We start from the raw sequence: 288,358 nt of genomic DNA, 5'->3' as shown, positions 1-288,358 counted from the left end.
AAAGCAGAAAAGTTTTCCCTTATGTTAATGGCTGAAGTTTTTTATCTACCCTTTATTACCAGTAGCGATGCTAGAGAGTGACGGGAAGAGGGGGGGCGGGGGGTGTACTGCATCAGGTGACACCCTGACTGGCCTGCCTGGCACTAAATAGCTGCACTCCAACTATCCCACAACAACCCATCCACCACCCTCAGAAAAAAAAAATATTAGAAACATACTATGAATATCCATACCCTGGAGGCTTTTTTGTTTAATTTTGAGCCCGCATTTTGTGATGTTGGTGGGCGGAGTCTTGCGTCGCTGCCCTGAGGCCGGAGTTTGTGTCAGGAAGGAAGACAGCGCAGCACCAGGCACATAAACAACAGAGAAGCCCAAAAAAACGGCTCGGTATGTTACCCACCCCAAAATGTGCATGAAGCTGTATTACTATGGATGTTTCTGTTTTTTTTTTTTTAAGTAAAAATTTTAGTGCCACATATGGGTTATTCACTTAGTCTGTAAAAATTCTTACACAATTATTTTGTGCTTTATTCTATTTTAACACAACATACATTTTTAAATCTAGTGGGTACGCCAGCATGTACGTGTCCTAATATTAATAAGGTGTGCAGTGTGTATTTTCAACCTTAAAATTAAGAGTTATTAGTTATATAATTATTTTTTTCTATAATTAACTAACATTAATGTAGTAGCTTTGTTTCATGATGCAGAATAAGAACAGATGTTAAAGTGGGTGTTAAAGTCCTTTTCTGCAGACGTGTGCACTTTCTGTAAGCCAGGTTGGACCTAGAATACATATGTGACTTTTAAATGGAGATGGGACTTTTTTTCTTCATAAATAGCGACTATCGCATTTGATAAATACATGACCACTGCAAAGTAAAAAACATGAGCAGATTTCAGAAATGTGCTTTGGAATAAGCAAAAATCAAAAAGTCGCAGCATGTATAGAAAAGTTGCAATGTGCGCAAGTACGTGCAACATTTTTACGCAAAAATATATCTACTACGGAGCTTGATAAATCTTCTTCATAGTAACTTTTAGAAAAAAATAAAACTATTCATGATTATATTAAAATAAAAAAAACATCAATAGTTAATACTGATTCGAACTGGCTCCGTGTGGGCATTGCAACTACTACAAATATATTATCAAAAAAAGATAAATTTAATTAGGCAGTTATACAGTTAAAGTCAATCAATTTATCTCCTGTAGATCCAACTTTGTAGTTTACTGTCTTACCTGCACATGTGGTCATTTCTATGTGGGCAAAACAAAAAGAAATCAGAATGTTAGATTTCGAGAGCACCTGTATTCTTTACGAACAAAAGTAGGTGCGACACATAGACGACCGTCATAACGGAAAAATCGAAGGGATTCGATATGCAGGTCTGCAACATATTCCACAACAACCGCAAGATGTGGACAGGCATACGGAATTGTTACAATGTGAAGTAAAGTAGATTATGAAACTAAAAGCGCTTGGCCCCTTAGGTCTGAATGAAAGAAATTATTCTAGCTTTTTTCTATTAAATAGCAAGATAATTGTTATGGTCTTTTTGGTTTTACTATGTAGATATATATATATATATATATATATATATGATATTTTATATGTTATGTATTCCTGATGGTGAAGGGTAACTCCTCCCCCTTTTCCCATATATACCTGGTTAGTAATTTAATGGATCAGGAACCGGATGATGCGTCACTGACGCAAAACCGCGCTGTTGTTCTACTGATACGCTTCGGCTACCGGCTGGTAGCTTCCTTCCCTCCCTGCACCCGGATGAACTTGTTATATATCTAGACATTGCATCGAGATAGTCAGAACTTGCTCTTTATATGGACATTGCTTCAATAAAGTACAAATTTTATACGTCTAACATGGTGAGTACAGACAGGCTTTTTTCCTTTATAGGATATTTTTGTGGTAATAATCAGTGTTATTAATGTCAGCTCTCAGGGCCACAATGGAGGCTAAAAGAGTTTTCTAGTGTTAAGTGCTATCAGAAATGCACCAGCTTGAAATTCTGAGAGAGTAAAAGGGAGACCGGGCTTCAGTGCACTTTCTTTTAATCTATTTTCATCAGTGTTACAGGTATGGTCAGACGAAGACTAGTGCATCAGTGAAGTATACACCCCATATACATTACAATTTCTGCTGTATCACCAAATTTACCGCAGAAATGTCACATTCAGTTTAAGACAAACATACTCAAGTGTCATGGTTTATACCAGAGTTCCTCAAAAAAATTAAGAAGTCAGAAGTTTCTATTCAAGTTACTGCATGACGCCAATGATAGGAAATAGATGAAGGAATTGTAAGCATATTTGTAAATTCTATTTGAAAATCTTGAAAGTTCTTTTTTTTATTTATTTTCTGTCTGACCACAGTGCTCTCTGCTGACGCTCTTTTTATTATAAATATATAAAACTTTACAAAACAGAAAAACAGGCTTAACTAGCAATAACAAAACACAACACAACAAAACCTGCCTAAAAAAAAACCTGGCCAGCCCAACTCAACTAAACTAACAAAACACATAACATTATACCTACATATAAATTATCAAAAATACTATCACACACACACACATACCCACGCATTCTTTACATAAACATAAAAATAGCTTTACTTAGCTTTAACTAAAAACAACCAGACTTGGTAAAACTCAACCACACATTACATTCACAACTAACACACCCCAAACCCCCACCACCACCACCCCATTTTATATATATATATTTATTTATTTTTATTATTTTTTTAAACTAAAATTAATTTTTTTCCCCTCACATATATACACATATACATATATATACATATATACACATATATATACACATATTACATAACCATACACACCCTTTTTTTAATCTACACTACCATAATATAACCAATATTAAATTAAAGTAATATAAAAATGCTAACTAAATCTGATCCGACTGCCTGTCCCCATCCCCTCAAATAAAATAACCAATCCATACTATATAACAATATATACAATACAAATATAAAAACACAAATACATAACCTAAATGCAAATACATACATAAACTATATACACCAACAAACCAAAATATACACCTACAAAACACATGACATCCTACACTAGACTAACCCATCACCCACACAACCACCCACCTTGACATGGGTCAGAGCCCATAGTCCATGGATATCCAGTCCAGTCTACAACTGACCCATGCCAGCCCCTCCAAACATCCACCAACCCACCAATTCCCCCACCCAACCTAATCTATACCCAAACCAACTATACAAATACAACTTCATAACATAACATATACAAAACAATACAACCCACCTTAGGCCCAAGTTCGGTCGCCTGTAAGCCCTTTACGCAATCCATATTCTGAAAACAAAACAAAAAGACTAGGGTGTACATGCATAGCCCACCACCAGGAAGAAGGATGGAAATCCTGATGTTACTTTATAAACTCTCTCCACTAACTTTTCCCTACGACTCACCCTACTGTAATCCCTTGAACAAACTGACCCTGCACTCACCCTTTCTCTGTCCCTACATTGCTATCCCTAACCAGAAAAAGGGGTACTCTACCCAAGAGGTCTAGTACCTAGGGCACATCAAATGAAAAACCTCTCCACAGGAGAGAAGCCCTGCTGGTACCAAGACTGCCATACTCCAAAGACCTGATCTTCCCGAGGTCACCGGTGATGTTCCTATAGACCTCCACCTCAGAGAGGACTTTCCGCTGTGTAGATACTAGACACCGTGCGTTCCACGTGTAGTACCTAACTACTAAGCTGACTACAAATAAAGTGCCCCGGTCTCGGCCACCCAGTGTCCTGAATGCCCCATAAGCCCACTCCGGATAGGTAAGGCCAGCAAGTTGACTCCAGCCAATGGAAGCGCCCACCCGGTTGTAGACCCCTATATTAAAAGGACAATGAAGCAGGAAGCGGTCCATGCTTTCCAGCGTGTCCCCGCACTCTTCTCGGGGACATCCCCGGTCATCAGAGCTCCTACACTTCAAATTGTCCCTTACATATAGCTTCCCCTGAAAACAGCGCCAGGCCAAGTCCCAAAACTTCTGGGGAATCCTTTTCATGTTTAAAAGATACAACCCCACCCTCAGATCCCGACCTGGGCAGTCCCTGAGCGCCAGAGGCTTCTGGAAGTGGGTCAACAGAACCCGTTTGTCAAGGAACTGCCTTGACTGGGTCCTGATCTCCCACACTCCCAGACCCCACCGACGTATCGCCTTCAGAGTTGGGGTAGCATAAGCCGGAAGATATCCGTGTGGCGTACGGAGGTCCTTCACTTGCCCTCCTGTCTCCCATTCCTGGAAGAAAGGGCGAAACCATTCCCTGCAGGAGAGTACCCACGGAGGAGCCCTCTCTGACCAGAGGTTTGAGATGTTAGCTTTCAAGAAGGTGTTTGTTAAGAACACCACAGGGTTTACCATAGATAAACCCCCTAGTCTCCTCGTGCGGTACGTAACCTCCCTCTTGACTAGGTTCATCCTGTTCCCCCATAACAGTTGGAAAAACAGGCTGTAGATCCTAGTGTAGTAAGCCTCTGGCAAGATACATACACTGCTCAGATAGATAAACAAGGGGAGCAGGTTCGATTTGATCAGGTGTACCCTTTCCCTGAGGGTAATAGACCAACCCTTTCACTGGTCCACCTTCTGGGCGGCATCCTGGAGCTTACCATCCCAGTTTTTGGTGGGATAATCATCCTGGCCGAAAGTGATGCCCAAAACTTTTGCTGACTCTTGGGGCCCTTGAAGGGTGTCCGGGAGATCAAACGTGGGATCTCCCCCTCCCAGCCAGAGACTCTCACACTTATCCCGGTTGATCTTAGACCCGGATGCCTCAGAGTAGGGGTCCACTTCCGACATCACCACATCGACCTCCTCTCTCGATACGAAAATGGTGACATCATCAGTGTATGCCACCACTCTCTGGGCGACATCCAGCTCCGCCAGACTCATCCCGACTCCCGCCAACGGCCCACAATCTACCCTCCGGACGAAGGGATCGATCGCAAACACGTATAAAAGCGGGCTCAGAGGTACCAGAGGTACTCGTGGTTCACCCGATCAAATGCTTTGGCCTGATCCAGGGACAGCAAGTACCCCTTCCAGAAACCTGCACTACTCCGCTCCACTGCCTCCCTGACACTGAGGACAGCACTTAAGGTGCCTCGGCCTGGAACAGAGCAGTGCTGGGCCCCCGAAAGGAGCTGGAGTGCAAACTTCACCAGCCGATTAAACAGTATCTTGGCCAGAAGCTTCCTGTCCGTATTGAGAAGAGCTATGGGCCTCCAATTCTCAATCCGGCTAGGATCTTTACCCTTTGACAAGAGAATCAGGGCGGACCTCCTCATTGACTTCGGCAGAGTGCCCGAGGAGAGACACTCATTGAATACCTCAGTCAAGAGGGGAGCTAAAGACTCCTTAAAGGTCCTGTACCACTTGGATGTTAAGCCATCCGGACCTGGCGACTTCTTAGGGGCAAGCCCCTCGATCGCCAATCTCACTTCCTCTTCCCTGATTTCTTCTGCCAAAACATCAAGAGAGGGGTCTGCCCCTGGCTCAGGAAAGGTTTCAGCCAGGAAAACCGACATCCTGTCTCGATCTAAATCCTTCCTTCCCAAGAGGTGCGAGTAGAAGGATCTGACGACCTCCAAGATCCCCGATCTGGACCGATTCAGAGATCCTGTACTATCAATCAGTCCTGAAATGACTTTACTACTCAATGACATCTTACAGTTTCTGTAAGAGTCGGGCAAGTGGTACTTCCCGAAATCCCTCTCAAAAACCAAAGATGCGTGCCTATCGTACTGACACCTCATCAGCAAGGACATCACTCTGGAGATATCATCCCGGCTACCTCCAGTCGAGACGAGAAGCTCGAGTTTCCTCCTCAGACCCTGATACAAGCGATACCTGTTCAGGGACCTGAGTCTCGAGAGCTGGCGGAAGAACCTGCTTCTTGAATATCTCCCACCACTCCAGCTTATTACTACAATGATCCAGTAAAGGTACCTGACTCTGAAGAAAATTCTCAAAGGACTGTCTTACCTCCGCTTCCACCAGGAGGGACGAATTCAGCTTCCAATAACCTTTACCCATCCGGGGGGTCTCTGAAACATTCAGGGAAAACAAAATCATACAGTGACACTGCGGAAGAGACGGCTTCCTCCTTTAAATAAAACCTATCTATTCTAGACCTGCGGCTACCTTGATGATAGGTGAAACCTACGTGGCCCGAGGGGCTCCGGATGTGGGCGTCCTCTAGGCGAGCTTCTCTAGTTATGCTAATTAGTGCCACACTATCGCAAGTCAGTGGACCATTGGAGCCTCTCGTATCCTGGGACCTCGTGACATTATTGAAGTCCCCTCCAAAGATCACCTGCCGACTCGTAAAAAGAAAGGGCTTAATCCTCATAAAGAGATCTTTACGGCCCCGCTTAGTTTGCGGGGCGTAGATGTTAATGAGCCGGAGCTCTTGTCCCTTCATGAAGACATCAATGATCAGGCACCTCCCCATTTCTAGCTCAATAACTATCCTGGGTGATTGAATTAGATGGCCTCACCCCTTAAACCTTCTTCCTCTCCTTCCCTCCACCCCCATTGGAATCAGAGGAAGACCCTTTACTTCTTTTTAAACTCTGGGACATATCCATCCCAGGATCTTTACCTCCGGCACCTGGTGTTACCTCTCCCCCTGAGGAAACTACCCCAGAGGAAGGAGGCTTGGTACCTCCTGGAGGCCGCACTGCCTCCTGACCCTCGAGAGAATGAGGGGAGATAGTATCCCCGAGGGCCTCATATCGATTCAAAAGGACGATCAGAGGGTCAGAGACTGAGTTGTTCCTTCTATGGTCTGAGGCTACAACTGAAGAGGAGGACGGCGCCACCTTACACTTCTTCCTCCTCTTCTTTTTCTGGCCACCATTTACTGTCTGCCCCTCCTCCTCCTCATCCACAGTTTCGGATTCAGAGGTATGACTGGAGGAAGGAGCATCTTGACCTTCTTCCCTACGCAGTCTCCCTATCTCCTCGTCCAGTTTGGCCTCACCCAAAGCCTCAGAGTTATTCTGACCTCCTTCTGAGCCAGTGTCTGGAGTGGGACCCCGAGCTACCCCTGGCACCTGGGCATTCTCAAGGGCCCTTTCCAACCTGCGCTTCTCCTCTCGCCTCCGCATAGAGGGGGTTTTATGTTTTTCCTTCACTGGCTTTGGTGCCCCCTCTCCTCCACTGGTCCCCTCCCCAGCCAGGGCAACTGTTAGGCTTTCCCCAGACGGGGCGGTCACAGCATTAGAGAACGAGCGCGGACACCGGCTGAACGGGTGACCTAAGTCACCACACAAGTTACACCGAATCTGCCCACAGGTGGCAGCCAGGTGACCCACCCCACAGCAGAGGGCGCATATCTGCTGAGTGCAGTTGGCAGTAAAGTGGTTTGGGTCACCACACCTGTGACACAGCTTCGGCTGCCCCTGGTAGAAGATCTGAATCCTGTCGCGGCCCAGGAAGGCGGCCGAAGGAATGTGGGTGATCGTGTTCCCAAAACGCCTGAGACGGACAGAAAACGTCCAGGCCCCAGACCATATATTGTGCTCATCAAAGTTCTTCCGGGGGATGTCCGTCACCTCCCCGTACCTGCCCAGCCAGGTCATAATGTGATAACAAGAAAGTGACCCGTTACGGGTCAAAACGGTCACTTTCTTTACCATACTCTGGCGAGATACCGCTATTACAGCGAAATCTCGCCATCCGGGCTCGTTTTTCACCAGCTCATAATTAGACCAGAAGAGATCAAGTCCCTCCGGCCTAACAAAGCTGACGTCAAACTCAGAGGAGCCGAAAGGGTGGATCAGGGCAAAGATGTCCCTAGCCCTGAAACCCATCTGGAAGAGAAGCTCCACCACCTTGCCCCTTTGGGGGCACGCATCTTCGTCTTTCCAGACCAGATGGGCCACATTCCTGCGACCTACCTCCTGCCCGGGTGTCTGGAGGGACCATACGGTCTCCCCATTTCTCTGTTGGAATGCTCCCAGACCATGTCTCTCCACCCAGAAAGATAGGTCCATCTCCTTTCCCTCTACCTGGAGCGTCCTTTCTCCTCTCTTTAGTGCCTCCAGGAGGCACCGTTGCAACTGACCGTCACCAGATACAGGAGGTAAAGATCCCACTGAACCCCCAGCCGCCACGCTGGCATAACTCCTGGCGACCGAGGGGGCAGCCGGACCAGACCCTATCCCTACGGCCCCACCTAAACCACCTGCACTGCCACAAACATCACTATTATCCACACCACTACTACTCCTCTCATTCACTCCACTATCACTCCTCCCATCTGCACCACTCCCACTCATTCCACTACCACCCTGCCCATTCACTCCACTACCACTCCTCCCATCTGCACCACCACCACTCCTCCCATTCAATCCACCACCACCACTCACTCCACTACCACTCCTCCCATCTGCACCACTGCCACCCCGCCCATTCACTCCACTACCACTCCTCCCATCTGCATCACTACCACTCCTCCTATTCACTCCATTACCACTCCTCCCATTCACTCCACCATCACTCCCACATACACTCCTTTCATCCACAGCACTACTACTCCCATCATTCACACACCTTGTAGTGACATTGCTTTTGGTTTTATTAGCAGTGTTTTTGGGATCAGCCGCTGCTTCACCCACTACCTCTGGGCTGGCCAGGACGTGCTTTAGCTGGATCTCTGTTGGCGATGCTGATTCCTCCTCCATACGGGATGTCACCGCAGACGGCACATCCCGGGGCCGAGGCTGCCCCACCAAGTGCACCTCTGCCCCTCCACCTGCCACTGACTTGCAGGGCCCCCCTCCCTCACAGGGGAAATCCCTACAGCGTCCACGCCACACACTGCGCGTGACGGCACGGGCTCAGCAGCGGGTCCCGGTGCCCGGACACTCCCCCCCCCTCTCAGGGGAGTGCCCTGCAGAGCTGATAACAACCCCAGGGACACCCACCATTAACCCATCCTGCTCTTCCCTACCAGCAGGATGCGTGACTGTAGCACCCGCGGCCATGTTGGATGCAGCACTGTACCCCGCGTGCTGGTCCCGTTCCACAGCAGAAACGGGATCTAGCAGGGTGGGGGGCCCAGCAGTCTGAACCAACTTCTCAGGTGGCCCAGACTGATGGATACGGGAGAAAACAAACATGACTTGCTCCTCAGCCTTTTTCTTCTTCCTGTTCTTTTTCTTCTTCTGGCTCTCTTCAGGACCCAGGTCCTGGCCAAAACTGAAATTTTCCAGACGGGTGGGTGACTCCTGCATCACTATGGCCCGCAGGAGCCCCCCACCGACTGAGCCGCTGTCACCGCCATCACTACTGTCACTTTCCTCTGATGTGGTTGGTAAGGCGACTTGGGCAGGGTTAATATATTCTGCACTTGGGGTGACAGAGGTCTTAGGGGTACACGGGGTATCACACACATCCCCCTCACTCTCATCACCCCCACTGCCGCCATCTCCCTCACCACCTTCCTCCATCTTCTCCTCTGTATCACACAGGTGTTCTTCCTCCCCCTGGCTATCCTCTTCCTCTTCACAGGGGTCCGCATGATTTTATAGCGGTCCTCGTTTTTAAATTTTTCTTTAAACATGCCCGCTCCCTCTATGATCTGCATTCGGGCTCTCACCACCTCCTGCTCCTCTGCCTTCAGCTCGCACACTCTAACAGCAAACTTAGCCCTCATGGCCTTGGCAGAGTTATCTGTCTGGTAGCGGGCAAACTTCAGATCCTCCCTTAACACTTTCAGCTTCTTTCCCAGATGTTCGTATTCCACCAGCTTTGTCTGCATGCAGGATCCAAACGTGGCAAGCGACTCCCTGAGTCCCTTCACCCCCCATTGCTGGGGTTCCGTAACATTAGAAACAGTCCCTGAAGACACAACAGTTATCTTCCTACTGTATGCCTTGCGGTTTCCAGCGATGGACGGGGGAGTGGGCTCCACATTACTGCGGAGCCTGCTGGATCTTCTGACCCCGGCCTGGGAATCGGCCGTAACTCTCTCACTCCCACACCCCGCCGGCCTAGTACGGGAGGTGGAAGGCCGTGGGTCCATAGCAGGAGGCTCTTCCCAGGAGTCTGCCACCCTCCTGGGGAAAAGGTTGCTGGAAAAAACTCCTCTCCTCTCTCTCTGGACAACTCTGGAAGTGAGACACACCCAACAGCTGCTGTGTTCCACAGGAAGTGCTCTCTGCTGACACCTCTGTCCATGTCAGGAACTGTCCAGAGCAGGATAGGTTTGCTATAAGGATTTACTCCTACTCTGCACAGTTTTTGACATGGACAGATTTTTATATTCGAGTAATTTACAAATCTGTTTAACTTTCTGGCACCAGTTGATTAAAAAAAAAAAATGGTTTTCCACCAGAGTTCCCCTTTAACACTAAAGTCCAAACCAATGTTGCTGGAAACGCAGATCCTATGCAAGTACATTTTTTAGATCCATTCTGAAAGTTCCAGTATAATAAGTGATTATTCCCATTCACCACCCCACATATATATATATATATATATATATACATATATATATATATATATATATATATATATGCTCATGAATAGCCAGGCATCTCACTATCCAGGAAGGGCTAGAGTTCTTTGCTAAACCACAAAGCTTCTTAAGGGTGCATTCACACGGAGTAATTCAAGAGGAATTTACTCGAGTAATTCCTCTTGTATTCTCCGCTCCAAATGAATGGACATCTCCTCTGCCCATTGACTTTAATGTTCTTTCTGCTGGCCTATTCACACTGCGGAAATTGTGCTAGCAGAATTCAGACGCTGAATTCCGTTCCCCTTGAAGAAAGAGCATGTTCATTCTTCAAGCGGAATCCGCTAGCAGAAATCAATTAAAGCCAATGGTAAAAAAAAATTCCGCCCGACATCGTTTTTGGGCGGAATTCACGAGCAATTTGGGCAGAATTTGCGCGCAATTTGCGTGGAAATGGCTGAAAAACCCTTCACTTCTTTCTCCCCCATGACCGCACGCAATTCCGCGCGCAATTGTGCACGAATTTCCCGCAAATTTCAAACGCAAAAAAAAATTTTGCCCGTAAATTTTCCAGCGTGAATTACTCTCCATTTACTCCGTGTGAACGCACCCTAAGAGAGGTCACCACAAACTACACCAGAGCTCCACTCTATGATCATGGCAGTTATATCTTATATCCATCCCCAGTGATTTTCATAAATCCTTGTGGTATTCATCTCTGCTGGCTCCTTTTATAGCCATACAGTTTTCATCTCCATTGGTTCTTACAAAGATGTGTGAAATGAATCTCCACTGTTACAACATGATGCATATGAAAGATCCATAGAGCATAACTCTTCTGGTTATAAATTATTCATCATAACTAGAATTGTACCTATGCAACAGAGCAGCAAAGGAATCTTTCACAGCAGAATTCTTTTCAGCCCTAAAGACTTCTATATAACTGTCTAATACTTATTTCTTCATTTAGATTCAGCAGACCTGTGCCGGAGTATTTCGGCTTGGACCTTATAGGTGTTATACTGTATTCATTTCAGATTATTAATTATTATTATTATATTATACATTATTTTTGAATTAATTTTACTTGTCTTGGAACTCAGTATAAGCGCTGCACAGATAGCCAGCACTACATAATAGAACCATAAAACAACAAATCATATATAATGTGTGATAATGCAATTTAAATCAATGCCAATATTAAAACTATAAAGAAATCCATGACTATAACATTTCTGCCATACTCACTCATCATATCATATGTCCTGGTAATATGTACTGTACTTAATGCACCTGGTTAGTGAGGTTATTTATATTGATCCATGATTTTATTATTATTAAGTGCCATCAACTTGATATTGATTCCTCCGAGCCAAATTCATCGAGTTCCACCAGAATGTCATGTCTACTGATCTCTAGATGACATGTTTATTTTCCATCTGACACAAAGACATTTTCTGTCTGGCACACAGAAAATTATATGACTTAATGTGTTAAAAGGAAGTCAAGTCCTGGCTCAGCTGACTTCCTGTGAACTACCGAATGACATAATCACCTACAAAATAGCACCTGCTAGCTCCCAAACTCCTCCCAGCTCTATCTGTATGCTGCTGCTATATCTATGGAACCAGGGTATATAGTAATTATACACCTCTCCTATGGCTGTGTTCACACATTGCATTTCTTGCTGCATTTTTCCCCAAAAAATCGTGGCAAAAATTTGGAAAAACACAGCAGAACCAGCCAAAATGCTATAAAAATTTGTGAAAAATTATGTAAAAAATTTACTGTGTAGACATGGCCTAAAGGGCGGAGCCGTGATGTTACGAGCCTCCAGCCCCTGCATCAGGCATGGAGCAAAGTTTGCTCCGTACACAAGATGACAGGGGGTGCTGCAGGAGTGATCGCGATCAGAGATCTTATCCCCTATGTTTTAAATAGGGGATAAGATGTCTAGGGGCGGAGTATCCCTTTAAAGGGGTACTCCCACCCTAGACATCTTATCCCCTATCCAAAGGATAGGGCATAAGATGTCTGATCGCGGGGGTCCCGCCGCTGGGGACCCATGCATTATTTCATGCGGCACCCACCTGGTTTTTCACCGGAACCGCTGGAGGGTCTGAGTCGCGACTCCGGGAACGGAAGTCCCTGATGTCAGGACTCTGCCCCGTGTGACGTCACGCCCGTCCCCTCAATGCAAGTCTATGGGAGGGGGCATGATGGCCGTCACGATGGCCGTTGATGGCCGTCATAATGCAGGGGTCCCCAGCAGCGGGACCCCCGTGATCAGACATCTTATCCCCTATCCTTTGGATAGGGGATAAGATGTCTAGGGTGGGAGTACCCCTTTAAATGCATGGCTACGTGCTTTTTGGTTATAAATAGGTTTCATAATATATGATTATTAACTGTTCTTTAGGTCATATCATTGAATTTTCTATATGTTCCTTTACGTTTAGCACTGTTGGGCTGTGTTCAGACTAGTTAGGGACCTGTTCTCCTTTCTTTATGTAGTTAGCACAAAAGAAGCATTCCTCAAGGAAGAGTTCTCAGGTTTCATGAAGAGCACAAAAGGGGACACAGATCTCCTGATTCTAAACACAGCCCTAAAGCGTGAATACATGAATCTCAAGTAGACTCCCATCTTTGCTTGATATTTGTCATAATGGTAATAGTTGCTTGAGATGGGATAGCTTTTTGTCTTAATATTATGACATTGCAAATACCTTTTGAATGCGAGCTTCTGTGAATATTACAAAAGGCTTGGCAGCTACGTATCAATGTGAATGCATGCTTGTTGGGGGGAAGGGTAATCTCTACTACAGTCTCTATCACAGTTCTGTGCACAAAGCTGAAACAGAATTACGCTGTGCTTATTCTGAAATGCTAGAAGTCAACACTGTATAGTATCCATATGTTACCTGCAGCATCAAGCAGCCTGTAACCTTCCAGGATCAGGAAAACTTTAGTCCTCCCTTATTGGACACATTGGAAAAAGTGTCTAAAATGCATGATAAATGTGTGCACAGCATACGTGTCCTAGTGCTTCTCACACACACATGCAGTTTCTTACAATATCTTAGTGTAGGTAACAGCAGCTAACCTAGATTTCAAGCGTGCCCCTTTCCCAGCTAGTTCTAGCTATCGGTCGAAGTCTGAATACACAGACCCCAACCGATCAACACAAGACACTCAAATTTACCTCTCTACTATCAGCTAAATCCTCCTACTTCTCCTCCCACAGTTAAAGGGGTTATCTGGGGTTATTTTAATAAAATCTCATCCCCTATCTACAAGATAGGGAAAAAATGTCTGATTGTGGGGGTCGGACCTCTGGAACTCCTTGCAATCTCAAAAACAGGGCCTGACTTGCCTCCCTGAGTGCTCTGGCCCTCACCTTCTGATATGTACTAGTGTGGTGAGGGCAGATGTTATTACCCTAGGGGCAGATGGCACTAACCCCTTGTATTCGTGACACCAGGGCGTGGTTAACCTCTGCAACATCCTGAGGTATGGCCGCTGGATCCTGGGCTAGGCACGGGGCAAATAATGACTCCGACGACAAGTTACGAAACAACGGCAGACAGGTGGAATAATCTTGACAGCTTAGTTAGGCCCAAGGAGGTGACCAGTGACTTCAGAGACTTTAGGACTCGCTTGTAGTGGACTTGGATAGAATGCTGCAGACCCACGCTGAATTTAGACAGACTTGACTGACTTAACTAGGACTGAATAGACTTCACCCCTTGTGTAGCTTACCAGGCTTTGATGTTCACCTGTGGGGCACTTGGTGATGGAAGCGTTGATGTGTGACTGGGCCTTGGGTCTCCTCAGGACACCAGGCACTCTCTCAGGTCTTGACTGTTCCTCAGCATGCTCTAAACTGGAACTCAAGATAGATAGCTCCTCCCAGGGTCTATATGGGGGAGACTTTGGAGGAGTCCTATAGGTCACCCACAAGTCATCTGGTCACTGACACCTTCCCTAGTTACAAGACATGGTAACAATATTGAAAGATATATATATATATATATATATATATATTAGAAACACACTTTCATGAATTAAATAAGGCACTGATTAACCATCTAACATACTCAATAGGAGGGTGGACTCAGGGGTCACTGCAATAGTGTCCGCCAGACAGAACAGCAAGGGTACAGGGGTGCAACTCCTGTACTGGGCCACCCCCCTTATCTCAGCAGTGATAGCCCGCTCAGCGATGCCCTGCCAGTGGTTGGCTGAGCTGGCCATAACTGTCAAGACCAGTTTGTCTTGGAAAGTGGGAGCTGGAATGATCATTGGTAAGAGATGGGCCTCATTCTGGAGATTGGGAATGCAGGAGTCCCAGTGGTAGAAGCCCTTGTGATCAGACACTTATGCCCTATTCTGTGAATAAGGGATATGTCCTTTATTAACCCCTTCAAAGGGGTACTCCAACCCTAGACATCTTACTTTGTTCTGCACTTGCGGATTACTGGGGTTCCGGGCTGGAGATTGTTTGGGTCCCAGGATCAGATATCTTATTCCCTATGCTTTAGATGTCTAGTGACGGAGTACCCCTTTAATGGCACCACAGTTTTCCCAGTCCCACAAGTGCCAAGGGACACATTTTTGTATCAGAACCTGGAAATACCAGAGGATCCTCTGGTTCTCTGGCAGGTCACTTCAGCCCTGCAAATACAGCTCTAAAAGCAAACTAGGTTGTGTCTGTAGCTCTCAGGCAGTGTAAAGCTAGGGCAACAGCAACGCTACAAGATTGATTCTAACTATCGAGCTACAGCTGGAGTCCAAAAACACATCTTGTGGCATGCATTTTTCACAAAAGTCAAAGTCAATCTTGTAGCGCTACAAAATGTCTCAGTGGAGCCCTGGCCTAACACTACTTGGCCATGCATGTACACCTACCTCTACACTGCAAACAGGAGACACAAGACACCTATTATCAACTGGGAGTTCCAACAGTCGGACACCCATAATCAAACATTGATGGCAGATGGTGACAGCATTTCTACCAATGCTTATGGATCTACAGCATATGGATCACTTTGCTTTGTTTCAAATAGAAATCATGTCATACACTTAAAGTGAAGCGGTATATAAGCCATTACCTTTTAGTATTTTAGTATTTATTTCTAATTGGCAATCTTTAATTCTGCTCTAGTTGCTTAGCAACAGCAATATCTCCTTAAAAAAGGTTTCCCTACCATAAAAATGTATTGCATAAAAGATAGGCTATAGGGGTCAGTGCTTTCCCATTAAATAAAGTGTACCTACAGCCTTACTGGAAATAGGTGACACGGGACCTCTGTTGTTGGAAACAATGGCAGTCAAAATGGAGACACAAACTTTAATATGGTTATGGTTTAAAAAACGCTATTAAAAGTAATGCTTGGCAAGAAAGCTGCACCACCTCAGGATTTAAACTGAAAGCTATACAGTATTGCAGACATTTTGATCATTTGGTACTTTATTGGAGCTCTGATCTACGTATTATCAGAAGCTAAACATCGAAAAAAAAGCTGGGAAAAACTGCAAGGCAACTTTGGTTCATGTCAGGCATAGTATTTTCTACAAAACGCTGGTTTTACAGCACTTTTTCTTCTCTCTTTGCATTTTTCTGCCCCCAGCAGAAATATACTGCAAACAGATGTTAGCTAGAAGTCAGGAAATAAATATACCTACCATGCTTTTTTTCTGGTGTTTTTTTTTTTATTGAATCAGTGACAATTAACAAAAAAATTAATAAAAAAATGCATGCATTAGGTAAAGTGGCACCTTTCCAAAAAACACCAGAAAAAAAACCTGTGCGGAAACCTAGCCTTAAAGTGTTAATAAGGAGCCACATGAGCAGTCCAGAATGTGACAACCAATAGCCATAGAATTTCACTGGCCAATCTGCCGCATTTTTGCCACATGTGACCAATCACTCTTTTGGCACCCTTTCACATAGTGTTTTTTAATGTGTTAAATATAAAAAAGTAAAAACTCATGCATTTTTTTCCCCAATTATGAATTAGATGCTTTTACGTTTGTTCAATAATGATTGCTCCAAAAGAGCAAAAAGCATTAGCATTTCATAAACATTTTTACAAGTTTTTAAAATAAAAACATTTTTTTTTTTAAAAAGCATCCCAAAGAACGCTGCGCAAGAGTACCCTAACAGGTTGGCTGGAGGTGCGATTCTCATAGTTTCCGTCTACCGAAATGACGTTGATGTACTTATTTCAATTAGGCATTCTTTCCACTCCAAAAAAAGCCATGTGAAAAATTCATCATTGTCACAGTTTGACATTATCCATAGGTGACACGTGTATATTAAGACATATGTATATGAATATATTATGCTTTCTGCTCTCTTGGGAGACGAACAAGGGGTTAATAGCTGAGAAACTGTCTGACTAATTAAGCGGTTAATTGGATTTGAAGGGAGCGTGGGGGTGTCCTCTCTTCTGTTGTGCTGTGATTTAAACCTCCCTCCCAACTGGATTGGAGCCAGTCTTATTTTTAAGCATGAATCAGGAGACTGTGTGTCATCCACTGACTATCAAATCTGATAACACTCCCAGCTGCAATGTACAATCATCATTCTCTATATTGCTGGATGTCTCCAAGGTGGCACAATGGCATATTCCCCAATGGCGGCATTTTGTGATGGAGCCATTTTATCCCTCTTTTCCTAATGAGCAGAATAGATATTTACTGCGCATTAATGGCATATCTGTAGAAAGAAAAGAATATTAATGAGAAAAATGACAGCTCGTCTCAAGTTCCCATTTTCCCATTGATTCTAGTTTCAGTCTCCCTTGCCAGAAGCTGCTTGGGGCAGACAACTCGTCTGAGCTGGGAGCAGCTGCGGGCGGGGGAGGGGTATGGGAGACAGGGAGTCAGCGTGCCACGTGACCCAGGGCCATGCACATAAGACACAATGCAGTTCCAGTGGCAACAGGCGATCATTGAATAAAATGATTACGTTTTGTAAGGCCGGTACTGCGCTGTAAAACGCTGGTGTGAGATGTCTCATTGAAAAGTTATTACAAGTAATTTCATGACATTTTCCTCTTAAATGTCATGTACTCCTAGTCAGCGCTGACATAAAAATCTTTATTTGGTGCAGAAATTTTAAAGTCTGATTTTCACACAAGCTTATTGAAAACTCTTCATAAAAATGCAACCTTTATGTCTTGTTACATTTCAGATTTACATTAATAACAGCATAGTGGCAGCATGGGCAGAGTACTGTATTCTGGTGCCTTGTCCTAGAAAGTATGATGGCTTTATAAAGTGTAGAGGTAGATAGAGAGGGATTCTCCATATTTATATCCAACAGTTACGATGCTAAGGCTATATTCACACACTGTAACATTGACATTTTTTCAGCATTAAACAGCAGTTTTTTTTTTTGCTTTCGTCCCATTTTTGGCTCAAAAAATGTGTACATAGCCTAAGGCTGCTTTGTGTATTAGATTTCTATGATGCTGATAGTTCAGGGTATTAGTCTCACAGGCTGGCTGAGACTTGTGGCTGTAATATGGGCACAGAACTACGAAGTGTGATTACATAATCGTTACTCGCATCAGTATCTAGGTGCCAGGCCTGGCTAGCTGCGGCTACCAGGTGAGGATGGTGCTGAAACGACACCTAGTGAGGAGGGTACTGGAACAAACACTGGAGAGGCGAGTATACAACTATTTACAGTGGGGGCACAGTGTATGTAATTACTTCATTTATTGGAGCACAGTATATAATTCATATATGGGGGCAGTGTATAACTAATTCATTTATTAGGGTGCAGTGTATGATGATACTGAGGCACAGTATATAATTCATTTATGTATGGTGCACAGTATATAATTAAAGGGGTATTCCAGGTCAACTGTCTCCAGAAATGTAAACAGATTTGTAAATGACTTCTATTAAAAAATCTTAATCCTTTGAATAATTATCAGCTGCTGAAGTTGAGTTGTTGTTTTCTGTCTGGCAACAGTGCTCTCTGCTGACATCTCTGCTTGTCTCGGGAACTGCACAGAGTAGAAGAGGTTTGCTATGGGGATTTGCTTCTACTCTGGACAGTTCCTGAGACAGGTGTCATCACAGAGCACATAAACAGAAAAGAGCAACTCAACTTCAGCAGCTCATAAGTACTGAAAGGATTAAGATTTTTTAATAGAAGTAATTTACCAATCTGTTTAACCTTCTGGAGCCAGTTGATATATATATATATATAAAAAAGTTTTTTTCCTGGCTAACTCCTTTAATTCATTTATGCGGCATAGTATATTAATTTATGGGAGCACAGTATATTAATTCATACAAGGGGAACAGTGTAGAATTAATTAATTTGTGGGGCACAGTGTATTATAAAGGATCTCAGGGGGCACAGGGGGTTATGAATGTCAGGGGTATAGTGTATATTGTCCAGAATTTCTGGGGTGGCACGGTTTTTAGGGTCTACAGTATGTGGCAGAATTGTACTCTGACAGTGCAGTGTGTGTCAGTCCCACATTTAGGGTACACAATGTTTGAAGCTGTTATTTTTAGAGGATACAGTTTGTAGAAGGGTTATATTCCCATGGCAGAGTATCTTGCAGGGTTATATTAAAAACCAGTGTCACATGCATATAGAGGATGAAGATCTTCTGTCAAAGTGAATCTTGGCACCCATGATCTTGGTGTCAAACTCTATGGAGAGAAGATGTAGCTGATAGAAGTTACAGCAGTCTGGACCAGAGGATAGGGGATAACATGTCTGATTGCGGGGAGGTCCTGCCACAAGGACCCCCCGATCTCCGGGCCGGCGCTGCGGCGTTATGGTCACAGAAGCCTGGTGCCTCCGCGATCGTGATGTCATGCCACACCCCCTGCATTCATGTCTATGGGAGGGGGTGTGACGGCTAGTATACAGCCATCTCACCTCCTCCCATAGACATGAATGGAGGGGTGGCGTGGCGGCTGTGTTCGCCAGTCATCCGGCCTGAAGTGGAGTTCCCTCTATGCACCGGATGACTGGGGTGCCACAGTGGTTGTAGTTGCATGTTTTTCTTGATCTACACTGCCTGATCATTGGTGATAAGTGTATTTTAGGTTGTTTAGTTTGTGTACATTCATGTTTGGGAGGAGGAGGTGAACCTTGAAATGCATCAATCCTGTTGCTTCCACTTCTCTGTAATGTACCAATGGTTTTAAGCAGATCTAATAGAGGATTGTTACCGATTGGCACCATAGTGCTATACTGGCAATATTTTCTATAGTTTTCCATAGTAATTGAAACCTCGGCAACATTTATTTGTAGGTATATGAGATATGGTGTAGAAGATTATATGTATTGGCTATATTGATTCTGAGCTCAGTAGATTACAAAAAAAAACAAAACTGTATTTAAATATCAGGGGATTAATGTAAGCCAAAACTGGGCAGTTTTATTAAATTATGGAATAAAGGGAACTTGCTCTTCATGGCTAGGTTAAATTTAATAAAAATGTTGGTATTACCGGTAGGTACTGTAGTATCAAAGGAATGCCCCTTTCAAATAAAAGGGTTGTCCAGTAAAAAATAATGAATCTCCTATATACAGAATGGGGGATAAGTGTCTGATTGCAGGGCAGTTTTACCGTTAAGAAACCCTGCGATTTCCAGAATGGGGCCCTTGCTCTCCACGCATCCTAGAGCTATAGACACCACTTTAGCCATTCATTTCTATAGAAGCGCCAGAGATACCCAAGTTTTGTTCTCCTATAGCTCCAGCACTTCCATACAAATAAATAGATGTTGTAGCATCTGTAGCTCCAGGACGCAAAGAGAGCTGGGGCCCTGTTCTGGAGGTTGCATGGGGTCCCAGGGGTCGGACCCCTGTTATCAAACAAAAAGAAAAAAGGAAAACTGAAACAAAAGTATTTATAGTGTTCTCTTGAAGGAGAAGGAGTAAATCTCCCAATGTCTATTATGTTGCATCTTATCTGAAATATTTGTTAGATGGTGATGAGCATCTTTTATATAGAATGCTAATGTAATATATTTGTGGGTGTAAGACATTTATACATATATGGGAATATGCAAAGCAGCTCATTACATCACCTTTTCAGGTAATGTTCCCTGGTATCAGCTTAGCTCCTGTTAAGGAATATAAAAAGCTGATCAGGATTTTATGCCAAGCCAGACTACTCCCCAAAAGGGAAGTTGCAGATGGGTAGAAACTTCTCTTTTGGGGAGTAGTCTGGCTTGGCATAAAATCCCGATCAGCTTTTTATATTTCTTAACAGGAGCTAAGCTGATACCAGGGAACATTACCTGAAAAGGTGATGTAATGAGCTGCTTTGCATATTCCCCTACCCAGAATGCCCACAGAGTGCTTAATGGCCTTTTGAAGCTCCTTTACACCAGGAGTGGTGGCCTCGCCCTGAGGCAAATACTCATCCCCTTTTTTATATATATATATATATATATATATATATATATATATATATATATATATAAATGTTGTATAAAGCTCTACAAACAGATTTCCTGATCTGTCATATGTCCACAAAGATTGGGAATTACTGAAAAATGTAAGGGGGATAAAACAATCACTCCATTCTACGCCAGTTTGGAAGAATAAACTGTTGTGCCCTTGAAGGATGAAGAATTTGGAGAAGTTTGGAGCAATTATGGTATAATAAGGATAGAACATCTGTTCTGAAAACTCCAGGCAGGCTTTTATGCATCTTTTAGGGTGCATTCACACGCTAGTAACCAGTTTCCCGCTGCAGGAAACCCGCTGCCAGTTACACTACCATTCATTTGAATGGGTCATCGGACAGTCAGCAAATCTGACACTATTGCGGACTGTCTGTGGACCCATTTAAATCAATGGTAGCGTAACTCGCAGCGGGATTCCTGCAGCGGGAAACCCGCTGCTAGTAAATGCGTGTGAACGCACCCTAAGGCTAAGTTTCCACTAGTTTTTTTTCTGGCAGTTTTTGGAAAACTGCCACTGCAGTTTTCTAGCCAAAAGCAGAAGTGTATTCAGAAGCAATAGGACATATAAAGGAAGGACTTACACTTCTCCTCCCTTATGGATCCACTTCTGACTTTGGCTCAAGAACTGCAGTGGCAGTTCTCCAAAAACTACCAGAAAAAAAAACAAGTGGAAACTTAGCCTTACTGAGGAGAGGCTTCTTTCTGGCCACTCTTCTATGAAGAGATTGTGGAGTGCTGCAGTGATGGTTGACCTTCATGGGTTCTTGGTCACATCTCTTGCCAAGGTCTTCTCCCCAATACTTAGTTTGGTAGGGTGGCTAGCTCTAGCAAGAGTCCTGGTTGCTCCAAACTTCTTCCATGTAAGATTTATGGAGGGCACTGTGCTTTTGGGAACTTACAGTGCATCAGAAAGTGTTCTGTACCTTTCTACAGATCTGTGGCTAAACACAATCCTGTGTCTGAGCTCTATAGGTAGTTCTTCCCCACCTCATGGCTTGGTTTTTATGCAGACAGGGTTTTGCCTTTCCAAATCATATTGAATTAATTGAATTTACCCCAGATGACTCCAGTCAAGGTGTGAAAACATCTCAGAGATGATCAAGAGAAATGGGAAGCTCCAAAGCTAAAAATCAAATGTTATAACAAAGGGTCTAAATACTTTTGTCCATGTGAAATTTTAGTTTTAAATTTTTAAGACATTTGCAAAAATGTCTAAAATTTTATTTTCACATTCTCATTATGGAATATTGAGTGCAGAATGATAGGGAAAATATCTTTTTTTTTATTATTATTTTTAGCATGACAAAGTGTGAAAAAAGTTAAAGGTTCTGAAATCTTTTAGAATGCAATGTATATGTAAAAGCAGACTGCATTGTTGGGTGCTTGACGGCATTGCCACAGCAAACGTGTCCATGGGACTGAATGAAACATTAATTCAATGGGGAGATTTGTCAAAACCTGTCCAGAGGAAAAGTTGCTGAGTTGCCTATAGCAACCAATCAGATCGCTTCTTTCATTTTTTCAGAGGCCTTTTCAAAAATGAAAGAAGCGATCTGATTGGTTGCTGTACGCAACTCAGCAATTTTTCCTCAGGACAGGTTTTGGTAAATCTCCCCCAATGATTATTAATTTCCTGACCCGAGGTAACCAGGAAGCAGAACATAGCAGAATAGGCACCAATAGAAGCTGATGGGAGTTGGGGAAATAGTGTAGCACCATGATCTACCCTGTGTATATAAGTCTGCAAGTTCAAATGGAAATAGCAAAGCAATTGATTTCTTTTGATTTATCAAAACAGGAGAGAGTCACCTGTAACAACCAATCACAGCTCAGCTTTCATAAGCTCTGGTAAAGTGAAAGCTGAGCTGTGATCGGTTCCTGTGGGTAAAATAAAAACATTCAGTTTTTCACTTAAACATTTTGATCACAAACAATGGGGGAGGTTTATCAAAACCTGTCCAAAGGAAAAGTTGCTTAGTTGCCCATAGCAACCAATCAGATCGCTTCTTTCATTTTTGAAAAGGCCTCTGCAAAATGAAAGAAGCGATCTGATTGGTTGCTATGGGCAACTGAGCAACTTTTCCTCTGGACAGGTTTTGATACATCTCCCCCAATATGTCCTTATTTCATAGCCTTATTATGGATGTAATTGTAAATTATAGCAAACTAAAAATAAACCTGCATGTAGAATAAGCATTGGTTTAATGTCAGAGGGGGAGATTTCTCAAAACCAGTGTAGAGGAAAAATTTACCAATTGCCCATAGCAACCAATCACATTGCTTCTTTCCTTTTTGAGAGGCCCTTTTAAAAATGAAAGCAGCGATCTGATTGGTTGCTATGAACAACTAGTCGACTTTTCCTCTGCGAAGGTCTTCATAAGGCTAGGTTTCCACTTGTTTTTTTTCTGGCAGTTTTGGAATACGGCCACTGCAGTTTTTGAGCCAAAGCCAGAAATGTATTCAAAAGGAATAGGACATATAAAGGAAGGACTTATACTTCTCCTCCCTTATGGATCCACTTCTGACTTTGGCTCAAAAACTGCAGTGGCAGGACTCCAAAAACTGCCAGAAAAAAAACCAAGTGGAAACAGCCTAAATCTCCCCAAGAGTTCCTCAATTTTTTGTAGATCTAGAGGCATGTTTCATATGTGTAATTGTGCAAAAACGTGAAAAGTCCTAGAAGTGGTACATTGGTAAGAATGCACAATAAACTATGGGCTGACGTGTGTTTTCTTCTTATGTGGCAGGTGATATAAGCACAAAGAAACCAGCACATGTGCCATTGTATACCGCCAGCCTGTGAGCATTACTGTGACCCTTGTTGCATCCATGATATATGATCTCTCCCCTGGAGTACTGGCTAACAGCCACACACAGATGTCTATAATCTACACTACACACCTATTTTAAACAGCCATGCTGCCATTGTGTTCTCACCATAGATACAGGCACTAGTCTTTTGTTAGAGCGTTTTGTATAGGGAATCAGACGGAATGCCTACAATAAGGTGATGCTATAAAGTCACTAAAATGATAATACTAGGAACTACAGATTGAGGCAATAAAAAAAAACTATGAAAAACATTCTCAACCTCCAGCAGCTGTCAGCAAATGTCATTATACTGTGATCCCTCAACTTACAATGGCCTCAACATACAATAGTTTCAACATACAATGGTCTTTTCTGGACCATTGTAACTTGAAACCAGACTCAACATACAATGCTATGGACAGTCCAGATCTGTGAAACGTGTTAATGGCTGGAGGTACTGACCAATCAGAATGGGCAATTTACTGGTAAAACCCCTGTATTACTGAAGTGCATGCACTGACTGGTGTCTGGTAGCGCCCCCTACAGTACAGGGAGGTACAACATGTTCTGTACTCTTTACCTGTACCAGGGTTAGCTGCTCCTTTGGACACCAGGTGAGGGCGACTCCATGCTACTTTTTTAGGACATTGCGTGTACTGTACAGGACCCCGAAGAAGATCCTGTCCTCTACATAGACCAGTTTTTCCCAAACAGGGAGCCCCCAGCTGTTGCAAAACTACAGCTCCCAGCATGCCCGGACAGCCTTTGGCTGTCCGGGCATGCTGGGAGTTGTAGTTTTGCAACAGCTGGAGGAACCCTGGTTGGGAAACACTGAAATAGACAGTGATTTACAGCTCCCAGCAGATCTTTCTTACTTTTATATGTAAGGATTTGCTTTATCTATATTAGTTATCTACTTATTTTTCTTTAATTCTCACTTTTTCCTATTTTTGGATGACATTTTGGTGCCTTTAGAACCAATTACCAGGTTTCCATAGAGTTCTGGTCTCAACATACAATGGTTTCAACATACAATGGTCGTCCCAGAACCAATTAATATTGTAACTTGAGGGACCACTGTATATTACATATATATAGTATATGATTATCTATGTGCATCTTTATGAAAATATAAATGGAGTGTATCAGCTAAACTAGGGCTCAAAATATATTTAAATTAAAATCTACACGTACAGACTCAGGCTTCATTCACATATTTGAGAATTCTGGCATAAATTATGGACAAAATAGTGCAGAATGATGAGCTATATTGTTTGGCAAAATGCATGCGACGGATCTGGCAGCGCTCTTATTTTCGTTGTACTGCTCCTATGACATGGCAGCATAAAACAAATCCTGGTGTGAACCTAGCCTTAAAGGGGTTGACTTGTCAAGATAAGCCCTTAGGCTATGTTCACACAGCAAAAGATTTGGCCATGTATTTTATTGTCATGTGTGCATCTTCGTGTGCAATTCGCAAAAATGCTCAATTTTCAGCTGTGTGAATTTAGCCTTAGGCTGGATTCTTGGATTTTTTGCATTTTTCATGGCTTTTTACAAAAAAAAATGATGGCACTGCAGTTCTCAGGATAAAAACTATGCTAGACCTCTCCCCAAGCTGTGCTGGCGGTATCTTAATCATTTTAGGCAGCTCTTTTCAGAACAATTTGTATTTTAAGGGTAGGGTCACACTTAATGTATAAGCAGCGTATTTCACGCTGCACAAAATCCACTTTACAGCGGGAAATATGCTGCTTATGTGAGTAGACACACAGGGCTACTTGGAGGCCGCTCTGTGTGCGCAGCGAGGTTTGGAGGCGGGGCAAGCCCACCTCCAAACCTTACTGTGCACACAGGGCTGCCGCTGAGTAGCCCTGTGTCTATACATATAGGAGAATAAGCAGCATATTTCCAGCTGTAAAGTGGATTTTGTGCAGCGTGAAATACACTGCTTATACATTAAGTGTGACCCTACCCTTAAAATACAAGTTGTTCTGAAAATTTAGCATTTTATACACAGCATATTTTCCGCTGCACAGCGTAATATACGCTTTGTATATGCTATGTGTGACCTTACCCTCAAGGGGTATTAATATCTGAAGAAGTTATCCCCTATGCACAGAATAGGCAAAAACAAGCTGATTGATGGTCCAACTGCTGGGACCCTCACCAATTCCAGAAACAAGGGCAAATTTGTCCCAGGAATGAATGGTACACACAGTTCTCCATCCATTCTTTATAGGGGAGATATATCAAAACCTGTGCAGAAGAAAAGTTGCCCAGTTGCCCATAGCAACCAATCAGATCGCTCCTTTCATTTTTAACAAGGCCTCTGCAAAAGGAAAGATGCAATCTGATTGGTTGCTATGGACAACTGGGCAACTTTTCCTTTGCACAGGTTTTGATAAATCTCCCCCTATATGCCTAGCAAACATTTCCAGGTCCTGAACTTGGCAATGTTATCCTCATCTGTTGAGGAGAGTGAGAAGCCCCTATATGCATTAACACATTCATGCCAGTTTTCATTTTGGCAATTCATTCTTTCCTCCTCCCCTTTTAAAAGCCGATAGCAGCCGATACCCACCATTTGTGACATGAGCTCAGCACAGGTTTTGAGGGCAGATGGAATTACCCTAGAGGCAGATGGCATTAACTCCTTGTGTCTGTGACGCCAGGGCGTGGTTTATCCTCTTCACCACCAGAAGGTATACCGCTGGATCCTGGGCTAGGCACGGGGGTAAATAATGACTCCGATGCCAAGTTACGGAGCAAAGGCAGCTTTACTGAGTCAAACAGGTGTAACAGTCTATACAGCTTGGCTTGGCCCAAGGAGATGACCAGTGACTTCAGAGACCTCAGGGCTTGCTGGGACTTATGGTGGACTGGGACAATTTGCTGCAGAGCCACGCTGACTGAAGACAGATTGACTTGGACTGACTTGACTATGGCAGACTATGACTGGTTTACTTGACCTGTGGGGTACTGGAATTTAGGATCTGTGGCTGCATGGTAGACTTTAGGCCTCTTCAGGACTCCGGACACATACCTAGGACATGACCTCACTGCAACTCAGCACACTTAAAGAGTATAAAGGAGTGCAACATTCCAGTGGGGTATAGCTCCCTTTAAAGCATTAATATCTTTCTAGCAAGTGTATCCTATGACAACTGTGATGGCCTGGTACAGGAGTTGCACCCCTGTACCCTAGCTGCCCTGTCCGGCAGACTCCATACAGTGACCCCTGGGCCCCCCTCCCCCTGCACTTGTGTTCTACCTACTCCCTTAAATGCCTATGTTATACCATATGAAGTACATAACATGTGTTATAACTGTTGTCATGTGATTGTAACCCAGTGAGGTGTCAGTGACCATATGACCTATGGGTGACCTATGGGACCCCTCCTAGTCAACCCCATATAAGCCCTGGGTGGAGCTAGCTCGCTCTCTTATGCTCTGGTATGCTGAATTGCAGTAAGGTCAAGTCCTAGGTAAGTGTCTGGAGTCCAGAGGAGACCTAAAGTCAGTCAAGCAGCCATGGATTCCCAAATCCATTGCCCCACAGGTCAAGTCAAAGCCCGGTAAGCTACAGAAGGGGTGAAGTCAGTCATAGTCTGTAATAGTCATGTCAGTCCAAGTCATCCTGTCTCAAGTCAGCGTGACCTGCATCCAAATTGTCCAAGTCCACTATAAGTCCCAGCAAGCCCTAAGGTCTCTGAAGTCACTAGTCACCTCCATGGGCCTAGCCAAGCTGTATAGACTGTTACATCTGTTTGACTCAGTAAAGCTGCAGTTGTTCCGTAACTTGGCGTCTGAGTCATTATTTGCTCCCGTGCCTAGCCCAGGATCCAGCGGTATTTCTTCGGGTGGTGTAGAGGATAAACCATGCCCTGGCATCATGAACACAAGGGGTTAATGCCATCTGCCCCTAGAGTAATTCCATCTGCCCTAATCACACCCTCACCACACAACCACAAACAGTGTTCTTAAAGGGGTACTCCAGTGAAAAACAATGTTTTTTTTTATTTATCAACTGGTACCAGAACGTTAAACAAATTTGTAAATTACTTCTATTTAAAAATCTTAATCATTCCAGTACTTATCAGCTGCTGTATGCTCCACAGGATATTCTTTTCTTTTTGAATTTCTTTTCAGTCTGACCACAGTGCTCTCTGCTGACACATCTGTCCATGTCAGGAACTGTCCAGAGCAGGAGAGGTTTGCTATGGGCATTTGCTCCTGCTCTGGACAGTTCCTGACATGGACAGAGGTGTCAGAGAGAGCACTGTGGACAGACTGAAAAGAAATTAAAAAAGAAAAGAACTTTCTCTGGAGCATACAGCAGCTGATAAGTACTGGAAGGATTAAGATTTTTAAATAGAAGTAATTTACAAATCTGTTTAACTTTCTGGCATCAGTTGATTTAAAAAAAAAATGCTTTTCACCGGAGTACCCCTTTAAATGGAAGATCCACTTAAGACTGCCTTTGACTGGAATCCATCATGGACCTTTGGGTCATAAAAAGCACCAACAATTGACAGAAAATAGTCCATATGTAGTGTTTGCTTTATATGCACAAAAACCTAACAACCTAATAAACACAAAAGCAAAATGGTAAGTAAAAAAGTGGAAAGAAGACAATAAATCCAGTGAGAATATAAGCATGTCTCCCCTTTACAATAGTGGATATCCTTTAGTGAGTGTGTGATGAGAACTAAGGAAGATCAAATGCACATATGCTTGAATAGAATAAGTGCTAGACCTGGCGATCCAATGTTTTTTTAATTTTGCTCTCGAATCACCCAAAGTGCAAGAAAAGTGCAAAATGTGTTACACAAAAAAAAAAAGTGCACAAAGAGTTTTATTTAGGTATCGACGAATATACAGTTGGAAACAATGGATCACCATTGGTGCGCTGGCCTCCATGATGATCAGCTCTAACACACTGCGACTTCTTTCTGTGGGGCTACATCAAGGAGTGTATCGGTCCCCTCCCCAGCCACAGGATCTGAATGACCTGAGACAACCTATATCCAAGGATATGCTGGCCCGCGTCTGGACTGAACTGGACTATTGCCTAGACATCTGCTGTGTCACCAATGGAAATCACTTTGAACATTTGTAGTGTACAGATAAAACTTGCATAGTGTGTCTTTTCATTACATTTGTGTTATGATCTGTAGTTAATGAATACTGTGGCTATCATTGTGCACTCTCTCTATATATATATATATATATATATATATACATATACACACACACACACACATACTCGACCGACTGGCCATACAGTATTTATTTTTCTAATTATTTATTAATACCTGTACTTGGGTTTAATAGACCGACACATTGCTTGTACTGTATGTATATATCCATCCATACACTACTTACATCTATATGAACTGTTCTCACTTGGATTAAATGGACATATATGTTGTGGTACTTTCTGAGTGTGCTATGTGCAACCATCTATGTGCGGATCTGTGCCACTAAATTGATTGTTTTTATAACAATAACTAGCTGAGTACCCGGCGTTGCCCGGTTTTTCCTTCCTCATCCTTGTTGGGGAGGAAAATCAACAAAGGAGGAAGCTTTTGACTCCAAATCCCATCCCCATATATTGTTGTCATATCCCAACCCCATATCCCGTCCTCATATCCCGTCCTCATACCCCGACCTCCTATTCCATCCTCCTATCCCGTCCTCCTGTCCTGTCCTCCTATCTCGACCTCCTATCCCGACCTCCTATCCCGTCCTTCTATCCCGTCCTCCTATCCCGTCCTCCTATTTCAACCCCCTATCCCGTCCTCTTATCTCCACCTCCTATGCCGACCTCCCATCTCAACCTCCTATCCCGTCCTCCTATCTCGACCTCCTATCCCGGCCTCCTATCCCGACCTCCTATCTCCACCTCATATCCCGTCCTCATATCCCGACCTCCTATCCCGACCATCCTGTCCTCCTATCTCGACCTCCTATCCCGACCTCCTATCCCGTCCTCCTATCTCGTCCTTCTATCCCGTCCTCCTATCTCGACCTCCTATCCCATCCTCCTATCCTGTCCTCCTATCTCCACCTCCTATGCCGACCTACTATCCCGACCTCCTATCCCGACCTCCTATCTCAACCTCCTATCCGGTCCTACTATCTCGACCTCCTATCCCGGCCTCCTATCTCAACCTCCTATCCTGGCCTCCTATCCCGACCTCCTATCTCGACCTCCTATCCCGTCCTCCTATCTCGACCTCCTATCTCGACCTCCTATCCCGTCCTCCTATCTCAACCTCCTATCCCGTCCTTCTATCCCTTTCTCCTATCCCGTCCTTCTATCCCTTCCTCCTATTCTGTCCTCCTATCTCGACCTCCTATCCCGTCCTCCAATCTCAACATCCTATCCTGTCCTCCTATCTCATCCCCCTCTCCCGTCCTCCAATCTCGACATCCTATCCCGTCCTCCTATCTCATCCCCCTCTCCCGTCCTCCTATCTCCACCTCCTATGCCGACCTCCTATCTCAACCTCCTATCCCGTCCTCCTATCTCAACCTCCTATCCCGTCCTCATATCCCGTCTTCATATCCCGACCATCCCGTCCTTCTATCTCGACCTCCTATCTCGACCTCCCATCCAGTCCTCATATCCCGACCTGTAATATGTGTACCAGGTATTGAAATATCTCCAGCCGTACAGAAGTTATGTGAGAACATACATTTCCCATTGATTTGCATGGGACTTTAAACAAAAACCCCGACCCCCACAAATGTGGGTAGTTAAGGGTTAACTTAACTATCCTATATTTTAAGCGGACATATAAGTAACATGTGACCAAGTATTATCGAAATATCTCCAGACGTTTGGAAGTTATGTAGGAACATATATTTTTCATAGACTTGTATGGGACTTTAAACATAAACCCCGTCCCTGGCAAATGGGGGTGAGTAAGGGTTAAATCACCTATCCTATGTTTGTTGTTGACATATAAGTTACATATGTGCCAAGTTTCATTTTAATATATTTAGCAATTTGGAAGTTTTTGTGGAACATACACACACACACACACACACACACACACACGTTGAGTTTTATATATATAGATTATTATAGCACACACAGATTCTGCAGTGCTGTACACTGAAATTGGTCTCTCCCCATTGGGACTTACAATCTAAATTCACCTATCAATATGTTTTTAGAGGGTTGGTGTTAGTAAATATGTTATAACTTTTTCAATGCTATTATATTAGTCATCGCCTTCTAGTGTCAACCAGCTGTCATTTTGTCAGCATATTTGATCCACAATAACATCACTTGCTAAAAAGCTAATAAAAAGTGACAACCAATATGGCTGCATTTAAATTCAAAAATTGCTGCCGAAACAAATCAAAGAAATCACAAAAGTAAAGTTTGACGGTTTTGGCTGCTGCTCACACTGATTTACCAACATATGGCCATTTGTATTAAAAGGTCAAAATACATTTTAAGGTGTCCATTATCAATATTTTGCAGAGCTCCAATTTTACTACAGACCACAAATTTTTTGTCACATGTCTAAGGGCCCAGAGTAATAAACGTAGGGGCCACATGAGAGTTGCCTACAGATCCCTTCATCTATTATTGTATTTTGGTCATGTATTTATATTGTTACGCTGAGCGCTCCGGGTCCCTGCTCCTCCCCGGAGCGCTCGCGGCGTTCCTCTCTCTGCAGCGCCCCTGGTCAGACCCGCTGACCGGGAGCGCTGCACTGACACTGCCGGCGGGGATGCGATTCGCATAGCGGGACGCGTCCGCCTGCGAATCGTATCCCAAGTCACTCACCTGTCCCGGTCCCCGGCTGTCTCGTACTGGCGCGCGCGGCTTCGCTCCTTAGGGCGCGCGCGCCAGCTCTCTAAGATTTAAAGGGCCAGTGTACCAATGATTGGTGCCTAGCCCAATCAGTCTAATTAGCCTCCACCTGCTCCCTGTCTATTTTACCTCACTTCCCCTTCACTTCCTTGCCGGATCTTGTTGCCATTGTGCCAGTGAAAGCGTTCTTTGTATGTCCCTTACCAGTGTTCCTGACCTCTTGCTATCGCCATTGACTACGAACCTTGCCGCCTGCCCCGACCTTCTGCTCCGTCTGACCTTGCCTCTGTCTAGTCCTTCTGTCCCACGCCTTCTCAGCAGTCAGCGAGGTTGAGCCGTTGCCGGTGGATACGACCTGGTTGCTACCGCCGCAGCAAGACCATCCCGCTTTGCGGCGGGCTCTGGTGAATACCAGTAGCAACCTAGAACCGGTCCACCGACACGGTCCACGCCAATCCCTCGCTGACACAGAGGATCCACCTCCAGCCTGCCGAATCCTAACAGTAGATCCGGCCATGGATCCCACTGAGGTGCCGCTGCCAAGTCTCGCTGACCTACCCACGGTGGTTGCCCAGCAATCCCAACAAATCGCCCAACAAGGACAGCAGCTGTCGCAGTTGACCGCCATGCTACAGCAACTTCTGCCACTGCTACAGCAGCAACCATCTCCTCCGCCAGCTCCTGCACCTCCTCCGCAGCGAGTGCCCGCTCCTAGCCTCTGCTTGTCCCTGCCGGACAAATTTGATGGGGACTCTAGACTCTAGACAATCCCTCGCTGACACAGAGGATCCACCTCCAGCCTGCCGAATCCTAACATATATGTTGTGCTTCCCTAGTTTATTAAGGTTTAGTCTATTGATATATTCCACACCCCTATAAGAGGTGGTCTCCCCATTCCAGATTTTCCCTGCCCTTTGGCCCAGTGCCACCGGATGTGGGAGATTTAAAGATATTTTAGACTGATCCGGCTGGCTCCGCATCAGTGTTCTAGAAGCAAAACTCTGAAGAAGATCTCCCCACCACCCTATTCTATGTCACAGTACAATATTAGAGGAGTGGTCTCCCAGCTAATGCTAGGTGGACTGGTTCATCTGGTAAGCTGGTTTGAGTAATGGATTATTTGATTGATTTATTCATAATATGGTATATTGGTTATTTATTGCTAAAATCTGTATTTGTATAACCTTTGATAAAAGACTGTGGCTTTATTTTACCAAACTTTAAGTTGTTGGTGTCTTATTTATAGTTTTGTATGGTGGGGGTTTAAGGTATTCTATTGGCTATCACTCCCGTGCAGAACCAATCCAGGACAGCTTTAACAGCTCACCATGGTGATGGCTTGAATTCACTTCCTATATGAAAAAATAAAAAATTCTGTTCAGTTTATACACAATCATGGTTATAAGGCGCTTTTTTGTCTTGTGAGCGAAGGGATATCCCATCAAGGAACTATCATTGATCCCGTGAGTTAAATAATGGGGAAGTGAAAGATGCAGCTGTTGTTTACACCAGAATGTAAGTCTTTATTATATAACTATCAATAAAGGATAACAGAATATTGATAATTACATGGAACTATAATTACGGGAGTCGGTGACCAACTTCATATAGGTTTTGTTTCTAAAGGCAAATCCCAAAAGTACCAATATAAACTGGGGCTTGTGGTTATATGTATATAACACTTAAATAAGTTGTTCCACAATTAAGATCTTCTATACACATCACAGGGGATACATGTATATTTGCATGGGTTCGGACTGCTGTAACCCCTTTACGTCTTCGAGAACAGGGACCCAAGTCTTCTGTTGGAAGAGAGCGGTGGTCATGCATGTGCACTGCCCCTTTATTCACTGTCATTGGAGCTGCTGGAGATAGCAAAGTATAGTACTTACCCATCTCTGGCACCCCCCATTGGCAATGAATAGAGCTGCAGAGCATTTGTAACAGCTGCTCCATTCCAGCGGGAGACCCCTGCAATGATACACTTATCCTCTATCCTGGGGATGGGAGATCTCAATTGTGGGACAACCCCTTTAATCATTGTATAAAGATGTGTCACTTGGCCTTGATGACGATGCTCTTAAAGGAGATATCTCAACTAGAAAATTTTATACCCATCATGCCTGGGCGCCAAGCATATAAAATGACAAATGGGACCCCCCTTTTACTGTTTCGCTGGTGTCCTGGTATCTCGCTCCCCTCCTCTGACATCATCTTCTTCCTGGTCTGACTGTGTTCACTGCATCATACTAAGGCACAGCTAATCACCGTTCGCAGCAATGTCCCGTCTTAGCTGGTGATAGCCTGAGCGGCAGTATGATGCATTGAGCCTCAAACATTAATCGCCAAGGTGCAATGCATCACACTGCTGCTCGGCCTATCACCGGCCAAGGCGAAACATCGCTGTGGCCGGTAATTAGCTTAGCATCAGTGTGAGGCAGTGACTCCAGCCAGACCAGGAAAAAGACAGCAGCGGAGGAGCGGAGCAAGATACTGGGACATAATGGGATACATTTTTCTATTTGAGATATCTTCTTTAAAGGGGTATTCCAGGAATTTTTTTATTTGACTATGCTACAGGGGCTGTAAAGTTAGTGTAATTGATAATATAGTGTCTGTACCTGTGTGTGATGGTTTTCCCACAATTCTTATGTGATTTTCACCCCAATATTTATTTTTAACAGCATACAAAATTACTGTTGTCTCAGATTTTTCCCAGGTTGCAATGCGGCAGTGAGACCTGACTCACTAGTCAGCTGATGACAGGGAGCCTGTCTGCTTCATTGGGGGGAGCGATCACTTGGTGGGAGAGAGATCAATCTGCAACTAATGCAACAGCTGTAGGCACCCGGATTGAAAACCACAGGTCTTTTGAATGGATGCAGCTCATTTATGTTTCAATGGGTGGGGTGGCTGATGTGTGGGAGGGAGGAAAATGGAATTCTGGGATTTGTAGGCAAAAAAAGAAAACTCAAACAGGAAATACCAGTTCACAAAAAGCTAGCCACAGTATTATGGTAATCTCACAACATAGACATTTAGCCCCAAGACAAGCGTAGATCCTCCCTAAGCATGTCCATTACTGTCTGCCAGGTATGTACTAAAATCACCTTATGGTGGATAATCCCTTTAAGATGTCAAGGGGTACCTGAAAACATGGTTGTCAACTCTCTTCATTAGCAGGCAAAAGAATTGTGAATATAGATATTGGCCAGTTTCAGACAAGCATAATATGAAAATAATTTTGCATCTCTATTACAGCTGTATGTCCCAGCCAGACCTTGGGTCTAATGACTCGAGCTGAAAGCATCAGAGATCCCTGAGAGCAGTCAGTTTGGGTCATTAGATCCACGGTCCGGGTAGGACTTGCAGCTGTAGCATGGATGCAAAAATTAATCTGTATTATGCTGAACTGGAACTGGCCATTGGCTGTAATATAGGCTGGAATTCAGGTCTAGTACAAGATAAGCCAAATTGTCAGCCTCTATATTGTATCTAGATATAAACTGTAAAATACTGTCCAAATCTGAACAAGCACATTAAAGCTTTTAGTTTTAGAAATCTACGTGTCTTAATAGCAGCTCTTATTTTGAGTATTTAATCAGAAACGCCTAAATTATAAAGACTCACACTTTTTTTCCCCACATTGCATAGATATATTTAACTGAGCAAAACACACTTTAACATATGAGTAAAATTATAACTTTTAAAGGGGTATTCTTTAACTTTTTATTAATGGCCTATCCTTAGAGTAGAGCATCACAAAATGATTGTAGGGTGAGGGGGGGGGGGGGGGTGGTGATCTGACAACCAGCACCCATGTCAATCAGTTGTTTGCCACAGACTGGTGCCTAAATATTCAGTAAATGGAGCCACAAGCTCCTGTTACCTGTTCCCAGGGCACGGGCTACTTCTGGCTCCTGCTGCGTCCTGCGTTATGCTGTGCGCAATGACGAGTGACGTGACGCGACGTCACCGTCAGTGCACACAGTAACAGCTCATGCGGATGCCACTGGAGCCAGACGTAGAGTGGACCCCGGGCCCCCGGAACAGGTAATTATAAAACCGGGGATGGGGGAGGCAATGGGGCTGGGGCGGTGTGGTGGGGGGTGCGTCGCGGTGCGGTGGGGCGGTAGGGGGTGCGGAGCGGCGGTGGCGGTAATAGGACTCAGGACCCCCAGACAGGCAAGGGGAGAGAAGCGAATGGCGGCGGCGGTCTATGGCACTGCAAAAGCCGCTGCAGTTCATTGATTTAAATCAATGATCTGCAGCGGTGTCTCAGGGGGATAAATAGCCGATAACTTATACCAGAATATCGGTATAAGTTATCGGCTATCGGCCCTAACCTACACCGATTATACGTATCGGCCCTAAAAAAACCGATATCGGTCGATCCCTAATACCAAGTATGTTGACTTATTAAAATGTTTTACTTTTTTTTGTAAAATGGAAAAATAAATAAATTTTATTTATATAAAGGGGTTATCCACCATAAAGTGATTTTAGTACACACTGCCAGACAGTAATGGACTTGGGACTAAATGGCTATTTCCTGTTGGAGTTTGTTCTCTCAAACTACAAATCCTATAGTTCCTTGCTTGTAAGTGAGAGGTCTTTTTCCTTCTCCCACACATCAGTCACCCCACCCATTGAAACATACCAGTGCTGTCTTCAATGCAACAGATCAGTGTTTTATGACCAGGTTGCCTTCAGCTGTTGCTAAGGCTGGGTTCACATCACGTTTTCCCCATACGGGAGGAGCGCATATGACAGGGGGGAGCTAAAACCTTGCGCTCCCGTATGCCTTCGTATGCGCTCCCGTATGTAATATATTTCAATGAGCCGCCCGGAGTGAAACGTTCAGTCCGGTCGGCTCATTTTTCGCCGTATGCGCTTTTTCCCTACCACGTCAACCACGGTTTGAGGTCCGGTTGTAAAAGCGCATACGATGCAAAAATGAGCCGACCGGACCTAACGTTTCACTCCGGCCGGCTCATTGAAATGAATTACATACGGGCGCGCAAGGTTTTAGCTCTCCCCTGCCGTATGCGCTCCCATATGGGAGAAAACGTAATGGGAACCCAGCCTAATTCTTGCAGAATGATCTGCCACCCTCTGAACATCTGATTAGTCATGTAATGTCTCGGCTGCACTGCAACCTGGGAAACCTGAAACGTCATTTTGTATGCGGTTAAAAATAAATATAGGGGCAAAAATCACAGAATTGCGAGACCACCATTAAACACATGTACGGACACGATATTATAAACTAAAATTTTGATCAAAAAGTACAAACCCACGCGCCACAGAACATCACACCAGTGTGAACACCTACCATGTGCACCCTGCCAGAGGGCTGGGAGAATGTTAGGAGGAAACCCATATGCAGTCTCATGCTAATTAAAAATGCCTGGGCCGAATGGGTAGAGCAGAGTGGTGGCTATGAAAGAGGGCTTGTACTTTTTGATCAAAATATATACTAACAACCTGTTAGTTTATTAAATTATGCTCAGAAGCAAGTAGATGTGGGGCTATGTTTCTCTATTTGTGATGTACATTTGTAGTCTCTCCCTTCTCCTATGGCCAGCACTCCACTACTCCCATTTGGCCCAGGCATTTTTAATTAGCAGGAGACTGCATAAGGGTTTCCTCCCAACATTTTCCCAGCCCTCTGGCATGGTGCACGTGGTAGGTGTTCACACTGGTGTGATGTTCTGTGGCAGCCATTGTTCCTGTGATGCTTTGTCTGTGGGGTGGTGCGACCTCTGTGGGCATGGTGTCTGGGAGGCAGTGGTCGCCGCCCAGCACTACGTCAGTGTTAGGTTAGGCACCCACTCTGAATAGGCGGTCTTGATGTGGCGTGTGGGCTTGTACTTTTTGAACAAAATGTATACTAACAACCTGTTCATTTATTAAATTATGCTGAGAAGCAAGTAGATCAAAATATAAATGGTGGATGTGCGGCTATGTTTCTCTATTTTGTGATGGAAATTATGAACTACACTAACTTTACAGCCCCTGTAGCATAGTTAAATAAAAAAAATATCCCGGAATACCACTATATGACCTTCTAAGGACCAGGTCTTTTTTTAATTATGTTCTGATATGTAAAACATTAGATTTCAAAGTATGTGTACTTATTTTTTCTCCTACCTGTGTATGCACATATACTGTACAATTGTACATCTTTTAGATTACAGTGAAACCTCTTTGAGATGACTACACAAAATTGCACACACAAAAAAAAAAAAAAAAGTTTCTAAAGGGGCTGGTCCATTTAAAGAAGATGAATGCATAATAAATGATGTAACCAAAAATCAATTACAGAAAATCTGGTCTGGACAAAGGGGTGGTCTTTTTCAGTTGGAGAATCCAATGCTCCCATTGTATGAACCTACAGAGGATATGGCTCATCTTCATCTCTCCTACTCCCACCATTAGTGGTGCCTCCTCAGCACTGTTCTTATATGGCAGTGAGCTGGTTTCCATCGTTTTTCTTTTACAAATGTTTCACTATTTTTTTTCCTACTGTATAGTAAAGAGTAGTCAGCGGAACTATCCTATGCAGTAGGCCAGCAGATAAACAAAGGGAAAAAAGCACCCACCATGGATGACGTCTGCCTCTGTATGGTATACAAAGACATACCTCAGGGCTTACGTTCATTGTCTACATCAAGAGATCTCCCCAGAGTAAGCAGAGTATGTAAAAAGAAAACATGATGTTAAAAACCCCCCAATGCTAGTACGTAGTTTTCTATTCTTTTGTTCATCCATTCTTTTGTGTGTTTTATATTACTCAAGGATACAGACCAGATCAAACAATAAAATAAGACACACTTATTTTCTATTGCATAAATATAAATCTACATAAGTAAATGTTATTTTCTGCATGGAATGACCTTTACATCCCTACTAGTATTCACAACTTCCATGTAACCACCTGAATGGGCCGTTCATTACCTCCAATATGGTCTGTATAGTCCTCTACCACTGCTGAGACCATCTTGGTGATCTCATTGATCTCTCTCACTTTCCACTTGAAGAAATGCAGAAATCAGAAAGGTACAGGAATGGAAGACAAGCTGTTGCACATTATATATAGGTTACGGCAGCAGGAAAAGCAATCCAAATAAACACTTTCTCTAATGCGCAAGAAAAATATAGATTGATAGGATAGCATGTAGCCAGGGCCGGATTATCATTGGAGCTTTTGGAGCTCATGCTCCGGGCCCTGCATGGCCAGAAAAGAAAGGGGGCCCCGCTCCCTCTGCATCATGCAGGTCCTGGTCAGCAATAACTTTAAAACAGGGATCTCTACACAGAACATAATGGCAGTGACTGCCCGACCAGGACCAGCTTTGCACCTTCTGAATCCTGGAGCGGATGATTTATTTGAGGACCTGTGGTGATGTCACGATCATGTGACGTGGGGGCGGAGTTAAAGTTCTCGGCGCAACCAGGAGCAGTGTATGTGGTGAGTTTTTCCTGCAATCTGTTGGTGTGAAGTCAATGTCTACAGCAGTGTTTCTTAACCAGGGTACCTTCAGCTGTTGCAAAACTACAACTCCCAGCATGCTAGAGGCACCCTGGTTGGAAGATACTAATATACAGTATATACATATGAGCTCCAGAGCTGTGCTCACTATTCTGCTAGGGGGGGTCACTGTGTACATCAGTGTTTCCCAACCAAGGTACCTCCAAGTGTTACACATCTAAAACTCCCAGCATGCTTGGACAGCCAAAGGCTGTGAAAGGCTATTTAGGCATGCTGGGAGTTGTAGTTTTGCAACATTTGGAGGCTGGTGAGGTCACTGTGTACATACATTACTTATCCTTTACTGATCCTGAGTTATATCCTGCATTATACTCCAGAGCTGTACTCACTATTCTGCATGTGGGGTCACTATGTACATGCATTACATTACTTATCCTGTACTGATCTTGAGTTATATCCTGTAGATCTTTTATTTAAAAATATAAAACATTACAATAATTATAAACAACACCATAACAATAATACAAACAATACAATATATACTAGTAATGAGTCCATATAAGTCCTTACATTTCCATCAAAGTATTTCCTGGTCCAGCCACATTTTCACCAAACCCCCCACTATGATAACAACCCCACTAATGTAAACTACTTAATAATAATAATAATAATCATAACCTTAATACTAATAATTAAACTAAAAACCTCTGGCCCGGATGCATTTTTTTTCACCCAAAATAAATAAATAAATAGTGTCACAAACCACCAAACAAAACACCACAAACGGAAAATACAATTTTATTTTTTTTTGGTCCTGAGCTGTTCCCACATCCCATGCCCCAGTACATGATAACAGACGTCCATGAATCAGTCCAGGATTTTTGTATATATAGAGTCCCATAGAAACCCCCTTCCCCCTTTTTCCACACTACCCAATCTAAACTAAACCCCAACACAATGTGATGAACCAACCCCTAGGAAAAAATAATATGCTAATATATACAAACATTAAATATATAAACACTAAATATATATAAATACACAAACAGAAATATATACAAAAAGAGTACAAATTATACAAACCAAACAACAAACAACAGTGAGGCTTTCCAGCCACACAAAGCCCAAGTTCAGCGCCTGCAAGCCCTATATTACCATATAGCTACAGCACAAAACAAAAAGACTAATATGCCAGCATCAGCCCACAACCAGTGAAGGAGACAACAGGCTAAGGCACTTTAAAGGCAGAGCCACTCCACAGACGAGAAGCCCTGCCAGCACCCAGCCTCTTGTACTCCAGAGAATGCACCTTCATCAGGTCAAACAGCATGATCCTAACCACCTCATCCATAAGGAGGAATTTACGCTGCATTGACACTAAACACCGTGCATTCCACTTTTAGTTCCTGACCACTGAGCTAACTAGGAATAAAGTGCACCAGTCCCAGCCTCCAGGGGTTCTGAATGCCCCATAGGCCCATTCTGCATGGGAGAGACTGGCCAGTATAGGCAAACCAATGGAAGCACCCACCCTGTTGTAAACCTCTTTGTTAAAGGGACAATGAAGCAGAAAATGCTCCATGCTTTCCAGCATGCCTCCACACTCCTCATGGGAACATCCCTGTTCCCCAGAGCTTCTGCACTTCAGATTGTCCCTTACACAGTTTCCCATGGAAGCAGCGCCAAGTCAAGGCCCAAAACTTCAAGGGGATCCTGATAGAATTCAAAAGCCCTACACTCGCCACCAGATTATGACTTGGGCAATCCCTGAGCACCAATGGCCTATGGAAATGAGAAGACAGAATGCTCTTGTCAAGGAATTTCCTCGACAGAGTCCTAATCTCCCACATCCCCAGACCCCACCGACAAAAAACCTTCAGAACCGGGGTAGCATAAGCCAGGAGATGCCCGTGTGGTGTGCGAAGATCCTTCACTTGCCCTCCTGTCTCCCATTCCTGGAAGAAAGGCCGAAACCATCCCCTACAGGAGGATACCCATGGAGGAGCCCTCTCTTTCCAGAGGTTTGCAATATTGGTCTTAAGAAAGGTATTCACTAAGAATACCACAGGGTTGACTATACACAACCCCCTAGTCTCCTCGTACTGTAAGTAACCTCCCTCTTCACTAGGTTCAGTCTATTCCTCCATAACATTTGGAAGAACACACTGTAGACCCGGGTCCAGAGAGGTTCTGGCAACATGCATACACTGCCAGATATATAAGCATCAGGTTAACCCTTTCCCTGAGGGTCAAAGACCAACCCTTCCACTAATCCACCCTCTGAGCGGCGATCTTAAGCCTGCTGTCCCAGTTTTGTTTGCGGTAATCCCCTTCGCCTAATTACGATGCCGAGGACTTTTGCAGATACCCAGCCAGAGACTCTCACACTTATCCTGGTTGATCTTGGCCCCGGATGCCCCCGAGTAGCGGTCCAACTCTGACATCATCCATTGGCTCTCCTCTTGTGAGGAGACAAACACGGTGACATCATGAGCATACACTACTGCCCTCAGGGCCGAGTCCAGCATTGCCAGGTCCATTCTCACCCCCGCCAATGGTCCACAATCAATACTCCTAAGGAAAGGATCAATTGCAAACATGTAAAGCAATGGGCTTAAAGGACAACCCTGACGGATGCCAGACCCAACCTCAAAAGAGCAGCCAATCCAACCATTCACAAGTGGGAAACTCTTTGCCCCTACATACAAGTTCTTAAGCCAATCAACAACCCCCCCCACCCAGCAGGCCATATCTCAGAAGAACAGACCAGAGGTACTCATGGTTAACTCGATCAAACGCTTTTGCCTGATCCAAGGACAGCAAGTACCCCTTCCAGTGGCCAGCCCTACCCTGCTCCACAGCCTCTCTGACACTGAGCACAGCACTAAAGGTACTGCGGCCAGGAACAGAGCAATGCTGAGCCCCCGAAAGGAGCCGGGGTGAAAACTCCACCAGCCGGTTAAACAGCACCTTTGCCAGAATCTTTCTGTCCGCATTGAGAAGCGCTATGGGACCAATTCTCAATGCGGGATGGGTCTTTATCCTTTGACAGGATTATCAGTGCTGACTTCCTCATTGACTTCAGCAGAGTGCCCGAGGATAGGCACTCATTAAATACCTTGGTCAAGAGGGGAACCAAAGTGTCCTTAAAGAACTCAGGTATTCCAGGAAAAAACTTTTTTTTTATATATCAACGGGCTCCAGAAAGTTAAACAGATTTGTAAATTACTTTTATAAAAAAATCTTAATCCTTCCAATAATTATCAGCTGCTGAAGTTGAGTTGCTCTTTTCTGTCTGGCAATAGTTCTCTCTGCTAACATCTCTGCTTGTCTCGGGAACTGCACAGAGCAGAATAGGTTTGCTATGGGGATTTGCTTCTACTCTGGACAGTTCCAGAGACACATGTAATCAGAGAGTACTTAGAAAGAAAAGAACAACTCAACTTCAGCAGCTCATAAGTACTGAAAAGATTAAGATTTTTTAATAAAAGTAATTTTCAAATCTGTTTTACTTTCTGTAGTCAGTTCATATACCGTATTTATCGGCATATAACGTTCTTTTAAAACTTAAATTTAAGGCAAAAAGCCTGCCTGCCTTAAGTATTAGCAGCACGGCCGCGGCCACTTTAAATCAGTGACCAGCGGCGTCTCCTCCCCGCTCTGGAAAACTGTCACTTGTTTTCTCCCGCACTATCCACAGGTACTGGTGGATAGTGCGGGAGACGCTGATTAAAATGAGCCCTTTCCCTGCTTTTCATAGCTTCGGCAGGTCAGGCGGGGGTCTTGCGGGCTGCGGTCAGTGAAGCAGATGAGTGACGTCCTCTGCTGGCTTCTCTGCATGGCATCAGTGACGTCACTTTTCATTTCCTGTAGTCGCCGCCGAAAAGTGACATCTCTGATGCCGCGCAGAGGAGCCGGGAGAGGACGTCACTCATCTGCTCCACTGACTGCAGCGCGCAAGACAGCCGCAGCGCAGCCAGGTAAGGAAAGGGGAAGAATAGCATATACAGTGGTCTTCAACCAGTGGCCCTCCAGATGTTGCAAAACTTCAACTCCCACCATGCCCAGACAGCCGTTGGCATGCTGGGAGTTGTAGTTTTGCAACATCTGGAGGTCCGCAGGTTGAAGACCACTGTCATAGGAGGAACATGATGGGGGGATGATGAGACAGGGGGAAATGATGAGGGGGGGCATGATGAGACAAGTTGGGGGGATGATGAGACAGGGTGGGGGGATGATGAGGGGGGAATGATGGGGGACATGATGAGACAGGGTGGGGGGATGATGAGACAGGGGGAAATGATGAGGGGGGAATGATGGGGGGACATGATGAGACAGGGTGGGGGATGATGAGACAGGGTGGGGGGATGATGAGGGGGGGAATGATGGACATGATGAGACAGGGTGGGGGATGATGAAGGGCATGATGAGACAGGGGGAAATGATAAGGGGGGGAATGATGGGGGGCATGATGAGACAGGGTGGGGGATGATGAGACAGGGGGAAATGATGAGGGGGGGAATGATGGGGGGCATGATGAGACAGGGTGGGGGATGATGAGACAGGGGGCAATGATGGTGGGGGGAGGTACTAAAGGTTTAATGTCTGTATAACTAGTGGTGGTCTATGACAGGGGGAAATGATGAGACATGGGGGATGATGAGATATGGGGGGTGGCGATGAGAGGGGTAAATGTGGCACAGGGACTTATAAAATGGAAGGAATGATGTGGCACTGAAGGGGACTGGACCAAACTGAGGTGCAGAAGAAAACGATGTTGGGGGGGATGATGTGGCATTTAGTCCAAGTAATTTATTTTACATTTAATTTTTTTACTTAAATTTCCCTGTTAAAATGGGGGTGCGTTTGCCTGAGGAAGTGCCCGATCCGGGCAAGAAACGCGTTGCTATTGTGTGTTTAATAAACTCCCACATGGAATATTTATGACCATTGATGTCGTCTGCACTGCTGTTAACTGTGCCTATCAAGGATCGTTTTTCTTTTCCTGTTCCTGATACTACAGCAATGGTACCTGACTGAAGAAAATCCTCAAAAGACTGTCTTATATCCGCCTCTTCCAAGAGAGATGAATTGAGCTTTCAATAGCCTCTGCCCATCCGGGGGGTCTCTGTAAACAGAGAAAACAAAATTAAACAGTGGTCAGAGAACTCCACTTCAACAACAGACACTGCTGAAGAGACGGCTTCCTCCTTTAAATAAAAACCTATCTATTCTGGACCTACAACTACCCCTATGATAGGTCAATCCTGCGTGGCCTGGGATGTGCCGGATGTGGACATCCACCAGGCGAGCCTCACTCACTATGCTATTAAGGGCGACACTATCATAAGTCAGCTTGTCTCTGGAACCTTGTGACAGCATTAAAGTCCTCTCCAAAGACCACCTGCCGACTTGTAAAAAGATAGGGCTTGATCCTCATAAAGAGACACTTCCGGTCCCACTTAGACTGTGGGCCATAGATGTTCATAAGGCAAAGTTCTTGTCCCTTCATGAGGACATCTAAGATCAGGCACTTCCCCATTTCTAACTCAATAACCCATCGGCATTCTACCGCTGCGGTAAAAAGGACCACTACTCTGCAATACGGCTCTGCCGCAAGAGACCAGTAGGAGGGCCCATTCCTCCACTCTCTTTAAGCCTTATACATAGATGACATGTCTGCAAGCCTGGTCTCCTGCAAAAATAAAATATCAGCATTAATATGGGCAAAAAAAAATCATAGGCTGCAAATTGAGCCATATCAGACTTAATGCTGTTAACAGTAATGGATGCCAGAGTCAACAGAGAGGGTGCCGCCATCATGGGTGATTGAGTTAGACAGCTTTCTTTTTCCCACCATCCTTCCCATCCACCCCACTACCCTCCTCATCAGATGATGGTTTACCCTTTTTAGTGAGATGGATGTGTCCATTTTCCCTTTATTTACATTTTCCTCGTCCCCTGACTCCGGGCCAGTCCCCCCCTGAAGACCTAGGTACCCCAGGAACATCCAGCATCCTCTTCTGAAGAGGAAATGTCGCGGAGGGCTTGGAACCTGTTTGAGAGACCAATCAGAGGGAGGTCAGTTGTACCTTCCTTTGGCATCTGGCAGGTGGGAGAAGAACTTAAATTTCCCTTTTTCTTACTCCTCCGAGTACCCCGCTTTGTTTCTGCCCATCTCTCACAGTCCTCATCCGTGCTCTCACCATGGGAGGACAGCGAGGAGACAGCATCCTCCTCTTTGTGGATCCTCCCAATCTCCTCATCCAGTTCACTATCCCCCAGGGCCTGAGCAGTAAGACTGGCCGCAGGGACAGGATCAGAAGACCCCTCAGTTGGCTGACGCTCCTGTGACTCCCGAATCTCCCTATCCCTTTGACACTTCTTGAGACGCCTCAGTTGGCCAGGCGTCTTATGCTTACTTTTCTTCCCTGGCCCCTGCACCCCTTCATCCCCGCCAGCCATCCCCCCAGCAGAATCCACCTCATGGCTTAAAGGGGTACTCCGGTGCTTTTATCCCCTATCCAAAGGATAGGGGATAAGATGCCTGATCGCGGCAGTCCCGCAGCTGGCTTGTATTGAGGGGCGGAGAGTGACATCACATGGGGCGGAGGCGTGACGTCACACACCGCCGGCCCTGCGGTTGAGCGTAATCAGTCCCGGAGCGAACACGCTCCGGGGACTGATTACAAATGGGGTGCCGCGTGCATGATCACGGGGGTCCCCAGCTGCGGGACTCCCACGATCAGGCATCTTATCCCCCATCCTTTGGATGGGGGATAAGATGTGTAAGCACCGGAGTACCCCTTTAATCCCACTGGGGCAACAACCAAGTTGACAAAGGAACGAGGGCAGCGACTGAATGGGTGACCTAAGTCACCACACAGGTGACACCTAATCTTCGCACAAGATGCAGCAAGATGGCCTTTTTCCCCACACAGAGTGCACTTCTGCACAGTGCCACTGTCACTAAAATGTGTGGGGTCGCCACATCTGTGACAGAGCTTTGGCTGACCCTGGTAGAATATCTGGATATGATCTCTTCCGAGGAAGGTTGCAGATGGTATATGGGTAACGGTGTTTCCTGAACGCCTAAGCTTGACCATAAACGTCCAGGCCCCTGACCAGATGCCATATTCATCCCTGTTCTTTTTTTGGGACCTCCACCACCTCTCCATACCGACCTAGCCACGTCATGAAGTCAATACAAGAGAGTGATTTGTTATGGTTTAAAATGGTCACTTTCTTGACATTGTTTTGGTGAGACACCACCTGAATGCCAAAGTTTTGCCCCCCGGGCTCATTCTTTACCAGCTCATAATTCGACCAGAAGAGCTCAAGCCCCTCCGGCCGAACAATGCTGATATCGAACTCAGGGGTACCATAAGGATATATAAAGGTATAGATGTCAGCTGCCTTAAAGCCCAACTTCAGCAGAAGCTCAACAACTTTAGATCTGGGAGGAAATGTATCACTGCCTCTCCACCTCAGCCAGACCACATTCCTTCAGAGACCACCTGGCCCGGCTGTCGGGAGGGACCACACAGTACCCCCCCCCCCTTTCCTCTCGGAAGGCCGAAAGACCATGTCTCTCTATCCAAAAGGATAGATCAACTTCCCTACCCTATACATTGATTGATCTATCCCCTCTCTTTAAGGCCCCCAAGAGACGCTGCTGCAAATTTCTCTCCCCAGAGTCAGAATACGAGGAAGGTGCCCCCCAGCTGCGACATTTGCGTAGCTGCGTACCGGTGCTGCCACCGCTGGGGTGCAACTGGACCAGGCCCTACATCCCCACCACTAATCTGTGCCCCTTCACCACCTTCCTCCACATAATCCATACTCAAACCATTATTACCTGTTTTAGCTGATGTGCCCCCCATACCTTCACCCGTACTACAGCCCATACCACCATTCAAAGCCCCAGACAGATTTTTATTAACAGATGAATTTTCCAACACATCCTTCATTCATTCCAACATTAACCTTCTCCATCATACTGGCTGAACCGGTGCGTTCTGGTGAAGATATTGTACCATCAGCATTGGGTACCAGAGCTGGAGCCACTGCCACAGGACAGGTCACCGGTCCCTTATACAAGGACCGGTAAGCCTGCCTAGCCTGTTTATTAGTGGCCCCAGTCCTGTTTTTACTGGTACCCTCCGCCTCATCAGTACTGGAGTTTCCTGCTCCTGGGCACCGCTGATCTGGATAAGCGGCACCATTGCAAAATATAGGTTTAAGTCCAGTCATTCTGGGAGGCGAAGTCATCTTAGCCCCGGAAGCTCCTCCACGAAGACACCACTGTTCCAAAGGAACAGCAGTGCCAAAGCTCAGAGCCACCGGAGCTCCCGCAGCTGACTCTGGCACAAAGCCGCCCCTCCCGTTAGGGAGCAACCTAATGTGCCTAACGAGACTTTACTGCCCATCACTTGGCCAACAGCCGATACATTGTCTGCTCCACCACTGTTACTACAAATAGCGACAGAGCTCACCGCCACACTAGACTCCATACTCTGCCCATTCTCCTGCACTGAGTCCTCAGCAGAACTCAGGCTGGGCTGAGAAATGCGGTTCATACAGTGAGCTGACCCTGTGGCCAGTCGGGGGGGGGGGGGGGGGCTCAGGGAGGGGGTATATACAAATGTTACCTGCTCTTGGAGCTTGGTCTTCTTTGGATTCTTCTTTCTCCTTCCCCCAGGTGCTCCTCTGGTAACTCATTCCCAAACGTGAAGTCCTGGAGGTGACCTGGGGACTCCAGGAGCTGGATCTGGGCCATCAGCGCCCCTCCCTGGTGACTGGTGCTGCTCTCATCCCCCGAATTGCCAGAGCCGTGGCCAAATGACATTACCACTTGCCGTGCAGGGAGCTCCCTGTATGGGGTCAGATGTTGCAGACCCCCGGGTGGATTTAGGTCAACATTACCGGCCTTCGCAACATCTCCTTCCTCACCCACCCGTGGCTGAAACCCCCTCAGCTTTCTTTGCTTATCTCTCTCCATTTCTGCAAAGCAATCTTCATTCTTTTCTTTAAAAGGGCCGCTGTTCTCCAAAATAAACGTTTTCCTTTTCTTCAGATTGCTGATGCTGGCTTTTAGCTGTTTAATCCGGGCTAACAGCTCAGCCTTCTGGCATTTGAACGCAGTGTCCATCAAGGCTTTTGCCTCCTGTACCTCCTCCTGAAGCCTATACAAGCTGCTCCTTGCTTCCTCATACCCATGATGTACCTCTGCCACCAGGAACCCATAGGTGGTTCCAGGCTCCCGGGCCCTTGGCATTCCCCAATCCTCCTCCACACCTCCATGGGCATTTGGCTTTGCTCCAGGAGGGGTATCATAGTCCATATTATCAAGGCTTGTCTTCAAAGTACCTGAAGTACTTTTTGTAGCTTTGCTGCTTTTTGGAGCAGCCTTGTGGCTACTCTTTGTCTCCCTGGGCTGAGGAGGTGCTGGAGATACACCGCTGCATCTCCTGGCAGAGCGCCTTAACCCGAAGACCTCTGGTGCAGTTCCTGACGCTGGTCCCTCTGCAATTGGTCGCTGGCTCCCACTGCCCCCCGCGGACCTGTTTCGAGCGGCAGGTGTTGGGGTTCTCCGCTCCTCACTCATACCAGGAAACGAACTCCCTTTCTGGGGAAAGGAAAGTCGCTCCTGGGAGACAGATGGATCTCTCTCCAGGCCTGAGCACACCAAATGCTCACAGCAAACCCAAACAGGAAGAGGCTCCCTCTAGTGGCCAGACTCCAGAGCTGTACTCACTATTCTGCTGGTGGGTTCACTGTGTACGTACATTACATTACTTATCCTGTACTGATCCTGAGTTATATCCTGTATTATACACCAGAGCTGTACTTACTATTCTGCTGGTGAGGTCACTGTGTACATATAGTACATTACTTATCCTGTACTGATCCTGAGTTATATCCTGTATTATACTCCCAGAGCTGTACTCACTATTCTGCTGGTGGGGTCACTGTGTATATACATTACTTATCCTGTATTGATCCTGAGTTATATCCTGTATTATACTCCAGAGCTGTACTCCCTATTCTGCTGGTGCGGTCACTGTGTACATACATTACATTACTTATGCTGTGCTGATCCTGAGTTATATCCTATATTATACTCCAGAGCTGTACTCACTATTCTGCTGGTGCGGTCACTGTGTACATACATTACATTATTTATCCTGTACTGATCCTGGGTTATATCCTGTATTATACTCCAGAGCTGTACTCATTATTCTGCTGGTGCGGTCACTGTGTACATACATTACATTACTTGTTGGGGGATGATGTCAGTGAGCACTTAATGGTAATATCAGGGGTGATGTAAAGTATAAAAACTACAGATCCTGGCATAAGAAATGGTCCCTCATTTAGCCTTGTATATAGAAAAATAAAAGTGTTGTAGGGTTCAGAATGGAAAAATTTGATGCATGTTAATTTTCTCACAAAAAGTAGTGAAATATAACAAAACCTACATTAATTTGGAATCGTTGTAATCATATGGACCTACAGAATGAAGGTCATGTTTAATTTTAACCGTAAAATATATTGCATAGAAACAACCCCCCCCCAAAAAAAAAAACATTGCAAAATTGCATTACTTTGCTATATTTTCTTTATGTATTTACTGTATGTGGGCAGGGTATCTATATGGGTGCAGGTGCATGGGGGGGCCCCATGAGTTGTCAGTCCACCCCTGCTAGCCAGCAACAAGTCTCAGTGGGAGGGGAACAAGTCTCAGTGGGTGGGGAGGGGGGACTGTCTTGGGGGGATTGTTTGGGGGCCCCATCATACTGAAGTGCTCTGTCTTCCAGGCAGCCTTAATCTGGCCCTCCCTGTAGTGACTTAATTTGTCATTTTTCCTGTGGATAAAACAAGTGTTTAGATTGGTCAGCATTTCTTTTGTAGGACACTGACAATTGTGAACTGGAGAGCTTCATGGTACTATAATAAAGATAGAGTGTCAGATATTACTGCAACTTGGAAAGTATCAAGACCTGCTTCAGCAGGCCTAACCGTTCAATAGCTGTAACTAATTAAAAAAATGAAAGCTCCTTTAAGTAGGCTTGCTTATATTAGCAGAGAGCTAGTGAATTACTGCTCCGATGTCATAGTATGCTTCCCAAGGGATCAATACTGGGCCCCAATCTTTCCATCATGTATATTATTGATCTAACAGAATACAAGTAGCAACATGTTTAAATTACACTAAGATTTGTAAAATCATGAGTCCCGGCCTCTATAAAATGAATTGGACTACATGATGTGCAAGTCCAAGGTATTCAAGGGTGCCAGGATACAGGTGGCCAACCTTTAATCCATTAATAAAATCTTTTACTATAGATATATAGTATAGCAGGGTGCAATGCAGGGCAGATGTTGTAACTCTGGGGGCAGATGTTATTAACCCCTTCTTGTCATGACGCCAGGGCGTGGTTTAGCTTTAACCACCTAAAGGTAATACCACTGGTCCTGGGCTAGGCATGGGGGCAATGAAGACACCAATGCCAAGGTATGGACAACAGTAGCTTTACTGAGGGTAGACAGGTGATACGGTCTATGCAGTACAGCCAATATCCCAAGGAGGTGACCTCGCAGGCTTGCTGGGACTTGCACTATGTAGAGACACTTTAGTGCAGGCCACGGTGAACACAACACTCACTGACATGTCACAGTCATGAGCACAGTTATAATGGACATATGAGGTCACAGTATGGATAGTATGCTCACAGTGATATAAACGCAAAGAAATAAGTCTAACTAATGTCACAAACCCTGTACGTGGGACCCCCCTCAATCTCCTGTATGGGGCTTATTTTCTGTTCATGATATATCTCCTTTAAAATTTATGTTTTTAAATATATTATAGTTACCCAAAATGTAATTCATCCTTTAACCCCTTAAGGACTCAGCCCATTTTGGCCTTAAGGACAATTAAATTTTTACGTTTTCATTTTTTCCTCCTCGCCTTCTAAAAATCATAACTCTTTTATATTTTCATCCACAGACTAGTATGAGGGCTTTTTTTTTTTGCGCGACCAGTTGTCCTTTGTAATGACATAACTCATTATATCATAAAATGTATAGCGCAACCAAAAAACACTATTTTTGTGGGTAAAATAAAACGAAAAACGCAATTTTGCTAATTTTGGAAGGTTTTGTTTTCACGCCGTACAATTTATGGTAAAAATGACATGTGTTCTTTATTCTGAGGGTCAATACGATTAAAATGATACCCATTATTACATACTTTTCTATTATTGTTGCGCTTAAAAAAAATCACAAACTTTTGAACCAAATTAGTACGTTTATAATCCCTTTATTTTGATGACCTCTAACTTTTTTATTTTTCCGTATAAGCGGTGGTATGGGGGCTCATTTTTTGCGCCATGATCTGTAATTTTTTTTGATACCACATTTGCATATAAAAAACTTTTAATACATTTTTTATAATTTTTTTTAAATAAAATGTATTAAAAAAGTAGGAATTTTGGACTTTTTTTTTTTTCGTTCACGCCGTTCACCGTACGGGATCATTAACATTTTATTTTAATAGTTCGGACATTTACGCACGCGGCGATATCAAATATGTCTATAAAAAAATTTGTTTACGCTTTTTGGGGGTAAAATAGGAAAAAACGGTCGTTATACTTTTTTATTGGGGGAGGGGATTTTTCACTTTTTTTTTACTTTTACTTTTACATTTTTTTTTACACTTGAATAGTCCCCATAGGGGACTATTCATAGCAATACCATGATTGCTAATACTGATCTGTTCTATGTATAGGACATAGAACAGATCAGTGTTATCGGCTTTCTTCTGCTCTGGTCTGCTCGATCACAGACCAGAGCAGAAGACGCCGGGAGCCGGACGGAGGAAGGAGAGGGGACCTCCGTGCGGCGTGCTGAATGATAGGATCCCCGCAGCAGCGCTGCGGGCGATCCGATCATTCATTCAAATCGCGCACTGCCGCAGATGCCGGGATCTGTATTGATCCCGGCACCTGAGGGGTTAACCTCCACCGATTATCGGTATCGGCCCTAAAAAACCGATATCGGTCGATCCCTAGTGGAAATCTATGCCATCTTGGAGCCACACAGACAACCACAGCAGTGACGGATTTATTGAGAGTCCGGTGCAGATTTTTTGCAGCTGATCTGCAACTAATGTGCAGTAGATCTGCATTGTTTGAACATACCATTTGGGTATGTTCACACTGGATGGAAGATGTGCTACTGATTTGTTGAACATTCTCAAAATTAACTTCGATAGGAAAACCTGAACAAGTCTGCAGTATTTTAGTCCTGTATGAACATAATCTTAAAGTGTAAGGCTGGGAATTCCCTGTGGGAGGAGCTACAATCTCTGTATTTCCATTGATTGGGGTTCTGAAATCTCAGGGACCTAGGGGTCTTGTGTCCATTCTTTGTTTATATGCATCTTATCCATGCCATGAACTCATGCACACCATTGCCCGCTATCCAATATTGGCAGTCATACATTCCTAACCTCACAGATGATTATTGGGAGGATATTTTATCTTCTCGCATGCAGGTATCTCCGGCTGCTAATAATAAACTCATCCAATTGAATATTATCCATTATAGTTATGTCACTCCCACTAGACTGTATAGAATGGGTCGATCTGAATCCGATGCTTGTCACCGCTGTGCTGCAGCCAGGGCAGATTTTTGGCACCTCCTTTGGGCGTGCCTTCTGGAATGTAGTCCTCCGACTTCTAGCCACCCTTGTACAACCCCTCCACTTGACCCCCTGATATGCATTTTTGGTGTTTTTAATGAAGAAGTGTGGATACATCACACTCGCACCTTTTTACAGGAAACACTGTTCTTGGCTAGGAAGGCGACTGCCCTTAGGTGAATGGACCCGAGACCCCCTACCATGTCTCAGTGGCGGGCATTGACAAATGCGGTGATCCCTTTTTCTCATCTAGTATACAATTTCTTGTATACAATTTCAGTGTGGGGTGCTTGGTGCTCATCTCCCTTAACCCAATGCTCATATTCCATGACTACACCTCAAAACTCCTAAACTGCCAATTATATGGAGGTTTTTTTCCTCCTTTCTCCCCCTCTCCCCTTTTTTTCCTTCTCGCTTTATGGCCTTATTTCTGTGTATTTGGATTGTGTCAGTGCCTGTCCGCTTTGTCTTACTTTCTCTTTTCTCTCCCCATGCTTTCCCATTTACTAAGGCGCAGATAACTGTTAGAGACTTCACAGATTTCTGATGTAGGTGGCTGGCCGCCGCCGACTGTTATATATATATATATTTTGTCTCAGTCCATGTGGTCCGCTCTACCTGTAACTGTTAACCTGCTATTGCACTATTACTTTTGTGTGTGGGTGCTCTTGCACCTACTACAGTATGTGTATGTTTATGCCTTTGCATGGCCACATGGCTGATGGTTGTTCAATCTTCAAAAAAACGAATAAAAAAAAATAAAAAATAAAGTGTCAGGCTTGGTTTCCACTTGGCAGTTTTTTTGAAAACTCTCACTACAGTTTTTGTGCCAAAGTCAGAAGTGGATCCAACAGGAAGGAGAAGTGTACATCCTTTCTTTATATTTTTTCGGAATCTATTTCTGGCTTCCCCAAAAAACTGCCAAGTGGAAACACAGCCTTACTGTCATTTCAAAAAAACTTTTGACATGTCACACAGTCAAAAGTTTTGATTGGTTCGCTCTCACTGTTGGATTGTAATGAGTTGGATCAGGTGTAATTTTTTTTTTTAAATTACAGTAACACTTTAAAGGAAAATTACATGTATGATATATAACATACATTGGTAGAGAAATTAACTCTATAGAAATGTGAAAATATCATATTGCTACTGAAGAAAATGTTCGAGACATTGAAACGCGTCTAGCCTACTATACATGCTATTGCACCCTAAGACTATCAAAATTACCATCCTGTCACTTGAAACTGCTGGATGCCCCCGATTTGGAGACCACTGCAGCATGCGCGCACATAGTGCCGAGTTCACACACATGGAACGCCTTCCCCGATTCACCTCCACAGCCCCGGCTTACCTGCGTGAGTCCCGGACATATCGCTATAGGCCGGGCTCCTGCCGTGCCAGCCTGGGACCCACAAACTGCCGGAGAACCGCTCACTCTCTACACAGACGAACATAACACAAGACGCATCCGTCCCCAGCACAGGACACAGCCGTGACAGCCGTACCAGCCCGAGCAGAAGTATATCCTGCAGAAGGTGAGTGGTGCTGTGCACCGATCATCATTATAAGCACTATATTAACACAACACTCTTCAGGCATCCCAGCTTACTTATCCATTCATTCATTTAGCTACTACCAATATTACTACTATTGGCACTATATCACCAACGAACTGTATTTTAAGAACTGTACCACCAATGAACTAAGTACAAGAAGTATACAAATATTATACAAACATATGAACTGTATCACCTACGGATCTTATGAACTACAATACTAAAGGACTAAGTGCAATAAGCAAACTGACATTTTTATTGACATTTTTTGATAATTTGCGATACTATTGATTATTTTAATATTATTTTATTGCTACCTTTTATTTTATTCCATTGTTACTAACTTGCATTGCGGTTCACCCCACGCAAGGTCCCTGCTAAAGGTGACGACATATATTACTTATAATTAATAAATTGTCTATATACATTCATCCATACTACCTTCTATTTATAGATCTTTAGTACTTTAGAGGACTGGTCCATATAAATACTATATTTATATCACAAATATTTAAAAGTATTGATTGGTTCGCTCTCACTGTTGGATTGTAATGAGTTGGATCAGGTGATCATTTTTTTTAAATGACAGTAACACTTTAAAGGAAAATGACATGTATAAATATATAACATACATGGGTAGAGAAATTAACTCTATAGAAATGTGAAAATACCTGTAAATTCATCCTCTCACATCCTTGCACATGCCCAATATTTCGCATGTCTATCGGACAAACTGGGAATGAGATCCTCATCATCTAATGAACTTGCATATGGTGTCATAGGAAATGATTATGTCTCATGTTTCTTAAAGGACAACTGCAGCGCAATATACACTTATCCCCTATCTACAAGATGTCCTTTAATGTAAATTGGCCCTTATAGACATGGCTGAACTACAACCAAGAACTATACACTGAGGGGTAGATTTATCAAAACCTGTCCAGAGGAAAGAAGCGATCTGATTGGTTGTTATGGGTAACTCCGCAGCGGTTCCTCTGGAGAGGTTTTGATAAATCTCCCCCTAAATGTACACATAGGCCCAGATTTGCCCATAGCAACAAGTCACAGCCCAGCTTTCATTTTTCATTTTAGACATGTCGGATGTAACTAGATGTATCAAACCATCTGAATACCAAACCCAAACCAAATCATCATAGTTGCTATGGGCAACTGCTCCACTGTTTCTTTGCATGAGGTTTGATAAATCTTCCCATGTTCATTTTGTGTTAAAAATAATAATAACAAACTGAGCATTACACATGGTTAATAGTTCTGTTCTATATGACACTAACAAAGGCTTCACAAATCAACTGGTGACAGACAGTTATAAGATTCGTAAATTACTTCATTTAACTCCTTAACGACCACGAGCGTATATTTACGTGGAGCTCGTGGCTGTCTACCGTTATGTGAAGCACGATCAGGAGCTGAGCGGGCTTCATACCCGCAGGTCCTGGTTGCTATCAGCAGCCAGGACCCGCGGTTCATACCGGACGTCGCCCATCGGGCTGATATCCGGTATTAACCCTTTTGCTACTGAGGAAAGGAGGAAACCTCCTGAAACTAGTCTAGCCCTAATTAGACTGCATCCCCCATCATTGATAACTTCGCCAAGGCCCAATCTGCATTGTTATAGCGTGCCCCGGACCTCAGCCATCACAGCCGCACACCAAGGACGCGTTCTGAAGCGCGAGGAGGACGGTGCCAACAGAGGAATAGAATATGAGCGTGAGAACTCGCCATGGGAAGCCATCTGCAGCGGTACCCCACGGCTTGCAGATCTCAAAGAAGACCGATAGACGGGTGAGTGAGACATAGTCTCTGAGTGTATATTACCCCATTAATGCTATACATAAAACTTGTACTTTTTATCCTGCTGCAAAGCAGGAATCAGACTTTATTCCATGTTGGCAGGGAGCGCATATTGAATAATGGATATTGAATACCACTTTTAAAGGTAACCAATCAGCAGATTTTAGCATATAGAACACTTGACAATGCGTTATATATGCTAAAATTATCCTCACTATCCCTGGGGGACGTTTGTGCCCCCAGGGATGGTGAAGACATTAAGTTATAAAGTCTCCCTGGGCCGCCCGGCAAGTAGTCCCCTTGGCGGGGACTTCTCCATACCAGCACCCGTTGCTCCGGCCGTGGCCCCGCCCCAAGTGATTGAATGACAGCTCACGTCACCGCTCTGCTAAATTAATTATTTAGTTTTTCACTTTACTGGAGTCTGATCATTTTTCTCATTCTCCACACACTATTCCCTTGTCCTCTGTCCTTTTTCTATCCCCCTTCTTCTTTTCCCTCCCCTCCCCACTTTGTTTCTATCCACCCCCCCTTCCCCCTCCTTTTTATGCCCACACCTCACCCTCATCACACACAGATATCCCTAGGTGAACACCTGAGGACTGCACTTTTTCTTCCATTTTTGATTCAATTTAACTGATACTTAACCTTGGTCCCTTTCACCCTAAAGAGTTAGTCGTTAAGCTGCACCCACCCTTTTTTCTTTGGCAAAACAAAAATGGTACCGATAAAACCTCCCCTGTCATCATCCAGACCGCCCCCTCCATCATCATACAGGCCCCCCTCATTGTCTACTCACCATCCCAGTTCTCTCGGTCCTGCTGCCTAGTAGCTGCAGGGACCGTCTGCATTCCGGAGGGAAGGTTGAGCCAGTCCAAAACGTCCATCTTCACTGGGGGGCCCTCTTCTCTGCTCTGGCCCTGGACTAATGATGCTGCATTGACACCACCGTGCTGGGACGTCCATGCGCAGGGACGTCCCTGATGTCACGGACATTTGCTGTGCACAGACGTCGTCAATGCAGCTTCACCAGTCAGGGGTGGCCCGAAGTGGAGAAGAGGGCCTCCAGGTGAAGATGGATGGCCTAGACCAACTCACCTTCCCCACCACCATAATGCGCACGATCCCTGCAGCGAAGATGGATGGCCGGCACAATGCCCCTCCTATCGGTATTTATTTATTTACGCGAGAAAAATTGTGCTGAAAAACTCGGCTTATACTTGAGTATATACGGTAGTAAAATAAAATAGAACCTATATAAATTAGGTGTCCTTGTAACTGTATGGCCCTACAGAATAAAGATATGGTGTCATTTTAACCAAAAAGTGCACTGTGTAGAATCGGAAGCCCCAAAAATTTACAAAATGAAGGTTTTTTTTTCCAATTTTGCCCTACAAATACTTTTTTTCTAGGTTTGCCATACATTTTGTGGTGAAATGATTGATGTCATTACAAAGTACAATTAGTTGTGCAAAAAATAAGCCCTCATATGAGTCTGTAGGTGAACATTTGGAAGGGTTATGATTATTAGAAGGTGATAAGGAAAAAAAGAAAGTGCAAAAACGGAAAAACCCTGCGTCCTTAAGGGGTTAACAATCTACCGATGGGGATTTTCTCCTGCTCTGGACAGTTCCATACATAGAAAGGAGGTGTCTGCAGAGAGCAACATGTCTGACTGAAACAACTACACAACTTTGTCCAGAACATACAGCAGCTGATAAGTACTGGAGACTTGAGATTTTTCAATAGAAGTCATCTGAAGTAACTCTTTAAAATGGATCTGCCACCAAACTGTTGTGCCCTGCTTAAGGTCAGAATAGGATAGGGACAGATCTGCAGGACACCACAGTCACTCTGCTGTAAGACTAAAAACGAATGCTGTAGCCCTCAAAAAGCAACATTCACATATATAGACAAGAGGCCCTGCTAGTTGTAGTCATAAATATATTACAACGCTATTTAAGAGCATGCCACAACCACAGCCCTACCCCAGCTGTCAGGATGCATCCATTCTGGAGGATAAAACAGCACTGGGTCAAAGAAGGAGAGAACTAGGCCAGCACTTCGCCTCTGTGATAGTGAAGTTGCATTATGTATTCTTTAAGTATGGAGAGCCGTTATATGAAACGGTCTTGGAGGAATAGACCCAATCACATAATGGCTCTTTTATTAGATAAGGCACCATAAATGCGGCCGAAGCATTGCAGACAATTGCACTTAACATATTTCATGGATGTTTATCACTAACATGCCATAAAATGCATTTAAAATAGGCTGTTGGGAAGAGATCCTTGGTGATTTGCAATGACAGAAGCATGAAATGAAGAATGATTTACTGGATTAAAATCTGTACCAGGATCATTATCAAGGAAATAGAAATATTCTGCATCTCCAACACTGGGGGGGGGGGATGGTTCAAAGTTTGAAGAACAGTTGAGCAGTTTCCCATGATTGATTGCTATGGGCAACTGTTTCAATAATCCTGGTAACTGATAATAACTTTGGGAGCTACTAAGCATTAAATATACTGTAGGTCAGAGGTAAATTCACATACTGTATATAATATTGTTTTTTATATATAACTCAATGGGGGACATTTATCAATGTTGGTGTAAGGTAGAAAAGATTTTACTCCTGTTTGCTTGGTGTATTGTTTGCACAGTTGCTCAATATTTACCAAAAAGGTGCACAGGATTTGATAAATAGAAACCAGTGAGCTGCAGAGATAGGTTTAAGCTTTGTGCTCTGGCATCTGACACTTTTGTACGTGTCCTGTTAGGTGGTGTAGAGTTGTGCAAACAAAGTAGGCTTTGTGCAAAAAAAAAAAAAAACACAAATAATAAATACAGCTCCGCTGCAAAAATTGGGGTACGGTGCACCTAACAGTAGACAACTTTGGAAGATTCGCAGGGACGTTTAGAACATTGAAGTGGTGAACATTGAAAGCCAATCATAAATCTCCCCCAATGTGTATGTGTGTGGGTATGTTAAGCATCGCTTCTAAATGGCTGGAGATATTTTGATGGAACTTGGTACACATGTTACTTATATGTCCACTACAAATATAGGATAGTTAAATTAACCATAATCCCCCCTCTTACATGAGGATTAGGCTTTTTGTCTAAAGTCCCATGCAAGTCTATTGGACTTCTAGTAGCTTACTTCACAAGCTCTGCAACTTCTGGTTAGTGTGTCAATCCAGCTTACAAGCCACAGATTTCCCCCAAGCCACACCTCTTCTATTTTCAACCGTTTTTTTTGTTTCGCCTCAAGGTCAAAAACACCATTTCCACCCATTACACCCTTATTACAGGTCTTTGACCATAATCTCTTCATCCCAGCTCAGCCTCACCTTACTCCACAAGCTCATCTCCTTGTGTCAGCCCAGCTTACAAGCCACGCACCCTCCCACAAGACATACCCCTGCAAAGCCACACTCCCTTCTATTTTCGGCCTACAATCTCTTTCGGTCTACAGTCACAGCTCAGCCCATGTCGGGATATGAAGACGAGATATGAGGATGGGATATAAGGACAAGATCTTCCGTCATTATTGCTTTTCCTCTTCCACAAGGTTTAAGTAGGAAGACCGTGCAACGCTGGGTACTCTGCTAGTATATTCTAAAAGAGCTGTATAATAAGGTTTACATTGTATTTCATCAGCCATCAAAGACACTAAGGGCTTGGACATGTAAAAACACTGAATGTTCTAGTAGAAGCAGGTCTTGTATCATAGTTCATCACAGTCTTTAGGGTACATTACTGTTGTAGTACTTTTATATATGGAGAATATAGTGAATGGTTGATCACATGATCATATTTTATTGCATGTTGACTATTTTCAGTAAAACATGGCAAAATTTAGCATTTCTGATTGATATAAAAAAAAACTTTTCTGTGTTCTAATAAATCATTGATTTCCTAAGGGGACAAACATTAATGGCAACCATTACTGTGATTTTGGGTTGTCACTTAACATCCTAGAAACCTGCAAATGGCATCTGTCACCTTTCTCCTTTTGCTCAGCCTCTAGGTGTCAAAGTAAATATGGCTGTTCTGTAGTCATAGAATAATATCGGTGATGAACAATGGTTCAGCACGTGGAATTATGGGGCAAGGTAAGAAAAAAATAAGCCTTAAAATGTATATAAAACATATCCTATAACCAAAGCACAATTCTACTATTTTCTTCTGGATCCAGCTGCTAACAAGCACCCCCTAAAAACTATGCTAAGCTGTTAAAATGTTCTGCGCTATAGAGAAAATTCCAGCAAGCCACTGAGTCTTTTAGTTAAAGGGGTATTCTCGGCTGAAGAAGTTATCCCCTATTCACAGGATAGGGGAATAATGTGCACTATATGTGTGTGTAGCCAGTAATCTATTCATTCTGTATTGGGCCTGCCACTGCTGATTCAGCTACTTGGAAGTGTTTAGTCATCTTTCAGAGAATGAAGTATTGGCTTCGCCCATGTGTCGTGTAGGATTCATTCCAGGGCCAATTTTGCCCTATTTCCAGGATTGGAGGGGGTTCCAGCGGTTGGACTCCAACTGGTTCACTTGTAATCTTTATCTTGTTGGGAATAACGTCTTCAGAGGAAAATACTCCTTTAGGGTAAAGTCACACGTATCCTATCCGCAGCGTATTTCACGCTGCGGATCCACCGGTGACCTAACCCATTTTGTGCCTCCAGCTGTTGCCATCCCCGCCTTGCCCTCCCCTGGCCTGCTCACAGTGGCAATTTACCATTACAAGCAGCCATACAGGGGGCCTGCGTAGTCCACTCAGACATCGTGGAACAGCCTCTATGTCCGAGTACACTGCACATGCGCAGCTCCGCAATGTCAGAGTGGACTCAGTGACTCACAAACCCCCTGTGTGGCTGCTAGGAGCGGTTGATTGTCACTGTGAGCATGCCAAGGGCGGGGCGAGGCGGCGGAAGGGTGGGTGGCAACAGCTGGAGGCACAAAATGGGCCACGTCACCGGAGGATCAGTTACGTTTGACCGTACCTTTAAAGGGTTGTCTCACCTCACTGTTGCAGTTTTCAGGCAGTTATACAGATTGGGGGTTATTTATCAATAATGGTCTGGGCTAGATCATTTTTGTGTTTTGTCTAGATGCGTTTTTTTTGGCAGTGCTGCTCCAAATTTATCATACTGTTGCAGTAACAATGATAAATTTCACGCAGATCTGGACCCAAATCCTTTTCTATCGACGCTTTCAGATCATGTCTACCCTGCTTCTAAAGAGCTAGTTTGTCTGTGTGTTTGGCTTTATTTGTTTTAGTTAAAATTTTAAGGCAAATTAATGTCTAAAAGAAGATTCTGTCCCCCCTCCCCTTGTCCCCACCCCCTTACCGCTGGCAGGAATCGCATGTCGCCCGTGCAGTCCCGCCCATGAATCCGCAGATTTCCCACCACGGAGGATTGCAGCAGACGTAAGCTCCACTACAGACCTGTCAGTTGTGCGTGCTAACCGGTAAGAGCGATTGTTGCACAGTAAGGCTGAGTTTCCACTTGGTTTTTTTCTGGCAGTTTTTGGAAAATTGCCACTGCAGTTTTTGAGCCAAAGTCAGAAGTGGATCCATAAGGAAGGAGAAGTGTAAGTCCTTCCTTTATATTTTCCATTTCTTTTGAATACACTTCTGACTTTGGCTCAAAAACTGCAGTGGCAGTTTTCCAAAAACTGCCAGAAGAAAACCAAGTGGAAACTTAGCCTAACAACAACAACAGCGGCGTCTGCGGCTATGAGGAGTGAGGAGGGGAAATGTGGTGCATATGGTCATTTCTGGACTGGCTTGGCCATTGCAGTGGTTACGTTATAACCACCGCAATGGCCAGGCCAGTCCAGCCCTGATCACACCCCATGTCCCCTCTGCACTTCTCATAAATGTTACATGTTGTGAGGGCTGGACTGGTCATTGCGGTGGTTATAAAAAGTGTGGAGGGGACATGGGGTACATGTGGTCAGGGCTGGACTGGTCATTGCAGAGGTTATGAGAAGTGCGGAAGGGAAATGGGGTACATGTGGTCAGGGCTGGACTGGTCATTGCGGTGGTTATGAGAAGTGCAGAGGGGACATGGGGTACAGTAGTCAGGGCTGGACTGGTCAATGGCGGTGGTTATGAGAAGTGCAGACGGGACATGAGGTACATGTGGTCAGGGCTGGACTGGTCATTGCAGAGGTTATGAGAAGTGCGGAGGGGACATGGAGTACATGTGGTCAGGGCTGGACTGGTCATTGCAGAGGTTATGAGAAGTGCAGAGGGGACATGGGGTACATGTGGTCAGGGCTGGACTGGTCATTGCAGAGGTTATGAGAAGTGCAGAGGGGACATGGGGTACATGTGGTCAGGGCTGGACTGGACTGGTCATTGCAGTGGTTATGAGAAGTGCGGAGGGGACATGGGGTACATGTGGTCAGGGCTGGACTGGTCATTGCGGTGGTTATGAGAAGTGCGGAGGGGACATGGGGTACATGTGGTCAGGGCTGGACTGGCCATTAAAGAGGTTATGAGAAGTGCGGAGGGGACATGGGGTACATGTGGTCAGGGCTGGACTGGTCATTGCGGTGGTTATGAGAAGTGCGGAGGGGACATGGGGTACATGTGGTCAGGGGTGGACTGGTCATTGCAGAGGTTATGAGAAGTGCGGAGGGGACATGGGGTACATGTGGTCAGGGCTGGACTGGTCATTGCGGTGGTTATGAGAAGTGCGGAGGGGACATGGGGTACATGTGGTCAGGGCTGGACTGGTCATTGCAGAGGTTATGAGAAGTGCAGAGGGGACATGGGGTACATGTGGTCAGGGCTGGACTGGTCATTGCAGAGGTTATGAGAAGTGCGGAGGGGACATGGGGTACATGTGGTCAGGGCTGAACTGGTCATTGCGATGGTTATGAGAAGTGCAGAGGGGACATGGGGTGCATGTGGTCAGGGCTGGACTGGTCATTGCGGTGATTATGAGAAGTGCGGAGGGGATATGGGGTTCATGTGGTCAGGGCTGGACTGGTCATTGCAGTGGTTATGAGAAGTGCGGAGGGGACATGGGGAACATGTGGTCAGGACTGGACTGGTCATTGCGGTGGTAATGAGAAGTGCAGAGGGGACATGGGGTACATGTGGTCAGGGCTAAACTGGTCATTGCAGTGGTTATGAGAAGTGTGGAGGGGACATGGGGTACATGTGGTCAGGGCTGGACTGGTCATTGCGGTGGTTTGGAGAAGTGCAGAGGGGACATGGGGTACATGTGGTCAGCGCTGGACTGGTCATTGCAGAGGTTATGAGAAGTGCAGAGGGGACATGGGGTACATGTGGTCAGGGCTGGACTGGTCATTGCGGTGGTTATGAGAAGTGCGGAGGGGACATGGGGTACATGTGGTCAGAGCTAGACTGGTCATTGCAGAGGTTATGAGAAGTGCGGAGGGGACATGGGGTACATGTGGTCAGGGCTGGACTGGTCATTGCGGTGGTTATGAGAAGTGCGGAGGGGACATGGGGTACATGTGGTCAGGGCTGGACTGGTCATTGCAGAGGTTATGAGAAGTGCGGAGGGGACATGGGGTACATATGGTCAGGGCTGGACTGGTCATTGCGGTGGTTATGAGAAGTGCGGAGGGGACATGGGGTATATGTGGTCAGGACTGGACTGGTCATTGCGGTGGTAATGAGAAGTGCAGGGGGGGGACATGGGTACATGTGGTCAGGGCTAAACTGGTCATTGCGGTGGTTATGAGAAGTGCAGAGGGGACATGGGGTTCATGTGGTCAGGACTGGACTGGTCATTGCAGTGGTTATGAGAAGTGCGGAGGGGACATGGAGTACATAAGGTCAGGGCTGGACTGGTCATTGCGGTGGTTATGAGAAGTGCGGAGGGGACATGGGGTACATGTGGTCATGGCTTAACTGGTCATTGCGGTGGTTATGAGAAGTGCGAAGGGGACATGGGGTTCATGTGGTCAGGGCTGGACTGGTCATTGCAGTGGTTATGAGAAGTGCGGAGGGGACATTGGGTACATATGGTCAGGGCTGGACTGGTCATTGCGGTGGTAATGAGAAGTGCGGAGGGGACATGGGGTACATGTGGTCAGGGCTGGACTGGTCATTGCAGAGTTTATGAGAAGTGCGGAGGGGACATGGGGTACATGTGGTCAAGGATGGACTGGTCATTGCGGTGGTTATGAGAAGTGCGGAGGGGACATGGGGTACATGTGGTCAGGGCTGGACTGGTCATTGCAGAGGTTATGAGAAGTGCGGAGGGGACATGGGGTACATGTGGTCAGGACTGGACTGGTCATTGCAGAGGTTATGAGAAGTACGGAGGGGACATGGGGTGCATGTGGACAGGGCTGGATTGGTCATTGCTGTGGTTATGAGAAGTGCGGAGGGGACATGGGGTACATGTGGTCAGGGCTGGACTGGTCATTGCGGTGGTAATGAGAAGTGCGGAGGGGACATGGGGTACATGTGGTCAGGGCTGGACTGGTCATTGCGGTGCTAATGAGAAGTGCGGAGGGGACATGGGGTACATATGGTCAGGGATGGACTGGTCATTGCGGTGGTAATGAGAAGTGCGGAGGGGACATGGGGTACATATGGTCAGGACTGGACTGACCCTCCAGACCTATAAGGGTGAAATGCAGTGTTTCCCAATCAGGATGCATCCAGGTGTACAAAAAATACAACTCCCAGCATACCTGGACAGCCAAAGACAGATGGTATGTCTCTTTCAAACTTATTTGTACACCTCCCCAAGCCCTCAATGGGGGGCCAAAATAAACAAACGCCAAAAGTCCAAAACGGCCCCAATGGCGGTTTGTCATTGAAAAAACACTGTGGCCAAATGTGTGCTGTAAATCAATGAAAAAAACGCAAAATTCTTTTCCACTTTGCGTTTTTCAGTTTAGCGTTTTTTATTTTATTTATTTTTTAAATCCTTTTGGTGTTTTTTCACTCTTTTTTTGACATTTTTAGTTCCTTGGTCGTTTTGCAAAGGTGCAGCTTGTTGAGCCTATGGTGTTTTTTTCCCCTGAAATCGCCATGTGAGTTTTAACTGTGGCGTTTTTGCAGGCGTTTTTTATTCTTTTTTGGACTTTAGTGATCCAAAAAAGTGACAGAGATACCTTTTTTGATAAAATTTTGTAAGGTAGCATTAAAAAATAATAATAAAAAAGATACAGTAGTGATGGAAAAATTAGTACCGTAGTTAACGAAATGTATCTTTTTTTATAACAACATTTTTATAAATTTTTAAACAGAGATCAATTTCTGTGGGCGGGTGGGGACCTAAAAATATAGCCGACAATAATAAAAATGTAGTGTGTGTGTGTGTGTTTCCCTTTTTTATTTTTTATTTTTATTTTCAGGTGGTACTACTACTCCCAGCATGGAACACACACTGTTCCATGATGGGAGTAGTAGTACCTGTACTAATTGACAGATCGCCCCTTTGCTATCCTTCTGTATAATGTATAGATGTGGCCGGCCGCTCTTCTATGGTCCCCTGCACTGCCGTATATATACCGTATATACTTGAGTATAAGCCGAGTTTTTCAGCACGAGTTTTTCGTGCTGAAAACACCCCCCTCGGCTTATACTCGAGTGAACTCTCCACCCTCAGTGGTCTTCAACCTGCGGACCTCCAGATGTTTCAAAAGTACAACTCCCAGCAAGCCCGGCCCCCCCTCCCCCCCCTTTAGTTTTGTACTCACCTCTGCTCGGCGGGACGTTAGGGTGAGCTGGTCCGGGCCATCTGTGCTTCAGGACCGTCCGGTGGGGAGGGATAGTCGTTCCGGGCTGTCCATCTTCACCGGGAGGGCCTCTTCTCAAAACTACAACTCCCATCGGCTGTCCGGGCATTCTGGGAGTTGTAGTTTTGGAATATCTGGAGGTCTGGAGGTTGAAGACCACTGTTAAATCAGACATTGACAAGCGGTGATGATGAAGGGGGTGGTGTGGGATGATGACAGGGTAGTGATGAAGAGGGCGGATGATGAAGGGGGGGATGATGACAGGTGATGATGATGAAGGGGGGGATGATGACAGGGTGATGATGACGGGGGTCTGGATGATGACAGGGGGGATGATGTATTTCCCATCCTAGGCTTATAGTCGAGTCAATAACTTTTCCTGGGTTTTTGTGGTGAAATTAGGGGCCTCGGCTTATACTCGAGTATATACGGTACACATATTCATATTTCCCGCAGAGAGCTGTGATTGGTCAGATGGTTCCAGCCAATCACAGCTCTCTGCGGGAAATATGAATAGGTGTATATATACATCAGTGCTGGGGACCAGAGAAGAGCAGCTGCCGCATCTATACATGATACAAGAGGATCACAGCTGGTATCAGGAGTGACACTCACTGCGATCTCTCTATTAATGCAGATACTACAGCTCCCAGTCTGTTCCATGTTGGGAGTAGTAGTACTACCTAAAAAATTTTTAAAATAGAGAAAAAAAAATGTGAAACACACACTTTATTAAAAATTAATTACGATTTTGTTATAAAAAATATAAATTTCGTTAAATAATTTTTTTTCCATCAATACTGCATCTTTTTATTTTATTTTTTTGGTACCCAACAAATTTTGAAAAAAACACCAAAGGGGCCAAAAATGCAATTTCCACTCAAATGCAAAAACGCCAGACGTGGAAATTGCACTGGCATTTTTTTCACACCAAAAAATGCAGGAGAAAAAAAACCAAGTGGAAACTTAGCCTTACCCTGATTTAGTGGTGCATAGTTTTGGGGATATTGATCAAAACCTTTTCAGAGGGAAGGTTGCATAGTTGCCCATAGCAACCAATGAGATTGCTTCTTTCATATTTCAGAGCACTTTAAAAAAAATTTAAGAAGCAATCTGGTTGCTATGGGCAACTCAGCAACTTTTTCTCTGGACAGGTTTTGATATGTCCCCCAAACAAATGCTGTTTAGAGGCTTTTCATTAGAAGGTTGGAAGTTGTGATTTCAGTTGATATCATGCAGTGGTCAGGAATTTATCATGTGCAGCTTTTCAGTTTGTCGCAACTGCACCGAGGCGCAAATCCATTCCAGCCCTGACTTGGGCTTAAAAATCGCAGAAGGGGAACCATACAAAGTGAAGTACCGAAGTAAAAAAATTAGACCAGGCGAACATATTTTCCCCTCATTAATTTTTTTAGTGGAAACTGTGGGGGATATTTATGAAAACCTGTCCAGAGGAAAAGTTGCTGGGTATCCCATAGCAACCAATCAGATCACTTTTTTATTTTTGAAAAGGCCTCTGAAAAATAAAGGAAGTGATCTGATTCTTTATTATGGGCAACAGGTTTTGATACATTTTCTCCTATGTATCTGCATCAAATTGCATGGCACAGGACATGTGAGAAATCTGGTGCTCCCAGTCCGTCCCTGCTTTTGCTGATGGGGGTCATGGGGGGTGCTTGTGGTGATGTGATGTAGGTGGGGGAGGGGAATGGGGGTGCTTGTGATGAGGTGATGTGGGTGGGGAATGTTTCAGCAAGGAAGGGGGCGGGGGGTAGATCCGGCCAGCAGATATTTTGCATGCATACATTGCTACTGATTATCTTTTCCATCACACCAGAGTTTCTCATCTCTTCTTTCTTCAGGTACAACACAGCTCATTGACCTTCAAGAAGCTAATTCACCTCTGCAATGGCCTACCTTACCTGCTAGGCGTGAGGATAGGTTAGATGAGATGATAGAATTGTATATTTTATGAATCGGTTTGTGGTAGCGGGGTGTGATGAGAGCAGATGTTGTTACCGTAGGGGCAGATGGCATTAACCCCTTGTATTTGTGACACCAGGGAGTGGTTTAGCCTAAAACCACCCAAAGTTATACCACTGGATCCTGGGCTAGACACGGGGGGCAGTAAAGACTCTGGCGCCAAGTTACGGACAACAGTAGCTTTACTGAGGGTAGACAGTTGGTTAAGTCTATACAGTTCAGCCAGGGCCCAAGGAGGTGACCAGTGACACAGAGACCTTAAGGGCTTGCTGGGACTTGTAGTAGGACTGGACAATTGAATGCAGACCACACTGACTTGAGAGATGACAGGGACTGACTTGACTCATAAAGCTGTGACTTTAGCTTACTTGAGTTGATGGTGGCTGCAGGACTTGACTTTGATATCTCCAACACTCTGGAAACACACACTAGGCACGACTGCACAGGACCTCAGCTTACCAGAAGAGCAGAGCTCCAAGAGAGAGAAGCTAGCTCCACCCAGGGCTTATATGGGGGAGACTAGCAGGGAGCCCATAGGTCACTCTTGGGATCACCTGGTCACTAGTACCTCCTGGGTAACAATCACATGACATACCTCTTAAAGATACAACACATTTTATAATACAATACACTGCAGAACATATGTACAGGGGGAAACAGGTGCAAGGGGCCCTGGGAACACTGAAGGAGGCTGCCTGACAGGGCAGCAAGGGTACGGGGTAACATCTCCCATACTGGGCACCACAAACTCCCCCTTTTAAATACAGTCGTCCTCGACGCCCAGTCCTGGAGGGTGTAGGACTGAAGTGGCTACTGGGGCCTAGTGACAGTTCCTGGGGCATTATGCAAAATGTCCTTCACAGGTCTGGTTATAGAACAAGGTAGAAAGGAGTCCATGTAGCACTCTAAATGTCCATACAGGCTCTTTGGTTTGGTAAACATGTGGGATTAACGAGCTTTGTAACTGCTCTGCGAACACATTTTAGACCATGATAGACACAAGTTTGCTGATTGGGCTGCCGGAGGCTATCTACCCAATGCATTGGCTGCTGGGGCCCCTTTGATTCTTAACACTTCTCCCCAGAACTCAACACGTAGTGTGATACTATATAACTACAGTGGGGATCAAAAGTTCAAGCACCCCAGGTAAAACATTTTATTAATGTGCATAAAGAAGCCAAGGAAAGATGGAAAAATCTCCAAAAGGCATCAAATTACAGATTAGACATTCTTATATGTCAACAAAAGTTAGATTTTATTTCCATCATTTACACTTTCAAAATAACAGAAAAAATGGCGTCTGCAAAAGTTTGGGCACCCTGCAGAGTTAATATCTTGTACTGCCCCTTTTGACAAGTATCACAGCTTGTAAACGCTTTTTGTAGCCAGCCAAGAGTCTTTCAATTCTTGTTTGAGATATCTTTGCCCATTCTTCCTTACAAAAGTCTTCCATTTCTTTGAGATTTCTGGGCTGTCTGTCACGCACTGCTCTTTTAAGGTCTATCCATAGATTTTCAATTATGTTGAGGTCAGGAGATTGTGAAGGCCATGGCAAAACCTTCAGTTTACGCCTCTTGATGTGATCCCCCGTGGATTTCGAGGTGTGTTTAGGATCATTATCCATTTGTAGAAGCCATCCTCTCTTTTACTTCAGCTTTTTCACAGATGGCATCAAGTTAGCATCCAAAATGTGCTGAAATTTTATTGAATCAATTTTTCCTTCTACTCGTGAGATGTTCCCTGTGCCACAGGCTGCAATACAACCCGAAAGCATGATTGATCCACCCCCATGCTTAACAGTTGGACAGAGGTTCTTTTCATTAAATTCTATTCCCCTTCTTCTCCAAACGTATCTGTGCTCATTCCGGCCAAAAAGTTCAATTTTAACCACATCGGTCCACAGAACTTGTTTCTAAAATGCATCAGGCTTGTCTATATGTTCATTTGCAAAGTTCAAACGCTGATTTTTGTTGTGAGGACGTAGAAGAGGTTTTCTTCTGATGACTCTTCCATGAAGACCATATTTGTACAAGTATCTCTTTATAGTGGAATAGTGTACCACTATTCCAGTGTCTGCCAGATCTTTCTGGAGGGATTGTGCAGTCAAACGTGGGTTTTAAACAGTTTTTCTCACAATCCTGCGAGCTGTTCTGTCTGATATTTTTCTTGGTCTTCCAGATCTTGCTTTATCTTCCACTGTTCCTGATGACTGCCATTTCTTAATTACATTCCGAACAGAGGATATTGACATCTGAAAACTTTTGCTATCTTCTTATTGTTACGCCGAGCGCTCCGGGTCCCTGCTCCTCCCCGAAGCGCTCGCGGCGTTTCTCACCCTGCAGCGCCCCGGTCAGACCCGCTGACCAGGAGCGCTGCACTGACATTGCCGGCGGGGATGCGATTCGCATAGCGGGACGCGCCTGCTCGCGAATCGCATCCCAAGTCACTCACCTGTCCCGGTCCCCGGCTGTCATGTTCTGGCGCGCGCGGCTCCGCTCTCTAGGGCGCGCGTGTGCCAGCTCTCTGAGATTTAAAGGGCCAGTGCACCAATGATCAGCCTAATTAGCTTCCACCAGCTCCCTGGTTATATTACCTCACTTCCCCTGCACTTCCTTGCCGGATCTTGTTGCCTTAGTGCCTTGAGAAAGCTACTACTGTGTTTACCCATACTGTGTTCCTGACCTCCTGCTATTTCTATAGATTACGAACCTTGCCTCCTGCTGCGACCTTCTGCTACGTCCGACCTTGCTCTTGCCTTATCCCTTGTACCACGCCTATCTCAGCAGTCAGAGAGGTTGAGCCGTTGCTGGTGGATACGACCTGGTTGCTACCGCCGCTGCAAGACCATCCCTCTTTGCGGCGGGCTCTGGTGAAAACCAGTAGCAAGTTAGAACCGGTCCTCCGACACGGTCCACGCCAATCCCTCTCTGACACAGAGGATCCACCTCCAGCCTGCCGAATCGTGACACTTATAGCCTTCTCCAGCTTTGTGAGCGTCAACTATTTTCAGTTTCAGATTTCTAGACAACTGCTTAGAAGAACCCATGGTGCTGATTGTTGGGGCAAGGTCAGATGAGTCTGGGCATTTAACCCCTTAAGGACCCGGGGTTTTTCCATTTTCGTTTTTTCCTCCTTACCTTCAAAAAATCATAACTCTTAAAATTTTTCACCTAAAAATCCATATGATGGCTTATTTTTTGCGCCACCAATTCTACTTTGTAATGACGTCAGTCATTTTACCCAAAAATCTATGGCGAAACGGAAAAAAAATCATTGTGAGACAAAATTGAAAAAAAAAACGCCATTTTGTAACTTTTGGGGGCTTCCGTTTCTACACAGTACATTTTTCGGTAAAAATGACACCTTCTCTTTATTCTGTAGGTCCATACGGTTAAAATGATACCCTACTTTTTTAGGTTTGATTTGTCGTACTTCTGGAAAAAATCTAAACTACATGCAGGAAAATTTATACGTTTAAAATTGTCATCTTCTGACCCCTATAACTTTTTAATTTTTCCACGTATGGGGTGGTATGAGGGATCATTTTTTGCACCGTGATCTGAAGTTTTTAGCGGTACCATTTTTGCATTGATAGGACTTATTGATTTTATATCATTTTTCATGATATAAAAATGACCAAAAATGCACTATTTTGGATTTGGAATTTTTTTGTGCATACGCCATTGACCGTGCGGTTTAATTAACAATATATTTTTATAAATCGGACATTTCCGCACGTGGCGATACCACATATGTTTATTTTTATTTTTATTTACACTGGTTTTTTTATGGGAAAAGGGGTGATTCAAACTTTTATTAGGGGAGGAGTTAAATGATCTTTATTCACTTTTTTTTTTTTTCACTTTTTTTTGCAGTGTTATAGCTCCCATAGGGACCTATAACACTGCACACACTGATCTTTTACATTGATCAGTGGTTTCTCATAAGAAACCACTGATCGATGATTCTGTCGCTTGACTGCTCATGCCATGGATCTCAGGCACTGAGCAGTCATTCGGCGATATGACAGCGAGTAGGCAGGTAGGGATCCTCCGGCTGTCATGTAAGCTGTTTGGGATGCCGCAATTTCGCCGTGGCGATCCCGAACAGCTGCCTGAGCTAACCGGCAGGGTTTCACTTTCATTTTAGACGCGACGTTCAACTTTGAACGCCACGTCTAAAGGGTTAATAGCGCGCGGCACTGCGATCAGTGCAGCGCGCTATTAGCCACGGCTCCCGGCCTGCTATGGTCCCGTTATAGAACGGGAGCGGACACAGGATGTACAGGTACGCCCTGGGTCCTTAACAGGTTAAAACCTTTGAGATTGACATCACCTGGTCTTCCCAGATGATGATTGAGAACAATCCATGACACTGGCAGGTCTCAACTTTGCAAAGGGGGAAGTGCATGCTATAAATTCTGCAGGGTGCCCAAACTTTTGCAAACACCATTTTTTGTTTTCTGTTATTTTGAAAGTGTAAATGATGGAAATAAAATTTAGGATTTTTCTAGTATTATGACGGAAAATATAGATTTTATAAAGACAGGAGGCGAGTATCAATTGCAATATCCTTCTTTATTCAGCCCAATAGCAGAAATAAATGCACTGTAAATTCAACACTGGAAGAAAAAAGGATGCAGGTCACCTAGCAACTGACCGCATCCCCCTTCCAACAATTCCACCAATCATGTCCTAGCTCGCTCCATAAAACCTGGCTCTGGCTCCACCTCCTCCTCTTTCTTGATGCCAGAATCCTCCGGAACATAGACCTGCACGAACGAATTCCCAGGGTAGAAAACCATCTTTGCCAGTTCGACTGGGCCTGAAAACTCCAACTGAACTCGAGAAACCTCTTCCACGAACACGGAACAACTTCTGAAACATTATCTGATCAATTACCTTGATCTCTCCATAACGAATCTTCAATAACCTAAAAAGAAAGAAATAATCTCCATAACAGGGATGGGAATAAGGGAGGGATGATACTCGCCTCCTGTCTTTATAAAATCTATATTTTCCGTCATAATATGAGGAAAATCCTAAATTTTATGTCAGACAGGAGGCTCGTATCAATTGCAAGTTCAAAGCATATAAAATTAACATCCTACATTTCACAATACTGACATAGAAACATGACCTTCCTGTCTGAAATAAAAAGTCCTAAAAGTATCTTCCGACGACCAGTCCGCCGCTTTCAATATTTTGGAAAGTGAGCCTCCAGTCTGCGCCACCTTAGTAGCCATGGCCCCTCTGGAGGAGTGTGCCTTGAAAAAAGAAACATCCACCCCAGCCAGCGCCATAGACTGCTTCACCCAGCGCGCCAACGTCAGTGACGAAACTGGTAGGTAGGGCGAACAAAAAGATATAAGCCGTTGGGAAAACTGCTTAGAGCGTAATCCCTCCGTTTTGAGTTCATAAGCTTTCAAACACCGGACTACGCATAACAAGGGATGAGATGGAAAGAAAGGATAAAATACCGTACGTAGATTAGTCTCCGTACATCTGGTAATGGAGAATTGAACTCCCTGAGGAGTAAACTGTCTCCTAGAAATGTCCAATGCCCTCACGTCTGAGACGCGCTTGATGGACACCAAACACAAAAGCATGGTCAGTTTGTAAGATAGCAACTTAAGAGACAGCGCATCATTATCTTCCCAAGAAGAAAACATGCGCAGAACCAATGAAACATCCCATGTGACCTGATACCGGGGACCTGGCGGTCTTTTGAACCTTAAGCCTTTTAAAATACGGCAAATCAGCAGATGCTGACCAACTGCCCTACCATCCACCGGACTATGTTGGGCAGAAATAGCAGACCTATATACATTAATAGTCCTATACGCCTTGCCTTCATCAAAGGCTTCTGATAAAAAATGTTATACACCAGCTATAGGGGCATGAATGGGATCCATCTACCGCTGTGAGCACCAATGAACCCATAATCCCCAGGATGATCGGTAAGCTGATCTGGTACCTGGAGCCCACGCCTCATGGATGAGGTCTCTAGTTGACTGTGAAAGGCTTCTATCAGGTTCTGATGCCCCGATATCTGCCACGCTACTAAAGTTAACTGACCTGACATCACTAACGGATGTAACTCTCCTGCAGGACCCTGAAGGACTGATGGAAACAGCGGACATATTCTCGGACAATCCACAACCATCCCCAAAACCTGGGGAAACCAGGACTGCGTCGGCCACCATGGAGTGATCAGTACCAGTGTCAACTTCTGCGCCTCCGCCTGCCACAATACCCTGGGTATCATGGCGAACGGGGGAAATGTGTACAACGTCCCCTGGGACCAAACTTGCAGGAACCCATCCGTTGCCATCGCTTCCGGATCCAGCCTCCAACTGAAAAAGTTGGGTAACTGGCGATTGAGCCGAGACGCAAACAGGTCCAAACTCAGGGGCCCCCACAAAACCTGTATGGCCTGAAAAACAACTGGATGCAAAGTCCAGTCGCTGCCATCCACCAGATGTCTGGAGTTCCAATCCGCAACGGAATTGGAAACTCCCGGGAGATATTCCACCTGAAGTACTATGTTCTTTTCCAGGCAGAAGAACCAAAGGTCCTTTGCAATGTCCACTAGCATGCGAGACCTCGTGCCCCTCAAGCGATTGATATATTGTAACGCTGTGATGTTGTCCATGCACAGCAGAATACAAGAGTCAATCCTGTGGGACGCGAAACTCTTGAGAGCAAACATGCCTGCGAGCAACTCCAGACAGTTGATGTGCAACTGTGACCCCGTTGACGACCACTTGCCCCCTGTGGTGGATAACCCGCACCGGGCTCCACAGCCTGTTAGACTGGCGTCTGATTCTATGATCAAATCCGGTTTGGAATTGAAGATCGTCCTTCCGTTCCATTCCTGCACATGCTTGAGCCACCACACCAACTCGTCCCGCGCCTCTCTTGACAGCGGGATCTGGGTCGAATAGGTCAAACCTTTTGACAGGTATTCGTTCTTCAATCTCTGAAGTGCCCGATACTGTAGAGGTGCTGGAAAGATTGCCTGCACTGAGGCCGCCAGCAAACCTACTATCCGAGCAATCGCCCGGAGGGACACTACCTGTTTGCGCAACAGAAGTCTTATTTCTTTGCGCAACAATGCAAGTTTCTTGCATGGCAAACTCAGCATCGCCAGTTGTGTATCCACTACCAAGCCCCAGAAATTCCATGGACTGTGCTGGTGTCCACATGGATTTCTTTTCGTTGATGAGGAAGCCCAGGTCTGTGAGAAGAGACGTGGTCCAACTCACATGAAGCGAGGCCTGTCGCTGCGATCGAGCCATGATCAGTATATCGTCCAGATATATGATCAGGCGAACGCCCCGACTACTTAGGTTGGCCATAACCAGCTTCAGGAGCTTGGTGAAACACCACGGGGCGGACGAGAGTCCGAATGGGAGACACAAAAACTCCCACTTTTGACCCTCCCAAAGGAATTGTAGAAACTGACGGGAAGAAAGGTGAATCGGTACCGTGAGGTACGCGTCTTTCAAATCGATCTTTGCCAGCCAATCGCCCGGGAGCAGTAAGTCCCTGAGTAGATGAATGCCCTCCATCTTGAAGTGGCGATACAAAACATACTCGTTTAACTCCCTCAAGTTTATGACTGGTCTGTGACCGCCATCCTTCTTTTTCACCAGGAAGACATTGCTGAGAAAACCTGGTTTGTCCATGCTCACTGGACAAATGGCATCTGTGGCATAGAGATCTCCACCCACACCAGAGCTCTGTCCGCCTCTGAAAAATGGATGTCCCTCAGGTATCTCCTCTGCATAGGAGGGGACATGAACTCTATCGCATAACCCGACACCACCTGAAGGACCCAAGGGTCCTCCGTAATCCGGGACCAGGCGTGGGTAAAACATTTAAGCCTGGGTAAGCCTGCCCCCCACCGGTATGTCCTGCCAAGGCCTCACCATGTGACCCACCTGTAGTTCAGCCTCTTGAGAAGCCGCGTGAGCCTCTGGCCCTCCAGGGCCGACCTCTGGATGGGAAGAACGGTGTAGAGGGAATCGGTGCGGTGACCACTTGAGGTTGCTGTCGTTCTTGGGTATACTGCATGTGACCCCTATTGTAGGGCCGAAAATACGATCCTCGGCTGGAAGGTCGACCCCTGCCCCTTCCAGCCCTGTTAAAAACCTTACTGGCCAAATTCTTCTTCAGCGAAGTTTGAGCCTTATCTAGGCTGGAGAAAAGGCCAACGAATTTGTTGATGTTTTTGATCAGGGGCTCCCCGAACAACAGCCGATGGGCCTGGCTCTTCTGTGGCCAAATGGGATAACTGCGTATCCAACCTCATAAGGATGGATTGGCGACGTTCTGCCGACATGGCCGTATTGGCATTACCCAAGATACAAGTGGCTCGAAGATCCCAACCTCTAAGCACCTCCACGTCTATGGGTCCGCCTGAGGCGACAGCCTCTTCAGCCATATTCAATATTTTACTTAATGGCCCCAAGATATCTAATAATTTGTCTTGGACGGACTTGAAGGATCGATCGATCCCCTTTTTTGGGTTCTTACCTGATTTGACCATATATTTAATTAGAATCAGATCCAAATCCGGTGTTACAGCCACCTTATTAGCAATAACCGGGCGCGGACATTCTGTCCTAAGTTTGCTTCTATTGCCCCTGTCTAGCGGCTTCCGCAGCCATGCTTCAATAAGGTTGGCGACCTGTGGTATCGGAGTCCACTAGCCTGACCGCAGATGTTTAACTTCCTCCTCGTCACATTCCTCCTCCTCCTAGCTGTTGGGCGCGGGAGGGTCAGAAAACTCTGAATCCGCATCTGAGTCTAACTCCGACTCATCAACAAAGGAGTCTGGTTTATTCTGTTTAGCGGATCTGGAAACCCAGCCATTATTCTCTTCCTCCCAGGCGGAGGGTCTTTTACCCAGATTCGGGTTGTCACTCACTGGATTAGAGCAAGTAGGCATGTTTATACTATCTCCAGCAGTCTGATTAGTGGCAGAAGAGGTCAAGGTGTCCGAACCATTATTCCTTTTCCGGTCGGACTTACCAGGCCTTTTTGAGCTACCGGCCCTATCCAGCGCCAATTGGGCGTCGGGCAAAGCGGTCGGAACCATCAACACCTCTTGTCTGGAGGCGTGTACAGCCATGGAGACTGACTTAGTAATGATCTCGTTAATGGAGGCCATTGCAGAAGTCAAGGCCAAGTGAACAGACCTATTCACAAGCTGCTGTACCTGATCAGCAGATAACAACTCCGCATCATGCAGCGGAATGGGGCCATCCCCCATGGTCGATTCTAGCGTATTCTCAGACATAATGGGGTGAGAAAAGATGCAGTACCCAGAACAGTAAGAAGTTGTAGATTTGCGGGCTGTAGAAAAAACAGAATAAAACAAATAAATATCTATGTTTTAAGACACTAGCAGAGAATAGTCCCCCTACCAGAGTAATGCCCTGCCCAGGGGAGGGTATACGTAGTGATAATGGGGCACTATAATATGTGAATGCATATATAGGTGACCCGAGTATGTTCACTAAAAACAGCTATATCCTAACAGTATGGGACCGTGATTAAATGAATCCGGGTCCCACAGTCCACTCTGGGTCCGTTGCCCTGCTCGCCAGCCGGGCCGGAGAGATTCCGATACCAGCAGCTAAGGAGCGTAGTGAGAAGGCGCAGCAAGAAACAGAGGACGTGAACACTGCAGGGGGGGGACGTGGCTACGTGCCACCCGAAGGGTCGCGCACTGTGTCGTGAGCATGCTGCGTGTCCAATGACCGCAGGCGCGTGGCCGGGAAGAAGAAGGGCGGGCCCAGAAACCACAAGAGACTGACGTCACCGACAATGGCGACGCACCAGCCAAGGAAAGGATCGCAGGTGAGCAGGAGTGAGGGGGGGGGGGGGGGGAGAGTGCCGGAATGTTCTGGACATACAGAATGAATCTAGGAGGGGACAAAAGGAAAAAATTACAAATGGGTAAAAACAACTAAGAAAGAGAGCCGACGTATACAGTATCTACGCCGGCACCCACACACAAAAAAGGTGCACCTGGATGCCACTGTGGAGATGGGAAAAAACACAGTAACAGAGTAGGCAAAAAATCTGCCCAGTATGCACAAATTAAAGAGGGAATAAAGATTATGAATTCCCCTCACAGTAGAAAACCAAATGATAAGGAGCAGGTACTTATCTGTCTATCCACAGCTATTGAGCAGAAAGAAAGAGGAGGAGGTGGAGCCAGAGCCAGGTTTTATGGAGCGAGCTAGGACATGATTGGTGGAATTGTTGGAAGGGGGATGCGGTCAGTTGCTAGGTGACCTGCATCCTTTTTTCTTCCAGTGTTGAATTTACAGTGCATTTCTTTCTGCTTTTGGGCTAAATAAAGAAGGATATTGCAATTGATATGAGTCTCCTGTCTGACATAATATGTCAGCAAAAGTTAGATTTTATAAGAATGTATAATCTGTAATTTGATGCCTTTTGGAGATTTTTTCCATCTTTTTTTGGCTTCTTTATGCACGTTAATACAAATTTTTTTACCTGGGGTGCCCAAACTTTTGATCCCCACTGTATTTTACCTCTGCATAATGTACTCTGCCTCTACAGGTGTCTTACTTTTAGTTTCAGGGGAACCCTCTGGCCAGTAGAGTACCCTATTCACGAGGACTGAAAAATGTTAGACAGATATATATACATTGGACATTTGTGGACTGGGATTACAAGTAATGTTACAGTCCTAACTTAAGTGTTTACATATGAACTGATTATGTGTGGTACATAACCTTATACACTATATTGTGAGCTAATCTTTGTACGTTTCGGAAATTTGTCCTTGTGTTGACCTTTGGGACCGGCACAGCACCACTTCTGGAGTGTCTGGAACGCCTTAGTCTTGGAAACTCTGGAATGGCAGCTGGCTCTTCTTCAGCAAACTCAGGAGCTGGTATTAGTCCAGGACTATTTGGATTCGGAGTCACTGGCAGCAGTGGTGGAGAGACTGGTGACAGGGTTGGAACTTTAGAGACGGGGTTTAAGCTGGAGCCAACGGTGACAAGACTGGGACTGGTGTGAAAATTAGTGTCAGTTGGACCGGCCCCGGGGTTCGTGAGACACAGAAGATTGCAGGCTGACTCTGAGAAAACATGGGGTAATCCATAGATGGATGGATCCCTCCGCCTGGGATGTACTCTCTCACAGGTCTGTCGGCTGGAGGAGATGGTGCTGGAGCACTGGCAGATCTTCTTTTAGACACAACTTGATCCAGTTTCAGGGAACAACTTGCGGCTCATACCCATGCTTTTGTACTTCGTACACATCAGAATCTGGTTAGGGTATGGCCGTCACCGTGTACGGTTCTCACGTCCAGAAGGAGTCTAACTTATGGGTTCTTGGAAACTCCACCTTGTCGCCAAATTGAAGTGCTTCGGCAGAGGCATTACCATTATAGTCCTGTTGTGGTCTTTGCTGAGCATATCATCTTGCTGACAATTTCTTTGGCTTCTTGGATTCTTCAGAGACCCACTGTTACGCCTAGCGCTCCGGGTCCCCGCTCCTCCCCGGAGCGCTCACGGCGTCCTTCTCCCTGCAGCTCCCCGGTCAGCGCTGACCGGGAGCGCTGCTCTGCCATGGCCGTTGGGGATGCGATTCGCACAGCGGGACGCGCCCGCTTGCGAGTCGCATCCCAGGTCACTTACCCGTTCCCGTCTCCTGCGGTCATGTGCTGGCGCGCGCGGCTCCGCTCTCTAGGGCGCGCGCGCGCCAGCTCCCTGAGACTTAAAGGGCCAGTGCACCAATGATTGGTGCCTGGCCCAATTAGCTTAATTGGTTCCCACCTGTTCCCTGCTTATATCTAGTCTCCTCCCTTGCACTCCCTTGCCGGATCTTGTTGCCTTAGTGCCAGTGAAAGCGTTCTTTGTGTGTTTATACCCTGTGTACCAGAACTATTGCTATCTCCCCTGACTACGAACCTTGCCGCCTGCCCCCGACCTTCTGCTACGTCCGACTTTGCTTCTGCCTACTCCCTTGTACCTCGCCTATCTTCAGCAGCCAGAGAGGTGCCGTTGCTAGTGGATACGACCTGGTCACTACCGCCGCAGCAAGACCATCCCGCTTTGCGGCGGGCTCTGGTGAAAACCAGTAGTGTCTTAGAACCGGTCCACTAGCACGGTCCTCGCCATCCCTCTCTGGCACAGAGGATCCACCTCCTGCCAGCCGGCATCGTGACAGTAGATCCGGCCATGGATCCCGCTGAAGTTCCTCTGCCTGTTGTCGCCGACCTCCCCACACTGGTCGCCCAGCAAGCCCGACAAATTGCCCAACAAGATCACCAGCTGTCGTACTTGACCACCATGACTCAGCAACTCCAGTCGCAGCTACAGCAGATTCAGTCTCAGCTACAGCAGCAGCAACCATCTCCTCCGCCAGCTCCTGCACCTCTTCCGCAGCGAGTGGCCACTCCTAGCCTCCGCCTGTCTTTGCCGGACAAATTTAATGGGGACTCTAAGTTTTGCCGTGGCTTCCTTTCCCAATGTTCCCTGCATCTGGAGATGATGTCGGATCAGTTTCCTACTGAAAGGTCTAAGGTGGCTTTCGTAGTCAGCCTTCTGTCTGGAAAAGCCCTGTCATGGGCCACACCGCTCTGGGACCGCGATGACCCTGTCACTGCCTCTGTACACTCCTTCTTCTCGGAAATTCGAAGTGTCTTTGAGGAACCTGCCCGAGCCTCTTCTGCTGAGACTGCCCTGCTGAACCTGGTCCAGGGTAATTCCTCCGTTGGCGAGTACGCCATACAATTCCGTACTCTTGCTTCTGAACTATCCTGGAATAATGAGGCTCTCTGCGCGACCTTTAAAAAAGGCCTATCCAGCAACATTAAGGATGTTCTGGCCGCACGAGAGACTCCTGCTAACCTGCATGAACTCATTCATCTAGCCACTCGCATTGACATGCGTTTTTCTGAGAGGCATCAAGAGCTCCGCCAGGAAAAGGACTTAGATCTCTGGACACCTCTCCCACAGTCTCCACTGCAATCTGCGCCTAGGCCTCCCGCCGAGGAGGCCATGCAAGTGGATCGGTCTCGCCTGACCCTGGAAGAGAGGAATCGCCGTAAGGAAGAGAATCTTTGTTTGTACTGTGCCAGTACTGAACATTTTCTGGTGGATTGCCCAATCCGTCCTCCACGTCTGGGAAACGCACGCTCGCACTCAGCTCTCGTGGGTGTGGCGTCTCTTGATGCCAAGTCGGCTTCTCCACGTCTCACGGTACCTGTTCGGATTTCCACTTCAGCCAGCTCTCCCCTCTCAGCCGTGGCCTGCCTGGACTCTGGAGCTTCTGGGAATTTTGTTCGGGACTCCTTTGTGAATAAATTCCGGATTCCGGTGACCCGTCTTGTCAAGCCACTCCACATTTCCGCGGTCAACGGAGCCAGGGTGGACTGTACCATACGTTTCCGCACGGAGCCCCTTCTTATGAGCATCGGATCTCACCACGAGAGGATTGAACTTTTGGTCCTCCCCAATTGCACCTCGGAAATTCTCCTTGGACTTCCCTGGCTTCAACTTCATTCCCCAACCCTGGATTGGTCCACTGGGGAGATCAAGAGTTGGGGGTCCTCTTGTTCCAAGAACTGTCTAAAACCGGTTCCCAGTAACCCTTGCCGTAACTCTGTGGTTCCTCCTGTATCTGGTCCCCCTAAGGTCATTAAGGACTCTGCCTGCCACAGGAAATGCCCCTCCCCCCCTCCCAGTTCCATCAGGCAAGCTTCTGTGTCCCCTCATGGCCCTCGTCCTGGTGTCACACTGCCCCGTGCCAGGTCCCGCCCTCTGCCCACTCTCCCCATTCCTACTCCTGCGGTTCTGCCTGCCGTTGAGGAATCCCTCCATCCTTTCCCGGTGTCCTCATCCCAGGGGAGGCAGTTACCCGATAAAGAGAAGGGGAGACCTAAGGGGGGGGGGTACTGTTACGCCTAGCGCTCCGGGTCCCCGCTCCTCCCCGGAGCGCTCACGGCGTCCTTCTCCCTGCAGCTCCCCGGTCAGCGCTGACCGGGAGCGCTGCTCTGCCATGGCCGTTGGGGATGCGATTCGCACAGCGGGACGCGCCCGCTTGCGAGTCGCATCCCAGGTCACTTACCCGTTCCCGTCTCCTGCGGTCATGTGCTGGCGCGCGCGGCTCCGCTCTCTAGGGCGCGCGCGCGCCAGCTCCCTGAGACTTAAAGGGCCAGTGCACCAATGATTGGTGCCTGGCCCAATTAGCTTAATTGGTTCCCACCTGTTCCCTGCTTATATCTAGTCTCCTCCCTTGCACTCCCTTGCCGGATCTTGTTGCCTTAGTGCCAGTGAAAGCGTTCTTTGTGTGTTTATACCCTGTGTACCAGAACTATTGCTATCTCCCCTGACTACGAACCTTGCCGCCTGCCCCCGACCTTCTGCTACGTCCGACTTTGCTTCTGCCTACTCCCTTGTACCTCGCCTATCTTCAGCAGCCAGAGAGGTGCTGTTGCTAGTGGATACGACCTGGTCACTACCGCCGCAGCAAGACCATCCCGCTTTGCGGCGGGCTCTGGTGAAAACCAGTAGTGTCTTAGAACCGGTCCACTAGCACGGTCCTCGCCATCCCTCTCTGGCACAGAGGATCCACCTCCTGCCAGCCGGCATCGTGACACCCACTCCAAGGAGGCTTGCGGAGAGTTGTTGAACATGGCTTGGAGCCCAATTGCTCGGTCTTTAGGCAGCTGCCCATGTTGCCCCATCATCAAGTAGAATGGGGTGTACCCTGTAGAAAAATGGACTGTGTTATTATAGATCTCCAATAGTTCGGGCAGCAACCGAGGCCACTCTATGTCTGGAGACATAGGCTCGCAACAATTGGATAAAGACTTGATTGATGAGCTCACAGAGCCCATTCCCCTGGGGGTGGTAAGCAGTAGTCCGGAGTTTCTTACAGGCATGGAATTGACACAGCTCTTGGAAGAGTTGGGCCTCAAAGGCCGTTTCACAGTCCGTCAGGACAGACTCCGGACACCCAATTTTTTGCACCCAATTGGAATAGAGCATCTGGGCCTCTGTCTTGGCTGTGAGGACCTTAATGGGTACAAGGACAACCCGCTTAGAGTAGTGATCCACCATGGTGAGAGCATAAGTGTATCCGGACCAGGTAGCAGACAACTTGATATGGTCTAGCGTGACCAACTGGTTAGGCTTTTCACTCTGGATGGAATGGAGAGGTGCTCTTGTGTCCTTGCACATATTGTTAGTGACGTTACAGACTGCACATTCACTTCACCATTTCTCAATGTCGCTCCACATTCCTATCCAATAAAATATTTGCCTGACAGTAGCTTCGGTCTTGTGGACTCCAAAGTGTCCTGACTGATCATGGTATGCGTTGAGGACCATCGCTGCGTCTCTTCGGGGAACCAGAATCTGATGAAGTCAATCACCAGAGACCGGATGCAAAGAATTTCGGTACAACAGTGCCTTGTGCACAAACAGTCGCTTCCTCTGTCACCACAGACGTTTCAGATCGTAGTCACAGTGAGCCCGGCGTAGATGGGTTGGGACCTTTTTTGCCAGAAGGTAGTCCAACAGATCCCCCATGACTCGACTTTTGTCTTGAAGAGTCTTCTTTAACCTTTTCGGACTTGGGTTCACCGTCCATGAGGGCAGTCAAAACATTCTGGTTCACGAACCGTTGGTAAAATGGGGGCATCTCCATGTCTTCCCACACGTCTTCGACAGGGGGTTCTTCGCTGGGTGTCATCCTAGACAGTACGTCGGTATTGACATTGACTTGCCGCTTCTGTACGTGAAACTGTAATGGGCTAGTCTTGAAGTCCAACGCTGTTCGATGGCACCCAACTTGGCAGTGTTTAGGTTGGCCAACGGATTATTATCCGTGTAGACAGTAAAGGGCGTGGCAGCCAAATAGTCTTTGAACTTTTCGGTCACAGCCCATACCAGGGCGAGAAGTTCCAACTTGCGTTCTTCTCGGCCCCTCGCAGGTTACAACTGGAATAAGCTATCACTCTCTCTTGCCCCTCTTGAACTTGGCACAGGACAGCTCCCAGACCCTCAAAACTGGCATCACTATATAGCCGGAACGGCTGACTGTAGTCTGGATGCGCTAAGATTGAGGGTTCTGTCAGCAGATGTTTAAGAGCTCGGAATGCTCTCTCTTGCTCTTCGGCCCATTCGATAGGTAGTCTTCCATTGTAGTTCTCCTTTGCCGTACCCCGTAAGAATGCTATGAGGGGTCCTGCAATCTGGGTGAAGTGGGGAATGAAGCTGCGATAGTAGCCGTCTCAGAAAGCTCCTGACATCTTTCACCGTGCGCGGGGTAGGCCAGTTCTTGACAACTTCCACCTTTTCAGGATTGGGCTGGACTCCCTCTGCGCTGACAACATGACCCAAGTAGTGAACCTGAGGTTTAAGCAGATGACACTTTGACAGCTTCATCTTCAGCCCATGCTTGATCAGGACTTGGAAGACGTCTGAAACATGACTGAAGTGTTCCCGGTAGGACTTGGAATACACAATGACATCGTCCAAGTACAATAGGACACTTTGAAAATTCAGATGGCCCAGGTACCTTTCCATCAAATGCTGGAATGTAGCAGGGGCGTTGCACAGCCCCAAATGGCATACTTTTAAACTCAAACAGTCCCATAGGAGTCATGAAGGCGGTCTTCTCCCAATCCTCCACGGCCATGGGCCCTTGCCAATATCCACAGGTTAAGTCTAGGGTGGAGAAGTAAGCAGCCGACCTGAGGGCGGTGAGTGACTCCTCGATCCTTGGCAATGGATAAGCATCCTTTTGTTTTGACATTGTTCAATTTCCTGTAGTTGACACAGAAGCAGATGGTTCTGCTCTTTTTCTTGACTAGGACAAGTGGCGCCGCCCAGGAGTTCTGACTCTCTTGGATCACGTCTGCCTCTTTTATGTTGGCCAGCATCTTCTTGACCGTCTGATACATGCCTGGTGCGACCGGGCAGTGTCTTTCCTTGATAGGTAGGCTGTCACCTTTGACGATACAGTGCTGGATCATTGAAGTCTGCCCGAAGTCTCTTGGCAATATTGATGATTCTATTGACTTGGTCTCTTGGAGTAGTATCATCTCCAACTTAGAGTTGCGCGACCAGGGCTTGGGAGGACTTGTACCGGATCCTTCAGCTACTTGAGTTGCACGCTGTCAGGCCACCAGACGTTCTGTCACAATGTCTTTCGACTCTAGGAGGTACAGCTGTGCTACAGGAGTGTATTTGGACAAGACAGTAGCAGAATAAGACAGGTTTACTAACCGCATCGGGACTTTTCCTTTGGTGACAGTGACAAGGCTTCTCGCAGCTCAAACAAGAGGATGATCTTCTAATTGTATAGGTTCGAGCAGGGCTTGATAGTCCCTATTCTTGACTCCGGGACGTGTATGACACCAGATGATGGTCTCCGTGTTGGGTTGTAAGGTCATCAACCTGATGTCTTGAACTTGTACTCTACGGATTTTACCTTGCTTGTGGTCAAACTTCTGCTCCGCCTGTAGGACTTTCAAGTGGTGCTGCGCAGCCCACTGGCCTTAAGGGGACACATGGGGAAGAGAGGCATGCAATGCATCCAACACTTCAGCAAAAAAATTCTTCATAATGTTCATCCCTAAGATAAACTCAGCAGACCCCTCATCTGTCACATTAGTTACAATCACTCCCTTCCCGGTAAGTACATGCTTTCCCAACTGAATGGTTAGCTCCTAGTATCCATGTCTGGGGACTGGTTGCCCATTACCCGCAACTACTCTGAAGTTAACATCCTCAGTCTCACCCAATAAACTATCATCCCAATGCTGATAGAAAACACTTTTAGGTATAGTAGACACTTGCGATCCTGTATCTATCAATGCTTCCAACGGTACACCTTCTACAACGATTTTTACATAGGGGCAGGAGGCGACATAAAGTGAGAGTCCTGACTTAGGTCGTTCGGGGATTGGACCTGCTTGGACCGTTTTCCTGAGGGCTGGTCCGTGACCTCAGGGGAAATCCGTTAAAATCCCAGCACTTCATGTTCCAATGTCCTGATTTGTTACAGTAAGTGCAAAAGTGTCTTTGAGTCCCCGAGGGTCTATTGGATGGAGGATTGCGGTAATTGAAATTGCAGGGAGCAGGAGCCGGGGCAGGTTTTCTATGCAGGGGCTGTTCACGGGCAGGTGAAGCAGCCCGGGCAGCAAGCTCCTTCACAGCCTCAGTCAGGTGTTCAATGTCCTGCCTAACACTCTGTAAATCTGAGACTGCAGTGACAGGCAAAGTAGAGGACACTGGGGCAGGGGCTGGTGACGGAGGTGGAATAGATCTGGCTACTGCCCCTAGTGGCTCTGGAACAGGTGTAAGGGGCGCACAAGCTTCCTCTAACTCAGTCCCGGACTCAATCACTTGGATAGCAAATCTTTTGAAAACGGGGAAGGACCAGTTGGGGTTTTGGACCGCTAATATTGTCAGCTGGGCTTTGTCCCACTTATTATGAGCCCCATCAATAAATCTGTCCATTAACACCCTATTGCCCTGCTCGGCAGTTATACCATCTAGTTTTTGGAAAGTCTCTAGGGCATTCTGTAGGGCTACAGCATAGGCTTTCAAGGTCTCACCTGGCTTTTGTCACCTTTCATACAGCCAGAGATGTACCTCTGATGGAGAATGTGACTCAAATACCTGATACAGTCCTTCAAAGATCTGCTCTACAGTTGCCTTTTCGGAGGCTGGCCAAGTGTGGACCCCTGGAGTTGTCCTGTGAGCAATTGCACCTGTTGATTAGGAGGGAAAGAGTAAAAGACAAACAAACTCTGGATTCTCTCTTTGAAATCCCTCAGGGTGAAGGGTTCTCCATTCTAGGTAGGAAGGACAGGGTTCCCCATGAATACCAGTGCAGACACTTGAACACCAGGACTGTTGATGCTGACTGCAGGTAGAGCTGGCAAAATCCTGGCTGCTGAGGCAGGTGATGACTTTGCTGCTGGAGATGATGGGGCGCTGTTGCCTGGTTGATCTAGAGAGCTGGGTTCTGTCACTTTAAGAAGAATAAGGTGCTTTCCCCTTTAAGATGATTGCTGAATTGCTGCAGCAGCTTGGACTTGACTGATGGGGGTACTGTAATGGATGCTCCCCCTCTATTTTGAAGGCACCCAGTTGTAATCTGTCTTGCGACCAGACTTGCAGGTACCAATGGGTTAATGCTAGCAGGTAATGACACCAGTGACTTAATACTGACAATCGTTGGTGTTTGCAGAGTCTGCGCTTCAGCGGGTTCTTGACAGATAGCGGCAGAGCCGGACGCAGCAGCCGGAACCCCCAATGTGGCTGCGCCCAGGGAAATTCCTGTTTTTGTCCGGTCGGCAAAATTTTCCCATGTGCAACACAGGGTGGCTCTTTGGTTCCTCCTCGCTTGATTGAAGAGGCGTCACCGCTGGGGACTGACGGGGCGGAGCTTCGACCGCTCGCGCGTGCGGGAGACACCGGACCGAGTTAACCCTTTCAGGTACTACCTCTGTACAGTTTACAGTAGCAGATAAGTCTTTTATTCACCTCTCCCTCTATTTCATAAGCGCCACGAGTAAACCAATTTTCATTTGCAAAGTCCAATACACTTTTTGGCGCAGACTTAAATCGCATCGGCATGCGGTTTTTGCAGACAATATTGGACACATTTCATGGACACATTTTAGATTAGGGAAGACTTGTGGCATAGGCGCACACCCATATCCTGTTCATAGGACGCCAAAAGTTGTGGTAGCGGGGTGTGATGAGGGCAGATGTTGTTACTCTAGGGGCAGATGGCATTAACCCCATGTATTCATGATGCCAGGACATGGTTTAGCCTAAAAACACCCGAAGGTATACCGCTGGATCCTGGGCTAGGCGCGGTGGCAATAAATGCTCCGACGTTAAGTTACAGACAACGGTAGCTTTACTGAGGGTAGACACTAAAGTCAATACAGTTCAGCCAGGGCCCAAGGAGGTGACCAGTGATGCGGAGACCTTAGGGGCTTGCTAGGACATGTAGTAGGACTGAGCAATTGAATGCAGACCACGCTGACAGATGACAGGGACTGACTTGACTTGACTCATAAAGCTGTGACTTGAATTGATGGTGGCTGCAGGACTTGACTTTGAGGTCTCCAACACTCTGGACACACACACTAGGCACGACTGCACTGGACCTCAGCAGGAGGCAAGAGCTAAGAGAGAGAAAGCTTGCTCCTCCCAGGGCTTATATGGGGGAGACTAGCAGGGAGCCCATAGATCACTCTTGGGATCACCTGGTCACTGGTACCTCCTGGGTAACAATCACATGACATAACTCTTAAAGATACAACACATTTTATAATGCAATACACTGCAGAACATATGTACAGGAGGAAGACAGGTGCAAGGAGCCCTGGGGACACTGAAGGAGGCTTCCTTACATCTCCTGTACTGGGCCACCTTATGTTAAACAATTATTTTGGTACTGATGACAATCTCCTCCAGTGGTTTGCATTTCAAAAATTGAGGTTTGGTTTTCTTTTTTTTTTAGGCAAGACAGAGTTAGTTCTGTTAGCTACAATGTTGAGCTACTTGAAAAGAAAGCAGGTTACAGAAGAAAAAAGTGATGATGAAACAGGGCCAAGTACAGCAACACATGAAACAGGGCCAAGTACAGAAAGAGGCAAAACAGGACAGAGTACAGTAATATACGAAGCAGGGCCAAGTACGGAAAGATGTGAAGCAAGGCCAAGTACAGAAAGATGTGAAGCAAGGACAAGTACAGAAATGACTGAGACAAGAAAAGCGAAATTATACAGTGAAAATTTAGCTATGGGATTTGTAGCCACTGGTGATGAAGACTGTCCCATTCTGATGTGTTTGGTTTGTGGCAGGAAACTTGCGAATACTGCAATGGTACCATCAAAACTGAAACGACACCTTCTGACACATCATGGCCCTTTGTCAGGGAAATCAGTTGCTTATTTTGAGAGACTTTTGAGTTCACAAAAAAGGCAGCGTCAGAGCTTTGAGAAAACAGTCACTGTCAGTGAAAAGGCCCAAGAAGAAGCTAGTTATTTGGTAGCAGAGCTAGTTGCCCAAAAAATGAAGAGTCATACAATTGCAGAAAGCTTAATAATGCCTGCTTGCAAGTTGATCGTTAGAACTATGCTTGGAAAGCAAGCTGAAATGGAGGTGGAAAAAGTACCTCTTTCAGAAAATACAATTAGTAGAAGAGTCATTGACATGTCAAATGATATTGAAAAGACCATGTCCAAAAAGCTGCAGCACAGTAGGTTTGCCATTCAAGTTGATGAATCAACTGACATTACAAACAAGTGCCATTTGATAGCCTTTGTGCGTTTTGTAAGTGATGGAGAAATAGTAGAAAACTTCTGCTGCTGTAAACAGTTAAGAGATACAACAAGAGGCTTAGATATATTCAATATTTTAACTTCCTATTTAGAATCTTTTCATCTATCCTGGAAAAAACTGTGTTGGAATTTGCACAGATGGTGCTCCCTCAATGGTTGGCTCCTTTAAAGGCTTTTTCACATTTGTCAAAGAAAAAAATCCCAAAATTATTACCACCCACTGCTTCCTCCACCGTGAAGTTTTGGTTGCTAAAACAATACCACCTGAAGTAAAAGAAGTTATTGATGCCATTGAGGACTTGGTCAACTTCATCAAGCAACGTCCTCTCCAGTCACAAATCTTTGCACTGTTGTGTGAAAATATACAGAAGGACCATGTTACCCTTCTTCAACATACTGATGTAAGATGGCTTTCAGGAGGAAAAGTTTTGACAAGAGTCTTTGACCTTAGAAACTAATTGCTTATCTTCTTTAGGAACAGCAATAAAGTTAGATTTCAAAGCCTTTTGGAAGATAACGCATTTATGCAGAAATTGGCAAACCTGGCTGGTATATACCATCATCTGAACAAATTAAACACCAGCATGCAGGGACCAAAGGAAAACATGCTCACAGCCACTGACAAACTTCTGGCTTTTCAGAATAAACTCAAAATTTGGGAAAGACACCTCTCTTCAGGAAGTACTGAGATGTTTCCTCTTTTAACCTCTTCAGGACATAGGGCGTATGGATACGCCCTGCATCCCGAGTCCTTAAGGACCGAGGGCGTATCCATACGCCCGTGGGAATTCCGGCCCCCACCGCTAGCCGGTTGGGGACCGGAGCCGGATGCCTGCTGAAATCGTTCAGCAGGCATCCCGGCATATCGCCCAGGGGGGTCATTATGCCCCCCCATGTCGGCGATCACCGCAGATCGCTGGACAATTCAGTCCAGCGATCTGCGGCGATTCCGGGTCAATCGGGTCTCCAGTGACCCGATGACCCGGAATTACTGGCTGTTCGGGCCGTCTCTGACGGCCCCGAACAGCCAGAGCCTGCAGGGGTGAGGTGGCACTGGTGCCACCTCACGATCGCCCTGATTCGTCGGCCGGATTACCGGCCGACCAATCAGGGCGCCTGCTGCGGGTGTCACTTCCGCACCCGCTCCGCCCCTCTTCTGGAGGACGTGAGCGGGTGCGGGACGTGCACCCCGGGTGCTGGGGACCCCGATCCCCGGCGCCCCTGTTGGGATCGGGGCCCCAGGAGCAGCTGCGGCGGCGGAGACGACGAGGGACTGACCTGTGCGGCGAGGATCGTTGGAGGTGAGTGACAGCCTCCTGCTATTGCTTAGCAACAGCTCCCAGCATGCAAAAAGGGCATGCTGGGAGCTGTAGTTATGCAACAGCAGGAGGCAGACCACCACAACTCCCAGCATTCCCTTATGGGCATGCTGGGACTTATGGTTTTGCAACAGCTGGAGGCACATTCTTTCTATGGAAAAGTGTACCTTCAGCTGTTGTATAACTACAACTCCCAGCTTGCACAAACAGCTAAAGTGCATGCTGGGAGTTGTAGTGGTGCATCTGCTGGTTGCATAACTACAACTCCCAGCATGCCCGTTGGCTGTCGGTGACTGCTGAGAGTTGTAGTTTTGCAACAGCTGAAGGCACACTGGTTGTGAAACTCAGAGTTTTTTTTTTACCTAACTCAGTGTTTCACGACCGGTGTGCCTCCAGCTGTTGCAAACTACAACTCTCAGCAGTCACCGTACACCATGCACCGTACATGCTGGGAGTTGTAGTTTTGCAACAGCTGGAGGCACACTGGTTGTGAAACACTGAGTTAGGTCACAAACTCAGTGATACATAACCAGTGTGCCTACAGTTGTTGCAAAACTGCAACTCTCAGCAGTCACCGACAGCCAACGGGCATGCTGGGAGTTGTAGTTATGCAACAGCTGGATGTCCCCCCCAATGTGAACGTACAGGGTACACTCACATGGGCGGAGGATTACAGTAAGTATCTGGCTGCAAATTTGAGCTGCCGCAAACTTTCTGCTGCAGCTCAAATTGCCAGCGAGAAACTACTGTGAACCCCCGACCGTGCGACTGTACCCTAAAAACACTACACTACACTAGCACAAAAAATAAAATAAAAAGTAAAAAACACTACATATACACATACCCCTACACAGCCCCCCTCCCCTCCCCAATAAAAATGAAAAACGTCTGGTACCCCACTGTTTCCAGAACGGAGCCTCCAGCTGTTGCAAAACAACTACTCCCAGTATTGCCAGATAGCCACTGACTGTCCAGGCATGCTGGGAGTTTTGCAACAGCTGGAGGCACCCTGTTTGGGAATCACTGGCGTAGAATACCCCTATGTCCACCCCTATGCAATCCCTAATTTAGGCCTCAAATGCGCATGGCGCTCTCACTTTGGAGCCCTGTCGTATTTCAAGGCAACAGTTTAGGGTCACATATGGGGTATCGCCGTACTCGGGAGAAATTGTGTTACAAATTTTGGGGGGTATTTTCTGCTTTTACCCTTTTTAAGAATGTAAAATTTTTGGGATAACAAGCATTTTAGGTTAAAAAAAATTTTTTTTTTTTACATATGCAAAAGTCGTGAAACACCTGTGGGGTATAAAGGTTCACTTAACCCCTTGTTACGTTCCCCGAGGGGTCTAGTTTCCAAAATGGTATGCCATGTGGTTTTTTTTTTGCTGTCCTGGCACCATAGGGGCTTCCTAAATGCGGCATGCCCCCAGAGAAAAATTTGCGTTCAAAAAGCCAAATGTGACTCCTTCTCTTCCGAGACCTGTAGTGCGCCAGCAGAGCACTTTTCACCCCCATATGGGGTGTTTTCTGAATCGGGAGAAATTGGGCTTCAAATTTTTAGGGGTATTTTCTGCTATTACCCTTTTTAAAAATAAAAATTTTTGGGGAAAACAAGCATTTTAGGTAAAAATTTTTTTTTTTTTTTTACATTTGCAAAAGTCGTGAAACACCTGTGGGGTATTAAGGTTCACTTTATCCCATGTTACATTCCCCGAGGGGTCTAGTTTCCAAAATGGTATGCCATGTGTTTTTTTTTTGCTGTTCTGGCACCATAAGGGCTTCCTAAAGGTAACATGCCCCCCAAAAACCATTTCAGAAAAACGTACTCTCCAAAATCCCCTTGTCGCTCCTTCCCTTCTGAGCCCTCTACTGCGCCCGCCGAACACTTTACATAGACATATGAGGTATGTCCTTACTCGAGAGAAATTGGGCTACAAATACAAGTAAAAATGTTGTCCTTTTACCCCTTGTAAAAATTCAAAAATTGGGTCTACAAGAACATGTGAGTGTAAAAAATGAAGATTGTGAATTTTCTCCTTCACTTTGCTGCTATTCGTGTGAAACACCTAAAGGGTTAAAACGCTGACTGAATGTCATTTTGAATACTTTGGGGGGTGTAGTTTTTATAATGGGGTCATTTATGGGGTATTTCTAATATGAAGACCCTTCAAATCCACTTCAAACCTGAACTGGTCCCTGAAAAATACTGAGTTTGAAAATTTTGTGAAAAATCGGAAAATTGCTGCTGACCGTTGAAGCCCTCTGGTGTCTTCCAAAAGTAAAAACACGTCAATTTTATGATGCAAACATAAAGTAGACATATTGTATATGTGAACCAAAAAAAAATGTATTCGTAATATCCATTTTCCTTACAAGCAGAGAGCTTCAAAGTTAGAAAAATGCAAAATTTTCAAAGTTTTCATCAAATTTTAGGATTTTTCACCAAGAAAGGATGCAAGTATCGACAAAAATTTACCACTATGTTAAAGTAGAATATGTCACGAAAAAACAATCTCGGAATCAGAATGCTAACTAAAAGCATTCCAGAGTTATTAATGTTTAAAGTGACAGTGGTCAGATGTGCAAAAAACGCTCCGGTCCTTAAGGCCAAAATGGGCTCCGTCCTGAAGGGGTTAAATCAACTTGTTACTGACAGTCAGCTTGTTGAAGAAGTGATTGAATTGGCCATTTAAAAACCTTGTCAGAGAATCTGGAACATTATTTCCCTTCTTTATCTTCAGAGTTATATGACTGGATTAGAAATCCATTTGCTGCAGAATTGTCCAGTGCACAGTTTACCTTTCAGGAAGAAGAGCAGATAAATGAACTGAGGTGTCATAGAACACTAAAGATCACATTTAACCCCTTCAGGACCAAGCCCATTTTGGCCTTAAGGACCAGAGCGTTTTTTGCACATCTGACCACTGTCACTTTAAACATTAATAACTCTGGAATGCTTTTAGTTATCATTCTGATACCGAGATTATTTTTTCGTGACATATTCTACTTTAACATGGTGGTAACATTTTGTGGTAACTTGCATCCTTTCCTTGTGAAAAATCCTAAAATTTGATGAAAAATTTGAAAATGTTGCATTTTTCTAACTTTGAAGCTCTCTGCTTGTAAGGAAAATGTATATTACAAATAAAAAAATTATTTATTCACATATACAATATGTCTACTTTATGTTTGCATCATAAAAGTGACAAGTTTTTACTTTTGGAAGACACCAGAGGGCTTCAAAGTTCAGCAGAAATTTTCCAATTTTTCACAAAATTTTCAAACTCACTATTTTTCAGGGACCAGTTCAGGTTTGAAGTGGATTTGAAGGGTCTTCATATTAGAAATACCCCACAAATGACCCCATTATAAAAACTAAACCCCCCAAAGTATTCAAAATGACATTCAGTCAGCATTTTAACCCATTAGGTGTTTCACAGGAATAGAAGCAAAGTGAAGGAGAAAATTCACAATCTTCATTTTTTACACTCGCATGTTCTTGTAGACCCAATTTTTGAATTTTTACAAGGGGTAAAAGGAGAAAATGTATACTTATATTTGTAGCCCAATTTCTCTCGAGTAAGCACATACCTCATATGTCTATGTAAAAAGTTCGGCGGGCGCAGTAGAGGGCTCAGAAGGGAAAGAGCGACAACGGAATTTTGGAGAGTACGTTTTTCTGAAATGGTTTTTGGGGGGCATGTTTCATTTAGGAAGCCCCTATGGTGCCAGAACAGCAAAAAAACCTCACATGGCATACCATTTTGGAAACTAGACACCTTGAGGAACATAACAAGGAATAAAGTGAGCCTTAATACCCCACAGGTGTTTCACGACTTTTGCATATGTAAAAAAAATATATATTTTTTTTCACTAAAATGTGTGTTTCCCCCCAAATTTCACATTTTTCCAAGGGTTAATAGCAGGAAATACCCCCCAATATTTGTAACCCCTTCTCTTCTGAGTATGGAGGTACCCCATAAGTTGACCTGAAGTACACTACGGGCGAACTACAATGCTCAGAAGAGAAGGAGTCATATTTGGCTTTTTGAGAGCAAATTTTGCTCGGGGGGCATGTCGCATTTAGGAAGCCCCTATGGTGCCAGGACAGCAAAAAAAACACATGGCATACCATTTTGGAAAGTAGACCCCTTGAGGAACGTAACAAGGGGTACAGTGAGCATTTGCCCCCCACTGGTGTCTGACAGATCATTGGAACAGTGGGCTGTCCAAGTTTTCATTTTCACGGACCACTGTTCCAAAGATCAGTCAGACACCTGTGGGGGGTAAATTCTCACTGCACCCCTCATTACATTCCGTGAGGGGTGTCGTTTCCGAAATGGGGTCACATGTGGGGTTTTGTTTTTTTTGCATTTGTCAAAACCGCTGTAACAATCAGCCACCCCTGTGCAAATCACCTCAAATGTACATGGTGCGCTCTCCCTTCTGGGCCTTGTTGTGCGCCCCCAGAGCACTTTGCGCCCACATATGGGGTATCTCTGTAGTCGGGAGAAATTGCGTTACAAATTTTGGGGGGCTTTTTTCCCTTTTACCTCTTGTGAAAATGTAAAGTATAGGGCAACATCAGCATGTTAGTGTGAAAAATTTTAATTTTTTACACTAACATTCTGCTGTAGACCCCAACATTTCCTTTTTATGAAGGGTTAAAGAAGAAAATACCCCCCAAACCTTGTAACGCAATTTCTCCCGAGTACGGCGATACCCCATATGTGACCCTAAACTGTTGCCTTAAAATACGACAGGGCTCCAAAGTGAGAGCGCCATGTGCATTTGAGGCCTAAATTAGGGATTTGCATAGGGGTGGACATAGGGGTATTCTACGCCAGTGATTCCCAAACAGGGTGCCTCCAGCTGTTGCAAAACTCCCTGCATGCTTGGACAGTCAACGGCTGTCCGGCAATACTGGGAGTTGTTGTTTTTCAACAGCTGGAGGCTCTGCTTTGGAAACAGTGGTGTACCGGATGTTCTTATTGGGGGAGGGGGGCTGTGTAGGGGTATGTGTATATGTAGTGTTTTTAACTTTTTATTTTATTTTGTGTAGGTGTAGTGTAGTGTTTTTAGGGTACAGTCACATGGGTGGGGGATTACAGCGAGTTTCCCAGCGCAAAATTTGCTGCAAACCCACTGTAAAAGCCTCGCCCATGTGAATGTACCCTGTACATTCACAGGGGTGGGGGGTGCACCAGCTGTTGCAAAACCACAACTCCCAGCATGCATGGTCTGTTAGTGCATGCTGGGAGTTATAGTTTTGCAACAGCTGGAGGCACACAGGTTAGGAAACACTGAGTTAGAAACAGACAATGTTTCCCAACCAGTGTGTCTCCAGTTGTTGCAAAACTACAACTCCCAGCATGCCCAGACAGCTGAAGGGCATGCTTGGAGTTGTAGTTCGGAAACATCTGAAGGGCCAGATGTTGCTGAACTAAAACTCCCAGCATGCCTGGACAGTCAGTGCATACTGGGAGTTGTAGTTTTGCAACAGCTGGAAGAGCACAGATTGGAGACCATTATACAATGGTCTCCAATCTGGGGCCCTCCAGATGTTGCAAAACTACAACTACCAGCATGCATGGTCTGTTAGTTCATGCTGGGAGTTATAGTTTTGCAACAGGTGGAGGCACACAGGTTAGGAAACACTGAGTTAGAAACAATGTTTCCCAACCAGTGTGTCTCCAGTTGTTGCAAAACTACAACTCCCAGCATGCCCAGACAGCTGAAGGGCATGCTGGGAGTTGTAGTTCGGCAATATCTGAAGGGCCAGATGTTGCTGAACTAAAACTCCCAGCATGCCTGGACAGTCAGTGCATGCTGGGAGTTGTAGTTTTGCAACAGCTGGAAGAGCACAGATTGGAGACCATTATGCAATGGTCTCCAAACTGGGGCCCTCCAGATGTTGCAAAACTACAACTCCCAGCATGCCCAGACAGCCAAAGGCTGTCTAGGCATGCTGGGAGTTGTAGTTTTCAGACTCCTAGAAGCAGCAGTGAAGTTCTTCACTGCTGCTTCTGAGGACCATATACTCACCTGCCGGTCCCGTCGCTGCTCCTCCACGTGGCCGGTCCCGCGCTGCTCCTCGGTCCCGCCGCTGGATCTGGTAAGGCTGCCGGTCCCCACGTGTTCCCCCACCTATGCCGCGAGCCCCCGCAGCCATCGTCCCCCGTTCTGCCCGACTTCCAGGGGCGGGCAGTGCGGGGGATCTGAACTTTCACCCTAGATCACTGTGATTGGTCCACAGGGACCAATCACAGTGATCGCTGACCAGGACCATCAATGGATGGTCCTGGGGGTGAAGCAGAAGTTGTCCCCTGCTGGAAACAGCGGGACTTCTGCCAGTTAACCCGTGCGATGCTGCGCATTGCCGGATTAACTGAATGTCATTTATAAACGCCGGGATGTGCGAACGCACTGCACAACCCGGCGTTTATATATGACATTCTGCGGGAAGGGGTAAATGAAGTCAATACAGACATTTTCTGGCTTTCTATTCAACCAGAATATCCCACAATATCTCAACGAGCTGCAGACATTCTTGTACAAATCTCTAGCTCGTATATGTGTGAGCAGGCATTCTCATGTCTAACAAACATTAAGAGTAAGCAGAGGAACCGTATGCTCTCAGTTGAAGAAGAGATGAGAATGTGCTTGTCCAAAATTAGGTCCCAAATTCACATTCTGTGCAAGAAGCAAGCCCAGGTTTCACAGTTAAAAGGTAAGCTTATTTTTCTCATTTTAAGTGCTGCAATGCTACTAATGATGTAGGGGTACTTTGTGCTGCTTATTTCTGCAATTTAAACTTATTTTTGCCTTTTTTTTTTTTTTTGAGACTTTATAAGTAGGGGTTCCCCCGAGATGAAAAAATTATCAGGGGTACCATGAGCCAAAAAAGGTTGGGAACCACTGGTCTACAGCTATGCAGTGATTTTACTATTAATAGTAAATGTGGTCACATTGTGACTTAAAAACTTACTATGATAAGACAGTCAGTACACCCTGGTACAAATTATTATGCAAATCATATTTTTCTCATTTACCTAAATAATTGTTGTAAATAACAGTCAGCATAATTCTCATGTCATCAACTATTTAGAGTACTATTAACATTTTATTGAACAAACCTCCTAATGATTGTGAGTTTTTGGACATTTTCTGCTTGAATTTGTTTGCGAGATGTCAGAATAGCCTCCCAGAGCTGCTGTTTGGATGTATACTGCCTCCCAGCCTCATAGATATTTTGCTTGAGGATGCTCCAAAGGTTCTCAATAGAATTGAGGTCAGGGGAGGATGGAGGCCACCCCAATTCTTTCTCTTCTTTGAACCCCATAGCAGCCATTGATGCAGAGGTATTCTTTGCAGCATGAGATGGTGCATTGTCATGGTGCAAGGTCGCTTCTCGGACTTTTGGCTAAGATCAAGTGTGGCTTGGATGGCTGCATGGAGGAGCAGGTGTATTGGGGCATTTCAGGGCTGGTGCCCAACCAGATCAATGGCTGCCCTGATGTGACCTGTTTCCTCTGGGTCTCGTCATGAGGCCGAGAGGGTCTAGAGTCGAGGTACTTTAGTGCCTCGGGGAGTGGTGACCCCGAAGTGCCGAAACTCACTGGATACACTGGAGTATCTGGGACCATGATCTCTCCGCCTTAGTGGCACTCACATCTTGATTCTTGGCCTTCTGGCTAGGATCAGAGAAATTTTTGTAGATCTGGCGGGATGTCTGGGCAGTGTACCTGCGCACATTCACTTACTTATTTTTGTTCATTGTGTCACTTTTTGTGTGTTGTGCGTCCACAGGATTGTTAGGGTGCGGTAGCCCTTCTGGGTGTCCCTCCTAGCAGTCTAGGGGAGGTGTGTGTGGCCTTCAGGTTCCGCACCACCCTGCAAAAAACCTTAGGTACCATTAACGACCATTAATGGCTCTGCGAGCAGATACCTTGGCTAATGCCAAGGCGGATGCCGGGAGCATTTGTGGTCCCTTAGTTGCTTTGGTGAAAAGGGACATCGAACCTGGAACCTCGGAGGTACCTTTTGGTTCGGAGGCGAAGGGTAAGGTTTGTTGGGAGCCCATTCTTCTGTCGGAGAATGGCTTGCGATAGCCTGCACCCTTCGTGTACGTTTTTTTAGTGTAACATGTTTGCACTTTTTCTTGCACCTTGGGTGATTTGAGAGCACGTTCCTCGGCCCTTAAATATAAAAAATAAAATGAGATGATGCATTGTCATGCATGAATATGATAGTATTATGGAAAGCAAAGTTCACCCTTCTGTACCAGGGAAGAAAGTGGTCAGACAGAAACTCCACATACTTTGCAGAGGACAGCTTTACACCTTTGGGGACCCTAAAGGGGCCGACTAGCTCTCTTCCCATCATTCCGGCCCAAAAACATGACTCCACCACTGCCTTGTTGACGTTGTAGCCTTGTTGGAGCAGGGTGGCCGTCCACCAACCATCCACTACTCCATCCATCTGGACCATCCAGTGTTGCACGGCACTCATCAGTACTGTTTGAAAATTAGTCTTCATGTATTTTTCTTCCCAATGCAGTCGTTTCTGCTTGTGAGCATTGGTTAGTGGTGGCTGAATAGAAGGTATATACACAGTTGCAAGACTCTGGAGATCTCTACACATTGATAGCTGTGGGACTCCAGAGGCACCAGCAGCTTCAAATATCTGTTTTCTGCTATGTAATGGTTTTTTAGCAGCTGCTCTCTTGATCTGATGCATGGATTTGGCAGAAATCTTCCTTAATGTGCCTTTATTTGCACAAACCCTTCTGTGCTCTGAATCTGCCACAAATCTCTTAATAGTGCAATGATCACGCTTTTCGTGAAATATCTAATGTTTTCATACCTCGTCCAAGGCATTGAACTATTTCACTCGGCAGCAGAGAGATCCTTTTTCTTCCCCATATTTCTTGAAAATGGGGCTCTGCTTAATAATGTGGAACACAGACCTTTACTAGTTTTTCCTTAAATTGGGCTCACCTGGCAATCTAATTATCACAGGTGTCCGAGATTGTTTTCAGTGATCAAAAGAGCCCTGAGACAAAATACCATTGATGAGTTAAACTGAAAAGCAAAATATTTAATCTTTGTGACACTTTAATATCATTTGCATAATAATTTGGAACAGGGTGTAGATATCCAAACCTACTGGGTTTATGTGTGACCACAATCACTAGAATCAGTTGAACTTTCCAGCAGTGCAACAAGGTAATCTTTTGCCAAAAGTTGCTGTGTAGCCCTCACCTTATGATAGGTTCACATGAAAATATAACACATTTTAAAAAAAACTTTGACTGCTGATACACCTTTTAACAGCACTTATTAAGAGTCTCTGTCTAGACGCAGCTTTCCTTGGCCAAGCTAGAAGTATAATGGGAGCTAGGCTTTCACCATGGAAACCATGCTGCATCCGAGCAATCATGTCGCCCTGATGGTATTGGGGTCACAGATGTCCAGAAACCACTAAGAAACCAGCAGAAAAGAGTTTGAAGGTTTCTGTTCTGGCAGTTGGAGCAGAAAGCTGTGTTATCACTGGAAGAGCTGAGCTTCCACGATATTCTGCACAGGAAACCAGCGCCAGGCTACTTTTGCCCTGCCGACAAAAAATAAATAAAATACGCATTGTGGTCACTGAGCAGTAAGTTTGGAAAAAAGATGCTTTATAGGTGATCTGATCATAATGTACAAATATATGACTGGTCACATTGCATCTGTAAAAGCAAGAGGAAGAATAGCTATAAACTGGCTATTGCTATAATCATACCCGACCCGCAAAATAAAGATAACATGTCAACATCAATGCCATTAAAAAATTACAAAAAAAAAACTATGACAAAATTAGAGATGAGCGAAGTTACAGTGATTCGATTCGTCACAAACTTTTCAGCTCGGCAGTTGCTGACTTTAGCCTGCATAAATTAGTTCAGCTTTCAGGTGCTCCGGTGTGCTGGAAAAGAGGGATACAGTCCTAGGAGAGAGTCTCCAGCCCACCGGAGCACCTGAAAGCTGAACTCATTTATGCAGGCTAAAGTCAGCAAATGCCGAGCTGAGAAGTTCATCATGAATCGAATCACTGTAACTTTGCTAATCTCTAGGCAGATATATTATTGTTTATATCTTCACTCTCCAAAAATATTTTAGAAAATCTGATAAAAAAGTAATACAGTGGGGCAAAAAAGTATTTAGTCAGCCACCAATTGTCCAAGTTCTCCCACTTAAAGAGATGAGAGAGGCATGTAATTTTCATCATAGGTATATCTCAACTATGAGAGACATAATGAGAAAAAAAATCCATAATATCACATCTATCTGTCTGATTTTTAAAGAATTTATTTGCAAATTATGGTGGAAAATAAGTATTTGGTCAATAATAAAAGTTCATCTCATTACTTTGTTATATACCCTTTGTTGGCAATGACAGAGGTCAAACATTTTCTGTAAGACTTCACAAGGTTTTCAGACACTGTTGCTGGTATTTTGGCCCATTCCTCCATGCAGATCTCCTCTAGAGCAGTGATATTTTGGAGCTGTCACTGGGCAACACGGACTTTCAATTCCCTCCAAAGTTTTTTTGGGGGTTTGAGAACTGGAGACTGGCTAGGTAACTCCAGGACCTTGAAATGCTTCTTACGAAGCCACTCCTTTGTTGCCCGGGTGGTGTATTTGAGATCATTGTCATGCTGAAAGACCCAGCCACGTTTCATCTTCAATGCCATTGCTGATGGAAGGAGGTTTTCACTCAAAATCTCACCAAACATGGCCCCATTCATTCTTTCTTTTACACAGATCAGTTGTCCTGGTCCCTTTGCTGAAAAACAGACCCAAAGCATGATGTTTCCACCCCATGCTCGCAGTAGGTATGGTGTTCTTTGGATGCAACTCAGCATTCTTTCAACTCCAAACAGGATGAGTTGAGTTTTTACCAAAAAGTTCTACTTTGGTTTCATCTGACCATATGACGTTCTCCCAATCCTCTTCTGGATCATCCAAATGCTCTCTTGGAAACTTCAGACTGGCCTGGACATGTACTGGCTTAAGCCCCAGATTGAGGGAAATTATCAGTGGTCTTGTATGTCTTCCATTTTCTCATAATTGCTCCCACAGTTGATTTCTTCACACCAAGCTGCTTGCCTATTGCAGATTCAGTCTTCCCAGCCTGGTGCAGGTCTACAATTTTGTTTCTGGTGTCCTTCGACAGCTCTTTGATCTTGGCCATAGTGGAGTTTGGAGTGTGACTGTTTGAGGTTGTGGACAGGTGTATTTTATACTGATAACAAGTTCAAACAGGTGCCATTAATACAGGTAATGAGTGGAGGACAGAGGAGACTCTTAATCCCTTAAGGACGCATGGCGGACGCAATTCAGACGTGCAATTTGCGGTTATTCCGGGTCAATTGGGTCTCTAGTGACCCAGAAAAAAAAGGGTGAATGGGGCTGTCTGAGACAGCCCCATTCACCCTTACTCAGCAGGAGTGAGGTGGCACGGGTGCCGCCCTGCGATCACGTGATTGATCGGTCGGAACAACCGATCAATCATGAACCTGCTGGGGATGGTAATCGGAGCGGAGATTGGTGCCGGCGGGGGTCTCCTACCTTGCCCTGGTCTGGCGGGGGTCCCCTCAGGATCGGTGGCGGCTACAGGAGCAGCAGGATCGGCTGCAGCAGCAGTGGCGGGCCGGGGCAGGATACAGCAGGAGGTATGGCCTCTTCACTTCCTGCTGTTGCTTAGCAACAACTCTCGGCATGCAAAGCCAAAGGGCATGCTGGGAGTTGTAGTTTTGCAACAGCTGGAGTTCCAACTACAACTCCCAGCATGCCCTTTGCTAGTCTGTGCATGCTGGAGGTTGTAGTTATGCAACAGCTGGAGGCACTTTTTTTTCTATGAAAAAGTGTGCAGCCAGCTGTTGCATAACTACAACTTCGAGCATGCACAGACTACCAAAGGGCATGCTTGGAGTTGTAGCAGTGTGCCTCCAGCTGTTGCAAAACTACAACTCTCAGCATGCCCTTCGGCGGACATTGCATGCTGATTGTTGCAGTTTTGCAACAGCTGGAGACACATTGGTTGTGTAACAGAGTTTGTTACCTAACTCAGTGTTTTGCAACCAGTGTGCCTCCAGCTGTTGGAAAAATACAACTCCCAGCATGCACTGAGAGAAGAGACTGTACATGCTGGGAGTTCTAATTTTGCAACAGCTGGAGGCAGACTGGTTGCGAAACACTGAGTTAAGTAACAAACTCTCAGGGTAACTACAACTCCCAGCATGTATGGTCTGTCAGTGCTTGCTTGGAGTTGTAGTTTTGCAACAGCTGGGGGTTTGCCCCTCCACCCCCCCCCCCCCCCCCCCCATGTGAATGTACAGGGTACATTCACACCGGTGGTTTTACAGCGAGTTCTGCTGCAAGTTTGAGATGCAGCAAATTTTCCGCCGCAGCTCAAATTCCCAGCAAAGAAACTCACTGTAAACCTCCGCCCGTGTGAATGTATCCTAAAAACACTACACTACACAAAGTAAAACTCTACATACCCCTACACAGCCCCTCCCCCCCCCCCCCCCCAATAATAAAAAAAAAATCTTGTACGGCACTGTTTCCAAAACGGACCCTCCAGCTGTTGAAAAACAACTCACAGTATTGCCGGACAGCCACTGACTGTCCAGGCATGCTGGGAGTTTTGCAACAGCTGGAGACACCCTGTTTGGGAAACACTGCCGTAGGGTATTTTTGTGACAGATTCAAATCCCCAATTTAGTCCTCAAATGCGCACGGCGCTCTCTCACTTTGGAGCCTTGTCGTATTTCAAGGAAATAGTTTAGGGCCACATATGGGGTATCTCTGTACTCGGGAGAAATTGCGTTACAAATTTTGGGGGTCTTTTTCTACTTTTACCCCTTATGAAAAGGTAAAGTTGGGGTCTACACCAGCATGTTAGTGTAAAAAAAAAAATGTACACTAACATTCTGGTGTTGCCCCATACTTTTAATTTTCACAAGCGGTAAAAGGAAGAAATAAAAATTGTAACGCAATTTCTCCTGAGTACGGAAATACCCCATATGTGGGTGTAAAATGCTCTGCGAACGCACAATAAGGCTCAGGAGTGAGAGTGCACTATGTACATTTGAGGTCTAAATTGGTAATTTGCACAGGGGTGGCTGATTTTACAGCGGTTCTGACATAAACGCAAAACATTAAATACCCACATGTGACCCCATTTTGGAAACTACACCCCTCACAGAATGTAACAAGGGGTAAAGTGAGCCTTAACACCCCACAGGTGTTTGACAAATTTTTGTTAAGGTTGGATGTGAAAATTAAAAAAAAAAAAAAATTTCACTAAAATGCTGGTGTTACCCTACATTTTTCATTTTCACAAGGGAGAATAGGAAAAAAGCCCCCTCAAAATTTGTAACCCCATTTCTTATGAGTAAGAACATACCCCATATGTGGATGTAAAGTGCTCTGCGGGTGCACTACAATGCTCAGAAGAGAAGGAGCGCCATTGGGATTTAGGCAAGAGAAGGTGTCTGAAATTGAAGGCCATGTGTGTTTACAAAGCCCCCATAGTGCCAGAACAGTGGACCCCCCCCCCCCACATGTGACCCCATTTTGGAAACTACACCCCTCACGCAATGTAATAAGGGGTGCAGTGAGCACTTACACCCCAGAGGTGTCTGACAGATTTTTGGAATAGTGGTCCGTGAAAATGAAATTTTTTTTTTTTCATTTGCACAGCCCACTGTTCCAAAGATCTGTCAAACGCCAGTGGGGTGTAAATGTTCACTGCACCCCTTATTAAATTCTGGGAGGGGTGTAGTTTCCAAAATGGGGTCACATGTGGGGGATCCACTGTTCTGGCACCACGGGGGGCTTTGTAAACACACATGGCCTCCCACTTCTATTCCAACCAAATTCACTCACCAAAAGCTTAAGTGGTGCTCCTCCTCTTCTGAGCATTGTAGTTCGCCCACAGAGCACTTTACATCCACATATGGGGTATTTCCATACTCAGAAGAAATGGAGTTACAAATTTTGGGAGGCTTTTTCTCCAATTACCCCTTGTGAAAATGAAAAATTTGGGGTAACACCAGCATTTTAGTGAAAAAAATCAAATTTTTCATTTTCACGTCCAACTTTGTCAAGCACATGTGGGGTGTTAAGGCTCACTGTACAGCTTGTTACATTCCTTGAGGGGTGTAGTTTCCAAAATAGTATGCCATGTGTTTTTTTTTTTTTTTTGCTATTCTGGCACCATAGGGGCTTCCTAAATGCGACATGCCCCCCAAAAACAATTTCAGCAAAATTTGCTTTCCAAAAGCCAAATGTGACTTCTCTTCTGAGCATTGTAGTGCACCAGCAGAGCACTTGACGTCCACACATGGGGTATTTCCATACTCTCCTATAACCCCTTGTAAAAATGTAAAATTTGGGGAAAACCAGCATTTTAGTGAAAAAAAAAATTCATTTACCCATCCGACTTTAACGAAAAGTCGTTAAACACCTGTGGGGTGTTAAGGCTCAGCGGACCCCTTATTACATTCCTTGGGGGGTGTAGTTTCAAAAAAAGGATGCCATATGGGTTCTTTTTCTGCTGTTCTGGCCCTATAGGGGCTTCCTAAATGTGACATGCCCCCCAAAAACCATTTCAGAAAAACTCACTCTCCAAAATCCAATTGTCACTCCTTCCCTTCTGAGCCTTGTAGTGCACCTACAGAGCACTTGCATCCACATATGAGGTATTTCCTTACTCAAGAGAAATTGGGTTACAAATTTTGGGGTGCTTTTCCTCCTTTTACCCCTTGTAAAATTTCAAAACTGGGTCTACAAAAACATGCGAGTGTAAAAAATGAAAATTTGGAATTTTCTCCTTTACTTTGCTGCTATTCCTGTGAAACACCTAAAGGGTTAACACACTTTCTGAATGTCATTTTGAATACTTTGGGGGATGCAGTTTTTATAATGGGGTAATTTATGGGGTATATCTAATAAGAAGACCCCTCAAATCCACTTCAAAACTGAACTGTTCCCTGAAAAATTCCGATTTTGAAAATTTTGTGGAAAATTGGAACATTGCTGCTGAACTTTGAAGCCCTCTGATGTCTTCCAAAAGTAAAAACATGTGAACTTCATGATGTAAATATAAAGTAGACATATTGTATATGTGAATCAATATATAATTTATTTGCAATATCCATTTTCCTTACAAGCAGAGAGTTTCAAAGTTAGAAAAATGCTAAATTTTCATGAATTTTGGGGATTTTTCTCTAAGAAATGATGCAAGTAGCGAAAATTTACCACTATCATAAAGTAGAATATGTCACGAAAAAACTCTCAGAATCAGAATAATCGGTAAAAGCATCCCAGAGTTATTAATGCATAAAGTGATAGTGGTCAGAATTGCAAAAAAGGGGTACTCCGGTGAAAAACTTTTTTTTTTTTTAAATCAACTGGTGCCAGAAAGTTAAACAGATTTGTAAATTACTTCTATTAAAAAATCTTAATCCTTCCTGTACTTATTAGCTGCTGAATACTACAGTGGAAATTCTTTTTCCATTTGAAACACAGAGCTGTCTGCTGACATCACGAGCACAGTGCTTTCTGCTGACATCTCTGTCCATTTTTAGGAACTGTCCAGGGTAAAAGGAAATCCCCATAGCAAACATATGCTGTTCTGGACAGTTCATAAAATGGACAGAGATGTCAGCAGAAAGCACTGTGCTCATGATGCCAGCAGACAGTTCTGTGTTTCAAAAAGAAAAGAATTTCCGCTGCAATATTCAGCAGCTAATAAGTACAGGAAGGATTAAGATTTTTTAATAGAAGTAATTTACAAATCTAAAGAAATTGGGGTATGTGCAGCTCACAATATAAATTAGTCGAGGCTAAATGGAAGGTATTTACACCAAAAAAATACCAATATGAATAATATATAGGAAAAAAGGGGGGTACCAAATGCCTCTAGACTAATACCATAAAATGGTACATGATGGTACAATTACAGAAAAAATAAAGTCGGACTGTGCTTTACTTTAAATGATGTACAAAATTTAATATAAAATGATTACTGGTGAGACATAAAATAAATAATACAAATCCAAAGCATAAATATCTCCTTCCACAGGGCCCTTGTGGGGAGGTATGATGCTGAAATACAAGAAATATTAAAAAGAATATTTAAAAAGACGGCATGTACATTGTATTCTACCGCTATTCCAATTTTTTGCAAACCGACATGATACACTTTTAAAAGGTACACTCCGTTCTCATAAGGTATAGAGCAGCTCACAAAATGGTATAATTACCAACTTCTAAAGATGATTTTTGGCTGGACGTCCGAGAGATAGATGACAAGTGTTGTAGAGGCTGTGTCCAGCGCTGGCATGCGCTTACGGTGACGGGCCCGGATGCCACAGGCCGAAAAGAAGTCACCGGTCACGGAATAACTCAGGGGATGGAAGCAGGCTTGGAGACAAGTGTCTTGGAGGCTGTGTCCAGCGCTGGCATGCGCTTGCGGTGACGGGCCCGGTTGCCGCAGGCCGAGGAGAAGTCACCGGTCACGGAGTAGCTCCGGGGGTGGAAGTACACTCGGAGACAGATGGATCTTACTCCAGAAACGAAGGAAAGCCTCGTGGAAGATCTCTCGGCGTCTGATGGAATGGCGGATAGAATGCAGCCAGGTATGGAAACAACAGATGACAAAGTTGTATCGGAGGTACGAGATAGCGGTTTGTGGATTGCGGTGGTCATGCGGTAAATATTTCTTTCCCTAGACGCGTTTCAGGGTACTTTGTAGACGACCCTTTCCTCAGTAGAGATATCTTTAACAGTGAAGCTCAAAGTCCTTTTATACATGTTACCTGTCTAATTATAACAGGTGTGTTTCTTTTTAGATCTTCCGCAAATAGCGGAATGGAACGGAAAACATAGGGTTGTTTCATCTTAATAGAACCATGTTCACATTTAGAATCAGTATGTATGCGTTCTTACTTAAATATAATATTATATATATTATAAACATCAAAATGATAAATAAAACACACAATAAGATAATTAGGATGTGCAGATGAAATAAGAATAATAAAAATAATAAATAATAAAGATAAAAATGAAGCTAGGAATGAAGATGAATAAGAGTAAAATAAATAAAGATAAAAATAAAAATGAAAATAATGAAAATTAAAATAGATATAAATATAGAAATATAAAAATTAAAATAAATATAAAAATAAATGTAAATAAAAATAAGAATAAAAATAAAAAAATATATATGAATAAAAATAAAAGATAATAAAATAAATAAAAAGTGTATAAAATAAACAATAAAGAATAATAATTGGAAAATAGAAAAAATAATACAAATATAGAAATATATAAAGAAATAAAAGAATAAGTATAGAGAGAGTACACAGTCACTGAGAGCAATTAATACACAAAATGGTTGAAGGATGGCTTGTCTCTGGTTGTCTCTGCGTGACAAGCCATCCTTCAACCATTTTGTGTATTAATTGCTCTCAGTGACTGTGTACTCTCTCTACACTTATTCTTTTATTTCTTTATATATACCGTATTTATCGGCATATAACACTCACTTTTTAGGCTAAAATTTTTAGCCTAAAGTCTGTGTGCGTGTTATACGCCGATACACCCCCAGGAAAGGCAGGGGGAGAGAGGCCGTCGCTGCCTGCTTCTCTCCCCCTGCCTTTCCTGGGGTCTAGAGCGCTTCTGTCGGCCCTTCTCTCCCCCTGGCTATCGGCGCCGCTGACCGTTCTGTCCCCCTGACTATCGGTGCCGGCGCCGATAGCCAGGGGGAGAGAAGCGGCGCCGACAGCCAGGGGGAGAGAAGGGGCAGCGGCACCGTTGCCTCCCCCCATCCCCGGTGGCATAATTACCTGAGTCGGGTCCGCGCTGCTCCAGGCCTCCGGCGTGCGTCCCCGGCGTCGTTGCTATGCGCTGAACGGCGCGGCGCATGACGTCAGTGCGCCGCGGCGTGCATAGCAACGACGCAGGGGACGCACGCCGGAGGCCTGCAGCAGCGCGGACCCGACTCAGGTAATTATGCCACCGGGGATGGGGAGAGGCAACGGGGCAGCGGCGCCGGCAATGGGTGCCGCTGCCCCTTCTCTCCCCCTGGCTGTCGGCGCCGCTTCTCTCCCCCTGGCTATCGGCGCCGGCACCGATAGTCAGGGGGACAGAACGGGCAGCGGCGCCGATAGCCAGGGGGAGAGAAGGGCCGACAGCAGCGCTATAGACCCCAGGAAAGGCAGGGGGAGAGAAGCGGGCAGCGACGGCCTCTCTCCCCCTGCCTTTCCTGGGGGTATACACGCGCACACACGCACCCTTATTTTACCATGGATATTTGGGTAAAAACCTTTTTTTACCCAAATATCCTTGGTAAAATGAGGGTGCGTGTTATAGGCCGGTGCGTGGCATACCCCGATAAATACGGTATCTATATTTGTATTATTTTTTCTATTTTCCAATTATTATTCTTTATTGTTTATTTTATACACTTTTTATTTATTTTATTATCTTTTATTTTTATTCATATATATTTTTTTATTTTTATTCTTATTTTTATTTACATTTATTTTTATATTTATTTTCATTTTTATTTTTATATTTCTATATTTATATCTATTTTTATTTTCATTATTTTCATTTTTATTTTTATCTTTATTTATTTTACTCTTATTATATTTTATATTTTTTATTTTCATTCGTATTTTATTTTATCTTTATTTTTCATCTTCATTCTTCATTTTTATCTTTATTATTTATTATTTTTATTATTCTTATTTCATCTGCACATCCTAATTATCTTATTGTGTGTTTTATTTATCATTTTGATGTTTATAATATATATAATATTATATTTAAGTAAGAACGCATACATACTGATTCTTAATGTGAACATGGTTCTATTAAGATGAAACAACCCTATGTTTTCCGTTCCATTCCGCTATTTGCGGAAGATCTAAACAGAAACACACCTGTTATAATTAGACAGGTAACATGTATAAAAGGACCTTGAGCTTCACTGTTAAAGATATCTCTACTGAGGAAAGGGTCGTCTACAAAGTACCCTGAAACGCGTCTAGGGAAAGAAATATTTACCGCATGACCACCGCAATCCACAAACCGCTATCTCGTACCTCCGATACAACTTTGTCATCTGTTGTTTCCATACCTTGCTGCATCCTATCCGCCATTCCATCAGACGCCGAGAGATCTTCCACGAGGCTTTCCTTCGTTTCCGGAGTAAGATCCATCTGTCTCCGAGTGTACTTCCACCCCCGGATCTACTCCGTGACCGGTGACTTCTCCTCGGCCGGCGGCAACCGGGCCGTCACCGCAAGCGCATGCCAGCGCTGGACACAGCCTCCACGACACTTGTCTCCGAGCCTGCTTCCATCCCCGGAGTTATTCCGTGACCGGTGACTTCTTTTTGGCCTGTGGCATCCGGGCCCGTCACCGTAAGCGCATGCCAGCGCTGAACACAGCCTCTACAACACTTGTCATCTATCTCTCGGACGTCCAGCCAAAAATCATCTTTAGAAGTTGGTAATTATACCATTTTGTGAGCTGCTCTATACCTTATGAGAACGGAGTGTACCTTTTAAAAGTGTATCATGTCGGTTTGCAAAAAATTGGAATAGCGGTAGAATACAATGTACATGCTGTCTTTTTAAATATTCTTTTTAATATTTCTTGTATTTCAACATCATACCTCCCCACAAGGGCCCTGTGGAAGGAGATATTTATGCATTGGATTTGTATTATTTATTTTATGTCTCACCAGTAATTATTTTATATTAAATTTTGTACATCATTTAAAGTGAAGCACAGTCCGACTTTATTTTTTCTGTAATTTTACCATCATGTACCATTTTATGGTATTAGTCTAGAGGCATTTGGTACCCCCCTTTTTTCCTATATATAATTTACAAATCTGTTTAACTTTCTGGCACCAGTTGATTTAAAAAAAAACAAGTTTTTCACCGGAGTACCCCTTTAAGGTGAAAAAGGGCTCAGTCCTTAAGGGGTTAAAGAAGAAGTTACAGGACTGTGAGAGCCAGAAATCTTGCTTGTTTGTAGGTGACCAAGTAATTATTTTACCGAGGAATTTACCAATTAATTAATTAGAAAACCTACAATGTAATTTCCTGTATACTTTCCCCCCATTCTGTCTCTCATAGTTGAGGTATACCTATGATGAAAATTACAGACCTCTCATCTTTTTAAGTGGCGGAACTTGCACAATTGGTGGCTGATTAAATACTTTTTTGCCTGACTGTATGTATCCCAAAATAGTACCATTAAAAACTAAACAAAACCTCAGAGTTCCGTCAACCAAATATGGTTGGTTACCTTAATAAAATTACCCAAAATCCGAAGAATGATCCTTTATTTTTAACTCCTTGGGGATTAAGCCAATTTTGACCTTAAGGACCCGGCCATTTTTTTGCAAATCTGACCACTGTCACTTTAAGCATTGATAACTCTGGGATTCTTTTACTTATGAATTTGATTAATACCACCAAACATCAAAGACCAAGGTACAGAAATTATATAAACATATTAAAATCTTTATTGAACATATACAAAGTATAAAATCACATAAAAAGCACATATAGGGAGAGGTAAACCGATGACAAAGACAGAAGACAACAGAGGTTAACCTCTATGTGCTTTTTATGTGATTTTATACTTTGTATATGTTCAATAAAGATTTTCATATGTTTATATAATTTCTGTACCTTGGTCTTTGATGTTTGGTGGTATTGATATCTAAGGAGACCACTGTATAAGTATTCTCAGATTGCGGTAATTGTTGGGTGACCATTATGAATTGCATTCGGAGATTGTTTTTTTGTGACAATTTTCGTCGATACAACATTTCTTGGTGAAATGTCAAAAAATTCATGAAAAATTAGAAAATGTTGTATTTTTCTAACTTTGAAGCTTTGGTATCATACAGTTGACATGTTTTTTTACTTTTAGAAGACATCACAAAGCTTCAAAGTTTAGCAGCAATTTTCCAAATTTTTTAAAAAAATTCTAAATCAGAATTTTTCAGGGACCAGTTCAGTTTGAAGTGGATTTGAGGGGCCTTCATATTAGAAATACCCCATAAATTACCCCATTATAAAAACTGCACCCCTCAAAGTATTCAAACTGACATTCCGAAAGTTTTTTTTTAAACAGGAATAGCAGCAAAGTGAAAGAGAAAATTCAAAATCTCATTTTTTACACTCGCATGTTCTTGTAGACCCATTTTTTTTTTATTTTTACAAGGGGTAAAAGGAGAAAAAGCCCCAAAAAATGTGTAACCCATTTTCTCTCGAGTAAGGAAATACCTCATATGTGGATATGCTCTTTGGGTGCACTACAGGGCTCAGAAGGGAAGGAGCGACAATGGGATTTTGGAGAGTGAATTTTGCTGAAATGGTTTTTGAGGGGAATGTCACATTTAGGAAGCCCCTATGGTGCCAGAACAGCAGAAAAAACAAACAAACACATGGCATACTATTTTGGAAACTACACCCCTCAAGGCACATAAGGGGTACAGTGAGCATTAACACCCCACAGGTGTTAGAGACTTTTTGTTAAAATCGAATGTATAAATGATTTTTATTTTCACAAAAATGCATTTTTTCCCAAATTTACAATTTTTACAATAGGTAATAGGAGAAAATGCATTTCAAAATTTGTAACCCCATTTCTTCTGAGTATGGAAAACCCCATATGTGGACGTAAAGTGCTCTGCGGGCGCACTACAATGCTCAGAAAAATAGGAGCTACGTTTGGCTTTTGGAAAGCAAATTTTGCTGAAATTGTTTTTGGGGGGCATGTCGCATTTAGGAAGCCCCTATGGTGCCAGAGCAGCAAAGAAAAAAAGAAAAAAAAAACACATGACACACTATTTGGGAAACAACACCCCTCAAGGAACGTAACAAGGGGTACAGTGAGCCTTTACACCCCACAGGTGTTTGACAAATTTCCGCTAAAGTTGAACATGAAAAAAATTATTTTCTCTAAAATTCTGGTGTTACGCCAATTTTTTTAATTTCACAAGGGGTTATAGGAGAAAAAGTATGGATGTAAAGTGCTCTGCAGGAGCACTATAGGGCTCAGAAAAGAAGGAGTGCCATTCGGCTTTTGGAGAGAGAATTTGATTGGAATGGAATAAGTGGTGCAGTGAGCGTTTAACAGACCTTTGGGACAGTGGGCTGTGCAAATAAAAAATTTTGTTTTTCATTTTCATGGACCACTGTTCAAAAAATCTGTCAGACACCTGTCGGTTGTAAATGCTCACTGCACCCCTTGTTATATTCTGTGAGGGGGGTAGTTTCCAAAAATGGGGTCACATGTTGGGGGGGGGTCAACTGTTCTGGCACCATGAGGGCTTTGTAAATGCACATGGCCATTAATTCCAGGCAAATTATCTCACCAAAAGCCCAATGGGGCTCCTTCTTTTCTAAGCCCTGTAGTGCGTCAGCATAGCACTTTACATCCACATATGGGGTATTTCCATACTCAGAAGAAATGGGGTTACAAATTGTGGGGGGCTTTTTTTCCTATTACCCCTTGGGGGATGGGGGGCTTTTTTTTCTATTTTTTCGGTAACTCTAGTAATTTTTCATTTTCAAGTCCAACTTCAACGAAAATTCATCAAACACCTGTGGGGTGTTAAGGCTCACAGGTGTTTTATGTTCCATGGGGAGTGTAGTTTCCCCAAAAAGTTATTATTTTTTTTTGCATTTATGTCAGAACCACTGTATCCAGCAGCCATCCCTGTGCAAATCACCCAAATGTACATGGTGCGCTCTCACTCCTGAGCCCTGTTGTGCGCCAGCAGAGCACTTTTAGTCCACATATGGGGTATTTCCGATCCCAAATTGCGTTACAAATTTTGGGCGTCTTTTTTTCCTTTTACCTCTTGAGAAAATGAAAAGTATGGGGCAACACCAGCATGATAGTGTAAAAAAATAAATATTTTTTGCGATAACATGCTGGTGTAGACCCCAACTTTACCTTTTCATAAGGGATAAAAGGAGAAAAAGCCCCCCAAAATTAGTTAGGCAATTTCTCCCGAGCACGGAAATACCCCATATGTGGTGATAAACTGTTGCCTTGAAATACGACAGGGCTCCGAAGTGAGAGAGTGCCATGCGCATTTGAAGCCTAAATTAGGGATTTTCATAGGGACGGACCCAGATGCAAGCATGCCGCTTGCCTCCTCCACCAAAATAGCCTACGGCAGTGTTTCCCAAACAGGGTGCCTCCAGCTGTTGCAAAAATCTCAGCATGCCTGGACAGTCAATGGCTGTCTGGCAATGCAGGGAGTTATTTTGCAACAGTTGGAGGCTCCGTTTTGGAGACCGCGCCAGACATGACATTCATTTTTAATTTTGGAGGGGGGGGGGGGGGGGGTGGTTTGGGGGAGTCGGGGTACAGTGTAAGGGTGTGTAGTGTAGTGTCATGTTTTTAGGGAACATTCACATAGGCGGGGGGGGGGGGGAATTTGCCGCAACTCAGTGGGAAACTCCCTGCAAACCTCCACTTGTGTGAATGTACCCTGTATATTCACATGGGGGGGGGGGGGGGGGGGGAGCTCCAGCTGTTGCAAAACTACAACTCCTAGCATGCACTGACAGACCGTGCATTCTGGGAGTTGTAGTTGTGCAACAGCTGGAGGCACACTGGTTGGGAAAACACTGAGTTATGTAACAGACTACCGCAGTGTTTCCGCACCAGTGTACCTCCAGCAGTTGCAAATCTGCAACTCCCAGCATGCACTGACATACCGTGCATGCTGGGAGTTGTGGTTTTGCAACAGCTGGAGCCACACAGGTATGGAATCATTGAGTTAGGAGACATTCAGTGTTTTCCAACCAGTGTTCCTCCATTTGTTGCCAAACTACAACTCCCAGCATGCCCAGACAGCCGAACAACTGGAGGAGAACAGTTTGAAGATCACTGTGTAGTGGTCCCCAAACTGTGGCCCTCCAGATGTTGCAAAACTTCAACTCCAAGCATGCCCAGACTGTCCCGGCATGCTGGGAGTTGTAGTTCAGCAACATCTGTAGGGCCAAATGTTGCAGTACTACAACGCCCAGGATGACTGACATGTCTAGGCATGCCTTGAATTGTAGTTTTGCATTATCTGGAGGGCCACAGTTTGGAGACCACTGTATAGTGGTCTGCAAACTGCCTTTCAAGATGTTGCAAAACTACAACTCACAGCATGCCGAGACTGTCCAAGCATGCTGGTAGTTGTAGTTCTGCAACATCAGAAGTGCCAGATGTTACAGAACTACAACTCCCAGCATGCCTGGACTGTCTGGGCATGCTGAGAGTTGTCATTTTGCAACATCTGGAAGGGCACAGTTTGGAGACCACTATACTGTGGCCCTCCCAGTTTTGAAACTCCTAGAAAGCAACAGTGAAGATCACTTACCAGCAATCTTCACTGTTGCCTCTGTCTCCGCCGCCGCTCGCTGCCTCCTGCTCATTGTTGCCTCTGTCTCCACAGCCACGCTACAGGTGTCCCCTCAGCCACCACAGCTGCTGCAGGACTCAGCAGAGAGCAGCAGCAGTGTCGTCGCTAAGCTCTGCCAGTGCCCCAAGCTGGGCCCGGAGCTGAAGCTAAACTGAGAAGATTACCGGAGATCCCTGGCACGGAACGGGACAAGGTAAGTATAGTTGTCATCAGTGTCACCTGCACTACCTGTCGGTACTGACAGGCTAGTGCAGGTGACACTGGTGACAGATTTCCTTTAAGGGAATGCGTACATGGTGAACAGGCTCCGTACAGCCCAGACAGATCATCAGTAGAGAGGATCGTATGATCCACCTAAAGCACGGGTAGCTCTCACAGTTTTCATGTTCTTCATCCAGACACAGGTGGCATCTTTTTTGTGGCCCGTCTCTGCCCTGACAATTTCTAGCACACTTAGCAGAAAGGAAATTTGGTTTCATGGCGCCTATTAAATGTCTTGCCATTGACACCCAGCCACTGTCATCAACAAACCAGGACTGCTAGAGACTGGAACTGTATGGTCTTTACTGATAAATCAAGTGTCTGTTTGGGATTCAAAAACAGTTGAGTTTGAGTATGGAAGTGTAATGTCCCAGTACAGGACATGGTCCTGCACTGCAGTTAGGCCCTGTCAGGTTGAGTCCCCTGGTGACCTGGGGTTTCCCCTGCAGGGTCTCCCCTGCTTTTTCTATAATGTTATTTATCCTACCTTATGTGTAGTCAGTGTCCTAATGTATAGCTACTCTAAAGGACCTGTGAAATGTCACATGTTATGTTGTCTCATGATGTTACCCAGAGAGCACCAGCTTAAAGGGGTATTCTGGGCAAAAACATTTTATCCCCTATCCAAAACATATGAAGTATTATTTTTGTCAATGAGTATATTCTAGCAAGTTGTTAGTAAAATAAATAAAGCAAAGTTTAAGTACCTTTATAGGACAACAATTATGTAAATATGAATAAAATAAATAAAATAAATTATGGTATCTTTATAGGACATCAAAAAATTTAAGAAAAATAAATAATAATGTAACGTGTTGAATGAATAAATAAATAATAAAAATACATACCATTTTAAATGAAATTATTTAATTTAATAAAATACAGGGAAAAATACATCCACATGTTTGGTATCTTCTTGTTCATAACAACAGCCTATAATACATAAAAAAAATCCCTGATCATACAATAAACACGCTTCTTTGAGCAAAAATGGGCACCTGGTGATAACTTTCTTTAATAGACAAGAACAGGATCAGCTTTTTCTCCGTCATACAGAGGTGACCTTCTACCAGGCAGAGAGGGCACACAGACTATCCCAATAAGTACTGATGCAAAAGAAAGACGCCATACATATGGTGCACACATAAAGCCTCATGCCAGCAGAGGGCACATCATTTAAGGATATGGGAGGTGAGTATATAAGGAAAGTGGAGAAGTGCTGATGGAATTCCTGGAGGGATATCAGTGCAGTTATAACTGCTACCAGTACATTACATTGGTTGTAAGAAATGCTATACTGGGGAGATGGGCGGCAGACCCTCCTGTGATTGCTGAGGCACAGCTGTGCTCATTGTTAAGGTTTTGTTGTGATTTTCTTTTTCTGCCCAACTGACATATGGTATGGAGAGCATATTGGCTAGCACAGTTTCCAAAGGAACCGTACCATGCCCAAAGAGTCTTGTCCACTGCTCCATTAAAACAGAATTGAGTTGAGTGAATCATTACATCTCCTGCCTTGTATGCCGTGTTCTTTACTGTACTGATGCTGCTGCCACTACTCTAGCCCTACACAGCCTTGCATCTCTTGTGTTGTCCATCTGTTTCATGCTGTTCCGCTGCTGCCGCTTTTAGGGTATGTTCACACTGAGGAATTGGAGAGGAATTTCCACAAGTAATTCTGCTCGCTTATTCCTCTCCAATTCATTCAGCAGTGCCATAACCCATAGTATGTAGTTAACTTTCCTCTCCTCAGTTCACACTGAGGAAATTCCGCTAGCGGCTCGTAACTCCATAGAAGTAAATGTAAAAAAATTTGGCAGTCTGCCACGCTTCCGCGCGGAATTTGAGTGGAATTTGCGCAGAATTCATGCGGAGTTCGCGCATTACTGTGTGTCCTATCCTCTTTCATTTCCGCAAGGAAATCAGAACGGAATTCCGGGTGGAATTCAGCGCGAATTCCGTGCATATCCCACGCGAAAAAAACCTGCTTTTTTTTAGCAGATTTTGTAAGCAAACATTCCGCTCACACCTTAACCAGTGTGAACATACCCTTAATGCTGTCCTGACATAGCCCTATATGTCCTGCCTTGTCCACCATGTTCCTTACTGTACTACTACTTCTGGCCCTACACAGCTGCACATCTACTGTGTTGTCCACCATGTTGCACTCTGTACTGATGTTGCAGCTATGCACATCTCCTGTGTTCTCCATGTGTTCCATACTTTAATGCTTCTGCTGAAAACCTAGGATAAATGTGAAAACTTGAGACCTAGGGGACCCCAGGGTGTCATAAATAAGGACAATATAGGCACTTTTGATTTGTGTCACTTTGAGTCTCACAGCGGATAGTAATAAATTGGACCTACATAGTTTGTAAGGTTGAAAAAAGACAAGAGCCCTTCGAGTCCTACCTAGAATCCTACTATGAAACACATTTTGGCAAATTGACTATAGCCTAAACAACTGTACCACAGAGCATACTACCTGAGGCTCTCTATGCCGATTTCAGATTGGGTGGGGGAATGGAAAATTGGGTGCAACTGGATGAAGATCTGCACCAAAATCAATCAAATCCAATGAAAATGTAACACACGCAGATTTTTGGTAGGGATTTTAGGTTTGCTTTACTGCATACGTTTTTATGCCGTGTGTGCTCATACCTATACTGTTTGTATTCTCTTATAAATTGGGTCCTCACTCCTATTGTCTGAATTGTTTATTAGATTTTTACTATGTAATATCTGATTTAAATGTATATGTACCCTCTGTATTGTACAATGCTGCATTTATAAATAAAGATTACTACATCAGTTCACCAAGGTTTCTATATACCTGACTTTAACCCCTTAAGGACCGGGGTTTTTTCAGTTTTTCCATTTTCGTTTTTTGCTCCTTGCCTTAAAAAAATCATAACTCTTTCAATTTTGCACCTAAAAATCCATATGATGGCTTATTTTTTGTGCCACCAATTCTACTTTGCAATGACTTCAGTCATTTTGCCCAAAAACCTACGGTGAAACGGAAAAAAAAATCATTGTGCAACAAAATTGGAAAAAAAACGCTGTTTTGTAACTTTTTGGGGCTTCCGTTTCTATGTAGTACATTTTTCGGTAAAAATGACACCTTATCTTTATTCTGTAGGTCCATACGATTAAAATGATACCCTACTGGAAAAAATCATAACTACATGCAGGAAAATTAATACGTTTAAAATTGTCATCTTCTGACCCCTATAACTTTTTTATTTTTCCGTGTATGGGGCGGTATGAGGGCTAATTTTTTGCGCCGTGATCTGAAGTTTTTAACGGTACCATTTTTGCATTGATAGGACTTATTGATCCTTTTTATTCATTTTTAAATTATATAAAAAGTGCCCAAAAATGCACTATTTTGGACTTTGGATTTTTTTTGCGCGCACGCCATTGACCGTGCGGTTTAATTAATGATATATTTTTATAATTCGGACATTTTCGCACGCGGTGATACCATATATGTTTATTTTTATTTCCACAGTTTTTTTTTTTATGGGAAAAGGGGGGTGATTCAAACTTTTAATAGGGGAGGAGTTAAATGATATTCATTCACTTTTTTTTTCCACTTTTTTTTGCAGTGTTATAGCTCCCATAGGGACCTATAACACTGCACACACTGATCTTCATCCTTGATCACTGGTTTCTCATAGGTAACCAGTGATCGACGATTCTGCCGCATGACTGCTCATGCCTGGATCTCAGGCACTAAGCAGTCATTCGGCGATCGGACAGCGAGGAGGCAGGTAGGGACCCCCCGGCTGTCCTGCAAGCTGTTCGGGATGCCGCGATTTCGCCGCGGCTATCCCGAACAGCCCACTGAGTTAACCGGCAGCTTTCACTTTCGGTTTTAGCCGCGCTGCGCGCTATTAGCGGCGGGTCCCGGCTTCACTATGACGCCAGGCCCGCCGTGATATGATGCGGGGTTACCGTGTAACTCCGCCATATATCAGGAGAGCAGGACCAAGGACATACCGGGGGCTCGCTGTGATGTCACGAGCGGGGCGTGGCTGTAACTTCAGGAGTCTCCGGCATTGCTGTGACGTCACAAGCCTCCAGTGCTGCACCCGATGCTCTAAACGAATGCTGGGTGCAGCAGGGAGATCGCAGGGGTCCCCAGTGGTGGGAACCCAGTGATCAGACATCTTATCCCCTATGCTTTGGAGAGGGGATACGATGTCTAAGGGCTGAGTACCCCTTTAAGGCCATGTTCACTTTCAATACAAAGAATAAACAGCAAAGGTCAAAGCAATGTAATACCTGCAGGGCACCAGCTCCCTAGTGTGACACAGCCTGCAGAATTCCACACTTTATCAGGGCTCCTAAAGCAGTTCTGCAGAGCCATACATATGATATAGAAGGCTTAATAATTATATCTACACAATACTAGTATTATTAGTATAGAAATATCATAGGCTGTGCCAAGATATGAACAATAATGTGTATGGTGTCACTGACAATCCTTACTCTCTGGATAGCCTGTATGAAGCAGAGTAAGGGTAAGTTCACATGAGTGGATTTACAGCGGATTTTACACTGCAGATCCACTGGAGAAGGCCCCCTCTATGCTGTTTTTACATTTGCCTGCTCGTAGCGGCAATACGCCGCGATGAGCAGACACACTGCAGCGATGTGCGCGGCGTACTCACACATCGCAGCCACTCTCCCTGCTCTGAGCTAGGCAGAGAGCTCCCGCGATGTGCGAGTATACTGCTACTCGCACATCGCAGTGTGTCTGCTCGTAGCAGCGTATTGCCGCTACGAGCAGGCACATGTAAACACAGCATAGAGCGGGCCTTCACCAGCGGATCTGCAGCGTAAAATACGCTGTAAATCCGCTCGTGTGAACGTACCCTTATGCTGGGTTCACATATAAAATAAAAAACAACAAAAACAAGGCCATATTTTAAATCTAATAATGTACTCTATGCAAGTCTATGGAAAAGAGGCCATCAGTGTGCACATTGTGGGAGATTTATCAAGCATTTTACATGATTTTTGGTGTATATGCCTTTTGGTGCAAATTTGACTCATCTGTGATTTTGAGACATTTTGGGAGACTTTTTGACAAACTTTTTGACAAACTTAATTACTTCAACAATTTTGCCCTTTGACTCTGCAGTGGTTGTGAATTTATCATGTGCGACTTTTCTCCAAATTTTCCTTACTTGATTACAGCATTGATCAGTGTTATCGGCCCTTCATTTATACAGGTTACCTTCATATCTGGAGTGTCGTTCGGACAGGACTGAGCCAGCTAAGAGACCTATGCTATCCTCTCAGCTGATCGGGACCACCGTGGCAAAATTAGCTTCCTAAGCTAACCAGCATCGATTTTACCTGTTTTAGATGCTGCGATCATGCACTATTCCTGCAGGTACTGCAAATCCTGTGCGGTCCCGCATTGCCACAGCCTCTATAAGTCCCCAAGTGACGAGTCCCGACTCTGTCCCATCCTCCACTGACTGAGCTCATTAATCGTGCTCTGCTCAGTCTTCTGTAGTCTTCTCCCCCGGCCACCACCTATTAACACGCTACGTTGCACCACCATTTTGTGGAGCGTCAGCCTGCTCTGGAGGACCTCATCCATCCCATGCTCCAACCCCTCCTGCCCCCCGTAGGCTAGTTGCCCACTATAAAACACATCCTGCTCTGGGCTCTTGAGCCTCATGCTGCCACTGTTACTTCCACTGGCACTTGTGGTGGCCCAGTACAGGAGTTGCACCCCTGTACCCTTGCTGTCCTGTCTGGTGGACTCTATTGCAGTGTGGTGGCCCAGTACGAGAGTTGTGCCCCTGTACCCTTACTGCCCTGTCAGGCAGCCTTCTTACAGTGTCCCCTGGGCCCCCTTACACATGTCCCCTTATGTATATATTGTTTGCCATGCGTTATACTGTATAATGCATATAGAAAGCGTTATTACTTAAAGAGAGAATAACATGTGATCACCAGTTGTCATGTGAGTGTAACCCAGGAGGTATCAGTGACCATGTGACTTAAGGGTGACCTATGGGACCCCACTAGATTCTCCTCTATAAAGCCCTGGGAGGACTCTCTTCTCTTTTTCTGCTGAGTTCCAGTGCAGTCAAGTCCTAGAGTGTGTCTGGAGTCCATAGGAGGCCTCAAGTCAGTGCAGCAGCCACAATTCTACAAGTAAGCTACGACCACAGCATTGTCAGTCTCAAGTCAAGTCAGTCACAGTCATCTATTGTCAAGTCAGAGTGGCCTGCACTAAAATTTCCAAATCTACTACAAGTCCCAGCAAGCCCTTAAGGTCTCTGAAGTCACTGGTCACCTCTGTGGGCCTGGCTGAACTGTATAGACTATACCATCTGTCACTCAGTAAAGCTAACGTTGTCCGTAACTTGGCGTCGGACTCATTATTGCCTCCTTGCCTAGCCCAGGATCCAACGGTATTCCTTTAGGTGGTATTGAGGATAAACCACGTCCTGGCATGACGAATACAAGGGGTTAATGCCATCTCCCCCTAGGGTAATTCCATCTGCCTTGCATCTCACACCCTCTACCACAGCAGTTTCCCCTGAGTCCCCCCTTAATCTGTCTGTTATAAATGGTTAACAAGTGCCTTGTATTATCTATTGCAATGTATGTAAAGTGTTATATGCCTTTAAATGTTGTTGCCATGTCTTGTAACCAGGGAAGGTGTCAGTGACCAGGTGACTTGTGGGTGACCTATAGGACCCCTCCAGAGTCTCCCCCATATAAACCCTGGGAGGAACTAGCTGGTCAGTGTATTGTATGCTGAGGAACAGTCAAGACCTGAGGAGACCCAAGGCCTACCCAAGGTCAGCCACCCTTCCAGTAACCAAGTGCCCCCCAAGTGAACGTCAAGACCTGGTAAGCTACACAAGGGCGTGCCCGCATGTGAGCCCCAGTCTGTCACTCACCTGGTGCTTCTCCTGCCCCCGCCTCTGCCTCTCTGCTTTAAATCTTAAAGCTCCGGTGTGCATGCTCCCTAGGGGACGGGCACCGGAGCTTTAAGATTTAAAGGTCCAGTGTGCTCATTAATGTAATTCACCTATGGCTCATTTATAAATTCCTCCACCCTCCTCACTTCCCTACCAGATCTTTGTTGCCTTGTGCCTGAGAGAAAGCATTCCTGAGAGTTGCCTTACTCTTTGCTCTGTGACTCTGCCGCCTGCCTATTGACCTCCTGCTACGTCCTGACTACGCTACTGTGCCCCCTGCCTTGACCTTCTGCTATCCTGACTACGAGCTGCCTTATCCCTCCCGTGCCTCGCATCTCCTCAGCCGCCTGTGTGGTCGAGCCGTGCTAGGGGTAGCAACCTGGGCGGGCTCTGGTGAAAACCAGCGGCACCTTAGACTCCGCTCCCTGTTACCGTCTGAGTCATCTGCCACACAGGTCCAGCGTATCCACATCCACCGGAGTTCATGTCTTCTGTAGATGACTTGAGTTGGTGTTACACTTACGTTTCAGATGTGCCCAGGCCTACTCCTGTTGCTGAGGAGGTTTGGCCTGCTCCCCGGGCACCAACTAAAATGCCTCGGCCTACTCCTTCTAGGAGATTTACTTAATCTCCTAGCCATCTTCAATTCAAAACCTCCGCTAATTTCCATCTTCTAGTAAGCGGAGCTGTGATTGGTATACATCCCCCTCGGACACAAGCTGATTGGTTACTACAATCCACCAATAACAAGCAGCGAAAACCTAATCACATCCATTGACAACATGCCGGGGATGTACTTCATATATTCTTTTTACATTTTTCACCTATTTACAGCTCTCAGGTAGGCCCCCACCGTGATTGGAGCCCAGCCGCTATTGACATGAGCTGATTGGACGCCTTTTCGGACCAATGTTAAACCACGGCTCTTTTCATTGGTCATCACAAGAACATCCACTATGAAGTTTTCAAAACAAAAACCCGGGAAACTCCTATTGGCCACCAGCCGACCACGTGACTACACAGCAAAATCCTAGTCCCATCACAGAAAATGACATCACACTGTACCAACTCCACTGATTGGTCGCTCCTATTCTTTCATAAATGAACCAGCGGGATTACAAAAGAAAAAAAAAAGAAAAACTACCTTTCTACAGTTCCCGAACTTCTCAGTCAAGATAAATCTCACAAAAGAACATTCAAAACTTCATTTATATGAGACTATTAAACTCTTTTTGCATTTGTATATATTTATAACACCATATATATGTGTTTTATTGCGTTTTTACAGAAAGCGTCGCTCCGAATGTTAAGGCCCACTGTAACCTCTGACTCCTAGTTGGCGCCAAATGTTTTTTTATTTAAACCTGTATTTTGTGTACCCTCACCAGATGACAATCTAGCAATTGATAAAGGGGCAACTTCCCCCGAAACACGTCTTGCACCCTGTTTTTAAAGTTACATGTGTGAATAAAATACACTGTTACTTTTAACCTCGTAACATTGATCTCAAAGAGGCAGCGCCGCTGCAGATTCCTTTTTACTGGATATTTCTTGCTTTACTCCTGCTGAGGAGAAGGTTTGGCCGTCCCAACAGGCACCAACACATTGTCTCCCAGGGGCGCAAGCTGCTGCTGTACAAATGATAGTCACTGTGAGTCCTACTATAACTGAGTCCACGTTGTCCCGAGTGAATTGGAACACTCGTGTTAGTCCTTTAGAGGAGGCACAGTCCCGTGGTCCCCGTTACATGTCCCAGCCTAGGAAGCAGTCCGACAGGCAAGACTGGGATGGGAAATTTCCAAGCTAAAGGTCTATGTGTGATAACTTTGTTTCTTACTATGTGGTCGAGAGACTGTACTTTGTTTCTGTGGAAGTGCCACTATAGTTTTTCAAGTTATGCAACGTTCAATAAAAGTGCCTGGTGGACTAATGAAGAACTCTTAGCAACCAATTTGCGTAAGTTCATGGGCCCGGCATACAGCCGAGATCCTTTATTATAGACTCCTCTCTACCAGAACTGTGGAGTGGTATGTGGAGTGTGAAGGGGCACAGCGACATCATTCATTGTGGGGGCACAGTGACATAATTCATTGTTGGGGCACAGCAACATCATTCATTGTGGGTGCACAGCAACATCATTCATTGTGGGGGCACAACAACATCATTCATTGTGGGGGCACAGCAACATCGTTCATTGTGGGGGCACAGCAACATCATTCATTGTGGGGGCACAGCAACATCATTCATTGTGGGGGCACAGCAACATCATTCATGGTGGGGGCACAGCGGCATCATTTATTGAGAGGGCACAGTGACATAATTCATTGTGTGGGCACAGTGATATCATTTATTGAGAGGGCACAGTGGCATAATTCATTGTTTTATGGTACCATAAGTCGGTACAGGGCACACTGTCAAAATTATATTTGGGGGACATTGTGTGTGGCAGTACTATACCAGGGGCATACCAAGTGGCAGTACTATACCAAAGGGCAAGGGCATACCGTGTGGTGGAAATATACCAGGGATACAGCATGTGGCAGCACTATACCAGGGGCATAGCGTGTGGAGGTGATATACCAGGGCACAGTGTGAGGCATTAATGTATCCAGGGGCATAGCGTGTGGCAGCACTATACCAGGGGCATAGCGTGTGGCAGTAATATACCAGGGCACAGTGTAATATGTCCAGGGGAACAGTGTGCAGGCAGTAATATATCCAGGAGCACAGCGTGCAGGCAGTAATATATACAGGGGCATAGCATGTTGCAGTAATATACCAGGGGCACAGCATGCGGCAGTAATATATGCAGGGGTATGGTATATGGCAGTATTATATTCAGGGGGTACATTGTGTGGCAGTAATATATTTAGGGGTACAGTGTGTGGCAGTATTATATTCAGGGGTACAGCATGTGACAGTATTATATTCAGGGGTACAACATGTGGCAGTATTTTCAGAGTTACAGCCTGCAACAGTTTTATATTAAGGGGTACACAATGCGGCAGTATTTTATTTAGGGGTACAATGTGGTAGTATTACATTCAGGGGCAGTATTTTATTGTCTTATTTTCATTGGTATAGTTTGCAGTAGTATTTTCAGAGATACAGTCTGTGGCAGTATTATTTTCAGGGGTACAGTATGCAGCAGTATTATTTTCAGGGGTACAGTAGGCGGCGGCAAAAGGAATAGATAGATCAGCTCACCAACAAAGCGTCCCATCCACAGCGCGGCAGGTGTGTGGCAATACCAAAATCCAGGACAAAGAAAGAAATGCCAGCGTGGAAATATGCAGAGTTCCGTTTAATGGTATAAATCAGCAACACAGGTAAGTGAAAAAGGATGATGACTAAGTGGTATGTTTAACGCCTGAAACGCGTCATCATCCTTGTTCACTTACCTGGGTTGCTGATTTTATACCATTAAACGGGACTCTGCAAATTTCCACGCTGGCATTTCTTTCTTTGTCTTACAGTAGGCAGCGGTATTATTTTTAGGGGTACAGTAGGCAGCTGTATTATTTTTAGGGGTACAGTATGTGGCAGTATTTTCAGGGGTACAGTAGGCAGCAGTATTATTTATAGGGGTACAGTAGGCAGCTGTACTATTTTTAGGGGTAAAATATGTGGCAGTATTTTCAGGGGTACAGTAGGCAGCAGTATTATTTATAGGGGTTAAGTATGAGGCAGTATTATTTTCAGGGGTACAGTAGGCAGCGGTATTATTTTTAGGGGTAAAGTATGCAGCAGTATTTTCAGGGGTACAGTAGGCATCAGTATTATTTATAGGGGTACAATATGAGGCAGTATTATTTTCAGGGGTACAGTAGGCAGCGGTATTATTTTTAGGGGCACAGTATGCGGTGGTATTATTTTTAGGGGTACAGTATCCAGCAGTGTTATTTTCAGGGGTACCATATGCAGCAGTATTATTTTCAAGGGTACAGTGTGCGGCAGTGTTCAGAAAATAGTACATTTACATTCTCCAGAGTTCAGTCATTTTACCCATATCCTTCATGGCACTGTGGCACTAAGTGTGAACCAGGCCTTAGCGCTTAGCTCAGATCTTTACCAGGGAAAAGACCTGGATGAGCGGACCCTCACTAAAAATAGTTGAGTACCCCTGGTCTATAGTCAGTATAGAACAATTACTCCTAACTCATTTCGTGTACAGATAGTCAGTAATGTACATAGCATCTATTATGTATCTAATAAAGTCACATGTCTAGTAGCGTTGCTCGCGAATTTTCGCAATTCAAATTTTAATCGTGAATATCGCAAACATAGCACTATATATTCCCAATTACGAATATTTGCTTTTTTTTGTTCACAGTACACATCACAGTGATCCACGAGCATCCCTCTCTGCTCTTCACATATGCGCATATTCGCGAATATTGAGCCCTTCCTTCTTTAGTGGTATAGGGAACTAATGGGCTTGTGCAGTTGTCTTCAACCTGTGGACCTCCAGATGTTGCAAAACTACAACTCCCAGTATCCCAGGACAGGCGTTTGGCTGTCCATGCATGCTGGGAGTTGTAGTTTTGCAACATCTGGAGGTCCGCAGGTTGGAGACCACAGCACTAGTGCCTTAACTCTGTGATTTTTTTTGCTCTTTGAAACCAATAGGCCTGTTGTGGTTTATGGGGATCTCACGGTATGTAAAACTGTAAGATAAGCAGCAGGGTCTTGGCAGTACAGTGTATGGAAGACTGTGTGGTGGTTCGAGTCCCGGAGTGGGATGGAGTGTTACACTTCAACTTTTTTACTCGTGATTGACAAATGTAGGTCAATTGGTAATTAAGAAAGCCTTTGAACCGTGGGAACTAGGTTAATGAGGTACCAAATATGGGTATTGGGGTTAATTGAAACTGGATGTAATGTGTAAGGCTGGGTATTCATTAAAACCTGTCCAGAGGAAAAGTTTATGAGTTGCCCATAGCAACCATTCAGATCACCTCTTTCATTTTTCACAAGGCCTCTGCTAAATGAAAGAAGCAATCTGATTGGTTGCTATGGGCAACGCAGCAGATTTTCCTGGAAAAGCTGAGGAGTTGCCCATAGCAACCAATCAGATCGCTTCTTTCATTTTTCACAAGGCCTCTGCTAAATGAAAGAAGCGATCTGATTGGTTGCTATGGGCAACTCAGAAGATTTTCCTGGAAAAGCTGCTGAGTTGCCCATAGCAACCAATCAGATCGCTTCCTTAATTTTTCAGAGGCCTTTTCAAAAATGAAAGAAGCAATCTGGTTCCTATGGGCAACTCAGAAACGTTTCCTCTGGACAGGTTTTGATAAATCTCCCCCATAGGGGGAGATTTATCAAAACCTGTGCAAAGGAAAAGTTGTCCAGTTACCCATAGCAAACAATCAGATCGCTTCTTTGATTTTGCAGACGCCTTGTGAAAAATGAAAGAAGCAATCTGATTGGTTGCCATGGGCAACTCAGCAGCTTTTCCAGGAAAATCTGCTGAGTTGCCCATAGCAACCAATCAGATTGCTTCTTTCATTTAGCAGAGGCCTTGTGAAAAATGAAAGAAGCGATCTGATTGGTTACTATGGGCAACTCAGCAGCTTTTCCAGGACAGTAAAGTTTCACCACAACACTGTTAGGCTGGGTTCACACTACGTTTTCCCCCATACGGGAGCGCATACAGCAGGGGGGAGCTAAAAGCTCGCGCTCCCGTATGTCACCGTATGCGCTCCCGTATGTCATTCATTTCAATGAGCCGACCGGAGTGAAACGTTCGGTCCGGTCGGCTCATTTTTGCGCCGTATGCGCTTTTACAACCGGACCTAAAACTGTGGTCAACCACGGTTTTAGGTCCGGTTGTAAAAGCGCATACGGCGCAAAAATGAGCCGACCGGACCGAACGTTTCACTCCGGTCGGCTCATTGAAATGAATGACATACGGGAGCACATACGGTGACATACGGGAGCGCGAGCTTTTAGCTCCTCCCTGCCGTATGTGCTCCCGTATGGGGGAAAACGTAGTGTGAACCCAGCCTAACGCTCCGTCCCACCCCGGTACTCGAACCACCGCACGGTCTCCCATACACTGTATTGCCGAGACACTCCTGCTTATCTTACAGTTTTACATACCGTGAGATTCCCATAGACCACAATGGGCCAAATTGGTTTCAACGGGCAAAAAAATCACAGAGTTAATGCACTAGCCCATAAGTTCCCTATAAAGAAGGGATGGCTCAATATTCGCGAATATGTGCATATGCACAGCTATTTTCACATATGCGCATACATTTTTGCATATGCGCATTTAAAAAAGTGAATATAACGAATATGCGTATTTCGCAAAAATATGACGAATATTTGTCCATATATTCACGAAATATTGCGAATTTGAATATGACCTATGCCACTCATCACTAATGTCTAGTCAGGACTGTAGCTAACCAGTAGCACATACAGTGACAGAGTCGGTGACAAGTAACACATACAGTGACAGAGCTACTGCGTATATAGCAGCGGAGGCGGCGAAACATGTAGAGGCGGCAATAGTGTTTTGTCTTTTAAGCGATACCAGTCTGTTACCTCTCATATGACTAGCCACTGCAGGGCTATTTTCATGGAGAAATAGTGGATACTATTCTCTTTAATTTGATATTATTAATACTAGGTACATCTGGCATCAGTTTTAATATTTTTCAGTTTTGGGAATTTCTTATATGTATTAAATAAAAGTTAATTTTTAGGGGTAAGCAATAGGGGTTTTTCACCCCGGGCTTTCTGGTCATTGACCCCTTACTACCCCAAGGGTAGTTTTGCTTAACTGTGTATATAGGTTACATTCTCATGTGTTGTCAGAAAATGTGTATTTACAAGTCTAATGTCATGGGAAGAAGTAGCTAAAAGCCGAAGGGCCCCATTAGCACAGGCATCCGGGTAGAAAGCATCAGGCAGCCTGATCCGAACCAAGTATTCACAAAAAGAAAAGAACAGCAGTTGAAAGATCACAAGGATCAAGTTATACCAGTTGTCAAACCCTTAATTTTGGGAGCATGTAAGGACGGTAATTGTAATGCTGGACTCTTCCCCAGTTCATCAGCCCTGTGTAGGACATTGATTCAAATGCCCCAGAAACTGTTTTGTTCTTTCATGGCCTCAGTGGCCACTTAATATTAATCCGCCCTCCAGGACTGGGAGCCAAGGTAGGCTGTTGTTTTAGGGGGGGTGGTTTGTGGTGGCCCAGTTCAAGTGTTGCACCCCTGTACCCTTGCTGTCGTGTCTGGCGGACTCTATTGCAGTGTCTCCTGAGTCCCCCCTTAATCTGTGTGTTATAAATGGTTAACGTACCTTGTATTATCTATTGCAATGTATGTAAAGTGTTATATGCCTCTAAATGTTGTTGCCGTGTGTTGTAACCTGGGAAGGTGTCAGTGACCAGATGGCTTGTGGGTGACCTATAGGACCCCTCCAGAGTCTCCCCGCATATAAACCCTGGGAGGAGCTAGCTGGTCAGTGTATTGCATGCTGAGGAACAGTCAAGACCTGAGAGAATGTCTAGTGTCCTGAGGAGACCCAAGGCCTGCCACGCAGCCACGCTTCCAGTACCCAAGTGCCCCCCAGGTGAATGTCAAAACCTGGTAAGCTACACAAGGGGGGAAAGTCTAGTCAGTCCTAGTCAAGTCAGACAAGATCAGTCTGTCTAAATTCAGCGTGGGTCTGCAGCTTTCTATCCAAGTCCACTACAAGTCGAGGCGAGCCCTAAAGTCTCTGAAGTCACTGGTCACCTCCTTGGGCCTAACTGAGCTGTCAAGACTATTACACCTGTCTACCTCAGTAAAGCTGCCGTTGTTCCATAACTTGGCGTCTGAGTCATTATTTGCCCCGTGCCTAGCCCAGGATCCAGCGGCCATACCTTTGGGTGGTGAAGAGATTAAACCATGCCCTGGCATCACGAACACAAGGGGTTAATGCCATCTGCCCCTAGGGTAATAACATCTGCCCTCCATCACACCCTCACCACACACCAATGTTACTTAGTACTTTACACAGTGTGCATTGTGGGTGTATGTGCAGAGCATTGCACTGGTCACTCAGGTCTCTGCATGCTGCTATACACGTGGGGGAATGTGCTGAACATTGCACACTAGTGTCTGTAGACGACACTAGGGTGCAATACTCTGAACATACCCCCATGTGTATAGCAGTGTGCAGTGCAGACTGCTATAAACATGGGGGTATGTGCAGAGCATTGCATCCTAGTGCTTGTAGTACAGACACTAGGGTACAATGCTCTGCAGTCTGCACATACCACCATGTGTATAGCAGTGTACAGACTAGGGGGTAATGCAGTCTGCACAACACAAACACATACCCCCATGTGTATAGGAATGTGTACATTATAGATACAGACACTTGTGGTGGCCCGGTACAGGAGTTGTACCCCTGTACCCTCTCTGCCCTGTCAGGCAGTCTCCCTGCAGCGTCCCCTGGGCCCCCTGTATCTGTTCCCCTTTTACAGTTATTGTTATGCTATGTAATATATATATACATATATATATAAAATGTTGTAGCTATAAGAACCAGTGTCATGTGATTGTAACCCAGTGAGTTGTCAGTGACCATGTGACCTTAGGGTGACCTATGGGACCCCTCCTAGTCTCCCCCATATAAGCCCTGGAAGCAGCTAGCTAGCTCTATTGAGTTCCAGTTAAGTCTTTGCTGAACCACAGTGCAGTCAAGTCCTAGGTGTGTGTCTGGAGTCCAGAGGAGGCCTAAAGTCTGTCAAGCAGCCACAAGTCTACAAGTCCACTACCCCCAGGTCCTACTCAAAGCTGGTAAGCTACAAACGGGGTATAGTCAGTCAAGTCCAAATCAACCTGTCTTCAGTCAGCGTGGGCTGCATCAATATTGTCCCAGCCCACTACAAGTCCCAGCAAGCCCTAAGGTCTCTGAAGTCACTGGTCACTTCCGTGGGCCTGACTATGCTGTATATATTATTCCACCTGTCTAATTCAGTAAAGCTGCCGTTGTTCCGCAACTTGGCGTCGGAGTCATTATTGCACCCGTGCCAAGCCCAGGATCAAGCGGTATACTTTCGGGGGGTATTGAGGATAAACCATGCCCTGGCGTCACGAATGCAAGGGGTTAATGCCATCTGCCCCTAGGGTAATTCCATCTGCCCTGCATCACTCCCTCTACCACAGTTAAAGCCTTAAAGGGGTACTCTGGTGAAAACCTTTTTTCTTTTAAATCAACTGGTGGCAGAAAGTTAAACATATTTGTAAATTACTTCTATAATCCTTCCAGTACTTATTAGCTGCTGAATGCTACAGAGGAAATTCCTTTCTTTTTGGAACACTGATGACATCACGAACACAGTGCTCTCTGCTGACATCTCTGTCCATTTAACAGCCATGCATAGCAGATGCATGCTAAGGGCAGCATGGCTCAGTGATTTAGCACTGCTGCCCTGCTGTGCTGGGGACTTGGGTTCAAATCCCACTAAGGACAGCAATAAATAAAGCGTTATTATTATTATAATATCAGCAGAGAGAACTGTGGTCATGATGTCATCAGAGAGCATTCCAAAAAGAAAAGAATTTCCTCTATAGTATTCAGCAGCTAATAAGATTTTTTAATAGAAGTAATTTACAAATATGTTTAACTTTCTGCCACCAGTTGATTTAAAAGAAAAAAGGTTTTCACCGGAGTACCCCTTTAAGGACATTGGGAGTAAATGCAAGTCCTGTGCCCTTGTGCATAACGCACCAGGATGTACATTTACTGTACATGAAGAGAGCACAAAGAGCTGCTTACTTCATGCATGGTGGGTCCTGGCTGCTATCAGCAGCCGCGAAACCAGATGGAAATGGCGGACATCAGCAATCATGTGTATACCTGCCATTAACCCTTCAGATGCCATGCTCAATACTGATCACGACATCTGCGGCAATATCGGGCCTGGGGGGCCTAATCAGACCATCCACGGCCTAATCGCCAAGGTCTGATCAGTCAAGATGGACGCCCAAGCCTTAACAATTGCATCAATGTTAGCGGGAGTGATTGGTATTGGACACACATGTTAGAGGGAGCAGGCAGGATTGCACTCACATGTTGCGGAAGCAGGCGGGAGTGGAACAAACACTGTGAGTGGGCCGTGTTATTCAGAAATTCTTCGGGAGCAGGATTAAGAAAACGGTCCTGCACACAACCATACAACCCTTGTGAGGATCACCTTGTAGGCCACATGTATGAATGTAGATTCACTGTGTGGGGAGGGGGCATTTTCATCCCTGTATATTAGTTGCAACTTTTGAAAAATGCTTCAAAAGTTGCACATAAAGTGGCGCATGGAGCTGCGTCCTGCTGGCACAGGTTGTGCGCAGCATTTTATATTGCATTCAGGGGTCGCATGAAATGAAAAATGGCCTACACAATGGTACAGCACCACAGCAGTACTCCCTTCACTAATTACAGGAATGTGGCCCTGAGCAGGGCCAGGGGGGTACAGTATACAGCATCTTTACTTTAATTTACATTTTTTTTCATGAATGAATAAATAAATACAGTCATGGCCGTAAATGTTGGCACCCCTGAAATTTTTCTAGAAAATGAAGTATTTCTCACAGAAAAGGATTGCAGTAACATATGTTTATTCCCTTTTTGTGTATTGGAACTAAACCAAAAAAGGGAGGAAAAAAAAGCTAATTGGACAGAATGTCACACCAAACTCCAAAAATGGGCTGGACAAAATTATTGGCACCCTTTCAAATTTGTGGAAAAATAAGATTGTTTCAAGCATGAGATGTTCCTTTAAACTCACCTGGGGCAAGTAACAGGTGTGGGCAACATTAAAATCATACCTGAAAGCAGATAAAAAGAAGAAGTTCACTTAGTCTTTGCATTGGGTGTCTGTGTGTGCCACACTAAGCACGGACAACAGAAAGAGGAGAAGAGAACTGTATAAGGACTTGAGAACCACAATTGTGGAAAAATAGTTACAAGTCCATCTCCAGAGATCTAGATTTGCCTTTGTCCACAGTGCGCAACATTATCAAGAAGTTTGCAACCCATGGCACTGTAGCTAATCTCCCTGGACATGGATGAAAGAAAAATTGATGAAAGGTGTCAAAGCAGGATAGTCCGGATGATGGATAAGCAGCCCCAAACAAGTTCCAAAGATATTCAAGCTGTCCTGCATGCTCAGGGGGCACCAGTGTCAGCGCAAACTATCCGTAGACATTATAATGAAATGAAACGCTATGGCAGAAGACTCAGGAGGACCCCACTGCTGACAGAGACATAAAAAAGCAAGACTACATTTTGCCAAAATGAACTTTAGTAAGCCAAAATCCTTCTGGGAAAACATCTTGTGGATAGATGAGACCAAGATACCGCTTTTTGATAAAGCACATCATTCTATTGTTTACCAAAAACAGAATGAGGTCTACAAAGAAAATAACACAGAACGTACAGTGAAATATGGTGGTGGCTCAATTGTACTTTGGGGTTGCTTTGCTGCCTCTGGCACTGGGTGCCTTGAATGTGTGCAAGACATCATGAAATCTGAGGATTACCAACGGATTTTGCATTGCACTGTACAGCCCACCTATATCTCCATTTACAATCATATATCAATAGGATATATATGTAACGGATAATCATTAAACTTGTACTTGTACTCATTTTTGTGCTGTTTTGCAGGTGTCACCCATACGTAAATAAATGTATTTAAAGAATTTTGTTATCACATGATTTTGTTTGTTTCTTCTGTAGTGTTTATACGATTTTTGGTAACTGTTAACTGGTTTTTAGTATTTTCTTTTTTATTGTTCATATACTTTCCATTATGATGCTATTGTCTCATTTGTCACTCATGTTTCTATTTACAGTATTTTATTTATAGGAATAATTTCTGTAGTGGTAGTTTTGACATTGTACTTTCAGGCATCAATTCTTCGTTATCTTATACTAGCTGAGTACCTATCCTGACCTCCTATCCCGTCCTCCTATCTCGACCTCCTATCCCGGTCCTCCTATCCCGGTCCTCCTATCCCGGTCCTCCTATCCCGGTCCTCCTATCCCGTCCTCCTATCATGACCTCCTATCACGACCTCCTATCCCGTCCTCATATCTTGACCTCCTATCTCGACCTCCTATCCCAACCCGTAATATGTGTACCAGGTATTGAAATATCTCCAGCCGTACGGAAGTTATGTGGGAGCATACATTTCCCATTGATTTGCATGGGACTTTAAACAAAAACCCCGACCCTCACAAATGGGGGTAGTTAAGGGTTAAATTAACTATCCTATATTTTAAGTGGACATATAAGTAACATGTGACCAAGTATGACCTCCTATCCCATCCTCCTATCTCGACCTCCTATCTCGACCTCCTATCTCGACCTCCTATCTCGACCTCCTATCCCGGTCCTCCTATCCCGGTCCTCCTATCCCGGTCCTCCTATCCCGGTCCTCCTATCCCGACCCGTAATATGTGTACCAGGTATTGAAATATCTCCAGCCGCACGGAAGTTATGTGGGAACATACATTTCCCATTGATTGACATGGGACTTTAAACAAAAACCCAGACCCTCACAAATGGGGGGTAGTTAAGGGTTAAATTAACTATCCTATATTTTAAGTGGGTATATAAGTAAAATGTGACCAAGTATGACCTCCTATCCCGGTCCTCCTATCCCGGTCCTCCTATCCCGACCCGTAATATGTGTACCAGGTATCGAAATATCTCCAGCCGTACGGAAGTTATGTGGGAACATGCATTTCCCATTGATTTGCATGGGACTTTAAACAAAACCCTGACCCTCACAAATGGGCGTAGTTAATGGTTAAATTAACTATCCTATATTTTAAGTGGACATATAAGTAACATGTGACCAAGTATTATCAAAATATCTCCAGCCGTTTGGAAGTTATGCAGTAACATATATTTCCCATTGACTTGTATGGGACTTTAAACATAAACCCCGCCCCTGGCAAATGGGGGTGAGTAAGGGTTAAATCACCTATCCTATGTTTGTTGTTGACTTAAGTAACGTGTGTGCCAAGTTTCATGTTAATATCTTTAGCCGTTTGGACGTGATGCTGGAACACACACACACACACATACATACACACACACACATTGAGTTTTATATATGTAAACTAGCTGAGTACCCGGCGTTACCCGGTTTTTCCTTCCTAATCCTTGTTGTGGAGGAAAATACACAGAGGAAGCTTTTGACTTCATATCCTGTCCTCATATATTGTTGTCATTTCCCTTCCTCCTATCCCGACCTCCTATCTCGACCCCCTATCTCGACCCCCTATCTCGACCCCCTATCTCGACCCCCTATCTCGACCCCCTATCTCGTCCGCCTATCTCGTCCGCCTATCTCGTCCGCCTATCCCGTCCTCCTATCCCGTCCTCCTATCCCGTCCTCCTATCCCGTCCTCCTATCCCGACCTGTGATTGTGTACCAGGTATTGAAATATCTACAGCCGTATGGAAGTTATGTGGGAACATAAATTTCCCATTGATTTTCATGGGACTTTAAACAAAAACCCCAACCCTAACAAATGGGGGTAGTTAAGGGTTAAATTAACTATCCTATATTTTAAGTGGACATAGAAGTAACATGTGACCAAGTGTTATCGAAATATCTCCAGCCGTTTGGAAGTTATGCAGTAACGTATATTTCCCATAGACTTGTATGGGACTTTAAACAAAAACCCCGACCCTGGCAAATGGGGGGTGAGTAAGGGTTAAATCACCTATCCTATATTTGTTGTTGACATATAAGTAACATGTGTGCCAAGTTTCATGTTAATATCTTTAGCCGTTTGGACGTGATGCTGGAACATACATACACACACACATTGGGGGAGATTTATCAAAGCTGTCTATGTCCCGCATCAATATAGACCAAACTACAGAACGTTAGGCCGGTCTATTGTGTGCCTAATTTATCAAAAGGCGCACGGCTCTTGATAAATTCTGTGCACAGACTTCAGGATCTATGCTTTAGGGTACGTTCACACGAGCGGATTTACAGTGTATTTTACGCTGCGGATCCACTGGTGAAGGCGCACTCTATGCTGTCTTTACATGTGCCTGCTCGTAGCGGCAATACGCCGCGACGAGCAGACACAATGCAGCGATGTGCGCGGCGTACTCACACATCACGGCCGCTCTCCCTGCTCTGAGCTAGGCAGGGTGTTCCCGCGATCTGCGAGTATACTACGACTCGCACATCGCAGTGTGTCTGCTCGTAGCGGCGTATTGCTATGGCACATGTAAAGTCAGCATTAGTCTGTATTTAAATCTGCTCCAGCATGGTCTGACATTTCAGCGTACTTTCAGCCGATGCAACTTGTCGCTGAAAAGTCGCTTTTGATAAATTCAGAACCAATGCATTTTTCCGCCTAAAATAGACTAGAATGCATCATGTTATAAAAATCCTCTAAAGCAAAAGTCGCAGAAAAGTCGCACATATTAAGACTGCGACTTTCTGTGCGACAAATTTTGACAGGAAAAACCAGTCTAAATCCTTTGATAAATCTCCCTCATTGATATCTATCTATCTATCTATCTATCTATCTATCTATCTATCTATCTATCTATCTATATATATATATATATATAGATAAATTGTCACTTTCTTATTGTTTGTTGATGTATATATATATGTATGTGTGTGTGTGTATATATATATATATATATATGTATATATTTGTATATATATATATATATATATATATATATATATATATATATATATATATATTTATATATAAATATATATATTAGCTGAATACCCGGCGTTGCCCGGTTTTTCCTTCCTAATCCTTGTTGGGGAGGAAAATAAACAAAGGAGGAAGCTTTTGACTTCATATCCCGTCCTCTTATATTTTTGTCAAATCCCAACCCCATATCCCGACCTCCTATCCCGACCTCCTATCTCGACCTCCTCCTATCTCGACCTCCTATCTCGACCTCCTATCCCGACCTCCTATCCCGACCTCCTATCCCGACCTCCTATCCCGACCTCCTATCCCATCCATCTAAGCCAACCTCCTATCCCGACCTCCTATCCCATCCATCTAAGCCAACCTCCTATCCTGACCTCCTATCCCATCCATCTAAGCCAACCTCCTATCCTGTCCTTCTATCCCGTCCTCATATCCCGTCCTCATATCCCGTCCTCATATCCCGTCCTCATATCCCGTCCTCATATCCCGTCCTCATATCCCGTCCTCATATCCCGTCCTCATATCCCGTCCTCCTATCTCGACCTCCTATCTCGACCTCCTATCCCGTCCTCCTATTCCGTCCTCCTATTCCGTCTTCCTGTCGCGTCCTCCTGTCGCGTCCTCCTGTCGCGTCCTCCTATCCCGTCCTCCCATCCCGTCCTCCTATCCCGTCCTCCTATCCCGTCCTCCTATCGCGACCCGTAATATGTGTACCAGGTATTGAAATATCTCCAGCCGTACGGAAGTTATGTGGGAACATACATTTCCCATTGATTTGCATGGGACTTTAAACAAAACCCCCGACCCTCACAAATGGGGGTGAGTAAGGGTTAAATCACCTATCCTATGTTTGTTGGTGACATATAAGTAACGTGTGTCAAGTTTCATGTTAATATCTTTAGCCGTTTGGACGTGATGCTGGAACATACACACACACATACACACGTTGAGAGATAGAGACCGGGCCTCATAGTCCTTGCGGGCCCACACATTTATTTCTAGGGCGCGGGCCCCTTAAGAATTATGGCAGAGCCGGACAGGCCAAGGGCTGATTGGAGTAGAGAGGTCACGTGCCCCGCACAGGCACGCACGTCTACTCCAATCACCTGACCTTTCCACGTCCCTGCGCAATCTCCTTCATCCTCCCCGTTCAGCACCAGGAGCAGCAGAACTCTCACATGGATTCTCCGATCCCGGCAGGGTAAGTGAACTTGCGTGGGGGGGGGGGGGGGGGGGGGGCGGGGGGGCGGGGTTTATGGGAGTGATAAGAGGTGATGAGTGGTGCGGGGGGGGGGGTGTTATGGGAGTGATAAGAGGTGATGAGTGGTGCGGGGGGGGGGGGGGTGATGAGTGGTGCGGGGCAGGGGGTTGGTGATGAGTGGTGCAGGGGGGGTGATGAGTGGTGCAGGGGGGGTGATGAGTGGTGCGGGGGGGGGGGGTGATGAGTGGTGCGGGGGGGGTGATGAGTGGTGCGGGGGGGCAGGGGGTTGGTGATGAGTGGTGCAGGGGGGGGTGATGAGTGGTGCAGGGGGGGCAGGGGGTTGGTGATGAGTGGTGCAGGGGGGGGTGATGAGTGGTCCAGGGGGGGGGGTGATGAGTGGTAGGGCGGTGATAAGAGGAGCAGGGGGGGGTGATGAGTGGTGCAGGGGGGGGTGATGAGTGGTGCAGGGGGGGGTGATGAATGGTCCAGGGGGGGTGATGAGTGGTGGTGGTGGGGCGGTGATAAGAGGAGCAGGGGGGGGGGGGTGATGAGTGGTGCAGGGGGGGTGATAAGAGGAGCAGGGATGGGTGATGAGTGGTGCAGGGGGGGTGATGAGTGGTGCAGGGGGTTGGTGATGAGTGGTGCGGGGGGGGGGGTGATGAGTGGTGCAGGGGGGGTGATGAGTGGTGCAGGGGGGGGGTGATGAGTGGTGCAGGGGGGGGGGTGATGAGTGGTGCAGGGGGGGGGGGTGATGAGTGGTGCAGGGGGGGGGGTGATGAGTGGTGCAGGGGGGGGGGTGATGAGTGGTGCAGGGGGGGGGTGATGAGTGGTGCAGGGGGGGGGTGATGAGTGGTGCAGGGGGGGGTGATGAGTGGTGCAGGGGAGCAGGGGGTTGGTGATGAGTGGTGCAGGAGGGGTGATGAGTGGTGCAGGGGGGGCAGGGGGTTGGTGGTGAGTGGTGCAGGGGGGGGTGATGAGTGGTCCAGGGGGGGGGGGGTGATGAGTGGTGGTGGTGGGGCGGTGATAAGAGGAGCAGGGGGGGGGTGATGAGTGGTGCAGGGGGGGTGATGAGTGGTGTAGGGGGGGTGCAGGGGGGGGTGATGAGTGGTGCAGGGGGGTGATGAGTGGTGCAGGGGGGGGTGATGAGTGGTGCAGGGGGGGTGATGAGTGGTGCAGGGGGGTGATGAGTGGTGCAGGGGGGGGGTGATGAGTGGTGCAGGGGGGCAGGGGGTTGGTGATGAGTGGTGCAGGGGGGGTGATTAGTGGTGGTGGTGGGGTGATAAGAGGAGCAGGGGGGTGATGAGTGGTGCAGGGGGGATGGTGATGAGTGGTGCAGGGGGGGCAGGGGGTTGGTGATGAGTGGTGCAGGGGGGGGTGATGAATGGTCCAGGGGGGGGTGATGAGTGGTGGTGGTGGGGCGGTGATAAGAGGAGCAGGGGGGGGTGATGAGTGGTGCAGGGGGGGTGATGAGTGGTGCAGGGGGGGCAGGGGGTTGGTGATGAGTGGTGCAGGGGGGGTGATTAGTGGTGGTGGTGAGGTGATAAGAGGAGCAGGGATGGGTGATGAGTGGTGCAGGGGGGGTGAGTGGTGCAGGGGGTTGGTGATGAGTGGTGCAGGGGGGGTGATGAGTAGTGCAGGGGGGCAGGGGGTTGGTGATGAGTGGTGCAGGGGGGGTGATGAGTGGTGGTGGTGGGGGGGTGATAAAAGGAGCAGGGGGGCTATGGGGCTGATGAGAGGTGCAGGGGGGTTATGAGAGGTGCAGGGGGGGGGTGATGAGTGGTGCAGGGGGGGTGATGAGTGGTGCAGGGGGTTGGTGATGAGTGGTGCAGGGGGGGTGATGAGTGGTGCAGGGGGGGTGATGAGTGGTGCAGGAGGGGTGATGAGTGGTGCGGGGGGGTGATGAGTGGTGCGGGGGGGGGGGTGATGAGTGGTGCAGGGGGTTGGTGATGAGTGGTGCAGGGGGGGTGATGAGTGGTGCAGGGGGGGTGATGAGTGGTGCAGGGGGGGCAGGGGGTTGGTGATGAGTGGTGCAGGGGGGGTGATGAGTGGTCCAGGGGGGGTGATGAGTGGTGGTGGGGCGGTGATAAGAGGAGCAGGGGGGGGTGATGAGTGGTGCAGGGGGGGTGATGAGTGGTGCAGGGGGGGTGCAGGGGGGGTGATGAGTGGTGCAGGGGGGTGATGAGTGGTGCAGGGGGGGTGATGAGTGGTGCAGGGGGGGTGATGAGTGGTGCAGGGGGGGTGATGAGTGGTGCAGGGGGGGGGGTGATGAGTGGTGCAGGGGGGCAGGGGGTTGGTGATGAGTGGTGCAGGGGGGGTGATTAGTGGTGGTGGTGGGGTGATAAGAGGAGCAGGGGGGTGATGAGTGGTGCAGGGGGGATGGTGATGAGTGGTGCAGGGGGGGCAGGGGGTTGGTGATGAGTGGTGCAGGGGGGGGTGATGAATGGTCCAGGGGGGTGATGAGTGGTGGTGGTGGGGCGGTGATAAAAGGAGCAGGGGGGGTGATGAGTGGTGCAGGGGGGGTGATGAGTGGTGCAGGGGGGGCAGGGGGTTGGTGATGAGTGGTGCAGGGGGGGTGATTAGTGGTGGTGGTGGGGTGATAAGAGGAGCAGGGATGGGTGATGAGTGGTGCAGGGGGGGTGAGTGGTGCAGGGGGTTGGTGATGAGTGGTGCAGGGGGGGTGATGAGTAGTGCAGGGGGGCAGGGGGTTGGTGATGAGTGGTGCAGGGGGGGTGATGAGTGGTGGTGGTGGTGGGGTGATAAAAGGAGCAGGGGGGCTATGGGGCTGATGAGAGGTGCAGGGGGGTTATGAGAGGTGCAGGGGGGGGGTGATGAGTGGTGCAGGGGGGGTGATGAGTGGTGCAGGGGGTTGGTGATGAGTGGTGCAGGGGGGGTGATGAGTGGTGCAGGGGGGGTGATGAGTGGTGCAGGGGGGGTGATGAGTGGTGCGGGGGGGGTGATGAGTGGTGCGGGGGGGGGTTGATGAGTGGTGCGGGGGGGGGTTGATGAGTGGTGCAGGGGGTTGGTGATGAGTGGTGTAGGGGGGGTGATGAGTGGTGCAGGGGGGGCAGGGGGTTGGTGATGAGTGGTGCAGGGGGGGTGATGAGTGGTCCAGGGGGGTGATGAGTGGTGGTGGGGCGGTGATAAGAGGAGCAGGGGGGGGTGATGAGTGGTGCAGGGGGGGTGATGAGTGGTGCAGGGGGGGCAGGGGGTTGGTGATGAGTGGTGCAGGGGGGATAATTAGTGGTGGTGGTGGGGTGATAAGAGGAGCAGGGGGGGTGATGAGTGGTGCCGGGGGGGGTGATGAGTGGTGCAGGGGGGGGGTGATGAGTGGTGCAGGGGGGCAGGGGGTTGGTGATGAGTGGTGCAGGGGGGGTGATTAGTGGTGGTGGTGGGGTGATAAGAGGAGCAGGGGGGTGATGAGTGGTGCAGGGGGGGTGGTGATGAGTGGTGCAGGGGGGGCAGGGGGTTGGTGATGAGTGGTGCAGGGGGGGGTGATGAATGGTCCAGGGGGGGGTGATGAGTGGTGGTGGTGGGGCGGTGATAAGAGGAGCAGGGGGGGTGATGAGTGGTGCAGGGGGGGTGATGAGTGGTCCAGGGGGGGTGATGAGTGGTGGTGGGGCGGTGATAAGAGGAGCAGGGGGGGGTGATGAGTGGTGCAGGGGGGGTGGTGAGTGGTGCAGGGGGGGTGGTGATGAGTGGTGCAGGGGGGGCAGGGGGTTGGTGATGAGTGGTGCAGGGGGGATAATTAGTGGTGGTGGTGGGGTGATAAGAGGAGCAGGGGGGGTGATGAGTGGTGCCGGGGGGGTGATGAGTGGTGCAGGGGGGGTTGATGAGTGGTGCAGGGGGGTGGTGATGAGTGGTGCAGGGGTGGTGGTGATGAGTGGTGCAGGGGGAGGGTGATGAGTGGTGCAGGGGGGGCAGGGGGTTGGTAATGAGTGGTGCAGGGGGGGTGATGAGTGGTGGTGGTGGTGGGGGTGATAAAAGGAGCAGGGGGTGATGAGAGGTGCAGGGGGGTTATGGGGCTGATGAGAGGTGCAGGGGGGTTATGAGAGGTGCAGGGGGGTTATGGGGGTCATGAGTGTTGCAGGGGGGGTGATGAGAGGTGAAGGGGGATTATGGGGGTGATTAGAGGTGCAGGGGGGTTATGGGGGTGATGAGAGGTGGTGGGGGGTTATGGAGGTGATGAGTGGTGCAGGGGGGGGGGGTGATGAGAGGTGCAGGGGGTTATGGGGGTGATGAGAGGTGCAGGGGGGTTATGGGGGTGATGAGTGGTGCAGGGGGGGTGAGGAGAGGTGCAGGGGGGTTATGGTGTGATGAGAGGTGCAGGGGGGTGATGAGAGGTGCAGAGGGTTATGGGGGTGATAAGAGGTGCAGGGGGGGTTATGGGGTTGATAAGAGGTGTGGGGATTATGGGGGTGATAAGAGGTGTGGGGGGTTATGGGGGTGATAAGAGGTTCGGGGGGTTATGGGGGTGATGAGAGGTGCATGGGGGGTGATGAGAGGTGAAGGGGATTATGGGGGTGATTTGAGGTGCAGGGGGTTATGGGGGTGATGAGAGGGGGTGGGTGGTTATGGAGGTGATGAGTGGTGCAGGGGGGGGGGGTGATGAGAGGTGCAGGGGGTTATGGGGGGGATGAGAGGTGTAGATGGGGTTATAGGGAGGATGAGAGGTGCAGAGGGGGTTATGGGGGTGATGAGGAGAGGTTTGGCAGGGGCCTTATGGGGGTGATGAGGACACAGAGGATAAGAGGGGGTGTATATGTATATATGATGTGTATGCATGTATGGCAGTATTATATTCAGGGTACAATGTGTGGCAGTATTATATTTAGTGGGTACAGTGTGTGGCAGTATTATATTCAGGGTACAGTGTATAGCAGGATTATATTCAGGTTACAGTGTGTGGCAGGATTATATTTAGTGGGTACAGTGTGTGGCAGTATTATATTCAGGGGTACAGTGTATAGCAGTATTATATTCATGGTACAGTGTATAGCAGTATTATATTCAGGGTGCAGTGTGTGGCAGTATTATATTCAGGAGGTACAGTGTGTGGCAGAATTATACTTAGTGGGTACAGTGTGTGGCAGCATTATATTCAGGGGTACAGTGTGTGGCAGTATTATATTCAGGGTACAGTGTGTGGCAGGATTATATTTAGTGGGTACAGTGTATGGCAGTATTATATTCAGGGTACAGTGTATGGCAGTATTATATTCAGTGTACAGTGTGGGGCAGTATTTTATTTAGGGTACACTTTATGGTAAGGTTATAATGATTACTGTCTTCATGCAGAGGATGAGGATTTGCTGACAGTAAGAAGCCAATGATGTCTGGATGTCAGACTCTGCAGAGAAGATGGAGCTGGAGGAAGACCTGGTCTCTGGGCCAGATGAAGAAGAAAAGATAACAGAGAAGATATCACTCAAGTCAGAAGACGTCACTCAGGTCACTGTTATCATTGTGTGTTCTCCTGACTGTCCCATCAGAGCTGTAGTCACTTGTAAGTTCTGCAGTGATGATGGGTAAAACTGTCCAATCTGTGTCTCTCCAGCTGTTACAAAACTACAACTCCCATTGCCAGAGGCTCTCCAGACATGATGGGAGTTTTAGCTTTCCAACAGCTGGAGAACCACTTCAACCGAGGTGATCGGTGGGGGTCTCAGCAGTCGGACCCCCACCCAAAAATGGGCTGCTTATTATAAAATGCCTGCGCCCTGGGGGGGGGGGGGGCGCCCAGGCCTTGAGCTGTGTGAGGGGCCCCAAAATTTCTGATGGCAGTCCTGTATATATATATATATATATATATATAGATAGATAGATAGATAGATAGATAGATAGATAGATATAAAACTCAATGGGTGAGATTTATAGATTTATTAAAACCTGTCCAGAGGAAAAGTTGCTGAGTTGCCCATAGCAACCAATCAGATCACTTCTTTAATTTTCAGAGGCCTTTTTAAAAATGAAAGAAGCGATGGGCAACTCAGTAACTTTTCCTCTGGACATGTTTTGATTAATCTCCCCCAATGTGTGTGTGTATGCATGTGTGTATGTGTGTATGTATTTGTGTATGTTCCAGCATCACGTCCAAATGGCTAAAGAGTTTGAGATATGAGGATGGGATAGGAGGTTGGGATAGGATGTCGAGATAGAAGGACGGGATGTGAGGATGGGATAGGAGGATGTGATAAGAGGTCGGGATAGGAGGTCGGGATAGGAGGTCGGGATAGGAGGTCGGGATAGGAGGTCGGGATAGGAGGACGGGATATGAGGACGGGATATGAGGACGGGATATGAGGACGGGATATGAGGACGGGATAGGAGGTCGAGATAGGAGGTCGAGATAGGAGGACGGGATAGGAGGACGGGATAGGAGGATGGGATAGGAGGTCGAGATAGGAGATCGGGATAAGAGGTCGGGATAGGAGGTCGAAATAGGAGGATGGGATATGAGGACGGGATATTAGGATGGAATAAGTGGTCGGGATAGGAAGATGGGAAAGGAGGTCGGGATAGGAGGTCGGGATCTGTGGTCAGGATATGACAACCATATATGAGGACGGGATATGAAGTCAAAAGCTTCCTCCTTTGTTTATTTTCCTCCCTAACATAGATTAGGAAGGAAAAACCGGGCAATGCCGGGTACCCTAGCTATTATATATATATATATATAGATAGATAGATAGATAGATAGATACAACCAAAGGATAAATTGGCCAGCACTATTGATCCAAACTTTTATAAAAACCTGGCTTGCAGGTGCAAGCTGCTGGGCTAAATATACAGCAACAGGAGAATACAGCAGCACACTGCTAGCACAAAAATATAGATGAAACATGAGTATATAGATAAAACATGAGTATATAGATAGAACATGAAAAGCTATACAGCTGTAATGCAATAAATGAAGATATGAAACTATGAAAATATGAGGTACTTAGCTTGCAAATTTGGCGCCAAATAGCGTGGACCGTCCCACCACGGTAAGGTGACCTCATTCTGGGACGGATCCTACACTGTGTATATGCCTCTGTGTGAACAGTACAACAGGCATTGCAAGGTCTGAAACATCCAAGGCACCTTATATACACCTAATAGAGGTGGGTGGGGTGCAGGAGCCAACATGGAGGTAGTCACTCCCCCGTATGTGTAATACAACCAAAGGATAAATTGGCCAGCATTGGCCAATTGGCTCCTGCACCCCACCCACCTCTATTAGGTGTATATAAGGTGCCTTGGATGTTTCAGACCTTGCAATGCCTGTTGTACTGTTCACACAGAGGCATATACACAGTGTAGGGTCCGTCCCAGAATGAGGTCACCTTACCGTGGTGGGACTGTCCACGCTATTTGGCGCCAAATTTGCAAGCTAAGTACCTCATAGTTTCATATCTTCATTTATTGCATTACAGCTGTATAGCTTTTCATGTTCTATCTATATACTCATGTTTTATCTATATACTCATGTTTCATCTATATCTTTGTGCTAGCAGTGTGCTGCTGTATTCTCCTATTGCTATATATATAGATAGATAATTTTTTTGTATTGTAATGCTATTGTCTCGCAGTTGTCAGCCATATTTCCGTTTACAATGATATATCCATAGGAATAACTTCTGATCTTTTTATTCTGACATTTATACTTGTATAATTTTGGCATCAATTCTTATTTATTATATTTTCATAGCAGTACTATTGTCTCACAGGCATCACCCATACCTCAATTTGTTTATTATCCTATAATTTTATCTTTTTCTTCTATAGAACTGTTTTAATATTTAGATTATTTTCTTACTTATTGTTCAGATACTTTCCATAGGAATAGCTTCTGAAGTGATTATTATGACATATGCACTTTAGGCATCAGTTCTTCTTTACATATATTTTCTGTGCAGAGTTATTGTCTCGCAGGTGTCACCCATGTCTCACTTAACATTTATATATCTATAGGAATCATTTCTGACATGATAAATATTAAATATATACCTATACAATCTGGGCATTATTTATTTTGTTTACTATAACAATTTGATGTATCTGCATTGTTCTGCATCCACATCTTTCCTGGTCCAGTATAGAGGGTAGGTCATTGTATCCAGCCTGGATTTTGTTATAAATGACCCATCTTCTATTAAGAGTATATAGTGACTGCAGAGCTGGGCAGAACCATATATAATTATTGATACTGAGGAAGGAATCATGTTGAGTTACAATAGTGATATCAGCTGCCTTTGTGACAGATCTGCTACCCTTATGCCAATAAATGCTGAGCCTGTTCAGTGGCATATGCTTTGATACACAGGATTATCCACTATACACAATGAAAAAGACAACTTGGGTACCCCCTCTACAGGACAGGCACCAGCAGTTAGTACCTGGTGAAGAAACAAGAACAGCTTAAAAAGGGTTTTCCAGGATTAGAAAACATAGCTGCTTTCTTCCAGAAACAGCGCCACTATTGTTCTCAGTTTGTCTGTGGTATTACAGCTCAGTTCTATTGAAGTAAATAGCGCTTAGATGTAATACCACACAAAACCAGAGGGAAGGTGTGGCACTGTTTTTGTCAAAAAGCAACTATACTGGGTTTTCTTAATGATAATAACCTTCTAACACAACACCAACATGGGTTTATACGGGATCGGTCCTGCCAGACTAATCTGATCAGCTTTAATGAGGTCAGTTATAGATTGGACATAGGTGAAGCTGTTGATGTTGTATAAGTGGTCTTTTCTAAGGCATTTGATACTGTGCCACACAAAAGGTTAGTACATAAAATGAGGATGGTGGGACTAAGGGAGAATACATGTAAATGGGTTAGCAACTGATAGGAATCAGAGGGTGGGGATCAATGGAACGTACTCTGGTTGGGTGACAGTTACTAGTGGGGTACCCCAGGGGTCAGTACTGAGTCCACTTCTTTTCTATATGTTCATAAATGTCCTTGTAGAGGGATTACAGAGTAGAATTTGCACATGACACAAAACTGGGTAAGGTGATCACCACAGAGGATAACATAATATTACAGAGGGATCTGGGAAAGCTGGAGGTTTGTAATGTCATGAATTTTGACCATTGTTACTATGTGCAAAATATTAAAACACTGGGTAAAATTTTCTCTGAATTTTCCCCCCTAGTATGGAGCAATTGGCATCTGCCTTCCCCAATATCAATACAATAGATTGCTATAGACTGAGCTTGGTGGACTTTTCAATGTTATGAACTATGTAACTAAGCCCTGGCATTTGTCAGTTCAGTGGGGGTAGCACAGTTATGAGGGGTGTCTGTCGCAAGACTCAGCAGCCAACATTACTGGAAGCTGCTAGTTTCCTATAGATTGCTCCTAGTGCACAGATTATTAATCATATATGTTAATAATTGAAGAGCTAATATTTACACCTTAGTGCTTTTGCTCTTTTATGTAGATATGTCTTTGTGCAAAATATGGGTAATAATGATGATGTCAGTAATAGTGATGAGCGGCATTGGCCATATTCGAATTTGCGATATTTCATGAATATATGGATGAATATTTGTCCTGTATTCACGAATTTTGCGCATTCGTTATATTCATTGTGCATTTCCGTATTCGTTGCATATTTTTTTAATCGTGAATGCGCGTATTCATTGCATATTCGCATTTTCGCACATGAAACTGCAAAAAAACGCTGCTGGGAGGAATCTTATATAGTGAAGGGGTGGGAAACTTTACGATTGGTTGCTAGGGATGTTGATAACATCTGACAAGTGTATCTGCATCATTCTTATTGTCCCACAAGCTAAAAGAAGGAATATGCGCATATGCGAAATATTCGCGCTCCACAGTCTCACACGGTAACTAGTATTGGAGCATTCTTTAGACCACAAGCTGGAAGCAGGGAGGGATGATGATCACAGTGATGTGCTCTGTGAAAAAAACAAACAAACATATATTCGTAATTTGTAATATATAGCGAATATATTCTCAATATTTGCGATATTGGCAATAAAAATTTGAAGTGCGAATATTGGCGCCCAACACTAGTCAGTAATGATGTTAGAAACGTGCGTACAAATATATAAATACCATTCACGTTTATGATAGATACTGGAATAACTGATTTATGGACAGGACACATAAGGTATAAAGGAGTGAAGTATACATAGTATCTATCTATATACATGTGTCACACTTCATACAGGTGTGAGGGAAAGCGACACTTGGAGGTACTTCTATGTAATTCTCTATATATTTCATGGTAAAGAACCATTTTTTAGTAATTTTTTAGCAGGTTTCCCTTTTTATGGATAGAATATCACACCAGACTAAACTATTCTGTCTAGTGGGGGGAACGGAACACCAAACGGACTGGACCCCAAATGTCATTAAACTCCTTTAAGTAATCTTGGTGACAAATGCCTACCTGTGTGTGATGTCCTTTATCCCCATCATGTCTATATGTAGTGTGGTGATTTCTATGTAGGCGTAGTGTTTTCTCTCGCTGCACACGTTACATTGTTACCTTTCCGTAGACTTATTGCCGTGTCCCTGTGTAATCTAGAATGAAAAAGAAGTTTAGGTGTGAAATGTCTCCGTCTTTTCTGTGCATCTATAGATGACACATTTCTCAGCCTTGTATAAATCCCAGCCAGTCTCTCATGTAAAAGCAGCAAGAGGAGGAGGAGACAGGATAGGAGGAGCAAAGGCTGCATCTTATTTATTTATTTCTCTCTGTCTCGCTCCCTCTCTCTTAATGCTTAAGGTGAAGAGTGCAGAGCAAGCCGATCCCAACACATGGTTTAATCCTACTCTGTCCCAGGAGGAGAAAGACCCGGAGAGCGAGGGAGCAAGAGAGAGATTCCCAAAGAGAGAGAAGAGAGGAACGTCTTCCTTCCCAGCACTGGCAAGCAGGTGTGAAACCCCCTCCCTCTCACACCCAGCCAGCCACTATTCCTCCCCTACCAGTGAGGGATCCCCTGCAGATCCCCCTGCTTTTTCTGTGGACTTCTATCTCAAAGAATTGGGGGGGAGGAGGGTACCCCATTAATTGCTCACTGGCTATCTCTACAATGGCAATGTGTCTTTAAGCACCTTTTTCCGAAACCGCAGCATGTCCCCACGTGTGGCTCCGGATTGTAGTAGGGGGGTACAAGTGAGCATTTCGAGTAGGGGCTGTGCATTACTAGCTGACTAGGGCAAGTAATACCTAATATTACAAAGGTATCATCTGAAACCACCCTGGAATCCAGAATTGTGGAGAGGAGGGGAGAAGAGCAATGATATTCTTATTAAAGGGTGACGTGTAAATTTAAAAGGGAAGACTTTGTGCTCCCCACTCTACCCAGCCTCCACCCATCAAATTCTGGGGTTGGAAGAATTGTTCGCTTTGAATTTTAATAGGATTTTTTTTTTCCCTTCATCTATAGAACATCTGTTGCTGCAAAAGACACCTCTTTGGACAGATTTCAAACACACCTCCCTTTCTTTTAAATGTACAGAAATCTCCTAATAGATCATTTCTGGAATTTGCATTTTTTTTTTTGGCAAAATTGCTGTGCTGTATTTAACCCCCAAAATCCACACTAGGGAAGGAGTGACTCCTGAAATCCCATCAATAATGCACAATAGAGCATAATGTTGTAACCTGCTGACATCTAAAATATGTCTTTTTCTCAAGTTCACCTGAATGTGTGTGTAGCTGTGTATCAGAGGATTCCTAGTAGCCGTTTCCTAGCTGCTGCCGGCTGCCGGCTGCCATTCCATTGAAATTAGTTTGCTGTAATTATTACAATTGGGTAAGCATTTGGCAGACAATATAGCTTCTGACTTTCAAGTTCTTACTGATATGTGAGCCCTTGCTGTTAACACTTGACTGCATTTCTGTGCAACTATTCCTTGTTCCTTTTTTTAAAGACTGAAATACCAAAATATCTCTTTTTTTTAATATCTTTTTGCACATTATAAACCCATTGTTCCAAATAATGCCAGTTTTTGCCAATGACTGGAAACCTTCTTGAAGGAATAGCCCCTTCTTTTATGTGAGTGTTGCTTTTGATTTTTGCCAGGTTCAGACTGATTTTCATATCTACATGCAAATCTATTTATTAATAATTCAGTGGCTTGTCTGCAGGTGATCTAAGAGACCCTTTCCTTTAGTCACATAGTGCTCCCTAAACTTACATCTTTTTTTGGCTTAATCATTGACACCCCTTTGTCCTCGAGACCTTTTGCTGGATGACGATTTTCAAATGCGGATTTAAGTACTATTTTTGTTGAAGACAGAAGGGTATTTTTGAGAGCCAGTGATGGAGAAACTGGAAGCTGAATCAGATGTGGAGCCTCAGGGTCGCCCTCGTTCGTGCACCTGGCCACTACTTCCTGAATCCTCCCCGGATTTGCCCTTGCCTCCCCCTGGCCTGGACCCAGGGCAGATGCGAAAAGCCAAGAGTTCACGCAGGAATGCCTGGGGTAACTTGTCTTATGCTGACCTCATCACCAAGGCCATAGAGAGCTCACCAGAGAGACGTCTGACCCTTTCTCAAATCTACGACTGGATGGTGCGATTTGTACCTTACTTTAAAGATAAGGGTGACAGCAACAGCTCTGCCGGTTGGAAGGTGAGAATTCTCTATTGGGTTTATATAGTTGTTGGCAAGGGTTGAAAATATTAATAATCTTAGATATCAAGTCATTGTTTGATCTAATTTGAACATAAGTAAGGTTAGTGGATGTGAAATGGGACATTTTAGGCAGTAATATATAAGTACATGTTTGACGGAATTATATGGGGTCTTTTGAGTGAAGAACGCGAAAAAAGGGACATCAAGTAATTGGTGAGTTATTCTTACCGATTGTTACTATTGAACCTGTGAATAGATGGAGAAAAATGTTTTAGTCAACTGGATAGGGTGGTAAAGCTAAACATTTAGAAGCACTAGGGTATAGCTGCCTGCCATATAGGCAAAATATTTGACAGATTACTTTTTGTCCGGAATAAACGAAAATGAGGTATGTTAAATACTGCATTTCATATATGTTATGTCTACAGTTACTATGTATTAATGTATGAATTGGCATGAATATGTGAATATTTCAAGGTCAATCACCATCCAGGTGAGTAGCAGTGAACCCTACATTGGAGGCATAATCTTATTTAATACCGCTAGGGGCAGGTGATGACACTTATAGGACCATTTCATTTATAGAAGTTATAGGATGATGATATATAACCTCCAAGAAAGCAATTGAACAAATTAGTATATAATGACACTACTAGTAGTATAGTAGAACATTGAGGGTAAACTGTCTATACCATGTGGGGAAATTCTGTATACTTTGTTTTTATATCTTCTGGTAAAAAATATTATTTCCTTTGAGTACAGTTTTTGGAATGTCATTTAACCTGATATCACAGCAATGTCATTTTGAATAGAAGAAGCAATTGTAATATTATATCCTTTTTTGTTAACTGGGTGACGTGGTCATTCTTTTTTCCCAGTATGATATCTTGTCTTGTTACAGTTATTACTCTTCTGCTTCCACATTTCCATTTCCTTTCATCAGTCATTATTGTAAACTGTTCTCCATAGACTCATGTTGCTTTATCAATGCCTATACCATTTGTACAGTTTTTGGCTTGCACTTTTAGTTGGCTTCCATTTCTTATGAGGAAACTGATATAAACCACATATTCACCATCTTAGGTTCCTTCTTGACAATAGGCAGAGATTATGAAAAAGGTGTAGTCTTCCTGGACTAAGTGTGCTATGACATAAGTAAAAAAAAAAAAAAAAAAAAAAACTCTGGCCACTAAGTTTCATATCTATTCTAGGGGAAAATAGAAAACTGGCAACTATTCCGTATAAAACTTTTTTCTTCTTCATTTCTATGGGAACAAACATGTAGGGAATGGTGCCTTTACTTTAAAGTTGCCACAATAAATGTTGTAAGCTACATTTGGTCTACAACTATTGATTACCGCTAAAGCCACCTTCTAAGTATACTATCTTTACCGGGTGTATTAGGTGCCAACACGTGAGTTATTGTTGGCACATTACTATTGACCATAAAAAAGTGCTACTAAATGTCAAGATTATGGAGCTGTGTATTTACCACTGGATGAGTTGAAGAGCAGTAGATTAATGTTCTCAGAGGTTCCTTAGTACTGTCAGTTTCTTAATTTCTAATGTTCCTTTTAGGAAAACCATTTTGGAAGATGCTTATGGCCCCTGATTTATGTATTTCCCATGGTAAAGCATAAATAGGGTTAATTTCTTTCACTTATTCTGTACTAAAAGCAGTTTCAGCCTATTAATAGTATCCAACAGTTGAGACTCCCAGTTGGCCACCATGCGCAGTATTCAACAAATGTTCAAGGAATTGGTAAAGCTTACAGCTCCAGAAAATTATCACATTAGTTACTTTTTTCCTGAAAGAATGGAATTTTTTTTAGATAACTTATTTTTAATACAATTAGAACAGGATATGGCTTCTAAATGTAATGTAGATTTAAATATGGAAAGTAGTGCAGTTGAGCATTTCCTAGTATCCAGTAGATAAGATCAAAGCATAGGACAGAGAAATCACTGGACATATTTATGAACTTTAAACTGAACTATGGGTACTGAGAACGCTTTCGCTTGACAGTTAAATGCTTGTTTGTTGCTACAACCAATAGGACATATGTGCCTTTGCTCAATATTGGAATTTGAAGCATAACTCTCTTTATTGATCCGTTTGCTAACAGTGGATTTTGTGATATTCAAATAAATTAAATTACACTTTGGTAAAGACCCACCAAACCATAGACAATTGGCACATCCTTAATTGTATATTTCAGTATTTTTCCCTTTGTGGAGCTCTTCTTCACAGATCTTAGCTGTGTCCCTGGTGTTTTACCTGCATCATCTTCAGAAGCCCCTTGTGTATGGCAGGTTCTTGGATTTACATGCTGGACTATTCCTGGATTTGATATTTATATCACAAGTCCGCAGTTGTTTTATTCATATCTTTAGGGAGTTTTACTCTCATGAATGCTGATTATTAATCCATATTATTCTTTCATCGTTTTTATTTTGTGTTTATTGATCCTGAATGTTGCCGTGTATACAAGGGAAGCTGACACACCTCAAGTTTTTGTACTTCCCTGGTTATAAGAGCCAGTGTTTATGTTTTCATGCTTTATATATATCATTTTATCCCATCCATTTTACCAGATAAAATCTAATTTATTTTTGAATAATCAGGTCTTTCATTTTTACTACATTAAAGAAGAAGGGTGTTTCAGCTGGTATGAGAGAGGAACTAGTGGCTATAGGAATGTGTGTAGCAGACATAGGTATTCAGTTATTACAATGTATTAATTGAATGTTTCCTCCTTTGCATTGAATCTGTAACTCACATTTGGGATTTGGGGGTCATGCCATGTTAAATGCACTTATGTTACCCATATATGACAGGTAGCAGGCTTGACTGAAATAGCCACTATGATCAAAAGAAGATTTGTATGTCCACATTGTAGAGTCCATCGTGAACATTTGTACTGTGCATTGTATGCTGAAGGAGATGACTTGTGGAGATTGCTTTTTTTCTCCGTAGGGTGACAGAGTGCACAGGAGTTTGTCACTCCTAAGTAGATCAGTCTTGTAAGGATTTAGTGTTGCTTAATATTCTTTAACCAGCTTATTAGAGGCAGATCCAAGGCAGAGGGAATTAGTGACAATCATTCCTTTAAATGACAGATGGATGTATAGAAATACTGATCATCCCAAAAAGCCTATGTTATATAATACCCTAATTATAAAAAGAGTAGTATGTGCTATAGGAAAGGCACAAGAGACCCGCAGTGTTAGTAAGACCTAAAGATATTTATTCATGGAAGACACTATGTAATTGTAAGTATGTACATGTTCGTATGTATACTTAGGAGCATTATTACTAAGGTCATTTATCTATATAATTCACAACAGTAAATGAGAAATAATTATAATACAAACTATATAAACTCACTATCTTCACTTTCCATCACTGCTTCCCTCTCTGAGCTCTTTTTATTTGTGTGTGTGTGTGTGTGTGGGGGGGGGGGGGGGGGAGTTGTCAGGGGATCAGATGTTCAGCACCCTGCACTATACCTTAACTTGCCAATCGAGCACAGACTTCCACCTTAACCTGGCCATTCAGACTGTAGACTTCCACTTTATCGTGGCAATCCAGAGTATAGGCTTGTACCCTTACATGGCCATTCAGTATATAGACTTCCACCTTAACATGACTATTTAGAGTATAGATATTCACCTTAGCCTGTCTGGCCAACCAGAATATAGACTTTCACCTTAAAATGGCCATCCAGAATACAGACTTCCACCTTAATATGGCCATCCAGAATATAGACTTCCACCTTAATATGGCCATCAAGAATATAGACTTCCACCTTAACCTGGCTAACCAGAATATAGACTTCCACCTAAACCTGGCCATCCAGAATATAGACTTCCACTTTAACCTGACCATCTACAATATAGATTTCCACCTTAACATGGCCATCCAGAATATAGACTTCCACCTTAACATGGCCATCCAGAATATAGACTTCACCATAACATGGCTATCCAGAGCTTAGAATTTCACATTCACCTAGTACCGTCCTGTACTCCGATGCAGTCTTCTGCCTGCTTCAAGCAGTCAAAATTTAATATTATCACTGGCCAAAGCAATGTCTTGCCTTGGCTTGTGATAAGCTTAGCAACAGTTTCATGTATTGAGCCCAAGCTTGGACTTCTTCTTTGTACCCTATACATAAAACTGCCACTCAGCCTACCACCTGCTGTGGCAGTGTTACATGTTGACACACACAAGCAGCAAGAAGACTCCATTAGAGCACAGGACAGCGATTCCAACGGCACTGGGGGATCGGTGGTAGGTAAGGCAAGGTTTATTGTTTTAATGCCAGCATTCTGGGGAGTATTTAAAAATGTATTAAATAAGAGAACCCCTTTAACTTGGTGATCCGGAATATAGACTTCCACCTTAATATGGCCATCCAGAATATCGACTTCACCTTAACATGACTATTCCAGAGTATAAAATTTACATTGGGCATCCAGAGTATAGACATCTACCTTAACATGACTATCCAGATTACAGATTTCCATCCTAACTTGGTTATCCTTGGTTATCCCCTTGGCATGGCTGACCAGGGTTTAACCTACCATTTGACATGATCACTTACATTATACTGTTCTGAAATATACTCAAATAGATGGTGTCCTTTATACCATATGGCCTTGTGGGACAGCTTTTTATTACCCCCTCAATGAAAGTGGAATAGTTTCCAATATTCACTGCAACAACCAGGTTCTCACAAGGGGGATGAAATTCTACAACTGTGTTGCATATCAGGTTAACGTTTAGTCTGGCTATACCCATACATTTCACAATCAAAGCTATTTGTTAGGATAATTAATATCCATGGTTCAATTCTTGCTGGATAAGAGGAATTCTTCAAATCCATCACCAGTGGGGCAATTTGTACTTGTCAATAGTGTTGAGCGCGAATATTCAAAATGCAAATCTTTACCGCGAATATGAGCACTTTGCGAATATTTATGCGAATATCGGCACTTCCAAACTGGACACTGATCCCTCCCTTCTTTTAGGTGAAAGATATAATTGTGCAAGCGCACTATGCCAATTTCATTACGAATTCTCGCATGAAAAAAACCCCAAACAGAACGAACAAAGCGAATATGCGAATTTCGCGAACATGGGATGAATATATTCGTCTATATATTCGCGAAATATCGCAAATTCGAATATGGCCCCTGCCGTTCATCCCTAGTTGTTAACAATAAATATGTGTAATGATACATTTCAATGTGTTTTGTGGCATCACATGGAGATGTCAAAGGTTAAAGGTATCAATGACATCTGCTATACTTGTGTTTATTGTTGTATCCCATCACATAAATGACTACCTTTACATCGCCTAACCTTTTGATGATGGTGATTAGAGTTCAAAGCCTAAAGTTGTAATCCATTAACATGAGACTTCTGTCAGGTCGACCTACCAATTCCAATGAAATCTGCCAGCCTGACTGATATTTTTGTCCCTTGGGGAGATAGGTAGCACTAGGTTGGCTGGAAGCCACTTGTCATCTTTGTCTACTGTATTATAATAAACAATATGTACAGGCTTTTGGAAGCAACAGGCATGATAGCTATTCAAGTAGTTAATTCTACGAACAGATCAAAGTCTACCTAAGTCCTGCATTTAGACAAGATCTAGCTCAGACTTTAAGTGTTTTATATCTCGATTTTCAAGTCTACAGATAAAGACAGTTTCAAGAGCAGCTTGAGTCTACCAGCATGGGAGTTCATGCTACCTGTTCATAGAAGGGGATCCAACGTTGGAGGCTCCCCTCTATAATATATGTCATAATTGGTAGGAAAAAATTATGTATACGGCCAAATTCATTGTCTACTGTCATTATGAAGTAAATGGCAGGAAGGTGCATTTACCTCAAGAAGTGTTCCCTTTGTGTAAATGTCTAATGCACATCACAGATGTAAACTGAATGTTATACATAGAAGATATTCTTGGGGTTTAGATTTTTTTATCCTATGTATAATCTTCTATTACAAACCTACATTCGTTTTTTTTTTTTTCCAATACACGCTAGTAAAGGAAGGATCTGATTGGTTGCAATGGGTAACTGCCCCACTTATTGTCTACATTAGTTGTCACATTTGTACCATTCAGTGCTCATTCAATGCATAATAAAGGTCTTTCAGTTTGTAGACCGGCTTCCCTGTGCTCATAAAAGGTCTCAAGCTCTTTTTAGTTCCAAAATTGAAGGTTGCCTGTACTCTTATGTTCCATGCATGAAGGAAAATGGGTCCAGAGGATTTGATAGTAATCTAAGAAATATTATTTTTCTACATTCTAAGCATGATAGAAAATGTCCAGGAGTTTGGAAAGTAATGGACCCATATGTATTCTGAAGAACAGCAGATTAGTGTGCTGTGTATATGTGTAATATCTCATTATATAAACCCCAAGAAAGGGCAAATATTACCTTGTACTATTGGGATGAAAGAGATTAGATCCCAGTCGTGCACCTATAGAAAATAATGGAATTTGACTGCAGTAAATTAGACCTGGTCAAGGGTGGATCCAAGACACAAACCTAGGGTTGGATAGAAAATAGCAGTGTGCCAAGCTTTGTGCATGATTTCGCTTTATGTAGCACCCTTACATTCCATGTCACACTCCTCGCCACTGCCTTTAAAATATGTAAACCAAACCATGACCACGGATAAGACAAAGTGGTACATAGAAAATACCTAATTTCACAGTCAAGGACAATTGGCTTTTTCAGTCAGGGACGAAAAGTGTATGCAACCACTCTAGAAGTACCATAATAACCAATGATTATAGGTCAAATAGTTTTCATGCCTCAAGGCAATATTTCTCTAAAAAGAACATTTATAATAAGAAAATACATCAGAACTGCATATAGTGTGAACTGACACCAACCAACTTATCTCAGCTATTAGACTTTTGATTGCTGGAGTGAACCTAGGTGATAAAGTTGGTCTCATAAGGTAAACTGCACCACCCCCTTTCTCTGCAAAGCCAGGGGATTTATGGGAAATATAGGCAGCATGAGAAAACAATTTCTGCTTTGGAACAGAAACCAATATGGCTTAAAACCCATGATTGCCAAAGAAGCTAAAACAGGTAAGCAGAACTCTGCCTTATAATCTAATAGTCTATGCTGCACAATATATAGGCATTTTCCGATTGGTAAACATGTGTATCACATACATAAATGTATAGGAGTACAAATAGTAGGAGTATAGTAAGAGTACCTATATCCCTATAATGTTCTTCTCTCCCATGGATCTGATCACTTCCTGGTTTCCTCTATGAAATATGACCCTGTAGTTGCCAGGCAACAGAGTACAGACTTTCCCACAATCCACCTTTTTTGCATTCACAGTACAGGCTAACAAGCAATATGCAGCTAAATTGAGCATGTCTGACCCTCTCAGTGGGTGTCCTAAGACAGTGATAACAAGGGGCAACAGGGCAAAATAAAGATGGCAAATTAGAAACCGCCGTCCTTCACACTTGGTCTCGTGTCTACAGTAACCAATAAGTTTAACAAGGGGCAGTGCAACGTGTATCGAAAACATAAATAGAAATGAACAGGACACTCACCATAAGATGTTTTGGTAGGAGACAAACTGGTGTATAGATAAGGGGGCATTCTTTGGGCCCAGACAACTAATGGTTAGTGTCCTGCTCATTTTATGGGTATTTTAGTAATGGTTATACATTACGAATACGGTATGTTTAATTTCACATATAATGCATCAGTTTACACCTATTTATCTTTGTGGGAACATACTGTAAACATTTGTGTGCATATCACCATGTTTATGATCAGCTAGAAGATTTTAAGTGCTCACGGGGGGAGGAAGGGGGGGGGGGGGGGATTGCCCCCTTCCTCAAATCTGCCCCTGAATGTGACACTGCAACTCCTGGGTCTGTAATTTTGGCCCACCACTATAGCTGGGTTCTATAAAGTGTTTAAATACCTCTGATGCTGCTTACATATTTCTGTTACAGTTAGTCTGACCATGAACATTAACATTTTCAATGCTCCGGGCCTGTTGGTACTGGCTCTTCCCGACACCCCTGTGGCAATGGGTACCGGGATAATAATCGGGGATAGCGCTAACTGCTTTTGGGGCTAATGCTAAGCCCTGGCTCAGTAATGGACTCTGTCTATAAGACAGCTTCCACTGTTAATCCTGAAAAGTTAATTAAAAAAAAAACCACATTTAAAAACTTTTATTCCAAAAAAAAAATAAATAAAACACTACCCTCAAGACCTTGTTACAAAGTGTTGTTAATATTAAACAAAAAGACGCTGGTCATCATAGTCCATCAAATCTGAAGTAGCCCACAGGATAGACGGATCTAAAATGAAAAGAAAAAAATCAAACAAAACAAAAAATGGGTTAATACATTTAGGGGGGAAAAAGTGGTAAAAAAATATAATAAACACACATACATATTTTTTTATTTTATTTTTTTGCTTATGTGTGCTAAGAAAATGGTATTCCACAATGATTTTATTGGTTTTTGGTTATGTGAGCCAAATTTATCAGCTCTCTGTGATAATATGATAAATATGAAAAAAAATGCCTACAGAACTTGCTTACCAAAGCAAACAATGATAAATGTCCCCCATTGTGCCTGAAACATATATCAAAGAAATTATAATGGGGGAGGTGCTTAAAACTTAACTTTTAATTACACCAGATAAAATTCACCACATAAATAATAATCCAGTGCTCTAATGACCACAACCAAACAATAATAATAACTTGGCCGTCAAACGCGTTTCCCCCAATATTGACTGGCATGCTCAGGGGATATATAGAATGGATACTAGGATAATGTTTCTGATAATACAGCATACAAATCATTACATTTCAGCCATTAATGCTTCAAGATGTATAGCAACTCATAGATTCACAGTGAATTGCAACAACAATCATATCATATTAGAGTATGTGATCAGATGTAGGGTACCCTTTGGGCATGGCAACCCCTGTCAGTAACCCTCATACAGTAGCGGCAGTGATCACAGCCATAGGAGATCCAAAAGAGACGATTACGCCACTGGTTCCGTAGATTCCATGATGGAGCGCATTCCCGCAGTGATGGGGCACTGTGTATTTCTGACAGCTACTGAGCGCCCATTGTGCCTGGTCAGTTGGTGTTGTAGAGCAAGGATTGCAGCCAGGGGACTGGAAAGATCTGTGCAGTTTACAAATGGAGAATTGTAGATTACAGGTGTTGTCTCATCATGACACCTCCTTTCCATATGTCTTAGTAGGGCACTGTATTACTCCACTTGGGACTAGTCAGAGTAGAGAGTCACTAATGAGAGCAGATGTCACTCTAGTTGCCCTAACAATGCCCATCATGTTATATTACCTTTGTCCTCCTATGACCTTATGGCTGGCCACAGCCCCCAAAGAGATATCAACAATACATTAGTGAGGATAAGAAGGTAGAAATTACCGGGTACCTGGCACAATCCACCTCAGTTAAGTAGTTCCAAGCAGGAGTTGGTTAAAAGTATCTTTAATAGCCAGAGGACACAGACGCGTTTTGAGGTGGCAACCTCTTTCTCAATGTGAATATGGCTTAACCTATTATGGTTAAGCCATATTCACATTGAGAAAGAGGTTGCCACCTCGAAACGCGTCTGTGTCCTCTGGCTATTAAAGATACTTTTAACCAACTCCTGCTTGGAACTACTTTACTGAGGTGGATTGCGCCAGGTAGCCGGTAATTTCTACCTTCTTATCCTCACTGCATTCATCGGTCCGGACCATCCGTGTAGCCGAACACCGGGAGGCAGCACCACCTATAAGGATAATTCTACATGCTTTATAAGTTGCTGTGTCTTGCTTACACAACAACAGAAGGTGAGCAAACCAATTTAATGCTTGTTGCTTTGCATCACCCTACTCGCCTATACTACTCTATGGGAAGCTCTGCGCTCCTTTGTTTTTTCTCTGTCTAGCTCTCACAACAATACATTAGGGTTCCTAAAGCTGGACTCACAATGGTCAAATGATCACCTGTTCCCTTTTTGTTCCCTTGCATAGTACAAAAAATACTTGTGAGTTCCTTTTTAGAGCTTGTAGATTTAACATAACTTATTTTACTTACCTTTCCATTATTTTCATGTTTTAGTTGCGGTATTAGCATTATAAGTCTATTCACATACACAAGTTTATCATAGTTTGACAAGGTAGTAAGTTGTTCCCCCAGCATTCTTTATTTGTTTAGATGCTACTGAAACGTGTTAGCTTTGTATGGACAGACATACCCCTAAAGGATTTTCAATGCAGCTCTAGACTCGTGAGCCTAAAGTAGCATATACCAATTTTCCCAACGTTTTTTTATGTAAAACATACACAACTTTAGTCCATGTGTTAATGCACTCTTTTACATGGTGGTCATCAAGGTAGGTTATATTTTCCTAATAATGACTAACAGAAAATAATTTGGACCACATATTGTGCTGAAATTCCCGATTCAGCATAAAAGAAAATGTAGAAAAAGGTGCACCTAAATCTAGACGTAACTTGTAGCTTCTGTGCCCTGATGCAAAATCTGCAACAGGGCCTCATGTGCCAATGATAACATTGTCCTCTCCTATAGCTACGTCCCTGACCTTTTAGGCCCTAACTTTTAGGCCATGTTCACACACTGTAAAATTGGTAAATGACTGAAAAAAAGCTATTTGTTTCTTTACAAGCCTTATTTCAATGCTGTGTGAACATGTTGTTAGTGTAAATATCATGTTTTAATTTTTTTTATTTTTTTTATTATATTATTCATTATTTCTGTTAGTATTTAGGCTGCTATATTTAAAGAGGTTATACTGGAATACAGTAGCAGAGCTAATTTCTTTGAAAAACAGCACCACACCTGTTACGCCGAGCGCTCCGGGTCCCTGCTCCTCCCCGGAGCGCTCGCGGCGTTTTCCTCTCTGCAGCGCCCACGGTCAGACCTGCTGACCGGGAGCGCTGCACTGACACTGCCGGCGGGGATGCGATTCGCATAGCAGGATGCGCCCGCTCGCGAATCGCACCCCAAGCTACTCACCTGTCCCGGTCCCCGGCTGTCACGTCCTGGCGCACGCGGCTCCGCTCTCTAGGGTGTGCGCCAGCTCTCTAAGATTTAAAGGGCCAGTGCACCACTGATTGGTGCCTGGCCTAATCACTGTATTAGCTCCCACCTGCTCCCCACCTATATAACCTCACTTCCCCTTCCCAGTATTGCCGGATCTTGTTGCCCTTGTGCCTAGTGAAAGAGTTCCTGTGTTTGCCATACCAGTGTTTCCACACCTTCTGCTATCACCATTGACTATGAACCTTGCCGCCTGCCCTGACCTTCTGCTACGTCTGACCTCGCCTCTGTCTAGTCCTTCTGTCCCACGCCTTCTCAGCAGTCAGCGAGGTTGAGCCGTTGCCGGTGAATACGACCTGGTTGCTACCGCCGCAGCAAGCGGGCTCTGGTGAATACCAGTAGCAACCTAGAACCGGTCCACCGGCACGGTCCACGCCAATCCCTCGCTGAAACAGAGGATCCACATCCAGCCTGCCGAATCCTAACAACACCTATCCTCAGGTTGTGTGTGGTTTTACAACTTGGCTCCATTCATTTCAATGGAACTGAACTGCAATACCACACACAACCTGAGCACAAGAGTGGTGCTGTTTTAGGAAGAAATCAGCTCTGTCTTTCTAATCCTGGAAAACCCCTTTAAGAATTGAATAGACATCCATTAGAAGAGTCATTTACTTAAAAAAAAAAAAAAACATATATCCTGTTCATGATTTAGATTAGCTATAGTAGATGAGCTGTATTATATATTGTAGTGAAAAGCTATGATGGGAACCCACCATGCCCAGTGATAAGATTGGGCACATGCCTCTGACATAATTGGCAAGGATTTGCGTTATATGCACATCTGTCCAGATGTATTATTGCTGGGGTTTTCTCCGCGTGACTCTGACTAATTGAATTCTTCCTGTTTTTGGTGACTGTAAACCTTCCCTATGAGAAGGCAAGTTGGCTTCTCTCCCATTCTCCTCGGCTTACTTCTCTCTCTTGCTTTTTTTTTTATTCTCAGTTCTCTCCTTGTCAGTAAGGGTAGTAACTGGGTTTGGTTTTTTGGATCTGGATTTGTTTCAATCAGATCCGGCTTCTCTGGTTTCACCTGTTCAGTGGGTGGGTCTGATGTCTTTCTCTTTGATTTGAGACTACTATGAGCCCATAGGCAGCCACTTACTAGACTTCATTAAAACTGAAACTCTTTCCTGATTTTATGAAACTATTTCCTTCAGGCCTATGAACTGGAAAATCTACATATATAGTAAAACATCACTTACAGTATGAAGGTCTTCCTTAGTGGTGAGCTTTCTTTGCTATAGCACTTCTGGGATATACATTTTAGGAGGCATTATATACAAGAAAAGTACAACATCGCAGTCATTTACAGTGATCCCTCAACTTACAATGGCCTCAACATACAATAGTTTCAACATACAATGGTCTTTTTTGGACCATTGTAACTTGAAACCAGACTCAACATACAATGCTATGGAATCTGTGAAATGTGTCAATGGCAGGAAGAACCAACCAATCAGAATGGATATTTCACTGGTAAAACCTGTGTATTCCTAAAGTGTATGCACTGACTGGTGTCTGGTAGCGCCCCCTACAGTACAGGGAGGTATTACATGTTCTGTGCTCTTTACCTGGGCCAGGGTTAGCTTCTCCTTTTGGCATCAGGTGAGGGTGGCTCCATTTTACTTTTTTTAAGGACATTGCGTGTTCTGTACAGGACTAAAGATGAGGGAACTTACAGTAAATTCGATTTGTCACGAACTTCTCGGCTCGGCAGTTGATGACTTTTCCTGCATAAATTAGTTCAGCTTTCAGGTGCTCCGGTGGGCTGAAAAAGGTGGATACAGTCCTAGTAGACTCTTTCCTAGGAATGTATCCACCTTTTCCAGCCCACCGGAGCACCTGAAGGCTGAACTAATTTACGCAGGATAAGTAATCTACTGCCGAGCCGAGAAGTTTGTGACAAATCGAATTTACTGTAAGTTCGCTCATCTCTATACAGGACCCTAAAGAAGCTCCTGTCCTCTACATAGACCAGTATTTCCCAAAGAGGTTGCCTCCAGCTGTTGCAAAACTACAATTCCCAGCATGTCCGGACAGCCTTTGGCTGTCCGGGCATGCTGGGAGTTGTAGTTTTGCAACAGCTGGAGGCACCCTGGTTGGAAAACACTGACAGACAGTGATTTACAGCTCCCAGCAGATCTTTCTTACTTTAGGATTTGCTTTATCTATATTAGTTATCTACTTATTTTTCTTTAATCCTCACTTTTTCCTAATTTTTGGATGACATTTTGGGGCTTCAGAACCAATTACCAGGTTTCCATAGAGTTATGGTCTCAACGTACAATGGTTTCAACATACAATGGTCGTCCTGGAACCAATGAATATTGTAACTTGAGGGACCACTGTATTTCCATATGTAAAAATATTCTTGAAGGCTCTATAGACTGATAACATATGCAGTATTGTGTCATGATGATAACTACATGTTTTTACAGTATTTAAATTGTTTATTCATCTTTCAACTTTGTCATCCAACAACTCTATGCATTGAATCCCCAATCTCTCTACATGAATATTCCATGACTTTAGAACATGCAGTACATGGCGGGGAAGGTGGAGGGGCTTCTGTGAATAATAACGGAAGTATATTTACAGAACCTTTTAAGTACAGTGTCTCTCCCCATAGACATTTTAATGGATATCACTAGTGTTAATCACTTTGAATCTATTGACCCTAATGAAGAATCTGTACAAATCTAAAATAATATACTGCTGCCTATTATCTTGCTCTAGAGGGTGCTTCAGATCTTCTCAGGCACCAAATAAATCCAGTCCCCTGTCTTCTTTCTTAGTGGCTATCAACCATTTGGTACAATAAGACAACATATTATGGGTACAGAATGGCTTTAAAGGGGTACTCCACCCCTAGACATCTTAGAACCTATCCAAAGGATAGAGGATAAGATGTCTGATCGCAGGGTTCCTGCTGCTGGGAACCCCCACGATCTCCTGCACCCCACCCCAGCATTCTGAACTTTTCACTTTGAAAGCTGGGCTCGGGGCCATGGTCGTGATGTCATGCCACGCCCCCCTTGTGACATACACCACACACCCTTTATTCATGTCACAAAAAGTTTAGAATGCTGGGGTGGCATGCAGGAGATCACGGCGGGACCCCCGCAAAAAGACATCTTTTCCCCTATCCTTTCGATAGGGGATAAGATATTTAGGAGCAGAGTTCCCCTTTAAGCCCTTCCTGCCTTGTGCCATAAAAGTATTGGATAGTTCCCTAGAGCCAATAGTTGCCTTGAGTGATAGTAAAGGCAGCTGTGTACATAATAACGTGTGGGTTCTGGCTGTCAAAGTATAAAATGAATGAAAGAACCACTAACTAGACCACGACTATTAAAGGTTCTTAAATAGGTATTGATAGATATGTATACCTTGTGGACAGATCATTTTGTAACATGTGCCTTTTCCTTATATTTACCCATGGAAAGTTGATGGACATAGGGGGAGATTTATCAAAACCTGTCCAGAGGAAAAGTTACTGAGTTGCCCATAGCAACCAATCAGATTCCTTCTTTCATTACTAAAAACGGCCTGTGAAAAATAAAATAAGAGATCTGATTGGTTTCTATGGGCAACTCAGCAACTTTTCCTCTGGACAGGTTTCTGAACCTGGTTCAGTCATCTTTAATCAATGTTGCCAATGTGGATGTTCCATGTTGGTATTCTGTAGTTTTTACGGGTTGGTACCTCTATTGCTTTAAATCCAGAGTTGTTTGCCACACAACTAACTTCTTAAGAATCCAGGAGCTGAGAGCACATCATAGAGGGCTGGTCCTGGCGACTAATAGCCGCTGGGACTCGTGGCTAATGCCACTTTTTTCATGCTGTGTGAACCATGAGTTATTAGGGTAGTTTTTAGAAGCTTCTGTCCATCCCACTTAATTGATAGGGGACTCCCTATTAATCAATTAATTGTTGTGCGGTAAGCTTGAAGTAGATGACAGGTTCCATGTAAGTTGAGAAGTGCTCTTCTGTTCTGGAGTCCTATCAGACAGGAGAGAGCACAGAGGAGTGCTATCAGACAGGAGAGAGCACAGAGGAGTGCTATCATACAGGAGAGAGCACAGAGGAGTCCAATCAGACAGGAGAGAGCACAGAGGAGTGCTATCAGACAGGAGAGAGCACAGAGGAGTGCTATCAGACAGGAGAGAGCACAGAGTAGTGCTATCAGACTGGAGAGAGCACAGAGGAGTGCTATCAGACTGGAGAGAGCACAGAGGAGTGCTATCAGACTGGAGAGAGCACAGAGGAGTGCTATCAGACAGGAGAGAGCACAGAGGAGTGCTATCAGACTGGAGAGAGCACAGAGGAGTGCTATCAGACAGGAGAGAGCACAGAGGAGTGCTATCAGACAGGAGAGAGCACAGAGGAGTGCTATCAGACAGGAGAGAGCACAGAGGAGTGCTATCAGACAGGAGAGAGCACAGAGGAGTGCTATCAGACTGGAGAGAGCACATAGGAGTGCTATCAGACTGGAGAGAGCACAGAGGAGTGCTATCAGACAGGAGAGAGCACAGACGAGTACTATCAGACAAGAGAGAGCACAGAGGAGTACTATCAGAGAGGAGAGAGAACAGATGTACAACATATAAAAAGTTTTTGTATCTGACAGTGCCCATTTAAGCTAAAAATTCTATATTACTACATAAGCATGAATGTTATTTTGCTCCAAGAATTTGTCTAATCCTTTTTGGAAACTCTGGTGTGATCGGTTTCTGAAGTGGACTGTTCCATAGTTCTTATGACAAGTTCTTTAAGAGGCGTTTCGACTTAACGCTAAGTCTTAATCAACTGATTAAGACTTAGCGTTAAGTCGAAACGCGTCGGTGCGTTTTATGTTGTGTCACTTTTTCTATGCTTTTACATTTGCTCATGCACTGGATTTTTACTTGAAGAAATAAACTTGGAATTTTACCCAGTCTTGGGAGCCGGAACTTCCTTTCTTCCTCCTTGGTAGTATTATGTCCCTGTCACGTAAGTCTATACCTTGTGACAATATCCTGCTGGCCTTAGCAGCAGCTGACTGACATTGCATATTGTTCCATAGTCTATGATTTTTTTTTTTAGTTTTATGCCCTGATAGCAAAGTGCACAGATGAGGATTCTGCTGTGTAATCTGTATACTGAAATCCACCGTCATTCTAGGGGAAATTTATCAAAACCTGTCCAGAGGAAAAGTTGCCCAGTTGCCCATAGCAACCAATCAGCTCGCTTCTTTCATTTTTAACAAGGCCTCTGAAAAATGAAAGAAGCGATCTGATTGGTTGCTATGTGCAACTGGGCAACTTTTCCCTTGCACAGGTTTTAATAACTCTCCCCCCACTGTCTGTAATTCACTTAAAGAAGATATCCAGTGGTGAAATGGGGATAAGTTTCAGATCACGGGAGGTCCGACCGCTGGGGCCGCCCCCGATCTCCTGTACGGGGCCCTGACACCGTGTTGACCACCGCGCGAAGCAGCGGCTGACACGTCCCCTCTATACAACTCTGTGGCAGAGCCGGAGCGCTGCCTTCGGCAATCTCCGGCTCTGCCATAGAGTTGTATTGAGGGGGCGTGTCGGCCGCTGCTTCGTGCGGTGTTCAACACTATCTGGCCAGCGAGCAGGGGCCCCGTACAGGAGATCGCGGGGGGCCCCAGCGGTCGGACCCCCTGCAATCTGAAACTTATCCCCTGTCCTTAGGATAGGGGATACGTTTTTCACCACTGGACTACCCCTTTAAAATGGGTTATTGTAATCCTGTTCTCACGTAGTGGTAAAACTCTATAGAAATAAGGTAACATTGCAGCAGATTCCCCATGAAAAGCCTAGCCCCATTAAATGCAGGTCCTCATGCTGATCTGTGACACTTCAAACAAGTGTTTGTCTCAGATTTCTGGTGGCAGATCCTCTAGTAAATACATGTTGGATTACATTTGACTTGTGTGGACATAACCTTAGGTGCATGACACATTTACAAAAAGTTATTTCTTCACTTGTTAGGTAGGTGCTCCTCATGACCTACATACACGTGTCAGTAATTATTATTAAGGGAGAGATTTGTCTGCTTGTAAACTATTATACATGCAGGAGTATGTGCAGCCAACATATTACAGTACTAGCACCTGAATGATAAACTATAAAACTGGTCGTCATCCACCTTTATAACATATGAGACAACCATCTCCATTTTGCCAGATTTCTAGTGGATTTTTGGAAAACAACTTCTGGGATACATGTAACTTTAGCCATAAGGACATCAGAAGCATATAGTAGTGTTATGAGATAATGTCTCATGGTCAGGGTTCTAATTAATGCCAATTCATTCACACTGGCATATTTCCTTAAAAACTCGCTGTGAGTTTAAAAGGGGCCGGGTGTTTCTGCGGGCTGTACGCTGTTAAAAATCTGCAGCAGACCCTATTGACTTCAAGGATATCTGGGGTTTATCCATTGCATTGTATACCATGTAACAGCTTAAAGAGGTACTCCACTCTTAGACATCTTATCCCCTATCCAAAGGATAGGGGATAGAGAGGTCCAATCGTGGGGTGGCCTGCTGCTGGGGACCCCCGTGATCGTGCAGCAGCCTGGTACCTCAGCAGCCTAGAGCTAAGTTTTCTCTGAGGCTGATTACGGGCGGTGCAGGGAACGGGGCATCGTGACATCACGGCCCCGCCCCCTCTTGACGTCATGTCCGCCCCCTCAATGCAAGTCTATGGAAGGGTTGTATTGAGGGGGCGGGGCCATGACATCACAATGCCCTGTCCCCTGCACCTTAGCTTCGGGCTGCTGAGGTACCGTATACGGATAAAAATTTGTACACACATTTTGATACAGTTTAATCAAGTTTTGAGGAATCCGTTTTTTATCAAAAACCTGAAATGGGAACTGTATTAAAAAACATGGTGTGAACCCAGCCTAAGATGTCTAACAGTGGCGTACCCCTTTAAGATGGTAAATGGACAGTGTGTTGCCACAGTATGCATTGACGCAGACCCTTTATTTGCACCTGCGACTTGGTTATTTTGTCTTTATCCCTCTGTTGTTTATTATTTTTGTATACATTATTTTACCTGTGTGTGATGGATTTTAATAGATGAATACTGGATGTGTGATGCCTTTTATTTTCACCCTCTCTTTTTCTATATTTTTTTTATTGCTATATCACAGAGATGAGTCAAAAGATTTGCTTGGTCAGTGTCTTAGTGCTGAGACCCCCACCGATCATTAGAACAAGCGAGGATAATTGTGCAGTAGCGTACTTTACTCCCCAGCTCACAGTGATCTCCCAATTATAAGTTTGTGGTGCCGTCCAGTGAAGCAGGACGGAGATTACTGCAAATTGGGGGGAGTAAAGCACATAACAGAATGCTTCTACCTGCTCGTTCTAATGATAGGTGGGGGTCTTTGTACTGAATCCCTGACAGATCAAAACTATGGACATGTCTCTGTGGACATGACTATGGACATGTCTCATGTTTCTGTGCTTTCCCATAGCATTTTCACAACAAAATCAGTAACAACACATTTCATAGTGGATTGCTTGTACTGTACTTTGCATAAAATTTGCAGTATTTCTGCCCTGTGTGAACATATCCTAAGGGCCCATTCACACTACATATTTTCCGAGTGGCAGTCCACTCCAGAAAATATATTGCAGGAGCCTCTCATTGTTTTTAATGAGGTTCTGCTGCACCATTCACACTGCAGAATTTCTGCAGTAAATGCTGTGCTGCGGAAATTCTGGACTTCAGAAGGAACATGTTCATTGCTCTGGCAGAATGCGTTAGAAAATGCTTTGCTGTCTGTGGAGATGGCACATTTTGGAGAGGTCCTGGCAGAGATTCTGTAGTGTGAATGAGCCCTAACAGTTCATGCTCTGTTGTTGGTTCCAGGGGCAGTTTGGATCATTTTAATAGGCAATGTTTAGAATTCCTGTTTTTTGGGGCTTGTTTGGTTTGCATTTTGCAATACGGACCCCTCCAGTTGATCCGAGCAGTACAGAAATGTGACAGATTAACATGTTGTAAAGATAGCATTTTATGACCGTGCCAACTCACTGATCTCTTCAGCATAGTCAATTCTATTGCTGTTTGTTTATTGAGAGTCCTAGGTTGCTGTGTGTCTGATTTTATGCATCTATTGGGAAGGGGTTATGGTTCTATACCAACCAGAATTTTGGGCACAATAGTGGTAACTGTAGCTCACTGCCCATATGCCTTTGTTACTACCTCAGACTGCACTCTTTCGGTAGGGTAATGACATATGAAATCCCCATCACATTTCCTGAGGGACTTTAGGTCCATGAGGAGGGGGCCTGCATGAATGCCTGTCTCCCCAAGGGCATAGATGCTGTAACATTGCATCATTAACAATGGAGGGGTGTGCCCGCGGAAACTGGTCTCTCGATAGTATCTCGGATTAACCCTTTACATCGAGTAGTTGTCACCTGCCTTCTGTAACTCTTTCAATACTACAGATTCATTTTCTCAATGTGGAATGCTGGAAAGGTTATGATTTTTCTGTGTCTGCCAGAAAATATACCAAGGATTTGGCAGCACATGGCTGTTTAGAGATAAAACAATGTCATCTTCAAAGAGTTTTTAGCCTTTTGTTGTATGTTCTCAAAAGCTTCCAGTGCTCCGAGCCCCCAGAATGATGGTTCAGATCTCATTGCCTGACCAGGACCAACCATCGACATCCACAAAATCTTCTAATGGTTCTACCAGTCCAGAAAGAAAATCTTTATATATGACTTATAGCTTACAATGGACACTCAAACTTTTTTTTTGTTCTGCTGACCACTTGTTTTATTTAACTTCTCAGTGACTAGCCTTTTTTATTTTATTTTTTCGCTTTTCATTGTCGCATGACTTTTGAGATCCATATAACTTATTGAGTAACTTTATAAATTTTTCATAGACATAAAAAAAATGAGTTCCACTTTTTTTTTTTAGCTTTTTATTTATGTTGTTCACTGTGTAATATAAATAACATGCTAACTTTATTCTCTTCTACGCTATGATTACGGTGATAAATGTACACTTTTTATGTTTTACTACTTTTGCACTACTGCAACACTTTTTTTTATGTGTTTTTGTGCTGCCATGGCATTTGATTGAACCATATGACTTATCTTATTGCAGGGGAAGGTATCGTTTTGGTTAGTACAATGGTATGTGTGTGTGTATATATAAATTTGTTATCACTTTTTATTTTATAAATGAACATAAAACAAATATTCTGTTTTTAACTCTTGTTGCAGTGTGACAGAAGGACAGCACACGCCCTATAATGTACATTGGTACCATGGTCTTTATTAAATATGTGATGTAAGGGCTTTTTCAGATTTGGTACGGGACACCTGTGTGGCACTTAAAGTAGGTCGCCGCGATAAGTCAGCTGTCTAACTAAGGCCTGTTAATGCCCACTGTAAAAAAGTACATTACTGGTCACCAATGGGTTAAACCTTTGAAGAATTGTTTAACAATGATATTCCGTTTTATAACTTCAGATTTTTGTAATGACAATTAAGACATTATTTAATAGTGAAAAATTGCCATCACATTCACAAAATATTCCTATTGCCTTGTCATTATATATAGGGCTATTCAAAAAGGATGGTGCAAAGTTATAGAGAACATAACACAGATGAATTAACTCAAAGAGAGACAAGTTTTATGTATATACTACAAATGTTTAAAGTGATTTCCATTGGTGATATGACAGATGTCTAGGCTATAGTCCAGCTCTCTCCAGACGCGTGCCAGCAGATCCTCGCTTATGGACTTTACCGTTTCAGTGATGCGTTGTCAGATGCTGTGACTGTGAGGGCAGATTCAGTCCTTGATGTAGCCGCACAGAAAAAAGTTGCAATGGCCAGCGCAACATTGGTGTATTGTTGTTTACGGCGGGGCTGGTCCAATGTTCCAGTACAGTTTCATCCAGGTATCAGCGCATATTCATATGGAAATGTGGAGGTGCACCATCCTGCTAACTATGCCTGTCAGATCTTCCTCTATCTGTGGCATAAGCCATTCCTTTAGTGTGTGTTCACATGCTGCTAACTAGCACTGGGTGTCCCACTACAGGAAATCCACTATATGCTACCATTTACTTGCATGGGTCCGCAGGCAGTCTGCAATGGTGGTAGATTTGTAGATTGCCAGTGTTCCCATTAATATGAATAATAGTGTAACTCACAGTGCATTTACAGCAGCAGGAAACTGCTGCTAGTTACTAGCATGTGAGCATACCCTTAAAGGGGTACTCCTGTGGAAAACTTTTTTTTTTTAAATCAACTGGTGCCAGAAAGTTAAACAGATTTGTAAATCACTTCTATTAAAAATCTTAATCATTCCAGTACTTTTTAGGGGCTGTATACTAAAGAGAAATCCAAAAAAGAAATGCATTCCCTCTGATGTCCTGACCACAGTGCTCTCTGCTGACCTCTGCTGTCCATTTTAGGAACTGTCCAGAGCAGGAGGAAATCCCCATAGCAAACATATGCTGCTCTGGACAGTTCCTAAAGTGGACAGCCGAGGTCAGCAGAGAGCACTGTGGTCATGACATCAGAGGAAATGCATTTTTTTTTTGGATTTCTCTTTAGTATACAGCCCCTAAAAAGTACCACAAGGATTAAGATTTTTTAATAGAAGTGATTTACAAATCTGTTTAACTTTCTGGTACCAGTTGATTAAAAAAAAAAAAAAGTTTTCCACGGGAGTACCCCTTTAAAGAGGTTATCCAAGAATAGAAAAACAGAGCTAATTTAATCCAAAAATAGCACCATTTCTGTCCTCAGGTTGTGTGTGGTTACAACTTGTCTCCATTCATTTCAATGGGACTGAGTTGCCATACCACACACTTTCTATTCTTGGATAACCTCTTTAACTATAGTACTTATTGATATAGCACAAATGCATATACAGTGCATGTATACATATAAACACACACATTAATCTACAGTGGACAAGTACTTATTTACACAAATGCATAAACATGCACAAAATAAGCACATGCTTATGGATAGGGGATAAGTACATTTTGGCCACAGTACTCCATTAAGAGACATGCATGTGCAGACTAAATATATATATATATATATATATATATATATATATACACACACACAAATGTTAGACATATAATTGTATACATACATGCATATACACAAACATGCAATGCAGACATACCTATACACACACGTTTTACAAATACATGTATACACACATGCATATACACACTATAAACACATTACTGTTTACACAAACATGCATATAGACACACATTAGACACATCTGCACACACACACACCCGTGCATATACATACATGCAATGCAGATATATATATATATATATATATATATATATATGCATATACACACACACAGGCACATGCACATACAGTGCACATAAACCTATATGCACCCACATATGGTCCCAACATGCACTGAAGTCCATTAGGACATAGTAATTCCCCTACATTACCCTGGCTTTTCATTATACATACAGAACAGAACTCCTCAGTAGACTCAGAAAATAGCAATTGCCATTTTTTTAGGTGCACTTACACCATTTTATGAAATGTAACACATTAACACATGTGCCCAAGACTATGACTTGCTCATTTCTTTCGGCGTATCTGTGCAGATCTGTAAGAGGTGATCATTGTGAATGTAGGCTCGTGAGACATTATGGCATTAAGGATTCTGGTTAACCTGGAAATATGATCGGTAACTGAAAAGTGGGGGTGGGGAGGAGGCAAGATGATATAGACAGGGGTCACCCAGATGCGGGTAAGCTGGTGGTGCTGTAATTGGTCCCTGTGTGTGAATGCTGTAACATGCCGGCAGAATTACACGCTGCATATGCAACACATGGGTGTATTACATGCAGCACAGCTCGCCCTTGAGTTTCTTTGTGCTATATCTACCTTAGTTCATTTCATCCCTAATACAATATTATTCTTTCAGATTTCTGCACATTATACAGGAGAGCTGTATAACAAGGCTATGGAGAACACCGTAGAATTCCAGAGGTGCAAGCCATGCATTTTATTTAGTTTTAGCTGTCTCGTCCCTTAGTGCTAGATTTTATATGCATTTCTTTAATCTTTCTCCCTTTTTCATCTCTTTTGCTGCTCATATGTTTGCATCATTCTTGTCATAGTTTTGGCGGCTTTCTCTCCCTTTTCATTGTCATCCACTATTGTCTTCCCCCTTTTTTTCTGTCATTTTTGCTCTCGTATTCTTTCTCTCATTGAACTCAATGTGTTTCCTTCTTTGTGTCCCTACATGACCCTGCACTTCCTCTATATATGCAGTAAAACTACAGGGATTTCATCCCCTCCACATGCCTTGCATCAGGAAGTCAGGTCTTATCCTCAGATGAACCCCATAAAACCCCACTCCCACTCACTCCTAAGCAATAGCGTAACTGGCTGCTTGCTAGATAAAGTATAGGAGATTTTGGATTGAAGAATTTATTGTACACCAGAACTGAGAATGTCTGTGCAGAGTGTGTGGAGAGTAATGGGAAATATTACAAGGGAGATAGCAGTATAATTTAAGAACTGTTCACTTTGTCCTCAAATATATTGCATGGAAAGTGTTACTGGTGTAGATATATGGAGAGATTCATTATTAGAAGCCGCTTTATCCAGTAATGGGATCAGGGGATATGCCAGCTGTAGTTTTAGGGATTATATACAATACATGACGGGATGGAATGTATTTAGTTATTTGCTCGGGAGTCATGAAAACACCTTTGGAACCAAATCTTTATACTGTATCAATACATTTCGGCTGGGTTCACACACAGTGTTTTGGTCATGGCACTCCACAATTCTCCCAATTGAGTTTTTTAGTTCTTATAATTTTACAGTCCATACAGCTCAGCATATATTAGTATGAAACGGTTATAAAAGCAACCGAGGACTGATATAATCCACTTCATTCAATTAATTCAAAGTCATCACAACCTTTTTCAACATGGTATATAACAGTTAACCACCAAATCACTGGAAAAAATACATAATAACAAGTAGATACCTTAGTAGAAATCCACTAACACATAAATATACAAATAATAACACTATCTTTATTAAGGGTAGGGTCACACGAAACTGATCTGCAGCTTTTTTTTATGCTGCGGATTCGCTGATGACCCTATAGTGTGCCTCCTGCTCAAAGCAGCAATCGCCGCTACGAGCAGCCACACAAGGACGTGCTTGTCGCTGTGAGCATGCGCAGTGTATTCAGTCATTGCAGCGGCTTTGTGCATGCAGCGACTCGCAGGTCTGTGTGTGGCTGCTCATAGCGGCAGATTGCTTCTGCAAGCAGGACACAGGGGAAACAGCTAGAGGCACACTATAGGGTAGGCTCATCGGTGGATCAGCAGCATAAAATATGCTGCGGATCTGTTACGTGTGACCCTACCCTAAATAATACATGAAATATTGTTGTGGTTTTGTATATTTTTATGTTATTTTATCATGTATATCCTGTGTATTCTTTAAAATAGATTTTGATATTATTTGTATATTTATGCGTTAGTGGATTTTTTCCTTGGTATGTTATGATGGTATATAACAGTTGTCGGTATATCTATGAAAACTAAAGTCAGCCCTGTTTTAATGCCCATGTATGTATGCACAGGTATAACTTGGGCCCCAATGCAAAATTTGCAACAGGACCTCATGTGCCAATTATAACACTGGTCTCTTATAGGGCAGATGTGCCCTGGGGCCCCCTTAGGCATCAGGGCCCCGGTGCAACCCCTATAGTTACGCCCCTGTATGTATGTGTATCAGCTGTGCCAGGCAGGGGTATTTTTTAAGCCAAAACCAGAAGTGTTTCTGACACAGAGAATAACTTTAATGGAAAGATTTACAGCTTTTTTGTGTTTTGAACCCTTTTCTAAAATAAAAAATGAAGCCAAGTCATACTATCTTCTATTTGTCACCTAATTTGTTCTAACATAGTATGGTTAAAAAAGACACATGTCAATCAAATTCAACCAAGAAGGGGAGGAGATTGATGAAGGGATGGAGCATGGGTGGATAAAGGGAAGGGGATATGATTCTATATTTCTACATTAATGTTATTTTGTTCTAAGAATGTTGTTGCTGTGACCAGATCCTAAAGTAGACTGTTCCACAGATTCCCATTTCTGATGGTAAAAAAAAGCTTGTTGACTCTGGAGATTATACCTTTTTTCCCCAAGCACAGAGGATGCCCCTTGTCTTTTAAAAATTATTTTTTCAGCTCCAGGACATCCTTTCTATGAACCAATGCCCAAAACGGGACAGTATATTACAGGTGAAGCAACAATATTTTGTCTCGTGAGTCCATACCTCTTATGAGGACAATATCCTGCTGGCCTTAGAAGCTGCTGCTGGACATTGCATGTTGTTCTGTAGTCTATGATCTATGGGGGGTATTTATCAATTTTGCCTGTTGACGGTTTCTTTTTACCCTTTTTTTTCACTTTGGTTTTTGTGGACATGCACCAAATTTATCATTTGGTGCACATTGTTAGTAATTTTGGCGCAAATGTTGAAATCAGCTGTTCACAGCGCCTTTTACACAGAACTTACCACCACAGAGGACGCGTATTTTACCCTGTAGAGCAGCCATTTCGGAGTCCCTCCTGCAGTATATCAGCAAGCGACATGAGTTATTTTCTTTTGTGGGGTTTATAGCCACCATGTGAAATGGATTTTATTTTTAACTTGAGTGTTTTTTTTAATTTTTTATTACTTTAGTGTTGAACCTGTGTGGCCATGTCCATGCTGGCTCAACGGAGGGTGAGCTATGTCGCAGGATAGTATTGCGCAGCCCCGAAGGCGTCGATGCTTTCACTCAAATTTTTTTTAATGTATTTTAACACCTTTACATTTTCTGACATTGCTATGTGTGTTTTCCATGTGCAAAATTTCTTGGCGGTGAATTGCCCCCAAATAAAACCTAAAGGCGCAAAATTGCGCCAAAGATCGATTGAAGTGTGATGAATTACTGACTAAAGTAAAAATCACACACAGGACCATGTGATTTTGAGAAAGTTGTAAAAATGACAGTGGTGAAAATGCCCCAAACTTTGGCGCAAAAAGACACTGCGTCAAAGTATTGCGCCAAAGTTACGGGGAAAAAAAAAACACATAAATCCTTTGATAAATACCCCCTATGAGTACACCAGATCCTTCTCTACCAGTGACTCTCCCAGTTTTACTCCTCCATATGATACATGCAGGTCATTTGTACCCAGATGCATAACTTTGTATTCATCCGCATTGATAGCTTTTAACTTATGCGCATGTTTCATAGAATGTGCAATGCTGTAAAGTTTGGTGTCATCTGCAAAGCAAGAATCAGGGCTGTTTATCCCATCCTCTATATCAGTGGTCTTCAACCTGTGGACCTCCAGATTTTTCAAAACTACAACTCCCAGCATGCCCGGACAGCCGATGGCTGTCCAGGCATGCTGGTAGCTGTAGTTTTGCAACATCTGGAGGTCCGCAGGTTGAAGACCACTGCTCTGTATCATTAATAAATAAGATGAATGGTGCTATCCAGGATTAGAAAAACAGAACTGATTTCTGCAAAAAAAAAAAACTGCACCACACCTGTCTTCAGGTTGTGTGTGGTATTGCAGCTCCGTTCCATTGAAGTGAATGGAGCCAAGTTCTAATACCACACACAACCTGAGATAAGAAAAGGGAGCGCTGTAGCTTGTACTGTGTTGCTGTCACTGTGCCTTGTTGATATAGCAGTTGGCACTCTTGTTGATGGGCATTAGGTAGGAGGCATTTTAATGGCTTGACCTATACTTTAAGGTGGGTTGTAATTTGAAAGTGATTTCTCTGAGGATATTTTCTAAAATGTTTAGCATACAAATACAGTGTTGTGAAAAAGTATTTGTACACTTCCCAGTGTCTTCTTTTTTGCAATTTCTTTAGAAATTTCAATGTTTCAGAATATCAAACTTATTTTTATTATTAGACAAAGATAACCCATGTAACACAAAAAAAGATGATTGAATATATTGAAGGAAAAATGCTGTTCCCCTTATCTCTCCCTATTTAGGTAAATAAGTAACCTTAACTGAATTTGGTAAACTAGTTGATTTAGTAGCTAACAACCGGGTATATTTAATTGAAGGGGTTTCCAGGATTAGAAATATACTTCTAATATATCTATCTATCTATCTATCTATCTATATATATATATATATATTTATATCTTTCTTGCAAAAACAGCATCACTTCTGTCCACAGGTTGTGTCTTGAGCTGCAGTACTACATACCACCTGTGGACAAGAGTGGCACTGTTTTTGCAAAAAACAGAAGCAGTGTTTTTTTTTTTTTTTAACCCTGGACAACCCCTTTATCCACACTCAGGTATAACTGCTCTTGCAAACATCACTTACATAGTACCTGTCTGGCACTGTGAATTAGGCTAAGGAGCACTCAGAAAGGTAGCACGTGATGCCATATTCTAAAGTGATTCAAATAGAGTCATTAAAATCTACCAGTCAAGAAAGGGCTACACAGCCATTGTAAAAGCTCTGGGACTCCAGCGAATCACAGTCAGAGTCATTATCCACAAAAGCAGAAAACTTGGAACAGGGTGCACCTTTCCATTGGAAGTTTTACCATCAATGTCTTATCCAGGGGGTCAGAAGAACTAATGACCCCCAAGACTTTTAGGATAATATTTTTTGATGACTTAAAGGCGGAACTGACAAGTCCAGACAACTGATGGGGTAAAGGGGGAGATTTTGAAAAGTCATGGGTCCTGTTACATATGGCGGAAGACTAATACTGCATTCAGGGGTCTTTTTTGATCATGTCCTTGAACTTGTTAGGTTACAAATGATTTTGTCATGGATACAGAATATAGCCAAATATATTGATGTATAGCCTAATGATGATCATTTCTAAACTAACATTGATATATAGTTTTATGGGAAAAGAGACTCAACCTGTTCAGCAAATTATGCTCCATTACAGACTGCCTGCATGTTCATAGTGACAGGTTACCCTTATACCAAGAGAAAGCAGATATTGGCTCTCATTTACTATTCTAAAACCGTCTTGTTTTGTCGGGTCTTTTTTGCACATCTTTGTCTGCGACATGTTGCAGACATCGTGCACCAGTCTGCGACATTTTTTCCCTACGGACCCGATGTGGATTCTCCCAAACCCGAAAAAGGGGCGTAACCCGACATTTCTGAGCTTTCCCACGTATTTATTAAGGTTTCCAACCCGAATTTGTTGAATTGTTGTGGATTTTTTGCCGACAACTCAGAGGAGCTGGAAACCAAAACCAACAAAACCCACGTGCGACAAACAGGATGCGACATAATAATAAATACCAGGGAAAAGCAGTCGGGTAAGAAAGCAAGATAGACTTACAACCTGATTTTCTAAGTAAATGAGGGCCATTGGGTAAGTTTTAGAGACATAAGAGGCATAAGGTGGTCTCCTTTGGGGCAGTTAAAATGAGAGGTGGGAGGAGTTTTGCAGCAGTTATAAAGTAGATTGGAATTATAGGGAGAAGATTAAAAAGGTAAGGTGCATTAGCAAGGGAACCTTGAGTCAAAGGAAAGTCCCTTTCCTTATCTCTGTCTCTTCCTCCTGTCTGCTCAGTATTGATTCTTTCTCCCTCCAGTGGCTCCAGGAACTTGAGGTCACCCGAGGAGAGCAGACGCTCCCTGAGCATATTTCTCTTTACTGTCGACATTATTTTTACGGTCACGCCATAAAAGGACTGAGAAGTTAAGAGTAAGGGGATCATACAGATGAACACACTGTTCTGTATAGTGATGGTGTACATTGATGAACAGATAAAACAGTACATTTGAGAATTATGGTATCTAAAATAGGTTGGTAAACACACAGCCCACATTCACAGTAATAAAAAAACATAATAAACACTCACAAAATGATCAGTAGGATTTTGCCTCACAGGCTCATTCCAAATATAGCTCCTGTCCTGTCTTATCACTGCGCACAAATACAATATGTTGTCAAAATGGTAAGCCTTGCTATGTCTTCCTGAATTATGAGGAATTCTGCGTCAGAATTTAAGGAACCTTAAAGGGGTACACCGAAAAACATCTTATCCCCTAGTCATCCATGCAAGGAGCTAACTCTGCTCCGTGCTGGATGACTGGCGACTACAGCTGCCACACCCCCTCCATTCATGTCTATGGGAGGAGGCATGACAGCTACATAGTAGCCGTCACGCCCCACCCATAGACATGAATGAAGTGGGCGCGGCGTGACGTCACGAACACGGAAGCTCCAAGCTTCCGTGTTCCGGACTTAGCTGGTGCTGGCCCGGAGATCACGGAGGTCCCCAGTGGCAGGACCCCCCACGATCAGACCTCTTATCCCCTATCCTTCAGATAAGGGATAAGATGTATTTTGGCAGAGTACGTCTTTAAATTAGATATCTAACCCTTTTAAAGAAGAAAAAAGTGTCTTGCCACTAAATTATACAAACATGGAATCCTTAGTGACTGAGGTCCCAGAGGTGTATTATCATGACCACTGGTGGCAGGAAGTTGTCTCCATTCGGTTTGGCTTGTTACTGCTTCCATGGAGAAAAAGGTATTCAAGGTTCCAGTAGATGTGAACCTGGAGTCTGTGTGCAGGGGTGAAGAGTGAGAGAAGAGGAGCGTGCCTCACTCTTCATCACCTCACAGATCACTGCACCAGTGAAGAAACAGCTCAGTGTCATTGCTCTTATCACCTTGACAGCTAGTAGACACATAAACAATCTTGGAGAGATGAAGCAAAGTACACCCAAGACATGACTGGTAAAAGTGACACCAACGTATTTCACAGCACTGGACAGAGATTGTTCCCAATTGGGCTCCCAAGCTAAATTCCAAATTAACATAGCAGTATAATTTGGAGTGTAGGGAGAACTTACAAACTCTTTGTAGATGCCCTTGATGGCATTTGCAAACCAGTAACCCACCATGCCACCTGTGTACTGACTCTGCATGACCTTTTGAACTTTCTATCCTTGAGAGCACAACCTGGGTATCTGATAGGTGAGTCAACACATTCTTTATAAAGTTAAAGGTTAAGACCTGAGGATACTTTAGAGTTCCCCAACTTAGGTTATTCTGCATCTGCCTAGTAACATCTGTGATAGCTTGGGGGTGTAGGGTAGGTAGGGTGTAGCTGTGCAGTGATGAAAGGGTGTTGGATTAACCCTTAACGGTCGTGACGCTAGAGTGCGGGTTCCTCTCCGTATATGTATCCTACCGCCACCCGTCCCAGGAACGATAGGGAGGAATAAAGGATTGTCCACAACCGGAATTTTAGTAAACTGAAGATAACTTTACTGCAGATTTTATGCAGGTTAAACGTAGTAACAGTCTTTACAGAGGACCGACTTTAAGTTCCTCACAGGTTTGGTTGGGACCTTGTAGGGAATAAGCTTGGAGGATTTGCTTTACGATGTTCCACTGGATTTAGGGGTATTGTTTAGGTCCAGCAGTCACGTAGGATTATCGGAATTTGGATTAAGTAGACTCATGGTTTAGTAAGGCTCTGGATTGGTAGGCTTCAGGCCTATTTTGTCTTGTAGGTAAGCACAGAGCTCTGCTCGCTGTCATATCCCAAGGGAAAGAGCCGGACAAGAGAGCGAGGATTGGATAACAGCGCCCTTATATCTAAAGGGGCAGGCTTCAAGCTTATTGGTCCCCCAGACCTGTCAGTCCTAATACAAAGCATTGTGGTACATCACGTGACATGAGCACATGACCTGGAAGGTCCTTAACCTTAGCAGAACAACATAATTATTAATCATGTGACCTAAGGTCCTGGAAGTAACAATACAGTACACTATACAATATATAAAATATATGCAAAAAGTTATAGAAGGAAGAGGCGACTAGGGGTTATCCCACTAAGAGCATCCTATCAGTACGGAGGAACCCTGACTTTGGGGACTTATTACACAAGGTATAGTACACGTACAGTACTGGGACACCACACATCATTTAGAACTGTTCTCTTGCCGTTAAAGGGGCACTCTGCCCCTAGACATCTTATTCCCTATCCAAAGGATAGGGGATACGATGTCTGATTACGGGGGTCCCACTGCTTGGAACCCCTGCAATCTCTCCTGCAGCACCCCCTGTCATCTTGTGCACGGAGCGAACTCCGCTCCATGCCTGATGACAGCCAATACAGGGGCTGGAGGATCGTGACATCATGGCCCTGTATCGTCCGTCATCAGGCACAGAGCGAAGTTCACACCGTGCACAAGATGACAGGGGGTGGTGCAGGAGAGATCGTGGGGGTTCCCAGTGGCGGGACCCCTGTGATCAGACATCTTATCCCTATACTTTGGATAGGGGATAAGATGTCTAGGGGCGGAGTACTCTTTAAGCTTCTTTCAACACCCTCAAGTTCACTGTCACTGTCTAAAAAAAAAGTTGCAGAAAAAAGAAGGGTTGGTGACCAGATCAAGACTCCAATAGGTGTCAATAAAGCATGTTTTTTAAGCCATCCTTTTGACATTTTGTATCAATAATCCCACCACCAAGATACAGCTTCTAAAAGTTTTTTATGCGTACCGCCAAACTTTTTCATGGAGATGAATTCAATAAGTGGCCAAAAATTATTTCCAGCATAAAATCTTAATCCTGTGCTATTGATCAAGGAGCAAATGTCATACACTTTTATTGTTTTTAAACCCAAGTATTTTTATGTAGGATTGAATTATTAATATGTCATGCTTGGTTACTATATTCACGCATGAATGAACATTGTCGACTAATGCCAGGTGAATACTCCCTGTGTATACACTGCCAAGACCAAGCTCAATGAATCCGTACAACAGAATCTTCCAATTATTACAATGTACGGCTTAGACTGGATTCACACACAGCAGGGAAAATTCCACTGTAGAAATAGTCTGTACTGTAAATCCTCAGCAAAATCTATAACAAATACTCTGTGTATGAATCCAGCCAAAATCTGACCATACTTGGAGGGATATTAAAGCCTGTAACAACAGCTGAACAAAGGACTGGCATGTGGAAAGTCTTGAAAGAAAGGTAGGATTGACGTCACAGTAGCGGTATAAGAACTGAAGATGTCTTCCCAGCATACTATTACACAGTGCACAACCAACTCTGTTCGTAACAAGCTCCAGTTATCCAGCAGAATGGATTTTTAGTAATCCTTACTTAGCAGACAATAGCAATAGGAGTTTAATGTTGCATTGCATGCACCTACTTACGAGGTTTCTTTTATACAACTACCATATAAAATTTATTGAATGCATGCTTTTATTTGGTTCTTTTTTTGAATATTAGCATTTGACCCTACAAGTGACACCCTAAAATTTAAGAATAAACCCTCCCTTGGATGTAAATTGGTTGGTATTTGTTCTGTTGTATTAGTGCTTTCATTATTTTTTGGTTCCTACCCATTTAATTTGTTACACAAACCTACAGGAAGATGATGGAGGATCTGGTGTTTGGATAAGAATAGAGTAGGATAGAGAAAGGGTGACAAAATAAAGGTAGATGGAATACGATTGTATCCTGACAAATGTCAAAGACAAAAGACTTTGGCATGTAGAAATTTGACATGCCTTATTACTCTGAAAGATATTGGGGGAGATTTATCAAAATCTTTGCAGAGGAAAAGTTGCCCAGTTGCCCATAGCAACCAATCAGATCGCTTCTTTCATTTTTTTAAAGGGCTTGCTTGTGGAAAATTAAAGAAGCGATCTGATTGGTCCAACAACCAAAGTCAGGACTCTCACTCTATGTCGCCTCCTGCCCCTTTGTAAAAGTTATTGTAGAAGGTGTACCTTTGGAGGCATTAATAGATACAGGGTCAGTAGTGTCTACTATACGTAAAAGTGTTTTCTATCAGCATTGGGATGCTAGTTTATTGTGTGAGCCTGATGTTAACTTCCGAGTAGTTGCGTGTAATGGGCAACCAGTCCCCAGACATGGATACTGGGAGCCAACCATTCAGTTGGGAGAGCATGTACTTAGCGGGCAGGGAGTGTTTGTAACTAATGTGACAGATAAGGGGTCTGCTGAGTTTATGTTGGGGATGAACATTATGAAAAAATGTTCACCGAGATATTAGATGCCTTGTATGCCTCTCTTCCCCATATGTCCTCTTCAGGCCAGCGGGCTGCACAGCACCACTTGAAAGTTCTACAGGCGGAGCAGAATTTTGCCAACAAGCAAGGTAAAATCTGCAGAGTACGAGTTCAAGATATCAGGTCGGTGACCTTACAACCCAACACGGAGACCATCATCTGGTGTCGTGCACGTTCCGGAGTCAAGAATAGGGACTATCAAGCCCTGCTGGAACCTATGCAATTGGAAGATCATCCCCATATTCGAGCTGCGAGAAGCCTTGTCACTGTTACCAACAGGAGAGGCTCGGTGTGGTTAGTAAATTCTGCTACTGTCTTGGCCAAATGCACTCCTGTAGCCCAGCTGTACCTCCTAGAGTCAAAAGACATTGTGACAGAACGTCTGGGGCCCAACAGCGTGCAGTTCAAGGATCCAGTGTGAGCCCTCCAGAGCTCTGGTGGGTGAAACTCCAGGTTGGAGACGACACTACCCCAAGGGACCAAGTCAATGGAATCATCAATGTTGCCAAGAGGTACCATGAGGCTTTCAGCAGGCACCCCACAGATTTCGGGCATACTTCAATGATTCACCACTGAATCCTCCCAGGTAACAGCCCACCTATCAAGGAAAAACACCGTCCGGTCGCGCCTGGCATGTATCAGACTGTCAAGAAGATGCTGGCCGACATAAAAGAGGCAGACGTGTAATCCAGGACAGTCAGAGCCCCTGGGCGGTGCCACTTGTCCTAGTAAAGAAAAAGGATGGAACCATCCGCTTCTGTGTCGACTACAGGAAATTGAACAATGTCACACATAAGGACGCTTATCAATTGCCAAGGATCGAGGAGTCACTCACCGCCCTTTGTTCGGCTGCTTACTTCTCCACCCTGGACTTAACCAGTGGATATTGGCAAGTGCCCATGGCCATGGAGGATCGGGAGAAGACCGCCTTCATGATGCCTATGGGACTGTTCGAGTTTAATAAGTATGCCGTTTGGGCTGTGCAATGCCCCTGCTATGTTCCAGCGTCTGATGGGAAGGTGCCTGGGCAATCTGAATTTTCAAAGTGTCCTATTGGAGACTGGATGATGTCATTGTGTATTCCAAGTCCTACCAGGAACACATTAGCCACCTGTCAGATGTCTTCCAAGTCTTGATCAAGCATGGGCTGAAAATCAAACCATAAGTGTCACTTGCTCAAACCTCAGGCCCACTACTTGGGTCTTGTTGTCAGCGCAGAGGGAGTCAAGCCTAATCCTGAAAGGTGGAAGTTGTCAAGAACTGGCCAACCCCGTACTCGGTGAAAGATGTCAGGAGCTTCCTGGGGTTAACTGGCTACTTTCACCATTGCATTCCCCACTTCGCCCAGATTGCAGAACCCCTCACAGCTCTCTTACGGGGTATGGCGCAGGAGAACTATAATGGAAGACTACCTGTTGAATGGGCCAAAGAGCAAGAGAAAGCATTTCGAGATCTGACAGAACCACCCTTCATGGCGTATCCAGACTACAGTCAGCCGTACCGGCTGTATACTGATGCCAGTTTTGAAGGTCTGGGAGCTGTCTTGTCCCAAGTCCAGGAAGAGCAAGAGCGAGTAATTGCCTATGCCAGTCTTAACCTACGAGGAGCAGAGAAGGACGATGCGATTTACAGTTCATTCAAGTTGGAACTTCTCGCCCTGTTGTGGGCGGTGACCGAAAAGTTCAAAGTCTATTTTGCTGCCACGCCATTTATTGTCTACACACATAATAACCCATTGGCCCACATGAACACTGCCAAGTTGGGTGCCATCGAGAAGCGTTGGGTTTCAAGATTAGCCAATTAAAATTTCACCATCAAATACAGAAGCAGCAAGTCGAATGTCAATACTGACGTACTATCTAGGATGACCCCCGGCAAAGAACCCCTTGTCAAAGACATGTGGGAAGATGTGGAGAAGCCCCCATTCTACCAACAGTTTGTGAACCAGAATGTTGTGACCACCCACATAGACGGTGAAACCAGGTCCAAAAAGGTTAAAGAAGACCTATACACCTGGAAGACTCTTCAGGATGAAAGTCGAGTCATGGGGGATCTGTGGGACTACCTTCTGTTGAAAAAGGTACCAACCCGTCTATGCCGGGCACAGTGTGACTACAATCTGAGACGTCTGTGGCGACAGAGGAAGCGACTGTGCACAAAGGACTGTTGTACCGAAATTCTTTGGATCCGGTTTCTGGTGATCTACTTCATCAGATTCTGGTTCCCCGAAGAGATGTGACGATGGTCCTCAACGCATAGCATGATCAGCTCTCTAGGGGACGGGGACACGCGGGCCAGAGCAGAAAGGCAGAGGTGGGGGCAGGAGAAGCACCAGGTGAGTGACGGACTGGGGCTCACATGGGGGCACGTCCCGCAATGCGAGTCCTAGCCCTGCCGGCAGCAGCCGGTAACGGGACCATGCGCTCACGGCCAGCATGTGCGGCTGAAGCGCATAACGTAACATAAACACTTAAGTTAGGACTGTAACATTACTTGTAGTCCCAGTACACAAATGTCCAATGTGTGTGTATATATATATATATATATATATATATATCTGTCTAACATTTTTCTGTCCTCGGTTACAGGGTACTCTACTGGCTAGAGGATTCCCCTGAAACTAAAACTAAGATACGTGTAGAGGCAGAGTACATTATGCAGAGGTTAAATGGTTATATAGTTTCACACTACTTGTTGAGTACTGGGGAGAAGTGTTAAGAACAGAAGGGGCCCCAGCAGACAAAGCAGTGGGTAGATAGCCTCTGGCAGCCCAATCTGCAAACTTGTGTGTATTATGGTCTAAAATGTGTTCCTAGAGCAGTTACAAAGCTCGTTAATCCCACATGTTTACCAAAGAGCATGCATGTATGGACATTTACAGTGCTACATGGACTCGTTTCTACCTTGTTCTTTAACCAGACCTGTGAAGGACATTTTGCATAATGCCCCAGGAACTGTCACTAGGCCCCAGTAGCCACTTCAGTCTTCCGCCCTCCAGGACTGGGTGTCGAGGACGACCGTATTTAAGAGGGGGAGTTTGTGGTGGCCCAGTATGGAAGATGTTTCCTCATACCCTTGCTGCCTGTCAGGTTGCCTCCTTCAGTTTCCCTAGGGTCCCTTGCACCTGTTTCCCCCATGTACATATATTCTGCAGTGAATTGTATTATAAAATGTGTTATATCTTTAAGAGTTATGTCATGTGATTGTTACCCAGGAGGTATCAGTGACCAGGTGATCTCAAGAGTGACCTATGGGCTCCCTGCTAGTCTCCCCCATATAAGCCCTGGGTGGAGCTAGCTTCTCTCTCTTGAAGCCTATAGCTCTTGCTTCCTGCTGAGGTCCTGTGCAGTCGTGCCTAGTGTGTGTCCAGAGTGTTGGAGGCCTCAAAGTTAGTCCTGCAGCCACCATCAATTCAAGTAAGCTAAAGTCACAGCTTTATGAGTCAAGTCCAGTCAGTCCCTGTCATCTGTCAAGTCAGCATGGTCTACATTCAATTATCCAGTCCTACTACAAGTCCCAGAAAGCCTTGAAGATCTCTGCGTCACTGGTCACCTCTTTGGGCACTGGCTAAACTGTATAGACTTTACCAACTGTCTACCCTCAGAAAAGCTACCGTTGTCCGTAACTTGATGTCAGAGTATTTATTGTCCCCATGCCTAGCCCAGGATGTAGCTGTATACCTTCGGGTGGTTTTAGGTTAAACCATGCCCTGGTGTCACGAATTCAAAGGGTTAATGCCATCTGCCCCTAGTGTCACCCCTCGGTGGGTCTTGATGGGGAGCAACTGCAGTGTGAAAGGGGCCTTACTCTGATGTACCCCTTTTTAAGTTATCATGCTCACCCTGCCAAACACTGTGCTCCTTGCCTATGACACTGCCAGACACTGTATCTGCTGAACATAGCTCTGCCACATTCTGTACCCTCTTAATATATTCCTGCCACACACTGTACCCTGAATAAAATCCTCCCACACACTATACCCCCCTGTATATAACCCTGCCACACACATACTAAAAACAACAGCTCTATACAGTGTGTACCCTGAATATGGGACTGCCATACACTGTACACTCAGAATACATTACTGCCACATACTTTAGCCCCTGAATATAACCCTGTCACCCCAGAAATTTGATACAATACACACCACACTGCTGACATTTAAAACACACTGTGCCACCAGAAATCCCTTATAAAATACTGTGCCCCCAATTTAATTAATTAATATAATGTGACTCCATATATAAATTATATAATGTGCCCCCATAAATGCAGTAGTTAACACACTGTGCCCCCACTGTATATAGTATACTCACCTTTACAGTATCCGCTCCCATGTTGTTCTCACTAGGCGCTAATCTGACCCCAGCTTTTTTGTTGCTTTTGTAAACATAAATGTCTCCTTCATAGGGAATAAATTTTTTTTAAATATCAAATATAATTATAATGTGCAATATTTATATGACAATACATAGAAAGCGATAAAAATACCAAGTGATGGCCACTAAAATAATAATAATGCAAGGTTTTCTTTATTCCTCCTCAGAACACTTGGTAGTCATCCTCAGTTTGAATTTTTGACAGTAAGATTTGTAAGCCGGTCTCCCAGTTGGGAGCGTGCAGTTGTACCGAACAGCTGTAAGTTTGTGATGTCATGAAAACAATTACCAACATGTGCTGGGGATTACGCTTCCCTTCACATGGCGGAAGGGAAGCATCATTCCCGAAATATGTTAGTGATCAAAACCATAGAGCTGCTCAGTGTAAGTGTGTATCCGCAACTAGGATGTCAACTTCAATGAGATATCACTCACTAGGACTACTAGTATTTCATCCCAAAATCTGTAAATATTGTAGGTGCACATAGCTATAGTAGCCATTTTATATCTTGTAAATGATGCTGTTATCAGTACAGGGGATTTCAATGTTGAAGGCTGTAGAAAAAAAACTCATGTATGCCTTTCACAGACTGCTGTTTCCATGTGTGACGTCATAAATAATTAAACAATATTATTTATTGTTTTTTTTTGTGTTGTTTGTTACAATAAAAAAAATTACAAAAACACTACATAGTAAACATACAAACATACTGGCTTTGAGGTTCTCTGCACATCCCAGTCAGCAGTTATAGGAGAAGCACCAGCATATACATAAGATATGAGACACTGGGCATATTTACTAATCTTGTACAATAAGGTATAAACTTATACTAGGCAGTCTACATATGATCTCAATTTTTCAGGTTGTATGATAAATCTTTAGACTTGTGTGGCTTATAACACCAACTTTTGGGTGGCTTAGTTTTATCACATTTTGTTTCCATTGAATTCAGGCCTTTCTTGTGAAGCCACACCCCATCCCCACCAAACTGCACACTGTTGCTGGAAAAAGTGTATAAGCATATAATAAATGTGTCTAAGACAAGATGTGCCAAAATATGCAAACGTTTACCAAATGTTAAGGTTTCTATACACTGTAAGTTGTCCAAATCTATTAAGCAACCAACTTCGGTGGAACTGATGATGTTGGGGGGAGACAAATAGGGCATGTTGGATTTCAACTCCAGCTGTTGCAAAACTACCTCTCCAAGCATGCCCAGACAGCTGAGGATGCTGGTAGTTGTAGTTTTGTTACAGCTAGACACCCTGGTTAGGAAACACTGGTCTAGGTGCATAGACATTAGCTGATCCTGCCCCACTATGGTGCTCCTAGAGTTGTTGGAATGCAGCCTTAATAGGGTCATTTAAAGGGGTTGCCTTGTAAAATAGATTCTTTCCTGTGCTCGCTCGTTGCTCCAGTATTAAGGCTCTCTGTCATGGGTGGTGACTCTGCTTTCCCCAAAGCTGTAGAGTGTGGTGTCTACAGCTGGGGGAACTGAGGGTGTAGCTGGCCAAGCACTGGCTAAGGCAGGACCTTGTAGCAGAAGGTCAAGGCAGGCAGCAAAGGTTCGTAGTAAAAAAAGTAACAGGAAGGTCTGGATACACGGGAATGGCAAAACAGGCAATGGGAAGAAGGCTTTCTCTCTGAAAATTCGGCAGGGGGGTGTGGGAGGTGCAACAACTTATAATGTGCTGTCAGGTGCATTTACTAATTATGGGTGTACTGGCCCTTTAAATTTCAAAGCTCTGGCGTGTGCGTGCCCTAAGGGAAGGGGATGTGCGCACCGGAGCTGAGAGAGAGGAAGCTGCAGGAGCGGGACTAGGTGAGTGATGGGCCGGGGTTCGCATGCGGGCGCATCCCGTGATGTGAATCCCGGTCCCGCCGGCAGTCGGGGACACCGGGCTCCCGGCCAGGGCGCAGTGTGTAACAAGGTATTTGCGATAATTCATCTGGTTGAGCTTAAAAGTTTTTTTTTTTTAAATGGGGGATATTTCAATGGGCACTGTCATATCCCCCAAAAAATTATATGCTGTTACTGATAAAAATTAAGCACCTTTTGTAATATTGTTGTTTACATTTTTTTTTATATTTAATATAGAAAATGGCTCCTGAAAATCCCACCACTAGAGGTCCCCATAACTATAGGGGCACTAACAAGTCCTCCAGCAGCATCAGGCTTGTCCATGAGTCATGGACAAGAGATGACTCATGGACAAGGCTCCATGAGCAGGTGCACAAATCGCCTCCCCCCACCCCAAGGGAGAGACACGCCCCCTTCCCCAGAGAGGATTTCTACCACACTATGAGCTAATGAAAAGAGGGATTTTTATAATAAATATAGATGATGGAGGCATAAAAAATAGATGTACTTGGTCAGGATTAGGTGGGATCTGACAGGTATGCTTTCAGTTCTAGAGCATTTTCAGATTAGATGGGGTTATTGGCGATTTTAGCATCCTATTCCCATGCAGATATCATATTTTATAAAGTGTAAATCAGTGTATTTAGGCAGTGCATTGTTTCTTTAATTTCCTGAATTTATAATGCCTAAATGAAGGACAAACAAGCAGTACTTGGGGATCCTCAAATTAATGAGAGTAAAATCCCTACATGATTATAGTCAGTGCTTTGATCTTAATGGTTTGATTCAGTTGGGCACTTTATTCAACCTTGACTACCACAAGTATCAGATTTACATCTCAGGAGCTTCAAGGCAAAAAATGTCCAGTACTGTACGATCTTGTTAAGAAAATATTGCTAGAATCCATGTCTAGAATGCAGAGACATGTACAGTAATAATATTAACCAAAAACATTATTAAAACTCTCAGAACTACTTTGCATGCATAAAACTTATTGAGTTGGTTGGAACGTACATAAGACAAGGCATAATGAAAATCCCGTAGATAGCCAAGTAATGCATCATAAAGTGAGCAGTGATGCCTAAATGAGTATTTACTTATTAAAGGGGTACTCTGCCCCTGGATATCTTATCCCCTATCCGACATTATGAACATTTTTGTTCAGAACACTGGGTTCGGGTGGCCGTGGTCATGACGTCACACCACGCCCCTCCATTCATGTCTATGGGAAGGTGCGTGACGACTGTCATCACCCAGTGGCCGGACACCCTCAATCAGACATCTTACCCCCTATTCTTTAAGCATAAAAAGACATTAAAGTGTAAAGACGTTCATGTTTATTTAAATACACTTTTATGTTCAAGCGTACAGGCTATGCATGCATACTTACTATACCACATAGAGTTTCTGTCTCTGTTTTTACTTCTTATAATATTTAAGAATCTTTTCTATTTTGTTAACTGGCTGCATGTCTTCCCCACATGTTGCATGTTAGAGGAATAGTCTTGACTATTGTCCATGCAAATTTACAGCCTGTGGAAAGATTAAGGTACACTTTGGAAGAGACCTTTCTATTGACTCATAAGGAATGTTAAAGGGGTACTCCACTGGAAAACATTTTCTTTTATGAACTGGTTCCAGAAACTTAAACAGATTTGTAAATAACTTCTATTAAAAAATCTCAATCCTTCCAGTTCCAGCTGCTGAAAGCTCCACAGGAAGTTCTTTTCTTTTTGAATTTCCTTTCTGTCTGACCACAGTGCACTCTGCTGACACCTCTGTCCATGTCAGGAACTGTCCAGAGCAGGAGAGGTTTGCTATGGGGATTTGCTCCTGCTCTGGACAGTTCCTGACATGGACAGAGGTGTCAGCAGAGAGCACTGTGGTCAGGCAGACAGGAAATTTAAAAAGAAAAGAACTTCCTGTGGCGCATACAGTGGCTGATAACTACTGGAAGGATTAAGATTTTTAAATAGAAGTAATTTACAAATCTGTTTAACTGTGGCATCGGTTGATTTAAAAAAAATGTTTTCTAGTGGAATACCCCTTTAAGGACTGATTTGTAGACTGCAGCCTGTATATAGGGGGATATTTATCTTTTGCCTGTTGACAGTTTCTTTTTACCCTTTTTTTTTTTCACTTCGGTTTTTGTGGACATGCACCAAATTTATCATTTGGTGCACATTGTTAGTAACTTTGGCGCAAATGTTGAAATCAGCTGTTCACAGCGCCTTTTACACAGAACTTACCCCCACAGAGGACACGTATTTTACCCTGTAGAGCAGCCATTTCGGAGTCCCTCCTGCAGTATATCAGCAAGCGACAGGAGTTATTTTCTTTTGTGGGGTTTATAGCCACCATGTGAAATGGATTTTATTTTCAACTTGGGTATTTTTTAAAATATTTTTCTTTACTTTAGTGCAGTGGTCTTCAACCTGCAGACCTCCAGATGTTGCAAAACTACAATTCCCAGCATGCCCGGACAGCCGTTGGCTGTCCGGGCATGCTGGGAGTTGTAGTTTTGCAACATCTGGAGGTCGGCAGGTTGGAGACCACTGCTTTAGTGCTTACCTTTCCTGAACCTGTGTGGCCATGTTTAATGCTGGCTCAACAAAGGGTGAAGGTCCCTCAGAGACAACTATGTCGCAGGATAGTATTGCGCAGCCCCGGAGGCATCGCTGCTTTCACAAAAAAATATTTTAATGTATTTTGACGCCTTTACATTTTCTGACATTGCTAAATTTCAATGTGCAAAATTTCTTGGCGGGGATTTGCGCCCAAAAAACTGGATTTGCACCAATTAGTCAGTAATTATGAATTACTGACTAAAGTTAAAATCACCGTGTGATTTTAAGGAAGTTGTAAAAATGACAGTGGAGAAGATGCGCCAAACTTTGGTGCAAAAAGACACGGCGCCAAAGCATTGCGCCAAAGTTACATGAAAAAAAACCACATAAATCCTTTGAGAAATACCCCCCCATAGTGTATGTATAGTGCTGTAAATGATTATTTTCATGCTTGCAGTGCTTTGCAGTAATGGAATGGATTAAAGTTAGGTTTCATTTTTAATGGGAAATATAATCCTTAGACTAAAACACATAAAACTGAAATAGTTTTCTTTTATTGAATTAAAATTGATAGTAAATAATGTATTTCATAATGAGATAAATGGAACAGGTTAATGCGCTCCTCTATCACTAACTAGCTTTTCATTAATGTCATTAGTATATGGTTTATTCATTACTTATACATCCCTTTTTAGAAGCAATATAAGGTGATACACAGTATCAGTATATATCACAGAAGCACTCTATCTCTCTCTCTCTCTCTCTCTCTCTCTCTCTCTCTCTCTCTCTCTCTCTCTCTCTGTCCCCACAAACACCCAGTCACGTTTCTATGGTTACACTCCTGTCGCCGGCCGTCATGGCAACCGTCTGGGGCTCCCGTAACCACGGCGACGTGTGTGCTCCCCCCCCTCCCATCTCCACACACACTCTTAGAGGGAATTCCCTGCCTTTCCACTTCATTTAAAGGGACAGTAGATATATTCCCGGCAAAAAGTATAGGATTGTTCTGCCGCGCTTTTATTATTGTAAACCAAGGAAATTCTCCGAGTGTGTTCCTTCACATATTGACTATATCCATCTATCTCATATATATCTACCTACCTCCCCTATATCCATCTATCTCATATCTATCTACCTACCTCTCCTATATCCATCTATCTCATATATATCTACCTACCTCCCCTATATCCATCTATCTCATATCTATCTACCTACCTCTCCTATATCCATCTATCTCATATCTATCTATCTATCTATCTACCATCTATTTACTTATATTCTATCTATCGTCTATTTATTTATATTCTACCTATCCATATATCTATCTATGTCATATCTATCATCTATCTATCCCATATCTATCTATCTATCTATCTATCTCATATCTATCTATCTATCTATCTATCTATCTCATATCTATCTCATATCTATCTATCTATCTATCTATCTCATATCTATCTATCTATCTCATATCTATCTATCTATCTCATATCTATCTATCTCATATCTATCTATCTATCTATCTATCTCTATCTATTTATACATCTAGTAGATGCATTTGAACATATAAGAGTCCACAGGTTCAGCCATGTTCCATGGATTTCCTAGGGATTTATTTTATTTTGACATAAAACCTTCAGCATTCAGTCATTCTATGGGAGCTTGTTCGGTCTGTTGGTTCATGGTAAAGCCATTGTTGATCCTAGACAATTGCAGTTTACAATAATTGCACTTACAGTTGACCAGGACCGCTTTAGCAGGGCAGAAATCCGACAAACTGATTTGTTGGAAGGGTGCCATTCTATGACAGTGCCAAGCTGAAAGTCACTGAGCTCTTCAGTACGACGCATTGCACTGATAATATTTGCCTCTGGAGACTGAGCGGCTGCATGCTTCATTTTATGCCCCCATTAGTAATGGGTACAGCTGGAACGGCCAGATCACTAATACTTTTGCCCATTAACATGTACATGGTAGGTTTATACATATACTAGCTATATACAGGACCAGAATTTTCTGTTGGTAAAACATTCAGAATATTAAAAAATCTTAAACCTGCATATAAGATGTTGTAATAAATCATAATGTATTAAATGGGCATAAGAAACAGTTAAACCCTAGGTTTGTGCTCATATTGTATATTGTATATAGCCTCAATTGGGACGAGGACCAATTTGAGTGAAAAAGTATACAGCACTGTGGCATCTGTATTCACTATATAAATTGTTATAATTTTTTCTATTATTATCATTATTATTCATAATTATTATTATTATTATTGTCTCATTAAATCCTTAAATGAACTAAACCTTAAAAGTGGTAGGTTAAAGATGATGGGGAAGATTTATCAAAACCTGTCCAGAGGAAAAGTTGCTCAGTTGCCCATAGCAACCAATCATATTGCTTCTTTCATTTTTAACAAGCCCTCTGCAAAATAAAAGAAGCGATCTGATTGGTTGCCATGGGCAACTCAGCAACTTTTCCTATGGACAGGTTTTGATAAATTTCCCCTGATATTCCTAGTGCTGAATATTATTGACATGGATAGACCACCTGAAATGTAGCACTGGTTGTCTATCTTTATAATAGGTGTGTTTGGTGGGGGTCTGACTACAGTGTCCCCCCCACGATTAGTAGAAGGAAGTGGCTGTAGTGGCTGCAGCTGGTGTCTCTGTGACTGTGTCTAGAATTGCAGCTTAACCCCACTCTAGTGAATGAGGCTGAGCTGCACCGACACCGCTGTACCTTCATAAACTGAGCTGTCAGCTGCTCCAAATAGTGGGGGTCCCAAGAGTCAGACCTCCTTAGATCACAATTTTCTGGTCTATTCAAAGTCATGTTACCTCCCAGGAGCACCTCTATTAATGTACAATGTAATATATGTAGAGCCAAAAATAATGTGCGTATGGGCAGTGTTCATTCTCAATAAAGGAGTAGGACATGGTATGAGTTTTTATTATAGAGGACCCAAAAATGCAATATGCTTCAAGGTTTGAGCCTTCATTTTTTATCTATATATATATATTTTTTTATACTAAACAAGGACATTATGAGTATCATGAAAACATATACAGATTAGTCATAATATTACAACCCCCTGCCTAACATTGTGTAGGTCCCCTATGAACGTTATGCCTCTTGTGCCACCAGATCAGCTCTACCCCACGGCATGGACTTCACAAGCTCTCTGAAATTCTCTTGTATATGGCACCAACATGTTAGCAGCAAATCCTTTAAAGGGATTGTTCACTAAAAAAAATTAACCTAACCAATATGTCCAGGGCTGCACAATAAATAATAAAAAAATAAAAGCTTCTACTTGCCTCCCTTGCTCCCTTGTAGCTTCTGGAATTGGTACCTAATCTCAGCCACAGCACCACCTAACGGAGCTGCAGATGCCATATTAAATCACTACTCAGCCGATCACTGGCCATAGCAATGTTCTGACACAGTCAGTTATTGGCTGAGCAGCAAAATGACACAGAGTCTGCAGCTCTCTGCCGCTGAGACTGGATGCTGATACTGGAGGCTAGGAGGGAGGAAGGAAGGTGAGTAGAAGCTTTTTTGCTTTAGGATACAGCCTGGGCACATTGGTTAAATAAAATGTTGTTAGTGGACAACCCCTTTCAGTATGTGTTCACAAGTTCAGGTTTTTAATTGCAATTATTGAATAAAAAGTCAGGAATGGAATTGAAAAGAGAAGGTTGAGTCTTTCCTTTATAAGTGTCCTCCATTTATCTATTCATGGCTTTGAATTTGAATAATTGGAGTGAAACACCTAAACGTGAACACAGCCCAAAGAATTATACACTTTTTGGTCACTTCAATTGCATATTAACTCAAATAGCTAATCTCCCAATCAAATGGCATGCATTTGGGCATGTATATGTAGTCAAGACAACTTGCTGAAGTTCAAACCAAGCTCCAAAATGGCAAAGAAAAGGGAATAAAGCAATTTTGAACATGGAATGGTTATTTGTGCCAGGCAAGCTGGTCTGAGTATTTCAGATACTGCTGATCTACTAGGATTTTCACACACAACCATCCCTAGGGTTTACAAGGAATTATCTGCTAAAAAGACATGGACAGATGTGTCAGCAGAGAGCACTGTGGTTAGGCTGTAAAGAACTACACAACTTCCTCTGGAGCATAGGAAAATGGGCAGACTGGTTTGAGACAGAAAGACAGTAGCTCAAATAACCACTTATTACCAAGAAGGTAAGCAGAATACCATCTCTAAATGCACATGTCCAGCTTTGAAGCAGAAGACCACACCAGATGCCCCTCCTGTCAGCTAAGAACAGCAAACTGAGGCCACAAGGCTCAACAAAATTGGACAATGGACGACTGGAAGAACGTTGCCTTGTCCAATCCCCGTTACATCTGCAACAATCCAATGGCAGGGTCAGAATTTGACGTAAACAGTATGAAAAAATAGGCCCATCCTGTCTTGTATCAATGGATCTGGCTGATGGTGGAGGTTTAATGGTGTTGAGGACATTTTCTTGGCACACTTTGGGCTCCTTAGTACCAACTGAGCAACATTTGAACACTACAACCTACCTGAGTATTCTTGCTGAACATGTCCATCCATTTATGACCACAGTGCTCCCATCTTCCGACAGATACTTCCAGCAGAATAATGCACCATGTGACAAACCTCCCATGATCTCAAACTAGTTTCTTGAACCTGACAACTGTACTGTTCACTGTCCCCCAATGACCTCCACAGTCACCAGATCTCTATCCAGTAGAGCACCCTTATCGTAGAATGGGAGATTCTCATCATTGATATGCAGCAGACAAATATGTAGCAACTGTGTGCTGCCATCATGTCTATATAGAACAATATCTGTAAGGAATGGTTCCAGCACTTTGTAGAAAGTATGCCATGAAGAATGAACCTAATAAAGTGGTCAGTAAGTGTATCTACTTATTAAACAATCTGTCTAGTTTAGAATAGCCTTTGGGGCTTTCTCCCTCTTTTGAATCCTTTATAGAGTATCTAGGAGAACCTGTCATGTCCATGTGTTAAGCAGACAACTCAGTTATCACAGTTGTCATCATGCAATGCCTATTTCCCACTGTGGTGGCGCTGCATATTAATGTAACACATCTGCATGATACCCCAATCATGTAAGAGTCCAAGCCATGAGACAACCTGGGATGAACTTATTTTCTGGTGAGGCGGCAAAAAAAAAAAATCATTGTAAAAAGTAGCTTTTTTAACCTGTTCAGGACGCAGGGCGCATGCATATGCCCTGCATCCCGGGTCCTTAAGGACGTAGGGTGTATGGATACGCCCATGGGAATTCCGGTCCCCGATGCTAGCCGGTTGGGGACCGGACCAGGATGCCTGCTGAAATCATTCAGCAGGCATCCCGGCACATCGCCGAGGGGGGTCCTGAGACCCCCCCCCCCCCCCCCCCCATGTCGGCGATCGGAGAAAATCGCATGTCAATTCAGACATGCGATTTTCTACCATTCCGGACTGATCGGGTCTCTGGTGACCAGATCGCCCGGAAAATAGGGATGATCGGAGCTGTCAGTGACAGCCCCGATCATCCTGAGGAATAGGAGCGAGGTTGCAGTGCTGCAGCCTCCTACTATCCCCTGCCATTAGTCAGCACTGAGTGCTGACCAATGACAGTTGAAGACGGGGTTGCCATGGAAATCCGGCGCAGGTAGGGAGGCGACGGCGTGGAGCATGAAGGAAGGTGGCAGTAAAGCGATCTTTACTGCTGCCTTCTTAGTGGAAGCAAAACTGCAACTCCCAGCATGCCCAGGGTCACAGTTTGGAGACCACTATTACAGTGGTGCCCAAACGGTAGCCCTCCAGATGTTGCAAAACTACAACTCTCAGCATGCCTAGACTGCCCAGGCATGCTGGAAGTTGTAGTTCTGTAACATCTGTCCCTTCAGATTTTGCTATTTTCATGAAAATTTGGAAAATTGCTGCTATACTTTGAAGCCCTCTAATTTTTTCAAAAAGTAAAAATATGTCCATTTTATGATGCCAACATAAAGTAGACATATTGTATTTTATAATCAATATAACATTTATTTGCAATATCAATTTTCCTTACAAGCAGAGAGTTTCAAAGTTAGAAAAATGCAACATTTTCAAAATTTTCATGAAATTTGGGGATTTTTAACCAAGACAGGATGCAAGTAACGACGAAAATTTACCACTAAAATAAAGTAGACTATGTCACGAAAAAACAATCTCAGAACCAGAATAAAAGGTAAAAGCATCCCAGAGTTATTAATGCTTAAAGTGACAGTGGTCAGATTTGCAAAAAATGGCTCCGTCCTTAAGGTTAAAATGAGCTGCGTCCTTAAGGGGTTAAAGGTCAGAATTGTTGGAATAGAATCAAACACAGAATCAAACACAAAAACATGGGGGCTCAACCTCTATATCAGAGAGTACATACAGTATCAGGGTGCAGAGCAGTCTATCCCAATAACCACACACAAAAAAAGAAAGAAAAAGCAGAGTGCACACCTATCGGGAACAATATCAAATAATTATCTTTATTAGCAAATAACATACAAAAATACATGGATGCAAAAAGTCAGAGTTTAGGATGCCACTGTGCACCCAGAATTAATTATGCCACTGTCCCCGAGAATTAATCATGCCATCATGGCCCCAGAATTATTGATGCCACTGTGCCCCCAGAATTAATAATGACACTGTTCCCCTAGAATTATGCCACTGTCCCCCAGAGTTAATGATGCCACTGTGCCCCCAGAATTAATGATGCCGCTGTGCCCCCAGAATTAATTATGCCACTATACCCCCAGAATTAATGATGTTGCTGTGCCCCTAGAATTAATTATGCCACTGTCACCCAGAATTAATGATGCCACTATGCCCCAGAATTAATTATGCCACTGTCCCCCAGAATTAATTATGCCACTATGCCACCAGAATTAATAATGCCACTGCGCCCCCAGAATTAATGATGCCACTGTGCCCCCAGAATTAATTATGCCACTATACCCCCAGAATTAATGATGCTGCTGTGCCCCCAGAATTAATTATGCCACTGTCCCCCAGAATTAATTATGCCACTTTCCCACAGAATTATCGATGCCACTATGACCCCAGAATTAATGATGCCGCTGTGCCCCTAGAATTAATTATGCCGCTATGCCCCCAGAATTATGCCACTGTGCCCCCAGAATTAATTATGCCACTGTGCCCCCAGAATTAATTATGCCACTGTGTCGCACTAAATTAATGATGACACTATACCCCCAGAATTAAGGATGTCCCTGTGCCCCCGCCACTTTGACTCTCCAGCTGTTGCAAACTACAACTCCCATCATGCACAGACAAAAGGTCATGATAGGAGTTGTAGTTCTAAAACAACTGGAGAGTCACACGTGGGGGAACACACATTTTTACCTGAACTGTGTCTCCCCGTCCCAGGTCCCGCGCTGCTCTGGCCTCTTCTAGTCAGGCCTGGGCAGAGCAGATGATGCAGGCAGCGCTAATCGAGCCGCCTGCATCACAGGAGAAGTGCAGAGCGGGCAGGGAACACAGTGTTCCCTTGCTCCAGGCCACGGCTATTCATTTGTATCAGTGTCTTATAAACACCTATACAAATGAATGAGGGGAGATCCGGCGGGTGATCTGCATAACTGGAGGCCGCAGTCCGGATCTGGACTGCGGTCTGCCAATTGAATACCCCTGGTATAGAGTATAGAGCAGCATTACTTTGTCATGATGCTACTGTGCAACTTGATTCTGTACATTAGTGTTCTTTCTGACACGTATAGGCTAGGACTTCACTGAGATTTTTGCCCTGCGATTTTTGTGGCATAAAAATGCCAGAAAAAACGCCAGAAAAACTGCCACAGTTTTTCCCTGCGTTTTGGCATTTTTTTCTGGCGTTTTTACCTTTGTGTGGAATTAGCCGTTTTTGGCCCCTTTTGCTTCTTTTTTTTTTTTTTTTTACAAAATAGTTGGGTACCAAAAAAAAAAAAAAAGGATGCAGTAGGGATGTAAAAATGTATTTAACTAAATGTTTATTTTTTATAACAAAATTTTAATAACATTTTTTATAAAGTGTGTGTTTAACTTTTTTTCCCTCTTTTTTTCACATTTTTTATGTAGTACTACTACTCCCAGCATGGAACAAGACTGTTACATGATGGGAGTAGTAGTACATGTACTATAGACATATTGCCCCGGGTGTCAGTCTGACACCCGATGCGATCGTCAATAATATAGCAGAGACGCGGCTCTATACAGTGCTCACATCCCTGCTCTATTCACATCACTGGCCATTCATATTTCACACCCAGAGCTGTGATTGGCCGGATGGTTTCAGCCAATCACAGCTCTGAGGAAAAGATGAATGATTCAGTGGCCGGCCGGAGTATAGTGCAGAGATGTGAGCAATGTATACAGCCGCTCTGCATCTCTGCTATAGACGATCACAGCAGGTGTCAGTAGTGACACCCGCTGGGATGTGTCCTTTAGCAGGCACTACTACTCCCAACATGGAGCACACTCTACTCCATGCTGGGAGCTGTAGTACCTGCATTAATAGACAGATCGCAATGAGTGTAACTTCTGACACCCGCTGCGATCTGTCTATTAATGCAGGTACTACAGCTCCCAGCATGGGGCAGAGTGTACTCCATGTTGGGAGTAGTATTACCTGCAGTTATGGAAAGATCACTGCAGGTATCACTCCTGACACCCGCTGTGATGCTCCTGTATAATGTATGGATGCAGCGGCCAGCGCTCTCCTATGGTCCCCTGCACAGCCGTATATATACACATTCTGATTTCTCACAGAGAGCTGTGATTGGCTGGAACCATCTGACCAATCACAGCTCTCTGCGGGAAATATTAATATGTGTATATATACGTCAGTGCAGGGGACTGGAGAAGAGCGGCCGCCGCATCTATACATTATACAAGAGGATCACAACAGGGGATCTGTCAATAAGTACAGGTACTACTACTACTACCATCATGGAACAGTGTGTTCCATGCTGGGAGTAGTAGTACTACCTAAAAAATTTAAAAAAATGAAAAACACACACACACAATACATTTTTATTATTGTCGGCTACATTTTTAGCCCTTTACCCGCTCACATAAATTGATCCCTGTTTAAAAATTAATAAACATTTCGTAATAAAAAAGATACATTTCGTTAGGTACAATTTTTTCCATCACTACTGTATCTTTTAAAAAAAAAAATTAAATGGTACCCTACAAAATTTTTTGAAAAAAGGAATCTCCATAATTTTTTGGGATTGCTAAAGTCCAAAAAAGAATAAAAACCGCCTGCAAAAACGCAAAATTTTAAACCAACATGGCGTTTTTCTTGGCGTTTTTGCTCTCCCATAGACTTCTATGGGAGGAAAACGCCACGATTTCAAGGCAAAAAACGCCAAACTAGGTTTTGGCAGGCGTTTTGAAAATCCAGCCTCTGAGCCTGAAATTGCTGAAAAACACCAAAAGGATAAAAAAAAATGCCAAACTGAAAAACGCCAAGTGAATCTGGCCTTTTGCAGTTTACCATTGACTTGCAGCTAACATCTGGACGTGGCGTTTTTTCACAGAAAAAACGCAGTGCGGAAAAATTGGCGTTTTTGACAGCATTTTTGCAAAAAAAATCTCAGTGGAGTTCCAGCCATATGGTTTACACATTAGGTTGGAGTTTTGGACAGACCAAGCAGTGTCACCTGCTATGGTTTTTTTTTTGTATCCATGTATTTTTGTATATTATTTGCTATTACTGTTACTGATAGGTGTGCATTGCCCTAGTATTGCCCTGGACAGTATATGGGGAAGATTTATAAAATCCTGTGCAGGAGAAAAATGGTGCAGTTTCCCATAGCAACCAATCAGATTGCTCCCTAATTTTTTAGAGGCCTTTTTAAAGATTGAAAAAGCAATCTGACTGGTTGTTATGGACAACTGCACCACCTTCCTCTGCACAGGTTGTGAAAAATATTCCCCTATATTTATACACACGGGATACCAGATTAAAAAGGTTTATTCACACCAGGCTTTGCATCATTTTAGCCTAATGGGCAGCGGCAGATTACAATGTGCATTTTCTGTGTGGGAGGCCGTCTGAGGCTCGAGGCTCCTGGGGGACCATAGCTTCTCCCTTATTACAATCGCACTCTCTGCAGACTCATGCAGGGCCAGCAGCAGTTGCAGAGATCATGTCATGCTTCTGGCCTCAAGGGGGTGCTGTCACTTTCCATTCTCTAACTGTGCTGCTCACAGTGCTGCTTATGTGTTGTTCTCAGCCATATATATATATAGATAGATAGATAAGAAAAGTTCAAGGCAGCACAGACAGAATAATGATAATCCATACAAGGATATACAGTACAATACAGAGTGGTATTTGTGCTATTTTTTTGTATGTCTCTACACGAACAGCAAATACCACTCTGTATTGGATATCCTTGTATGGATTATCATAGCTACAGCACTCAGGCGATATTCCATATATACATTCTTTAGCGTTATAACATTAGGTCTGCCCTGTTGTACAATGGCCGCCGTGATCGCGCGCACTTATGCACATGCGCGCCCTCGGTATGCCAATACTTTGAAGCATAACACATTAGTATCTACAATTGCCTGGCTTCATAGTGGCTGCTGCGATTACGCGCACCTATGCGCATGCGCAGCCATGATGCAGCCAATTATTCTATACGTACATTGATGATGCAGGGACGCCGATCACATAAGTGTGAAGTCATGTGATTTCGGCGTCTCCTTCGGATACACACCACTATGGCGTGCTACATTGACTATATACTGAGGAGTCTTTGTGTTTTTGTCCTCCTACCTCTGTTTGTTTTTATTCGCATTCACAATGTACTCCTGCACGATAATTAGCTGTATCTACCGGTTTTATGTCACATTATATGGTAATATTTATAATCGAATTTTTGATTGTGTAAACTGAGGAAGCACTTTATATGAGTATTGAACTTTTTATGCTGCAATTTTGCTATTTTTGTGTGTATTTTGTGATTTTGTCCAAATTGAGTTTCATTATGCATCTAATTGTTCACCTGATATATGTGAGCACTGATACCCATTGTACTATGCTTGAGAAAGGCAGTGTGATACTGCTGAAACATTGTATCTGAAAATGGGATAATAAAACACCGTTTGTAACCTCTTTGGTGTGCTGCTGGACCGTTGTATTGGATATATATATGTATATACTAGCTGAGTACCCGGCGTTGCCCAGCTTTTCCTTCCTAATCCTTGTTGGGGAGGAAAATAAACAAAGGAGGAAGCTTTTGACTTCATATCCCGTCCTCATATATTGTTGTCATATCCCGACCTCCTATCCCGTCATCATATCCCGACCTCCTATCCCGACCTCCTATCCCGTCCTCCTTTCCCATCCTCCTTTGCCGCCCTCCTTTCCCATCCTCCTATCCTGTCCTCCTATCCTGTCCTCCTATCCTGTCCTCCTATCCTGTCCTCCTTTCTCGTCCTCATATCTCGACCTCCTTTCCCGTCCTCCTATCTCGACCTTGTTTCCCGTCCTCCTATCCCCTCCATCTATCCCATTCATCTATCCCATCCTCCTATCCCATCCTCCTTTCCCGTCCTCCTATCCTGTCCTCCTTTCCCGTCCTCCTATCCCGTCCTCCTTTCCCGTCCTCCTTTCCCGTCCTCATATCTCGACCTCCTTTCCCGTCCTCCTTTTCTGTCCTCCTATCCCGTCCTCCTATCCCGTCCTCATATCTCAACCTCCTATCCCGACCTCCTATCCCGACCTCCTATTCCGTCGTCCTATCCCGTCGTCCTATCCCGTCCTCCTTTCCCGTCCTCATATCTCGACCTCCTTTCCCGTCCTCCTTTTCTGTCCTCCTATCCCGTCCTCCTATCCCGTCCTCATATCTCAACCTCCTATCCCGACCTTCTATCACGACCTCTTATCCCGTCGTCCTATCCCGTCCTCCTATCCCGTCCTCCTATCCCGTCCTCCTATCCCATCCTCCTATCCCGTCCTCCTATCCCGGTCCTAATATCCCGGTCCTCCTATCCCGGTCCTGCTATCGCGTCCTCCTATCCCGTCCTCCTATCCCATCCTCCTATCCCGACCTCCTATCTGGACCTCCTATGTCGACCTCCTTTCCCGACCCGTAATATGTGTACCAGTTATTGAAATATCTCCAGCCGTACAGAAGTTATGTGGGAACATACATTTCCCATTGATTTGCATGGGACTTTAAACAAAAACCCTGACCCTCACAAATGGGGGTAGTTAAGGGTTAAATTAACTATCCTATTTTTTTTGTGGACATATAAGTAACATGTGACCAAGTATTATCAAAATATCTCCAGGCATTTGGAATTTATGAAGTAACATGTATTTCCCATTGACTTGTATGGGACTTTAAACATAAACCCCGCCCCTGGCAAATGGGTGTGAGTCAGGGTTAAATCACCTATCCTATGTTTGTTGTTGACATATAAGTAACATGTGTGCCAATTGTATATACAGTGTATTATGGGGGACACTTATAATTGGCTTTACACCACTTTAATGTTGTAAATGTCTCTGCAAATGTGGCACAATTGCCATTTTAGCTAAAATTTTTGCACAATTTTTGCAGTGAAGCTGTATTTATTATTTGCGCAAAATAAATTAACACGTTTTTTTTCAGCAAATCTGCTTTTTTTGTGCAAATGTATGACAGCTAACAGGACACGTACAAATGTGTCAGATGACAGAACACAAAGCTTAAACCTCACTCTGCAGCTCACTGGTTTCTATAATTTATCAAGTTTGTGCACCATTTTGAAAAATTTTGAGAAACTGTGTAAAAAATACACCAAGAAAACAGGGGTAAAATCTATACTACCTCACACCAACAAAAAGCTTTTTATTATGCATGTGGCATGGATTTTCCAGGAGATAAGCAAATCAGGTGCGTAATGTTTTGAAATTGAGGTGAACTTTACTGCATGCTCGTATTTTTAACCCGTCCAAGACGAAGGGTGTACAGGTACGCCCGTGCGTTCTGGTACTTAAGGACTGAGGGCGTACCTGTACGCCCTGGTCCCGTTTACAGGGTTTAAATCGATGGACCGTCGTCCACCCACTCCCTCATGCCACTGTTCCTGTCCGCTCCCCTGGATGTGTATCGTAACTATGTAATAAAGAAATCTGTGATTAACGCTAATTATCGGGTGAAAGCTCCATTCTTTTCATGCTATATGAGATTAAATACTGCTTTGCTTTATGTGCGCGCCAAAGAGTTTCTGCTTTATGGATATATTGCTGGAGAAGCTAAAGTTAATCCGGTGTATTCATTTGTAGCGGTGCCGAGGTATTCTACTTGGATAGAGAAAACTAAACAAAGCTTAATTATTAGTGCCACACATGTATGCTACTCAGATAGCAGTGCCAAAATTGGCCAAATAACACTACCATTCAGCTGTCTAAATAATACATATACATCCTATACTGTATAGCAACACCATACAAAGAAAATACTTTATTCTTTGCATTGTACGTAAATACCATACAATGCTCCTATAATACCATACAATGCTCCTATAATACCATACAATGCTCCTATAATACCATACAATACTCCTATAATACCATACAATGCTCCTATAATACCATACAATGCTCCTATAATACCATACAATGCTCCTATAATACCATACAATGCTCCTATAATACCATACAATGCTCCTATAATACCATACAATGCTCCTATAATACCATACAATGCTCCTATAATACCATACAATGCTCCTATAATACCATACAATGCTCCTATAATACCATACAATGCTCCTATAATACCATACAATGCTCCTATAATACCATACAATGCTCCTATAATACCATACAATGCTCCTATAATACCATACAATGCTCCTATAATACCATACAATGCTCCTATAATACCATACAATGCTCCTGTGTGAATATACTGCTATTCAATTAATATTGTTTGGATCACAACAGCTTTAGATGTCAAGCCATCCGTGGCACCCCTTCAGCAAGGGTGGCTGATGTGTCTTGTGCACATATGGCTGCCTTATGTACTTTCATGTGTATAGCGTGGTTCTAATTTTGTTGCATTTTCTAGGTTTTTTGTATTTTCAACAGTGCAAGACATGATAATGAGCAAAGTGACAAAGAAATGTGAAGCTTTCTACTCAAAAGAGCTTCTTTTGTATAGAGAGAATATCCTTAAAGATACGCTGCATAATGTTCATGATATCTTAGTCATAACAGACTACAACTAGTCGGCAGTTTATTGCTAGTCGGTACACGAAGTATAAGGGGAAATGTAAATGGCTTTTTTTTTATTGCGATTCTACACATCGGTATTATTTTCCTTTGTAACACAGATGGTAAATGCCAATACATTGATATTTATTGTCACCATAGTAGGAGATGCCCCATACTTAATACAATATTGTAGCTGTGATTTAACCAGACGGCTCAATCAGCCAGGGTCAGCACATACAGCTGGTCTGAAAAATGCTAGTCATTGGGGCAGTAATGTTTTAATTTACCCTGATGAGTGTGGGAGCTAATGTATAAAGGATCCCATACACCTTTAATAGTTGACAACAGCTGTTTCTGCTGACCTGGTCTTAAAGGGGTACTCCTGTAGAAAAACATTTTTTCAAACCAACTGGTGCCAGAAAGTTAAACAGATTTCTAAATTAATTCTATTAAAAAATATTAACCCTTCCAGTACTTATTAGCTGCTGTTTACTACAGAGGAAGTTGAGTTGAGTTGTTCTTTTCTGTCTGAACACAGTGCTCTCTGCTGACGCCTCTGTCCACTTCAGGAACTGTCCAGAGCAGAAGAGGTTTGCTATGGGGATTTGCTCCTTCTCTGGACAGTTCCTGACATGGACAGAGGTGGCAGCAGATAGCACTGTGGTAAGACAGAAAAGAACATCTCACCTTCCTCTGTAGTACACAGTAGCTGATAAGTACTGGAAGGGTTAAGATTTTTTTAATAGAAGTAATTTACAAATCTGTTTAACTTTCTGCAGCCAGTTAATATGAAAAAAATAGTTTTCCACCGGAGTACCCCTTTAGCCCCTTCCCTTTCCAGGGCGTATGGATATGTCCTGGGAAGCGGGGAGCAGCTACGGAGCAGGATTGTGATGTCATCCCGCTCTGTACCGTGCAGCCCCAAAGCTGATCGTGGGACCTAAAGCCAGCTGGTTGCTATGGGTGATCGGGAAAACCGCGGAACCATCGCATGGTCCCAATCACCTTAACAGTGACAGAGGGTCCTTTCCTTCCTCTATGCCATAGTATCTTCGGTCTGTGGCTTCAAAAAAAAATAATAAAAAATGTAATAGCTGTGTATAACCCCTCCCCTTAATAAAAGTTTGAATCACCCCCCATTTCCCATTTTGTAAATAAAATAATGTTAAAAAAAAATTAAAATAAACATATGTGGTATCACCACGTGTGTAAATGTCTGAATGGTTAAAATATAATGTTAATTAAACCACATGGTAAATGGAGTAAATGTAAAAAAAATACCAAAGTCCAGAATTGGGCATTTTTGGTCACTTTAGATAGCAGAAAAAAAAATCCATAATAACTGATCAAAAATACCATTAAAAACAAAAATGATACTGTTAAAAAATACAGATAACTGCACAAAAAATAAGCCCTCATATAGCCATGGATACAGAAAAATAAGTTAGGCTGGGTTCACACCACGTTTTTTACTTACGGTTCCCGTATACGGCTGGGAGGAAGGGGCGGGGCTTAATCGCGGCGCCAGCACTCAGCCGTATAGGGGAACCGTATTTAATGCATGTCTATGAGCCGACTGGAGTGAACCGCAGCCTCCGGTTTGCTGCGTTTTCGCCCGTATGCGGTTTCCCGACCGTAGGCAAAAACGCGGTCGACCACGTTTTTGCCTGCGGTCGGGAAACCGCATACGGCCGAAAACGCAGCCGACCGTTGGCTGCGGTTCACTCCGGTCGGCTCATAGACATGCATTAAATACGATTCCCCTATACGGCTGAGTGCGGGCGCCGCGATTAAGCCCCGCGATTAAGCCCCGCCCCCTCCTCCCAGCCGTATACGGGAACCGTAAGTACAAAACGTGGTGTGAACCCAGCCTTATAAGGGTCAGAAGGGGACAATTTTAAGCATACTTATTTTCTTACAAAAAGTTATCTTTTTTTCACTAACAAAATAAAGCAACACCTATATAAATTGGGTATTGTTGGAATTGTATGGACTTACAGAGTAAAGTTAATGTGTCATTTTTGATGAAAAATGCACTACGTAAAAACGCAACCCCCTAAAAGTTGCATAATGGTGTTCTTTTTCCAATTTTTCCCCACAAATAATTTTTTAATGGCTACACCATACATTTGGTGGTAGAATTTATGATTTTATTACAAAGTCCAATAAGTCCCGCAAACAACATGCCCTATAGATGAAAAATTTATGAAAAATTGGAAGAGTTATGGATTTTAAATGAAAAATTGCTGTGTCATTAAGGGGTTAATGCTGAATGTGTATCTGATTTAAATGGAGACAGGGGAGAAGCCACAGCCAGGTACCTCTGGCTGAACACTAGGGAAAATTGGGCACTAAAATTCTACATGTCCGATCCTTCTATGAGAGCAACTGTTGGGCAAGATTCAGGTGGCCCAAGTACCCATAAAATAGTCGCTCAATCCCGCTGAAATGTACAGGTTTAAAAACCTGCATAGTTTTCTCCCATTAACCCTTCAGAATGGTGACTATGGAATTTTAGAGCTCTTATGGCAGTATTAGAGGGGTATTCCGGGCAAAAACCTCTTATCCCCTATCGAAAGGATAGGGGATAAGATGTCTGATCGCGGGGGGCCCGCTGCTGGGACCCCCGCGATCTCCCTGCAGCAGCCCGCATTCTATGTGTAGCTGCGTCTGCAGTTTCGGAAACCGCCGGGCTTCTGAGACGGGGACGTGTTGTCACGCCACGCCCCCTCCATGAATTTCTATGGGAGGGGGCGTGACGGCTGCAACACCCCTTCCCATAGGCATGAATGGAGCGGGCATGTCGTGATGTTACGTCCCCGTCTTGGAAGCCCGGCGGTTTCCGAAACTGCAGATGCAGCTAAGCATAGAATGCGGGCTGCTGCAGGGAGATCGCGGGGGGTCCCAGTGGCAGGCCCCCCGCGATCAGACATCTTATCCCCTATTTTTTCGATGGGGGATAAGATATTTTTACCAGGAATACCCCTTTAAGCTCTTGAGAATTCCCTCCATGGTAGACAGCTATTTGTCATTCTCTCCATTTCAGGGGACATCAGAACTTGGCTTTTGTCAGCAGTACTCACACCTCTGGCCAATCACAGGAGTACATTGCCTCACAAGCCCTCCTCCTCTCTGCCATGGCATGAATTAGTACTGCACTATAGAGGGCATGTGTAGGAGGAGGAGATGTTTATTAAGGCAAAGGGTTAGCAAGGTGCTGTGTGAAAAGAAAATAAACAAACAACAAAAAGGGGTTACGCCTCAAAAGCATGCTAAGCTATGAACTGCTGCCAATAATAATGATGACAAGCTAAAGGGAAGGGGGAAAAAGGATTTTATTTAGCTCATGTATAGTATGTATAGCAAGAATGCAAGTATTTACACAAGGGGCAGTTGCCTAGAACATTATGGTCAAAAGGATATAAAAAGGAAGCCTTGCTTTACCTTTCAAACATACCATGAACCTTCTGCAGGAGGCAGACCAACTTAATATGCGTTCACATAGCCAAGGTTCTTTCCTGCACATAACTGAACATACATTTTCATGTTTTCTGTCCTGGTCTCTCTACTGCTAGATGCGGAATTCCCAAGACAACAGGCAGTGGACAGCAGTTAACAGGGAAGTGAGACACCTAGTGGCTAAAACCTTAGCACTTTTCTGGGGTAAGAAGTTAATTTTGGTAAATGAAGTGCTTTATAAACAAACATGTTAGAAATCACATAGACTATAACATAGAGGGATGATGTTTCAAACAACGGTGACCAATTAACACATAAGGTCAAGTAAGTAAGTAGTGAATACATTTTAATGAAAGTAAAGAATATCTTTACCTTAGGGTGCCATGTTATTCTTAATTTGTTTTCTGGCAACCATCAGCCTATTATGTTCACCTTAAGATAGTTGTCATCTGATCTGTCTGCTGAGTTTTTTTCTTCCAATGAGAAACACCAAGGCACAGACAGGCTATTCTTGTAGACATGATATTTTCCCGTTGACTCCAGTACTAGGATGTGGTTATCCATAGAGGCAGTTTTAGGCAGTGTGGGAGACCATTTATAATGTTCTATAGTGGGTAATGGTAATGTCATATTATGCTTTATTCAGCTTTTATTTCTGAGCACAGACTTTAAAGTTTTTTTTATGACCATATTATTAAAAAAAAAAAAAAAAAAAAAAGGGGAAATGTGCATTGGGTAAGCTGTTTACCTTCCAGTATGTCTACTTGAAAAAGAATGTCATTCTCAAGAGATTTGCTGGAAAAAGGATTTGTTGCCACACCCTTGGCCCAGCAAGCCCCAGCTTGCTTTTGTAGGTCCAGATCTATTCTTTCTACTGTCACCATCTCACCATCACTCTCTAGAGACATTGATATGCAAAGTGTCTACTGTATATTTGGTTTAGTATATATATCTATTGGAAATGTCCAGTATAGCTAGTGGATATTGTGAAATCCAGTTTCTCACATTGACTGTACAATATACAGTACAGTAGCTATTTAATAACTCATCTGCAATTCAGAGCTAAACACATATTATTCATTATGCATTAGTATACTGTGAAGAGCCAAGTACCTGGCAGCTAGTCGTATACATCCTGGTCTAGACTCAGAGCAGTTCATTTTCTTACATCATTGGATGACTGCAGTATTTAAATGCAGTACATAATGGAAGCTAGGTCCTCAAGAAAGTCTTCCTAAATAATTACACCTGGCTGACCTTGGTAGACCCCGTCTTTTCTCATGGAAGAAAGGAAACAAGACAAGATTACAGTAAATTAAGAATTTCTGTAATTGTGGGCTTCTTAGACCCAAATGCATGGTTTCTTGGTGTAGAGTCGCCAATGGGTTCCTCAAGTAGCTAGTTGTACGGATTTACTATACACTATCTACTCAGATATGTTTAGATAAGGTCGATCTCATTTTATTTAGATGAGTTATAAACATCTGAGGTTTTGCTCTACTTTGCCCTTTTACTTCATATACTCTTATACAGGTCCCACCTATACCGTTGCCCAATACATATCAAGTTGGTTAATAGAAGTACTTTTATGTAGTAGCTAAATTACTCCATAGGGTTTGTCACTCCTTCAACCTCACAAAATTTCTTGCTATGAATTACAATGTAAAATAAATAAGTCTTACTGTCAAAACATGAACTCTAACAAATTGTTTTACACAGATGAGTCTAAATTTGTTAGAGGAAAAGTTTTTTGACAAAAAGGCTAAATAGTCATTTTGTGGCGACGAAATGTCATCTCTGACATGAAGAAACTGTCATAATTCAAAACATGCTGTAATTCTCCCCATAAAAAAATAAACATATATAATTAAAGGGGTATTCCAGGCAAAAACATCTTATCCCCTATCGAAAGGATAGGGGATAAGATGTCTGATCACGGGAGGCCCGCCGCTGGAACCCCCACGATCTCCCTGCAGCAGCTCGCATTCTATGCGTAGCTGCGTCTGAAGTCTCGGAAACCTGCGGGCTTCCGAGAGGGGGACGTGACGTCACGCCACGCCCCCTCCATTCATGTCTATGGGAGGGGGCGTAATGGCCACAACGCCCCCTCCCGTAGACATGAATGGAGGGGTCGTGGCGTGATGTCACGTCCCCGTCAGGGAAGCCCGGAGGTTTCTGAAACTTCAGACGCAGCTACGCATAGAATGTGGGCTGCTGCAGAGAGATCGTGGGGGGTCCCAGCGGTGGGCCCTCCGTGAACAGACATCTTATCCCCTATCCTTTCGATAGGGGATAAGATGTTTTTGCCCGGAATACCCCTTCAAGCTACTTATAAAACAAAATAATGTAATATATCAGGATACACCCATCATTTTTACATACATCTCACCTAGATAATGGTGGCCATGATTGGTCTTTCTACAGTATTCAGTACTTTTTCCCAGTACTCCCTGGATCCAGACCATCTGCCATGTTTTTGGACAATTTGGACCAGACTAGACCCATAGACCCACTTGGCTTGACCTATCCCTGTTCTGTGTGTTCTGCCTCTGATTCTGTATTCTGGTTCTGTTTCTGTATTGCTCTCTTGGATCTGACCCCTTGGCCTTTTTTTTGGTTTACCCTCTTGTGGTCTGGTTTTGTCCTTTTCATGCCTGTTATGTATTTACCTGACATTTTTTTACTTCTACCTGTTTCATTTGCACTTAGTCAAGTGTAGGCAGCATGGCCCATTTGAGGGCCGACATTTAGGGTGAATAGTGAAAGTAGGTAGGAACAGTGGATGAGGTGAGAGCAGGGCTGCACAGTTCCCTACCTATTATGACATTATGGTTTTTATTGCAGTATTTTTTCATGATGTAAAACAACATATTTTATCATTCTCTGGATACATTTCTATTGTTACATTTGGTCATAAAGTTACAATTTTGTTTGTTTAAATACAAGCATTTTGAGAAATATATAGTTATTATGACAATGGAAAAGTAAAGTAAAGTCCATATAATGCTGGTTGATTAACTAAAAGATTTTCATAATATATTGTTTTATATTTTATTTTTTAATAAGTTCTCCTCTCTTATTCCTTTATTTCTTTTAATGCCATAACTTTTGGGCACAGAAAATGGCGTGCTCAGCTAGTGCATGCACAGACAGCGTGGGGGTGAGGCTGTAACATTCAGTGACCCAAACAGGCCAAACACGCAACACTGTGCTTTAGAAGGGAGGAGGAGGCAGAGTAGGAGAGAGAATATTCTTATCTTCACTATGAAGGAATAGTCGACATTAAATGGTCATTATCAGCTGTTGGTGCCCAGCATCTATATACAAGGCTGTGTCTAATTCATAGCAATTAGTTTGTGTCTTACCAGTCCGACGTGTTTCCGTGGCTGTATAAGTTTATGTTTGTGGGTGAGACCCTTTATATGCAGACTTCACTTCATGCAAGGTCTTCTTGCTGTCACCCTGGGTTATGAACTCTACTTTCAGACACTTGCATTTGCATAAAGGATATGTGGCTTCATATGGGGGATGGTCTGCTTTGAAGCCTTCTAGTAAAATAGCAGTGTAAGATTAGGATTATATATTATTGAACACTTCTTAATAAAGATCTCATGCAATATTTAAATAATATTTATATGGTTAAACAAACAGCATTTTGATCTATTCCCAATATGAATATTCATATATCTTAAAGAAAAAAAATCTTGTTGCAAGATGTCCTTAAAGTTCTGAACTTTTATATTGTAATTTTGTAGTACTTGTGTAGAACATCTAAAGATCTATGGACATATTACGGTACCCAGAATAAAGCAAACACTATAGGTTTATTTCTTTATTAGCCTCCTTTAAAATAAAAAATCACAGAAGTGTTGGCAAAGGAGTAAAGATTATGCATCAAACCATGCTACGTATTCCTCCGAAGGACTATCTTTGTGCTCATTATATTCATGCACGTTAGCCTTGGTTACAAGTGTCCTTCAAATTGCAGGCCTGTGTAACTCACGACATACATTTAGTTGAGATATGATCACAAAGGTTTAGGTGTCTAGCAGTAAAAAGAATATATGCCACACTTAGAGCCCTTTAGAAATCTGCCCTATGCTTCAGTAAATTCCATTTTTAGCTTAGCTTGTGCCTTTGTTGTGGTGGTGCTTTCATTTGGAAATTGGTAGCCTTTAATGTGTGGTATTAATGTATGGAGGCCATTTCCTCATTGTGTGCCTAGAGATGCCTTCATATTTCATGAAAGATGCTGGCATTTTAGTTATTGTTCTTAAATGTTCTTTCTCATAACCCTTTCTTAATTCTTGGAATAGAAGATTATTTGGGGCCTGAATGTCTTCGCATAGTGTCATTAGGCAAGTGGGCCACATCTTCAAAAGTAGACCTGCATAAAATTCTTCACATAACTTTTCATGTTTATAACCCAGAAAAAAACATTCCAGCAAATATACAAACTTATGTTAAAAGACGGCTTTTTATATGGGTTGTCTGCTTTGGATAAACATTTTTTGATAGAAGGGTTCCTTGAGTATTAAAGGAAATCTGTCCACAACCTATCAGGTATAGAGCTACAGACCCTGGCAGATAGATGGTAGGGAGATAAAATGACCCATACCTTTAGTTTTTCTGATAAAGTGGTGGTGCTGAGCTTTAGCAGCATTATGTTTTTCATGGGAAAGGATGCTAGGTTGGGAAATTTTGCCAAAAGCACAACTTGAGCCATATGGGGCCTACATGCCTCTCCTAGAAGTAATGACTGGTTACTGCGGATAGGGGATAAGTTGTCTACCACTGGATTTTTTCTTTAAAGATGTACAACACGTTTTTAAATCAACTGGTACCAGAAAGTTAAACAGATTTGTAAATTACTTTTATTTAAAAACCTTAATCCTTCGAGGAACTTATCAGCTGCTATATACTACAGGGGATGTTGTATAGTTATCGCCAGTCTGACCACAGTGCTCTCTGCTGACACCTCTGTCTGTGTCAGGAACTGTCCAGAGCAGTAGCAAATCCCGATAGCAAATCTATCCTGCTATGGAAAATTCCTGACATGGACAGAGGTGGCAGCAGAGAGCACTGTGGTCAGACTGGAAAGAACTACACAACTTCCTTTGTAGTATAAAGTAGCTGATAAGTACTGGAATGCTAAAGATTTTAAAATAGCAGTCATTTACAAATCTATTTATCGTTCTTGAACCAGTTGATTTGAAAACACTTTTTTTTCCCCCCAAAGGGCACTGTCAGAATCCAAAACATTTAATATGTTGTACATCTTGGCAAAAGATTAACCTTTCTTATATACTTTCATATATACTTTTCATATTAAAAAAAAAATCTCCTTTTAAAGGAATCATGGCTTAATTAAAAAAAAAATTAAAAAGATAAAAACTGTAGGAGTCCCTATACCTTCCAGAACATAATCCTTTCTGGCTGCAAAAATCTTCATCTTTGTCCCAGCTAAAGCACAGGCTGGGGGAAAGTCCAGGAAGTAAGGGTGGGACTACCACTCCTCTGAGTTCATTCCTATCCAAAAACTTTGATTGGATGAAGAGACCCAGCACAGCAGATTCAGGGAGGAAGTGAATACATGGTGAGTGAGGGTAGGCACAGTGCTTACCTCGGACATGACCCTTCCTGGGCAGTAGTTGTCAAAATGAGTGAGCAGCAGAACAGAGGGATTTGTTAGCCAAATATAGAAGCTAGATACATACCGTATATACTCGAGTATAGGCCGAGTTTTTCAGCACGATTTTTCGTGCTGAAAACACCCCCCTCGGCTTATACTCGAGTGAACTCCCCCACCCGCAGTGGTCTTCAACCTGCGGACCTCCAGAGGTTTCAAAACTACAACTCCCAGCAAGCCCGGGCAGCCATCGGCTGTCCGGGCTTGCTGGGAGTTGTAGTTTTGAAACCTCCGGAGGTCCGCAGGTTGAAGACCACTGCGGCCTTCAACATCATCCAGCCCCCTCTCACCCCCTTTAGTTCTGAGTACTCACCTCCGCTCGGCGCTGGTCCGGTCCTGCAGGACTGTCCGGTGAGGAGGTGGTCCGGTGGGATAGTGGTTCCGGGCTGCTATCTTCAGCGGGGAGGCCTCTTCTAAGCGCTTCGGGCCCGGCCTCAGAATAGTCACGTTGCCGTGACAACGACGCATAGGTGCTTCTGCGTCATTGTCAAGGCAACGCCTCTATTCCGGGCCGGAAGCGCGGAGAAGAGGCGCCCCCGGTGAAGATAGCAGCCCGGACCACCTCCCCACGGGACCACCTCCTCACCGGACAGCCCTGCAGGACCGGACCAGCGCCGAGCGGAGGTGAGTACTCAGAACTAAAGGGGGGTGAGAGGGGGCTGGATGATGTTGAAGGCCGCAGTGGTCTTCAACCTGCGGACCTCCGGAGGTTTCAAAACTACAACTCCCAGCAAGCCCGGACAGCCGATGGCTGCCCGGGCTTGCTGGGAGTTGTAGTTTTGAAACCTCTGGAGGTCCGCAGGTTGAAGACCACTGAGGGCGAATGATGAGAAGAGGATGATGAAGGGGGGGTGTGGGGATGATGAAGGGGGGTGGGGATGATGAAGGGGGGGGGTGGGATGATAAGGGGATGATGAAGGGGGGATGTGCGGGATGATAAGGGGATGATGAAGGGGGGATGTGTGGGATGATAAGGGGATGATGAAGGGGGGATGTGTGGGATGATGACAAGGGGATGATGAAGGGGGGGGGGTGTGGGATGATAAGGGGATGATGAAGGGGGGATGTGCGGGATGATAAGGGGATGATGAAGGGGGGATGTGTGGGATGATAAGGGGATGATGAAGGGGGGATGTGCGGGATGATAAGGGGATGATGAAGGGGGGATGTGCGGGATGATAAGGGGATGATGAAGGGGGGATGTGTGGGATGATAAGGGGATGATGAAGGGGGGATGTGCGGGATGATAAGGGGATGATGAAGGGGGGATGTGCGGGATGATAAGGGGATGATGAAGGGGGGATGTGTGGGATGATAAGGGGATGATGAAGGGGGGATGTGTGGGATGATAAGGGGATGATGAAGGGGGGATGTGTGGGATGATAAGAGGATGATGAAGGGGGGATGTGTGGGATGATGACAAGGGGATGATGATGAGGATGTTAATGACGGGTCTGGATGATGACAGGGGGGGATGAGGTATTTCCCACCCTAGGCTTATACTCGAGTCAATAACTTTTCCTGGGATTTTGGGTTGAAATTAGGGGTCTCGGCTTATACTCGGGTCGGCTTATACTCGAGTATATACGGTAATTAAAAGACATGGAAAGAATCTGCATGACCCAGTGAGTAAAATATATAAGGGTGGTTTAATAAAAAAAAGACATGTGCAACCGTACAGAAAACGGTGCCCATAGACTTTCCATTCAAAACAGTAATGTATATGGTTGTCTACGTTTTTCAAACCATACGGTTTTTTCCTTTTTTTTTTTTACCGGACAGAAAACCATGGCCTACCACGGGTTTTGGTCCAGGTGAAAAACCGTATTAAACCGTATACTTTTTTTTTTTTCAAGGGAGTCAATGGGAACCCTACAGAACCGTATGTGCGTATGGTTCCATCCGGTTTTCACCATACGGTTTTTGACTCAGCACAGTTTTTTTCTTGGAATTTCAATCAAACAAGTGAAACTTTATCCATAATGGAGTGAAAACTTAAAAATGTGTATGTTTTTTCTTAAAAAACGGATGCAACCGGACATCATTTTTCAAACTGTATACGGTTTTTAACCGTATACAGATAAAAATTTGTACACACGTTTTGATAGTTTAGTCAGGTCTTTTTTTTAATCAAAAACCTGATACAGGTACTGCATTGCAAAAACATGGTGTGAACCCAGCCTAAGCATTATTTTTTCTGTGATATGACAGGTACACTTTAAGATCATAACCAACAATAATACAGTGTGTAAAATAAATACAGGATAAATCAAGTTGAAATGGTACACTAACCTCAGTGATATATCAGAAGAAAGACTTAGGGGAGGGGAATGAGTTCATCATAAAATACTGTATAGTTTTATTAGTGATGAATGTTAATAAATAAAGGAGTAGAATGATCCTGATGAAAACCTGGCAATAAATTACAGAAGGCTTTCTGTTTAATAACAATACAGTGACACCACCCCAGTATACCTCACAGCACCAAAACTGTACTTATACTGTAATACATACATCTATAAAGTTTCTTCTTGATTCTAAAAGCATCTTATTTATGAGTTCCCTATAAAAATGGAGCACAGACATATTCATGGAGAACATTTTCTTCCTGTCCTATCTTACCTATTTTTCATCCAGTTATGGATTATCACAGAGATCACTGAGCAGGAAAGCACATACAGTGGCTGTCTCAAGGAGACAACTGCTTTCCAGGTACCCTATTAGACCATGTGGCCAACTTATAGGGAGTCCCCGACTTAGGACCCCCCTTCGCAAGCCAAAATGGCGAGCTAGTTAGTAAAAGGGTCTCTTGCACTAGTGTCTTGGGCCATCCATGCATTACATCCCTGGGGGTCCTAGGAGCCAGCTCAGAAATGGCCAGCTTACCACTAGGGTGAATGTCTTCAGAGAAGGAATTTTTGTGATTTAACATGAAAGAAAATATTGTAATACTAGAACAAGACTCAAAACTAGTCTATTTGCCAATGGTAGTGTAACAAGATCTTACATTACTAGTCACCATCACCCGAATACTGTCACACATAGGGATTCGATCGGTTTTATTTCATTTTCCCATTATTTATATGACAGCGACATAGTCAGCAGCATTGTACAGTGATCTATATTTCCAGGTTAATTCTATGTAAAATAAATTTAATGGTTTGATTTAATTATTATGTTTCTTGTTTAAAAAAATTTAATCCCATAGGCCCCAGGGCAAATCCGTCCCCACACCACATAGTGACCATGTAACATCACCGCCACATAGTGACAGAATCATTTTTACTACATATTACTGTATAACGGTTACTTTTTTGTTTAGTGCCATAGACGTTAAAATGGAATGGCAGAGTGCATGCTAGACCACCACCCCATTTAACCTTCTCCTAGCTGCATACTAGTGGCTGGGGGAAAGGGGTATGATCTATATACTGTAGTCACTCTATGGGACAATTTTAATCCGTATTTAATGGTCCTGATATGTAACATGCATGTTTCTGATGTCCTACAGAGAGTCTATGAAAAAAGAGAAACCCTACACACAGAACATGCTGAAAAATGACAGAAACTAAAAATACCTTTAAATACTTCTGAAAAGTATTGCTGTTTACGTCCAAAGAAATACATAATTAGAAATGTCAAACACCATGCAAAATGCTGTGTGTGGATCCAGTGAGTGCAGTTTTGTGTATGATGGGATTATTTTCCATTGCTTCATATGATTGTTGTGTGTAAATGTTCATCTGTGATCGATCATTACAAGCGGTTATTTGTGTGATTGTAACTAAAAGTGATCTTACAATCCCTGGCAGCAGTTATGGAATCAGCACACTTTAACCCCTTAAGGAAGTCCGGATTTTTTCATTTTTGCACTTTCATTTTTTCCTCCTCCCCTTCTAACGGCCATAACACTTTTAAAGGGGTACTCTACCCCTAGACATCTTATCCCCGATCCAAAGGATAGGGGATAAGATGTCTGATCGCGGGGGTCCCACCGCTGGGGACCCCCCCAATATAGCATGCGGCACCCACCTGTTTCTGCTCCGGAAGCGCTGGAGGGTCTGGGTCCCAACCACGGGAATGGAAGTTTGTGATGTCACGCCCCGCCCCGTGCGACACCACGCCCCCTCCCATAGACTTGCATTGAGGGGGCGGGGCGTGACATCACAATGGGGCGGAGTCTTTACGTCACGAACTTCCGACCCTCCAGAGGTTGGGACCCAGACCCTCCAGCGCTTCCAGAGCAGAAACAGGTGGGTGCCGCATGCTATATTGCGGGGGTCCCCAGTAGCGGGACCCCCGCGACCAGACATCTTATCCCATATCCTTTGGATAGGGGATAAGATGTCTAGGGGTGGAATACCCCTTTAATTTTGCTCCTACAGACCCATGTGAGGGTTTATTTTTTGCACCGCCAATTGTAGTTTGTAATAAAGTCTCTACCCAGTGCACCTTTCGGTAAAAATAACACATTATCTTTATTCTGTCATTACAGACAATTAAAACGATACCCAACTCATATAGGTTTTGTTTCATTTTACAAAAAAAAGTTAAAACTTTTCGTTCAAAAATTAATACACATAAAATTGTCTTTTTCTGCCCCATATAACAAATGTTTTTCCATATACAGGGATGTATGGGTTTTTATCGGTACCATTTTTTATTTGATAGTACTTTTTGATCACTTTTATTAACGGTTTCAAAAACATTTTATTTTAATAGTGCTGATATTTCTGCACACAACATTACCAGATATGTACAATTTTTTACATGATTCTATTTGAAAAATGGGAAAAGAAGGGCGATGCAAACTTTTACTAAGGAACTGTGATCACTGTTATTGATGCTCCATAAGTGTACTCTGCTTAAGCTGCCTACATCATTAGGATAAGTTCACATGTGCCATATTTCACTGTGTATCTGCTGCTGCAAATTTTCCTACCCATTGAAATCAATGGGTAGCAAAATCAGCTGCAGAAAAAGTGCAGCAAAATACGACACGTGTGTCCCTACCCTTGGAGCGCCATTTGTACAGGATGGAGACAGGTAGAGGCACTATACCTGCCCTCTCAACTGATCAAGAACCCCCAATTTTGCCATGGTGGTCCTGATCAGCTCCCTGAGCTAGCAGGGAAAGCTTTTTACATTTTTGATCGTGGCATCTAAAGGGTTAATGCTGGACAACGGCCTGATCGACGATGTCTGGTATTAGCCACGGATCTCAGTTGCTAAAAGCAATCAGGACCCACCAGGTATGAAGAGCGCCTATCTCCTGAGTGCACTTCATACAACAGGATTGAAACTAGTGAGATGGTGACAGCGGGTCGACAGGGGAGCAGGGTAAGACTGTATGTAGGCTTTTATTTTTTAATGTGCAGAAAGGCATATACATAAGTAACCCTTTGATTGCTGACTCTGCTTGTTTCATAAAATAAATTATTCCATATCAACTGAAGGAAAATATTATGTTGTATTATGTAGATTAAAAAAAACATTGTTTCTCATTATTTATGGCAGTCTGATTTCGTTGTGACTTCACACATGAATTCTATATCAGATTTTTTTTTCTCAGTTTAGATTTTCAGCTTAGAGCCTTGTCAAGAAACTTTTTTTTTTTTTTTTTAACATTTCCTCTGAGGTAATGGTTGTCATCTCACCTGGTCAATATTGTAGATGATAGGGAAATGTGATTGTTATATTATATGTTCTTTACCAGACAAATGTTCTCGAACCATCTTTTTTGACCATATCATATTGGTGATTCACGACTGAATATCACTTTCATCTAATCTCATCATGATTACTTCTATTTAGTCCTCTATGACAATTTTATTTTTAAGTGTTAGTATTGCTTTTTTACATATTCCATTCCAGTCACATTTACTTTTTTTCTGCCCATTTGTTTTTCATTTGTTTTGTTGTTAATTTTTATGGCATGTTGCTTTTGGGTTTGTATCCTAAGACTTTTTGTTATGTCTTCCTCAATCTACCTGTATGTTTTCCTTTTATAACCTTGTATCAACTTTTTCACACTGCTGACTCGGAAACATACATTTTTTTTTACCACTCTTCATCTTGAAGAAGTTGTATAATCCCTTATATTGTTTCAATTGACAACTCTCATGTAGTGATGAGTGGCATAGGCCATATTTGAATTTGCGATATTTTGTGAATATTTGGACGAATATTCACCCTTTATTTGCGAATTTCGCATATGCGTTCACTTTTATTCCATGGGAAATTCGTAATAAAATTAGCAAAATGGGTATGCGCGATTATATCTTTCAACTTATTACTTTCCTATTGGTTGCTAGGGATGTTGCTAACCTCTGCCAACTGCAGTTGCATATATCTCATTGGCCAACAAGCTAAAAGAAAGGAGGGATCAGTGCCCTCTGGAAGTACCAATATTCACATAATTTTCACCTTCTTTGGACCACAAGCTGGAAGCAGGGAGGGATGAACACTTTTTATTTACACAGTACACATCATTGTGATGTATACTGTGAAAAATAAACAACAACAAAACAAAAAACAATATTCATCATAACGAATATAATTTGCAATATTTAAAATATTCGCGAAGTCGCAAAGTGCCAATATATGCAGTAAAAATTCGCTATTCGAATATTCGCGCTCAACACCACTCTCATGTTGGAGTTTTTGTTTTTGTTTCAATAAGCTTAGTCCAGCAGAGTGATTTGCACTTGAAGGCTAGGTTTCCACTTGTTTTAGTTTTTTTGGCATTTTTTTTTTGTCAAAAACACCAGAAAAACTGCCACAGATTTTCCCTGCAGTTTTGCATTTTTTCAAAATGCAAAAAAAAAGAAAAGAAGAAAGCAGTAGGAATGGAAAAAAGTATTTAGCGAAATGTATCTTTTTTATAACAAAATTTTTATACATTTTTAAGCAGGGATGAATTTACGTGGGCGGGTAGGGGAGTAAAAATGTAGCAAGGGGCCACTTAAATGTAAAAATAATATATTTTTTATAATTCATTTTGTTAAAATTTTTATTAGTAATGTATTTTAAGAATGTGTTTAATAAAGTATGTGTGAGTTTTAAACTTTTTTCAAAATGTTTTAAATTTTTTAGGTAGTACTACTACTCCCAGCATGGAACACACTGTTCCATGATGGGAGTAGTAGTTCTTGTACTAATAGACAAATCGCCCTGGGTGTCAGGAGTGACACCTGATGCGATCGTCCTATTTATTGCAGAGATGCGAAGCGGCTCTATATAGCACTCGCATCTCTGCTCTGTACTCCGGCCAGTGATGTGAATAGAAATTCACATCATTCATTCATATTTTCCGCCCAGAGTGGGAATTGGCTGGATGGTGGCAGCCAATCACAGCTCTCAGTTGGAAATATGAATGAGTGAGTGGCCGGCCAGAGTACAGAGCAGAGATGCAGAGTGCAGGAAAAAGCCGCTCCGCATCTCAGGGATGAAGGATGAAGGACGATTACAGCGGGTGTTAGGAGTGACACCCACTGTGATCTGTCCTTAACTGCAGGTACTACTGCTCCCAACATGGGAGTGGTAGTACCTGCATTAATAGACAGATCACAGTGACTATCACTTCAGACACCTGTTGAGATCTGTCTATTAATGCAGGTACTACAGCTCCCAGCATGGAGCAGAGTGTGCTCCATGTTGGGAGCAGTAGTACCTGCAGTCAAAACACAACTGTCACAGATTTTTAACTCCCATAAACTAGCCCCAGGATGACAAAGTTGTTAGCAATTACAGTTCAAGCACACCTTTTACTGCTTCCTAGCAGCTTTAATCGGGCAAAAAAAATGCTTTTTATGAAAGTCAGCAACAGTGGGATATTCCCTGTATGTCAGCGCTGGGACTGCTGTGTGATTGACACACATGTCCCAGCACATAGGCCCCTTATTCTTATATGTGGGTGGTGAGTTTTCTACTGTAAAAGAATAAAAAGTGTCCGTTCTCCTGTGCAAATCGGTGATGCAATGCGGGCGGCCAGCTCTCACAGCAAGCGCTCGCTCCCCATGGGCGGCATAATGCAGTAGCGGAATGAGCTGGCCGTGCGCATCGCATCACCACTGTGCAATCTAGGAAGACAGGAGAACGGGAGGCCGGCTCATTCCGCTACTGCATTACGCCGCATAGGGCCTTAGGGATCGAGCGCTCGCAGAGAGAGCGAATGCTTGCTGTGGCCGCCTGCATCGCATCGCTGCTGGGCACAGGAGAACGGGCACTGTTTATGTGCCACCCGTATATAAGAAAAATAAGGGGCCTATGCCCTGGTATCTGTGTGTCAATCACAAAGCGGTCCCAGTGCTGACATACAGGGGATATGATCTTGACTGTTGCTAACTTTAATAAAAAGCATTTATTTAACCTGATTAAAGCTGCTAGAAAGCAGCAAGAGGTATGCTTGAACTTTAATTTCTAACAACTTTGTCATCCTAGGGCTAATTTATGGGGGTTAAAATCCATGACAGTTAAGCTTCAAGGAAAGATGGCTCACTTCTGACATCCTGACACCCGTTGCGATCCTCCTGTAAAATGTATAGATGCGGGCGGGCGGCCGCTCTTCTATGGTCCCCTGCACTGAGATATATATATATATATATATATATATATATATATATATATATATTTATATACACCTATTCATATTTCACACAGAGAGTTGGGATTGGCTGAAACCATCTGGAAAATCACAGCTCTGGGAAATATGAATAGGTGTATATATACGACAGTGCAGGGGACCATAGAAGAGCGGCCACCCGCCCGCATCTATACATTAAAAAGGAGGATCGCAACGGGTGTCAGAAGTGACACCCGGGGCGATCTGTCAATAAGTACATGTATTACTACTCCCATCATGGAACAGTGTGTTCCATGCTGGGAGTAGTAGTACTACTTAAAAAATGTAAAATTTTTTCAATATTTTAAAAACATAAAAAAAACACACACACACTTTATTCAACACATTATTAAAATACATCATTAATAAAAAGTTTTACAAAATTAATTATAACAAATATATTATTTTTACATTTAAATGGTCCCTTTCAAAATTTTTATTATTATCAGCTGCATTTTTAGTTCCCTGCGCGCCCACATAAATGGATCCCTGTTTAAAAATTTATAAAAAATTTGGTATAAAAAAGATACATTTCATTAAATACATTTTTTTCATCACTACTGTATCTTTTTAATTATTTTTTTTAATTGTACCCTACGAAATTTTAATAAAAAAGGTGTCTCCATAACTTTTTGGGATCGCTAAAGTCCCAAAAAGAATAAAAACCGCCTGCAAAAACACCAAAGTTAAAACCCACATGGTGTTTTTCTTGGCGTTTTTTCACTCCCACAGACTTCTATAGGAGGAAAACGCCAAGATTTTCCTGAAAAAAACGCCAAAGTCTCAACAAGAGGTCGTTTTTGAAAAACTGCCAAGGAGCCCAAAATAGCAGAAAAACGCCAAAAGGATTTAAAAAAAAAAAACACAAAACTGAAAAACTGAAGTGGATTTGGCATTTTGCAGTTCCCTATTGACCTGCAGCTAACATCTGGCCACAGCGTTTTTTCACAAAAAAAAAAACGCCATGCGGCAGAATTGGCATTTTTATTGGTGTTTTTGCCCAAGAAAATGTAGTGTGAGCCCAGCCTTATAATTCGCATTGATACAAGTATAAACATAAGTCTAAGGTGATTTAATAATTTAAGGTTTATTTCATGAAGTCAGAATGTTTAGTTATTAAACAAGCATTAAAAACAAACAAAAAACTGGGTAACCAGAGGCTGCATGTGCTAAAAATGGTGCATGAAAAATGTGAGAAAATAAGGATGTGTAAGCAAGCCCCTATTTTGCTTTTTTTAATAACTGAATTAACTCATTGCAGGAAATTGAAATAAAAAAAGAGAATTAAGAGGAAGAGTTAAGAATTTTTTTTTCAATTTTTTTCTCATAATCTGCTAATATATAAGATTTGGGGATTGATTTAGAACATTTAGTATTCATAGCTGCTTGCTACACTATAATATGCAGCCTGTAGCATGTCTTAGCTATGTGACAAGAGAGACACACTGGGCATGTGGATGTGGGGGATGGGAAATACACGGTGAGAAACACAGCGGACGATAATGGCACTGGGAAGGAATGAACATAAAAGAGCATGTAAAAGTGGGATGTTAATTTGCGAGGTCTGTGGACCTGAAGTATAAGGCACTAGATTTTAATTAAATCATTTAATATTTAAATTAATTTATTTAACTCATTTTAGTGGATCATACATGAAAGGCTTTTTACTCTATTCAAAGTCACACCCAGTGCCTGGCATTGGCAAAATAAATACTGTACCTATTTTTAAAATATCTTACATAGAAAAAAAAAAAAAAAAAAAAAAACAACAATCAACACAAAAATATATAAATAAATACTTAAATAAATGGAGTGCCAACTTCCATTTTTGCTTTCTACTTAAATATATAAATAAATATCTCTGATAGCATTAAATCATTTACATATATAACATTGTTCAGAAAATATAACACATGATTTATAGTAACAACTTAATGGTGTAAAATCTCAAAATATGAAAAACAAAAAACTATGATACAACCCGTACAAACAAGCAATCGTAAAAACAAAATAAGAAAGCTATGACTGTGAGAATATAGAAAAAAAAGGAAAAAATATTTTCATTTTTAAATGATTGTTAACATCTTACACAGCTGTGCTCATCTGAGTGCTTACAAAAAAATCTTTTCACTTTATTACTCTCTAAAAATGTCTTTAAAGTTTTAGCCATTATGTGCTAAAGAGAGAACAAGAGAGAACCTGAACTGTGTGAATGCAAGCCAAGCCTGTATGCTTCTCTCTTATCTCTGACCTCTAATAAAGTTCTGGGCAGCTGTCCATTGTGTAGATTGTCCTAATCAGCGTAGAAAGTAATCATGTGGTGTACTATGATTGACCAGAGAAGTAAGGAAAACAAAGTCCAGGTATGAGTACTGCTGGCAAAAATCCCAGCTTTGATCCTGTCCCTGAAATTGAGATAATTAAAATGACTATGCATTATGGAGGGGGCTCTTAGGGGCTCATTAATAGCGGTGAGAGCACTAAAGTCATCTTGCCACCACTCTGAAAGGTTAATGTAACAAAACTATGTAGTTTTTTTTTAATTCTTTTAAAAATACAGGCAAACTTTAAGAACAACACCACTTGTCAGTGCGCTGTATGTAGAACTGCTTATCAGAAACGAATGGGACTTTTATAACAGGGGTGTTGCTTAGCTATGGAGCTGTGAAGACATGCCTTGCAGAAGCACAGTGCTAACCTGCACAATTTAACTATTTGTGTGATATTTTAGGGAATGTCTAGATATTCTAGAAAAACTGCAGAAACATGCCAGCAACTGGTGACTCTCTCCTTATCCACTAAATCCAGAATTTCCTGCCACGGTCATCTGCAACCTACATGGTGACTTAAAAACAATGCCTTTCTTGGGTTCTGTATGGGACTTTTGTGACCAGGCTTCCCTGCATTATGGTCTCCTACTGCTCCGATTTGCTCCGACTAGCTCACTCAGGTATTTTCTTAGCAATGTGTCTGATAATATTTCCCATTGTGTAGTCAGGGAAGCCCATAAGTGCATGGCTAGGTAGATGTTGAAACATGGTGCTTGTCTCAAAGGAGAGAAGGTGGAAACTAACCAAATTATTTCCCAAATCTAAGACTTAGAGTACAGCCATAGAAGACCTCCAGGTAGCTTTTTTTTTTTTTTTTTTTAAAGAGGGGATACGCTTTTTCGTTACTGACAAGGAAATACAGAAAGTATGGGAATAAATGTGGATGGATGCTTACTAGGGCTTTACGTATGCAACAGGCAAGATCCTACATACCGTATATCTGTCTATGGTCCTAGACCCTAGTACATTTGTCCACATTTGTCAATATTGCCACTGCATTCACTGAACTGTACTCCACTGATGCCTGTAAGCCAGCTCAAGGTTTGGAGTTAAAGGGGTGTTCCCATCTCAAAGATTCTATTTAACTTTCTAGTGCATGTTGAAATATACATTTTTGCTAAAAGTTATAATCACCTTTCTTACACACTGTTAAAGATATGAACATTTTCACCTTCCTTTGTTGACAGCTCATTGTCTATATTACAGACCACCTTTGTGCTCTAGAAGCAGTGGTCACACAGTGGTCAGGCTGGTGGTGACATTATTCCCTGTCTCTGCACATAGCAGGAAAGTGCTGGCTGGGATATTGCAGGAGCTTATCTGTATGTTTACATTACTACTGACAGCTGTCTCAGCCCTGCATATATCTTAGCCTCCATCCTCAGTCTTATTCTCAGTGAGAGCAGGAGCAGAATCTCTTATCATGTGCAGTCAGAGTGGTGTGTGTGTATTTATCATGTATTTATTTATGTTTTTTTTTATTATACAAAAAGGAAGGTTGCAGTAGCACTCTTGGTCAAAAAACTGAGGCTCTTAGCGCACTTTTTGATCAAAACATGACCCCCATCCACCACATGGAGGTAGCTTCATTTCGGATGGAACCTGAACACTCATTTCACTCACCTCTGATGGGCATGTAGCCTCTGACTGGATGACATGCTGGATCCACTATCAATTTAAAAAATGTCCTGTGAAACAGGGAGGGGTGCACGGCTACAGAGGGTGCCACTCCCCCTAAATTGCACAGCAAAAACAAAAAGAAACATAGCCAGCACAACTACCTAATACACGGGTGCACGCTGCTGTGGCAAAGACAGAGTATACAAAAAAGAAGGCTGCAGCAGCACTCTTGGTAAAAAAATGGAGGCTCTTAGCGCACTTTTTGATCAAAACGTATCAAAAAGTGCTGGCTGGGATATTGCAGGAGCTTATCTGTATGTTTCCATTACTACTGACAGCTGTCTCAGCCCTGCATATATCTTAGCCTCCATCCTCAGTCTTATTCTCAGTGAGAGCAGGAGTAGAACCTTTTATCATGTGCAGTCAGAGTGGTGTGTGTGTATTTATCATATATTTACTTATGTATATTTTTTTTATTAATATGGGCTTACAACTTGCATTGGTTTTAATGCTTGACACTATGTAATAATATTGTATTATGTTGTATGCATTTCATGTATAATATTTTGCATGTATAATAGATATATTGCCACAATAGACAAAAAACATGATGAACTTGCACATGATAGGTAAAGCCAGTGACTGGCTGCAGCATCCTCTTCACAGTATATGGTGACATCTTTTTCCTTACCATCCCCGGGAGACGTTCCTGCCCACGGGGATGGTAAGGATATGAAGTTGATAAGTCTCCCCGCTGGCCAAGTAAGTAGTTACCTGGGCAGGGAGCTATACTCACCTAGTCCTGATGCTCCGGATGTAATCATGCCCCCTCATCATGATTGACAGCCCACGTCACCGCTTTGCTTCCTAAACAGACGGAGTAGAGCCATGACGCGAGCTGTCAATCACGCAGAGAGGGTGTGATTCCAGAGCAGCCGACTGGAATAGGTAAGTATTGCCTAGGTGACGACTTATGGGGCCAGCGGGGGAGACATACTAAGTTCACATCCTCACTGTCCCTGAGGGCAGGAACATTCCTTGGGGATGGTAAGGATGAAGATTTTACCATTATATAACGTGTTGTCACACATTATATATGATCAAATCTGATGCTTGGTTCCCATTAAGGGGGAGAGTGTTGTGCAGATTGGGGTTAGCGCTAGTGCAAAGAGTGTAATAATTTTTATTGAAGATAATATATGACAAGCTCTCAGGAAAAAACTGTGTTGTATGAAAGTCTGATAGAGCATTATACAGTACATGCTACCTGCTATGACATCTGTTTTTTTGCACGTTCTACCAGATTATGAACTATCTCAAAAACTATAGCCACTTTTCAAATAGAAAAATATTTTTTACATCTGGTAGTGACTGCCTTGGGTTAAAAATATTGAACTTTATTTGAGTCTGCAGTCATTTCTTCATTTGTCTTCAGACTCATTGAGACTCAGTTTGCAGTCAGTTTCTAGGTTCTGATTTATCACATGGGTGAGTCCTTGCAGTTATGCATACTGGATGTGTGTTCAGGAGTCTGCAGCATGCTATGTGAGCTCTGCTTTCTCTCTATACAATAATAATGTGTTTTACTGCGCATTCTTAATATAAGACAGGGAAAGGCATAAGGCTATCCTTCATCTAAGATAGGGATAGACATAAGGCTGTTATAGTATTGAGAATATTGGTAAGTCTAGATGGGCCAAATGATTCTTATATGCCGACACATTATATGTTTCTAAAAACTATAGCCACCTGTCAAGTAGATAAATAATTTCTGTATTCTGATATTAACTGTATACACATTTTTTTTTTTATAACAGGTTAACCCTCTGTGTTATCCTACTAGGGGGCTGTTCACATCACCATTTAAATGCACGCCTAAAATATACATACTGTGGTGTACTGGCAGTGGTCTATTTCACTTTAATGGCTTAAACGTAGTCAGCTAGTGACTAAATTTTAGTCATTTCCCTTCATGTATATGTTTACTGCGCAGCACTGTAAAGCACAGCAGACAACACTTTTTAATACCACAAAGTAAACATATGCATGCAGAAAATGGAATAAACATAGACACTAACCCTTGACTATGTTTAGGCCACTAAAGTAAATGGGGGCATTGCCACTACACCACAGTATATGTTGACAGAATATATACACTATGCGTAAGGTTAAGTCATGATGTGAATAAATATAGGACCAGATATACTGTAGTAGCCAGAGAAGGAGAGAACAGAGGTAACTATTGCCCCCTACCCCCACTTCTACAGATATTCCCACATACGGTGACAATATAATGGTTGATATCAGCTGTGCACAGGCTCTGCAGACCATATAAGTGATAACATACAGTTACATCAGGTGACTCGCATGTCACTTCTTCTCTGATCAGAGTCGGTTACTTTCCTTTTTCTTCTTAACCCAGAATGTCATGCCGATTAATTCCAGCCACAACTCGTCTCCACAGAACCTGCAAGACAAACATTTTAAGCTCTGCACTTTTCCAGCACCTATAGTGCCCTAAACAGTAATAATGCCCCCTGTAGGGATTACCAGCCCTCCTGTATGGCCCCTATATGGCAGTAGACCCCGAACGAAGTTGGTTACCATCACAGTCCGACTCCACAGTAGTGGCTGTTCTGCTCCTCATTGGCGGGCAGCAGAGGGCCCAGTGTATTCTAGCAGATGTGACTCAGCACGTCTACTCCCAGCAGCCATTGCCCTGTTAAAGTGGTAGAGGTCGGCTGCATTCCTAATGTGGTGGTGACGGCCCTGGGTGACTGTCACTCAAGAATACACACTGTAACAAATTACCTTTCTGATAACAAACTGTACCAAGCCCTTCATAGAATTAAAGGGGTATTCCATGAAAAAACTTTTTTTTATATATCAACTGGCTCCAGAAAGTTAAACAGATTTGTAAATGACTTCTATTAAAAAATCTTAATCCTTTCAAAAATTATCAACTGCTGAAATTGAGTTGTTGTTTTCTGTCTGGCAACAGTGTGCAGTTCCCGAGACAAGCAGAGATGTCAGCAGAGAGCAGAGTTGAAGAGGTTTGCTATGGGGATTTGCTTCTAAACTGGGTGGTTCCCGAGACACGTGTCATCAGAGAGCACTTAGACAGAAAAGAACAGCTCAACTTCAGCAGCACATAAGTACTGAAAGGATTAAGATTTTTTAATAGAAGTAATTTGCAAATCTGTTTAACTTTCTGGAGCCAGTTAATATATATAAAAAAGTTTTTTTCCTGGATAACCCCTTTAAGGATATAGCCCATTTTGGCCTTGAAGACACAGAAAGTTTACTTTTTTTGTGTTTTTAATTTATTTCTCCTCGCTTTCTAAGAGCTATAACTAATTTTGCCATCCACAGGCCCTTAAGAGGCTTGTTTTTGCAGGACCAATTGCACTTTGTAATGACAGCACTAATTTTACTATAACGTGTATGGTGCAACCCAAAAAAAGATAATTTGTGATTGTGAGAGAGATTGAAAAGAAAAACAAAATTGTTTTTTTTTTTTGCAGGATTTGTTCATTTGGAGTGCACTTTATGGTAAAAATTATATGCCATCTTTATTCTGTGGGTCAACATGATTAAAATGATATCCATGTCTACATGTTTTCTATTATTGTACTGCTTTAAAAAAAAAATAAAAAATTGTATTCTGACCCCTATAACTTTTTTCATTTTCTCTATACGGGGCTGTATGAGGGCTAATTTTTTTTGCGCCATGATCTGTAGTGTATACCAGTACCACTTTTGCGCATAAAAGACTTTTGATCACTTTTATATTCAATTTATTCTGGGTTATGATGTGGTCATTGGCATTATTTTACATTTACACCGTTCACTATATGGGATCATAAACATTATATTTTGATAGTATGGATATTTTCACATGCAGTAATACCAAATATGTAGGTTTTTTTTTAATTTCTTTTTATTTAAAAAATGGAAAAAGGTAATGATTTAAATCTTTATTAGGGGAGGGGCTTATGTTTATTTTATGTGAAGCTCGCTCAGAAGCTGAGAGCGATTTGTATCTGCTGGGTCCCCATTGTTATCAGCAACCAGGACCTGCTGCTAATACCGGACATCACCGATCGGGCTAATATCTGGTATTAACCCTTTAGACACCACGATCAAAGTTGATTGCGGCATCTAAAATGGAAGAAATCAATGCCGATTAGCTCAGCAGAGCTATTCAAGTCTGCCACAGTAAAATTTTACCGCGACGTCCCGAAAAGCTGAGAGGACAGCGGGAGGTGCCTTACCTCACTCCACGCTGTCCGATTGTCGTTTGATTGCTCCAAGCCTAAAATCCGGGCTGGAGTAATCGAGCACAGATTACACTGATCACTGCTACGCTATGGCATAGCATTTAGTAGTGTATGCAATCAAAGGATTGCATGTAATAGTCCTCTATGTGGGCTAAAAAAAAAAGTGTAAAAATAGTTTAAAAAAAAATAAAAAGTGAATAAATGTGATTTAACTAAATAAAATCTTTTCCCGTAAAAAAAATAAGCATCTAAACAAAAATAAAAATAATCATATGTGGTATCGCCATGTGCATAAATGTCCAAACTATAAAAATTATAATGTTAATTAAACTGCACGGTCAATGGCATACACGTAAAAAAAATTCCATATATATAAAATTCCATATATATATATATATATATATATATATATATATATATATATATAGTGATTAAAAAAAGTCCTATCAAAACTATCATGGAACCAATAAAAACATCAGATCACCCCGTATACAGAAAAAAAAAGTTAAAGGGTTCAGAAGATTTGCTAATGATCTAATTTTGTAAACATACTAATTTTGGTGCAAGTAGTTATAATCTTTTTAAAGTAGTAAAATAAAGAAAAACCTATATAAATTGGATATCCTTGTAACTGTATAGACCTACAGAATAAATAAATGGTGTCTTTTTTTAATGAGAAGTGCACTGCGCAGAAACGGAAGCCATTACAAAATGGCTTTTTTCCAATTTTGCCCCACATAAATTTTTTTTCTGGGTTTGCCGTAAATTTTCTGGTGAAATAATTGATGCCATTATAAAGTACAATTGGTAGCGCAAAATAATAAGCCCTCATGAGTCGGAAAGCATTATGATTTGTAGAAGGTGATTAGGAGAAAGTGAAAGTGGAAAAATGGAAAAACCTGTGGTCCTTAAGGGGTTACATTTTTATTATCTTTATTAGTTTACTTTCACTTTTTTAGGTCCCCCATAGGGAATTTTTGCATGCAATCTTCAGATTGCTTACACTGAGTAATTCTTCGCTGTTATTGGTGATCTGCTAGTAGATCCTGGCTCAGTAGGCACTATCAGCATACTGGAGCTGGGACCCACACGGAGCAGGTGAGAGGACCTCTGACAGGGGAGCAAACTGATTGGACTCCAGCATACATGTTGCAGCATAGCCAATAGGTTTAGGAGGACAGTGATTGTGGCACTTAAGGGGTTAATGAAGGAAAACAGAAAGAACACCATTTTCTGTCATTTACTGTAAGTGCGCGGCTGCTGACAGCTCCTGTACTCACTCCATAGTTGGTCTGCTGCTCAGGATGTAAGTGTATTTCCTGGTGCATTAAGTACCAGGGCACCAAGACGTATATTTACCTCCAATGGGGGAGATTTATTAAAACCTGTGCAGAGGATAAGTGGACCAGTTGCCCAATCAGTTGCAACCGATCAGATCCCTTCTTATTTTTTTAAAAAGCCTCTGAAACATGAAAAAAGCGATCTGATTGGTTGCTATGGGCAACTGCTTCCCTTTTCCTCTTCACATGTCTTTATATATCTCCCCCAATGTTCTTTAGGGTTATCATTCTGATAATACACTGTAACAAAAACCTCCTTATGTCCCTATCATCATGATAACACACTGTAAGAAACCTCCTCATGCAATCTCCTTACTACTGGGGTGACACACTGTAACAAACCCCCTCCTCCTGTAATATCCTTACTACTGGGGTGACACACTATAACAAACCTCCTCCTCATGTAATCTACTTACTACTGGGGTGACACACTGTAACAAACCCACTCCTCATGTAATCTACTTACTACTGTGGTGACACACTGTAACAAACCCCCTCCTCAAGTAATCTCCTTACTGCTGAGGTGACACACTGTAACAAACCCACTCCTCATGTAATCTCCTTACTACTGTGGTGACACACTGTAACAAACCTCGTCATGTAATTACCCTACTACTGTGGAGACACACTGTAACAAACCTCCTTCCATGTAATGACCTTACTGGAGTGACATGTGACCTCTGCTCCAGCTCAGCCCGCCTCCTCACACAGCATCACACAGGTCCTTCAGCCACAATCTCTCCACTCCTCCACAGCTAAGCTCTGCCCCCAACATGTGATGGTGACATCATCACAGGTCCTACGTCTCCAGCATCTAGCAGTTCGGGCGGGGGAGGAGATGGAGGGAGGGTAAGAACAGAGGTCGGTCCTGCAGGACTTATGTAGCAGGAATGCCGTTCCTGTGTGTTCCTGCAGGACTCGAGCCCTGTTAGAAAGTTGCTTAATTTTGTATTCAGGAAAAGTGTCCATAGCCGTTTAACCATGACATTGAACCATTGGGATTTCTGAAGAATGCATTGGCAAATAAATGAAAAAGCTAATACAATATACAATATTAGTTTGTCATTGAAATAAAATGTCATAAGGCATATTTTATGCTTGCACACATTGTCCCAGTGTAGGATGCAGGTCCTGCTAATATAACAAAATGAGATCATTAGCAAGTAATTATCTTTAGATCACAACCTCCTGTTGCTGCTAAACTTTGTTCTATTCATGATAAAAGACATGCCCTGTTAAAGGGTGCCTCTGCTTCTGGGGATCGTTGACAGATTAGAGCAGTACTCTGGTAGATTTTATTTTTTTTAAATCAACTGGTGCCAGAAAGTTAAACAGATTTGTAAATTACCTCTATTTAAAAATCTTAATCCTTTCAGTACTTATCAGCTGCTGTATACTATAGAGGAAGTTCTATTCTTTTTGAATTTCTTTTCAGTATGACCACAGTGCTCTCTGCTGACACCTCTGTCCATGTCAGGAACTGTCCAGAGCAGGAGAAAATCTCCATAACAAACCTCTCCTGCTCTGGACAGTTCCTAAAATGGACAGAGGTGTCAGCAGAGAGCACTGTGGTCAGACAGAAAGAACCATACATCTTCCTGTGAAGCTTTCTCAGATCAAGCTGTGCAATAATTTCCAGAAACAAATGCAGATGGCTTGTTCAATGCTGGTCTGTAAAATGGCCTAGTCTATTGGCATATTTATCTAATGTGCTCAGAACATTTATGCCCAAAGTTTCCTTTGACATTTTTTTTTATTTTCAACCTGAGAATAAAGCAGGGAATAGAGCAGAGTGTCCTCTTCATGTTTTCCCTGTGCAATGGCTTCCAAAATCTTGACTCTGGAGACTGGTTCTTGGTATCCTTTTGCAAAAGATATTTTATACAGACATTATACAAAGAATTCTATTGGTCATCTGCTCTGGCTCCATGTGATAGGCTGAAAGCAGCTGGCTGACGGAGCAGTTCATAATATTACTCCCAAATTTCAGCTGGATGCCAGGTAGCATGCATATTGTTTCGCACTGCACCATTTGTCCACTAGTTACACCACCCCTAATGCTTTACTTTTTATGTATGTTTGACATAACATATGAAAAAATACTGTATTTCATATTAAAATAGAAATCATATTATGGACGTTCAGATGCAACTTAAGGCTACGTTCAGACGTGCATATTTTCGCAGCGTATTTCACTGCGGATCCGCCGCTGAAGGATCTCCTATATGCTGCCTTTATGTGTCCCTGCTTGGAGCTGCAATACACCGCTACGAGCAGACACACTGCGATGTGCGAGTCGCCGTGCGCATGCGCAGTATACTCGCACATCGCGGCAGCTTTCGGCCTAGCTCATTGAGCGGGGGAAGCGGACGCGATGTGTGCAAGTACACCACGCATGCGCGGCGACTCGCACATTGCAGTGTGTCTGCTCGGAGCGGCGTATTGCCGCTCCAAGCAGGCACATTTAAGGGCACCATACAGAGGTCCTTCAGTAGCCGATCTGCAGCGTAAAATACGTAAATTCACACGTACCCTTAGGCAGGTTTACTGAGCTGTCATGCAGGCCCTGCTCTGTTAGCATGCTGTCCGTGGTTTTCTTCATCATTGCTGCTAAAACATATGTAACCTCATTTATCAGGGATCTGGACCATATTTCAAAGTACAGACTGTAGATGGACATTGCCACTTTAAATTCCATTTACCCTAACTCATTCTTTGTGCACTTTCTATTTAAAGAATGTCTCATGCTCAAAAAAGTATCCCCTATCCAAAGGATAGAGGATAAGTTTTAAATCGCTGGGGTTCCAAGCGCTGCCCCCCCCCCCTCGTGATCTCCTGTTTGGAGCCCCCCATGCGCTAGCACAGGGGCACGTCATGGCCCCCGCCCGAAGCAGAGGCCGCCACGCCCCATCCATATAGTTCTTTGGCTCTCCCATAGAACTATATGGAAGGGGCTTGGCGGCCTCAGCTTCGGGCGGGGGGTGTGATGTGCTCCGGTGCTAGTGCACAGGGGCTCCAAACAGGAGATCGAGGGGGGGGGGGGGGTCAGCAGTCGGACCCCCTGTGATCTAAAACTTATGCCCTGTCCATTGGATAAGTATTTGAGCATGAGACTTGTGCTTTAATGTTTCTTTAGTTTTTTGTATGTTATTTAAGACCTGAAGATAGAGAGCAAAAGTTTACATATGAGCATTAATTTTTTCTCTCGCAATTTGTTAATTTTTGGTCCGTGCAGTTCTTTAAAGATGCACAGCCAACACCATCTTAGCCCCTTAAAGGGGTACTCTGGTGGAAAACTTTTTTTTTTATTTATTAACTGGTGCCATAAAGTTAAAGAGATTTGTAAATTAAGGAGAAAAGGGCCCAACAAATTAAGGAGAAAAGGGCCCAACAAATTTCTAGCCCAATTTCTCCCGAGTATGGAAATACCCCATATGTGGATGTAAAATGCTCTGAGGGCGCACTACAGGCCTCCAAAAGGAAGGAACGACATTGGTCTTTTGGAGAGAGGATTTGAATGGAATAAAAGTCGGGGGCTATGTCGTGTTTAACAAGCCCCCATGGTTCCAGAACAGAAGAAACCCCCCACATGTGACACCATTTTGGAAACTGTAACAAGAGCATTAGTGACTCTTTATACCCCACAGATGTTTGGAACTGTGGATTGTAAATATGGAAAATGTGATTTTTTTACACTAAAATGCTGTTGTAACCCCAAATTTAGCAATTTCAAAGGGGGTAAAAGGAGAAAAGGGCCCAACAAATTTCTAGCCCAATTTCTCCCGAGTATGGAAATACCCCATATGTGGATGTAAAATGCTCTGAGGGCGCACTACAGGCCTCCGAAAGGAAGGAACGACATTGGTCTTTTGGAGAGAGGATTTGAATGGAATTAAAGTCGGGGGCCATGTCGTGTTTAACAAGCCCCCATGGTACCAGAACAGCAGAAACCCCCCACATGTGACACCATTTTGGTAACTGTAACAAGAGCTTTAGTGACTCTTTATACCCCACAGATGTTTATACCCAACAGTGGGTCGTAAATATGAAAAATTAGATTTTTTTACACTAAAATGCTGTTGTAACCCCAAATTTAGCAATTTCAAAGGGGTAAAAGGAGAAAAAAACTACCAAACTTTGTAACACAATTTCTTCTAAGTGAGGAAATACCCCATATCTGGTCATAAGCAGCTTTTTGGGCCACATGGTAGGACTTAGAAGGGAAGTAGCATCCTTTGGATTTTAGAACATATAGTAATTTTACCTTAAAATATTTTGAGGCCCCACTGCATGTCAGCCAAGGATTTGAACTTGCAAATGATGTAATAAAACCTTAAGTGAGCTCATTTCTTATTATTTTGGTAAAGCACATCTGTAATTATAGCGCTGTTGATCCCATTTTAGAAATAACGTGAAATACTTTTCGTCTTAAACTAAAAAAAAATGGGGATCAAACAAAAGCGTCAGTTAAAATTAATGGCACTAACTTTGTATTCATGTAAATATGACAATATCATGCTAATTACGCAGCTGACCAAAAACTGTGTCAAGCCATAAAAAAAACAAAAAAACAATTGTGCTGGAGTGAAGAGCAATACATTTTGGAAATGGAGAATTTTTTTTTTTACTTGTTCCCTGGATGAAAGAACTTCAACAGGGCTACATATTTTATTTTATTTTGGTTATACAGGATTGGTTGTACGTGTTTCTGGCCACATTAATCCATATATAAGGGACAAATGTGCCAGTTGTCATCGGCACACTATAATAGATTCCTGCCCGGCAAGGTAGGAACCGAAATGTGCGCAAAACCAATCACCTGCAGACATGGCAATGTCAAACACCACACGTGGACAGAAAGGGATACTATTAGGTATTATCAGGTATAGCAAAAATGCCTAAGAAACAGCACAAAACCATGAACAAGCCCATACTGTATTGATCATGTTTCAGATATCCTCCAAACATAAAGAACTATGCCCATATCACCAGGTCTAACAATGAAAATAACATCTGTATACGGCATGACATAGTCATAAAAACTGGTAACACTTATACCTCGTAAAGTATTCATCTAGGCGTATAGTGAGAATCTCTGTGTATGCTTTTTTTTTTTTTTTTTACACATATTACAATTTAGTGTGTTCAGTTGTAAGTGAATATGCCTCTTTGTATTCATCTAGGGGTATAGTGAAAATTTCTAATGTCTAAGTTGCGTTAAAAGGATAGCAACAAACGCTGGTTGGCGGCCTGGACTTCAACGTGTTGAGACAGGGATACTGTAGGTAAAGTCCAAGTCCTGACTGTGCTTTGGTTTATTTAAGATGTCAACAGAAAAATAACAGCCTTAATGTCAGGCCAAATGTACAAAATAAAAACCTGCTCGGCTGAGCTCTACCTAAACAAGTAAAGACTCTCACCATGCCAGAGACACACTAAGTGCCCCTGTACATGAAACAAACAGAAGTAACATGGGCTACTCATAGCATGGTTTTTAGCATTCTACAAGCAGCCGCACACAGGCCTACAGACCCAGGCTTTATAGAGCCCGAACCCAGCCTCACCTGGTACGTAGAGTGACCTCCCACCCATCTCTTGGCCACTCCAGGAAAACCAACCCTGACCAAGTGGGTTGCAACAGCTTATACTAGGATGTGTCAGTAGCATACTATCCCTGACACACAAACTTTCGGTTTTCCTTCATCGAACCCAGGCCTTTCGGTGACACGTAACTGTCTACAAACTGCCTAAAGCCGCATAGGAGAGCATCGTAGGGAAATATACATATCCCTCTATGTATTCATCTAGGGGTATAGTGGGAATTTCTGATGTATATGCTGTTTTAACCCCTTAAGGACGCAGGACGTAAATGTACGTCCTGGTGAGGTGGTACTTAACGCACCAGGACGTACATTTACGTCCTAAGCATAACCGCGGGCATCGGAGCGATGCCCGTGTCATGCGCGGCTGATCCCGGCTGCTGATCGCAGCCAGGGACCCGCCGGCAATGGCCGACGCCCGCGATCTCGCGGGCGTCCGCCATTAACCCCTCAGGTGCCGGGATCAATACAGATCCCGGCATCTGCGGCAGTTCGCGATTAAAATGAACGATCGGATCGCCCACAGCGCTGCTGCGGGGATCCGATCATTCATAACGCCGCACGGAGGTCCCCTCACCTTCCTCCGTGCGGCTCCCGGCGTCTCCTGCTCTGGTCTGTGATCGAGCAGACCAGAGCAGGAGATGACCGATAATACTGATCTGTTCTATGTCCTATACATAGAACAGATCAGTATTAGCAATCATGGTATTGCTATGAATAGTCCCCTATGGGGACTATTCAAGTGTAAAAAAAAATGTAAAAAAATGTAAAAGTAAAAGTAAAAAAAAAAGTGAAAAATCCCCTCCCCCAATAAAAAAGTAAAACGTCCGTTTTTCCTATTTTACCCCCAAAAAGCGTAAAAAACATTTTTTATAGACATATTTGGTATCGCCGCGTGCGTAAATGTCCGAACTATTAAAATAAAATGTTAATGATCCCATACGGTGAACGGCGTGAACGAAAAAATTTTTTAAAAGTCCAAAATTCCTACTTTTTTAATACATTTTATTAAAAAAAAATTATTAAAAATGTATTAAAAGTTTTTTATATGCAAGTGTGGTATCAAAAAAAAGTACAGATCATGGCGCAAAAAATGAGCCCCCATACCGCCGCTTATACGGAAAAATAAAAAAGTTATAGGTCATCAAAATAAAGGGATTATAAACGTACTAATTTGGTTAAAAAGTTTGTGATTTTTTTTAAGCGCAACAATAATATAAAAGTATATAATAATGGGTATCATTTTAATCGTATTGACCCTCAGAATAAAGAACACACGTCATTTTTACCATAAATTGTACGGCGTGAAAACGAAACCTTCCAAAATTAGCAAAATTGCGTTTTTCGTTTTAATTTCCCCACAAAAATAGTGTTTTTTGGTTGCGCCATACATTTTATGATATAATGAGTGATGTCATTACAAAGGACAACTGGTCGCGCAAAAAACAAGCCCTCATACTAGTCTGTGGATGAAAATATAAAAGAGTTATGATTTTTAGAAAGCGAGGAGGAAAAAATGAAAACGTAAAAATTAAATTGTCTGAGTCCTTAAGGCCAAAATGGGCTGAGTCCTTAAGGGGTTAAACATATCGTAATTTAGTGACACCAATTGGAAAGGAATATCCCTCTATGTATTCATCTAGGGGTATAGGGAGAATTTTTAATGCGTACATTGTTTTACACATATTTGAATTTAGTGTGACCAATTGGAAGGGAACATCCCTCTGTATTCATCTAGGGGTATAGGGAGATTTTTAAAGTTAGTTGGGGGGGGGGGGGTTAATAAAATGTTCAGTGGGGCGTACAAGTTAAAACAAAAAAAAATGAATTTAAAATGGCCGATGGGGTATAAATGACTAAAAAGGAGGGAAAAATTTAAGTTCTAAGGATGTATGGTAAATTTGGAAGCATTCTTTCATGTAAAGGCCAGGTTTGGAGGGACACTTGTTGCACTGATATGTAACATCTTTTCTTATCCCTCTACGGGCACACACCCGACGCTGCTTCTGTGGTCTCTTTTACTTCTCTGTTGAGGGGATCTCTGTGGGAAAATTTTGCCTGGGAACAATACGGCTGATGTTTATGCCAGAAACGGAGGCCTCCTCTCCAGAATTGCTGAAGATAAGGGCCTTTATTACTTTTTCCTGAAAGTTCAGGAAAGAGCTATTGTACCCTGCCTCCCATGCCACTACAAAAGCATTATAAAATGCAATCTGGATGAGGTGGACTGCCAGCTTTTTCTACCATCTCCTGGTCTTTCTCATGGCATTGTCGGGTTTGATGACTTGGTCCGAGAGGTCCACCCCACCCATGTAGCGGTTGTAGTCCAGTATTGAAGTTGGTTTTTGGACCTCTGTGCTTGACCCCCGCACAGGAACAGTTCTGCTTTCATCTGGATGAATGGAGGACAGAATAAGAACCTCTCTTTTGTCCCGGTATTTCAGAAAGAGAAGGTTCTCTCTGCAAACTGCCCTTCTTTGCCCTTTCGGAAGCGGTGTGGAGAGCAAGGTTTTTGGAAGGCCCATTTGTTTTTTTCTAATAGTTCCACAAGCTACGGTGGACCTTGCAGCAAGGGACTTAAGGAGGGGAATATTGTTATAAAAATTAACTATATACAGGTGATATCCCTTGTCGAGAAGAGGGTAAATCAAATCTCATACAATTTTTCCCGTAATGCCCAGGGATGGGGGACAATCAAGGGAGAATTTAAAGCGGTGTGTGTAGCCGCTGTTACTTTCACACACCTTATACATTTTTATCCCGTACCGGGCTCTCTTGTTAGGGAGGTAGTGCCGGAACATCAGCCTCCCTTTAAAGCTTACGAGGGATTCGTCAACCGCTATATATTTTTTTGGGGGGGATATACTTCTGCAAATTTAGAATTTAGCTGATCTATTAGGGGCCTAATTTTATATAACCGATCATAATTGGGGTCTTGGCAGCGCGGGCAGAGGGTGTTGTCATTGTAATGGAGACATTTGAGAAGGATCTCAAAGCAGGTCCTACTCATAACGGATCGGTCCCTATTTCCATATTTTAAAAAAGGCCCCAAAATTTACAGAATTCCACTGGGTCTGTGGGGGGTCCAATGTTGCCCTTGGGAGATATATGATGTGGGGTGGGAGGCAAGGAGTTGCTGGACATACAAATTAGTTTGGTGAACCATGTTATTCACTAATTCCTCTGTGAAAAAAAAAAATCTATTTCTTGGAATCCCTCTGTATTAATTTGGACACCTGAGGAGGCAGTATAGTTGGAAACCTGGGGAGTGTAGTTGGTAGCAGGTACCCACATGCCATCCGTGCCTGTAGCTTCAGGCTCTGCAGCTACTCTTCTCCGCTGTGCAGGGGCCTCATCACTCTCAGAGGATGAGGGTGAGTATTAGTGTTGCTCGCGAATATTCGCAATTCGAATATTATTCGCGAATATAGCATATTTGCGAATTCGCGAATTTCGCGAATATAGCGCTATATATTCGTAATTACGAATATTCGTTTTTTTTGTTTTTGTTTTGTTTTCTTCACAGTACACATGACAGTGATCACCCCTCTCTGCTTCCAGCTTGTGTGGTGTAAAGAAGGCTGTAATACTACTGTGTGAGACTGGCGTGCGAAAATTCGCACATGCGAAAATTAGCATATGTTAATTTTCGCGTATGCGAATTTTCGCGTATGCTAATATTCACATATGTTAATTTTCGCATACGCGAATTTTCGCATATGCGAAAATAAAACGAGAATATAACGAATATGCGAATATTCGCGAATATATGACGAATATTCGTCCATATATTCGCGAATATTCGCGAATTCGAATATGGCCTATGCCGCTCAACACTAGTGAGTATGAGGATGCAGATGACATTATCATTTCCTCTTTGCTGTCTGTATAATTGAATATCATAGCGAAGGCCTCCTCTGCGCTTTAATACCGTTGAGCCATTTTTTTTTTACTACTACTGCTACTACTAGACGGATCTGATGACTGAGAACACAATCAGATAACTGTCATCAGATCAGGTTCAGTCATTTGATCTGTGCTGTCAAACAACTTACGATGTAATTTTTTTGTGTTTTTTTTTTTAAGTGGGAAGGGTTAAAACAATTACTTCATGGATCTGATGACTGACAACACGGATTAAATGACTGACAGCACGGGACTGAACAAACAACTAACAATTAGATTTTTAGGGGGTTTTCTTTTATTAAAAGAATTACTGCACGGACGTAATGACTGACGGCACAGATCTGATGACTGACGGCACGGATGTAATGACTGATGGCACAGATCTGATCACTGACAAACTATATACGGAAAGCACAGATTTGATCGCTGACAGCACAGATCTAGTGGCAAGTACTAGACAGGTGATTTCATTTCTTTACACAGTAAGTGATTTTTTGCTGAGGCAGCACACTTGGGGGGGGGGGGGTATGTATATGAATAGAAGAGAGAACAGATGAGATCCTCAAAGCTGGAGGCAGCACACAGGAGGCAGCAGATCTCTCACATGAGGCAGCAGATCTGACACAGGGGGCAGCAGATCTCTCAGGGGGTAATATGTTTTACTTGAGGGGCACACTGAGGAGAACTTTTTTGAGATCACTGACAGCGATATAGGAATGGAGCCTGAGATCAAGTAGCAGGCTCACAGTGATCAGTGATCTGTCACAGGAGGCAGCAGATCACACAGGGGGCTATATTTTTTACTTGGTCGGATATGTATGTATTTGGGGGCACCCTTGGGGGGCACACTGGTGGGGACTTATGTGAAATCACTGACAGCGATCTCACTGACAGGGACAGGAGCCGGAGATCACTGGCAGGTACGGGGAGCAGAGATACTGCAGCAGCAGGCTCTCAGCAATTTGTCACAGGAGGCAGCAGATCCCACAGGGGGGGGGGGGCTATATTTTTTTACCTGGGGGGATATGTATGCAATTGGGGGCACACTGGTGGGGACTTATGGGAGATCGCTAACAGCGATCTCACTGGCAGGAACGGAAGCCAGCCACAGCAGGATGTATGCAGGTGGATGGATGCAGGAGCTGCCATAGCAGGATCTGAAGGTGATCGGGGGTTATTCTGGGGTTAAATCGCTTTCTTTTAGACTTTTTTGCTAGGTCTGCAGTTAGACTACCAAATCTGAGGAGATCCGGCAGAGAAATGAGCTTCTGAGATTTGGTAAACACCGCGACTGGTAAACACCACCACTTACTGATTGGCCAATGACAACGATCAGCAGCAGGGGACCATTATGATTTTTCCCAGCCGCATAGTAACATCAGTCAGCTGTTCAGAACAGCTGCAATGACGTTTCTCTCACCATGCCCCTGGACATGGTGATAGAAAATGTATTGGACGTGTATGAACGTCCATTTGCGTTAAGTGACCGGAAAAATGGACGTTCATACACGTCCATTTGTGGGAACGAGTTAAAGTGTTTATCCAAGAATAAAAAAAACAGACTTAATTTCTTTCAAAGACTGCGCCCTGTCTTTCTCCATTTTGGGTGTGGTATTACAACTTGGCTCCATTCACTTCAGTGGAACTGAGTTGCAGAACCACACCCAACATGGGAGACAGACAGGGAGCGGTCTTTAAAAGAAATTACCTCTGTTTTTCAATTCCTGGAAAACCCCTTTAAAGAGGAGCTGCTGTAATAACTGCTAAGAGCTGATGATACTATTGGATAGTTGTTAGCGTATAAAAGCAAATTGTACCATTCCTGGAGCTGATGGTGGATGCCAAACTTATAAAGTCACCTTTTTTTTTCTTACTAAATTGTCTAGGAGGCAGAGCCACACTGCCTATTGCATTCCTCCTCATGCACCCTCAACTCATAACCCCTATTTGAGTGACAATTAGAGTTCTGTAAATTCATGTTTGGAATTTTAACATGAATTACCTAATATAATGGTAATCCCACACTCATTTGGTATGTCAGTTTTTATAATGTTTTTGAATATTTAATGTTTGAGTTCAAAACACACTCGGATTTTGACATATTTTCTAGCCATGTTGGTCATATAATGAGTTGGTGTCATTGGTCATTGATGAGAGGTACAGTAAATTAGAAAGTGTACATTTCTTCTAACTAAATATTTTTTTCTTTTTACTTTTAGAATTCTATCAGACATAATCTCTCCCTACATACACGCTTTATCCGTGTTCAAAATGAAGGAACAGGAAAGAGTTCTTGGTGGATGCTAAACCCAGAAGGTGGAAAGACTGGGAAAACTCCACGGAGGAGAGCAGCATCTATGGACAGCACAAATGGAAAGTTCTTAAGGATAAAGGGCAAAACAGGGAAGAAGAAGCAACAACAGGTGCAAACTGCACCAGAACCAACAGTAGAAGGCAGTCCTTCTTCTCAACAAGCAAAGTGGTCCGAAAGTCCATCTTCCCACACCAGTGATGACTTTGATGTTTGGGCTGAATATCACAACAGAGCCAACACTGTGGCTGGGAATATGAGTGGAAGACTTTCACCCATTTTGGGAAATGATGAGCCAGATGACCTGGATGATGATGAGGTCACACCCTCTTCCCCTCTAATGTACCCTAGCCCATCTAGCGCCCTCTCTCCTAATGCCCGCTGTTCAGTTGAAATGCCACGGCTTGCAGAACTTAGTGGTAATATAGGTATGAGTGAGGGGCTCTCAGATCATTTACTGGATGAGCTCCAGGATGGTTATAATGTAGACTCTGCTGCTGCCCTACGCCAACGAAGCCCTGCATTTTCATTCACATCTAAGTGCCCAACTTTAAGCAGCAGCTCTAATGCTTTTTGCGGCACTGTTTATAATCAGCCGACTATGGGAATGATGAGGCGGTTACCCATGCAGACAATCCAAGAGAACAAACAAGCTGCTTTTTCTCCAGGCAGTACATACAGGAATTCATCCCTCCAGGATCTCCTAACTGCCATGTCCTATGGACATAAAGAAGGACTTGTGCAGAGTGATCCAGGTTTAGCCACTATGCTGGGGCCACAGCGTAACCATAGGCAGAACACAGGCATGCTAAACAATTGTGACTCAGGACAAGTGCCATACTCTGCCAGTTTAATAAAAAGCCACAACCTATACCACCCACCAACTCTCAATCATCACTGCTCTGTTAACAACAGTGCCTTAGCTAGCTCAAGTGGACTGATAAACTCTGAATCCTGCAGCTTATCATCTATTCCACATCACAACTACTATAGTAGTCAAGGTGGACATGGAAACCTGCTAGAAGGGCCATACCAAGGCCCATACCACCACCACCACCATCACCATCATCATCATCCTCAAATGTACAATCAGGACAGATTCCCAACAGACTTAGACTTAGATATGTTCAATGGTACTTTAGAATGTGATGTGGAATCAATCATTCTCAATGACTTCATGGACAATGACGAAATGGACTTCAACTTTGACTCTGCTCTGCCACCACAAGGAGGGTTCAACATGGCTGCCACAGCACAGCCTGCAAATCAAAGCTGGGTACAAGGTTAAATTGCATTGAAAGCCAGTTTGCAATCTTAAGTTAGATGCATTTTCTTCAAGGCAATCAGACAGATATTTATCTCATATAAGTAAATGTTTGGTTGATATATTATATTGGTTTCATTGGACCTTCTTTTGGATGGTAAAATAATAAATGGTTAGGTTTTTAGAGCAGTTTTGTGGGAAAAAAATTATGATTTAACTCATATACCAATACCAAGGCCTAATTTCCAATCACATTTTGTTCCGAAGTTCAGTCTCCCACAAAAAAAAAGTTTGTGAAAAAGTTGCCTTTGTTTGACCTTTTGTTAAAGTCAGTTTGAAAAGTTTGTTCCCACTGCAATGGTCCATTTTTACGGGTGATAAGTTGTGAAGTGTTTCTTTTCCAAAGAAAGGAATCTCAGTTTTTTTGTGCACTTTGTTAAGCGTAATCATTACAGTGTATTTATTTTGTAATGTCAGAACAGCAGAGTTTAGATTCCGATACATCACTTTGTATAAGACATGTTATAAACTAACATTGGGTTGTATATCTAATTATGTATCTGATGAGAGAACATTATCTGGGTCCCTTTAAGGTATGTAAGCCATTCTGAGCACGAGATTACATCTTCTGTATGGTACTTCTCTTACATCCTACCTGATGTTCTTAACTTTTAAGTCTCAAAAAGTAGGTAAAAAACACGAAAATATTTACTGTCAGCAAATGATGAACTATGACAACTCTCTTGTGAAATGTGCTTTATTTACACGTATAGCTTATGTCTGGTGCAATGAATTCTAATGATCAGAGATGTCATCAGGGATAGGGACACTGGCACATGTATGGGGAAATAGTAAAGATGGGCATATGCCAAGGAACACTGCTCAGGGTCAGGGGTTGGTGAAAAGAGCTTTGGATTACTTTATCATGTGACAGCTATTCAATTTTGACACTACAATCTAAGAATTTTTCTTCCATGAATTATTGCTGAGTCTGCAATTTTTGGCAGAAAATCTTTACGTGTATGACTTAGGCTTAGGTCTGAATGATGCAGTGCAACTTGCAAGATCGCTAGTTAAAAACCTATCATAAATAATCTGCCAGCATTTTTCAATTTTAGTCCTCAAGAAACCCCAGCAGGTCAGGTTTGGAGGCTTTCCTTAATATTGCACAGTTTTATAATGGTCGTTAATTCAGTAATTTCCGTAGGTTTTCCCTTCATAGGAACTCTTAAACATGACCTGTTTGTGTTCTTTGAGCACTACATTAAAGGAATCCTGAAGTAGAGGATAAGCAGGTACGTAAAAAAAATTTGTACAAAACAATAATCTCACATTCTAAAACAAGACTTCTAAAACAATACCTTTAAAGGACAAACTCAGGTTAATCAACATAAGAAGTAAAACAAATGATAGATGCAGAATGATATTTAACAGTCATATGTTAGCTTTACCTGGTTAGTCTGTTTTACATAATATCATAATTACAGGAATATTATGACTATTATAAGACTAGTTTTAGATGAATGTAATGGGGCCACATTTTATCATCCATTTTATGATCACAATATCCAGATCTCCCATGGTTCTACTGAACCAAATCTATGTCACCAACAAACTATGTGGTGATCTTAGTTTACTTTAGTAGAACCACTTGGGTCTTGTGGATGTGTTTTTGGACACAAAAATGTTGTCTCATTACAGCCTTTTGGAATCGGTCTGATATAACATCCCTTCTTTCTGTATGGAAATAATGACAACTGTTGAGAGGAAAAGTGATGGTATGATGAACAGAAGACATTAAGAATCCCTGCACTTTGTAGCAGCACTCAGCGGCACTAAATGAGTTATCTGATGTGAACAGCTAATTCTTATCAGCCTTCTCTTCCCTTACTTAAACCAGACATTTACTGAAACTGGCACTTTGTTCTGCCACAGAGCACAAACAAGTTAAATGGGAGCGCCTACAGTCGAAATGGTGGTAAAAGGCATTTTCACTGAATAAAGTTGCACATTTTTTTTCTATTATGGTGCTACAGCCAATGCAATAGTTTTGGCTATTTTATTTACTCTTATCCAATATACAGCTGGGTCAAGCTGTGTTTGGGCAGTGACTCTCATAATTTAGCCTCTGAACACAATCACAATAGATCTGAAAGAAAGTCATCAATGATCGTCTAAAGTTAAAGGGTTTAACAAAAATATTACATTGACTGTTTAGCAAGAATGCCCTTTTTTGTGCAGTCCCTCCATTTTTGCAGACTCAAAAGTACCGTACTTGGACAGACTAATAAAATTATACATATAGAATGAGTTTTAGTACCTAGGTACACCAAGTAGTAACCAAGTAAAGCATGCTTTGTTGGATGTCTGCCTCAACCATTAAACCATCAAAAAAAATGTCCACTTATTTACCTGATGGAGCGCCTGGATTGCATTTGGAGTAGGTCATAGGTCTTTATCCTTCTTTACCAATAAGCATCATTCTGTCATTATTGTGGGATTTAACTAAATTTAACAGTTTAGGACTAAACCCTTTAGAATTCATATAATAAAAAAAAACACTAGTGGCAGTAGTCCATTGACAGACATACATGCCTACGCCAAACTAGTGTCTCAACCATATGATGTTATACTTTGTTGTACCACCTACACCTTCTTTATACTGTCCTCTTCCCATCATTCCGGTATAAGTTAATCTTGGCTTTATCTGTCCAAATGATTATAAGCTGGCGATACACACTATATTAATATTGTTTAACTCTCTGATTTCACCAGGAGCTACAGCCCATCTGCACCATTAACATGCTCAATCTTTTTGATCTAATTTAAAGGTGATGGCCTACACTTCTCTATCATATTGATGGCTTTGTTTATTATCTATTGTGGTGAGGCTTAGAAGATAAACTGTAAGAATGATGTCACTGTCCAAATACTTCTGTAGGCATACATATAGATAGATGGGGGGGGGGGGGGGGATTTATGAAATCTACTAGAAATAAAAACAATCACCAGTTGGATCACAGATGGTCATTTTCCATGACATGTTGGAAAATAAAATTAGAAACCTACTTGGTTAACATCAACACATCCTTTATTCTTTGTTTGCCAGGAATACGTGATTTTCCTCCATCATAATTATAGGTTCTAGATAAATTGTACCAAAAATGAACCCAAAAACATTATTGTTGAAGATACTGTACAGATGTGTTTACCCTCATGATGCAAACACAATGTATTATTGCAAGTTGCTTCCTAAACCTCCAATGTACTGTACATAAAAACCACTGGATAGTCACATTTGAAAGAGCATCAAAAAATCATGTTTTCTTTTTCTAAGCTAGTCGTCTTTTGACACACATCTTGGGATATTCTTAATCCAAGGAAAGATAAGGAAGGACACATTTGTACTTACTGACAGTATATGAACTAAATTATGGCTCAGAAATGTGCACCAGATTGATAGAAGAATGGTACCATGGTTAATGCAAAAATAGTAAGATGTTCCCTGATGAAGCATTGGAGTAGGTCAATACATGGTGTAAGTGAATGCTGTCTCGTACATTTCTGTGCCATGAGGGTGAAGCAGTTCTTTTTATATGTGGCCCTTGCCTTGGAAACATACCAAGCTTCCTCCTGCAAAGTGACAGTATATATTTGAGACACATGAATGTCTATTGTCATGCAAGCCTCCAAAAGTCTGTGTTTTTGGTATCTCTTTTACTGGGCCATCTAAAAAAGGGATACAGTTGACTTTATATAAGATGGATCCAAACGTACTGTATGCTGTGCAAACATATTGGACACATCTGCCATTCACCTTTACATTAACATACTTTTTTGTGCTATCCTGTTGTACTGACAAGACCTGCAGCCCACATTTTTCTATACTGCCAAAAAGGCATCCTGACAGAAACCTGCCCGGTTCATGCCTAATACACTTTTGGCATATTTCTTATAATATACTTCCTGACCTGTACTGTCAGCTGTATGGAAAAACATAGTGTGAATTGAGTTTCGGTATCTTTTTAGCCAAGGTCACACATCCTGCAGCAGTGGTTTTATTTAAAACAGAACTTTATCTTTCTCAGTACGGTATGTTTTGGAATAGAGAGAAAAAAAATGCCAGAATGCAATTGCTGATGTTTGCCTTTTGTTTTCCATAACCATAATTTGGCTGCATTTTAGCTTCTATTGGACCCCCTGCGGTTCCACTGAACCGAAATTCAAATACCAAGTGAGAGCATACTGTGCTTCTATCACATAACTTACTAAAGAACGAGAGCATTTTATATGGGCTCTTTAGAAATATTGGTGCAAAGTAAATAAATGGTGTTGCCTTCTCAATGCCAGTTCATAGACATCTGTAATGTGTACAAATCAAGCCAACTGTAGCTTTGTAATGAAATGCCATAAACGCCATGCACTTTAACGTTCTGTCCCTAGAAGACAGCATTAACTGATCAATACACACAGAACAAACCTATATATTATATACTAAATTTATATAATATATATTTGAACCTATATAAGCTAGTAACATTTTCTACAGGATCATGTGTGACAATCTAACAACCCATATCTTTTCTAATTAATTGTTACCTGTGAGGAGTGAAGGGTTGGCCATTGTACCTTAATTCCAGACTTTCCCAAGAAAAACAGAGTGAATCCATTTTAAAAGCCTTATTTATTCAGATATATTTAATGATATACATTGCTAATATATATGTTTGTGATATATTTTTGTGTTATTTTCTTGGCTGTGTATAAAGGAACATAACATTTCAACCCTCGGCAAACATTATGGAATCACTACCCAGCTTTTATACAGTTATGACACAAAACACATTCTATGGTTGGACATTCTGGATTTATGAAACATATCACAAATAAATGAAAGTAAAACCTCAGCACAAGACCACATTTTTGAGATGACCACCCCCTTATCCAAACCATACATGATGCATAGTGAGACCACCCTCATAAAAGACCACTTAAAAAAAAAAAAAAAAGTTACTACTTTGTGCCACCTCCTTAGACTTTTATGACATTCCGTGTCCTCTGAGGCATGGACTTTCTTAAAGGGGTACTCGAGCGCTAAGACATCTCATCCCCTATCCAAAGGATAGGGGATAAGATGCCTGATCGCGGGGGTCCAGCCGCTGGGGACCCCCGTGATCTTCCACACCGCACCCCGTTAGAATCAGCCCCCGGAGCGTGCCCACTCCGGGTCTGATTACTGTCGATCACGGGGACGGAGCAGTGACGTCACGGCTCCGCCCCGTGTGATGTCATGCTCCGCCCCCTGCGGCGTGGAAGATCACGGGGGTCCCCAGCGGTGGGACCCCACGATCAGGCATCTTATCCCCTATCCTTTGGATACTCCTTTAATGATAAATTATATTCTGTACCAGGATGGTTTCTATTTTCTTATAGAGCTGTTGGTAGATCATCTTAATAGGATGGAGACTTGTTTGGACTTTTTTTTTTTTCACCAAAAATATTTAATCAGATATAGACAAAGTAAAAAGAAAACAGGGTAAATATGCTTGAAAAGTAGTGATTGGATAGTTTTTGCCAAAGGTTGTAGTATGAAAAAAGGGGGTTCACAAAGTTCTTGGTCTTTTTTTACTCAATATCATGATTGGATAAAGAAAAGACACAATTGATATGGTTTTTGATTTCCCCCATAGAATGTGTTCCTGACTCAGAGAAAATGATGCCAAACTACTGGGTCATGTGACTGAAACTTGTGAAATGGGCTAAGGACATTACTTTCAATTATTACTTTGTTCTAATAAAAAAAAAAAAAAAAAAAAAGGAGAAGGTTCTAACACAAATAATTCAATAGACATTTAATGAAAAATAGTTTTTGATGTAGTCTTGTATTTATCCCACAAAGAGCTGTTTGGAGAAGCCTAATGTTAATATAAATATGCAAGTAAACCCACAATTCTGAATAGATAAAAGTATGCACACATCAGCGAGAGTTGAGTTTAAAGTGAAGGGGTTAATAATTGTAATTGTGATTGATTTGCCCCGTTCTGGTCAGTTCGGTGTTCTTACTTCTTTGGATGACTATAGTCAAACTGCTGTTGGTACCTGTACTGTTTTCATGCTTTCTGTGTGTACGCTTAATGAGACTGCACTGCCATGGCCTTTTCCCCTCAGTTGTTAATGTATGCTAGGATACATATATGGTGCATATATCTTATACATATACATAAAGCCTTCCAAAGCATATCTGTCCAAGTAAGCCATGTGTGCTGAATTCCTATGGTAGAAAAACAATAAGATATGTATATCAAAGGCTAAACTATACTTCCAGTCATACTTAAAAAAAATTGTCCTGTCCAATGGAAACAAATGTATCTAAATCTGGGATAACACACATCATCCTAGTTCTGAATATTGTGGCTGTTTACATGTTCTTTTTTATGTTTTTATTTCATTTACAGAATTTAATATATACAATACCATGTACATACAGAAATATATGAGGAATTATTTTATTTTATGTTGCTGTTTTCTTTTTTGTATGCACACAAACCATTTTGAGTTCAAATGTTAAGGACTGTTAATTTTTATGTCCTCTGTAATAATTGAGGTTTTGTCATTGTGGCAATGCTGCATTTACGTATCATGCAGCATAATGTAGGCTGGACATACTGTAAAAGGGGCATAAGCCTGCAAGGTTATGTGTACCAATGCCTTCCTCTGGAACAAAAGTGGTGGAAGGTGAGTTATGAGATTCGTGTCTATTAGAGAAGGGGGGAACCTACAAGGCTAACTCCGAAAGTGCCTTACTGCACCAGGAAATGCCATGTAGTATCTCACAGTTACAATAATTTCTTCTGTAAATGAACACACCTCCTTATATGATTCTACTGAATATCTAGACTCTGATCAAGAACAGCTGTGCATTGTATAATGGTTATGAGTATCCAGATATCAGTTCACCATGCAGTGTACCAATGCTCAGTATCACTATACATTGCTTCACCTTGCCCATCTGGATCCCCCTTGTCCTCCTCACTGCAGTGTAAAGCGATTGTAACGTTTTTGGGTGTGTTGTTGTAGTGTGTGAATTTTCAGATGTAACATAAACATGTGTATACTGACTGTACAGAATATTTTCAGGAATAAAATTGTTTTAAATATTGTATGTCTTGCTGGGGGTGAATTTGCCTGTTCAACTATATGACTTCAACATATGTACATTATGACTTTATCAAATTGTTATTAGATTTTATGTATTCACAGGATACTCTCTAGTGACATCAACACATACAATGGGAATCAAAAGTTTGGGCACCCCAGGTAAAAATTTGTATTAATGTGCATATAGAAGCCAAAGAAAAGATGGAAAAATCTCCAAAAGGCATCAAATTACAGATTAGACATTCTTATAATATGTCAACAAAAGTTAGATTTTATTTCCATCATTTACACTTTCAAAATAACAGAAAGCAAAAAAATGGCATCTGCAAAAGTTTGGGCCCCCGGCAGAGTTAATATCTTGTACTGCCCCCTTTGGCAAGTATCACAGCTTTTAAACACTTTTTGTAGCCAGGCAAGAGTCTTTCAATTCTTGTTTGAGGTATCTTTGCCCATTCTTCCATGCAAAAGTCTTCCAGTTCTTTGAGATTTTTGGGCTGTCTGTCACACACTGCTCTTTTATGGTCTATCCATAGATTTTCAATTATGTTGAGGTCAGGACATTGTGAAGGACATGGCAAAAACCTTCAGTTTACGCCTCTTGATGTAATCCCCCGTGGATTTTGAGGTGTGTTTAGGATCATTATCCATTTGTAGAAGCCATCCTCTCTTCAGCTTCAGCTTTTTCACAGATGGCATCAAGTTAGCATCTAAAATTTGCTGAAATTTTATTGAATCAATTTTTCCTTCTACTCGTGAGATGTTCCCTGTGCCACTGGCTGCAATACAACCCCAAAGCATGATTGATCCACCCCCATGCTTAACAGTTGGACAGAGGTTATTTTCATTAAATTCTGTTCCCCTTCTTCTCCAAACGTACCTTAGCTCATTCCGGACAAAAAGTTAAATTTTAACCTCATCGGTCCACAGAACTTGTTTCCTCCATATGTTCATTTGCAAAGTTCAAAGGCTGATTTTTGTGGTGAGGACGAAGAAGAGGTTTTCTTCTGATGACTCTTCCATGAAGACCATATTTGTACAAGTATCTCTTTGTAGTGGAATAGTGTACCACAACTCCAGTGTCTGCTAGATCTTTCTGGAGGGATTGTGCAGTCAAACGTCGGTTGTGTGAGCTGTTCTGTCTGATATTGTTCATGGTCTTCCAGATCTTGCTTTAACTTCCACTGTTCCTGATGACTGCCATTTCTTAATTACATTCTGGACAGAGGATATTGACATCTGAAAACGTTTTGCTATCTTCTTATAGCCTTCTCCAGCTTTGTGAGCATCAACTATTTTCAGTTTCAGATTTCTAGACAACTGCTTAGAAGAACTGATTGTTGGGGCAAGGTCAGATGAGTCTGGGCATTTGAAACCTTTGAGATTGACATCACCTGGTCTTCCCAGATGATGATTGAGAACAATCCATGACACTGGCAGGTCTCAGCTTTGCAAAGGGGGCAGTGCATGCTATAAATTTTGCAGGGTGCCCAAACTTTTGCAGATGCTGTAAATGATGGAAATAAAATCTAACTTTTTTTGACATATTATAAGAATGTCTAATCTGTAATTTGATGCCTTTTGGAGATTTTTCCATCTTTCCTTGGCTTCTTTATGCACATTAATACACATTTTTAACATCATTCTCATTCATAATTGTACATCATTCTCGCAAGTTGTAAAACATACAGTAACCTAAAACTAAATATTGTCACCAAGAACAAAGAACACGTTTGTGTTCAACAGACTCTTCCAAGTATTTGATGGAGACCCATTATGTACCCACTCATCCTACTGGTAGAAGCAGAAATATCAGGATCCTAAACCATAAAATGCTTAGAGATGGCACCTCCCCATTCATAATAAAAATGTAGTAGTAATAATAATAATAATAATGTATTCATCTAGGCATTAGAACTTAATTTAAAGGTTTATGTGCAATATACAGATAGAGCCACAAAGTAGTAGTTGCGAGGGGGAAACCTTTTCTGATATTGCGCAACATATCATGCAATTAATGAAATTGGGCATATTCCAAAGTCCAGGTAATGTAGTAGTTAACTGAATGGAAAGAAAATGTGGATTTATGGTTACCCCTCTTTGATTCCATAGTACATGCACATGCAGCACTTCCACACTGCTCTCCTGCATTGCAAATAATGTGTCCTGTCATACCTATAGTATAATCTGCATTCTGTCTTTGCCCACAGTTAGTTACATAGTTACATAGTTAGTACGGTCGAAAAAAGACATATGTCCATCAAGTTCAACCAGGGAATTAAGGGGTAGGGGTGTGGCGCGATATTGGGGAAGGGATGGGATTTTATATTTCTTCATAAGCATTAATGTTATTTTGTTCCAGGAATGTATCTAATCTAAGCTGTTAATTGTTCCTGCTGTGACCAGTTCCTGAGGTAGACCGTTCCATAAATTCACAGTCCTCACGGTAAAGAAGGCGTGTCGCCCCTTGAGACTAAACTTTTTCTTCTCCAGACGGAGGGAGTGCCCCCTCGTCCTTTGGGGGGGTTTAACCTGGAACAGTTTTTCTCCATATTTTTTGTATGGGCCATTAATATACTTATATACGTTTATCATATCCCCCCTTAAACGTCTATTCTCAAGACTAAACTATTGTAACTCCTTTAATCGCTCCTCATAGCTAAGATGTTCCATGCCCCATATTAGTTTAGTTGCGTGTCTCTGCACCCTTTCCAACTCCGCAGTGTCCCTTTTATGGACAGGTGCCCAAAACTGAACAGCATATTCCAGGTGAGGCCGTACCAATGATTTATAAAGGGGGAGTATTATGTCCCTGTCCCTTGAGTCCATGCCTCTTTTGATACATGACAATATCCTGTCGGCTTTGGAAGCAGCAGCCTGACATTGCATGCTATTCTGTAGTCTGTGATCTATAAGTACACCCAGATCCTTCTCTACCAGTGTTTCCATCATTTCAATGTTTGAATGTGCAGGAGAACCTGTTGTTGTATAGTGATGATATATGATCCATCCATTCCCAATAGACCTCAAACGGGTGAAATTTTTTTTTCCTGCCAAGGGCCATTTGGATAGTTACAAAGTCATTTGCGAGCCAAAAAAGTTATCAAATTAGCCGCTATTTCTTGTCAAACAAATAGTTAACTTTCCCCAATGTACATACCAGGCACAGGTACCTGACAAGACAGTACCTGACAAAGCAGAGCAGGTTCAAAAACTTGACAGGACAGTTAGGAAAGCATTGAGGAGGGATCATACATCCTGGAGAAGCCAGAGTAACAATTCTTTATTATTCAGAAGTTGTGCAAAGCTCAACAACCAAGTTCAGATTCACAAACTATATGTAAGCTGACCGATCACATGTAAACATGTTCAAACAAAGTAAAACAATGTATAAAACAAACTGGGAAATTGATCAAAACCTCTCCAGAGGAAAAGTTGCTGAGTTGCCCATAGCAACCAATCAGATCGCTTCTTTCATTTTTGAAAAGGCCTCTGAAAAATGAAAGAAGCAATCGGATTGGTTGCTATGGGCAAATGGGCAACTTTTGCTCTGGACAGGTTTTGATAAATCTCCCCCTTTATTTTTATTTTTTGGAAAGGGAATGTAAATCCTCCTAGCTGTTACTGGATTGGCACCAGACAGACTAGGGTGCAGAGTCAAAAGGTAAGTAATAAGATACAGTCTCCAGAATAGTCACTAGTAGGCAGACAGCTGGGTTGATATAACAAGCAGTGGAACCAGGAACACTTACTATGGAGCAGGAATCACCAAGAGCATGGATTGTAAAGCAGAACCACATGGGTCACTGCAGCAGGACGAAAACACGTCTAGCAGGTGTAGACATATGATGGTAGAACTACAAGTACCAGGTAAGATCGTAAACAATGAAACAGGACTGGTAGATGTGAATGCAGGACTGGTGGCTGTAGACACAGAACAAATTAGACCAATAATGAAGATACCAGGCTGACAAACATAGATACAGGAGCAGAAGGGCTTGGCAAAAGAAGAACCTTGGAGCAGGTCTGGTCAAAACCAGGAATTGGAACAGACTTTGAAACAAAGTTGGCTTGCAATTAAGTTGGCATGAGGTAAGAGTCCACAGACTTAAAGGGGTACTCCGCTGGAAAACATTTTTTTTAAATCAACTGGTGCCAGAAAGTTTAACAGATTTGTAAATTACTTCTATTTGAAAATCTTAATAATTCCAGTACTTGTCAGCTGCTGTATGCTCCACATGAAGTTTTTTTTCCTTTCTAAACTTCCTTTCTGTCTGATAGCAGTGCTCTCTGCTGACACCTCTGTCCATTTTAGGAACTGTCCAGAGTAGGAGCAAATCCCCGAAGCAAACCTATCCTTCTCTGGACAGTTCCTAACATGGACAAAGAGATTACTGTGGTCAGACAGAAAGGAAATTCAAAAAGAAACGAACTTCCTGTGGAGCATACTGGAGCTGATAAATACTGGAAGGATTAAGATTTTTAAATAGAAGTAATTTACAAATCTGTTTAACTTTTTGTCACCAGTTGATAAAAAAAATGTTTTCCAGCAGAGTACCCCTTTAAGCAAGAACTGAGAGCAAGGACTAAAGGGGGAGATTTATCAATATGTGTCTGTGTCCAGCCAGTTGCTGTGTTTTTTGGCTTATGTGCGTTAAATTTATATCCAAACGGCGCACAAACCTTGACAATTTTTTTTAAGGTTTGTGTTATCTTTTTGCTCCTTTTAAAAAAAAAAAAAAAAAAACTGTTAATATATCTCGCCCACTGCATATTGAACAATGACGCAGTGAATTCACAGTCACTTTTGCCAAAGGTGTCTATTTTGAAATTGTGCAAAATTTTTGCCCAAATTTCAGCCAATAAAATGTCTGGAATGCAATGATAAATCTCCTCCTAAGAGCTTTAGGCTGAGGTATATAGCAGAACCTAATAATCAATAAAGAGCAACTGTTTGTAATCGGACGTAACTGTTGACTTGCTGGAGTACAGGGTGTGGCAAAGCAGAAGACATTTGGATAGCTCTCCAGAATAAAAAGACGACATGTCAGCAGGGAAGAGAGGAGCCGCAGTGCAGATCATAACAACCATCATGCATGTTCAAGTTGTCATGAAATATAATACAGTGTCAACTTTTCCTCTGCACAGGTTTTGTTAAATCTCCCCCAAAATCTCTATAATTTAATGGTGTGTTGATCCAGAAATAAGAAGAGCAATGTTTATTTGAAGGAATCAACAAAATCTTTGCATTCTCCAGATATTACAATTAGAATAAATCTCTGGCTTAATATCTTTTATCTTAAAAATAGAAGAGACTCAATATGATACCATTCTCTCGGATATGCATGAAACTCTTAAGAACCTTGTCTTTTTTGGCCTTGATAGTTATACTGATATTTTTACTAATCTGCATCTATTTTCTAATTGATATTATTATATTTTTTTTATTATGTTGCTTATGTACCAGATTTAAAGATATAATTTACAGCAAGCCCAAGGAAATAGGAAATAATAGACTGGAGCGGACGAGTCTCGATTATATATTGGATGTCACGGTTCACTGTATTCCTGATTGGATAATAAGAAGGTGACTGCTGAATTTGATTTATGTGGATGGAGTTGGAGACAACTGGGATAATATATACGTTATCATAGAAATCCATGGACACTGTATTATATTTCATAACAACTTGAACATGCATGATGGTTGTTATGATCTGCACTGCGGCTCCTCTCTTCCCTGCTGACATGTCGTCTTTTTATTCTGGAGAGCTATCCAAATGTCTTCTGCTTTGCCACACCCTGTACTCCAGTCAACAGTCAACAGTTACGTCCGATTACAAACAGTTGCTCTTTATTGATTATTAGGTTCTGCTATATACCTCAGCCTAAAGCTCTTAGGAGGAGATTTATCATTGCATTCCAGACATTTTATTGGCTGAAATTTGGGCAAAAATTTTGCACAATTTCAAAATAGACACCTTTGGCAAAAGTGACTGTGAATTCACTGCGTCATTGTTCAATATGCAGTGGGCGAGATATATTAACAGTTTTTTTTTGACCACAGTTTTAGGTCCGGTTGTAAAAGCGCATACGGCGCAAAAATGAGCCGACCGGACCGAACGTTTCACTCCGGTCGGCTCATTGAAGTGAATGGCATACGGGAGCGCATACGGTCACATACGGGAGCGCGAGGTTTTAGCTCCCTCCTGCCGTATGCGCTCCCGTATGGGACAAAACGTAGTGTGGACCCAGCCTTACAAGACCCAGTGGAACACAAAGAAATGGCACACATAAAGATAAAAGGAGCTTCTCATTATGGTGTCTATTTTTGCCATCTATGCCTAGTATTTATAATATTCTCCTGAACAATTTCTTGTCACACAGAAACAAACAGGGTGGGGCCAACCATCGCTGGGCCCCTTCTTTCAAGGGCACCGAAGCAGAAACATGGGCTGCCACTCTAATATATATGTCCAAGCTTGAAGACACTTTATAAGGTACTGTAGGCTCTGTATAAAACACTGCATTACTTCTAGAGGAGCTTACCTTGATAAGGCTAAGCAAAAACACCAATAAAAACATCCATTCTGCGTTTTCATTTTCAGTGAAAAAACACTGCAGCCAGATGTTAGCTGCAGGTCAATAGGGAACTGCAAAATGGCATATCCATTTGGAATTTTTTTTAGTTTGTCATTTTGTTTAATCCTTTTGCCATTTTTTCACTCCTCTTTGGTGTTTTCCTGCTCCTTGGCAGTTTCTCAAAATTGCAGCATATTGAGACTTGTGGCGTTTTTCTCCCACAGAGGCCAATGCGAGAGAAAAAACGCCAAGAGAAACGCCATGTGGGTTTTAACTTTGGCATTTTTTGGGGCGGTTTTTATTCTTTTTTTGGCGATCCAAAAAAGGGATGGAGTTAGCTTTTTTAAATTAAATTTCATAGATTACAATTTAAAAAAATAAATAAAAAGATACAGTAGGGATGGGAAAATTTGTAAAGATACAGTAGGGATGGAAAAAATTGTAGGGAACAAAATTTATATTTTTTAGAACAGGGACCAATTTATGATGGTGGGCAGGGAGATAAAAATGTAGCTGGCAATATAAAAAAATGGATAAAGGGGCCATTTGATTGTAAAAATAATAGATTTTTTTTATAAATGTTGTGAAACTTTTTATTAATAAACGTAATTTAATTATACAGTATAATAATGACTTGGTACACTGTTTTTAGGACACACATCAGTGTGAAATTTATTAAGCAATCCAAACAAGGTAACGTTTCGGTCCAATGAAGACCTTCCTTAGACCTATAAACAGTAGAGACAATAATGATAGATTATCAAAATGAGATATCTAGTAATGTAAAGTCAAGGAAACTAGACAATAGACAATAATAAATATAGAAAATAGTAGTCTCATACAGACAATGCATTAGTCCACTTCACAAACGTGCAACAAATATTTACATGTATATGGGTACTCGATATAGATTTCTTAAACCAAGTGATCATAATAAGTACATGACATTTGACGTATATGCTGATAATAGTAGCATAAAGTAACTTATAGTGATTAACCTGTTAATGCCCTGTACATCCTTGGTCCTTTCCCTTTCTATAAAATAGCGGGTAGGGCCCGGCCTCTAACAACAGCTGGGACCCGTGGCTAATAGCGCGCAGCACTGATCGCGGTGCCGCGCGCTATTAACCCTTTAGATGCGGCGTTCAAAATTGATTGTCATGTCTAAAGTGAAACTAAACTACCCCCGGCTAGCTCAGGGGGCTGTTCAGGACTGCCACGGCATCCCGAACATCTGTAGGATACGAGGAGGGTCCCCTTATCTGCCTCCTGGTGTCCGATCGCCAAATGACTGCTCAGTGCCTGAGATCCAGGCATGAGCAGTCAAGCGGCAGAATCATTGATCAATGTTTCCTATGAGAAAACATTGATAAATGTAAAAGATCAGTGAGTGCAGTGTTATAGCCCCCTATGGGGGGATCATTAACCCCTTCAATAATAAAAGTTTAAATCCCTCCCCTTTTCCAATAAAAAAAAACAGTGTAAAGAAAAATTTTAATAAACATATGTGGTATTGTCGCGTGCATAAATGTCCGAATTATAAAAATATATCATTAAGTAAACCACATGGTCAATGGCGTACACGCAAAAAAATCCCGAAGTCCAAAATAACATATTTTTGGTCACTTGTTATATCATGAAAAAATGAATAAAAAGCGATCAAAAAGAAGTAGAACGGTTCAAAGCCATGTGGAGGGTATGTGGATAGGAGGCCGGATATGTGTGCATGTTGTTCACTTCCGGTTGTATAGAAACCTGAAGTGGAATAAGGATCATGATGTAGGGAAAATAGTATTGCTGTAGTGTAGGGGGAGCATGGTAAATGTTTCTGTAGTGTAGGGCAGTGTTTCCCAACCCAGTCCTCAAGGCACACCAACAGTCCAGGATTTTAATTTTTCCCAGTTCTATTCCAGTGGAGTAACTGAAAAAACCCGGAATGTTGGTGTGCCTTGAGGACTGGGTTGGAAAACACTGGTGTAGGGTAATATACCGCAAAGGAGAACTTACATTGGTGTCAGGGGTAAAGAAAGCTCCGGTCTACGGCATGGAAACCGGAAGTTCGGCTGGCACGTGACTCACATGTGGAACGCAGCCTGCGTTCCACTGCGTACCTGTGTGACAGGAAGTTCGGCAGCGTCGCTAGTGGGTGGAACGCATGCTGTGTTCCACTGTGTCATATGTATGGGGGAGACAGATAGAAGAATGAGAGTCCATAGAACAGATAGCAAATTGTAATATGTGAAATGGAATGTGGGGAGTGTGTGGAATAAACAAAATAAACTGATTGTAAGGTGTGAAAGAATATGTGTTCTAGTACATGAATAAATGAATAGAGAGAAAACTTTACGGCCAGTGGACCGTCAATGAGAAAATGATGGGCTAATACAAAAATACAAAAACAACATATTGGTGTAAGACATGGTATGGATGTAAAATGGCAATCTATAAATAAAACATGTATGAAATATGTGATATGCAGTTATACACTATATTAGAATTAGAAATGAGCGAACTTTTGAAAAATTCGATTCGGACGATTCGCCAAATGTTTTGAAAAAAATTAGTTTTGATCCGAATTTATTTGTGGCGAATCTATATTAAAAACGTCTATTTCTGGCCTACAGAGAGCCTCAATAGGGGTGTAGAACACTTTGCTGTCTTCTAACACGCATATGGAGTGTGCTGGGGTAGTGAAATAGTACTGTTATTCAGAATAACATGCAGATTACCAGCATTGCTTTTAGAATCACTGTCACAGAGCAGCCCAATGACAGAGCCTGGAGGTGGCATCAGTATGAGGAGACCATATAGTGGCTGAAGGACACAGCGTTGAGGTTTTGGCAGCATGAGGAGACCATATAGTAGCTGAATGACACAGCCTGGAGGTGTTGGCAGCACGAGAAGACCATATAGTGGCTAAATGACACAGCGTAGAGGTGTTGGCAGCATGAGGAGACCATATAGTGGCTGAATGACACAGCGTGGAGGTTTTGGCAGCATGAGGAGACCATATAGTAGCTGAATGACACAGCCTGGAGGTGTTGGCAGCACGAGGAGACCATATAGTGGCTAAATGACACAGCGTAGAGGTGTTGGCAGCATGAGGAGACCATATAGTGGCTGAATGACACAGCGTGGAAGTGTTGGCAGCATGAGGAGACCATATAGTGGCTGAATGAAACAGTGTGGAGGTTTTGGCAGCATGAGGAGACCATATAGTGGCTGAATGACACATTGTGGAGGTGTTGGCAGCATGAAGAGACCATTTAGTGGCTGAATGGCACAGTGTGGAGGTGTTGGCAGCATGAGGAGACCATATAGTGGCTGAATGACACAGCTTGGATGAGGCTGAAGCATGAGGAGACCATATAATGGCTGAATGACACAGCGTGGAGGTGTTGGCAGCACAAGGAGACCATATAGTGGCTAAATGACACAGCATGGAGGTGTTGGCAGCATAAGGAGACCATATAGTGGCTGAATGAAACAGTGGGGGGGGTTTTGGCAGCACGAGGAGACCATATAGTGGCTGAATGACACAGTGTGGAGGTGTTGGCAGCATGAAGATACCATATAGTGGCAGAATGACACAGCGTGGAGGTGTTGGTAGCATGAGGAGACCATATATTGGCTGAATGACACAGCATGGAGGTGTTAACAGCATTAAGAGACCATATAGTGGCTGAATGACACAGCATGGAGGTGGTGTCAGCATGAGGAGACCATATAGTGGCTGAATGACACAGTGTGAAGGTGTTGGCAGCATGAGGACACCATATAGTGGCTTAATGACACAGCGTGGAAGTGTTGGCCGCAAGAGGAGACCATATATAGTGGCTGACTGACACAGCGTGGAGGTGTTGACAACATGAGGAGACCATATAGTGGCTGAATGACAGACACAGTGTAGAGGTGTTGGCAGAATGAGGAGACCATATAGTGGCTGAATGACACAGTGTGGAGGTGTTGGCAGCATGAGGAGACCATATAGTGGCTGAATGACACAGCGAGGAGGTGTTGGCGGCATGAGGAGACCATATAGTAGCTGAATGGCACAGCCAGGAGTTAGCAGCAGCATGAGTAGACACTATTGCTTCACAATCAGGAGCAGTCAGGAGCAGGCAGCAGCAGTACTCAAGAGGGTTTCATAATCCCTAAGATTGAAAGATCAATGTTGAAATGTCTATTGAAGAGATATGTTACCTCATGCTATCATCAAAGAATTTAAGGCCCAAGCCCAGCAGCATCACTAAACCATATAGTTGCTGAAAAACACACCCTGGAGCAGGCATATGCATGAGTTTACAAGAGGGCTTCACAACCCCTAACATTAAAATGTTAATGATGAAATCTGTATACAAGATGTATGTTAGCTGGTGCTAACATCAAAAAAATGTAGGTACAGGCCCGGCAGCATCAGTAAGCCAAGTAGTTCCTGTGTTACGCCGAGCGCTCCGGGTCCCTGCTCCTCCCCGGAGCGCTCGCTACACTCTCGTTACTGCAGCGCCCCGGTCAGATCCGCTGACCGGGTGCACTGCGATACCACCTCCAGCCGGGATGCGATTCGCGATGCGGGTGGCGCCCGCTCGCGATGCGCACCCCGGCTCCCGTACCTGACTCGCTCTCCGTCGGTCCTGTCCCGGCGCGCGCAGCCCCGCTCCCTAGGGCGCGTGCGCGCCGGGTCTCTGTGATTTAAAGGGCCACTGTGCCGCTGATTGGCGCAGTGGTTCTAATTAGTGTGTTCACCTGTGCACTCCCTATGTATACCTCACTTCCCCTGCACTCCCTCGCCGGATCTTGTTGCCCTTGTGCCTAGTGAAAGCGTTCCCTTGTGTGTTCTTAGCCTGTGTTCCGACCTCCTGCCGTTGCCCCTGACTACGATCCTTGCTGCCTGCCCCGACCTTCTGCTACGTCCGACCTTGCTTCTGTCTACTCCCTTGTACCGCGCCTATCTTCAGCAGTCAGAGAGGTTGAGCCGTTGCTAGTGGATACGACCTGGTCACTACCGCCGCAGCAAGACCATCCCGCTTTGCGGCGGGCTCTGGTGAATACCAGTAGTGACTTAGAACCGGTCCACTAGCACGGTCCACGCCAATCCCTCTCTGGCACAGAGGATCCACCTCCTGCCAGCCGGCATCGTGACAGTAGATCCGGCCATGGATCCCGCTGAAGTACCTCTGCCAGATGTCGCTGACCTCACCACGGTGGTCGCCCAGCACTCACAACAGATAGCGCAACAAGGCCACGAGCTGTCTCAACTGACCGTGATGCTACAGCAGCTACTACCACAGCTTCAGCAATCATCTCCTCCGCCAGCTCCTGCACCTCCTCCGCAGCGAGTGGCCGCTTCAGGCCTACGACTATCCTTGCCGGATAAATTTGATGGGGACTCTAAGTTTTGCCGTGGCTTTCTTTCACAATGTTCCCTGCACTTGGAGATGATGTCGGACCTGTTTCCCACTGAAAGGTCTAAGGTGGCTTTCGTAGTCAGCCTTCTGTCCGGAAAAGCCCTGTCTTGGGCCACACCGCTCTGGGACCGCAATGACCCCGTCACTGCCTCTGTACACTCCTTCTTCTCGGAAATTCGTAGTGTCTTTGAGGAACCTGCCCGAGCCTCCTCTGCTGAGACTGCCCTGCTGAACCTGGTCCAGGGTAATTCTTCCGTTGGCGAGTACGCCATACAATTCCGTACTCTTGCTTCTGAACTATCCTGGAATAATGAGGCCCTCTGCGCGACCTTTAAAAAAGGCCTATCCAGCAACATTAAAGATGTTCTGGCCGCACGAGAAATTCCTGCTAATCTACATGTACTCATTCATCTTGCCACTCGCATTGACATGCGTTTTTCCGAAAGGCGTCAGGAGCTCCGCCAGGATATGGACTTTGTTCGCACGAGGCATTTTTTCTCCCCGGCTCCTCTCTCCTCTGGTCCTCTGCAATCCGTTCCTGTGCCTTCCGCCGTGGAGGCTATGCAAGTTGACCGGTCTCGCCTGACACCTCAAGAGAGGACACGACGCCGCATGGAGAATCTCTGCCTGTACTGTGCCGGTACCGAACACTTCCTGAAGGATTGTCCTATCCGTCCTCCCCGCCTGGAAAGACGCACGCAGACTCCGCACAAAAGTGAGACAGTCCTTGATGTCAACTCTGCTTCTCCACGTCTTACTGTGCCTGTGCGGATATCTGCATCTACCTTCTCCTTCCCTACTATGGCCTTCTTGGATTCCGGATCTGCAGGAAACTTTATTTTGGCCTCTCTCATCAACAGGTTCAACATCCCGGTAACCAGTCTTGCCAGGCCCCTCTACATCAATTGTGTTAACAATGGAAGATTGGACTGTACCATACGTTACCGCACGGAGCCCCTTCTAATGTGCATCGGACCTCATCAAGAAAAAATTGAGTTCTTGGTCCTCCCCAATTGCACTTCCGAAATTCTCCTTGGACTACCGTGGCTCCAACGCCATTCCCCAACCCTGGATTGGTCCACGGGGGAGATCAAGAGCTGGGGTATCTCTTGTTTCAAGGACTGCCTTAAACCGGTTCCCAGTACTCCCTGCCGTGACCCTGTGGTTCCCCCTGTAACCGGTCTCCCTAAGGCCTATATGGACTTTGCTGATGTGTTTTGCAAAAAGCAAGCTGAGACTCTACCTCCTCACAGGCCTTATGACTGTCCTATTGACCTCCTCCCGGGCACTACTCCACCCCGGGGCAGAATTTATCCTCTGTCCGCCCCAGAGACTCTTGCTATGTCTGAGTACATCCAGGAAAATTTAAAAAAGGGGTTTATCCGCAAATCCTCCTCTCCTGCCGGAGCTGGATTTTTCTTTGTGTCCAAAAAAGATGGCTCCCTACGTCCTTGCATTGACTACCGAGGTCTTAATAAAATCACGGTAAAGAACCGCTACCCTCTACCTCTTATCTCTGAACTCTTTGATCGCCTCCAAGGTGCCCACATCTTTACCAAACTGGACTTAAGAGGTGCTTATAATCTCATCCGCATCAGGGAGGGGGATGAATGGAAAACGGCATTTAACACTAGAGATGGACACTTTGAGTATCTGGTCATGCCCTTTGGCCTGTGCAACGCCCCTGCCGTCTTCCAAGACTTTGTTAATGAAATTTTTCGTGATCTCTTATATTCCTGTGTTGTTGTGTATCTGGACGATATTCTGATTTTTTCTGCCAACCTAGAAGAACACCGCCAGCATGTCCGCATGGTTCTTCAGAGACTTCGTGACAATCAACTTTATGCCAAAATGGAGAAATGTCTGTTTGAATGTCAATCTCTTCCTTTCCTAGGATACTTGGTCTCTGGCCAGGGACTACAAATGGATCCAGACAAACTCTCTGCCGTCTTAGATTGGCCACGCCCCTCCGGACTCCGTGCTATCCAACGTTTTTTGGGGTTCGCCAATTATTACAGACAATTTATTCCACATTTTTCCACCATTGTGGCTCCTATCGTGGCTTTAACCAAGAAGAATGCCAATCCTAAGTCCTGGTCTCCTCAAGCGGAGGACGCCTTTAAACGGCTCAAGTCGGCCTTTTCTTCTGCTCCCGTGCTCTCCAGACCTGACCCATCTAAACCCTTCCTATTGGAGGTTGATGCCTCCTCAGTAGGAGCTGGAGCGGTTCTTCTACAAAAAAATTCTTCCGGGCATGCTGTTACCTGTGGTTTTTTTTCTAGGACCTTCTCTCCGGCGGAGAGGAACTACTCCATCGGGGATCGAGAGCTACTGGCCATTAAATTAGCACTTGAGGAATGGAGGCATCTGCTGGAGGGATCTAAATTTCCAGTTATTATTTACACCGATCACAAGAATCTCTCCTATCTCCAGTCTGCCCAACGGCTGAATCCTCGCCAGGCCAGGTGGTCTCTGTTCTTTGCCCGGTTTAATTTTGAAATTCACTTTCGGCCTTCCGATAAGAACATTAGGGCCGATGCTCTCTCTTGTTCCTCGGATGCCTCGGAAGTAGAGCTCTCTCCGCAACACATCATTCCTCCTGACTGCCTGATCTCCACTTCTCCAGCCTCCATCAGGCAAACTCCTCCAGGGAAGACCTTCGTCTCTCCACGCCAACGCCTCGGAATCCTCAAATGGGGTCACTCCTCCCATCTCGCAGGCCATGCGGGCATCAAGAAATCCGTGCAACTCATCTCTCGTCTCTATTGGTGGCCGACTCTGGAGACGGATGTTGTTGATTTTGTGCGGGCCTGCACTGTCTGTGCCCGGGACAAGACTCCTCGCCAGAAGCCTGCTGGTCTCCTTCACCCTCTTCCCCCCCTCCCTACTCCCTTGCCCTCTGGTTTGCCCGCTGTGGATGAAATAACTCGTGATCTTTCCACCATATGGAAAGAGACCCAAAATTCTCTCTTACAGGCTTCATCACGCATGAAGAAGTTTGCTGATAAGAAAAGAAGAGCTCCCCCCATTTTTTCTCCCGGAGACAAGGTATGGCTCTCCGCTAAAAACAGGGGGAGACCCAAGGGGGGGGGTACTGTTACGCCGAGCGCTCCGGGTCCCCGCTCCTCCCCGGAGCGCTCGCTACACTCTCGTTACTGCAGCGCCCCGGTCAGATCCGCTGACCGGGTGCGCTGCGATACCACCTCCAGCCGGGATGCGATTCGCGATGCGGGTGGTGCCCGCTCGCGATGCGCACCCCGGCTCCCGTATCTGACTCGCTCTCCGTCGGTCCTGTCCCGGCGCGCGCGGCCCCGCTCCCTAGGGCGCGCGCGCGCCGGGTCTCTGCGATTTAAAGGGCCACTGCGCCGCTGATTGGCGCAGTGGTTCTAATTAGTGTGTTCACCTGTGCACTCCCTATGTATACCTCACTTCCCCTGCACTCCCTCGCCGGATCTTGTTGCCCTTGTGCCTAGTGAAAGCGTTCCCTTGTGTGTTCTTAGCCTGTGTTCCGACCTCCTGCCGTTGCCCCTGACTACGATCCTTGCTGCCTGCCCCGACCTTCTGCTACGTCCGACCTTGCTTCTGTCTACTACCTTGTACCGCGCCTATCTTCAGCAGTCAGAGAGGTTGAGCCGTTGCTAGTGGATACGACCTGGTCACTACCGCCGCAGCAAGACCATCCCGCTTTGCGGCGGGCTCTGGTGAATACCAGTAGTGACTTAGAACCGGTCCACTAGCACGGTCCACGCCAATCCCTCTCTGGCACAGAGGATCCACCTCCTGCCAGCCGGCATCGTGACATCCTGAAGCACACAGCCTGGATCAGGCAGCAGGATGTGTACATAAGAGGGCTTCACAACCCCTAACATTAAAAGATCGATGTTGAAATCTTTATTGAGCATGTATGATTGCTAGTGCTACCATAAAAAAAATTGTAGGTAATATCCAAAACAGTCCCAGCAGAATCAGAAAACAATATATTGGCTGAGTGACACAGCCTGAAGGTGGGGAAAGCATAGGGAGCTCATATAGTGTCTGAATGGTACAGCCTGGAGTTGGCCGAAGCATGAGGAGACCATATAGTGGGTGAATGGCACAGCCTGGAGTTGGCAGAAGCATAAGGAGACAAAATAGTGGCTGAATGAAACAGCCTGGAGGTGGCAGCAGCAGCAGCATCAGGAGTCCTGAAAGTGACCCTGTGACAGAGTGGTGTGGTGGGTGGCAATACCAATACCCAGGGATGAAGGTGACTGGAATGTTTGTAACTGGGGAGCAGTGCCTTAAATCTGTTTGGCACTATCCATATTTGTGAAGTGTTGTTGTGGCACTATGGTCAATCTACTGTGATACATCAGGCATTGGTGGTTGGAAATCCTGGCTGATCCATGCCTGATTCATCTTCGCAAAGGTCAGTCTCTTCACATTTTTTGTGGACAGAGGAGTTCTCCTTGGGGTGACTATGGCACCCGCCCTACTAAACACCCGCTCTGATGCCACACTACTGGCCGGGCAGAACAGCTTTTCCAGGGCAACCTCTGCTAGTTGCGGCCATAAATCAAGTTTGGCTGCCCAGAAGTCCAGCGGATCTTCAATGTTTGTTGGCATGGCCATGTCAAGGTATGCCACAACCTGCTGGTTCAGGTCCTGCTTCATGTCTACCTGCTGCTGATGAGGTGCTTCACTATGCGGGTGAAGAAAGGTACTCATCAGCGACTGTAGACTCAGGCTGCTGCTGATGGTGCTGGTACTGCTCCTGCCGCCCCACCCCTCCCCAGCAGCCATGGCAGTGGAAGGTAAGAGCAGAGGGCCCCCGAGTCAGACCTGCTAGTGGATGGACAATGGCGCCAATAGGCATCAGCCAACTGACTACGTAGAATCTCTCTGTAGTAGTTTTCCATTTCCAGATTTCCTGGAGTAAGCCATGCTCCGATTTCTTTACGAATGACTTTTAGCAGTTCCTCCCCTGTGTGACTCTTTTCACCAAGGCAAACCATGTGAAGAACAGCGTGACACCGCTGTGCCCTGCACACATGGTATGCTGAAGGGCTACTGAGACTTGTGCGGGCAGTGGGGGCTGAGGACACGATGGAGGATGAGGAGGCGGAGTTGGGCACTGTCACAGGACCAACGGGCTGACAGCGTGGAGGAGGAAGTGGCGTGACCTGTCCAAATTGGGGTTGTGGCTGTGCAGGAACCACATTCACACAGTGAGCCGTAAAGGACATGTATTGTTCCTGACCTTAGTTACAGCTCCAGACATCGGCGCTGCCATGCACTTTGGTACACACCGACAGGCTCAAGCACTGGCCCACCTTCTCTTCTACAAAATTGTGCAGGGCTGGTCCTGCCTTCTGCACAAAGAAATGATGGCTTGGCACTCTCCACCTCGGCTCGGCATAAGCCATCAGTTCTCTGAAAGGTGCAGAGTCCACCACTTGAAAAGGGAGGGACTGCAGCACCAGCAACTTAGACAGGAGTACATTCAGCTTCTGTGCTGTTGGATGAGTGGGCGCATACTGTTGTCTCTTTGACATGGCTTCGTGGATGGATTGTTGGCAGAATGGCTGAGTAAAAGTGGGAGGAGCAGGAGCATGTGGAGAGGCAGAAGGAGGGTATGACACACAGCTTCCTTCGGCTGAGGTGGTGGAGCCTTGGCTGGCTGAAAGAGGGAGCAGCGTGCCACTGGGTGATGCAGCAGGCTGGACCACGACATCCAAGCCACGGTTCTACCAGGCCACTTTATCGTGGCAAAGCATGTGTTGACGCAGGGCCGTGGTGCCAACATTGGGACCCTGGCCACGCTTCACCTTCTGCCGACATATCTTGCATGTGGCTATGTGAACCTCCTCCGGATGCTTGATGATTAACTGCCACACTGCCGAGTAGCTGATTTTTCCACCAACAGTCCGCACAAATTGACTGCTACTGCCGCCGTTTCCAGGAACCCCTATTCCACTACCTCCCAGGAAGGTAGGCTGCTGCGAAGCAGGTGGTATTCCCCCGACACGTTTGGCTCCAGAATTTCCACTTCTGCCACCACGCTGACTGCCAACCATGCTACCACCTTGCTGTCTCATCTGCTGCCTCAAGGGCAACCTGCAACTCTCTTCTCCTGATGATGATGAAGCCCCTTCTGCATCCGGCTCCCAATTGCAATCGACTTCATCATCATCGAGTTGGGTCTGCACGTCACTGATGTCCTCCTCAGGTTCCTCGACAGTATCTGCTTCAGGACCATGAATGCTGGCAATATCACCTCCAACGTCACTCTCCTCATCACTACTTGCCCGCCTAGCGGAGGAAGCGGCGGATGTCTCCTCCACTTCTTGACTGGGCAGTAGCTGCTGACTGTCCTCTATTAGATCGTCCTCAGTGAATAGTGGAGCTGAACCCACAGCATAAGATACTTCTGTAGGAGAGGGAACAGCATAGGACAGAGGCAATGGGAGGACAGGGACTGCTCCCGGGCCATGCCAACTGAGGGTTGTGTCTGAGGAACCCATAAACTGTTGACTGTGAGTGTCAGATTTCACTTGTGATGAAGTGGATGATCGTGTTAACCAATCAACGACGGCACAAGGGTTGCTGGTCGAGGCACGACCGCTAGCTGATAACAGGAGCTCAAGCCTCTCATGGCCTCTCATTCTGCCACTCGACCCTAGTCTGCTGCGACCTCTGCCTGAAGGATTTAGGCCTCTACCACTCTTCTGTGCACATTCTGGCACTTCTCTGCCTGACATACTTAGTGCGTATATGAGGGGAGTACAATACGCTTCACTACTCTTAAAACAGTATTTGTCTAGAACAGCAGCAGGTGTGCACTTTTTTCTGGCCTTTCGCAGTATGTATGCCCTTGACAGATTAACAGGTGCAAAATAGTACACTACTTAGATGTACGTATGCGGTATGCACTTATGAGGGCATAAAAATGCGCTACAATGAGCCTAAAAACTCTGTAATTTTTTTTAAAACACCAGACGGTGATTACTTTGCCTGTCCTTTAACAGTATGTAGGCCCTTGACAGATTAACAGGTACAAAATAGTACACTACTTAGATGTAGGAATGTGGTATGCACTGATGAGGGCAGAAAAATGCTCTACAGTACACTTAAAAAAGTATCTGAGTACAACACCAGCCGATGACTACTTTTGGCTGGACTTTCACAGTATGTAGGCCCTTGACAGATTAACAGGTACAAAATAGTACATTTCTTAGACGTACGTATATGGTATGCACTTATGGGGGCAGAAAAATGCGCTACAATGAGCCTAAAAACTGTAATTTTTTTAAAACACCAGCCAGTGATTACTTTTGGCTGTCCTTTCACAGTATGTAGGCCCTTGACCGATTAACAGGTACAAAATAGTACACTACTTAGATGTACATATGCGGTATGCACCTATGAGGGCAGAAAAATGTGCCACAATGCACCTAAAAACACTCTTTTTTTTTTTTAAAACATCAGCCGGTGATTACTTTTTTTCTGTTCTTTCACAGTATGTAGGCCCTTGACAGATTAACAGGTACAAAATGGTACACTACTTAGATGTAGGTATGTGATATGCACGTATGAGGGCAAAAAAATACGCTACAGTACACTTATAAAACTTATTTTCATAAAACAACAGCCAGTGATTACTTTTCCCTGGCATTTTACTGTATGTAAGCTTGTTACAGATTAACAGGTACAAAAGAGAGCACTACTTATATGTAGGTATGGGGTATGCACATATGAGGGCAAAAATATGCGCTACAGTACACGTGGAAAACGTATTTTCATAAAACAACAGCCAGTGATTACTTTCCCTGGCCTTTCACTGCATGTAGGTTTGTTACAGATTAACAGGTACAAAAAAGTGCACTACTTAGATGTAGGTATGTGGTAGGCACATATGAGGGCAAAAAAAATGTGCTACAGTACACTTGGAAAATGTATTTTCATAAAACAACAGCCAGTGATTACTTTTCCCTGGCCTTTCCCTGTATGTAGGCTTGTTACAGATTAACAGGTACAAAAAAGTTCACTACTTAGATGTAGGTATGTGACATGCACGTATGAGGGCAAAAAAATGCGCTACAGTACACTTATAAAACTTATTTTCATAAAACAACAGCCAGTGATTACTTTTCCCTGGCATTTTACTGTATGTAAGCTTGTTACAGATTAACAGGTACAAAAAAGAGCACTACTTAGATGTAGGTATGGGGTATGCATGTATGAGAGCAAAAAAATGCACTACAGTACACTTGGAAAACATATTTTCATAAAACAACAGTCAGTGATTACTTTTCCCTGGCCTTTCACTGTATGTAGGCTTGTTACAGATTAACAGGTACAAAAAAGTGCACTACTTAGATGTAGGTATGTGGTAGGCACATATGAGGGCAAAAAAAATGTGCTACAGTACACTTGGAAAATGTATTTTCATAAAACAACAGCCAGTGATTACTTTTCCCTGGCCTTTCCCTGTATGTAGGCTTGTTACAGATTAACAGGTACAAAAAAGTTCACTACTTAGATGTAGGTATGTGACATGCACGTATGAGGGCAAAAAAATGCGCTACAGTACACTTGGAAAACGTATTTTCAGAAAACAACAGCCAGTGATTACTTTTCCCTGGCCTTTCACTGTATGTAGGCTTGTTACAGATTAACATGTACAAAAAAGTGCACTACTTAGATGTAGGTATGTGGTAGGCATGTATGAGGGCAAAAAAGTGTGCTACAGTACACTTGGAAAATGTATTTTCATTAAACAACAGCCAGTGATTACTTTTCCCTGGCCTTTCACTGTATGTAGGCTTGTTACAGATTAACAGGTACAAAAAAGTTCACTACTTAGATGTAGGTATGTGACATGCACGTATGAGTGCAAAAAAATGCACTACAGTATACTTGAAAAACGTATTTTCATAAAAAAAACACCAGCTGATGATTACTTTTGCCTGGACATTCCCAGTATCTACACTTGTTACAGATTTACAGCTACAAAATAGTACACTGCTTTGATGCAGGTATGTGGTTTGCACGTATGAGGGCAGAAAAATGCACTACAGTCCGCTGAAAAAAACTATTTTTGCACCACAGCCGCAGTACACAACAGTGCAGCACCAGAAAAAAAATAAAATAAAGTGTATTAAACTCAAAATTGCACTCTGTCAAAGAGTATTAAGAATGGAGTGAACTGCTGGTTATTATACCGTATACAGACTAGAATAAGCAGCAGATGATTTCTTATGGAAAAAATACACAGAATTGCACTGAAAATTATTCATGCCTCCTCTGCTAAGGTTGATGAAGTTGAGGCAGCTTGTTGAAATGTATGAGGCAACGAAAAAGCTATCTGCCCCTCTCTAATAAAATGCTAAATAAAGTGACTGGGAGGTTAATGGCTGGCATAAAAACCCTTTTCAGTGAGAACAAGCACTGCTCTCTGTCCAGAACGCTGATGTGACTAGCAGTTGGAAGTGGAACACTGCACTATGATCAATTCAGCGTGTCTGTGTGACACACAGAGACACGCAGTCTGTCCTATCCCTCTGCAGTGAATGGCATGAAATGAGCAGCCGCATATATAGGACTGTGACATCACAGGGGTGACTGGCTGCTGATAGGCTGATGTGATTCAGGGTCATCCCACCTACCTCCCTTCCTTGCCTTGCCTTCCTGCCTTCCCAGCATCCCCTGCCCCATGTACTGACATGTGGATCCGCTATTTTAGGTGTCCTGGAGCCTGGAATGCTTTAAAATTGAGTTTAATTAAATGATTCCCTGATAGAATCGTGGCGATATTCACATTCATTGTAAATCAAATATTTCATGAAATTCATAACGAATTCGGGTTCGTCTGCTTCGATTCGCTCATCTCTAATTAGAATCATAGGAAATAGAGACTGAAAGTGAGAAAAGGGGATAAACCACAGAAAATGAAAAAATTAGTAAGGGATCCTAAGGAAATAGGAAAACCTGGAAAAGTATAGAAAAGAGGAGAATTGTAATAAATGAACCAAAGAGAGGGGCTATCCAGAAAAAAACATTAACTGAAGCAAAAAAAACCAAAAAAAAACAGAAGTGTCAGACCAAGAAATAACACTGCCCGTATCCCTTTTGTACACTACTATTATCCCATCTCATATAAAATACATGACATTATCAGAAAACATTGGGCATTACTCAATAAATTACACCCCAACATAGAGGAGTTTAAATCCCCATTGATGCCTTGTTTTAGAAGGCCAAACAATCTAAAAGACAAGTTGGTAAAAGCAGATGTGGGTAGCACCCAGGGAAAAGCCGTCCAAACACTGCTCAGACCCTCTAGGAATGGTACATTCCCCTGTTTACATTGCTTCCAATGTAATGCCATCATAAAAGGAGACCGCACCTACCATCCAAGATCTGGTCAAGCAATTCCAATTAGGGGATATTTCACCTGCAAGTCAAATTTTGTGGTATATCTTCTTAAATACCTATGCGGTTTGGCGTATGTTGGTGAGACAACACAGAAGATACGTGACTAGATACAAGTCGACCAGAAGACGAAAGAATTTACTGCTTCCTGTCCCCCACCATTTTTACACACACAATCACACCTCGTAATAGGAGGTGGGGGAGACAGAATTAAACAACTGAAAAGACAGGAAGCTTATTGGATACATAGGATGCAAACGCTGGAACCACATGGGCTTAATAGAGATTACGACATCACTAATATGTAACTTGTGTACTTAATGTTAACATACTGATAATATGTTCTCATTTTTCCTTAGATCCATTAGCCAGGTTGGCTGGATCCGGATCAATGCAGCGGGGGTTATTTTCACCATAATATTCCTGTATCCTTTTCCTGATATTTTTTTATTCCCACTATTAATGGTTTAACCTTTTCATTTAGAGTTTTCATTTACAGTTTTCATCTGGTTGGTCCATTCATTACAATTCTCCTACTTTCTACACTTTTCCAGTTTTTCATATTTCCTTAGGATCCCTTACTATTTTTCTCATTTTCTGTGGTTTATCCCCTCTTCTTACTTTCAGTCTCTATTTCCTATCATTCTCATATAGTGTATAACTGCATAGCATATATTTCATGCATGTTTTATTTATAGATTGCCTTTTTACATCCATACTGTGTCTTACACACATCCCTCATCATCCAATATGTTGTTTTTGTACTTTTGTATAAGCCCCTCATTTTCTCATTGACAGTCCACTGGCCGTAAACTTTGATCTCTATTCATTTATTCATGTACTATAACACATATTCTTTCACACCTAACGATCAGTTTATTTTGTTTATTCCACACACTCCCCACATTCCATTTCGCACATTACAATTTGCTATCTGTTCTATGGACTCTCATTCTTCTATCTGTCTCCCCCATACATATGACACAGTGGAACACAGCGTGCGTTCCACCCACTAGCGACGCTGCCGAACTTCCTGTCACACAGGTACGCAGTGGAACGCAGGCTGCGTTCCACATGTGAATCACGTGCCAGCCGAACTTACGGTTTACGCGCCGTGGACCGGAGCTTTCTTTACCACTGACAACAATGTAAGTTCTCCTTTGCGGTATATTATCCTACACTACAGAAACATTTACCATGCTCCCCATACACTATAGCAATACTATTTTCCCTACATCACGGTCCTTATTCCAAATCTGGTTTCTATACAACCGAAAGTGAACAATATGCACCCATATCCGGCCTCTCGCCATTTAATCCCCCCTTACACACTTCCATACATACTCCAGCGACTATAGGTCACCTATCCACATGCCCTCCATATGGATATGAGCCGTTCTACTTCTTCCACACACAGCCTCCTGCCCCCTGTCTATTTAGATTAAACATATCCTCTCTGTCCTGTTACATACTTAATGTTATCTTGATGATATGTACTGTGGTTATTTGGCTCCTTTGTAAATCACACTATATAATGTGGTCCAATGGCTGTACTATAATTGCCTCACTGTGTATACATGATCTGCTTCACACTACGTGATATTTAATTAATCACTACAAGTTACTTTATGCTACTTTCACCAGCGCATACGTTGAATGTCATGTACTTATTATGATCACTTGATCTAAGCAATCTATATCGAGTACCCATATACATGTAAATATTTGTTGCACTGTTTGTGAAGTAGATTAATGCATTGTCTGTATGAGACTACAATTTTCTAGATTTACTATTGTCTATTGTCTAGTTTCCTTGACTTTACATTACTAGATATCTAATTTGGATATCTATCATTATTATTTGTACTGTTTATAGGTCTGAGGAAGGTCTTCATTGGACCAAACGTTACCTTGTTTGGATTGCTTAATAAATTTCTCACTGATGTGTCTACTGAAAACAGTGTACCAAGTCTTTATTATACTGCATTAAGGATTGGGACTCCAATTTGGGAATACTTCACTACTCAGAGAGTGACGTAACTTCACTTATTGTATTTTAATTATGTGTTTTATAAAGTGTTTGTGATCTTTACTTGTTTTAAACTTTATTCTCTTTATTTTATACATTAGTTAGGTACTACCACTACTACTCCCAGCATGGAACAGACTGTTCCGTGCTGGGAGCTGTAGTACCTGTACTAAGAGACAGATCGCAGTTGGTGTCAGAAGTTGCTATCGTCCATTAAAATTCATAGAAGTTGGCGGCATGGCTGCATTTCTCTACTCCCTGTACTGCACTGTTATGTGAAGTTCTCTTCACATCACAGATTCGTATTTAGCACTGAAAGTTGTGATTTGCCAGATGGAGCAAAGAGAACTTCACATCACAGAGTACAGTGCCAGGCAGGGAAACAGAGAAGTGCGGACATGTCAGGAGTGACACCCGCTGCGATCTATCTATTAATGCAGGTACTACAATTCCCAGCATGGTGCAGAGTGTGCTCCAGGTTGGGAGCAGGAGTACCGGCAGTAAGGGTCATTGCGATTGTCAGATCATTGCGATTGTCCTTTAGAATGCTGAGATGTGGAGCGGCTCTCTTCTGTGCTCCGCATCTCTGCTCTATATGTGGCCAGTGATGTGGATATAAATTCACATCACTGATTCATATATGCTGCTCAGAGCAGCGATTGGCTGGCACCATCTGGCCATTCATAACTCTTAACGGCAAATATGAATCAGTGATGTGAATTTCTATTCACATCACTGGCTGGCCCGAAGTTCAGAGCAGATATGTGGAGCACTGCAGAGAGCGGCTCCGCATCTCAGGAATATAAAGGACAATCGCAACCGGTGTCAAGAGTTACACCCGGGGTGATCTGTCTATTAGTACAGGTACTACAGCTCTCAGCATGGAACAGTCTGTTCCATGCTGGATTAGTAGTAGTACCTAAATAATGTATAAAATAAAGAGAATAAAATTTAAAACAAGTAAAAATCCCACACACTTTATAAAACACATAATTAAAATACATTATTAATTTTTTTTTTTACATTTTTATTAAGGAAAAAAGTTACAAAGAATTTTTTTTATACATAAAGACATAAAACCATACTATAAGTCCCTTATTCCTTCATTTTCCCCCCTTTTTCCATATCTTCTTAATTTACCCTAGTATCATATCCCTTCCTGTTTCTTTATCCCTTTCCAACCATTCGAATATGTGTTTTGTGTTTAATTTATACTTAAATTTCAAGTACTTATGCAGTGTGCTCCCAAACACCCCTCTGAGTTGCGATATTTGAGTAGCCAAATAGTAAACCCTGAGATTTGGCATCCCTAAACCTCCTTTCATTCTCGGAATCGTCAGTACTTCGTATTTAATTCTTGCTTTCTTTTTCCCCCATATTAACTTGTTCACCATACTTTCTATTTTCTTAAACAAAACCTTGCCAAGCGACACTGGAGATGCTGTCAAAAAGTAAAACAATTGTGGAAACACCACCATTTTTACTAAGACTAGGCGATCTGTCATGCCCAAAGGCAGTTTTAGCTAAGTTTCTATTTTTTCCTTATTTTTCCCAATAAGGGGACAATATTTATTTTTATATAATCTGGTAATCTACTATTAATCCCTATTCCTAAATATTAAAATTTTCCTGGGTAGGATATTATTTTCATTTCCCCATAATTTCCTTCTTTTTGTTCATCTAATAGCATCAGTGAAGATTTACTCCAGTTTATTGATAATTCTGAAATTTATGTATCTGTTCAATCACTGTAAATAAATGGAACTGGGGGTCCCTAATAAAAAGGAGTAAATCGTCCGCGTATAACGCGAATTTGTCTTTTCACCCCCTCAATCCAAATCTCGAAAACTCCATTATTTCCCTAATGTAAACTGCAAGAGGCTCTATAAATAATAAAAATAAAAAAGGGGACACCCCTCTCTGGTTCCTCTGGATAAATCAAACTGTTCTGTAACCCTATCGTTTATTTTAATTCTTGCACTCGGTTCCTTATATAGCATTTTAACTAAATTGATGTACTTGTCACCCAATCCAAACTGCTCCATTGCTTTCCATAGAAAGGCCCACTCCACCCTGTCAAACGCTTTTTCGTCGTCTAATGACAGGATGGAGTGGGCCCCTCCCTCTTCCTGTTGGATGGCCGAAAAGACCCTCCTTATGTTATCTAGTCCGTTCCTATTTTTCATGAACCCTATCTGTTCCTGTTCAATCAGATTATGCATAACTTCTTTGATTCGAATAGTCAGTAATTTTGAGAATATTTTTGCATCTGTATTTATTAGGGAGATAGGTCTATAAGACCCTACCTCCCTAGCATCCTTATCCTTTTTGGGAACCAGTACTATTAAGTCCTCCCCCATCGATTTAGGGAGACTCCCCTTTTTACAGGATTCATTAATCACCTCAGTCAATTTACTAATAATGGTCTGTCCCAGCTTCCTATACACCTCGAAGGGAAACCCGTAGGGACCCGGGGAGGTATTCCCGGAAAAGGATTTTAATGCTATCTCCACCTCTTGGAAGGAGATGTCCCTTCCTATCTCTTCCCTTTGTGCCACACTAATCTTGGGTAGACTAATGTTTCCGAAGAACCCCTCCATCTCCTCCTCGGGGCCTTTCAGGTCCGTCCTATATAATCTATCAAAGTATCCTACAAAGATGTCCTCTATCTCCCCTGCCTTTTCTTTGGGTGTTCCATCTAGATCTTTTATAACTTTTATGAGATTGCTTTTCTTTTGATTATTTATAATTTGTCCTAATAATTTGTCAGGGCGGCCCCCTTCATAATACTGCCTCTGGTTGCTGAAGAATAGCTTATGTTGGATTTTGTCTTCTATGAGTTTTTTCTGTTCCCTTTTCTTTTCCTCTAGCTCTTGTAATTTTTGGGTAGTGGGATTTACAGACATCTCTTCCACAATTACTTCTATTTCCCTTTCTATTTTTGTTTCCTTTTCTCCAAAGCCTTTTTTCTTTCGTGTGATTACTCTATGGAAGATCCCCCTAATAAAAGCCTTTAGGGTGTCCCACACCACGCCCAGCTCAGCCGAGTCCTTGTTTAATACCCCAAATTTGTCTATTTCTGCTATAATTTTGTCATAATCCTCCAGTAGGTCCAACCAATATGGGTCAATTTTATACATCCCCCTTTTCATTCATTCCTCTTCTACCCCTATTTCTAGTTGCATTATCACTTGATCTGAAATGGCCATAGTTTTGTATTTTAGTCAACTCACTTGGGTTAGTGCTGTATCATTGCACAATATTAAATCAATGCGTGATGCAGCCTTGTAGGATGCACTCATACAGGAGTATATTTTTTTCTCACCATAAAGTTCTCTCCAAGCGTCCCTCCACCCTACCTCGTCCATGAATTTTCCCAATGGTGAGGACCAATTATTGCTCACTTTATTCGACTTTTCAGATATTCTATGCAGTTTTTGATCTAAAATACAATTAAAGTCGCCACATATATATAAGTCATGTTGGTCTTTACCATTCTGAAAAGTGACCAAGGCTACTAGTACTTGATTATTAAATGGGGGAGGGACATACACAAAAGCTAGGATCACACTCCTCCCCTCCAATTTTCGATAGAGAAATATATATTTCCCCTTTGCGTCAATTTCTTTAGCTTGTATTTCCAGATCTATTCCTGAGTGTATTAAAACAGACACACCCGATGAATAGGATGAGCCAAATGAGTGATACTCCCTTGCCGCCCATTTTTTTGTGTATCAACCCCACCTGTTCTATCGACATATGAGACATACTATAGAGGGAAGATGTCTGAGTATATTATCAAATATTGCACATCTTTTAATTCTATCTTTTAGGCCTCTAATGTTCCAGGTTATTATATTCACATCACTGGCTGGCCTGGAGTTCAGAGCAGAGATGTGGAGCACTGCAGAGAGCGGCTCCGCATCTCAGGAATATAAAGGACGATCGCAACCGGTGTTAAGAGTGACACCCTGGGTGATCTGTCTATTAGTACAGGTACTACAGCTCCCAGCATGGAACAGTCTGCTCCATGCTGGATTAGTAGTAGTGCCTAAATAATGTATAAAATAAAGAGAATACAATTTAAAACAAGTAAAAATCACACACACCTTATAAAACACATAATTAAAATACATTATTAATTAAAAAAAATTACAAACTTAATAAATAAATGTAAACATTTTCAATGTTGTCGGTTACATTTTTATGCCCCTGTCCGCTAACAGAAATTGGTCCCTGATTGAAAATGTATAAAAATATTGTTATAAAAAATATATAAATTTTGTTACCTACAATTTTTTCCATCCCTACTACCACTTTTTTATTATTAAATTTTTTTGGTACCCAACAAAATTCTTTCAAAAACACCCGCAGGGAAAATGCCAAAGAGGCCAAAAATTCAGTTTCCACACAAAAGTAAAAATGCTCAAAAAAGTGGAAACCCAGCCTAATGGGGCCCGTAAGCCAGAGGAAGTGCAGAGTACTGTGCAGAGTACCCTGCCAGTGTCTTGACAATTTGTGGATAATTAAGCTCCAGTCTTTATCGCTCCTAGTAAGTGTCCTACATTGTTCTTCCGTCTTGCTGAAGTCTTTATTGCTCCTGTGGACTTTTAAGGTGTGCAGAGCACTGCAGAGAGGAGCGTGGCCCGCTTATTGCCCGGTGAGTGGCGTCTGTGTGGGAGAATGGGACGATCCTGTTGTTTCTATCTATATTAAAACTGATAATCTGCTGCTTGCAACTGTGGTAATGGGGTGTGGTGAGGGCAGATTATGTTACGCTAGGGGCAGATGGCATTAACCCCTTGTATTCGTGACACCAGGGCATGGTTTATCCTAAATACCACCCAAAGCTCAAACCTCTAGATCCTGGGCTAGGCACAGGGACAATAATGACTCAGACGCCAAGTTACGGATAATGGTAGCTTTATTGAGGGTAGACAGATGGTAAAGTCTATACAGTTCAGCCAGGGCCCACGGAGGTGACCAGTGACTCAGATAATTTAAGGGCTTTCTTGGACTTGTAGTAGGACTGGACAATTTAATGCCGGCCACGCTGACTTGACAGTTGCTGGCAGGGACTGACTTGACTTGACTGATGACTGACAGATCTATGACAACTCGGCAACTATCCCTCTGAACAGGTTTTGATAAATGTTCCCCTTAGTGACTATATATGAAACAAACAGAAAGGGCAATACTTTGTGGACTGTGAAACTTTAGTTGCTTTATGTTAAAACCAGCCAAATATTTTGTTGCCATGAAGAATGGAGAACAAAAAGGCATTCACAGATACCTGATGAAATACTGAAAATTAGTTTACAAAGCAAACCATAGCACAGGGTACAAGTCCTCAAATATTACAGTACATTACATACTAGAACAAGGAGAAATATCATCCTGTGTTGGGAGGAAATGTGTCATAAATTGGAAAGCCTAAAGAACCAAATAGTCTTAAATCAGAATTTCCTTACTAATGTATTTTGTAAACCAGTTGACTGAGTAATGTGTTATAACTAAAAATGTGTAAGCTGAAATATGAACTACTTTTACAGGGCATACAACATCTACCATCATTGTCAGTTGTGTGCAGGTGGTGTACAGGGGTACGTATAGGTTTGTTGGTACTGACAGAATCACTACATTTTCTTCAGTGTATAATTTATAAGGGAAAGGGGTTATAATAGAAGATGATAGCTATATCCTCGGCACCATGATTCTATACCCTCGTACACCTCCATTATGTACCAAACAAGACTGGTAGCATGTCTCTACCATGAAAAATCTCATGTATCAAACAGTTCCCTCATACTGATGGGGATGATCTCCACACATGAAGTATACAGCTTTTGGCATCTTCAGTTACTACTTACCAAGTGGATTACTGACAGTGGAGACTGCATCATAGACATCGATAATCGTTAATTTCTAACGATAATTTGTTTTCCCTTAGTCCTAACAGTGGCACAGATGGGGTATTCCGCCCCCCATGGACTTGTAAGGACCGGTGGAAATTTTATTGACATCCTTAAATAAATGCTTTAGACCCTCCCACCCCCCATTATTATAGGGAAAAAGAGCTTAACCCCCTTGTGTAATTACAAATAAAAGAAAGAAAAGAGAAAGTAAAGGGAGGGATTGTTGTGCCACTGTTAGGACTAAGGGAAAACAAATTATCGTTAGAAATTAATGATTCCCTTAAGTCCTAACCAGTGGCACAGATGGGGATTTAGCAAGTAGATACCCCCATGGGAAGGCACTCATGCCTGGTGGAGGATAGAACCGACCGCCCAAATGAGGAATAGCTAGCTATTCTAGAATCCACTCTGTAGTGTGAAATGAAACTGGAGTGTGAATTCCAGGAAGCTGACTTACAGATGAGTTCCAGAGGAATCGAGCTTCTTTCTGCAAAAGAAGTAGCTACTGCTCTAGTAGAGTGAGCTTTAACAAATTCAGGGGGCTCCAGACCCTGAGAAACATGAGACTCCCAAATGGCTTCCTTAATCCAGCGACTAATAGTTGGTTTGGAAGCCCTGTGTCCCTTACGGGCGCTAGAAAAAAGGATAAGAAGATTTTCATCCTTACGGAATTCCTTGGATGGATCCAGGTAGATTCTGAGACATCTCGACAGGTCGAGGGTACAAAGGCCTCTGTATCTTCCGAGGAGGGGAGCGGAGCTAACAAAGGAAGAGAAATTACCCGGTTGATATTAGTAAGAACCCTGTCCGGGAGGAACTGAATATAAGGCTCAAAGGCAGAAAAATCCTGGAGTTCTCCGACTCGTTTTGCAGAAGTGATGGCTAACAGAAAGGTAACCTTAAGTGTAAGGAATCTTAAATCCACCTCCTCTAAAGGGCTCAAAGAGGGGAGATGATAACCCCCTGAGCACGACCGATAAATCCCAAGCAGGGATAGGTCGAATGATTTTAGGTGTAATTCTAGAGGCTCCTTTCAGGAACCTTCTAATTAGGGGGTCTTGAGAAAGAGACTTATTAAGGAAAGCCGAGATAGCAGATACTTGCACTATTAGGGGGGAAGGAGATAATCCCTTGTCCAATCCATTTTGCAGGAATTGCAGAACAGCAGGAGTGGTAGGATTCTTTGGAGATAGGTGGCGTAGCCGACACCAAGATGAGAATGTGTTCCATATTCTTCCATAGGATCTAGTTGTAGATTCAGATCTGGAGTGCGACAAAGTTCTCAAGACCGACCCTGAGAGCCCTTCTACTATTGGAAGGGACCGATCAACCTCCAGGCTGTCATGTTGAACATCTGTATGTTGGAGCAGCTGTGAGTGTCCCCTGACACTATTGCTTGATCTGGGGGAAGCCTCCAAAACTGACCCTGACTCATCTGAATGAGTTGGGTGAACCAAACTCTTTCGGGCCAATATGGAATGATGGCTATCACAGAGGCTTGGTCCTGCCTGATTTACATCAATACCCTCAGAATCAAGGAAATAGGAGGGAAGATGTAGACCAGCCTGAACCTCCAAGGGATTGACAGAGCATCTACCGCCAAGGGATTGTCCTATCTGTAGAAGGAACAGAGTTTGTCCACCTTGGCAATGAACCTCGTTGCCGTGAGATCAATCTCTGGCATGCCCCACCTGAACACAATCTGATTGAAGATGGCCTGATGGAGAGACCACTTTCTGGTTGGAAGGCCTCTGCTCAGGCGGTCTACTATTACATTATGAGTACCCCGGATAGGAATGGCCAATAAGTGGGCGAGGTTCAATTCTGCCCAATCCAGAATAACACCTATCTCTCTCAGGAGACTTTGTGACTTTGTGCCTCTCTGTTTGTTGATATATAGAACAGCTGCCATGCTGTCTGACTGAACTCTCACAGCTTTGCCATGAATATAAAGGGCAAAGTGCAAAAGAGCCAATCTAATGGCCCGAATCGCTAAGAGATTTGGATAATGTCTTCTCCTGGGGAGACCAAGTCCCTTGGACTGTTTTGTCCAGAAGATGCGCTCCCCAACCTACAAGGGATGTGTCTGTGTTAAGTATGATCCAAACAGGTTGGATCAGAGATTTTCTGTCCTGTAGGGGAGCCCACCAAGGCAGAGAGGACCGAGGACCGGACTTGAGGAGACAGGGAGTGCATGGAATTTAATCCCTTCGGACTGAGATCCCACTTGGCTAATACTTCAGACTGAAGCGGATGTATGTGCCATAAAGCCCATGCTAACGCTTCCGCGGTTGCAAACATCAGTCCCAGCATCTTCATTAGATAGCGGAGAGTTACCCGCTTGGGAACTAATAGAGATCGGGCTGTGTCCTGTACCTGTAGCTTTCTTTCGGGAGTTAGAAGAATAGTCATCGCTACGGAATCTATCATGAATCCTAGGAATTTCACGGACGTGGCTGGTTGAAGATTGGATTTGTTCCAATATCCAGTCTAGTTAATGAAGAAAGGACACAGCTGTCTGAATATGTTGGGAAAGGATCACTTGGGATGAGGCTTCAAGAAGCCAATTGTCTAGGTAAGCGACTATACACAGTCCTTGTGAAACACACATTTCTGAAGACAGGAACCCCGGTGGATGTGGATCCGCTGGACCTGTGTAGCAGATGACTCGGACTTTACCAGGGAGTCTAAGGTGCTGCTGGTTTTTACCAGAGCCCGCTGCAAAGCGGGATAGACTTGCTGTGGCAGGCAGCACCCAGGCAGCTTCCCCTGGCACGGCTCGACCACACAGGCGGCTGAGGAGATGCGAGGCACAGGAGGGATAAGGCAGCTCGTAGTCTGGATAGCAGAAGGTCAGGGCAGGCGGCACAGTAGCATAGTCAAAGTGAAGCAGGAGTTCAGTAGGCAGGCAGCAGAGGAGCAAGGTCAAGTCACAAGAGCAAGAGATCTGATACACGGCAAGGCAATACTGAGGAACACTTTCTCAAGGGCACAAGGCAACAAAGATCCAGCAGGGAACTGAGGAGGGTGGAGGGATTTATAAATGAGCCACAGGTGGATTACACTAATGAGTGTACTGGCCCTTTAAATCTTAAAGCTCTGGCATGCGCGTGCCCTAGGGGACGGGGACA

The 288,358-nt window shown here is 43.5% G+C and overlaps 1 protein-coding gene and 1 long non-coding RNA gene across 4 annotated transcripts; both read left to right on the top strand.

The window, feature by feature from the left end:
- Window positions 1–143,621: 143,621 nt before the first annotated feature.
- On the top strand, window positions 143,622–254,616 carry FOXO6 (forkhead box O6). 3 transcript variants are annotated; one of them, XM_056557324.1, is made up of 2 exons: window positions 143,622–143,758; window positions 246,370–254,616. In XM_056557324.1, exons 1-2 carry the CDS (start codon window positions 143,648–143,650, stop codon window positions 247,747–247,749), a joined length of 1,491 nt encoding a protein of 496 aa, XP_056413299.1. In that variant the 5' UTR covers window positions 143,622–143,647; the 3' UTR covers window positions 247,750–254,616. The 3 variants fall into 3 exon arrangements, with proteins under 3 accessions (XP_056413299.1, XP_056413298.1, XP_056413300.1); XM_056557323.1 differs by lacking the exon at window positions 143,622–143,758 and adding an exon at window positions 149,018–150,907; XM_056557325.1 differs by lacking the exon at window positions 143,622–143,758 and adding an exon at window positions 194,725–195,003.
- A 3,861-nt stretch (window positions 254,617–258,477) lies between these two features.
- LOC130356184 (uncharacterized) lies at window positions 258,478–279,238 on the top strand. Its single transcript, XR_008888807.1, has 3 exons — window positions 258,478–258,544; window positions 277,643–277,708; window positions 279,115–279,238. It is a non-coding gene; the product is annotated as an uncharacterized LOC130356184 (long non-coding RNA).
- Window positions 279,239–288,358: the final 9,120 nt, after the last annotated feature.

The sequence above is a fragment of the Hyla sarda genome, chromosome 2 (assembly GCF_029499605.1).
Source record: "Hyla sarda isolate aHylSar1 chromosome 2, aHylSar1.hap1, whole genome shotgun sequence".
In the NCBI taxonomy this organism is placed as follows: domain Eukaryota; kingdom Metazoa; phylum Chordata; class Amphibia; order Anura; family Hylidae; genus Hyla; species Hyla sarda.
Note: the sequence above shows the minus strand (reverse complement) of the source record. Positions and strands in the feature narration are given on the sequence as shown.

Excerpts from the sequence above, each read along its gene's own strand:
- FOXO6 (XM_056557323.1), top strand. The coding sequence starts at position 150,596 with ATGGAGAAACTGGAAGCTGAATCAGATGTGGAGCCTCAGGGTCGCCCT. Across the intron at positions 150,908-246,369 it reads ACAGCTCTGCCGGTTGGAAG|AATTCTATCAGACATAATCT; the intron begins GTGAGAATTCTC and ends TTTTACTTTTAG.